The sequence below is a fragment of the Boleophthalmus pectinirostris genome, unplaced genomic scaffold, assembly GCF_026225935.1.
Source record: "Boleophthalmus pectinirostris isolate CB_2022bp ecotype Guang Dong unplaced genomic scaffold, ASM2622593v1 HiC_scaffold_9, whole genome shotgun sequence".
Classification (NCBI taxonomy): Eukaryota; Metazoa; Chordata; class Actinopteri; order Gobiiformes; family Gobiidae; genus Boleophthalmus; species Boleophthalmus pectinirostris.
Window position 1 is genome coordinate 26,585,599 of NW_026571541.1, and position 288,358 is coordinate 26,873,956.

Consider the following 288,358-nt stretch of genomic DNA (forward strand, 5'->3'; position numbering starts at 1 on the left):
TATATGGCTAAATATTGGTTCATTACGCTATTTATTTGTCGCAGCTCAGGCCTTTTAATGGTACTGTCTATCTAGAAATTGCTTTACTGGGACTATCCTCCTTTGTGTAAGTGGTATAAAGTATTTCAATAGTATGTTTACTACAATACAGTATTTTTCTGTAGCAATATATCATGCTTTAAGGCCTAAGTGAAAGAATATTTTGTACAAAGTCTAATAATCATAATTGAAATGTTAAAAAGCTGGTTAAAATAAAAAAAAATAAATAAAAAAAAACTGTTATTTTCACAAAGGAATATTTTTGTTACTTGTTACAGTTCACGCTTGGTGCGATAATTGGAACCTCAACCATCGAGGCCTTCAAGATGATCCAAAAATAAAATGAGATCATTTGTATCAATGTTGCCCACCACTACATCCGAGCACTTCCCTCCCCTTCTTCTCTTCCTCCATCTCTTTCTTTCTCTCTCTCATAGTTAATGGTTGACCTATCACACCTGCCATCAGTGCTCCTTGGCTGTATGACTTCTTGAGCGTGCGCAGCGGTAGATGTCATTTGGGGTCGTGACCTTCCAGCCAGATTGTGCCCGGTGCCGCTAAAAACACACCGACTCCGCCCATCTCTGTGTGTCCTCTAGGTCTTCTCCATCTGCAGCCCACATATAGAAGTCAGAGGAGCATGAGCAGGAATAATGATGAGGAGCAGAGGAGAGAGAGGAAAAAAAACCCCAAAGAGGTAAGAGAGACTGGTAAAGAGAATTTAAGTGTTGATCCTAAGGGAACAGGAGACATGACAGTTCACTTACAAAGCAGTGAAAGCATCAAAGGTGTAGTATTATTCTTTTGTAGTTAAAAATTAAATATAACAAGCTTAAAGATATGAAACCAAACATTAATCTAGAATCTAATGTGACAAAAACAGCCTAAAGATATAACAGATAATATAAAATAAAGTATGTCCTAATAATGATACAAATGAGGAGAGGAGAAACAAAGGAAGCAAAGAGGAAGGAGGGCTTGGTAAAGACTATAGTGTAGAAAACATGATACTTACTTACTTGTTTACTTAGAAATAAAGATATTAAACTAAACTAAAGAATCAAATGTGACAGTATAAGTCAAATCATAGTCAAAACATAGTAAAAAAAAAAAAATAGTCAAACATACTGTATTTAGCTCCTTCTCAATTACTATGCCCCCAAATCCAAAATATCACAAACTTTTGGTAATAGATATTTCACGGTCTCCAGCCTTGCTCCACTCGCTGCTGCTGCTTCTTGGTCCATTGAAAATAATGAGATTCCTTGTGAGTGAGCTGTGTGCTGAGAACAGGGACTCAGTGGACATTGCATTCTGTATGGCATTACACTTAACTGTAAAAAACCTACAGAACGGACTTAAGGTAACTTTGCCTGGTGGCGTCCCTTGCTTGTTTTCATGGATAGATTTAATTAGGTTTAATCCCATACTGTGGAAAGTTCCAGGCAAAGCAATAACATCCCCATGGAGACAAGCACACACAAACTAGAACAATTACATAGAGAACTTAGAACAAAAACTGCTGTCTGAACACAAAGAAATTGACAATCTATATAATACAAAAACAAAAAAACTAAACAGCAGTGGTGGAAATTTGTAAAAGTAGAGCTAAAATGTACTGTAATGATTTTGACTTGTGTTATACTGAGTGAGTACTTATATGATTTAACTAATTACAGTGACATGGTTAGAATTGTACTCAAATACAAATGCAAGTACAGGTTTTAAAATCCACTCACAATAGTACAATTATCCCCCAAAAATCAACTCAATTACAGTAACGTGAGTATTTGTAATTAGTGACTTTCCACTCCAGTTATTGACCAGTCAATATTGAAATCAAACCATGACCTTCATAAGATTGTAATTTCCAGATAAAACAGAGCAAATATTATATATAATGAACTAATCAATATAAAAATGTACATAAAAAATGTAAGTTTAATGTAATTAAAGAAAGGCCGCCACTGCTGTGATTAGCAGCCTTCATACATTTCTTACATGCATGAACTAGTGTAAGAAATGTATGATTTGCATCAGACATTTGTTCATGTAGTTTTTATAGTTCATGCATGTTCAGAATGTATCCATCAAATGTGCAAAACTGAACATTTGTACTTTCATTATGTATATATATTTAAATTTTTGTCTAATGGTCAGTGGTGGATGAAGTACTCAACTGTGTTATTTAACCAAAAGTAAAAGTATCACATGAAAAAAATCTACTTAAATAAAACTATTGAAGTACCTGTTTAAAACTGTACTTTAAGCATAAAGTATTTTGTAGTAAGTATTTTGTAGAGATTTTAGAACAATTACAGAATGTAATGTAATGATTTTGATAAAGAATATAGCTGATTTTAAGTGATTCAATTGATTTCTTAAATTTTGTAACAGTTTTTGTGTATTTTGTTTGCTCAAAGTTGGGATGTTAACTAATGAAATGTGCTAAAAAAAAAAAAGTCTCAGCTATTTCAGCAGGTTTCAAACCTTATAGAAAAGCACTTTTTACTTTTCAGTCCAGATCTAAAACGTGCTGGAGTAGAAAGTACACATACATGCTCTCAAATGTTGTGAAGTAAAAGTAAAAAGTATCCACTGTAAACGTACTTACAAGTGTCTACTTAAATATTGTACTTTTGCTTTTGCACTTCATTACCTTCCAGTACTGGCCCTGATGAACACAAACACATGACAGAAACGGTATAACAGTGGCCACAAAAAGGACGCTTGCTTCTGTGTGAAATGTCACGTCTATTTAATTCATTAGCGACCAATGATTATGCCTCCACGCTGAATGTCATCTACCGGGTCGAACCTTTTCTTGGCCCGGCCTCATGCTGGAAATGTATCGACTGTTTGGCAATCTTTGGGAAACCTTTTAGCATTGACGGAGGGGCAAGAAAAGGAGGGCTGAAAGAAAAGCCAAGTGACAGCCAAAGCAACAAGTCTGTGCAGGGACTGTTATGCACTGGGGAGAGGAGGTGTATTGACAAAATAACAGAGGAATCCTTGAATAACCTTCCAACGGCTGGATGTGAGCTGGTGTTATGATGTTCCAGTGAAGTCGCCAGGGGTTAAAGACGGCCTCAGAAAAGCAAATGTACTTTTCTATCGCAGAATCCCCAGACTATATTCACTCACTGCATATTTGGGTTTATGTTTCAAATAACTGTTGTAGCTTTTTATTTGTTAGGTGTGACTGGATTCCTAACATATTTGTTTCTTTGGATGGTGGAAGATGGCTGGAGGACATGGAGAGAAGGCAAAGTAAGGGGGAAATATAAACTACATCCCTGTATGTTTTGATGTTTTTGTTTATTTTTTCTCAATAGAACACTAAAGTCTTAAAGGTTCATTGTGTATCATTTCTAGTGCAAGGTCTGCCACCTGCTTGCCTCCATGGAAATGTTATTGCTTTGTCTAAAACAGTCAATAGGCGAGGCCACAGACACAGGCAGACTAAACCAGAACTGATCCCAGGAGTGAACCAGGAGGACTAAACCAGGACTGAACTAGGACTAAACCAGGAATAAACCAGAAATGAACAAAGACTGAGTGTCGAGGGGCAGGTGGATGGGATTTTGGGCAAGTGGGGAGGCTCGGCTGGCTTTACCTACTCTAAGGGAAGGCTCACATTCACCCAATTTGAAAACCCCAAAACCCCTGGTCTAGAATGTTCCACAGTATAGAGTAAACCTGCCTATTACAAGAGAAACAAGCAGGTTACAGCACTACGCTACATTACAATTCAGAGTCACCTTTATTCACAGAAGGAACAAGTGCAAGCGGAGATAGCAACCAGGAATCGGTGGGGGCAGTTCATCACCATGGAAGCCAGATTATGAGGAACCCAGCCCATATTACATGATCGTTTTTATATCCACAAAGTGCCCATGAACATTTGTGTGATATTGGTCACACATGAGAATGTCTGTGTTTACTTAGATTTTGAGACCGCTCCCGTTGCTCTAGCTCAATCCTTTGCAGAGTTATGACCAAACACACATATTTGACCTTGGTTACCTTGACCTTCCAGTGACCTTGACTGGTTTCAACCTGTAACATCCAGTGTACCCCGGTTATGTGTGTGCCAACTTGTGTGATGATTGGGTGAATATTTTAGCCCGCACATGGTTCAGAAATTGTGGAAATTGCCTATCCGTTATAATGGCGTGACCTTTCAATTGACCCGTGTGACCTCAAATGACCTCAGATCATCACCAAACTTTTTCTTTGCGGCATCGGGCACTGGAGCTTGACCCACGTACCAAATTTGGTGACAATCGGTCCATAAATGGTGGAATTATCGTGGGTGGACAGACACACAGACATACAGGTCCAACCCTTCGGGGACCAGGTAATTATTGTATTTTTTGAGAAATAGAAACTCCAGTAATGCCTAAATGCTTAATGTTTAATGTCATACCATGGAACATTTGAGGCAAAGCAATAACGTCCATGGAGACAAGTAGGTAGCAGACCCTCCACCAGAATAAGTTGCGCAATGTACCGTACTTTTAAAGTACCTGATTTCAGACCATGAGACTTAGACTTAGATTTAGACCAACTTTATTGATCCACAAGGGAAATTATTTGGACACAGTAGCTCACACATCACAATATAATATAATTCCAAAGAGCAGAAATATAAATGGTTAAAATATGAACTATGAGTCAGGAATATGTTTTAGGTTGAAGTTTTAGCCCCGCCCAAGTAACTAGTGTCAGTTGGCAGTTGGTTTCCCGTGATTCTTAGTAACAATGTGCCTGATTGTATGAAAATAACCCTGAGGAGCCTCGGTATTACCCAAGAAAATGCTTTGTAAAATGAATAGTTCCGGTATAATACACTATATACCAAATTGTTCTAATGTCCAAATTCAACACCATATTTTCAGTGTGAGGCAAAACGGCTTTTGCTATTGGCTGGCTTGATTTGCGTCAGTCAGAGAGCTTTTTTGATATGTTGTTTAGGAAATTTTTCATACTATAAAAAGAGTAAAACATCAAGATTAATTTTTAATATGTTTACATTACATTATAAAAGAAATGTTCTTGTTCTTTCAAAAAATGTAGCAGCACATTGACAAAAGCAAAAGAAAATACATCGACTTGACCATGACCCTTCACTCAGTTCCAGTACACTGCACATGAAGATTGTTTTATTTTATTTATTTATTTATTACAAGGACAGTGCATTATGACAAAGAGTGCCACTGCATATTATTCAAGAGGCTTGTTTTCATCTTTAGTTCTTTGGCAGATGTACAGAAAGCCGCCTGGAACGAGGGATCAAATAAGATAAAACATAATCAAACATTTCACACATTAAAATTAGCAAAATTTGTGCAGCAGCAGCAAGACAGGCAGTCCAGACAGTGACACAGCGTTACAACTTATTACAAATGTAGTCTTCATCTTTTGATATATGACAATTGTGATCAGAGAGAATACACATCAAGGCATTTCAGAGGCAATAAAGCAAAAAAAAAAAAAAACCTTGTGAACTATGAATTCCCCATCTTCATCACTAAATAAACACCAGTCAAACTTATTCAGCCCCCGCTCAATGACTCTGCCCCAAATCCAAAATATCACAAACTTTTGGTAATAGATATTTCACGGTCTCCAGCCTTGCTCCACTCACTGCTGCTGCTCCTTGGTCCATTGAAAATAATGAGATTCCTTGTGAGTGAGCTCCTTATGACTGAAATACTCCTGCTAAGGCCAGTGTGCTGAGAACAGGGACCCGGTGGACATGCCATTCTCCGAGATATGAGTCTGAATGATGAGGGGGAGGCCGGAGGGTTCAGTATCCCAGTAAAGTGGCATCGTGGCGGGCTGCACTTGGCTGAGAGCTGGACTGGGAATACTTGTGTGACTTCTTGACATGGCGGCGTAATGACTCCCCCTAATGATGTCTTCATTCTGGGCTGGCTCGCCTCGAAAGGTCGCCACTGCTGTGATTAGCCGCGTGCATCGGCCGCTATAGGACGTGTCTGTCAGGGCAATGCTGCGAGTGCATTTGTGGATGTCCCTGTACACAAGCAAAGAGCAAATGGAAAGCAATGAGGATAGGGAACTGCAAAGGTTATAGTTTGTGCCAAATAGGTTTCTTTTGTAATGTTTTTCTACCTGAGACATACCTGTTTTTTTTTTTTTTTTGTCATTCAGTTTTGATATTTCAACGGTCTCCCTTTCCAGAGCTCAAACCACTTGGTCTTGTTGGTGCCCGGAAAGTTCTCCTCCGTGTTTTTAAAGTTATACAGATTGAATTTGCTTTCTAAAATATTATCCGGGTGAAACTTTTTCTACCAAAGTTAAAACACCTTCACTAGATGTATTCTTATCATTTCATATGCTGGCTCAATTTGCTTTCACTAAACAGCTAACAATCTTTAATGCAGCAATAATACCACCTGATTTTGTCAACAAATTTAAACCAGGAGGGAAATTCGGCTTGGCTGACCTGGGAACACCTACGAATCCCTCCCGGAGGAGCTGGAGAGAGAGTGTGTGTGTGTGTGTGGAAAGTCTGGGCATCCCTGCTTAGACTGCTGCCTTCATGACCCAGCCCTGGATAAAGCAGAAGACAATGGATGGATGTCTAGTTTCAGCCAATTAAATCTAAAAAAAAAAAAACTAATTCAATCTCCAGTAAAGTTTGAGTTAAACATGTTCAAATCAAATATATATTTTTACTGGTAACAATTGAAATGCAAAGTTATTCCAAATTTCAAAAACATAGGAGAAAATGGTCAAGTTTCTGTTATAACTTGTTTTGGTTCTCAAGTTTTACCTAAACCCCAGTGCTAGTGCAGCCTCTGCAGCTCAGTGAGGTTCTGGTTCCGGAGGTTCTGAACTTTCACATGAGCTTTGTCCTGTATATACCAAGGATCTGACTTTGTACTTAATCTAACATGGTCTGGTAATTGAAAAGGAAGACATTTTTTTCAGTTGCCCCTTTTGTTTAATTTTGTTTAGGTTTTATCTGAGAAAATAAAATATTGTATATGTACATTTTGTCATAGTTTTAACATTATGAATGATTTATATTTACTGTTGGTTTAGTTTTTGTCTGCAAAAATGTTACATTGGCAAAAAGTGACTATCACTGACATTAGTCAATAAAAACAGTTGGCAGCATCTTTCTATCTGTCCACTATGAAAGCTACCATTTGATTTTTGCCACTTATAAAATCCTTTGTCTGTGCCCATAGGAAAAAGTCCAACCCTGAAGTGTGAGGGTCTTTCCTCCACTGAAGGCTACTGTCTGCTGCCTGTGTGTGTCTGAGCCTTATCCATCTATAATGCAGAGCGGGCTGGAGAGAAAGAAGGAACATTTGACAGAGAGTGACCAGGAGCGGATGGAGTGGACTGAAGGGTGAATTGGAAATGACTGCAAAGAACAGAATTCTTGTGAGGGTAAGTGGCATAGTGTATGTGTGTGTGTGTGCGTGTGTGTGTGTGTGTGTGTGTGTGTGTGTGTGCGTGTGCGTGTGTGTGTGTGTATGAAGGATGGAGAGGAGAAATCAGGATGTCAACTGTCACTGTGGAGGAGAGCCGCTCGTAATGAGAGCTGGTGTGGGTAGGGGTGAGAAGGGTTAGAGGGAAAAGCCAAGTAGGGGAGGAAGAGGTTAGGAGGAGACACGAGGAGTGGACAAGGAGAGGGGACAAGTGTGCAAGTGGGACTCAATATTATATTATAGCTTGCCTGGCTTCAGCATTGGGAAACTAATTATAAGTTGGCAGCAATTCAAACAAACATGCAAAATATGCCCTTATAGAAAAGAAGTCAGTTTAATACGCAGTGGGGCGACAGTGGCTTAGGTGAACTTTGGTGGTTCAAATCCTCCTCTAGCCTGTTCTTACTGTTCTTATATCCTTAGGCAAAACACTTTTTTATTGTATCTGTGTGATTGGTAAGAGTTGGAGAGGTTTTGGTACAGAATGGCTGGCACCTGGAGTGTAGTGGGCGTGGCACGCGGGGGGTACGCCGTCCACCCACTTCACCTGACGTGAGATATTAAAAAAAAAATAACAAATATAAAATAGTTACAATTTAAATGTCAAACCGGAGCTATTGGCAATGGTGAAACCAACTTGCACAGGCTCATGATATCTCTAGTACTGTCCTATAGTGACCTGTGACATGAGGGGACCAGGACTGAACCAGGTTTGAACTAGGACTAAACCAGGACTAAAACAGGACAAAACAGATCAAAAACAGGTCTAAACCAGGATTAAACCAGAACTAAACCAGGACTCAGTGTCGGGTGACCGCAGACGAAGGCTCCACGCCTCACGAAGCTAAGCGCAGGTGTCGCCCGATCCTGCTTTGTAAACACTCTGTTCCGTGGGCTCGGGGTTCAGTCTAAGTCCAAGATTAGTCCTGGTTTAGTCCTGATTTAGACCTGGTGTACACCTGGTTTAGTCCTGGTTTAGACCTCATTTAGTCCTTGTGCAGTCCTGGTTTAGTCCTAGTTTAGACCTGATTTAGTCCTGGTTCAGTCATGGTTTAGACCTGATTTAGTCCTGGTTCAGCCCTAGTTTAATCCTAGTTCAGTCCTGGTTCAGTCACAAATCACGTACCCCCAAAAACCCACTACACCACTGGCTGGCACATATCTGTTTGTGAGTCTCAGGACAGTGCAGCTCAACAGTGCTCCTGTTCCGGAAGTAAATTTTCCATTCATTTTTTTCCCACAGACTTTCAAAAAATGAAAATGTTAGAAGTTAAATGGCATATGTCCATAGTGTGGTTGTTTTGATCTCAAAAAGGACAAGCTAAATTGTTTGATAAGTTAGTGGTTTATAACATTAAAGAAACATTAAATAACATTATAAGTCAAGCTTTCAAACTTTTAATTTTTTTTTTATGAGAAATGTATTTCTCCCATGTTTATTTACATTATAAGGATTTATTTTTATAAAGCAGATTAAAGTCATGCTTCTGTTCTTGTGAGTGCAGTTTGGGTCAGCTACATCGAGATACATAATAGTTTTGAGATCTTTTGCTCTCAAAGTGGCTTTAGTCTTTAGTCGACCAAGAATTGTCTTTAGTCTACAGCACTAGAGATGCTTGTTTGGAACTGTCGATATTGTGGCATTATCTTTCAGGTGACATTACCAGGTCAAGTTACAAGTCAGATCTGCAGAGATGTTATCCCCCTCACAGTAAGGATGCATGTTTTCTAAGTTGCTCACCAAAATGCATTATTCTTATTACACAAATATCTTCCCTTATGTTGATGAAGGTATAAGCAGCTGACTTTGACAATTTAACAAAAAAAAAAGAGTCTAAATTTGGTTTACGAGTTGACAGCACCTCTAACCTCCTCGTTAAAAACACCCCAGGATAATATTGGTTTTCATTTCATGTTAGTGCTGTGGATTCAAGTGGAAGAGGAGAGGTAGAGGAGTGTGTGACAGTAAAAGTGTTGAGGGAGAATCTGGGTCAGACATGACATTTAATAACCCGGGAACAAGCTGATAGTGTTTGATCACAACAGCCTATTGTTCTGCCAGGGATTATAGAGACAAATGGTGGCACCAACAAGATCTACAACAGACAATTTTCCCCGCGATGTCGGTAAAACAACGTGCGTGGGAACACAGGCAGTGCAACTCAAATAGCTTTCTACATTCTGTGTGTGTGTGTGTGTCTCTGCTGCTTGATCACACTGCAGAGGCACACGGTGATACCTGACTGAGTTGTGCCTCTACTGCCATCTAGAGGTCATGTGTCAAGTGAGTTAACTGATAAGGTAAAATGTGGAATTTGGAGTGGATTGGAAGAGGAGTGTTCCAGGGAAAGAGGATAATACATATATAAGGCTAGGTGATATGTCAACAAATTTATCAAGATTTTTTTATTTTTTAAATCACAGTTTTTGTTTTTCTTATCAAAAACAATGACAATAAAATCCTTCTATTTAAAGAGCTCTTATTACACTCTTTTCTGATCTATGTTGTCATGTTTCCTTATCAAAAACGTACCCAGATTTAATTGTGTTTTTATTTTCATTTGCCTAAGTTTAGTGACACAACTTCTCTCAACTTCTCACAGAAAACACTCCACCTTGTTCCATCTTGTGATGTCATGTGGTAATACAGGAAGTGCTTCACTGTGTTTTTAAACTCTACACACCTTCACTAGAATCATTTGGATGATTTTAGCCCTCGAATTGCAAATCTCTTCTAAAATTAAGGTAAAAGGTAGCTTTTAACGTGAAAACTACCACTTCATGGCATCACAAGGTGGAACAGTGCATTTTGAGCTTTAGACAGACAGATGACAGATGATTACTTTAACACGTGTGAATGAAACTAAACACAACTCCAGTTATGTTTTTGATGAGGTAACAGCAAGGTAAAATGTGGGATTTGGAGTGGATTGGAAGAGGAGGGTTCCAGAGAAAGAGGATAATACATATATAAGGCTGGGTGATATGTCAACAAATTTATCAAGATTTTTGTTGTTGTTTTTTTTTAATCACTTTTTTTTCTTATCAAAAATGATGACCAAAAAAATCCTTCTATTTAAAGGGCCCATATTACGGTCTTTTCTGATCTATGTTGTCATGTTTCCTCATCAAAAACATAGATTTAGTTGTGTTTTGTTTCATTTGCACAAGTTAACACAACTTCTCTCAAACAGAAAACACTCTACCTTGTTCCATCTTGTGATGTCATGTGGTAATACAGAAAGTGCTTCACTGTGTTTTTAAACTCCACACACTTTCACTAGAATAATTTGGATGATCTCATGATCTCAGTCTCATGAAAAACTATAGCATCACATGTTGAAAAAGAGCATTTTGAGCTTTGGAGATGTAGACAAATTACCGTAATAATAAAAGATTACTCAAACGTGTGAATGAACCTAAACACAACTCCAGTTATGTTTTCAATGAGGTAACAGCATTCTGACGTGGGTTAAATAGTAATTTTTTCACAATGTATGGCCTTTAATGACCGCACAAACAGTCTACATTCTGTGGGGCATTGAAAAGGAAGCTTGCATCAACTGTGTGAGCAACATAAACATAAACATTAAAGATCACATTCAGTCCAGAGCTTTGTTAAGTGTCCTTATGGCAGAGGGAATGAAATGTTTTTGAATCTTTCCGACCTGACTGGCACAGATCTGTAGCGCCTCCTGGAAGGCATGAGAGTGAACAGGAGATGTAGAGGATGGGAGGGGTCGGAGGTGATTTTCTGTGCTCTTCAGTTGATGCGTTGGTGGTAGGGGGTGTCCGTGGATGGAAGAGGTTGGCCAATGAGTTTGGAGGATTTACAGACGATGCGCTGCAGTTTTTTGAATGAGTGTGAATCCAAAAAAATCAAACGAGACAGTTATGGAGAAGGTGTGTATCGTGATGGCGGTGTTGAACTGTATGAGGAGGGCGGACCTGATTTTTCTGGGCTGTTGGAGGAAGAATAATGGTTGATTGGCCTTTTTGTGGAAAGAGTCTGAATGGAGCTTCCATTTAAGAGTGTTAGAGATGTGTGTGCCGAGGAAGTTGAATGAGTCAGTGATGGCAATGGGTTCAGATGAGGTGTACTCATCTGGTGGTTGCACTGAGAGTGATGGTCCATCACCTGCTTACCTCCACTGAGATACTATGACTTACCTGGAATGTTTAACAGTATAGCAATAAGCTAATCTATCTAGCATTTATTAAATTACAGATGTTTTTACTGCTCCAAAATATCACCACCACCACAAAGCAACTGCATCTTCATAGAGACAAGCACGTGCAGAACTTGCACCACAAAAGTTATAGCGCGCAGCTTTCATTTCATGAACATAAAAAAGACAGATTTTCAATTAGCGCCCACATTTATACCCTCTATACGCTCATATTTTATGTATGCAGCCCGTCTTGAAAAGCTGATAAAAAGAACTTTTGAAATTCGCCCGTAAAATCTTTTTCCAATTATTCAGTGTCACACATAAAGCTGCGTGTCACTTTGGTCTCATTCACACTGAGGGCTACACTGACATTTAGCTGTTAGCTGATAAGTCACCTTTATTTTACGATATACTTTATATAAAAAAGCTCATGATGGAATGATTTGAAATGTGAACCTGGTTCTTTTTCTGTACTCTACAGAACTGAGTTCTGCCACTGAGTTGGCCATTAGTATTTTCCTCTTCTGGCTTCTCCTCACGCAGGGCTGAAGGATTTTAACCTTGCACAGCAAGATTCTCGCGATATTTGTGAAGAGCCTAAGCAAGCCAAAACAAATATGGCGGCACCAACAGACATATTTTAGCGTCAGATATGGATGATTGTGTTTGTGAAAAAAGTGCATTTATGACAGGGAAGATGTCTGTGCTTTCTGTTTAACTCGATATAACTAAAGTTAGATTTTTTGGTCTTGTTCTGCTGTTGTGACGCTTCAACCAGTCAAATTCAAATAGTCACCATGATGCCCCCTGTTTTCCGATTACTTTCAGCAAGAGCCATCCCAGATTGATAATGTGTAGAACTCAATTCAGAGGAACCTACATATCAATCTGGCATGAGCCAGGTTAGAATGATTTGGAGAAAAAACATCAAATTGCATTTTTTGTCTGACAAGCGGCACCATTGTGATTAGATGTGCAATTGATGTTTCAGTCGTAGGATTCTGTTCAGAGTTCACATTTTAAAATCATACTGGAGCATTAGCATTTGAGAGACAGAAATATGAACTGCTAAACTAATTCAAAACTCAAACAATGAATAATATTAGGAATTGAAGCAATTTTGATTTGAATAAAATGCAATTATTTTCTGTGTTCACCTGTGTGTGATCAGACCCAATCATACTACTACAAAAAGTGACTAACAATACGAGATAACTGATTCACCCCTCTATTATTCCCTCTCTTCAAACTATTCTCTGCCAGTAAACAGTTTCCAATTGGCTTATCTGATTGGAGTTCATTTATTCAGCCCCCGAGAGTAAACAATCCTGATTTTTAGTTAATCATCCCTGCATCAAACCGTGCCACCTGCTAATACTGATTATGTATGCACTAATAGAACAGGCGTGGAATTAACAGCCCCTGTGCTTTCTCTATATTTGTCATTTCTAGATAAAAGTAAAATGCAAACATATATGCATACATAGACACAGAAGCACCGGTCAGGGAGACTTTCTGTCACCACAGCACTTTTGCCAAACTGGGCCTGATTAAACAGCAGCTTAGAGCGCTTTAATTTCATGGAAGAACAGACAGCGAGGGAGGGACGGGGAGAGGAGGGGTGCACCAGAGAGAATGGACAGAATAGGAGGTAGATTTGAAAATGGTGGGAGATGGGAGAAGGCGGCAGAGATGGGCACAGTAGGAGGTAAAAGGATAAATAGTTGTAGCAAAGACTTGAATTCAGAAATAGGAATGCTGATTTGAATAGTTGTGAGTGGTTAGAAGTTCTGGTTCTGGTTAAGGTTGTCAGAAGTTTCAAAAATCAGATACAAGTCAATACTAAAATTGGTAACAAAACTAGATACTCATTTGAACAAGGATCGATACTGAAACACACAGACGAGTATACGCACATGGGCCACTATGGAACATCCCTGGACAACAGAGGGAAGAGGGATTACACAGATATAAGATTCTATGGTTATATAAAAGAAAGTAAGTATTTAATGTTGAAAATTAGTCAGGCTGACACCACCTAGTGCCTCTGCTCAATTTCATTTCTCTCCAGTGACTAGGTCAGGAATCAAAATACAATAGACGGTTTGCAAAAACCCTGGAAGTGCAAGTTCGGGCACCAGCCAATCAGCGAGGAGTGATATATTCAGTGTTGTCAACAATTCCCGAGATCAAGGATTTAAAGCCGGAATAAAGAGAATGCTTGGTGAATTTCATCAAAGGGAAAGACATTATTGCACTTCTTTCTACGGGATTTGGGAAAAGCTTAATATACCAGTTAGCCCCGTTAGCGGCGCATTACATACGTCATGACCAAATAGCAGACATTGGTTAAATGATAAAAAGTACCTGCCCACTGTTAATCAATCAAGGCTGCGAGGTCAGACAGTTAAGTAAAACTGGCTGATGAATCAGGCTAGTTGAAAATCACATAAAGAGTGTTTTTATTGTCTTTTTTTTTTATATTGGAATACTGAAATTGAGTTTGAAATTATTATTATTATCATGACAACACTAATTCCAGTACTTTCCAATAACAGAAATAACAAAAACAAATTTTGTTTTGCTCTTATTTTTAATTGTTTAGAGAAGACATATTAGACTATGTTCTTTTATGATATTTGGTGATACTGGGGGGATACTAATATCAATTTAATATTTATTTGTTAATCCTCAGATATGGTTGGAGAGGCAGCAAAATGGCATCCATGAGCAAAAGGACTCCCTCCATTCAAATTTGTAAGTTTTTTTGTTTTTCTTCCTAACCCTCCCCAAACACGGTGCCACTTTGCCAGATCTTGCTCCCGGCCCACCTCTTTGGAGCAGATTTTCACAGTAGCAAGGAGCGGATTTTGATAAGCTCTCTTTGTTTTTGAGAAAAATGGCAATGCAAAATTTCTAAATCCTACGTGTATCACCATGTCTGGGGACCATGTGAAAGGATATGAACCTGATCAGGAACTCAAACCTCAAACCTGCAAAAAACTTGGTTAAAACTTCACAAAAGTCATTTCTAAAAAGTTATTTGTTAAAAGTTATTTGTAAAAAGTCAGAGCATTCAGTGGAGTGGTACGACAGAACAGAAAAACATTCTCGCAATATTTGTGAGCTTACAAACTCACGAGAATTGATCTTGGAGTGCTCCTGCATGATTGGGTGGCTGGACCAATCATGTTGCAGCATTGAGGTTCGTGCGGAAACCAAAAGTGAAGTGCCCAGTTGAACCAAAATAAAATGGTGACGCAGACAGGCATACTTCAGCCTATTTTAGCATGAATACAGACTACCTTCTTTGTGAAAAAATGTGCAAGATGGAAGCGCTTTGTACATTTGTGAATAGTGAAGGTGCCTGTGCTTTTCTCTCAACTGGATGTAACAAAAGTTAGATTTTTTGGCTTGTTCCACTGTTGTGATGCTTGAACATTCACATACATGCTTCACATTCAAATACTCGTCGTGACACTCTGTGTTTTCTGACGACATTTAACGAGAGCCGTTCCCAATTGATAATGTGTAGAACTCAATTCACACATATCAATCTGACGTGAGCCAGGTTCAGACAAATTTTCTACTAGCAGAAAACGAGAAAATAAAATGATTAATCCTTGAGCCTTGTAAACATCACCAAATGAAGTGGATGTATAACTTTTGATGTAGTTAGGCTCTTTGTGAGGCGATATATCCTAACCTGTTTTTAAATTAACTCTACATTAATTGTGAATACCCTTTGTGACATTTTGACATAGAAAGTGAATCATTCAATTTGATACAAAACTAAATAGCACTTACGCCCATGTATTAGGCTGAAGCTTTTTGAGCGCTTTTACTTTATTTATTTTTTGGCCGTAATTCAAACACTTCATTACCTGGCCATGGAGTAACAGAAGTGCACTTGAAATAAGAAAACACAAATCTTACTGCAGCTGCTGATAATTTGGTAGAATTAAAAAAATTTAAAAAAAACTCGTAGAGGCAATGGCAAAATTTTTGAGCTTTGAACCATGTTGTAACGTTAAATATGTTACACATTAACATTCAAGTGACATACAAGTGTATTTCTATTTTAAATGTACTTCACATGCAAATTCAACAATCCAAAAGTAAATGAATAAAAAATAAATAAATAAAAGGACCACACATGTTCTCCTGCACCCAAGGAAGCCACTGATTTGGCGGCACCTATAGCAAGTTAAGATAGCAGCCAGTGTATTGGTGGTTAGCGTGTAGCTCTTTCAGATGTGGCGTTCTTCAGAATTTAAGTGGTTTAGTGAAAAGGCCGTTAGCATAAAGAAAAGACAATATGGCGTATGGAAATGCACATTCATATAAAGATGGATTCCAATGCGGGGCCTTATAATATATGGTAAAGTACTTAGAAATCCATTTCCTTTGAAGAGCCCACCGTGGCCTTAAGGAGAACAGTGCAATAGCTGTGGTACCAGAATAGCAATAGTATATGAATATTAATCCGACAGTCTGCAGCATAGACGTGCTATAGGAGCCATGGGACCTTTAACACTGCATGTGTGTGGGAACGGAAGCAAGAGTGTGGTCAAAATGTAGAATATGGCTTAATTTGGGGCTGTGCAAATGAACTGAATTTGAATCAAGTCGAGATTCATACATTTCAAGCTGTCAGTGATCAGCATGTGTATTTTTAATCAGCACGCCTACACTTCAGACTTTAGAGGAAAAAATGAGAACCATTTTTGTGTTATCGTGACAGTGACCTTAAATGTCTGTCTTGTTTATGTTCCTGAAATTTGTGTTTTAATGAGAAAAAAAATCAAATGTCATGATTGTTCAATTAGATCAAACTAATTTTGATTAATTCTGTTGAAATACCACTCAGCCCTGATTTAATTAGTTAAAAATAAGTTAAGTTAAATGGGGAGTAATACAGATTTTTTTCTACTTTCTATCATCTTTCCTGTTGTGTTCAGCTGGTTCCCCCCTGGACACAGAGGAGAGACACTTTTGGCTTCTCCACATGATCTGCTGACCCTCCCTGAGTCCTCCTGTTGAACTAAGACCTTTGACTGAGACACAAAGGACAATGAGACGCGCAGTGGAAATGTTACAACACCAGCTGCAACAGTTTGCTGCAGCAAAACTTGAATTTCCCTCAGGATCAGTAAAATATCTCTGTTTCTCTCTCTCTTTCTTTCTCTCTCTTATCAAAAACATGCTTGAAGAGGTTTCAAATGCTCCTCACGGTTAGCTATAAGATTCTGTCTAATGCCCACATGCCTATCATCCATATTCCCCCATGACAGTTCTCCCTATATATACAACTTGACACACTAGATGAGATCTGCAGTAGTTTCATTTGCGGCTTGCACACTAATTGTGTTGTGATCGTGCTCTGAAGGGGGAGTGACTTTGTAAGCAAAGGGAGGGGAGGCTCAGAGCGTCAAAAACAAAAGCATATGTTGCTTTCAGCGAATACATTTTCAAAACAATGAAAGCCAACATCGTGATCTAAATATGTTATGTGTTAGTTAAAATCCAGTAGAATTAAAATACCCCCGCTTTAAGGTGCACAGACATGAGTGCACAAACACATAAGAGATCAATATAATACAGAAACAATTCAGTGCTATTAAAAATCAGTGCTGTTAAAAATCAATCAATGCACTCAAAACAAACAGAAATAATTAAATAATAGACTGACATGTACCCTAGTAGCCTTGGTCTAGTCTCTCTGTAAATGGGAGGGCACGTTACAGTCTTCAGTTTATCCTGAAGTGCAAATAGTAGTTGGTGAAATATTGCTTAAAACTTATATATCTGTTCTTCATTCTTGATGTTTTGTACAAGGCTGGTGAAGTAGGCTATCAGAAAAGTACATAGTAATCTACGTTTGAACTTTTCAAAATAACTACAACTAAAGTAAACAGCATGTGGTGTTGTAAAGCAAAAACCAACAGAAATAGTTTTCTTCGATAACTGTTCTAAGCGTGCAGAGAATACAAACAGCAGAGACTCTTCTTCAAATTGTGACAGTTTTGAGTAGCTGTAGTTTTAACCTATTGTACATGTTTTAGATTGACAGGAAAACTGGAGTATATTGAGGAAATCCACCCAGACACAGAGAGAACATGCAAACTCCAACCTGTTTAGCCCAAGGCACCCAACCCGAAAATCAGACTTGAGCCCTTCTTGCTGGCAGACAGGTTTTCTATTTCTAACTTTCTATTTTTAAAACCATTATTTTGCCAAAAAACTGAACTCAAAGAAAAGTCCTTTTGAACATACTTCATACGTCTCAAGCTGGGGTAAAAAAGCAATGCTAGTAAACAACAGTATCAGTTATATCGTACTAAAAATGGCACTGGTACATTTTGTATTCTCATTCATCACCATTTTACAACTAAAATTACTTATGAATGATGTTCTCTTCTTTAAACATGGGACGTATTCATTACATTATTAAAATTATAATTATTTTTTAATGTGAAAAATAAGTAATTAATTTTGGTCCACAGTTATTCTTTACTTATCCATTCCAAATACCCTCATTATTCTCCGCAATGAGTTTATAAGCACTTTTCACAACTAACAGAGACCAGACTAGAGTTTTGCAATCCCAACTAGCATACTAATACACACTTCCTGATAATATGACCATAAAAACGTTCTAATTAGATGCATAGACAGCACAGTTGACATATTTTGACCTCAAGAGCTGCTTATACAATATATTTGTACTGGGGTGAAGCGAATAATATCCATAACATTTTTAAACATTTTCCATAACATTCTTACATAAAAAATAATTGTAACTATTATTGTGATTATATTGGATCACAGTTATTTAGGAACACACACACACTCTATAAGTATTTGTAATCTCCAGCTCCAGCCCCTGGCCCCCTGTAGCTCTCCTCATCTCTCTTGTTTATCTGCAGCTCCTCTCCTGGGCCTCTCTGTCTAACCTTTGTACTCTGCTATCTCCTCCATCGTACTATTTCCTCTGCTCACTGCCATTTAGCCTATCACCATCCCTCTCCCTCTCTGCCCCTATCCACTCCAGGCACAAGCTTCACTCAAAATGCTCTCATTTTGTCCACAACATCTAGTGACCATCACGCCCTCTTCCTTTATGGGGCTGTTGACCTTATGTAGTGTTTTTAGTTTGTGTGGCGGAAACTTATTCCTAGAAGTGTAGGTATATGGTATTTCACAGAATAGCCTGTGTCCTTTGTTCATATTTTAACCATACTGAGTGAGAATGGGTAAAATTAGTTAATAATAACAGCAAAGTTAGAAATGTAAATGTTCACATATTTACCTAAAACGGATTCTTGTGAGCTTTAAACGGTGTTATAATGTTTTTACCTGATCTAAAACATACCCATAGTTGTGTTTAGTTTCATTCATACATGTTTGAGTAACTCTTTATTATTAGACTGTGTACATCTCTGAAGCCCAAAATACTCTGTTCTGTGTGAATGAAACAAAACACAACTCCAAGTGTGTTTTTGATAAAAGGTAGCTGTTAATATCAAAACTACTGCTTCATGACATCACAAGGTGGAAGAGAGGATTTTGGGCTTCAGAGATGTACACAATCTAATAATAAAGAGTTACTCAAACATGTATGGATGAAAAAAAAAACACAACTCCAGGTATGTTTTCAAGGAAATAACATTCGAACTTGCAGAATTTGCAGAGGTCGCTGGTGCTAGGCTAGTGCATGTCAATGGCCATAGTTAGCCTGTCACTAAAAATGTCCACTCCACAAAGCACCCAAAGCAAATCTATTATTACACCAGACTGTCGATGTAAATGTCTGTGTTGATAGAATCATTTTAGAAGTAAAACCAATCTTGCATTTGAAGTATTTATGTCTGAGCAGCAGCAGTGAATTGTACTTCCTGATAGAAAGCTTGGCAGCGGCGGACAGATATATGAGAAAATAGTCCCTCAACATGTGACGATTCATGTGATGCATGATGTTTTATTTCAAACATTATTCTGTCACCACAGACATTTACATAGTCTGGCGTAATAATATATTTGCTTCAGGTGCTTTGTGGAGTAGGTAAGACGCTAGCCTGGCACCAGCGACCTCTGCAAATACAAGGACTGAATGGAATATTTTAAAAAGTGTCTCCACACGTCTCCAACACTCTGGACTCACTGGATAACTAGGAAATGAGGCCCTATTTCCAAAATTCCAAACTGTCCCTTCAATATAATAACTTCATTTCTGCTGTACAAACATTGCAAAGTGTCCTCAGAAGCCAAGTCAAAATATACTACACCATCATTCCTCCATCTAGTTCTGCCTTTCCTTTCCAAACATAGACAGACAAGGCCAGTGTGAATAAGAAAACCCACTGTGGGCTCTAGTATTTACAACCACAGCCTCAGCCCAAAGAGCGCAATGTCAAAGAGAATTTACCGCCTTGCACCTTTTCAGTTTAAAGTGCTTCAAATTGCTGCTTAGCATTCTGATAGCAAGCCCTTCTACTCTTCAGCCTGATACTCACTCCATCACATACACTTACTTTGATAAGTGAAAACCCAGGTGCATAAAAAACTGTAGCGATTCTATATGACTTTTATAGCAAGCGTATAAGCAGTTTGGAGTGCGATTTTGTATTTGGCACATTTTCGTTTACAAGACGGCTGCCATCCTTTCTCCCCGAGGGACAGTAAAAAATACATAAGCACGAGTTTTAATGATCAACATTCATTACGCAATTTCGAACATAACATGCAAGAATGGGCTAGCAGGAAAAGCAATGAATTTTTAGCTGCTCTCCCCGGTCCTGTCTCTCATGGCCGCACATAAAACTGTAATATCCGTAATATCATGATCGTCGTAAAAATGCAGAGGTGATGATTGTGCAATTAAAGATTCAGCCGCTCAGCACTGAGGGAGTTAAAAAGAGGTGGCAAAAATCAGACTGGGTTAAGAAGTACAGTGCAGCAATGAGGAAGTGATAAGCAACACATGGAGTGACTAAGGTAAAATTAATATTCAAGTAAGAGTACAGTTATTTCAAAATAATATTCAAGAAGAAGTTCAAAGTAGTTCCCCAAGAAATTACTCAAATAAGAGTAAAAAAGAATTTTGGATGATTATTGTAAAAGTCTGGAATTACAAGTAAAATAGAAGGAAATAATGCATAAAATCTGGTATTTTCAAATCCACAAAAACAAGAAAGAAGTAATATAATAACAGCAGTGCAAGAAACACAAATGTTCTGACTCTTCAGTATTGTCAACATAAAGCTTTTGTCTCTTCTGTCACTAACAGGGGTGTGACGATATTCGTACGATATTTTCACGATATACATCTCACAGTACGATATTTATTGCGATATTTTTTGGAGGCTAACAGAACTGTAAACATGCTACTTTTTCCTCTTAAAATGCCTTAATTCAAAGAACTAAGACTTAAAAATGCTAGAACTGTTATCTCTTCATGTAGTCTGCATTGAAATGGAGCAAAGGATCATGGTCGATGTAGTTCCCTCTGTCTTTTTTTTTTTTTTTAGCTTTTGCTGCACCATAACTCTCAATTTAAGCAAAGAGACTTGTAATTTGATATATTGTGATGGTCCACGATATTATTGTGAGAACTATGATGGTACAATATCACGATATTTTGGTTATTGTTACATCCTGAGTCACTAACAAAAACTTTGACTATGACACAGTAAAATGTGTTACTTAAGTAAGAGTATAGAAGTGAAATAATAAACTCATAAACTACTCTGAGAAGTACGATTTTATTAACCCCTTAACGCTGAGTGTGATACCGTGTCGATATCGTATCATGAGACTTGGATATCATTACACCCCTAATTATTAAACATTTAGATAAACAGTTTGAAAAGGATTGATTGTAAATGACGTAACTAAAATGTTTTACAGGTAGTAGTGTCATGGAAAACAACTGTTCTGTATGTGTCTAAGCTGAAAATAAATACTGTTTTATTTTGTTGTCATACAATAACCACACTTAATCTAATACAGATGGTGTAGTTTCCTCTTTAATTGAATCGTCTTTCTCATGTCTAATTTCACAGCTGGGAGGTTGTGTTTGTTTCACTAAATCTTCCCTTTTTATTAGTCAAAGTGATTAAATGTCCTTGAGGGTTTCTGTATTAATTTAGATTCTTGTAGTTCGTTAAGTAACTTGGTTTAATCAAATGCAAGAGTTAATCAAAAGCTAAACAAACAGAAAATTACTATATTTAAGGCTCTGTACATAATATTTTTCCCCATGTAACTGAGCAAAATATGCCTTTCCTCAGTACGGGTATATGGTGTAAGAAGCTGTTTTTACCATTGAGCATGCGTCGTGTGCATCTAGGTGTTTTATTGTCCGATAATCAGTAAGTGTGTGTTAGCATGCTAGTTGTTCTTCGCGTTATTGTGATGGTAAAACTCCGCTCTGGTGTCTGAAAGTTGTGAAAAGTGCTTGCGGTGCTCAGAATGCATAAGGTAAGGGAGGAATAACTTTTAACCACTGCAAACTGCTTAAAATTAAAACTCAAAATCAGGTATACGGCGCCTTTAACTTGTACTTTAAAAAGAACATAAAATGCCCCCTACAGTTTTGCCAGCACATTTCTCCAACTTATTAAACGTTATTGAAGTTTTAATCCGGATGACAATGCATTACTTTATGGTGGACACTAAAATTAAACAGGCAGTGCCAAGGATATCCCCAAATTACCTGGCGAGTGCAGCTTTGATTTATTGTCACTAAGCAGCCATTAGGAAACATGTCTGCAGCCTGCATAGAGACGCTGACTAATTCCTTTGCTCCAGACTCATACATACAAATGAGGCTGTTTGCAGAAAGGAAAGGGAGATGTATGCAGTTTTAAAGCACGCCATGTAATATGAATATCCAACTGCGGTGAATCACATTTGTATCTGTGTTCATTTGGGAACATTCAGAGTAAGATTATTTTCTAGTTGTAAAGAAAGATGAGTATTCTTCGCATGTTAATTGGTAACATAAATATAGTAAGCTAGTCCTGAAATTAAAATTCTAAATACAAGTGAATTTTCTTTGTCCGCATTTGCTTAGTAAATCCAGACTGAAATCTTACCACTGGCTCCCCTACGTCACGATTTCAGTGACGCATTGGAAACAAACAGTCACTGTGCATCTGTCAGATTTAGTCTACACACAGTATAGAGAGCGTGCCTTGGTTTTGTAAGTTTAGTAGTTTGCAAATGACTACTGATACTAAAGTTTTCAATACTAAGAAAAAAATAAGTTTTAATAATTAAAAAAAGATAATATATTTTATTTATATAGCAGGACACTCAGATGCTTTACAGAACACATATTAAAACAGTCAAAAGAGCAATAAGCCAATAATACAGTAAAGTTAAAATAGAGAATCATATACGAAAGTTAAACAGAGAATCATATACAAAAGTTAAACAAAAAATTAAACAAAGCTATTCTTTTTTTCTTTTTGTTTAAATAATTTGTCATTTTTGAGGGACTGGATACCCAGCACATTAATAACAAAATAGCCATAACAAAATACAAGATTAACACACATACAAGGAGAAAATAAGACAAAAAACAAAGCTATTCTAAATAAAATACATTACTCTTGATAAAGATTTCAATAGCGTTCATCCACTCACCCACAGGTTGTCGATCTGAACCATACTCCCACAGGTGTATAGTGCCTTTGCGTCCTTGACACTATAAAACACTATATGAGTGTCTGTGGGTGTGCGCTTGTGTGGTTCCCTGATATAAATCACTTTGAGCACCATTTAGAGGTTGCCTGACCAGCCAGTCCCTTCTACATTCTGTCTGAATCCAGAAGGTGAAAATCCTTCTAACTTCAACTTGAGATGCATAGCCACTAATTTGTATCACGTCAGACATTTCCTGTTGAAAATTCTCTTCAAAACAAAACCTATAATTTCTTTTACCTGAGATAAAGAAATAGTTGGGTGCTTTGATTATTGATTCTGCAAAAATCCACCGTTTCTCAGTCCTGTATGTTGGTTTTTCCCCATTTTACGTCTAAGTAAGTGTTTGTTTTTGACACAAACAGAGCATGTGTCTCTCGGATTGGTTAATCTATCTGTCAGTCACACCCTCTGAAATCAGGGAGACAGGATTCAGCTCCAGATCCACCCGTCTTTGTAAAGTTTTGTCAAAGCGTGTGGTTTTGGTTGGCCACGTAAATTTAGAGGTAGAAAAACGCTATATAAATGTGAGCCTAGGGTTGGACTGTAATCTAAAGTCTTTTTAATGAGGAGTTCTACAGCTAATCCTCGATCAGTAAAAACATGTGGTTTGTAGAGTTCATGCAGTTCAAGCATGTATCATTTATGTTCATGAAATCAATACTAAAAGCCATTTAATTTTGTTTTTGAAAGAACTAAATAAATGAGAATAAAAAATCAAGACTGATCAACATGAGGAAAGAAATCGTGATCAGTTTTCCCATATGACCCTGTGGTTCATGACCCTTTAATTATTTGATATCACAATGAAAACCACAAAGTTTTTTGTGAAATGATAGATTGATTGATGGACTGATAGACTGATAGAGTGATAGATTGATAGAGTAGTCCTATGAGGAGAGATCTGGGCTCCTTTCCAATCTTTATTATAATCATAATTGTATCCCATATAATGCTTGATTGGCAAATGCAGTGTAATAGCTTGCTGTATTTTTTAAACAGACTGACATCAGCCTGGTCCCCACGTAGCCTGATTCATCAGCCGGTTTTACTTCGTTTCACTTCGTACAAACCGTCTGACCTCGCAGCCTTTGATTTCATTCACTCGACGGTGGGCGGGTACTTTTTATCATTTAACCAATCACTTCTATTTGGTTGTGAACTATGTAATGCGCCGCTAACGGGGATATTAGTGGTATATTAAGCTTTTCCCAAATCCCTTAGGAAGAAGGCCAATAACGTCTTTCCCCTTGATGAAATTCAACAAACATTCTCTTTATTCCGGCTTTAAATCCTCGATCTTGGGAATCATTGCCAACACAGAATGTATGGCTCTTTGCTGATTGGCTGGTGCCCGAACTTGCACTTCAGGGTTTTTGCGAACCGTCTATTGTATTTTGATTACTAATCTAGTCGCTGGAGAGAAATGAAATTGAGCGAAGGTAATAGGTGGCACCAGCCTGACTAGTCCCCACGTCCATGATCGTGTAATCAGATCTGTTTCTTTTTCTTTCAGTGACATGTAAAACAAGGATCTTATTGGTCACCTATCATTTACAGATAATATCACATTTGTCTCACCTCAGATTAGAAATATGCAATGTTTTTCCACGCCCTGTAATATTTTTTCCCAATACAGATGGACTTTGCCTGGCTATGATTGGCTAAATCAATCACCGTTTCACAGAGATTCACCGTTACCAGACTCATATCTTCGTAACGTATTGAAGAAGTGTGAATTCTGGATCCTAGGCAAATATAACCCATTGTCTATACAGTTTTGTTTTTGCCAATTAGACATATTTCTGTAAAACTGCATAGTGCTCAAATGAGTATAGTTATCCCAGTACTAGTTTTAGTATAAATAAGTATCTTTCTTCTCACATATTTTAGAGAAATTGTTTAAAGGTTCCCATGTCCAGCAACAAACAGTAGCAGAATACCAAATACACACAATCCCTGCTCTTATATACTACTCTACGCATCTACTCTGCACTGCAAACCAAACCACCGAGGCATTCATGATAAACCCTATGAGACATCCACAGGCAATAAGTCACTATAAAACAAACATACAATTGGCCCAGGCTATTATATTCAAATGCAGATAAAACGCAAATGAGCCGAATGCACTATATATGGGTCTATAGTGCAGCCATGGGGCCATATCACAGTGCCCTTTAATCAGATGTTATTTCATTTCCTCCCCTCTCGCCCCTTTATCACTGCCTTCATTCTTATTCATCTTCATAAGGGGGAGAGCAGCGTCTAATAGCCTACTGATTTACATGATGAGAGTTTAAGCCCATAGACAAACTGCTGGGACGGGGGCACATAAAAGCCCTCTCCCCGATTTTTCTCATATCCAGTACCACGCACAGTAAAAATCATATCTATAGGTCAACCCAGCTGGTGATATGCATATCCACACATACTGTATTTCTGTATAGTGACTCTGGGTTAAAGGTGCATTGTGTAACTTTTCTGGTGGAGCTTCAAGTCAAAAGCATCAAAAGCGTCAAAAGCTTTTTGCCGTGGAAATTTGATTGCTTTGTCTGGAATGTTTCACCTTTCAATGTTAAACCTTTCGATCTTGATGTAAACCAAAGCAGACCAAGTTACATGTCAGATCTGAGGAAAAGCAGCCCCACTGTTAGTCAGAATACATGTTTTTCTAGGTATTTTTGAGCTGTAAAACCACCTGTAATTGCTCTACGGTAGAGTTGTTTAATGCCATACTGTGGAACATTCCAGGCAGAGCAATAACATATCCACAGAAACAAGCAGGTGATGGACCCTCCACCAGAAAAGTTACACAATGCACCTTTAAATGCATGTAAATGTATGTAACTTTCTGGAGGTGGCATGTCAAAGTTAAAAAATATACCTTGGAATAATCCCCACGGAGCTAGAAAAGTTTTATTCGGGTATGGGACATACACTACTGGTGAAAAGTTTTAGAACATCTAATTTTTCCAGTTATTTATTGCAATTCAAGTTGTGCAACCCCAATGAAGAGCTTCGAAATGGTACAAAGGTAAGAACTGAACAAACAGAGGTTAAACAAAAGATAACAAAACACAAGTCTAAGCTTTGCCAAAACTACCTCAGGAAAAAAAGAACAAGATGATAAGCTTGAAAACATGAAGTGTCCAGCACAGGCTACAGACTTAAACCCCATCGAGCTGGTTATGGGATGAACTGGACAGAAGAGTGAAAGCCAAGAAACCTACAAGTGCCACACATTTATGAGAACCTCTGCAACAGACTTGGGAAGAACTTTCTGAAGAATATTTGATTTATATTGTAAAAAGAACGAGTCACGAGTGTGTTCAGCTGTATTATCTGCCAAAGGTGGACATGTTCATGAATCCAAAGTTTAGAATATGTTTTGGTCAACAGTAAACAGTAAAAAAAAAAAAAATGGAAAAAGTGTGGTGTTCTAAAACTTTTGACCAGTAGTGTATATGGGACAACATGCATAGTGGGCTGGTACTGTTCTGGTCCAAATGCTGGGGGTTTGAATCCCGATCCAGATCTGGCACATAGTTTGGTAGTTGGTCGAACCTGCAAATGGATGTATGTGTGAATGGGTGATAATTTTAGTTCTGGAATTGCCAATCTGTACTGAACAAAAGCTAAAAAGTAGCTGTTAACTTGAAAACTACAGCTTCATGAGGTGACAAGGTGGAACAGAGCATTTTGAGCTTTGGAGATGTAGACAGACTAATTTACTCAAACGTGTGAGTGACAAAACACAACTTGGGTATATTTGTGATGAGTTAATAGCATTATAACATGGCTAAAAGCTCACAAGATTCCTTTTTGTGTTATATAATACCTTTGACTACTCCTGACCAAGATCCTGGCCCAAGACCTGGTAAAGCCTTGCAGTTTCAAAATATGAAATATCGATATAGCATACCATTTAATGTGACGATACGGCATTGATATCGTGGGCTGCTGTATCGATATATTGCCAACGAGAAGTTTTTTTTGGTATATTTTACTAAATTATTTTGTTACAAGCGCTACAGTTTTGTTGCTTGTGTAGAGGAAAGAAACTCGTTTATGCGACACATTTGATATTCCACTGTTTTGATGATTAAAATGTTTGTGTTTCATATGAACTTTGCACAAAAAGTGGTTTAACAAAGACTTTTAGCATCACAGCCACAATTTAGCCTTTATTAAACCGTATCAGACCAATTTCAGATATATCGTATTGCATCGTATCGAATCATAACTTCACTATGTATGTATCATATTGTGACCTATGTATCGTATCGGCAACTTCTTAACGATACCTCGCTCTAGTTTCTGCACTTTGGCCCACTGCTCTTGTTTTGTTAGCCTAAAATATGAGCGTAATGCGGGATACAAATTTCCCTACGGCCACAATAAAGTCGAGCTTAACCTTAGTAAACTCGCTCACTATACATAATCCCTACGCAGATAAAGTACAAACAAAACCCGACTGCGCCATAACTGGATGACTTAACACCCACGCCGAGGCTTGCTTGTTTAGCGCGTAACTCAATTTGAAATGCTAACACTGCCGCTAGCTCTGGGGTGCGCAGCGGTACCGTCCTCACCCCATTTTCTCCTCCCTTTCCCAAACACCAACCCCATATTTTACACACACACAGCGGCTGGCTCAAATTAATTAGGATTTTTGCTACACATCATTTGCTAGCTGGACCTACTTTAAATTGTAGATTAATGGGAACGAAGGGTGGAGAAGGTTGCGTTCCGATTTGAATATGTGAGAATGTTTTGGTGCGCAGCTTGTTTCCGACTGTCTGGTTACGTTAGTGTGTACGTAGGGCTGCGATTAGTCTAATGACCTCTATTTCCGTCATTACAATCAATCATCGTGAAAGGGGTGGTGTCGTCGGAGGCACTGGATGGTAATGACAAGAGTAAGGCTGAAGAAGCAGACGTGAATTATTCATGCATGTAAATAGACTGTGTTTCTGAGCACAGCGACTTATGGGGCTTAATTACAGTAGTGATTGTTTACTGTTCTATAGGATCAGTTCGGGTTCATGAAGTTTGGTGATGTGGCTTAATTGCCATATAATAACATTGTAAATGATATGCAAGTAAGAATTAAACTTTTTAAAGGTGTATTATGTCACTTTTACTGCTTGTCTTCATGTAGATGTGCTTAGGAATGTTTCACAGTGGCATTCAACTTATTTATAAATTCACTCACACTTTCATGTACCCAATTGTATTCAAAAATATCTTGAAAAACGTGTATTCTTACTGTGAATAGGCTCGACTCTCCACTACTGTGACTACTTGTAAATTTATACATATTAAAGAAGATCTGTTATGCAAAATCGACTTTTCACAGCTTTTAACCATGTTACAGTTGTTTCCTCTTCTCATTTACTCTCTCTCAAAATTGTATTTGAAGTGATTCATGCATGTTTGCTTAATTTTTAATTGCTTATTTTCAAGACGCCATTTTCACCATGAACGCCTGCTTTTACCACCACCAACATACACCCACTACTCTGTACTTACTTTGCTCTCCAGTTTTATTTACTTAAATTGATGCGCAGAATTATGCAACATTGCATAGTCATTTTGGTACAAATGAAAAAAAAAAATCTGCTTCTCACTTGTGTGATCTGCAGCTGTCCATCAGAGTTGCCGACTCTTTGTTGTGAGGACATTTACAGCACCGTTTCCTCCCATTGGGCCCCTGCGCAAGTCAGCAGAGTTATTTCTTTTATTAAGTTGTTTTAGATGAATATAATGATTTAAAATGTGCAAATTATAACATGGTGGCCCATGGGGGTTGTAGATTATAACTATGTAGTAGGGCATAGCAGGCTCAAGCACAATATGTGTCCTTAAGTTTACGTTTAAACTGAAACAAATCACTGTATCACTGTATCGTAAACTATTTGCATCCAGACAGTTCGTTTCTAGCTGGGTAGTTCTAGCTACGCTGTTTCCCGTTTGTCTATGGTTTGTTTAAACTGATTTCCGCAATAGCGTCACATGACCGATGCCATGAACCCAGCGAATCAGGAAGGTGCAAGTCACAGCGACATGGTCCAATAACGATGGCAACTAGAGCTCCTACATTAGTGTATCATCGTTTTCAGGCGTCCACACAGTGCCGGATCAGATCCATACTCAGATGAATTTGTGGGAGGTGGTGGCACCATATCTTTCCGTCTCTGGAGCAGTTTTCCATCGGATTAGTGTGGACGAACACTGCATCCGCAACGAAAACGACTCGAATACATACTAGGGTGGATGGGGTACTAGTCTGTCTGCCACTTGAAATCTCTAAATCTCACTCTCCACCTCTTGACGTCATCTGGTGGTAATCCAGAAGTGCTCCTTTATGTTTTTAAAGTTTTCTCACTTTGAATATGCTTCTTAGCAAAATTTTCATATACTATATACTACTCTTTTGAGCCTGATTAAAACTACTCTCTTTTATTATGACCTATATAGAGTAGCGCTTAGATAGAGTTGTGAAGTTTGTAAAGTGCAGGTAAAAAATTTGGCATTATAAGTTAATTGGTCACTGGCCACTATTCCATAGTGTGGTGCATCAGTCTGTGCACAGCTCCTTTGTCAGCATTTATCTTGTTCAAATCCCATATGTTGAGCTGTAAAGAGCCAAAGCACCATACGATCGGTTAGCTGTGGCAACAAGCACAAGTGAGAAATAACTGAATGCTACCTGTTGTTGATGGTTTGCATGGGTCCAAAGTTATTCCTCACTTTCCTGATGCAATCCGTTCTAATTATTCATGAGAATGAGTGAGTGTCTAATCTCTTTTCACAACTTTCAGAGATCAGCGCCAAGTCTTGATGAATGGAATTTATTTACAAGAAAAGTGAAGGTAGACTGGAGACTTGATAGAAGTATTGTGTATGTTCACATCTACCATAAGAACACAATTGATTAAAATTTCTGTTGCGGCTCCAGACTGAACCTCCATTAATGAAATTTAGGTGAATTATGTAACTTTTCTGGTGCAAGATTCCCCATGTGGTTGTCTCCGTAGAGATGTCGAAAATGTACCACTGTGAGACATTACCATAGACCACGGGTGGGCAATTATTTTTTCCATGGGCCCACATGAGAAACAGAAAATATTGTGGAGGGCTGGGCCAAAATGCTTGACTCAATTCTTCATAATATTATTTGTATTTCTTTATAAAAAACAGTAAATAACATTGTTGTGACACGCTGGTAAAACTGGTTTAACAGTTAGTATGACAAAGCAATGAAAATGTGATGTTGTCTTACAGAAAATGTCATTTAAAAAACTTCTCTAAAATAAAAGCAATGTAGCTTTAGTCCATGTATGAGGTAAAATTATAAAATGTGTTTATTTTGTAATTCCAAATGAGCTTAAGCGGGTCGGTCAGAGTCAACCAAAGGGCCGTTTGTGGCCGAGGAGCTGTACAATGCCCAGGTCTGACATAGACTGGATAAAGAAGAAGACAAAGGGAGAGAGAGGTCACCCATAGCATTTAGCTCCAGTCAAATGAAGCTCACCGAAGCTAATAATTATGAGGCAAATTTGGAGCAGAGTTACACATTAGGAATAAGGATTGATTTATGAACAAAACAGCAAAATAAAAACACCAGGATCATGTGGAGTGGGTTAAATTGAACATTGTAATACCAAAATGACGAGCCTGAGACAGTTTCTCAATATAAAGTTGGAACCAAAGTCAGTGGAGCCAGAAAATCATTCGTTCATTCATTTTTCAAAATAAAACCAAAATTAAGAAAAACAACTATTTTCTTCATTATTTGTCTCCAAAACCAAAATGAAAAAACAGATAACGTTTTTTTTTTTTTTTTTTCAATTTTCGATTTTGTGTCTAAATTAATAATGGGAAAAAAACGGATAACGGCCATTTCCCCCTTCCGTGACTTAAACTGCATAGCCGGACCTTTGCGCCGCATACAGACTGATCCCAGGACTGAACCAGGACTAAAAACAGGACTAAAACAGGACATAGCAGATTCTGGAAGCACGCCCATGCTCGCTTCCTATTTGGAACGTGGCGCCTAGCAGGTTAGGTTATGCTCACTTATATATATATATATATATATATATATATATACAGTTTATGGACATTACACATCCATCTACAGGTCAGATCTGTGGCCCCTCTCTAGTTCTTCTTTCAATAAAAATACTTTAAACTAAAAACAACTCGCATGTCATCAGTGTAGCCTACATCCTCGTTCTCATCAAATAAAACACATTATAATACATACAGACGGTGCATAGTTTGACTTCAAAAGCTTCTTTTACAATATATCTGTACTGGGACAAATCTAATTTTGCTGAACTACTCAAACAGAAATCAGCCACAGCCACTTCAGCAGGTCTCTCATAGATTGCTACCTCCATCTAAATAAGTTCTGACATAAAACTACTCTATTCCTGACAGCAGTTAGCCTCCACTCTTAGCTAACTTTCCCCATGAGGAGAGTGGAGCCATTCAATGTAGACTTTCATGCTCCAGTCGGTAAGTGGATAACAGAGAACAAGGCACTTTTAGACCTTATATAATAGAAGATATCTGGGCTGTAAATTATACCACTATACATCAAAGAAAAACTTGAAACTTAAGAAGTGAATTTCCGAACACGTCTGCCTTTAGAAAACAGAGAGATAACACCGCCAAGAGCTTTTGGACACCAACTCTACTCAAAAATAAGGACAAATTCAAAAGGAAATTATGAAACAGTGGAAGCAAAACAGTCCAAATTGAATCCGTAAGTCGAGAAATGTGCTCGTGTGAGGATGTTGCTTCAAAGCGAGCGAGGGGGGGAAAAAAAATCATATAAAAAATGCATTTCTCTAAGTACTGCCAATCTCCTCCGGTGCTAAAACGGTTCGACCAATTTATTAGGAGAAGTCTGAGAAGGAACTGATGATTAGGCTACGGGAATGGCGATTATGCAGAGTGCGCGTTGCATTTGTGTCTGTTGGCTGCGCGAAGATAGCAGGTGGGGCTCCCAGCAAGGCCCCCAATTAAAATCAAAATCAACCTGCAGCCTCGTAATTGCTTTTCCGCCTTCGTAGCATGCATGCGGGCTAAATATAACATCTTTCCTTTGGTTGTTATTGTATACGTCACACTATTGTTCACTTGTTTCAGGGTAGGGTGGGTATGGGAAGTCTGTAGAGTTCAGGATGAGCGCCACCTGCAGGCCACCAGGGGAAAGACAGCAGAGACAGATTTGGCGGTAGATCACAGACGTGGCAGACAGCCTGGGTTTGTTTGTGAGCGTGAGGTCTGAGATGCCAGGGATTGAAGAGAGATGCAAGCCAATAGATCAGGCGATTGACGCAGGAGAGTGATATTAATGGTGATGGCTAACTAAATTCACAGCAGTTTTATGAGGTAAAAATAAATTACAAATAATAATGTGATATTTTAGGAATTCTTAAAGGCCCTGTACCAGAATTTTTCCCACGTATGAGCAAAATTTGTCGTGTCTTGCCCCAGCATAGACAGTGTTGGGGAGTAAGGGATTGCATGTACTGGCGTTACGTAATCAGAGTATAAATTATGAGTAACTGTATTTGGTTACAGTCACTGTTTCAATGAGTGGTAATTGGATTACAGTTAATTTGTTGAAATAAATGGTTTACATGGAGGTATTTTCCTGTTTTCATATTTTGGGTTTTATCCCTTTTTTTTTTTTTGTCACTTTGTATTTAAAGAAGAGAGGGACAGGCGTGTGGAGGGTGTGGTACACGGGGCGAACGCTGTCCACCCACTTCTTCCGACGTGAGATAAATATAAACAAGATAGATATAAAAAAAGCAAATATAAAATCACCTACAAGTTAAATGTCAAACTGGAGCAACTGGCAATGCTGAAAACAAACTGCATAGGCTCATGATATCTGCAGCCAGTTTGAAGAGAACAAACAAGAATTTGCAGGATGTGGTTGCTACATTCATGTAGTTTTAAAAAGCATAGCAATATCAAGTAATCCCAAGTATTCAGATTACGTTACTCACCTTCAGTAACTTGGATTGGATTGCGATACAAACTACAACACTGAGCATAGATATAGTGTTTACACAACTTTCAAAACAAACCCAATGCGTACTGTCTGCATCTAATTACAAAGCGATTTATTGTTCAGTAATCAAGGCTAGTTGTTATTTAGCTTTATTTTCATGACAAAACTCCACACTGGTCTCAGAGATGTGCAAAGGGCTCATAAACTCTTTGCTGTGAATAATTAGGATCTTCAGAAGGCATAAGGAAAGTGTGGAATAACTTTGGACCACTGCAAACCTTTTAAGATGAACTAGCTCTATTAAAAATCAGGTACAGCACCTTTAACTGTAATAATTCAGTGGATTTATGAGAAGCACAAGCACTTTGCATTGCATTTTTTGGGGACTGTCTTGATGTGAGGAGATTACCTAAACCACATTACCGCTGTACCTCCAACATGGTGCAATGTACTGAAGGCAGGGTTTTTAAATAGAAAGTGCATGTTTTTATGTAAATGTCATTTTGAAAATAACTGGATTTCCTCATCCAAACTATTTATCTGCAGAATGGTTGATGGGCAACATGTCCCTTCAGGCTTATAGAATATATTGACAAGAAAAGTGAACGTAGAGTGGAGGCTTAATGTAAAGCAGAAGTGTCTGTCTTTGCTCACTGCCATAAAAAGTTATTTATAAATTTGACATCAAAGCTAAACTCACTACTACCATTAAAAAACTATTGATTACTTTTCAGAGCCTCCATCAGTGAAACTTAAAGGTGCACTAACTTTTCTGGTGGAGGACTCGCCATATGATTGTTTCCATAGAGATTTTATTGTTTAATCTGAAATCTACCACTGTATAATCCGTATATCATTCATTCATTCGTTTTTCAAAATAAAACCAAAAACAAACAAAAAAAACAGTTTTCTTCAACATTTGTCTCCAAAACCAAAATGAAAAAACGGATAACAATTTCATTTTTTCTGTTTTTGTGTTTTGTGTTTAAATGAATAATGGAATAAACGGATAAAGTCCATTTCCTGTTTCATCCTATTTTGAATTTAGAATTTTGATTTTGAGTGTTGGGACGGGCCCGGAGGTGCACCCGCGTAGACCATCAGGTGACCACAGGCCAGCTTTTGCGGACACCCTGCTCCACGAGCTTAGGGTTCTCCCTCTCTCTCAAGTCCAAGATTAGTCCTGGTTTAGACCTGGTTCAGTCTTGGTTTAGTCCTGGTTTAGTTCTGGTTCAGTTCTGGTTCAGTTCTGCTTTAGTCCTCCTGGTTCAGTCATGGTTCAGTCCTGGTTCAGTCCTGGTTTAGTTCTCGTTCAGTTCTGGTTTAGTCCTCCTGGTTCAGTCCTGGTTCAGTCCTGGTTCAGTCCTGGTTCAGTCCTGGTTTAGTTCTTGTTCAGTTCTGGTTTAGTCCTCCTGGTTCAGTCCTGGTTTAGTCCTGGTTCAGTCTTGGTTTAGTCCTGGTTTAGTTCTGGTTCAGTTCTGGTTCAGTTCTGCTTTAGTCCTCCTGGTTCAGTCATGGTTCAGTCCTGGTTTAGTCCTGGTTTAGTTCTCGTTCAGTTCTGGTTTAGTCCTCCTGGTTCAGTCCTGGTTCAGTCTTGGTTTAGTCCTGGTTTAGTTCTGGTTCAGTTCTGGTTCAGTTCTGCTTTAGTCCTCCTGGTTCAGTCATGGTTCAGTCCTGGTTCAGTCCTGGTTTAGTTCTCGTTCAGTTCTGGTTTAGTCCTCCTGGTTCAGTCCTGGTTCAGTCCTGGTTTAGTCCTGGTTAAGTTCTCGTTCAGTTCTGGTTTAGTCCTCCTGGTTCAGTCCTGGTTCAGCCCTGGTTCAGTCCTGGTTCAGTCTTGGTTTAGTCCTGGTTTAGTTCTGGTTCAGTTCTGGTTCAGTTCTGGTTTAGTCCTCCTGGTTCAGTCCTGGTTCAGTCCTGGTTCAGTCCTGGTTCAGTCCTGGTTTAGTTCTTGTTCAGTTCTGGTTTAGTCCTCCTGGTTCAGTCCTGGTTCAGTCCTGGTTCAGTCCTGGTTTAGTCCTGGTTTAGTTCTTGTTCAGTTCTGGTTTAGTCCTCCTGGTTCAGTCCTGGTTCAGTCCTGGTTCAGTCCTGGTTTAGTTCTTGTTCAGTTCTGGTTTAGTCCTCCTGGTTCAGTCCTGGTTCAGTCCTGGTTCAGTCCTGGTTCAGTCCTGGTTTAGTCCTGGTTCAGTCCTGGTTCAGTCTTGGTTTAGTCCTCCTGGTTCAGTCCTGGTTCAGTCCTGGTTCAGCTCTGGTTCAGTCCTGGTTCAGTCCTGGTTCAGCTCTGGTTCAGTCCTGGTTCAGTCCATAAGCGACGCAAAAGTCCAGCATCACAGTTTAAGTCACAGAAACTGTTATCCATTTTTCCATTATTGATTTAAACACAAAATCGAAAACTGAAAAAATGAATTGTTATTTGTTTTTCTCATTTTGGTTTTGGAGACAAATAATGAAGAACATAGTTGTTTTTTTGTTTTCTTATTTTTGGTTTTATTTTGAAAATCGAATGAACGAATGATACATGGATTCTGTTTAGCATTACATGTATTTATCTACGTGGACACAAGGAGGTGACACCAAAAAGTTGCGGGTCAGATCTGCGGAGAGGCCAAAGCAATAAAATCTTCATGGAGAAAGGCAGGTGACTAACACTATAAATGTTTTTAAATGTTGCTCTCAAAACGCAGCTACGGTAATTTGGACAATAACACTCAAAATTAAGGTTAGACTCACTATGGGAGGAATGACAGTGGTGCAGCGGGTTTGGTCTGCCCTTTCATCAGACGGTAGCTGATTCAAATCTCTCTCTTTTGATTTCCACCCTCAAAGATAATTTATCAAAGTGGGCACGACCATCAACTCCCCAATAAGTTGAGTTATTCTTTCAGAATCGCAGATCCTTTTGTCAGTGGACTTGCCCCTGGGCTCGTAGCATTTTCATTATCCGTCTAAAACTATTATGCCTTGGATTAATATTACATTGTACTTTAGACGGGTGAGTTTTATGACCATGTAATGATCATCTGTGAGCTCAGTTCTAATCAGGGTGATAAAATAAAACCCACTTTCCCCACAGCCATAACTTTACTCATTACCACTAAGCACTTGCTCTAGTTAGGTCAGATCCAACATGCTGTATTATTACTGGGACACACATGGATGGCTCTTTTGTTTTACTGGTTAGTATTAAAGCAGGGTTAAGAATTTAAATAAGATCATGTTAAATAGATATCCTATGCTTAATGATCTTCTAAAATGTAGAAACTGTGATCTTAATGGGGAAAAGAACAGAAGGTTTGATCTAAGGATGCAGATAGTGTTGAAGAGAGATGGTTCACACTAATAAACAAAGGGGACGTCCAAAAATAATAGTGTATTGATTAATTATGGGTGCGTATTACGATGCTTTCAGAGAGTTCATGCGTATTATAGTATATATAGTATCGTATGTTGAGAGGGTTGAAAACATTGTAAATCCAGAAGTGAGTAGATCCCAGGTGCTCATGCTCCAATAGAGCCGCCTGTCCCTGTACATTAATTACTTTATGCAACATTTTTGTGTGATGTGTAATCATGTTAAATACAAAATAAATTATGGGTTTTTTTCCTGCCTTTTCTCCTAGACAATAATTGATAAAGAGTTTACCATTTCAGTGTACCATTAGCATCCCATCTGTGGAGCAAGTAGACATCACAACTGTTAATTTAGTTTTTTATTCAAATCCAAATCCAAATCCACTTCATTTCTATAGCACATTTTACAAACAAAGCAGTTTCCAAAGTGCTGCACAGAGATCATAAGATGAAGACAACAAAAAGGTAAATTGTGTTTGGTCATACCAGTCCTAAAACAATAAAACCAGTAAAATCAAAACTTAAAATGTAGTTTCAATAATCTCTTTAAGTACTGTGTGATCCTGATTCACAGCAGCTCTTCCAGAAAGCTCAGGTCCTCCAACTTTGAAACAGAACCCTTAAATACCCCCTTAGCCCCTCCCCTGGGCAAAAAACTAATTAGCAAATCAGGTTTTTACTAAACAAAAGTCATCAATCAATAATATTTTACATTAACAAATTAACCAAATGTCCTCCAAATGGCCATTTCTTTATTAATAAAAACATAACAAATCACCAAATAATACACAAATTCACTGCAGTGGTTTAGTCCATTAGTCCAGAGCGTGCATGACCAACCACTTTTTACGGCGTGACTACTACGTGTGCAAGCCTGTGACATTTTAGTTTGACGCTTGATTTTGTGTCTTGGTATTTTATTTGATTTAGGTTCATAAGAAATATATTGCCCCCTTACATTAGACAAGTGGTTCTGAACGTGGGGAGGTCGGGGCCCGTATGAAGGTCACAAAATGATTTCAAGGGGTCTCCAGATTTACAATATCACTAAAAAACATGTGCTGCAATAAATAAATAGAATGATGAAACACGGTAGTAGTTGGTTTGTACCTAGGAGGAGTCATAGAAATTATTTATTCAACCCTCTGCAGCTCAAATTGTTATGCAAATATAAGTTCCCTACAAATACAAAAAAGTACACATGGTAAATATCCACCCAAAAAAAATATTGTTACGTCTATCATTTCATTTATTGTTGAGTCGACATCGTAATTATTCTGGCCTACTGTGAACTCCTTATTGATAATATACATGCATATACATATTAGGGATGTAACAATAACCAAAATATCGTAATATCGTATCGTCAAAGTTCTCACAATAATATCGTGGACCATCACAATAGATCGAATTACAAGTCTCTTTGCTTAAATTAAGAGTTATTGTGCAGCAATAGTTTTAAAAAAAGATAGAGGGAACTACATAGACCATGATCCTTTGTTCCATTTCAGTGTGGACTACATGAAGAAATAACAGTTCTAACAGTTTTAAGTCTTAGTTCTTTGGATTAAGTCTTGTCAAGACATTTTAAGAGAAAAAAGTAGCATATTCACAATTTTATTAGTCTCTACAAAATATTGCAATAAATATCGTACTGTGAGAAGTATATTGTGAAAATATCGTACAGAGAGATTTGGATATTGTTACATCCCTAATCGTGAGCCCACCATATTGTAAGCTTTCCCACGATATCGCAATAAATATCGTACCACGAGGTTTATACCGTGACAATATCGTATTGTGAGACTTGGATATCGTTACACCCCTAATACATATACATATACATATACATATACATATACATATACATATACATATACATATACATACTTGGGAGGGTGAGTGCAAACCATTTCATCATCAAAACAGTGGCCATGAGCACTTTAAACATATATATACACGTCACTACTAGCTGCGGGTCACTGTTGCCATGTCCATAATCAAATAATGGAGCCCGCGAGAGGTGGCACATGCCTTTATGTCTAGTATATATATCACCTGGATGAGGACAGAGTTGACCGAACCAGGGGAGGGTCACAGCTGGTTCATGATGAGTGGTTGTCCCCCGGGTGACACATATCCGGCACGGACAATCTCCGGAAAGGGCAGAGGGCCTCATACATACTGTCTCCTCAAAGGGCAGGTCTGAGCAGAGACAAGCACACGATGGGCTGTGTCTGCTACGGAACAGATACACTGAGGGGGAAGCTGGCAAGTGGTCTAAAGATGCGAGTGAGAAAGAAAATGTTTCAGATACTTCTGACATACTCCCAGTGGTGGATGAAGTACTCAGTTTTGTTACTTAAGTAAAAGTACAGCTACAGGGGCAAAAGATTACTCCAGTTAAAAAAAAAAAAGTTTCACATGAAAAATTCTAAAAGTATTGAAGTACCTTAAAAATTGTACTTTAAGAGTAAAAAGTAAGTATTTTGCAGAGATTTTTAGTAAATTAAAGCATCAAATGTACAGATTTTTTTCACTTTCTTAGCAGTTTGTGTATTTTTGGGTATTTGGTTTGCTCAAAATTGGAACGTTAACTCAAATTAAAGTGCTAAAAATAAGTCTCATTTCAGCAGGTCTCAAACCTTAACAAAAAAAATGTATACTAATACTTTTTACTTTTTAAGTCCAGATCTAAAATGTAGCGGACTAGAAAGTACAGATACCTGCTCTCAAATGTAGTGAAGTAAAAGTAAAAAGTATCCACTGTAAAATGTACCCAAGTTAAGTACAGATACCTAAAAATGGTGTTGTTCTTTTACATTTGTACTTCATTACCTTCCACCACTGCTTACTTCTGACTGGTATTATATAACAAATACTATAATAAAGCTCCACTATGTTACTTTTTTCATCACACTGTAGGGCTCACCTCCCCGTGGCGCCTGTGTGTGGTTATGTATCGTTTGAAGGAGACCAGGTTCAGAAGACTGTCAGTTTGTGCTTTCCGATTTACTTTATTTTCATTGGTGACCTTTTGCTGTGGTCAGACGTAAATACAAGACTGTACACTCATGCTGCTATTATAGCCACAGCTGCCCTGGGGTAGATTGACAGAAGCGAGGCTCACACAACACATTCAGTAATCTGTACTGTATATTGTGGAGTCCTGAAAATGCATTTTGTAATGTTTGGTAAGCCAAGAAAAACTTACATAGTCCGTCAAACTGCACTCTTGGGTACGATCTACAGTATCTTTAAACTGCTTTCACTAATGCCCATCAAATGACTGTTACGTCTTATTTACTGAAATGACAATCACAGTCGTCAATGTTCAGCACAATCACAGTCGTCAATGTTCAGCACTCCCAGGAGAATCCTCTTCTCTCTCTGCCTCTTCTCCTGCTCCTCTGCAGTCTCTCTGGTCCCATCCCGATCCCCTCTGAGGATACTCCAGACCAGCTCTTTCCAAACACCAGCTCCCCTCCTGCAAACCACAACAACTTACACTCAGCAACATCTAGCATCACTTACATGAGCCGACCCCATCACCAGAACACTCTCGCAGTTTATCTGGGGTCACATAGCTGGAGGGAAATTCGGAAGCAACCTAGAGTCTTTTGAAGAGATTTTTCTAAGACATTTGCCGACTGTATTTTTGCTTAGAAACATATGCATAATTAACCATGTATCCTTTGATAACCTGATACGCTGAATATGAATGAAGTCTTTTATTTACATACGAGAATCTGTGCACAGACTGCCGGTAATGAGCGCGAAATGTGTTAGAATGCATCGCGAATATTAAATGCAATTACTGTGATTTAAGAAGAAGGCTCCAGTCTGGTGAAGTGGAGTGAAATGTTACATTAGTGGATAAAATTATACATAGTCTTCATAAAGTTTGTAATACAATAGGTAAAGGTGCACTACATGACATTTCTGATAAAGTATTGGGGTGTTATTAAAATGTTACCCAGTGCGGCATTAAGCATATCTATTTTACATTTCACTCTAAGAACAATCTTTTTTTTTGCTATCTTACATTTATTTAGTTACCAGTTATATCTTGGAAAAACATGGATCCTTGATGTAAGAAGGTACACTTTTCCACAGCTCTGACCAGTAATCATCTGCTTGTCTCCATGGAGATTGCCAAGTTTAATGCCATACTCTGCAACATTCTAGCCTGATTCATCAGCCGGTTTTACTTCCTTTCACTTCGTACCTCGCAGCCTTAAATTTCATTCGCTGGACAGTCGAGTTCTTTTTTTCATTTAACCAATCGCTGCTATTTGGTCGTGACATATGTAATGCACCACTATCGGAGCTGACTGGTACATTAAGCTTTTCCCAAATCCTGTAGGGCAATAACGTATTTCGCCTTGATGAAATTCACTAAACATTCTCTTTATTACGGCTTTAAATCTTCGATCTTGGGAATCGTTGACAACACTGAATATATCACTCTTCGCTGATTGGCTGGTGCCCGAACTTACACTTCCGGGGTTTTTGCGAAACATCTAGTGTATTTTGATTCCTGACTTAGTTGCTGGAGAGAAATGAAATTGAGCACTAGGTATGCACTAGGTAGCAACATTTCAGAGTTCAGACAAAACCAACCTTCCAGCTAGCACCTTAAACTGTGACTTCTCTCACCTATTTTTACGTAAATAATCACGGCAGTTTAATTACATTTCTTTATTTCTTTATTTTTTATCTTTCAGGATAGGGGCATGTGTTTTTCTGATTGGTTACTCCACCTCAGAACTTGGGGTTGAGACAAGTTTTTAGACAAGCTTCGTTGTATTTAATAGGGAATCATTATTCATGGCTCCCGGGCAAACAAAACTTGCATGGTTGCTAATATAACACACTCCAGAAGCATCTTTGTAGACTTGTCATGATAACACATTTTGAACTGTGATATATTGCTGAAGAAAATATAAAAGTTTAAACGATAATATTTTAACTAATTTATGCTACTAATGCAATAACTCAAGATCAGATTTAAACCACAAAAAAATATTCTAAATCTACAATACTGTTGCAATACATAAACAGCAGAATGAAACACTTTAGTACCTTGTTTGCCTCTGTACTCTGAGTCATTGTTATAAGTTATTAATTCAACTTTCTACTCTCAAATCGTATCAAGTAGCCAAAAAATAACCCAAAGTTCCCAAGTAGTGCAAAGAAAAAACACCAACAATAAATATTGAACCCAAAAAAAAATATTGTTCCAGCTTTCATATACTGATAAATCATTATAGTTTATAGGGTGACCAGGCATCACTATTTACCCGGGACAGTCAGAGTTTCGAGCCGTGTGTACCCTGTCCTTACCCAGGTTGGCGCCACCTAGTGCCTCCACTCAATTTCATTTTTCTCCAGTGACTAGGTCAGGAATTGGAATACACTAAACGATTTGCAAGAACCTTGAAAGTTGTAGACCGCGCACCGGCCAAACAGCGAAGAGCTGTGAAGCCATGACAGCAAACTCAAGTGTCTGTCTGGGTCCCTTTTGTGGTACAGCACAACAGTAAACAAAGCGGTCAAGATGGATGTAGACGAAGCCATATATTGTGTGTTGGCAACGATTCCCAGGATCGAGGATTTTAAGCCGGAACAAAGAAAATGTTTGTCAATTTTATCAAGGGGAAAGACGTTATTGCCCTTCTTCCTACAGGATTTGGGAAAAGCTTATTAGCCCCGTTAGCGTTGCATTACATACGTCACGACCAAATAGCAGCGATTGGTTAAATAAAAAAAGTACCCGCCTACCATCGAGCGAACAAATCCTAATGCTGCGAGGTCAGATGGTGATGATGAATCAGACTACCCTGTCCCAGCACAATTATCCAAAACCACTGATTTGTCCCAGTTTTATACAAGAAATGTCCAAGGCGTCTCTATTTTTGACCAATTCGGAACCTGCCAACAGTAAAGAGAGGCATAAATTGACATTTGATTAAGTAAAATACAGGAAAGCTGCTTAAAAATGACTAAAATGTGACTCTACTGACTCACATGTTAGTCCTGAATAAGTCATGAATGGGCCGAGCACCTAACAATTTTCCTTCATTATGTGCTCGTTTCACAATTTTATTATTACCAAACGCCCCAACCGGGTGTGTCCCAGTTTTTGATTTTAAAATTTGGTCAGCCTAATATAGTAATTATTGTGGCAGGCTTAGGTCTTTGTAAAGTACAGGAGAATGTGAGAGATCTAGCCCAGGCTGTACCTCACTATTATACAGCTTATTGGGCGTGAGCGTAAAGTATATGTGTGTTTGAAAGCCCACGGCAAACTAAAAATGAAGCAACAGTCTGTAGACGCCGCCCCAGGCAGACCTAATATGGCCCAATTCTGACATGCCTGCCTAACCGTGACTCTGAGCCCGGTTTCATTTCTATTTCCTCAAATGGATACAAGCGCCCAGCAGCGAGGGGCAGCGTGGGAGGTTTGCTATATCACAGGCCACACGCGCAGCTCCGAGTTTGAACGAGTTTGAACCAGAGGGGAAGGGAAGAAAGAGTGGCCGTCTGACAGGGGTGCTCACAGTGTGCCAGAGAATAGCGCAACAAAGGATTTAGGCGGTTCGGGGCAGGATGAGAAGTAGTACCAGTGGTCATATAGTGCCAGCAGTGGTCAACAAATCAGAGAAGAAACTGCACTGTTTTGACATGCAAGTTGCAATGTGTTCTGGCTTTTATTCTAGGAAAATTCTGCAAAAAATATTCTGGGGGATTTGGAAAACCTCTGGTGGACACTTATGCTAGATTTGAAAGGAGACATGTTGTGTGCTTTCATGAGCTTTTAACCACGGTATAATGGTGCTCCCTCATCATTAATACTTACCTACCCCCTATCCCCACCCACATCCTTGTGATACGTTGCAGATTTCTTACGTGTAGGGTACAAAACAGCCACATTTCAACAATAGAAACAAATGAAAATATCCTGCTTGTTACAGTTAATTGCTTTCTTGTCCAGCCAGAACCACACGCTTTGACCAAACTTTACAAAGACGAGTGGATCTGGAGTTGTATCTTGTCCCCCTGATTTCAGAGGGACATATGGATTAACCAATCAGAGAGATGCATGTTCTATTTATGTCTAAAACAAACATGGCAGTTTACAAGAGCTCCAGTCTCTTCTATCAGAATGTAGAAGGGACAGGCTGGTCAGTCAAGTTAATTCCCACTTTGTATGTCATTTCTGCAGTTTGGACAGAAAGTCAACGAATCTGTTTTTATTATTTACTGTAGGCAGATATATTACATTTTACAGTGAATAAAATTTAAAATAATGAAGTAGATACTGTATGTTATAGTTGAATAAATTAAAACTCAAAATATGTCTCCTTTAATGAATAGTACGAGCTCTGTTGAGACATAAGAGGAAACGATCTCTAGATCGGGGGTCTCCAAACTTTTTCCTCCAGTGAGCTACTTTTACAAAATGAAAATGCCAAAATGAAAGCTACTAGTTTTAGCAGACACAGGAAATTTAGTAAATATAAGAGCCACAGCAAGCCTTATATGAGGTACTGTTAAATGCCTATAAAACATAAACCATTATCCATTTATTAGTGTACAAATTTAGGAATCAAAACCATACATGTACAATGGTAAAAGGCATTTATTTAATCAAATTTTACTTTTTCAGCACAATATGTATAATTCAGAAATCCCTTGGTGAGCTACTCAGAAGGGGTACAGCGATACTCCCAGGCTGCAGGTTGGAGACCCCTGCTCTAGATATATTACTTTTTACAGTGAATAAAATATAAAATAATCATGTACATACTGTATGTTATAGCTGAATAACCTAAAACTCAAAATATGTCTCCTTTAATGAATAGCACTAGCTCTGTTGATCCCATACCAGTCTTGCCCAGTGACACAAAAGCAGTAGGAATGGAATAGAAGTGGAAAAATGGGCTTACTTCTATTGCACTGCAGGATAGTTTCACATACTATAAAACAGATAAATGAAAATGTTTTACTTTACAGCCAAACAAAATATAAATAATAATATTTTCTAACTGAATTTTCTGAAATGAATTGCCTAAGGATTCCAGACCTGCACAAAGTAATTTAAGACAAATTGTTTTTTCTCTAAATTCATCTCAAGCTGTTTTAATTATTGCGCTGTTTAGGAGTATAGACTGTTTTTTGTTTTGTTTTTATAGATTGGTGGTAATGTCTCCCTGGCAACACTTAAGCCATGTTCTTTATGCCTTTCCAACGCACTGAAAGTAATGTAATTTTACCTGTCCAAAGTAACCGATGATCTCTCCTGGCAGGTAACTCAGAGCCACACTGCTGTCCAATGACGTGGAGAGGAGGAGGAGCCTGTCGCCGTGGAGACATGCCTCCAGGTGAGTGACGCGGTCCAGGTGTGGGCGGGACGTACGCAGAAGTTCAGGAAGTTCACTCGTCACTCGCTCGGTGGCACTGAGGCAATAATTCTGTGGGATGAGACGACTAATTAAATGTATTATTGTTACTGTATGTTATGTCTAGAAGCAACTGTCCCGCTCTCTACATATGCATATTATCAGAACTCACATCAAAGCAACGCTGGATTGTTTTATCATCAAAGCTGAAACATCGCAATTAGAGCATTAGTTTTCAATGTAAAATAAAGTTTAAACTCTGCCCTTGGAGAATTTTAAAATAGAATCTCGTTTATTCCCACTTTTTCCCCATTTGTACTGAAAGTCACTGTGTCTATTTTTACTGTCTTACATGAAAAACAAAACTAGTTCATTTCAAACGGTTTGCAGTGGTCCAAAGTTATTCCTCACTAACTTTATGCATTTATCGTAGGGCTGAACGATTTTAAGAAAAAACTGAACTGCGATTTTTCTGGCAGATATTACGATTTCTATTTCATCCACAATTTTTTTCAAATCAACTTTTAGTGCACATGAACATTTACAAACATCACAGATACTTACATCATACCAGAGTCCTGCACCGATGATTTGACGCTGGACCGTTTGCGCACATTTGTTTAATTAGGATGTAAGTGACTTTATTTCCAGATCAAATACATTTTATATTGATCCAACGAGACTTCCATATTATTTTGCTGGCTTCATAAATGATTATACACGAAAGGACTATATAGTAGCAGTTGAAACCTAGCAATAATTTCTCATTTGAACTATTAAAGGGCTCACGTGATGCTTTTCTTTGATTTATGTACTGTAGTTTCCTTATCATTAATATACCTGGAGTTGTGTTTTGTTTCATTCACCTGTTTTATGCACAAACCTGCTGCATATTTAGGTTGAGTTCTTCTTTCAAACAGAAAACCACCTTTACAGAACTATAAGCGCTGAAAAAAAAACAACAAAAAAAACGGCTCTTTCCTTGTGCGCTGGTTCGGTCAGCTTCTGTCAAACTAAAGGGCACGACTCAGTAGAATATGAGTGTTTTTTTTCTGTGACAGAGGATGTGCTGATGATGGTGAGTCTGTTCTGTGCTTCTATCGCGTTGGAGATGGTTCATGTTAAACTTTACATGCACGCCAGGTTTAAATCCTCGCCTCCTCCTTTGTGGTGGTGAATTAGTTTGCGGCACATAGACCTCGACGCAGACGCATAAGTCAAAAATGACAGCGGCAGCGTGCGTTGAGTCGTCGCAGAACTAAACTTCGCCCTTAAAATTTGGCTTTAAGAGCACTGCAAAAAAACACGGACTTTCAGACTCCCAAAATCGTGTTGTCTGAGATCGTGATTTTCGGTCCAAAAGGATAGATCATTGAGCCCTAATTCAGATCATCCTAATTATTCACTATGATGAGTTTATAAGCGCTTTTCACAACTACCAGAGGCCAGTGTGGAGTTTTGTTGCCAAGATAATGCTACAACAACTAGTATGCTTCCTGATAATTGGACAATAAAACACTGAATACATACAGAGCAGATGTATTTTTACCTCAAGAGTTGCTAGTACAATATTTCTCTACTGGGGCAGGACTGATTTTTATCAAATTGATGGAACAAATTGGGTAGAGGCCATTTAAAGTGATGAATATATTACAAAGTGCAGTTTTGGTTCTGGGAGTACGCATTTTACACTTTACACCGTTCCAAATGAGCCACTGGATAGGATTTTCTTCCCTTAGCAGTTAGTTCTAGTAAAACCTCTTTAAGACAGCTTCATATACATTTCCATAAATTAAACTGGAAGCCAAGTGAGACTCAGCCATGAGAGTTGAAAATAGGAGCAGTGGTGATGAGAGGCATGTCTGTAATCCAGGTCTATAAAGTCAGAGTCAAAAAGTCAAAAGAGCTTTTAAAGGTTTCACAAACTTTTAAAGGTCCTATATTACAATCCCAGCGCTGGAATTATTCAAATGATTCTAGTGAAGATGTTTGGAGTTTTAAAACACTGCGGAGGACTTCCTAAATTACCACATGACATTAAAAAGTGGGTTTCTGTTTACATAAATCAAAGAAAAGCATAATATGAGCCCTTTAAATAGTTCAAATGTGGGACTATTGCTAGGTTTCTACTTCTATTATATAGTCTTTTGGTGTATAATCAGTAATGAAGCCTGCAAAATAATATGGAAATATAGTTGGATCACTATAAAATGTATTTGATCTGGAAATAAAGTCACTTACACCCTTTTGGCCCGTTTCAAGCCATCTCAGTAGAGTTTTATGGCAGTCATATGCAGGTTAATTCTTTTTAAAGAGAAGCAAAATATGACTTGCCCCAGTACAGATATATTGTATAAGCATCTCTTTCGTTGTGTAATGTCTGCATCTAATTATAAAGCACTGTTGTTGTTGTTACCTTTACAGTGACAACAAAACTCCGCACTGGTCTCTGAAGTTGTAAAAGTGTTTATAGACCCACTTTATGAACTCATAATTAGGATGCATAAGGTAAGTGAGGAAAAACTTTGGACCACTGCGAACTTTTTTCATGTTTTAACAGCATACAAGTCAGGTACATCACCTTTAACAGATGCAGTTTTGTTTTTTATCATCAAATACAATTGTGAAGTAATGATCACACTCTTCCAAAGCTTTTAATTGAAGTAAGTTTTTGCCTAAGCTGTTGAAAAGAGAAATTGTCAGATTTAACATTTCATTTTTAAAGGGCCCATATTACACTATTTTCTGATCTGACATGTTTAACAAATATTTAGGCAGTTCTTCTCAGTTCTCTCTCAAAATTAGACCTCTTTGTTCCACCTTGTGATGTCATGTGGTAATACAGGAAGTGCTCCACTGTGTTTTTAAACTCCAAACACTTTCACTAGAATCATATGGATAATTTCAGCCATCTAGAATAGCCATCGCTACTGAACTAAAAGTAAAAGGTAGCTGGTAACTAGGGGAGTGCAAAAATATTGAAACATTAATATATCATATCGTTTAATGTGACGATACAGTATCGATACCGTGGGCTGCTGTATCGATATATATATTTTTTGGTGTATTTTGCTACATTATTTAGTTACAGTGCTACAGTTTTGTCGCTTGTTTAGTTGAAGGAAACTTATTTATGCAACACATTTGACATTTTCACTGTTTTGATGAGTAAAATGTTTGTGTTTCATATTAACTTTGCACAAGAAGTGGTTTAACACAGGCTTTTAGTATCACAGCCATGATTTAGCCTTTACTTTTTATTGAACCGTATCAAATCGCTTTAAAATATATCATATCGAGTTGAAAGCTCACTGTATCGAGATATGTATTGTATCGTGGCCTATGTATAGAGGCATGTATCGTACTGGCAACGTCTTAATGATACCTATCCCTACTGTTAACTTAAAAACTACCACTACAAGACATCATAAGGTGGACCAGAGCATTTCGAGCATTCTGAGATACAGACAGACTAATAAAAAAGGATTACTCAAACATGTGTGAATGAAACAAAACACAATGTACTCAAGGTATGTTTTTGAGGAGGTAACAGCATTATAAAATGACTTAAAGCTCAATTTAGCGCACTATAGGACCTTTAATTATAAACATAGGTGAATGAAAATACTAACTAGAAATACAAACTAGTTGCTATAATCCCTCATTTGTCCAAAGTGGTCAATAGCAGAAAAGGTTTGAGAGAAACTGGGACATCATTACATTCTCAAAGCTGAAAATAGTCACAGTGTATTGTGCTTTTAAAAATATAACAATTCTTCCACACATGTACCTTTATGTCCCATGTTTTAACGGTCCCGTCCTTGTCCCCGGTCACTAAGTATGTCCCACACGGGCTCACGGTCATTACGATGGGTCCCAGGTCACTGCTGTGGGCTTCGAACTGTCCCAAAACACAACCGTGGAGAGTGCTGCAGAACCTCACTGTGCCTGAACATCCACACGACACCAAGTCTGCACCACCTAAATCATAAACGTAAATCAGAAAAATTAAAAGGCCCAATATTACATAAAATTTACTCTTATGTTATAATGTAAAAACAAGGACGGGCCCTTTTAAACCTACTACTTTCTATAGTAGTGAGTGAATTTGAGAATAATTTATGCATAGATAAACCTTTCTGCTAACCCCAAAGTTAGTTAGAGACAATTAATTGATTGATCCATACATTTATTTCAAGTTTGTGCTAGGAAAAATGCACAATCACATATTCTAAACATTTCTGAACGTACGAAACAAAAGAAGGGGGAAGAAGGAATACTTACACAGACCCACCCCTATTCATTACAAAATTATAGTCTATGTATGGTTGCATTTGATGCAATAATATGTTCATAGCTCAAGAGACAAGAGAATAAACCAGGTGCCCACACAAATAACAAAAATTATATATTGTTGAGTTAATTACTATGTTAACCAAAATGCTACATCCTCACTAATTTCATATAAATATACAAAATCACATTATTTATTTAATGATTATGATGTTGTTTTTATACTGTATTTTTTAATGCATTAAAGTTGAGGTTGAGCAATTAATGGAATCAAGATCAAATAATTTCTTTGGTATTTTTAATGAAGACGTCGACAGCCAATCCTCAGTCGGTGAAAAGCAGGAAACAGTTTGGAGCACATTATGTTATTGAGTTAATAATATTGAAAGTATGTTTTTTAAATTATGTTTTTGCTTAGAAAAATATTTATAGTTGATCAAACCAAGAAAAATGGGCTCTGACATCTCAAAATCCAATCAAAGATGAATTACACACTAAAAGCTAACTACATTATTTGTAGAAGTAATTGGCTTGATTTAATTAAATATAGTTAAACAAGTCTTTCATAAGAATTATAATTCCTCACCCTGACCTATTAACATCAGTCATTATACCAGTGTAGTCTCAATGAAAGATGTATTGTGTAAGTTTTCTGGTGGAGGGCCCACTTCCTGCTTTTCTCCATGGAGTTGTTATTGCTTTGTCTGGAATGTTCCAAGAATATTACAACCTCATGTAGTGGAGAGATATATTTGTATTACTATGTTAATAAATGTTTTATTTCTACTTGTACAAATAAATGTATACTTATGCTTTATTTCAGTGTTTTGCAAACTTTTATTCTGGGGGCCCATATTTTAAAAGCCACAAATCTTCGTGACCCAAGTCAACAGACATTATTCGTAAATCACAAACATTTCTGACAATTATTGAACATTAATGACGATATTTTACTGTTGACTGAGTGACCAAGTCTCTCTGAACATTACTCAAGTTTTAAATAATGAAAAACAGTAATCAGTGTTTCCCACAGAAAATTGGTTAGGCAAGGCAGTGCTGCCGAAGAAGTGTGGAGCGAGAGGGGAGTGTGGATCATGACAAGGTGACCCCAAAAAATCTCGATCGTGACAAGGCGGCCCCAAAAAAATCTCTTGCAACCCAGTCTTTGGGAAACAATGCTTTATTTGACACCAGTGTCTTTGTTATTATATTATATTGTGACGTTTGAGTTACTGTGCTGAAATAATTTCCCTTGTGGATCAATAAAGTTTGTCTAAGTTTAAGTATGTTATTAAATCTTTCTATCATCAGGGAGACCAAACCAGACCAAGTTACTGGTCAGATCTATGGAGAGGCGACCCCACTCACAGTCAGTATGCCTGTTTTTAGATATTTTTGAGCAATAAAACTATCTGTAATTGAATACATGTAAGTTAGATGTGTTTAATGTCAAACTGTGGAACATTCGAAGCAGAGCAAAGACATATCCATAGAAATAAGAAGGTGACCCCAGCCAAAAAGTTACATAGCGCACCTTTAACAATCATTAAACTCACTCAAGCAATGGACAGCTTCAACTTAAAAAACAAGTTCCCATTATTATTTTTTAAAGCTCATACTCCTGTAACCTGTGAAGTATCCTTAAAATATAATAAGCTTTTTGGGCTTGTTTTTGGCCTGACTGTAAATTAACTGTCCCTTTACAATCTCAGTGTAAACATTGGACCACGCTATCCTTTTTAATATCTTACAGCACAAACAGCCAAGTGAAAATGCCTGCACTTAACATTCATCTAGAACCCCACCTGCCAACTTCATTAACCAACAAAATACTCTGCTCTATTGACTCAATGTGCACTGTGTTTAAAGAGGGCTTAGAGCGAGCTACAGGGCCCATATATTCGTCAAAATCACTTCTACCAGCTGCCGTAAAGTCTCCAAAAGCTAATAATGCTTTGCTACAAGGCTAAAATTGTAACTGAAGCTGCAGCTAGCAATACCCCTGTATATAAATCAACATGAATAAAAACAACAGGTGCTGTCAGAGTACATTGCAAAGGAAATGGGGATGGAAGGAACTGTGCTGGTGTTTATTGCTTTAAAGTGGCTGCAGGCATGAAAGCAGCTCTACGGGCGATGCAAAGCGCGTGTATTCAGATATAAAGTACCGAGAGACACTGGTACACAATAACAATGGCAGTTTTAATAACGTACCTGTAGCTGATGAGTTCTGTCGTCCTGGTATGAAAAGTAAACAAGTGGCTTCGTTGGTTTTGTCTAGTGAAGTAAAACAATGAAATAAGTTTGTAGAACATGTTCATTATTTTTTATCTGCTAAGCTGTGACTCTGTTTATTATTACGGAAAATTTAGAGTTGCATCGTGACAGAATAACTTTTCTGGTGGAGAGTCTGTCAAATGCTTTTCTCTGTGGAGGTGTTATTGCTTTGACTGGAATGTTTCACAGTATGGCATTAAGCCTCTCTTTTGTCATGAGCAAACCAGACCAGGCTACAGGTCACATCTGTGGAGAGGCAACCCCACTCACACGTCAGAATTCTTGTTTTTCTAGATATTTTTAAGCTACAGTTGCAATCAAAATTATTCAACCCCCACTGCAAATTAGGTTTATTGGTAAAATGTGCAAAATTAGAAGCTGTTTAAAAAAAGAAATCAAACAAAAACAATTTAAATAGCTTCACACAACTAATATTACAAGTGGTTTCTCCAAATTCAACACAAAATGCTACTTTTAATGACTACTGCGGTCTCAAAATTATTCAACCCCCTGAATAGAATTCCTCATAAGAGCACACTTTGGCAAATCAAGGGCTTCATTAGTTGCATCAGTTGTGCTGGTCATAGAATCCCTAAAATATCTGGACTGTTGATGGTGACATTTCATTGCATGTTAGAAATATGGCTAAGTCAAGAGAATTGTCCAAAAAGTTCAGAGAAGAGATCATTGCCTTGCACAAACAGGGAAAAGGATATAAAAAAATATATATATAGCAAAGGCACTGAATGTTCCTAGAGATACAGTTGGAAGCGTTGTTCGAAAGTTTAAAGTTAAAGGAACAGAGGCTACGCTACCAGGACGTGACAGAAAGAGGAAACTACCAAAGGCTGCCACCAGAGTCCTGAGGAGGCAAGTAGTAAGAAACCCTCAACTGACTGCAAAAGACCCGCAGCAAGACTTGGTGGCAGCAAGAAGTGAGGTTTCAGTTTCCACAGTATTGCGCATACTAAATGCTGAAGGGTTCCATGCCTGAACTCCAAGACGTACACCACTACTGACTCAAAGGCACAAGAAAAGTCGGCTCCACTTTGCTTAAAACTATATAAATAAGCCAAAGGGGTTTTGGGATTCAGTTTTGTGGAGCGATGAAACAAAATTGGAACTTTTTGGGCCTATGGAACAGCAGTATGTCTGGAGGAGGAAGAATGAAGCATGCGCTGAAAAGAACACCCTGCCTTCCTCTGGCACTGGAAACCTGCACTGTGTGGAGGGCAAGATGGTTTCAATCAATTCAAGCAATGATCCCAAGCATACCTCAAAGTCCACTAAGGCTTGGGTTCAGAAGAAGTCCTGGAAGACACTAGACCATCAAAGTCCATCACAGTCGCCTGACTTGAACCCCACTGAAGATCTTTGGTGGGATTTGAAAAAAGCGGTTACAGCACACAAATGCAAGAATATTAGTGAACTAGAGGCCTTTGCCCATGAAGAATGGTCTAAGATTCCTCAGGAACGCTGCCAGAAGCTGGTGTCTGGCCATGCATCATGTTTGCAGCAGGTCATAACAGCAAAAGGGTGCTCTACGAAGTACTAAAGATGCTTGTCATGAAGGGGTTGAATAATTTTGAGACTGCAGTAGTCATTAAAAGTAGCATTTTGTATTGAATTTGGAGAAAACACTTGTAATATTAGTTGTGTTGAGCTATTTAAATTGTTCTTGTTTGATTTCTTTTTTGTAAACAGCTACTACTTTGTACATTTGACCAATAAACCTAATTTGCATTGGGGGTTGAATAACTTTGATTGCAACTGTATAAAACCACCTGTAATTGAATAAATATAAGGTAGAACTGTTTAATGTCATACTGTGGAACATTCCAAGCAGAGCAATGACATATCCATAGAAACAACCAGGTGACGAACCCCTAACCAAAAAGTTACACGATGCATCTTTAAATATTGATCTAAAACAACTTAATAAAAGAAAAAGCAGGTTGGAAAATTGTGCTGCCCAATCAAGTTTTAGGAGCCAATTTCTGCCTGTCCCTTTAAGGAACGTCGCCATGGAGATGATGAGAACTATTTTACACTGTATAGTTCTTTTTCTTTCCAAAATTGTTTTTTGGGGCAATTGTGAAGACTTATTTCATGACTTTAATAGTGTGGTTTTCAAACAGTGTATCTGGAATCTAAAGGTAACAATAAATACTCTCTGCACTATCACATCTGAAAGTATGCTACAGTTAGAGATGTATATATATATGCATATATATATATATATATATATATATATATATATATATATATATATATATATATATATATATATATATATATATATATATATATATATATATAAATAAAGGAAATATTTATTTTTGCGATATAATATTATACTAGGGATGGGACGAGACACAGTTCCCAGAAAATGAGACAAGATACGAGATTGGGTCCACGAGAACGAAACAAGACAAGATTTTAACACAATTCCTAATACATAAATTTCACGATTCAGTTTCCAATTTTGTTTCATTTATTTGTGCGTAAAATCCCTCAGTCGTCTAGGTAGAATCCATGGCAAAAGAGAAATTCAATTTGTCAACTCTGCAAACGTTTAAAAAAAAATTGAAAATAAAAACAAAAAATAAATTAAATAAACGTCCAGTCCAGTTCAGTCCAGTTGACAAATTGAATTTCTTCTTTCCTTTGCCTTTTATTTATTTGATTTAATATTTTTGCTTCCATTTTAGTACTGCTTTTCGGAACTGTTGAAGAGATGACAATGCTTTTTTGTTGTTTCCAAAACTCTCACAAGATAATTTTTCTCATGTGTGCATGTTTTTGTGGCACGTGATCTTGTACCATCCCTATATGATACAAACTACTTTTCTTCTTCACATGTTAGTTTGGTGAACTTAATTTTAAGATCCTAAACTTGAAATCTGTAACATAATTGCTTGTTGTTTTATTTTCAGCTTTTACCAACCATATCCGTTGCTATTAATATGATTCCTATAGTACAGCTTGTTTACAGTTTTATGAAGAGAGAGCGCCATTTTAAATAATAAATAATACATTTTAAATAAAGCGCCTCAGTCATGTGGGGTCTGAAGGGAAACACAAATTTAACTTACCTTCATTTGGCTCAGTATTTATCTGTCTCCTCAACACTTTCTCTGTGCTGTTGTTCCAAACTATTATTTCTCCATCACAGCTCCCTGGACACAGCAAACATGTACATACATTTAATAAATCATGTTTTTAGTACTGACAAAATTCAAACTCAGAAATTAAAATGTCAGAAATACTCGATTGTGTAATGAATCGCAGTTATTAATGACCCAGTATTGCATAATAATTTCTGAGAATTTTAAAAGCAAAATTTGTCAAAAAATAAAAATTATCTCATGGGCCAAAAACTCAATGATTATTCTAGAGCCAAAAAAAAATGAATTTTTTCGTGCCAAGATGATTCATTTGTTTGGTTTTATCTGTCATTAAAAGTAAACTAAAGCCACCTGCTGTTTCTGAGAGCTCATGCTTTACTGTAACTGGTTAAGTCCACCTGTCAATCACTCAGAGCATAACAGAGGCTGACCAAAATGAAGACCTGTGTTTTAGCATAAAGCTGCATTAAACACAAAACTACTGGATCACAATTACATTTTTGTCTCCATATTGTCCAGGCCTAAATTATCCATCACTTTCCCTGGCAACACCTTTAAACATGAAAAACATCAAAGTGAGTCACAGAGTACACATTTTTTTGCCTAAACATTATTTTTTTCTACTAAATTATGCAACTTTTCCAATACAAATACTCACACCAATCTGTCTGTAGTTCCCATCTGTTCTCTCAGTCCACTTTTAACATTCACTTTAACAGAAACTTCATTTCAGAGCGGTGTTTATTAAGACAAAAGTATCACAAAAGTATTGATATTGATATAATGGCTGAGGCAATAAATTATATCACACCAAATACAGAATAAGTACATTACAATTCTTCTTTCTACTAAATTATGCAACTTTTCCACAACAACCACTCACACCAATCTGTCTGTAGTTCCATCTGTTCTCTCTTTTTTACAGTATTAGTATATTTAAATATTGCAATATCCATAGTCCACTGCGAGTACAGTATTGCACAGTCCAATATGGATTTTTTGAGCCGATGCCAATATTAAGCCTTTAATAATGAAGCAATTGTACTGTAAATTTATATCAGGCTGTAACAAACGTCACAAATGAACTTGTTGCTTTTGTAAAAAAAATAAATAAATAAATAAAAACTATTTATATAATACAATATATAAAATATAATATATACAATTATTTCTTGCATGATTGTGTAACATACATGGGCACACATAGACCGGGACAGTGCAGAAAAAATATCACTGCCAAATATCTGCAAAATTTTCAATATCGAACCAAGACTGATATCTGGAAAAAGTCTCCAATATCACAAACAACCGATAATCAGTCTTAAACTACATATCTCAATCTTTTCCCATTTCATGAGGCCCTCTAGTGTTTATCACAGGAGGCTCTCATCAGGCGTCATCTAATCACACATAGCTGATATTTTGATTGAGACGAGCATCTTTGAAAAGTTCCAGGCCAAATGAACACACATGTGACAGTCAATTAATGAATTTTAATAGTCTAAGCCTTGAGTTTATAAAGCGCATTTCAAAATATAAGCCACAGTTGTCCTGGGGCAGACTGATGGCGTGATCGGCCCCTCTATTCGCCAATCACTCGAGCACATACCGAATTCGGGTGGGTGAAATGTCTTGCTTAAGGACACAACAACAGTAGTGCGCACTTGAGTCACAGCTGCCCCAGACCCAGTCCTTATTTTAGCTTCCAAGATCGGTTATTCTCAAATTGGATTGAAAATTGCCACAATAGATGAGGAATATTTGCAGAAATCATTATCAAACAATTTCCACAAGTAAGACTAAAAAGCACTGACAACCGATAATGACTCCCTAATATTAATAGCACATACCTCAATCTTTTCCCATACCGTACCTCCCTATAGTGTTTATCACAGGGGCTCTCATCAGGCGAATAGTCTAATCACATATGTGCGAGTGTGTGAGGGATGGGAGCTGTGTGTCTGCTCGAGCAATAAGGAATCATCTTTATGAGACTGTCGCCACTATGAATTATTGATGCAGACCACGAGCGCGCCTGTATTTCAACTGACTTTTATGTATGGAGGAGGAATGTGTGATTGGAGCACCGAAATAGAGTCAGGAAGATGGAGGATAGAACGTTAACCTTTAAGAAGATACAACTATATGCAAACATTATTACCTGAATGTATAGAAAATATTGTATTGTATTCTCTGTGCTTTCCACTTCCTCTTCGATTGCTCGTATTGACCTGTCTGATATTCTCCTGAGCATGACAAGTTAGGATCAGGCTTGTTATTATGTACAAATGTCAAATGTAAATATGTAGGGGCACCATGTAAAATGTGTAAACTTGTATCGTCATTTTATTATATGTATTACTTTTTATATTAAAGGTCCTATATCACACAACATTGACTCTTGTGAGATTTAAGCCATATGTGAAGTTGTGTTTCATTTCATTCACTCGTTCATGTTTGAGTAACCATTTATTATTAGTCTGTCTACATCTCCAAATCTCTGTTCCACCTCGTGATGTCATAAAGCAGTTAACAGCTACCTTTAACCTTTTTTTTCAGTAGAAATTGGCAATTCCAGGGCTGAAATTATCCAAATGATAGTGATGTTGTATGGAGTTTAAAAACACAGCAGAACACTTCCTGTATTACAATATGACATCATAACGTTCAACAGAGTATTTTCAATTTGAGATATGTGTTAATGAAACAAAACACAACTTCAAGTATGATTTTGGTTAGCAAAAATCATTTCTCAAAAGGTGTTAGATGACATATGTGCTGATTGTAATAGATATAGCACTGTGAAGGGGGAGTGACCCAGCATGGAGAGTAAAGGGAGAGCATCAGAAACGAAACTGAAGCTTATACAACATGTTAGTACGGTGTTTTTGGTGAATGTAGCATTTTCAAAACAATACACGGTAACATGGTGATCTAAATATGTTGTTAGCGGTTGGTAGCCCATAGAAGTAAAATAGAAGATGTGATAGTAGAGAGGAGGGAAAAGTCAAAAAGGGGAATTCTAATAAAATAAACATCTGTGATAATATTAGTAAAATAGGTAACACTTCACAATAACTACACCTTATTTAGCCTTAATAAAGCATGAACAAAGACTTAATTAATAATGATTCACGCTTAGTAACTACTTAATTACTACCTGAATTAGCACTTAACTTGCACTTAATTCGCCTGTGTTGTAAATAGTAACTCAATACTTCTTAATTACTCATGAACTAACGATTTGCATTTGTAAACATGCATATTTAAGTAAACATTTGAGCATTTATTAATGATTAGTAAGCTATGAGAGAATGATTTACTTATAATGCAATGCAATGATCATTCAGGCAGCTGTTATCTGTTAGTTAAGTCTTTCTGAGAGCTTTTCTAAAGTGAAGGCTAATTATGCTTTATTAAGCATTTGTTAAGGTTGGTCAAATTCCAGAGAAACAATAATGCATTATTAGTAAATCATTCTCTCATGGTTTACTAATCATTAATAAATACTCAAATTTGTACTTAAATATACATTTACAAATGCACACACAAATGATTAGTTCATGAGTAATTAAGTAAGAAATACTTATGAGTAACTATTTACAGCACAGGTGAATTAAGTGCAAATTAAGTGCTAATTCAGGTAGTAATTAAGTAGTTACTAAGCGTGAATCATTATTACTTAAGTCTTTGTTCATGCTTTATTAAGGCTAAATAAGGTGTAGTTAATATAAAGTGTTACCGTAAAATATTTTGATTGAGAGATGCATCTGTGAAAGGTTGTAGGTCATATGAACATGTTTGTGATCATCAGACTACACAAATTCACTCATTAACTAAAGCCATGGGTTTATAAATCGCTTTTCACAATTCAAGCCACAGCTGTCCTGGGGCAGACCGATGAAAGTGAGGCTGCCAATGTGTGCGATCGGCCCTTCTGATCACCAATCACTCACACACATACCACATTCAGGTGCGTGAAGTGTCTTGCCTAAGGGCACAACAACAGTATATGTGCACTTGAGCCAACAATTATGCCTTATTTGACACGAGTCTCTTGATATTTTTGCTACTTATTGGGAATTTATAATTGCCGTTTATATTTTTTTCTCTTTGTTATTATAATGTAATGTGGTGTGTGAGCTACTGTGTCCAAATAATTTCCCTTGTGGATCAATATTTTGTCTAATTGCCTATTTTTAAGTCAAATCCCAACAAACGAGGCCCAACCTTTATTTTAGCTTCTCAAATAGGATTGGAAATTACTGGAAAATGTTACCAGAAAACAATTTGCACAACAATGAGTAACTAAAACGCTATGTTGGAAATAGTTCTTGTAGAAGAAGTTGAAAAAGTCCAGATTAGACACGCACAGAGCAGAGGTTGTGAATAATTAATACATGAGTGAAACTTGGAAGACCAAAGACATGATTTACAGTATGTGTAATAAAAAAAAAAAAAAAAACTTGAACTCAATTCTACTCTCAGAAATTCATATCATCTTTTAAAACTTCCTTCTGACTAAGTCCAAACAGCCATGAAAGATTTACTACACAACCCTGGCAAACTTTCTCCAAATCACCGAAGCGCTACGCCATCAACAGCCGGCACTTTCTTTCACTTCCGACTTCATACCTGGAACTTTTTTTACACCTTAATCCCATTCTGAGCATCAATCAAAGTTCACGCGAGTTTGTTTGGGAGCTGTTTGGGAGGTGGCGAGGTGTTGAGGATTAAAGATGGTGGGGTTTGTCACTGCGAAGGTGCTACAAGACCCCGGTGAGAGGAGAAACCGAGCGGAACCCAGCGCGAGCATTCGGAATATACAATGAGAAAGTTCCCGTCCCGACTCCAGCCAAATCCCGCTGCATGAGACGAACAGCTGCAAGGACGGTCCCGAAGTCGTCAACGTGTTTGTGTAAAAAAAAAACAACTTTGAAATTGACTTTTGTTGCGTTGCGATTGCGTTCATTTGGCGCATGCTAGCACATCATTTGGCAGCATGGATGGTTTAGATGGGAAAACAACATTACTCAGTGCAACCTGGAGGAAAGGCTCTGCCAGCTGAGACTAATGCGTCAAAGCTTCTCGATCCCGTATTTTCTGCTCAAATTGGTTAAGAAAAAAACGTCTTAAAAAAGTGGAGGTCAAGAAAAGAGCTGATGTTGCTGGTGTTAAATTGTAGGAGATGTTAAGAAAAGAAAAAAACATGGTGCATTAAAGGTGTTACTTTTCTTGTTGGAGGGTCTGTCACCTGCTTGTTTCCATGGATATGTCATTGCTCTGCCTGGAATGTTCCACAGTATGACTTTAAACAGCTCTAGCTTATATTTATTAAATTACAAGTGGTTTTATAGCTCAAAAATATCTTGAAAAACAGGCATTCTGACTGTGAGCGGGGTTGCCTCTCCACAGATCTGACCTGTAACTTGGTCTGGTTTGGTCTTCATGCATGTAGAAAGGCTTAAATATTCCAGACAAAGCAAAAACATCTGATGGACCCTTCACCAGAAAAGTTACACAATGCACCTTTAATGTCACTGAAGTCATTTGAATTATATAATTGTATAGTTTAATTATAGTTCAATTATGTGGTTAGGCAAATGCTGCGAAAAGACCAGACGAGCCTGCAATTTTATGAAACCTGATTTTGAGCCAAACAGAGGCATAGGATAATTATGAATTCCAAAAAATCCATTGCTTAAGAGCTTAGGTGGTTGAGTGATTGTAATGTTTTTCTGTCAGCAATAATCCTAAAAAATGGTATGAAAATAGGGACTGATTAACAAAAATTGCATTTGCAAGAATTAAAGCATAAAAAGGGTGTCTCTTCACAGATCTGACCTGTAATTTAGCCTGGTCTCAGCTGCCTTTTTCTTAAAGCTGTACTGTGGAACTTTCCAGGCAAAAACAAGACAATAAGGCTGTGTGTACAACTATCGTATACTTGTCACTCCTGGGATATAGAAATGGGAGTGTCTGTATATTGACTCTGACTCAGTACAAACGTGGGTATTAGGGTTGGGCGATATCCAAATTTTGATACCATTAAACCTTCTCAGGATTTTAGCGGGGTACACGGTATTACAGTATTACAAAAATGTTTAAGTATGCATTGCCATACGGTCTATGCGTATGACCTGCAGACTTAAAATCTCTGAAAAGAGATGTGATGCACGCACAGAACAAACTCACCATTAGCCACACATCCTCTGTCACAGAAAGAACACTTATAATCCACTGAGTCGTGTCCTTTAGTCCAACAGAAGCTGAATCACATCAGCACAGAAGGAGCGAACTGTTTTTATCAGCGCTTTATAGTTTATGCAAATTAGACATATGGTTTTAACTTTTGTTTATGTAAAACTTAAACAAATGCGCGCCTGAAGCCAAAATGATGCCAAATTGCAGAAGTACTAGTATTTTTTTTGGGACCAACTCAATTGCGACTGGACTTGCCATCTTGTCTTGGTCTCCCTTATCAGCGTCACGTGACAACGGAATAAAACTAATCGAACGTCATCTCCACACGCAGTTAAATGACTAGTATATTATTATTAATATTAGTATACTACTAGTCTTAAATTGTGATAGCGTTAAATTAAAAATACAACCACACCTTCATTTGTGCTGAGCAAACAAATATAGATATCAATAAATTATAATATTATATTAGGTCCTTATGCGCTGCAGATTTTTTAATGACGGTAATGAAACTGATACCGTTGCTACTTTTTGATACCACGGTAATACGTAATACTATATTACCTTTCCAACCTTAGTGGGTATCAATACTGCTATGCAAAAACAAATACTAATGTAGCATATAATCTAACATATGTAAAATTTAAGACTGTCAAATGTCAAAACATCTTCACTAGCAGCAATTTGGACTGATCCATCTGCATCAAATGATCTGTTTGTCCATTAGAAGCTTTTGGAAGCCCATGTTTTATACATATATTTATTGAAACACCTTCAGTCATGAGGTTAGACCAGTATTGAGTAGGGCCAGACTCAAAATAAAGGCTTTGCTCTAGCGGGCCCTAAACTGTGGAAAGCCCTTCGTTACAAATCAGAGCTGCTACATCTCTTCTTTTACACTGGTTTTTATCTGAAGTTGATTTTCTAAACTTTTATCTGTGTTCTTAAGCTTGTTTTATTGTTGTACTTGTGATTTACTCATATTTTTTACTTGTGTATTTTTATCCATTGTTAACCATTTTGGGGCAGTACTGTCTGTTCTTAAATGTGCTATATACCTAAACACACCTTGAACTTGATCTTAAGTATCAGCATTGAACAAAAATTACCCCCAAAAGCACTTAAAGTATATTTTGGTATCGTCCAACCAAATGTAAACTATATTTGTACTTTTTTTTTTCAACTTTTAGTTTCAGACAGTCACATTTTTACACTCTTTCACTATTCAAGCTCATATAGGACCCCCTACTGTGTTCTTGTATCTCACACACGCACAAACACAAACACACACACACTTGAAAGCTCCTCGTCTCATCCCCCCCTACGCCCCCACTGCGAGCGCGCTAATAAACAACATTTAAATTGGGCCCTGGGATTAAATAGGAGGTGGTGGGTGCAGTGCCAGTGTGCTGCGTGGGCGGGAGACTGAGTGCGGCGGGCTTGCTGAGGATATGAACGGAAATATAAAAACAAGTGGATAGAGAAAAGTTGTGCGAGGGGCAGACAAACTCAAAATGTCGACAAAAGCGAAATTGGGGGAAGAAAGTTTTGAAGAAGTTTGCAGGATCACAAAGCAGCACTGAGATTGTGGTTTTGTTCTAGCTCCAATTCTGCCGAAGCCACTTTCAGCTTTTGAGAATAACTACTCTTATCTTTGCACTTCCGAGCTAAACGAAATGTGCAATGGAGGATACAGGCTTATTTGAGGGGTTGATATATATACAAGAGTGGACCTGAGGCTGGAGGGTTGCCAGTTGAATTCCTCAAAGCAGATAAACTGAAACTTATGAGGTGATTTTTGTGGCTTTTGTGCGGTGAACAAAGGGTAATTTACAGTCTTTGACATAAACGACATTGACTAATGCTGTTACTGCGAAGTTGGCTTGATCGTAAATACTAGAAAGTTGGGATTTTTGTAACTTTGTAGGCAATTTTTTAAAAGTTAAAAGTGAAAAAAGATATTTCCAACTCGTCTGCTTCTGCGAGCTAGAGGTAAGGGGGTGTTTTTGCATCTTCAGAAATCCTGGTGTGAATTTAAAAATTTAAAAGTAAGCCATTTTTCTTTTTTGTTCCTCCAACTGTGATCAATTTTTTTTTTATTTTTGAAGTTTTTGGTGCCACATCACATGCAATGACTTGAATGCACGTACTTTCTGGGTAGGAAAGTTTGAAGTCATTTTCTTTTAAAATTGGATGTTGATAAAGGAGACAACTTTAGAGAACATAATGATTGTCAGATGGTACCGTAGATGCACAAAATCGATACAAAACATGTTATAGTTCTATTCAGTTACAGGTGACTAATGAAGCCAAGGATGTGTTCTCAGTTTTAATCAGAATAATCAGATTGAAATGTATGCTAAACTGTGCCTTTAAAGATACAATGTGGAACTTTTGTGGTGTTGGATCAGCCACCTGCTTGTCTCTATGGATATCATTGCGTTGCCTAGAATGTTTTTTGTTTTTTTTTTATGTATGGCGTATAAAGCATTTATTAAATTACAGGTATGTGTGTGTAAGTGTGATTGGAGTGTGCCTCTTCACAGATCTGACCCGTAACTTGGCCTAGTGCGGCGACATGGAGCAAGTTATAAAACTTCCAGCTCAGAAAAGCTACACAGGACACATTTAAAGGGCCCATATTGCACAATTTTCTGATCTACGCTACTGGTCAAATGTTTTAGAACACCACACTTTTTCACTTTTTTACTGTTTACTGTTGACCAAACCGTATTCTAAACTTTAGATTCATGAAAGTGTCCACCTTTGGCAGATATAACAGCTGAACACACTTGAGGCTTGTTCTTTTTACAATAGAAATCAAATATTCTTCAGAAAGTTCTTCCCAAGTCTGTTGCAGAAGTTTCCATAAATGTGTGGCACTTGTAGGTTGCTTGACTTTCACTCTTCTGTCCAGTTCATCCCAAAACCAGCTCGATGGGGTTTAAGTCTGGAGACTGTGCTGGACACTCCATGTTTTCAAGCTTTACCATCTTGTTCTTTTTTCATGAGGTAGTTTTAGCAGAGCTTGGACTTGTGTTTTGTTATATTTTATCTTTTGTTTTTAACCTCTGGCTGTTCAGTTCTTACCTTTGTACCATTCCAAGCTCTTCATTGGACTTACACGACTTGAATTGCAATAAATAACTGGAAAAATTAGGGTGTTCTAAAACCTTTGATAGTGTATGTAATAATATTTCCTCATCAAAAACGTACCTGCAGTTTTGTTTTGTTTCATTCACACATTTAACTCACAAATCTTGCATTTTTAGACTGAGTTCTTCTCTTAAACAGAAAACACTCTTTTCCACCTTGTGATGTCTTGTGGTAATACAGGAAGTGCTCCACTGTGTTTTTAAACTCCATACACCTTCACTAGAGTCATCTGGATAATCTCAGTCCTGGAATTGCCAATCTCTATGGAACAAACAATAAAAGGTGGTTGTTAACTTGAAAACTACTGCTTCATGACATCACAAGGTGGAACAGAGCATTTTGAGCTTTGGAGATGTAGTCAGACTAATAAGAAAGGCTTACTCATACGTGTGAATGAAACAAAACACCTCCACGTGTATTTAGGTTGCTGTAACACCGTTATAACATGGCCTAAAGATCACAAGAGTCAATTTTGCGTAATACAGTATAGGACTTTTAAAAGTCTATTAACTACAAAACCAACTGCTTTAACTATAACACACATGTTTTTTTTTTGTTTCTAATCTGTGAATGTTCAAAGATGTAGGTGATGTAAACATTTTCTGAGATGTGTAGTAAATTAGCTTCTATCTGGTCTATTTAAGCAGAGTAAATGTTTTCAGCTCCCCAGATAAAAGCTCCCACTTGTTAACCTTAATCTCATTTAACCTTGCTTTTGTCCTCAGTTAACACTATCTGCATTTTTGTAAACAACACGTATGCTTATTTTAATGACATGGAACACTTGAAATTCAAAATGTCAGTGTGTAGATGTTTTCTGGTGAGTTTTAAAGAACAAAATCTATTTTATTAGGTAGTATGTTTATTCAAGTTTGGAAGAACTAAAAGCACTGCTATAAATAATCAATGAGAAAAGTTTCTAAAAACACTTGACGAAGATGAGTGAAGTAGATTTGGATGGTAAGATATCCCTCTATGGATCCCTGCCTATGTAATACACTTGGGTGAATCCTGGCTGCCAGTATTATACAAAAAGTGTATGAAGTGTGCATGTTCTTTCCACCAGACACACCAGTATTCACCCATCCACCTAAACAAAGCAAAAATAAGCAAGATCCTCCAACGGTAAAAGTACTCATGACCAAGCCCAATTTAAGACAGGCTGCCCAGCAAAACTGACCAGATATCAAAATGAATAATCTCACAATATCCATAAAACCTTTACAGTACAAGTATTCTTACAAGTATTTCATTAAGTCACTTTCAACTAACTTATATTACATTGTTTTCTTATCTACAGAATGTTATAATGTTGTGTCCTCATCACAAACATAGCTGGAGTTTTGTTTTGTTTCATTTACACATTTAACATACAAATCCCCCATATTAAGGCTGAATTCTTTTCTAAATCCGAAAACACTCAACCACCTTGTGATGTCATGTGCTAATACAGGACGTGCTCCACTGTGTTTTCAAACTCCATACACCTTTAATAGAATCATTTAGATTTTAGATTTAAGGTTAAAGCCCTGGAATTGTCCTTTTCTATTGAACTAAAGGTTAAAAGTGTTAAAGGTAGCTGTTAACTTGAAAACTACAGCTTCTAGGGATGTAACGATATCCAAATCTCTCAGTACGATATTATCACGATATGCATCTCACGGTATGATATTTATTGCGATATTGTGGAGAGACTAATATAAATGTAGATAGGACACTTTTTTGCTTTTATAATACCTTGACAGGATTTTGGTGTGAATTATTTCCATCATAATCCCAAGAATTCAAGTAAAAAACATGAATCATGCAGATATAAAGTGTTGCTACTGTAAAACAATGCATTTACATGACAGCCCACTATATTATTTCAAGACTTTTGACGATAAAATATCACGTTATTTCGGTTATTGTTACATCCCTAACAGCTTCATGAAAACATAAAATGTAACAAAGCATTTTAAGTTTTGGAGATGTAGACAGAATAATCCAGGATTACTCAAACACGTGTGAATGAAACAAGACATAACTGATAATAAAGGTTTTGGATGGGGTAACGACATTATAACTCTAATCAATTTTGCATAGTATAGGACATTTAATCATTTTGGACAGTCAAAATAATTTATAATACATTTATGGTAAGCTTGCCTGGCCAGTCAAAACAGCCCCCTACATGAAGAGAAGTGCGTTTGGATAAAGTTGTGTACATTGCATACTGTACCTGATTAGACATTTGATTGAAAATGCAGAAAATATTACATTCCTATTGTCAATCTAAACACTGATAAAATAAAAATCTTGACTGGACTCTTACCCGTGACGAGAGTTTGCGGAGCCTGAAACGCGGCGCAGACCACCTCCCCTCCAAGCTGGACCTCTCCTCTCCACTCCGACGGCTCCACTACAGTCTGCGTGAAGGAGTTCAGGCGAAAAATACTCGGCCCTGCGAAGCAAACCACAAAAAACACCAAACATGAGTCGAGAGACAGAAGAGATGAGTTTGAACACACACACACATCAAAGACCATCCTGTGTTGACAACCTTGCACTCTGATTGTACTTCCCGGCTCACAGCTCGGGGGAAAAATTTACATCGAGACAACAAGATGTTACATGAAAGCTCTTCTTGTCAACATGCGTACGGTGGTTTAGTCTCAAGGGAGTCTTTAGCCCACCTAGTCTTTAATCTTTTGCACTGTTTCATCAAATGCATTGCTTTGTGCGCGTATCATTTTCTGTTTGAGGAAATCTGTCCTTGGGATTTGACTCATCGCTATTAGCCAATGGAGTGTCAGAAGTATTGAGTGTCTACTTAGCTGAACTGCCTAGCTGGTTAAAGGTCTTATATAACACCAAATTCACTCTTGGGAGCTTTAAGCCACATAATAATGTTGTTATCTCATCAAAAACATACATGGAGTTGTGTTTTGTTTCATTCACACGTGTTTCAGTAATCCACAATTATTAGTTTGTCAAAATGCTCTGTTCCACCTTGTGCCATTCAGTAGAGGTTGGGCAATTCCAGGACTGAAATGATCCTAATTATTCTCGTGAAGGTGCATGGAGTTTAAAAACACAGTGGAGCACTTTCTGTACGTCTAAATGTCTAGCGCTGTGAGATATGGGAAGCAAACCTTGGACCTTCTTGCTGTGAGGTGAGTCTTAAAAGCCCTGCATGCAATTTTGATGATTCCTTTGAAATGATAAAGAAGCAACTGTCTGGGATAATCCAAGGCAATTGCTTTCATGTAGTTCTCATCAAAAACAATTGTTCCTTTATGGTTCCCATCCATTCAAATGCCTATTAAAATGCCATATAATCCAGTCCATTTCCTTTACAATTAGCTGCCATTAAAATATACCATGGATCTATTAAAATAACTGGATAGGGTATTGCTAAGCGTAAAAAAAAATCCCCTGTGCTGAGAGAGGATTTTTCTCATAGAGCGCAATGTAATCACAAACTGCTCGTGTTCGGCTGAAAGGGCACCTACAACTTTCAAAAATGTCGGATTTTGTGGTGATTTTTACCTGTTTTTAAATTATAAACTTTTTCTCAGCTCAAAATCCTTCAGTTGTGTTAAAAAACGCTTAATAATTGTTAGCTCCGGCTCCGCTCTACCTCCTCTCGCTCTGATTGGTCAAAGCGATCACGTGATACACGAGACCGTGCTCTGTGCGTGCGCTCACGTGCATGGCCGCGGGAGAAAAGAACACTACTGCTCAATAGTCCCAGAGCCACTGGAAGTACCTCGCCAGGCTAAAGACGAATCTGGAGTCATGCGCCGTTGAGCTCGGCCCGTTGACTTGAATGGGCGGCCATTTTGAGACCCAGAGGCTTGCAATATACTTACAATTCTCCTGAATGACAAGAAGTAAGTCAATGTATTTGAGGGGGTTATACTTCTATGGGGTATTAACAGCTAACACATAACAAATTTAGATCACCATGTTACCTTTTATTGCTTCGAAAATGCTAAATATGTGTAAACAACATATTAACAAGTTTAATAAGTTTCAGTTTCGTCGACCCTCTCCACGTTAAGTCACTCCCCTTCAGAGCGCTGCCACAACACAATCAGGTTTGTGAAGTTGTAGTGTATTGTTTTGTACCCTGCTTTTATGTATACGGTGGTCCAAAGCCAGAAAAATGATCTGACGAAGGCTTTTTTTTCCTTCCTTCGTGTTATGCATTTTTTCACTGTTATTCTACTCTGCTTTTGGCATTGGACAGAATTTTACAGCTAAACGCAAAGAGTTTTGAATAGGACGTGGAAGAGATCGCTAAATTACTCAAACATGCATGGATGACACTTAAAACCTCTTCAAGCATGTTTTCGATGAGGGAACACCAGCGTAACATTTGCATAATACCTCCTCTTGAACGACTACGCCACCACGTCCCTTTATTTACTCGTGCTAAGCCAAAACAAATATACATATGGTTCAAGACAAGACATGAAAGCTGTTGTCAACATGCATTTAGTTGTCTCGAGGGAGTCTTTAGCCCACCTGCGACGTCTTCACTCCCTTTAATCCTTTGTACTATTTCATCATTGCCTTTTTATTGCTCTTTTACTGTTGGGCAGGTACCGTATAAATGAAAAACACGTCACTTAATGTTTTGGAATGAGTTGTACGCCATTGGAAAGCGGTACTTATAGGAACAAAAGCCGTAGGAGCTCGCAATGTATGTTTTAAACCTTCCTCTACGCCGAGAAATGGGAAATACCGTGACTGATTGTAGTAATAACAGAAGCAGTTCCGACTACGTACGCTCTACAACTGTGATACCCAAGGGAGCTGGCGAAGTTAGCTGCACTGTTGAAAAAATTATAGTCTAGGGACGCAAATGGAGTGGTATAAAGTTGTATTTGTGAGGAGAGCTGGCTGGCGAGCGCGACGATGATGAAGATGAAGAGTGGTAGGTGGTAATGCAAAGTTACAAGGGAGTGCGCCGTAATGAGAGGCAGAGGGTCAGGCTGAACGGGAGTGCATTAGAGTCCAGATGTCGACTTGGAGTTAAATCCAGGCAGCAGGTCACAAGCTGTATGACAGTTTTAAGAGGAAAGTAGTGTTCAAACGCCAAGGAAGTAATGACTAAGAAAGTAGTTAACGCGTGCTTTAAGTTTTGGAATGAGGTGATTGCAGTGACGTTTGGGGGTAGGGTTGTCAAAAGTATCACAAATCAGATTCGATCGATCGAAGAGGGGGCGGTATTGTGCAAAATGTACTTTTAGAAGCTTTTTTTAAATAACATTGCATCTACAAAAACATGCCTGAAGAGGTTTTAGATGTCATCCATGCATGCTTGAGCAGTTTAGCGATGTCTCCTGGGTCCTATTCGAACTGATTCTGGACAATGCTCTGCCGACAATTCTCCATGAATATAAAAAGGCATGATACAAAACCGTACACAACAACTTGACAAACATGATGTGATGAGTAGTAGCAGGATGCAAGCAGATTGTGCTGTGATAGTGTTCTGGATGGAGATTCAGAGCATCAAAAACTAAAGTGAAACCTATAAAACTTGTTAATACGTTGTTTTTGGGAAATATAGCATAGCATATTTCAAAATAATAAAAGGTAATATGGTGATCTAAGTATGTGTTAGCAATTAATACTCCCCAGAAGTAAAATACCCTCCCTTTAAACCAATATCAATCCTGGAAAAATCCCATAAACATGAAAAAAATTGACCTTTCTTGAAAAGTTTTAGAGAACTATTATTTTGTGCTAGAAATAACAAGTGGTTTTTTTTTCATCATTGTATTAACAAAATCGGTGTTGAGTAGTTGTTTGGGGGGGGTGGAATTTTGTTACTGCAAGTCCACAAAGTGTTTTCTATTTCTTTCTTTTCAATACTAGGATGTAAAAAAAAAAGAAAAGAAAAGGGAGTTTTAAACATAATTAATGCATGATGACATTTAAAAATAACAAAACTGTAGGCGCTACCAGTCATATAAATGTGAAATTTGATCTTTAGTGAGAAGTAAACTTGTTTACATGTTGATGTGACTGGACGTAAATGAACACAAAAACTTCTAAGTAATTATAGCAATTATAGTAATTATGGTAATTATAGTAATTAAGACTATCTTCATAAAAAATGTATTAGATAAAAAAAGACAGAAAACTTTTCAAATATCCTTTATCATTAACAGAGGTGGAAGAAGTACTCAGTTTTGTTAATAAAAATACAGATACCAGAGCAAAGAAATACTTAAAGTAAAAGTAAAAGTATCACATGAAAATATCTACTAAAGTAAAAATATTTAAGTACCTTTTTAAAAATGTACTTTAAGAGTAAAAATTGATTTTGAGATCTAATAAAGATTCAAATTTAGTGATTTTAATTAAGATTTGTGCTCAATTTTGTTCAGTAGAAACAACAGAATTTTTCTAGCTGTTTTATATTTTTGTTTGCTCAATTACAAAAAAAAAAAAAAAGAAAAAACCTCAAGCTTTTCAGCAGGCAAATAATAAAAAAAATACTTGTACTTTTCAGGTCAGGTCAAAAATGGAGTGGAGAGGACTTTTACTGTCAGTACATTCCACTACTGATTGTTAATACCTTTGCCATCCCAAGACCAGAACACTCCTCTGCAGTGGCAGGACTTGTGTTATGTTCACATGGCGACCCTGAGCTGGATTCATTCTGTGGAGGCAGCGACCGGTGAAATCCCAAACCTGTAACAGACCAGAGCATCATCTTTACTTCACTCTGGTTTACAGCTCTATTTGTGCATTCTGACATGAGCAAAAGGAATTCTGATTGGCCCTGTGAGAGTATGCTAATTAAAAGGTCAGTTTCAAACACCTGAAATCCCAGAGTGATTCTCCACAGGTTGATGAAGAATGAAGAGGAGATGTGTCATGTAATAAAGCTGGGAATCACAGGGTCCCACACGATATTATCACAATATGGCAATTAATCTCCACGCCAAACTGCCACCTTACTGTGTTGGGAGAGTTTGCGTATCTGAATGATTCTAGGAGCTATGTTGCCAGGGGCATCTCCCATGGCAAAGAGGTCCTAGGTGATGGGTCAGACTAAGCAAGGTCTGAGTTCATTACACCTTTATTAATTGTTTAAAATCAAGGATCGTGACGTTGCCCGATATGGTGCAGTTGGGGCCCCACCCTGGAGCCAGGCTTAGGGTGGGGCACGAATGCGAGCGTCTGGTGGCCAGGCCTTTGCTCACGGGGCCCAGCCGGGCTCAGCCCAAAAGGATGACGTGGGTCCATCCTCCTGTGGGCTCACCACCCGCAGAGGGATTCATAGAGGACTGGGCGGCAGTCGAGGATGGGTGTCTTAACGACCCAGCCCACAGGCACAGTATCTGGCTGTGGTGATGTGGAACGTCACTTTGCTGGGGGGAGGAGCCTGATGTAGTCAGACTTACCTCTACACATGGCATGGGCTCTGGTACCCAACTCCTCAAGGGGGGTTGGACCCTCCATTTCTCTGGGGTTGCTCACGGGGAGCAGCTGTGGGCTGGTGTGGTTTTTGCTTATAGCCCCACAGCTCAACCACCACATGTTGGATTTCACCCTAGTGAACAACAGGGACAGGGACTGTGGTGTCGGCCTACAGGCCGAACAGCAATCCAGAGTACCCAGTTCTCTTGGAGTCCCTGGGAGGGGTACTAGACAGTGCTCAGACCGGGGACTCCATCTTTCTACTGGGGAACGCCAGTGACACCTGGAGAGGGGTGATCAGGAAGAATGGCCTTCCTTATCTGAACCCGAGCTGTAGTCATAGTTTGTCCATAACGAACACCATGTTCGAGCACGAGAGTGTCCATCAGTGCACATGGCACCAGGATGCCCTAAGCCGGAGGTTGATGATCGACTTTGTTGACCTCTAGCCGCATGTCTTGGACACTCGGGTGAAGAGAGGGGCAGTATAGATATATCGATACAGCAGCCCATGGTAACACCATGATAACACCATGATAACGATACAAAATCACCAAATTTAGTATCACAATATATCAATATTTAAATGCTTTTTCACACTAGTCATAGGAAATAAAGGATGTCTAATTTTCAGATGAGGAATTGTGTAGTGTTTGGCATTTGGAACAATAGGCTAGTACGTGTGTGCAGGAACAGCGGCTAACAGGATCACAGAGCTGGTGTGGCTGATTGCACTCTTTCAAACAACTTCTGAATGTGTGTCATTGGATTATCTTGATGCACTGCTGTTAGCTGAATGATGCCTGATAATTGGATGAACCACCTGCGTGTCACATGGTTATTTATGAGAAAAAAGTAGCTGTAATGGGGAGAACACAGACATAACTAGTAATTAATTAATGAATTAAGTAATGAATAGATTTTTTTATTAAATCATATTGTTGATTATGTGGTTCTTTCCTTTAAATGAGAGGTTTGCAGGTAATCCAGATTTTGGAGGAATCTGGGGTTATGTTTGTGTTAAATAAATGTCAGACTAAATGCCTTGTTTATTGTTCATGGATTTAATATTAAAGGCCACAGCCACCTACAGGTCTGTACGTGGGATAATATTCATTTAAGGCCAGACACTACAGGCAAAACTTGTTTAACTCGTAATTCAAGTCAAGTTTGGTTTATTAAAATTTTAAATTCAAATAAGGAGGCCAAAGTTTAATTTTTACACTAATTTTCAGTAAAGTCTAACCTATTAAAATACCCCACATCCCCAAATATAATGTATGAATTTTCTCTGCAGTGTATTGCCTTAATTTGGTTATTTTATTTTTACAAAATTTCAGTACACTTCTAAAATTCTGTTTAAAGGGACAGTCCAGAATTTTGGACATAGGACCTCATTTCCTAGTGAGCCAGAGTGTTGGAGACGTGTGGAGACACTTTTTAAATATTCCATCCAGTCCTTGTATTTGCAGAGGTCGCTGGTGCAGGTCAACAGCCATAGTTATTAGCCTGCCACTAAAAACAGTCTTACCCACTCCACAAAGCACCCGAAGTAAATCTATTATTATACCAGACTATCGATGTGAATGTCTGTATCAATAGAATAATTTTAAAAGTAAAACCAACCTGAAGGATTTATGTCTGAGCAGCAGCAGTGAGTTGTACTTTCTGATAGAAAGCTTGGCAGTGGCAGACTGATATCACCTAGCACCCAACTTACTGGCAAAGTAAGGATACGTTTGCACAGAAATGAATCACCGTATCACCGTATCGGAAACAATTTGCGTCCACATGATCCACACAGTAACGTGAAACCACCTGAAACGCTAGTCACATGACTAGGCTGGTGTCACAACATCACGAAGTCACGTGGGCACTAAAAACAATGAAGTGGAGCACAGTGTCTGAAATTGCAGCAGCCGATTTCGAGCCGAGCAATTTCGAGCAATAGCGTCACATGACCAATGTCACGAACCCAGCGAATCAGGAAGGCGCAAATCACAGTGATGTGGTCCAATAAGGACGGCAACTAGAGCTCCTACATCAGTGTATCAACATTTTCAGGTGTCCACACAGTGCTGGATCAGGTTCATACTCAGATGAATTCGTGGGAGCTGGCGGCACTGGATCGTTCTGTCTCTGGAGCTGTTTTCCATTGGATTAGTGTTGACGAACGCTGCATCTGTAACGAAAACAACTCGAATACATACTAGTGTGGATGAGGCCTAAAATTCCGCTGCTGCTGAGAAAATAGTCCCTCAACATGCGACGATTCATGTAATGCAAGCTTAGTTTTATTTCAAACATTATTCCGTTGGCACAGACATTTACAACAAGGTAATAATAGATTTGCTTCAGGTGCTTTGTGGTGTGGGTAAGATTGTTTTTAGAGGCTAACTAAAACTATGGCCATTGACATGCGCTAGCCTAGCACCAGCAACCTCTGCAAATACAAGGACTGGATGGAATATTTTAAAAAGTGTCTTCCACACGTCTCCAACACTCTGGCTAACTAGGAAATGAGGTCCTATGTCCAAAATTCCAGACTGTCCCTTAAAACGTAACTGAGCAGTATTTTTCATGCATACTTTTGACAGCATTACTTGTACTCATAATTGACTACATTTCTTGTCATGTAACTGTACTTTTACTTGTGTACACATTTTCAACACTCAGTCAAGTTTAGCCTCAGACAGCCTGCTTGTGTCCCTCCGTATCACCTCCGCTAATTGTTTACTAGAAACTCAAGCCTCAAGTGCTCCTTCTATTTACCGTGCACGTCCCTCCTCCACCTGTTATCACCACTCCTGCTCCTCTCTTTTGCATTTCGCTCAGCCCCTGCATCCCAATGAGGCCCCCTTTAACATCCAGCCTCTCCTCTCGTGTGTGTGTGTGTGTGTGTACGTGTGTGTAGCCGGTACACCCACTTTGACCTCTCCATCGGCGCCCGCGGTAAACAGCCTGCTCTGCGTCCCGTCCAGCGCCATGGTGGAGATGGGGGCGTTTCCATGACAACGGTGGAGCTGCGTGACCTTTTGGCCCGTGTCAGGCAGCCAGCAGATGACGCAGGAAGAGGAGTCGCCGCTGACGACCTGGAGAGAGAGAGAAAGAGAGAAATGGGAGATATCAGTCATTGCAAGTGTAAGATATAGTGGACTGCACAGGAGAGGTGGACCCCGCGCTGCATTTTTAATAACAGTGGCATGACTAAACTATTCCTCGCCTTTATTATGAGGAGACAGACTCGAGAAAAACTGGAGCTGGCATCGCAAAAAGCAATAAATGTGTGGAGATAGGCTGGCTGCTTCATTTACATAAAAAGTGAACGTAAGCTACAGTTTAAAGCTTGAGTAGAGAGTATGAGATTTAAGGCAAAAGTACGCCTGATGCTATTGGAACCATGAATAACCAAGATTAAATCATTACCGCTTAATGGTCTTATATTACGCAAAACTGACTTATGTGAGCTTTTAGCCACGTTATAATGTGATTACCGCATCAGAAACATACCCGGAGTTGTGTTATGTTTCAGTCACACGTCTGAATAATCCTTAATAGCTACCTTTATCTTTTTTTCTGTAGAGATGAGATAACAGGTCATTTTAGGGTTGAAATCGTCAAAATTCTAGTAAAAAACACACTTTGAAACTGTCTGAATGCAGAATAAGTGTGTATACATGCATATCAGTATCCCAGTTGATGATGATTGTTTTTTTTTGAGTATTCCGCTCCTGGTTTAGTCTTGGTTTTGTTCTGGTCCAGTTCTGGTGTAGTCCTGGCGATAGGCTCAGCAGTTGCAGCGTGTACATACTTATAATCCGCTAATGACACGGCATAGATTTTCTTGTTCTGGTATTTGTAGCTCCCCGCCTCAGTGTGGCTCTTTTCTTGTTCTGGTGTACGTGGTTCCCCACACCAGTGTGGCTCTCTAAATGAACGAGAATTCCACCCACACTCCGAATTTATGAACAGCTTATCTTCAGCAAGTTACAAGGCATCCATCTCATCTCTACTGTGTATGGTCGGACCAATAGGCCGACCACGTAGTGATGTGTACGAATTGGCTAAAACGTTGGAAGGAATTAACTAAAACATTGGACCGAATGAACTAAAACATGGGAACGAATTAACTAAAACGTGGGAATGAAGTAACTAAAATGTGGGAACAAATTAACTAAAACGTGGGAACGAATTCATTAAAACGTGGGAACGATTTCGCTAAAACGTAGGAACGAATTAACTAAAGCGTGGGAACAAATTACATATTGTGGGAACAAAATAGTAATTTGAGGCCAGGATTTAGTATTTTTCTTCACGTACGTCATCAGGCGGGTTTCCTAGCTTTGACTTACATCATATTGACCATTATTTATTAAGGACAGCTTTGTTTGTTGTTCTCTCCCCAGCTTTGTTTGTTGTTCAGACTGCAGTGGTCTTGTAACTCCTCAGACTTCAGTAGGTGGTCCTCTTTTCTCCTTTGGTCAAGTTACACTGACCAAACATACTAAATGCCCCAAAACAAGTAATTAAAGCCTCACATTGTAACATTTCAGCTTGTTTCAGACTCAAATAAAGCTTTTGATTTAATTATAGGTGTTGTGCAGAGACCTTAAGCACAGGTTTTGGCGTCTCTCCCTCCTGTCCGATCATACCTGTCTGAAGAGGCTGTTGTAGAGCACACAGGTCACGGGGCTCTGGTGGCTGCTGGTCCTCTTCTCTGTCTCTGTGTGGGTGTGCATCAGGAGGAGGTGGCAGTGGAAGCAGAGGAGGAGCAGATGTTTCTCCTCGTGTAGAAACAGGAGAGCTCTGGTGTCCTCTGGAGTCTTTGGGAACACCTCCGTCAGACGGTAGAGACACTGCTGAGTGGAGAGGTCCCACAGACACAACACCTGCACAGACAGAAGGAAATGGAGAGAGCGCTAGTGATAAAGAGGATTGGATTGAAAAACATTTCTTTATTTCTGTAGCACATTTCATAAACAAAGTGCTGCACATAGAAAAAAAAAACATAATAAAACAGTGGTGTAAAAACAAACAAATAAAACCATACAGTAGAAATGTTTTTGTCTATATGCATATAGTTTCAATGGCACCTGTGGGTCTTGATTTTATATTTTTTGACATTTAAATTGAAATACAGTATTGATCTAAAACAAAAGTAAAAAGTGAGCTGATTTCTGGTTGAAAACTGAGGAACTGATTCTTGCCTGCCCCTTCACAGCACGTCACCATAAATGTGTAAATGTATCACTGTTTATATATCGATTAGTATCTGATTTTCAACACTTTTGACAACCCTAATAGCTCATAATTATACAAAAGTAGACTGCAACAGACATTTTGTTTGCTATTCTTTAATGCAAGTTAAAGTTAAAGATGGCATTGTCTGATTAGGTTCTCCGCCTCTTGTTGTAGGACCTCTAAGGCTGGTGAGAAGTTTGAGAAGAAGACTTTCTCTGGTGATAGATCCTCTCTGATTCTGCAGCCTGAAAATGGTGTAGGACTTTTTCCTCTTCAGACAGATGTTCCCAATGTAGAGAAAACAAGAGGAAGTCATTAATACAACTGTACAAAATATTTCTTGCCCAAATAAGAAGGAACTGTATATTAGTATGTTCATATGAAGAACACAGAAAAGACTTGATTCAGACTTATTCTTTTTTGCAGCAGCGTCCAGCACCGTCTTTTTCCTGGTGTGGAGCTCAGTCTTGACCTTCTCCCACTGCTGCTGCTTCAACAGTGAGAAGGCTATGGGGTCCCCAGTGACAGGAGCAGGGTCCTTGGAGACAAGAGCAGGGTGCTTAAAACAGGAACAGGGCGCATGGATCCAGGTGCAGGGGCCTCAGATCTGGGAGCAGCCACACATCCGGGTGCAAGGTGCTTGAACATAGGAGCTCCGTCCGCATTAGCACGGCCCACAGGAGCAGGGCCTGGGTGCTTGGATTCAGGAGCAGGGAACATGGATCCAGGAGTAGGGGTGAGACAAATGGGGACAGTAGAGGGGCCCACAGAGTTAGGAGCCGCAGACACCGGAGTGCAGTATGTGTGTGACACTTTGGCCCAGGACCCTCGTCTTCAGTTAGTTTCCATTTTCTCCACCCTTAACAACCAGAGGCCAGCAAAGTGGATTGGGGAGAAACAACAATTAGGGTTCTCCAAAAGAAAGTCAGATGCATCACACATAAAGTCAAAGGCCTCAAATGTAAAATCAGGGGTCTCAAACATAGAGTCATGGGAGTCAAACAAAGGAGTGGGCGAAGACCTGAGATGGGAGAGCGTCTTCTACCACCTCGGGTTGAGCCAGTGGTACCTGGACATAGTCAGGTACAGGGTTTGGTTCTGCAGGTTATGGGGAGCGGAAATCCTGGTCCACCTGGGCTTTGAGGACGTCCATCACATACAGCCCGTGGTCCAGCTTGACGACGGACTCGGTGTGGACCATTTCGGGGATGAGTGCATAGTTAGTTTTGTGAAAAAAATACACATCTTCCAATGTCCTACGCTCTTACTGTGAACATACAAGACAGGAAGCACTTTGCCATGACACCTTTCTCTTGACATCAATTACAGGACTATCTTTAGTTACTCCTTCATTCCAACTCTACATGGGGAAACCATAATTACAGTGACACCCGTGCGGTCAGTGACACTTTTACGCACAAATTACGTGTTCGGAATGGAGTATTTTTTTTTCTTTTTGCCACACACTCCAATGTTGATTTCAGACTTTTCAGACATTCATTTTGACCATCTCATGTTTTAGGCGAGAATGCGAGTCCGGTGCCTGTCTTGTTTTAGATATTTGGTCAGAAAAATTCCAATATGAGCTTTCAGAAAAAAAAATCTGAGAACAAATTATCAGTATGTGGGGAAGGGCAAAACTGGAATTTTCTGTTTAATGACTTCTTGAATGCAGGAGAATAAAAATGATTTAACATGCATAAATCACTCTAAATGCAACTTCAAGAGGGTAAATGAGAAGGGAAATCAATTATAACACGGTTAAGAGCTCTTAGTGGGAAGATGGTTGATTTTATGTCATTGCAGTTATTGTATTTCCTTGTATGGGGGTGTAAGCTGACACGCAACATGGTCAATTTATCCCTTTAACTGTCATTTTGGTTGTTTTATTTATTTATTTGATTTATTTAGCACTTCCTTTTGTATTTCTTTTATATGCAGGGTTACTCAAAAATGTGTGAATGGAAGAAAACACAAATCCAAGTAGGTTTTTGAGGAGGTAAAACATTATAACATGCCTTTAAAGCTCAAGAGAATCCATTTTCTCTAAGTATGGGACCTTTTAAATAGTGTCGCTATAAATATTGCTAGTAGCAGTAGTAGCAGCGGTAGTAGTTGAAGCAAACTTTCTTTTCACATTTTTGCTTGGGCTACATTATAGTAATAGCATATTTACTTGAACGCACATTGGGTGAAGTACTCAGCTCTGGTCCCTCTAAAAAAGTCGCTGCTGTAAATGTCAAATAAACCTGAGAGTGTGATTTCAAAGGGCCTGGTGCTCTCTGAAGAAGGCTCCAGGTTGGGTTTGCGGAGGCTGCCACTTAGCCTGCACACGGCTCTACTCTGTCAGATTGCTTTACGGCGCAGGGATGACTCTTGCCGTTCCAGGGACTCTTCAGGAGCGAAAGTGAGATAAAGCTTTCAGAGTTTCCCCGCCACAGCAGATGGTGTTTGAGCACAAGGCAGATGGAACATAAATCACCACTAAAATATTCATTCTCGTCAGAAAAGCCAAAGAGACTCCTGAACATCAACTGCACTACGAGCAGAGGAGAGGCGGAACAAGCTCCGGCATCCGCTCTGAAAAGGGAAAGAGTGGGGTTCAAAACCAAAAGTGGGATTAATTTAAAAAGAGACATATTCTGCTGTGAAATCAACTTATTTTGTATTAGTTTTAACAGTTTTGCACCTCTGAATTGCAAACAGTAGTATTGTATCTTATTGGATAATGATTCATGTAATTCTGTTGTTTGAAGAGATGGAATCCACCTAATATTTTCATCAATGTTTTCTTATAATAGTATGGAGCTATGTAACTTTTCTGGTGTTGGGTGTGCCACCTGATTGTCTCCATGGAGATGTTATTGCATATCTTGAATGTATGTCATTATGTAGGGTAGCCGCGGGGTCTTAAAAATCTTAAAGGTCTTAAATTTTATGTTCCTAAATGAAGACCATAAAAAGTCTTAAATTATGTTGTCCAAGTCTTGTTTTTTCACAATGGTCTTAATTTCATTAGCCTACTTTTTTGTATAGTCAACCGGGTTGCAGTGCAATGTTAAACAGAGGGAGGGAAAAAAAAATGAAATCACGTAACATGAATAAACGTCTAATTTGGAGTATGCACAAACAATACTTTGAGTTCTGGCGCCGGCTGCAATACAGTGGAGGAAGACGTTGGATGGATCATGGGGAAGTTTAGATATAATCCACAGAGGCTCTTAGATTCTAGATATAATATGGTATTTGGTTGGTCATTATTAGAATTGGATCAGTTTTTCTCCAGTATAATGGATGCGATGTTGGTCTTAATTTTCATTTAAGTGGTCTTTAAAAGGTCTTTAAAAAGCCTTAAATTTGGGGTAGTCAAACATGGGGATACCCTGTTATATTCTATCTTACATTTATTTCATTATGCGTATGTTTATTGCTCCAAAATAAGTAAAAAACATGCATTCTTGCTGTAAATGAGCTCGCCTCTCTACAGATCTGACCTGTAACTCTGCTGTGATGGGTAAGTTCAGTTCCATACTTATGAACATTCCAGGCAAAGCAATAGCATCTGCGTGTGGTACAGCTTTAATTAAAAAGGAAAAAAATAATCATGCCAATTAAAGTTTTAATTTAAATTTAATTAAATGAATAATTTGTTTTGTTTTCTGTGTTGATGAATAATAATTAATAATTGTTATTACTTTTTTGTCAGCTAATAACAAAAGTGTACTATGTGACAGATGTTAGCTGTTGGCTTGGCCCTCTCTTCTGCGTCTTCTTTTCTCAAAGTCACTTCATGTCATTTTTCAAAGCTTATACATGTACTTATACATATATCGCTTCTTTTAGGCTACGTTCAGACTGCAGCGCTTAATGCTCAATTCCGATTTTTTTGTGAAATCCGATGTTTTTGCGAGGTCGGCCACATTTCCAATTAAATGCGACTTGTAAGTGAACTCCAGTGTGAACATTAAACGGCCCGAAAGTGTCCCGCATGTGCACTGGAGACACGATGACGTCAAGCGCAGCGAGTATGCTCTGTGTTTACGAAAGTTGTCCAAACATGGACGCGAGCATTGAGCACATGGTGATTTTAAAGTTCCTCTCGTACCGGAGCCAGAACATGAACAACTTACTTGTTCTAAGGAGGAGATTGAGAAGGAGAAGGACGAGGTTTTTGGTCGTGGTGTTTTGTGGGACAGCGGCAGCAACGTCTGTTGAAAAGAACATGTGGGTGCGCAGACGTAGCCAAGAGTGGTGAGTGGTGATGTGCTTCGCTTCAGTGACACGGAGTTAATTAACAATTTTCACCTACTTCAGTGCAGAATAGTGACGTTTGTGGCTTGTTGATAACGTGTATGTCAGATGAATGTGCTTTGGCCGTTCAGACTGAAGTCGCATGTCAAACTAGAAAAGCACTCAGAGAGCGCAGACCTCCGCCAAGGACTACCCCCATTTTTTATATAAATTGCGATAAAATCAGTCTTCTGGATCAGATCCGGATCGGCCTTTGGAATATGAAAGAGGATCCCATTGTCCATCCCTGAGTCAAATTTCATGGGGTTTGGTCAATAATTAACCGAGATATTGAGAAACAAAATTTTTGGCCCCATTTACCACAATGTTAACAAAAATTTCAAAGTGATCCAGAATCCAGGATTTCTTCCGGATCACCCCTAAAATGAAATCATTTCTTCCTTTTCACATTTCCAACAAATCCTGAAAATTTCATCAAAATCGGTCCATAACTTTTTGAGTTATGTTGCTAACAGACAAACAAAGAAACAAACAGACAGACAAACGCCGGCAAAAACATAACCTCCTTGGCGGAGGTAAAGATCGGATATGTATCGGTTTCAGGACCACATATCCAAGTGGCCTGGGTCGCATTTGAAAAAATCGTATCTGTGTCGTTCAGACCTGTCATTAAAAGATCAGATACAGGTCACATAGAAGCCAAAAAATCAGATTTGGGTCACTTCAGGCTGCAGTCTGAATGTAGCCTTAGTCTCCCTCTGGACCTCCTATCCAGTCATTCTAAAATACACACGCTTTTCCGATGTCTGTATGCCACTTCCATGAGCATGTTGGACAGCCGGGATGGGAGATTTCTTCGAGGGCTGCCCTCTGTGTGCTCATGTGCTTTTGGTCAGACGCTGAGAACACACTCTGTATCTGTTTGTGATTCAGTATTTTGAGTAGAAACTGTTAGTAGAAACAGTAGTTATCCCAAACTTAATGTTCACTTGATACAAATTATCTTGCAATCTGTCTTATTTGTTATGAATTCTATTATGACTCCCACTGATAAACTCTGTGTCCAGAATTTCCATTTCTCTGACTTGAGTAAACGACTTTGTGCTGTGTTCGTGTGCAACTTCCACTCGGAAAGTCATTTTCTAAAATGTGATCCCAGATGTGGGTCAAGAGACACTTTTCCCTATTGATAAAATTGTACTTTGCATGAAATATTCAGTAGCACAAATGTTGAACCTGATCATTTATATTAATGACGAGACCCAAGAATTCTGTTTTATAACAAAAATCTGCATTTTAACATTTTTCACTTTAGCTGCTCCTCTTCGGTATTACATATTATTGCCCATAGAGGATTTTTCAGTTCTGCAAAGATTAAAGCTGGAATTTTTATTTGGAATATTCCAAAACATCAGTATTTTTGGAGCTTTATACTATGTTATAATGTTTTTCCCTCAAAAACATAATGTCATCTTGCATGTTGGAGAATTTAGCGATCTCTCCCGGGTCTATTCAAACTCTTATTCACCATATATATACAAAAGCATGATACAAAACAATACACAACAGCTTTACAAACCTGATGCGACTTGTAGCACCTTCATTAGCCAATTGTCATTGATAGTTCTGTGAAGGGGGAGTAACTTTTGACCAGGGGTGGGCAACTACAGCCCAGGGACCATATGCGGCCCTTTAATCTTTTCAATCTGGCCCTCCGAACTTGAAGAACAATAATAATAATTTTCAGTGTTTTTCAAAGTCATTTCAGTAAATAGAAAATACCGTAGGATTTGAAAGACAGATATTTTGTTGTAATTATTTTTAATTATGGGATATTTTCTACATGTCTCATGTTATTTTTTTCTCTTATGAGATTGATTACCAAAAACTCTATCCATCTGCTCCTGGTCCGGCCCTTCTGTCAAATGTTAGAACCCTTTGTGACCCAAGAGTCGAGAAGTTTGTCCACCCCTGCTTTAGACTAAAAACCTAAAATGAAACTTCTACGAGAAAACATGATGGTGTCACGTCCAGGGCAGCAGCCATTTCAGTAGAGAAAAAGCGTCCGTATCAACAGTACAACACCAGCAATTATCGGCGTACAACGTCAACATCGTCAACAGTTATCAGTGAGTTTTAACTTTTCAGAGTAACGCTTTTGATCCTCAGCATTCATTGACTTAGAGTAAGATGATGAAGTCATGTCAAAACAATTAAATGCAAAACCTACACCAAAATAAGATGAGTTATCTAATGACAGACCTACGCAACTGTCAACACAAACGAGCCGCCCCACTGACTTGTTGCCACCAGCCACTGTGCACATGCGGAAAAGTCGGATGTAAACAAAAAATTTTTTTTGTGTAAAACAAGTTAACACGTTGTTTTCGGTGAATTTATAACTTTCAAAACCATAAAAAGGTAACATGGTGATCTAAATATGATATGAGAGTTGGTTAATACCCTATAGAAGTAGAATATCCCTCTTTACGTGTATAGTACAAGAAGCCAAATATGATCATCCATGTACCTTATCCTTGGAGCAGCTGAGCAGTTGTTGTTGCTTGTTCTGCATGAAGCACACGGCGGTGACAGGTCCGTCGTGCCCACTGAGGACCCCCACTGGTTTGGAGGTCACGTACGGATTCCACAGGAGCACCTGATGATCCACTCCCGCTGTGGCTACAAGCAGAACCATCACTCACATTAGAGCATTCATTACAGGGACCACAGGCAGTCTGCTCGCACGGACCTGCCTTTTACTGCAAGTCACTCTTCTTACACTCGCCTCAGGACTGATTCTGATGATAATTATGAAGTATGGGGATTACAGCTAATAATGTTATTTCTTTTCCTGCAGATTAATATTCATTTAGTACTACAAATACCTGCCACCTGTGGTTTTACGATGGTGTGTGGTCCGTTGCACATGAAGAAGTTCACATAAAAAGCTACAGTACCTGCGTCTGACAGTATATCCTTGGCATTTTAAAGCCATACTGCAAAATATTCTGGCAATCAAACATGCTAGTGATGCCAAACGTATTCAAAAGGTTAAACTGTAATAACTTCTCAAATGCTAATAGATGCACATGCTTATGTTAAAGAATAAAGGGGCACTTTAAAGGTCCTATATAACATAAAATTGACAATTGTGAGCTTTAAGCCATGTTATAATGCTGTTACCTCATCAAAAATATACCCAGAGTTGTGTTTTGTTTCATGCAGTTGTTTGAGTAATCCTTTTATATTAGTCTGTCTAGATCTCCAAAGCTGAAAATGCTCTGTTCCACCTTGTGATGTCATGAAGAGGTAGTTTTCAAGTTAACAGCTCCCTTTTAGCTTCAGTTCAGTAGAGATTGGCAATTCCAGGGCTGAAAATATCCAACTTATTCTAGTGAAGGTGAATGGAGTTTAAAAATACTATGGAGCACTTGTGGTATTACCACTGGACCAGTGGTGTAGTGAGGATTTTTTAAGTGGGGGTATGCAATTTGTGACTGAACCAGGATCAAACCAGGACCAATCTTGGAGTTGAAAGAGAGACAGAGAGAACCCCGAGCCCGCGTAGCAGAGCGTCCTCAAAGTGCGATTGGGCGTCGGCTGCGCTTGGCTCTGTGGGGCGGGGAGCTCTGAGCTGGTTCTTTCTCCTGCGGTCACGCGAGGGTCTACGTGGGCGCACCCCCGGGCCCAGTCCTGGTCTAGTTCTGGTCCAGTTCCAGTCCAGACCCAGTCCAGACCTGTCCCAGTCCCGGTTCAGTCCCGGTCTAGTCCCGGCCCGGTCCTGGTCCCCTCATCTCACAGGTCACTCTAGGATAGTACTGGAGATATCATGAGCCTGTGCAGGTTGTTTTCACCATTGCTAGTGGCTCTGGTTTGGCATTTAAGTTGTAGCTATTTTATATTTGTTATTTTTTTATATCTCACATTGGGAGAAGTGGGTGGACGGTGTACCCCCGCATACCACGCACATGACATCACTAATGAAACAGAGTGTTTTCAGTTTAAGAGAAGAACTCAGCCTAAATATGCAGGATTCATGTATTAAACGTGTGAATTATGCAAAACATAACCCCAGGTATGTTTTTTATGAGGAAACATTAACAACAACAGATCAGAAAAAGCATAATATGGGCCCTTTAAATAAATATCTAGCACACCAGTATGACCTATTCTTTTACTAGATGGTTTGAAACAAGTTACCAATGAGCTTGAGTTGTTGGTGGTAATCCATGTCCCAAACTCCTCTCTTGGTGTAACATGTGGTGAGGCTCAGACTCCTGCCGTCATTCCTCCAGGCCACCACCAGGCTGCTGCTGGGGCTGGTGCTGCTGGACAAGAAGGCTCCCAGTGATCCCACAAAACTCACTGCAAGAGACGGACAAAAGGTTAGAATTGAAAACAAGAGGAGGGCTCAAAACAAAGCTGAGAATCTGAAGGGTATAGATGAGATTCTGTTGCTGTGGGAAAGGTGAAATAAATGTGGGCTGCTTTTAATTGTTTTTTTGTTTTATTTTTATTTGTTAAGAAAGTTACAGAGGCCACATTCCACGCTAAAATTCAAAGCCAGTTGTTTGTAGAATTCTTAAATTGTTATTTCGACTCATGTCCTTCAAGTTTCAGTGAAGTTATTTGAATAGATACAATAGATTTTGCACTATATGAAACTTTTTGCCATCTTTTGAGATTGTGCCATCTTGTCTACATGGAGATGCTTTTGCTGTTCCTGGAAAGTTCTATAGTATGGAAATAATAAAAATACAATGCACTGGATTTATATAGTGCCTTTGAAGACACCCAAAGCACTTTACATGACTAGAAGCTCTGCCACCCGTCTGAGACACTTGGTATTCCCAGCGGTCTCCCATCCAAGTACTAACCAGGCCCAGCCCTACTTAGCCTCTGAGGTTAATCGAGATCAGACATTCTCAAGCTGGCGCGGCTGGACATTAAACTGATCTATCGCCATGGACACAATCAGGTTTAAATTTTTGGGAGGTGACTTTACTGCCATACTGTGAAACATTCCAGACAAAGCAATAACATTTCCAGGTAGCGGACCTCCTCACCCGTAAGAGTAATTTAGCCTAGATTTTTGTGGTCCACAGTTACCAGCAGAGGGCGCAATGACTAAGACAAACCTAATGTAAGGTCTTAAATTGTTTGCTTGGCCAGTTAATCCCTTCCACAAAAGGCTCTATTCACGCTTACGTCACAAACCAGGGAGATGTTTGGAAAGATGCGATAACAACTTCCGGCGGGCTCTGTTTGCAGTCAAGTTTTACAAAAGAAAAATAAGAAAATGGTCCAGTTTTCTTCATCTACATGTCATTGTAATGTTCCGTTATGTTCGGCTAATCAACAATTCCAACCATACCTCAGTTTTCATTATTTCCCCACTGACACACATCTCCGAGCGCACTGGGTACATGCGATTAAAAGAGACGAGGGGGCCAAATTTAAGATGATTCCAAACAGCACATACGTATGCAGACTGCTGATGACATTTAGGCTACATTTACACATAGCCGGGTATGTTCAGATATGAATATTTCCCTTCCTCCATGTCCAAAATAACATCGTGCACATAGCATCATTTTACATCAACCCGTGTAAATCTGCCATCGAGCACCATCATAACTACTTCAATACAGGCCAATGGGCAGCACCTGGATTAAATCAAACCTGTAGCATTTATTTCATTACAGTTGTAAGTATTACTCAAAAATACCTTGAAAAACATGCATTATTGAGCGGGCTCGCCTCTTCGCAGATCTGTTAAAGAAGTGACAAAACTGCTAACCTCCGAGCTCATTCGTCTCTGGTCATCGATATGATTCATCAGCTGTGTGTGCAAATGCAAACACATGAGAAGTGTTTGCGACTCCTGCTCTGAATGCTCCATCAATCATCAGAGCAAAAGGTAAACACTGGTCTCTTTTTTGGCTAATCAGTTGCCTAAAATTCCATTTATTTCACCTTACAAGCAAACATGAAACCGTGGTTTTCCAGAATCTCCACTCTAGCCGTAGTTTTGAGAAAGATTCACCTTTTGTGTGTAAAAGATGGGCACAAAGAAAGGGAAATGTCTCTGTTTTTAAAAATATCCGTGTACGTGTAAACAGGGCCTTACTTCAGTGAGTTTTATCAGTCGGTCAGTGAGCCCAGTGTCGGTAACTACACCAGAAGGTGTCATCACATGTTTCCAAACATCATCTTGGTTTGTGACGTAAGCGTGAATAGAGCCTATTATGTTCAAATGCGAAAGGGTCAGGAATAGGACCACAAAGTATGAAAAACCTCCATCCTAACTCGAGATGGTCCAACCACAGCTGATGATTAGTTTAGTTGTTTGATTGTAGTTTCATTTGTTTCGCTCATGCTGTTTCTCAGTCCTTTATCTTGTTTTTTTATCCTTTTTTACGTGTAAGCAGCCGTGTTTGCTTTTGATGGAGCATGCTTCTGACTGGTTAATCCGCTCTCTGAAATCAGGGAGACAGGACACAGCTTCAGATCCTCTCGCCTTTGTAATGTTTTGTCAAAGCATTTAGTTCTGTCTGGTAAATAAATAATCAAAGAGTGTTAAGTGAGCGGCTTTTTGATACTTAAAAATAGTGTATATATAAAGTTACCAACAGAATTAAATTGAAAATCAGACTTATATGATCTTCTCCAACCTGATGCAAAAACAACATTGCAACATATTTAGATGATGACACCGCTCTCAATATTTCATTTCATCAAATTACATCCTTCTCTTGCTTATGTCAAAGTCCTGTGAGAATTATAAACGACATCTTCTACCTCAAATAAGCAAATGCGCATTGACTGTGGCGTGTGGTTAGCGCTGCTCAGTGCTCCATAGAATTAGGCCGGCGTGATTTGCTCGGTGGCATTACACGAAATCTAATGGGTCTTGCGTCACTATTCGTCTCAATTAATGCTATGTCTGGAAATGGCTAATCAGAATGCTACGTGTCGGTGGTAAGAGTGGATTAGCTCTCGGTGATGGCGTAAATAGTTTGATTGCGGATGACAAGCAAGGGTCAAACGCTAGCTCCAGAGAGAGGGCAAACTTTATGTCGTATTGCATTTCGTAAATCATTTTCCGGTCCACTTCAATTAATAGTGCAGTTGGTTGTCTGACAGCAAGAGGAATATGGTTTTAGGTTCTATATTACGCAAAACTGACTCTTATAATGTTGTTACCTCCTCAAAAATATACCAGGAGTACGGTTTGTGTTTTGTTTTTGTCTGAGTAATCCTTTTTTATTAGTCTGGCTACATCTCCAAAGCTCAAAATGCTCTGTTCCATCTTGTAAATGTCACAATGCTGTGTTTTCTTTGTGTTAAACATGTGTGAATGAAACAAAACACAACTCCAGCTTTGTTTTTGATGAAGAAACAACATCATAATATGGATTCTGTAAGTAAACCAGGAAAAAAAATATATGGTGTCAATATATTGTAGTTAATATTTAGAAATAGGAACGGTCTATTGTACATACATCAGTCTTATAAAGCAGTCAAACTCACTTCACATGTGAAAAAAGACATAACAAAAATGTGAACTATCTGGATTTGAACCACCAACTTAAGATTCATCAAACCACTTCACACGCCTAATTACAAAATAAATCTCCTTAACTCTATTTATTTTTAAAATTGATGGATATTTTATATGCTTATACCAGGGGTGCTCACACTTTTTCAGCATGCGAGCTACTTACAAAATGAGCAAGTCAAAATGATCTACCTAATACAAAGCCAAGCAAACTGCACTGAAACACTCTGTGCCCCTTTTTTGGACCCTCACCCACAGTCTAAAACTAACTAACAAAACTATGAAAAAAGTGAAGGAAGTAGGTAAGATTTTTACACCTGTTATTTAAAGTTCCAAGCTGGAGTTGCCTTCTTTTCTGGTTTTGCAGTGATATTTACCAGCCTCTGCACATTTACCAAACCAAACGCACATCGTGACAAACACAGATGCATTTGTACACTTTAATTAGGCAAACTTCAGCCAAATGTGGCAGCAGGTCTGTTCTGTAGATCCGCTCTATGCTGTAGACCTGCTTTGTGCCAACACTGTAACACAAATTTAGACTCGTTTTTGCTTCACGTTTGGTCTTGTTCTTCTAATCTAATCGCACTGTGGAAGGGGCTTGTGTTCGCTGTACGCAGGAAGGAGCGAGAGCGTGAAAAGGCGAGGGGCGGCGTGCTGACGTGAGGCAGGTGAACAGGTAGGATGTTTAGGAAGTTTAACCTGCCCTGTGATGCACGCTGGTACACGAGGGCACACGCTGTCGCAGACGAGCCGTGCATAGGGAGCGTGTGTGTTTGTGATGTGCCGTAGAGTCTCCGCGGGTTTCAAATGAGCGCACAGGCTGCACTGAGACGCCCCACACGCTCCTGCACCCCGCTACAAGTTTATTGCCAACAGCAGCAGCTTTAATGAAGTATGATCGCACTTGTTGAGTGTCAGACCTTGAGTGAGAGACAAGACGGACTCCAAACGCAAGTCCGAGACAAGTACTAAGACACGGCGATCTACCCACACGACCTTGGCGATCGACTGGTAGATCGGGATCGACATATTGAGCACCCCTGGCTTATACTATTGTATAATTGCAATGTATCAGTTTACCACTAGAAGCCGCCAAAAACTCCAATTTACAACAATTATGCGATAAAACCACAACATTCACCTAGATGACTTGTTTATTTGTAAATTATACTTAGAGATGAATTTTGTTACTTTTCTGTTAAGGTTTAGTTGTCAGTGGCAAAAAAATACCTTGAAAAACATGCATTTTAGAGTTAGTGGGGTCACCTCTTCACAGATCTGACCTGTAACTTGGCCCAGTGGCATCACAAGATTTTACTGATCCAAAAGCTTTATTGGACAGGTGTAGCATGAAATGGGGCAAGAGAGGGTAGAGACATTCAGCTAACAGTCACACTTACTTACCATGAAACCGTAAGCTTGAGTTTTAATGCTGTACTTTGGAATATTCTAGGCAAAGCAATAACAAGTCCAGACAAGCAAGTAGCAGAAACCAGAAAAGCTATATAGAGCAACATTACAGGTGCATTGTGTAACTTTTCTGGTGGAGGTTCTGTCTAATTTTTTTCTCCGTGGAGATGTTATTGCTTTGTCTGCAGTGTTTCACACAGTGTTAAACCTTTATATCTTCACGGAGAGAATAAACCAGACCAGGTTACAGGTCAGATCCATGGAGAGGAACTCCGCTCACAGTCAGAATGAGCGTTTTTCTAGGTATTTTTGGAGCTATAAAACCACCTGTAACTGAATATATGTAAGATAGAGATGTTTAATGATATACTGTGGAACATTCCAGGCGGAGCAATGACATGTACATAGAAATAACAGAGTAAGGTAATGGGAAAGTAATGGAAATCTGTAAATTCAATGAACGTTTTGGAAAAGTCATGGAATTTTAGTATCTCTTTCACACAACTATAACATTCTGATGATGCTATTATGATTATTTCCAAACCTATGCGCCTTTTGTTTAAAAGAGCTGACAATAAATGCACTGACAGTATTTTGAATGTTAAAAAACTATAAAACCAAACCATAAGGTGAGTGGAAAAGGTTTCAACATTTCATATTTAGCCCTAAAAGTATGATAAATTCTATACATGTAGGGTGCCGTAAAGTTATGGAAAGTTTGCTTTTGGTCATGAAAAAGTCATGGAAAAGTCAGTGAAAAAGAGTGGGAACCCTGAAATAAGCAGGTGACAGATCCCCCACCAAAAAATGACATAGTGTACATTTAACCAGGCAGACAAGTTTGAATTAGACACTGTTTTTATGTCTTATACCACACTTGCCAAACATGTATGATTCCATATCCACAAACACATGTTTTCTCCCTCCTGGTTCCTCTCTCCACTCCGCCTCAAGGCCTTTCAGGTTTGGAGAGGTCTGTATAACCAGGCATGTCTAATGGTACACAGCCCACTCATTCTGCAGGGTGGACAACTTCAAACGCAGCCACACTAGCCCCCTAGAGACTTCCACTACGCACTTAGCCTTCCTCCTGCTCCCTCTCCCTCCCAGCTCCACACACTCGCAACTCAGGCTATTTCAATTAAGCTGCACTTTCAATGCCCCTGCCATGTTTTTCGCCTTTGTTTTCCCATTTGCCACGCTTATTTATGTGTATTTTAGCCGCGTTCCGGTCTTCATAACAGTGTCCCCTCGCATTCCCAAGTCATTATCAAACAACCGAGTCTTCACAGAGGCTCCGTGTACGAATGATGCAATCCACGCACAACAGAGAGATCTCTTTGTTAGTCTACGGGGTTGTGACTGCGGTGGTCCGGAGAGTGAGGGGAGGATGAGTCAGGGTGGTGATGGGGGGAGGAGGATTGGGAAGCGGTGGTGGTGGTGTAGGGAAGTGTGGGTGATGTGGCGTTACCGTGGTGTTGCGTAAGCCGCGATGGCCGAGACAGCGGCGGGGTGAGCGGGCAGGATCAGACTGTAGTCCGTCTCATACAGGTGTCATTGTGTGTGTTTGTCCTGTTGTCATGGCACCCACAGGTTTGTAGGCCACTGTTTTTGGCGGCAAACGAAGTGTCAGGTTTTATTTGTGTGACAAGGAGGTTACTGTTCTCACGGCTTTTTAGCAGCAGTGGAAGTAACAAAGTACAAAAGTGAAAAGACAGTGCTTCATTTTTACGTACCTGTACTTTATTTAAGTACATTTTAAAGTGGATACTTTTTTTAGATTCATGCAGCTATAACCTGGAACAGTCTTCCTAAAGATGCCAGGCCTCTACTTTGACTCTGTTTAAATCCAGACTCAAAACAGTTCAGTTTAGCTGTGACTGAAAGGTTTTAATTTTTCATTTCACACTCTTCTCTGTAATTTAATATCTTTCTCTGTCTTTTTAAATTCATGATGATTATTTATGTTTTGATTTGTTTTTATTGTGATTTTAATGCATTTCTTATTCTGTAAAGCACTTTCAATTACTTCGTGTACGAACTGTGCCATACAAATAAACTTGCCTTGCCTTTACTTTACTACACTTGAGAGAAGACATCTATATTTTCTTTAATTATTCTTTAAGATGCTTTAAATGGGTCTTAAAATCTGTGTGGAATATTTTTTACTCATTTTTAAACTGGTACTTCCATATTATGTATATTGAGAGTATATTTTTTCATGTGATTCTTTCACCTTTATTTTTTATTTTATTTTATTTTATTTTTTGGCTTCTGTATAATTTTTTCTTCTTTGAATTGTGTATCAGGATTGTGCAGAATTGACATATAGGTATAGAGTGAATGAATAATGCTGAATGTAATGCTCTGTAGAATGTCTTTGTGACAAAAAATGTCTGTGAAAACCACTAAATAGGGACTGACTGACTTACTTACTGCTTTCTGAATTTCTTTCAATCCCAAACCACTTTTACTGAATATGTTTACTTGATTTAAATTAAGTTACATGTAGTTACAAATATTTGTTTTTGTTTTTGTTTTGTATTTTTGTATCTATGTTAGACTGACTGTATAGTGTACATATCCTATAGTTGCATGCCCCGTGGTGTCTATGTGTTTACATACATAGAGTATATTAACTTCTTGGGTTCTTTTTAAAGACAATGCAGGAGGTTTATTTATCTTGTTGTTTTGGCTGCTAGTTGTAAGCCGTCTTCAGAACTGTCACTACACAATATAATGCAGAGCTCTCTATATATGCTGTAAATGTTTGAATAAAGTCTAATGGATAATTGATAAGGAGAAAAGTGAAAATATACAAACATATATGTAGAATTAAGAATGTAATCAGCAATAAAAAAACAGATGTCTTCCAATTTAGGGTTAATTATTGGAAATGAGATGATAATATGAGAATGAGTCATATAGAATATATAATACAAGTGTATTGTATTATATATTCATCAGGTTTTGTTACCTCAAAATGACTGAAACAGCTCTTAGTGTTACCAGTGGAAATGAGTCTCAAGATACTGCATGTGTCAGATCTCACAGCAGCCTTAAACACTTCCATGACTCAGTGAATGCACTGATATTCTCTGATGTCTGGTACAAGTCCACATTGTCTCTCTCACCTCTCCTGACCCACGCGGGCTGGTGGGCCTGGTGACTCACGACGTAGCAGCAGCTGTGCCTTCCCCTCACCAGCTCATCCCACAGGATTAAGTCTGATGCCCCACCTGACTCGTCTGCCCTCACCCAGCGGCTCTCGAACAGGGAGATGTGCGCTGAGGTAAAGCACAGAGCACTGACCTGAACACAGACACAAGATTATTTAACCCAGGTTTTACTCACACGAAGTTTAAATGGACTGGATAATAAGCCTAGTCCAATTTAAATCAGAATTTCAAAATGAATGTAAACCCGGGAAGTTTGAATTTCCCAGATCGATGCATCAATAAAGTTTGTCTAAGTTTAATTCTAAACATATCTGGAGAACTCTTATTGTACTTCAATCCCTGCAGCGTCCAACAATGTAGTCCAATCATGCCAGGAGAGGCATTCAACTGCACCAGGTAAGAAACAGCCAGGGAAATATTAGACATGTGAAATGTGTTCAACATACTTACTCATTTTAGATCAGGAGGCATGATATAATATACTCCCTCCACGGTGGACAAGCTTGTGTTTTTTCATTGTTTTGGTTCGCTATATTAAAGTGAAAGTAAAAACCAACGGAGCTTCAGTGTGCAGAGACAGTGATGTCTGAAAATCAAATGCTCAACTTAAATGAGATGTTGCGTATCTGTGTTTGCCAAAAGTGTGGTTATATGTATGGCAGTGTTTTTATTAGCACTTAAAGCTGCAAAGATTTAATGCAAAATTCCTAGACATACCTAAATGTTTCTTAGCCTCCCTATTCATTTTTTTAGCGTGCATGTAGATTGGTATAAAATTGGCCTGACAGATTTTGGGGCTAATTCCATTTTTCTAATTTTTTAAATTTAATTTGCAACATAAAACAAGCTTGCAGACATTAGACAAGACAGGACAATACAATAAGTACAATATAGTACAATACAATACAATATAAATGCATACAACTCCACAGCCAGTGTTGGGGAGTAACAGATTACATGTACCAGAGTTATGTAATCAGAGTATAAATTATGAGTAACTGTATTCAGTTACAGTTACTGTTCAAGTGAGTGGTAATTGGATTACAGTTACTTGGTTGAAATAAATGGATACACAGAGGTATTTTCCTGTTTTCACATTTTGGGCTATATACCTTTTTTTTTTTTTTTTTTCGGTACTTCCACTCATTGCCGAACACTAAATCAGATCTAAAACCAGATCTAAACCAGGTCTAAACTAGGTCTAAACTAGGACTAAACCAGGAGTAAACAAGGACTAAACCAAGACTAAAACCAGGACTAAAACCAGGTCTAAACCAGGTCCAAACCAGGTCTAAACCAGGTCCAAACCAGGTCCAAACCAGGTCCAAACCCGGTCTAAAACCAGGTCTAAACCAGATCTAAACCAGGACTAAACCAAGACTAAACCACATCTAAACCAGGACTAAAACCAGGTCTAAACTATGTCTCAAACAGGATTTAACAGAACTAAACCATGCTGTGCAGACCGAGTCTCCTCCTCTTCTATCAATAATATTTTTAATTTGGTAAAGTGGTAAGTAAAGACTGAGCTTTTTATAGTCTTTTAGCAGACAAAACATGAAGATGTCCGAGTCTTTGCTACTTCACAGCAAACCAAGTAATCCAAAGTAATCCTTAAGTAATTTATTATATTATGTTACAGACTACATTTTGGGGTATGTAATCTGTAATCTGTAGGGGAATACATTTTAAAAGTAACCTTCCCAACACTGTCCACAGCAGATGAAGTATAAAGAGTGTGTGTGGGTGTCTGTAAGAACATGTATCTATGAGTAAGAGTGTGGGGTTTCAGAATCAGTAAATGTAAATGACTAATTTAAGTATAGTAATGTGTGGATTTTAACAGTATATTGGATGGATCAGCTCAACATTGAGAAAAACAATAACTTTTGTAATCATAACTACATATAGTAATGTTGCATACACTACCGGTCAAAAGTTTTAGAACACCCTAATTTTTCCATTTTTTATTTAATGCAATTCAAGTCGTGCAAGTCCTGAAATGGTACAAAGGTAAGGACTGAACAGACAGAGGTTAAAAAAAGATAAAAGATAACAAAACACAAGTCCAAGCTCTGCCAAAACTACCTCAGGAAAAAAGAATAAAATGTTAAGATTGAAAATGAAGTGTCCAGCACAGACTTAAACTGCACTGAGCTGGTTTGGGATGAACTGGACAGAAGAGTGAAAACCAAGCAACCTACAAGTGCCACATATGTATGAAAACCTTCTGCAACAGACTTGGAAAGAACTTTCTGAAGAATATTTAATTTCTGTTGTAGAAAGATCGAGCCATGAGTGTGTTCAGGTGTTATATCTGCCAAAGGTGGACACTTTCATGAATCAAAAGTTTAGAATACATTTTGGTCAACAGTAAACAGAGTAAACAAACAGTTAAAAAAAAAAATAATTGGAAAAACTGTGTGGTGTTCTAAAACTATTGACCAGTAGTGTATGTTAATGTTAATAACAGTTATGTTTCTTAATGTTTCTTGAAGTTTTTCAGATTGGTATTTAAGCCCCACATTCGTACACCCAGAAAGCCTTACCTTAAATGACAGTGTTAAATATACGTGTTTTTGCCATTTAAATTTAGTTATTCAGCGCACTCTGAGTTTTTGTGTGCATGTAGATGTAGTGAGAGTTGTCTGCCTCACACCTGTCCCCCAATGTCTCCCACTGTGAGCACCGCCTGGTCCGGGAGGGAGGGGTCAGCCCAGTAATCCAGGCACCAAGGAGTGAACTTTAAACCCTGAAAAAGTCAAAGAGATGTTCATTTGAAAAGAAACATGACACTGTTTGTGTGGGACATATTGTCTTTATTATTTTATTGCAGATTGACATACCTGTATCTTATACTTGCATTTGAAATCTGGTTTGGAGCACATGTCATAGAAGCACAACTCTTTACTGGTGAAAGATACAGCTACCTGTTTAAGTAGATTCAAGCAAACAAGTTAGTCCAGTAACATTTTAGTGGTAATAGCTGTAACATGCTCATCTAAGGCTGTGTAGTTGAACTGAATTTTGATTGTGTTTTCGATTTGTGCCTTAAACAATCTCCAAACTAAATTTGATAACTAAATTATCAATAATAAAGTGTTTTTTGTTAGAGAAATGTTGAATAAATGCATTGTGTAACTAAAAAATAATCATTTGAATAATCATAATTTCAATATTGACCAAAATAATCATGATAGTGATTTTTTTTTTCCATAATTGAGCAGCCCTATGCTCATCTACTGCATGGTTTTTATATATATATTTTATTCTACACATGCAAATTGTAAAACAGAAGTCATGTCACAAGAGCAGATATATATATATATATATATATATATATATATATATATATATATATATATATACATACACACACACAGTGTTGGGGAGTAACAGATTACATGTACTGGAGTTATGTAATCAGAGTACCAATTATGAGTAACTGTATTCAGTTACAGTTACTGTTTCAATGAGTGGTAATTGGATTACAGTTACTTTGTTGAAATAAATGGATTACATGGTGGTTTTCCTGTTTTCACATTTTGGGCTATATCCCTTTTTATTTTTATTTAGAATTTTTTTGGTAATTCCACTCATTACCGGACACTAAACCAAGACTAAATCAGGACTGAACCAGGACTGAACCCAGGCCTAAACCAGGGCTAAAACCAGGTCTAAACCACGACTAAAACCAGGTCCAAACCACGACTAAAACCAGGTCTACACCAGGACTAAAACCAGGTCTAAACCAAGGCTAAAACCAGGTCTAAACCAAAACTAAACCAGGACTAAAACCAGGGCTAAACCAGGGCTAAAACCAGGTCTACACCAGGACTAAAACCAGGTCTAAACCAAGGCTAAAACCAGGTCTAAACCAAAACTAAACCAGGATTAAAACCAGGTCTAAACCAGGGCTAAAACCAGGTCTAAACCAGGACTAATCCAGGTCTAAACCAGATCTAAAACCAGGTCTAAAACAGGATTAAATCAGGACTAAAACTAGGCGTAAACCAGGGCTAAAACCAGGCCTAAACCAGAGCTAAAACCAGGTCTAAACCAGGACTAAACCAGAACTAAAACAGGACTAAACCAGGGCTAAAACCAGGTCTAAACCAGGACTAAAACCAGGTCTAAACCAGGACTAAACCAGGACTAAAACAGGACTAAACCAGGGCTAAAACCAGGTCTAAACCAGAGCTAAAACCAGGTCTAAACCAGGACTAAACCACGACTAAAACAGGACTTAACCAGGGCTAAAACCAGGCCTAAACCAGGGCTAAAACCAGGCCTAAACCAGAGCTAAAACCAGGTCTAAACCAGGAACTAAACCAGGACTAAAACCAGGCCTAAACCAGGGCTAAAACCAGGTCTAAACCAGGACTAAAACCAGGCCTAAACCTTCCTTCCTATTAGAATTAACACTTTTCACTATTTTCATAATTCATCAAAGCCATTTTTTTGTATTTTTAAATGTTATTGTGCTTGAACATTATTATTATCAAATCTAGGTACAAATCATTCCACAGTCTAACACTAGACACAGATGCAAAAGCTTTTCATTGTTGTGGATTCAAAACAACAATACAATCACAACAAAACCTGGGATGCTGTTAGTTATCATATCAGACACACCACATTATTAAGAGAGTGTTTGAGTTAGGGAGTTTTAGCAATAAGATCTGGCAACGTATTTCTAATTGAATAATCAGTTTTGAAATTAATACACAAAATGTAAACACAGAACTATTATTATGTAATGTAAATGTTTGTGTAATTGTAAATACACCAATATTTCAGTTGCCATCAGTAAAATCAGTGCTTATATCTCAAAATTTGAACTTTGATGCAGCACCTTAATATTTTAGCTACTTAATCTTTGTATCTCATTTTATTTATGTCATCTGTAATGGTGCATTTTGAGCATCTGGCACATGTTTTTCCAATGTGTTTTTTTAATAAGAAAAGACAAATAAACTAACCTAACCTTAAGGAAGTGTACACTACTTTTCATTTATCAAATCTGAGACGTTTTTTTACTTAAAATCCTGAAAAGATGTGAATGTACTAAGAACAAACAATGATTTGAGTTTATGGCTCCCAGAAAAGAATGTTAAAGGTGCATTGTGTATCTTTTCTGTAACTTTTTGAGCTATAAAACCACATGTAAATGAATAAATGTAAGATGGAGCTGTTTAATGTCACACTATAGAACATTCCAGGTAGAGCAATGACACACAGGTGAGCTAAACTGTTAAAACTGACCGTGTAGTTTCACCAGAACACACGTAAACAGCAGTATTCTGACCTTGTCCAGGTTGTGCAGCAGGACCAGGCCGGTGACCCACAGGTCTCTGGGTCTGACGGTGCTGTTGTGCAGAGGCAGCGTGTGAAGCAGAGACATGTCCTCTCCGTCTCTGTCCCACAGCCCCACTGTCCCCCCTCTGCTCACGCTCAGGTACTGCCCCCAGCTCTGCACGTACACCACCTGTGCACACCGGAGGACACAGAAACAACAGCAGAGACATCATATTCATGTTTTTTATAGTACATTTTTATCAGCATGACTTTTACTAGGGGTGTCACGATCAGATACTTTTTAGAATATCGGCTTGGATTGGATTTGGTGAAAAGATTGAATACAGCGCAAGGAGCCTTCTACATAACCAAGAGCAGCTTAAACACAGAGGCTCTAAAACAGCTCAGATAATTATTAATGACAAAGACTGTATTTGCTTTACCTCTGCGATATCTTTACGGAGACTTAAAAGTGATAACCAAACTTGGGACTAATCGGCCAAATGCACTAACTTGTTGTAAATATCTTAAGTAGCCATGTGCTTCATTCCGCACTCTTCTAATTTAATGTCTCTCCCTCTTTTTAATTTTGTGATGATTATTTATGTTTCGATGTATTTTTATTGTGATTTTAATTTTAATTTTTATTCTGTAAAGCTATTTGAATTACTTTGTGTACACCTATTTACAGCCCTCAAACATGAATAATAAGGTGAAAAACGCATTGCCTTTAGATACAGAGGCATCTTTTTACTTGTTTATTATTTATTATTTATTTAGAAACATCATCCACTGTCTATGTCATTATGTCCTGAAGCTACTGTGCTCTGGATGAGTTTAAGACTTTTTTTATTTATTTTTATTTTTTTACAATATTATAACAAATTAACCCAAATAATTCATTATAATATTGTAACCTATATTTTAAGTGGGCCCTTTTATAGCTGGTAACAACTGTATTCAGCTGGGGCAAAATTCACTTCAATATTTATAAAAAACTGGATCAGTATCAGGAATGGCAAATATTTAAAAATCGGATCAGGGACCAAAAAACTGGCCGGGACATCCTTAATTTCAAGGATGTTACAAATTAGTACTGCAATTACTCATTATTTTGGTTGTGTTGTTTGATGAGTCTACAAACGATTATTTCTAAGAAACCACTTTTTTCATATTTTCTGTATTTTCTTTCTTTAAGAATTGATTTTTAAAAATAAAGTCTAACAAAAATGTGAACTCCACAGTTTTATTCAAGCTAACAGTGTGGACTGTTTATCTGTGGCAGGGCTGTCTTTATTCACTGGGCAGCTGACTTAAATGTGTAAACTTGTACATCTGGTGTGATGAGGCAATGACTATTTTTCCAATGGATCAAGAAGAAGCCCCATCTGTCACATAGTAAGCGGCAATCTTGGGACTCTGTGGCAATCTAAACACAAGCACAATATTTCACATGATTTGATTTACAGTATTCAAAGTCCATGAACCAATACCAGGGCACTTACACCTACACTTCTAATTCTGTATATTAATCGTTGTCTTTGTGGTGTCCAAACATTTTTTCCATCCATGTTTAAAATACCACCATACATTCATTCATTCTCAGAACCTTGGAGTAAAAAGTGAAGCGTGGCGGTAGATAAATGCCATCCTTTTAATGAATGAAGTGTAAATAGTGTAGTATTAAATAGTGTATCCTTTGAAAATTCCAGAGTTTTAAATAAAATGCTTTTGCCCTTTCAAATCATAGACTGTATAAAGAAGTAAACTAAATGAGTGTAACTAAATGACGTCACCCACAGCGTTCGACTCCAGTCAAATGAAGCTCATCGGTTAGCAGTAATAGGGGCGAATTTGCAGTCAAGTTCCATGTTATGAATAGAAATTAAATTACTGACAAAATAGTGAGAAAAAAACAGCAGGATCATGTAAAGCGCGCTGAAATATGGTGACTGTGGTGACAGCAGCAGTTACAGACAGAGGGGCGACAGTTTCTCAATACAAAGTGAATTGGAGACGGAGTTGATGGAGCCAGAAGCGCACCCATGCTCACTTTATATTTGGAACATGGCGGACTAAGAAATAAGATGGTGTCCACACAACATTTTTTGGTCAAAAGGTGAAGTTTTTATTCGTTTTGGCCTTTTGTTGTTTTTGGAAAATGGGTTCCAGAGTGGAGAAATCTGAGAACGCTGACGTTGCGTTGTCGTGTGGACAAGCAAACCGTAGCTTTTGGAAAACAATAACGTTGCGACCCCGTTATTGCCACGTGACCAGAAGAAAACTCCACACAACAACAGGTAACAACCATAACAACGACCACGGTGGACAATGGAGCTGAGTTTGTGCTGTGGACGCTTCTAAGTTTATTTGCACTGTTGCGTCAAACCCTCTTAATCTACTATATCATATAACACCAGCGGAGACACATACACAATTATACGCGTCGGATTCTTTGTAGTATTGTGTGTCCAGTGTATTAGTGTGTTCCACTGGAGGAAATAATGACTGGAATCGATCGATTGAAATCACAAAGAATTTATTTCCTATTCAATACAATTCTAATACAGAGCTCTGGGTCAAATCGTTTCCCCTGATGGCCTACAGCTACACAGGACTTAATTCAGGCGATCTGACTGCCTGTGTTTCCCTCAACCCAGAAATATAAAACATCAGTATGAATAGGCAGATGATATGTTGAGCAGGTTCAAGCCTTGGATCCTCCCTGAAGCCTCTCTGTTTATAGGAATGACCACCAGATTTCAATTATAGCCAGTTCTATTTAAGCTTGGTGCCAGCCAGGATGACCCCACGTCAGCTGCTCTGTAAAGAATGTCCTTAAAAATACACAACTTTCACAGCAGTATCTTTAAACATATATATCAGATTTCAGTGGTTAGGCATTAATTGTTTGAAGCTCTCGATTTACCGGTCAGTCTTCGTTCCTACTCTCACCTATGGTCATGAGCTCTGGGTAATGACCGAAAGGACGAGATCGCGGATACAAGCGCTCGAAATGAGTTTCCTCCGCAGGGTGGCTGGGCGCTCCCTTAGAGATAGGGTGAGGAGCTCAGTCACACGGGAGGAGCTCGGAGTAGAGCCGCTGCTCCTCCACATCGAGAGGAGCCAGTTGAGGTGGCTCGGGCATCTGTTCCGGATGCCTCCTGGACGCCTCCCTCGGGAGGTGTTCTGGGCATGTCCCACTGGGAGGAGGCCCCGGGGAAGACCCAGGACACGCTGGAGGGACTATGTCTCTCGGCTGGCCTGGGAACGCCTCGGGGTCCCCCGGAGGAGCTGGAGGACGTGTCTGGGGTGAAGGAAGTCTGGGAGTCCCTGCTTAGGCTGCTGCCCCCGCGACCCGGCCCCGGATAAGCGGACGAAAATGGATGGATGGATGGATGTTTGACTTCATTAACAATATTTAAACAAATATATAATTTCAGTATTTAATAATTGCATGTGGTACACTCACGACACTTTATTCCTTGATACAACCTTAAAGTGGCTCTGGCTGTATCATGTTTAAAGCGCCACATACTGGTGTGGCATATGTATTACATCTTTTTCACTCAATGCTCCGTTGTCATCTGGACGTGAATATTTACTGATCCAACACGTGTGTGGACGCAAATTTTTTTCATCCTGCAAAAAAATAAAAATAAAAATCCAGGAGCGTTGTTGTGTGGACGCAGCTTAAGACTGGTGTGCTGTTAGCATTCTAGTTGTAATTAATATTACTTTGACCACTTCACTCTCTGGTCTCAAAAGTTGTGGAAAGCTCTTATAAACTGAATGTTGTGAATAACCAGGAATGTGTTAGGAAAATGAGGAATAACTTTGGACCACTGCAGACCTTTTCAAATGAACCCTTCTTTCTGTTTTTCACATTTTTCAGACTGTAAAACTCAAGTAGCCTACAGAGCTTTTAATATGTGAGCGTGTTTCGACTGTAGAGGTCACAGACTTTTCGCCGTCTCCAAAACAACTGACACCACATTTCACTGTCATCAGGATTGAAAGATTAAAGAACGGCCCACTGTCATTCTAATCCAGCACTTAGCATTTTACACAAGACACTTAATTTACATATTAATTGATAAAAGCAAAAAAAAAAGTCATTTATCTCAGAAGAAGTGGGCCGTTTTGATGAGCAAGACCTTAATACCTCCCAACATCTCCCCCCCTTAGCTCAGTGTTTAATAATGGGAAGTTCTTTCATAGTCAGCAAGGTTTGGTGTCCGCTCAAAGTCAAGTTACACCCAGAGATGTGTTGAAAGCATACATATTTTGCTCAGTTTTGTTCTTTGATTATCTGTTCCTTTTATAATATTGTTTGAACTTCATGAACTGAGCTGGAGTCATGCCATGGTTCAGTAGTCCAGTTTTTAAAATCATAAACTATGGAAGATATTTTGTTCCATCAGATTTTGAATTTTAAATGCTGCTGAATTTCTCACATTGAATGTTTTAACTCTGAAAAAAACATATTTTTATTCTGAATTTTAGTTGCTGAAATTTGAAGTGTACATTTTCAAAGTGTTTAAAATTCAAAATATAAAAAAAAGATCTCCTTTTAAATATTCAACACAAATATTTTCAGGCTCTCAAATTCAACTGTAAAAATTCAGAGTGTAAAATTCGCAGTGAAAAAACTTCACAGGAAAGATTCAAGATGTCAAGGCAGAAGCAATTGATCCAAAGTGATCCGATCTAGCTTTGTAACAAGCAGAAAATAGTGTAGTGAAGCGATCTGATTGGTCAGAATTAGTCTCATCAAAACTTCATCTCTTTTATTACTTAAATGTAAACCCCGCCCACAGATGAGAACGACCAATAGGAAACATTTAAAAATTCAAAGTGATATTTAAAATTCAAAATATGATGAAACTAATTATCTTCCACAATCAACCAGCATCAGTGCCTAAACGCATAACTGGAAATGAAAGTGAAGTCTAGAGTATTTTCCATTATGCAGATATTACTTTAATTTACTAATTGTGAAATACCAAGGTGATCAAAAGCATGTTTAAAGTCACAAGATGCATTATAAATATGTTTGTTAAAGGTGCACTGCATGACTTTTCTGGTGGAGGGTCTGTCAAATGCTTTTCTCCATGGAGATAATATTGCTTTGTCTGAAATCTGAAATGTTTCACAGTATGGTAGTAAACCTTTCTATCTCCATGGAGACCAAACCAGGCCAAGTTACAGGTCAGATCTGTGGAGAGGCAACCCCCGCTCACAGTCAGAACACCTGTTTTTCTACATATTTTTGAACTATAAAACCACCTGTAAATGAATAAATGTGAGTTACAGCTGTTTAATGTCAAACTGTGAAACATTCCAGGCAGAGTGATGACCAGGGGTGTGCAAAAATATCAAAATATCAATATACAGTATTGTATTGTTTAATGTGCTGATACAGTATCAATGTCATGGGCTGCTGTGTCGATATACATATCGCCAAGGGTATTTTTTGGTATATTTTACAAAATTATTTTGTGAAAGCGCTAAAATTCTGTTGCTTGTTTAGTGAAAGGAAACTCGTTTATGTGACACATTTGACATTTTCACTGTTTCACTGAAGTGATATAACAAAGACTTTTAGTATCACAGTCTCGATTTAGCCATTTATCTTTTATTGAATCATATCGAATCAAATTGAAATATATTGTATTGAATCATATTGAATTGAAAGCTAACTGTATCGAGATATATATCATATGTATCATATGTATCAAGATATGTATTGTATCGTGGTCTATGTGTCAAGATATGCATCGTATTGTCACCTATGTATCGAGGTATGTATCGTAACGTGGCCTATGTATCGAGTTATGTATCGTACTGTGGTTTATGTATCGAGTTATGTATCATATCGTGGCCTATGTATCGAGTTATGTATCATATCGTGGCCTATGTATCGAATTATGTATCGTATTGTGGCCTATGTATCGAGATGTTTATCGTATCATGGCCTATGTATAGAGTTATGTATCGTACTGTGGCTTATGTATCAAGTTATGTATCATATTGTGGAGTATGTATCGAGGTATGTATCATATCGTGGCCTATGTATCGAGTTATGTATCATATCGTGGCCTATGTATCGAATTATGTATCGTATTGTGGCCTATGTATCGAGATGTTTATCGTATCATGGCCTATGTATAGAGTTATGTATCGTACTGTGGCTTATGTATCAAGTTATGTATCATATTGTGGAGTATGTATCGAGGTATGTATCGTATCGTGGCCTATGTATCGAGTTATGTATCGTATCGTGGCCTATGTATTGAGATGTGTATCGTATCGTGGCCTATGTATCGAGTTATGTATCATATCGTAGCCTATGTATCGAGGTATGTATCGTACTGTGGCTTATGTATCAAGTTATGTATCATATTGTGGAGTATGTATCGAGGTATGTATCGTATCGTGGCCTATGTATCGAGTTATGTATCGTATCGTGGCCTATGTATTGAGATGTGTATCGTATCGTGGCCTATGTATCGAGTTATGTATCATATCGTAGCCTATGTATCGAGTTATGTATCGTATTGTGGCCTATGTATCGAGTTATGTATCGTATTGTGGCCTATGTATTGAGTTATGTATCGTATTGTGGCCTATGTATCGAGGTATGTATCGTATCGTGGCCTATGTATCGAGTTATGTATCATATTGTGGCCTATGTATCGAGGTATGTATCGTATCGTGGCCTATGTATCGAGTTATGTATCGTATCGTAGCCTATGTATTGAGTTATGTATCGTATTGTGGCCTATGTATCGAGTTATGTATCGTATCGTGGCCTATGTATCGAGTTATGTATCGTATCGTGGCCTATGTATCGAGTTATGTATCGTATTGTGGCCTATGTATCGAGGTATGTATCGTATCGGCAGCTTCTGAATGATACCCAGCCCTCGTGACAACATGCACCTTTAAGTTAGTATGAAATAACACACAGCTTCTCCCAAACTCTGTAAAAAGTCATAACCAAGCCTTTAAAATGTTCTGCACGCTCCAGTCCTCTCTCCCTTCGCTACACTTGTGGAGGTCAGCAGACTGCTCACCTTCTGGATGGGGTCCCGGTGTGGGGAGGGTAGAGAGCGCGGGGGTCTCCAGCGGGGCACATTACCACGTTGGCTGAGGCGTTTAGCTTTTTCCGAGAGCTGAAGTAAGAGGAAAGAGCAGAGGCCGGGCCAGTCTATGACCCCCTCCTCTTTCAGCGCCTCCATGTCCAGGAGAAGTCCACTGCGCTCCTGACTGAGAGCCACGCTGTCAAAAAGGAAACCATAGTCCTCTTCCGAGCCACGGCCGACCAGAGACAGAGCACCGGATACAAACTCAGCGCGGGATAAAGGGCGAGGTGAACCAGAGGAGTCCTGTGAATGAAATGTTTTTTTGATTCAATGATTCTGAAGTTTTACAGTTAATTTACATTTTCAGATTAAGGGAACTGTCATTGAATCTTAAAAATATGAAAAAAACTAACTATTTTTTCTTCTACTAGTATTTATTCTTCACTTACCTTATGCATTCCGAGCATCATAATTATTTACCCCCATGAGTTTGTAAGCAATTTTCACAGCTTTCAGAGAACAGAGCAGAGGTTTGCCATGGTTAAAGCTAATAGCAACTAACGTACTAATGGACAACAAAAAGCTTTATAATCAGATGCAGATGGTATATAGTGGATTTATCTGACCTCAAGAGCTGCTTAGACAATATATCTGTACTGGGGTAAGACCATAGACTGTATAAAGGAGTGGACTAAGTAAGTGTGACGTCACCCATAGTGTCTGACTCCACTCAAAGGAGCCAGGTTCTATATGAATAGGATTATTGTATGAACAAAATAGTAGAAAAAAACATCAAGATCATATAGATATATAGATCATATAGGAGCTGGAATATGATCTATATTTTGCTCAAATAAATGGGAAAAATTCTGGCACAGGGTTTTTAATTATTGTTGGCTTCATGTGCAATTTGCGTGAATGTAAGTTTACATTTTTAAGAAGGTCAGAGAGAGATCGTTGTCACAGTTACTTTTACAACATACCTACAAAAAATGAGTGATACTGGCAGCACGGTGGCTGAGTGGCTAGCACTCATGCCTCACAGCAAGAAGGTTCTGGGTTCGTTCCCTGGGTCGCCCGGGCCTTTCTGTTTGCATGTTTCACCCTGTGTCTGGATGGGTTTCCTCCATCAACCCAAAACATGCTGCATAGGTCTCCAGAACAGTTGATAACCAAGGTCAGTTAAATACAATCAATCAATGAATCTGCCAGGGACGACAGGTGGAAATTAGCACTAATGCTACAAGCTGATGTACAATGCATCTCTCCTGTTAAGGTTAATGCAAAAATTGTGCACTGTCCCTGTCTCAAATAAATAAATAAATAAATAATGTACTGTACTGTAAGTTGCAATAACACACACATACAGTATAAAATGGCCTTTTGAAACAAGGAGGAAATGGGCAAGATAGCAATATAGCTATAAATGTAATTTTCCAATCCTGGATCAGAGGTGGATAATATTATTTTGAAATTCAGCTGAGACATTTGTCACTGTGAGGGACAGGAGGACACTGGAAAACTGTCCTCCATTGTTGACACTCCTGCTTACCCACTGCACCAGACTGTAGAGGGACAGATAATACTCCCTACAACTGTGCAACAACTCACCCACTGCACCAGACTTTAGAGGGACAGAGGAGCTCTTTCTCCAACAGGCTCCTACAGCTCCGCTCAAAAAGTGAGAGATACAGGACTACAATCATACTATAATACTCCCTACAACTGTACAACAACTCAACCCTTACGTAACAGATAATACTCCCTACAACTGTACAACAACTCACCCTTATGTAACAGATAATACTCCCTACAACTGTACAACAACTCACTCTTATGTAACAGATAATACTCCCTACAACTGTACAACAACTCACCCTTATGTAACAGATAATACTCCCTACAACTGTACAACAACTCACCCTTATGTAACAGATAATACTCCCTACAACTGTACAACAACTCACCCTTATGTAACGGATAATACTCCTTACAACTGTACAACAACTCACCCTTATGTAACAGATAATACTCCCTACAACTGTACAACAACTCACCCTTATGTAACAGATAATACTCCCTACAACTGTACAACAACTCACCCTTATGTAACAGATAATACTCCCTACAACTGTACAACAACTCACCCTTATGTAACAGATAATACTCCCTACAACTGTACAACAACTCACCCTTACGTAACAGATAATACTCCCTACAACTGTACAACAACTCACCCTTATGTAACAGATAATACTCCCTACAACTGTACAACAACTCACCCTTATGTAACAGATAATACTCCCTACAACTGTACAACAACTCACCCTTATGTAACAGATAATACTCCCTACAACTGTACAACAACTCACCCTTATGTAACAGATAATACTCCCTACAACTGTACAACAACTCACCCTTATGTAACAGATAATACTCCCTACAACTGTACAACAACTCACCCTTATGTAACAGATAATACTCCCTACAACTGTACAACAACTCACTCCTTTATGTAAAGTTTGTCTTATTCTAAGTCTAAGTAGCAGAACTTTTGAGTATAATTTTTGGCTGCTCACTCTCTGCTTACATCACCCATATTTTTTCCCCCCCAAAAAAATAAAGGCATTATTAAAATAGAAAACAAAAGTTCAGCTAGTTCCTTAAACTACCGTTACTTTAAACTTTCGGTGTGTATTGATTCCTGTACTGATAGACATCCAGTCAAACACTACACCAACTATTTACAAGTCATAATAAACCGCCGTTTTATTTGAGGTCACTATGTCAACAACACCTGTTAAAATGTTCCCCTCATGGCAACATTTACAAGCTCGCTGTTTAGCATTTTTAGATGATTTGTAATAACATTGTTCGAAATGTTATATTCAATCCTATTCTGTCTCTTATAATTTAAAGTCATGTAAAATGTGCAGTTTCTTACATTTTTACTGGTGTTTTTTCATTGCCCGGCTTGTGAAACAGTCCAGTGTCCTATAAATTCCTGAGTCCACTTTTTATGTATTCTGAATGCTGTATGCGGTTTACTCGCTTCGTTCTTATAGGCTGCACATTGAACCAAGTTTTCAGACATTATTGGTGCACTGTGTAACATTTTACTGGTGTGGGGTGCTCCGTCTGCTTTTCTCTGTGTAGGTGTTGTCACTTTGTCTGAAATGTTCCACAGCATGGTATTGTATGTAGACCTATATTACATTTATTCAATTACTGGTGTTTCTATTGCAAAAAAAATACATGTATTCCTTTTTGATGATGTGTTTTCCAAGTTCACACAGGCATTCGCTACAAGGGACCAACGGGCCTCAAAGTTGGCAGACATCCTGGTGCAAGAGTGGTTCTACAAGTTTGGTGTCCTACCTCGGTTGCATTCAGACCAGGGCACAGGTCAAAACTTTCAGTCAAAGCAGCCTAGTCAACTCAGTCAGCAAAAACTCTTCAGTCCGCAAGCCACATTGCCTGTGATGGGACCAATGCCTGGATGGCAGCCAGCAGCTTCCATGTCTTCAATTGCCTGAAGTGACTAATGCTCTGTAAAACATCTTTGTGTGTGAAAAGTGAAAATGACTTACTTAATTACTCACTGAAAACCAGTCCCCTAAGGAAATGGTCAGTGCGAACGTTTTAATCAGACATTTCATGACCTCCTAAGGACACTGCCCACTGAGGAGAAATAGAACAGGTCCAAATACTTGCCACAAGTAATCTTTGCCTACAATCCCACAGTGCATCAATCCACTGGTGAGTGTCCCTATTTTCTGATGTTTGGTCAGGAGCCACATCTATCTGTGGATTTCCTCCTTGGCCTTTCCTTCACTTTTGTTAGGGGAGCTTGGCCAGGCTGGCGCCACCTAGTGTCTCCGCTCAATTTAATTTCTCTCCAGTGACTAGATTAGGAATCAAAATACATTAGACGGTTCGCAAAAACAGCGGAAGTGCAAGTTCGGGCACCAGCCAATCAGCAAAGAGCCATACATTCAGTGTTGTCAACGATTCCCGAGATCATGGATTTAAAGCCGGAACAAAGAAAATGTTTGGAGAATTTCATCAAGGGGAAAGACGTTATTGCCCTTCTTCCTACGGGATTTGGGAAAAGCTTAATATACCAGTTAGCGGTGCATTACATACATCATGATCAAATAGCAGCGATTGGTTAAATGACAAAAAGTACCTGCCTACTGTCGAGCGAACAAATTCCAACGCTGCGAAGTCAGACGGTTTCTATGAAGTGAAACGAAGTGAAACTGGCTGATGAATCAGGCAAAAGGGAGCTGGCCTCTCCACATAACTGACTTGCAATTTGACCTAGTGGCATCATCTATTTGTTTATGTGAAGGTAGAAAGTAAAACCTCATATTTTGGACCATTAAATTTTGTCTTGCTGTAGTACATATATATTGCATAAGCAGATCTTGAAGTCAAAATATGTCTGCTGTGATCTGTCTGCGTCTAACAGAGTATGAGGAAGTGCGCTCTAAGCATGCTAGTTGTTGTTAACATCACCATGACAGTGAAACTCCACTCTGGCCTCTCAAAGTTGTAAAAAGCTCTTGTAAAAACTTCTGTCTGTCATGTCTGAAGAAGGGTTTGGCCTGAAATGTCACACTGTGGTGTCATTGAAATCAAAATTTGCGAGCTTCAAAAAACTGCAGTGCGGATCCTCTTTCCCTTTATTGTACTATTTTTATCTTTGGACCCAGCACGCAGTTGCAATTTTTGTCAGATGTGCACGTCTCTATCTACCAGTAAAAGCTCTTGTAATGTCATCACGGTGAATAATTAGGATGCTAAAAACATATAAGGTAAGTGAGGAATAACTTTGGACCACTGCAAAAGTTTAAAATTAACAGTTTTAGTTACAAAAATTAGGTAGAGCTTCTTTAACAAGTTCAAAAAATATTTCTTTGATGGAGACTTGTAAACCTAGGCTTGCTTCTTTTATAGTAAAAAGTAGGGATGGAACAATAACCGAAATATTATGATATCGTAACGTCAAAAGTCTCACAAAATATCGAATAACAAGCTCCTTTGCTTAAATGCATGGTTTTATTGTAGCACAAGCTGATAAACATAGGAAACTACATATCCCATGATTCATTTCAGTCCAGACAACATGAAGAAATAAGTTTTTAGTTGAATTCTTGGGATTATAATAGTTTATTTATTTATTTAATAGGGACAGTGCATATTAATGAACATCTACAACATTGCAGTGTAAATATGACAGATTATAGCAAGACTGCTAATTTCCATCTGTAGTCCCTTGGCAGGTAACACCACAAATTTAAACAAAGCAAAAACAAGTAACAAATCTATACTAAAAGTGTCCACAAGTCTGTTTTTTCTTTAGCCACTCTTTTAAGGAGGACTTAAAGGTGGCAAGAGTTGAAGTTTCTCTTATTGATAGTGGCAGACTGTTCCAAAATGTTGTGCCTCTGACTGAGAGCACACATTGTCCGAATGTTGTGCGTCTGTGTGGGATGTCACAGTTCCCCCGGGCTGTGGCCCTAGTTCCCATCCCACTCACAGTCTTTACTTTAATAAAATCCTGTAATGGAGGAGGGGCAAGTCCATGCAAAACTTTATAGACAAAACATCCATATTTAAAACCAATAAAATTATTAAAATTAAGCAAATTATACTTGTCTAAAATAGTGCAGTGGTGACATGAGAATGGTTTCTTGTCCAATACTTTTATGGCTTTTTTAAAAAGTGATTCGATGGGTTTGAGTGTTGTGCCAGCAGCGAGTGACCATGTGGTTCTGCAGTACTCTATATGGGACAGAATCATGGAGTGTAAAAACATTCCTGCCGCATATAAAGTCATAAAAGGTCTTACTTGTCTAAAATTCACTAAGTTAAAATTAACAGTTTTTGTAAGGCGCTTAAATGTCAATGTCGGGTAATGGTAATAATTCACACCAAAATCTTGTCAAGGTATTTTAAAAGCCAAAAAGTGTCTGATCTACAATTATATCAGCCTCTTCAAAAATATCGCAATAGATATCGTACCATGAGAAGCATATCGTGATAATATCGTACCGTGAGATTTGGATATCGTTACATCCCTAGTAAAAAGACACAAAGACCACCATGTAGGTCTAACAAAAGTTTACGTGTAATAAAAAAAAAAAAAGTGCGTCATCACCACAAACAGGCTCTGCAGCTTCCTGTAGTCGTCCGGGCTCATCCTGCTCTCAAGCTGCGCCACTTCCCTCCTCGTCGCCATGGCAACGCCCCGCACCTGTCAATCATCAAACACATCCAAGGTCACCCGGGTGAGCCGTATCAAATCGCATGTCTGAAATGTGACAATGTATATTTTTTTTTACATAAATGTCATGACAATTTGCTGTCGTCTTTTGCGGGCCGCGTAGCCGAAAAATGTCCTCCGTGAACCGTGCGGAAAGGTCTTAGCGTTTTCAAAAGAAATTCCCCACCGCTCCGGAGCTTTCAGAGGGCCAGACTGGGAGAGCAGAAATAGTGCGCGGTGCCAGCGGGGGGTCCAGTGATGTCAAAGCACAGTTAGGTCAGGTAATGTGAGGTGGGGGAGAGGAACAGCGGGAGGAAGCATGAAGGCTGTGTTAAATTGGCCTTAACGGGGATTAGAGGGAGAAATGACAATGATAGATCTTAACCTTATACTTCAAAGGAGGAAAATGCTAAAAAGTTTGTCACAACTTTAAATGATAATACAGTACATTTTATAACAAATCAAATCAAACTGCACTGCTCTTTCAGATAGAATTTGTCTAATTTTTGTTGTCTGTTCTTTAAAGTTTTTTATGTGTGTGTTTTTATTGCACTGGAAAAACTTTTGTCCTTACTGTAAGCGGGATTGCATCTCCACAAACCATTTCGCCTGTTTCCATGGAGACAAGCAGAAATTAAATGGACTCTGATGAAGACATAAGAGTCCATTATGTGAAGATGTAAGTCCACTCACTGTAAGAATAGAAGTTTTTCTCCGCTTTTCAATGCAATAAACACATCCATAATGAAAAATCATACTTTTATTTTAGTCTAGTTTTTGGCAAAAACAAAAGAAAAGTGACCGAATACTGGGGCTTTAATTCAGATCAACTACGCCTAGAGAGTTATGCTTACTTCAGTATTAGTTTCCCCCAAATACTTTTTACATAGGATGTAACGATATCCAAATTTCTCGGGACGATACTTTAAGGGATGCTCCAAACGCAATTTCGTTGTTCTTCTGTGACAATGACTAGAAGTTGAAATAAACAATAAACGATATTATCACGGTGCGATATTTATTGTGATATTTTGGACAGGCTAATATAATTGTAGATGGGACACTTTTTTGCTTTTAAAATACAAGATTTTGGTGTGAATTATCTCCGTCATAATTCCAAGAATTCAAGTCAAAAACATATTTTTTTATATTGTCTGCACTGAAATGAATCATGGGATATGTAGTTCCCTATGTTTATATAACAGGCATGTCCAAACTATGGCCCGTGGTCCAAATGTGACCTTCAGACAAATTTTTCTTGGCTCAAATTGGCCCAAATTACATGGCATCAATTAGAAATTAACTTTTTACTGCAAGTTTTTAGAAAATCTACTTTGATAAGGCTAATATTTAATTTATTTAGTGTGTGGTTTTAAGGATCTTAGCATGAATAAAGACTGATGGCTCATTCTAACGTGTTAAACATGCACATATTTCAATTATTCACTGTATTGAGCACCGGTCTATGGCCCTCGATCAGCCCTCTGCTTCGTCTGTGTTTACATATGTGGCCCTTGATTAAAAATATTTGGACACCCCTGAATTATAAGATGTTGCTTCTATAAAACCATGCATTTAAGCAAAGACACTTGTAATTCGACATATTGTGACCCCGATATTATTGTAAGACTTTTGACGATACAATATCACAATATTTGAGTTATTGTTACACCCCTACTTTTTACTGTTTACTATGTTGTACTTCTTTTTGAGTAACATTATTTAGAAGTAATAGTACTCCAACCCACCTGAGCTTCCTTGTGCTCCTGCTGGCCGTGGCTGCGTCTGGTCCGTCCGTGGGAGAGGAGAGTTAATTCCAAGTTTGTGTCCAGAGGTTTGACTAAGCCTGAAAAAGCCAGAGAAAGTAATCAACAGTGTAAGCCTTCTTCTTCCACACACACACACACACACACACACACACACACACATACACACACACACACACACACACACACACACACACACACACACACACACACACACACACACAGAGTTAACTAAGTGCCCTCAGCCTTCCAGACAGTAGCACAGGCCACACGCACCAACCTTTTCTTTTATTATCCTCCACTTTTTAAGACCTCGGGCACACGTTTCCTGGCAACCGGCTTCATGTTTGGTTCGCGCCGGATCGGGTCTGTGTGGCACAATGACAATGCACATGTGTATGTGTGTATGTGTGTGAGTGTGTGTGTGGTTTCTATTGAGAGATTAGGCACTGGAGGAAAGATAATCTGCTTGCGGTTGTAGCATACAGAGGGCAACAAGCTAAACATTTTTGTAGTGGGGTAAAACTGTAGTTGAAATACACATTCAAGTGATTCTAGACACTTTTTCAACTTTGTGATTAATAAAGTGCAATGCATTTATTAATTTTGTAATATTATCTAAACATAAATAAGGATGTAACAATAGCCAAATCTCTCGAGACAATATTTTCACAATAACAAAATTGTAAATATGCTACTTAAGATTTAAAAGTGCTTCATAACAGCCTTTTTATTATGCAAATTGGGTTGAAACAGAGCAAAGGATCATGGTCTATGTAGTTCTCTGTGTTTTTTGTTGTTGTTGATGCTGCAATACATTTAAGCAAAGAAACTTGTAATCTGATATATTGTGATGAGCCATGATATTATTGTGAGACTTTTGACGATACAATATTTAGGTTATTGTTACGTTCCTAATCATAAAATTTTATTAACTGGAAAAAAAAAAAAAAATCAACCGAATCAAATGTAGTTAATGTTGCCTTCTTCTCTAATGTATGTCAATATGTCATTTCATTCGGTGTTTTAATTGCTCAAAAAATAGCTTGAAGGTTAAGATATACTTTATTGCACCTGTATATTTGTCCTCTGCACCCATCCTTTGGTGCAGCTGGGACAGTCTGTCAGGAGCAGTGGGCCTCACAGAGCCATGCCCAGGGAGAACCCATGTCCAGATCTTGAGCTTCTGCTGATGGTTCTGTGCAAGTTTTGAATTGGTAACATGCATTTTTTTTTACTGTGATTGGGATCGCCTCTACAGAGCTGACTTTGCCTGGTAAATGCAGACTGATATCTGTATTTTTTATACAGATTGATATGAGTCTGGTCCCCACAGCTTGCTTTGTACCTTAAGCCCGGTCAAACATAATCGTCCTATCAGATTTGTCTAATTTCAGTGTCACATGTAAAACTAAGGAGCTCATCTCACTGCAGATGAACAGTTTTGTGCTGCTCTTATTGATTCTGCAGAAATCTGTGCTGTTTTTCAGCCACCTGTGATACTTTTATTTCCTTTATTTTTTCCAATATAGATGGAACATGGATGTCCCTGATTGGCTAATCCACCTGTCAATCACACCTCTTAAAAAATGGGGACCTTCACCGGTCACCAGACTCACATCATCATAAAGTATTGAAGTTTGTTTTCTGGATCCCAGGCAAGAGTCTCCATGGAGATAAATCATCACTGGCAAAGCACTGATGTCTCCATTAAAACAATCAGTTTTGTTTACCAAAAACTGCCTCCAAAAAGTATTTAGCTCATGGTGAGACATCAGTAGATTTAAGTTTTCATTTCAGAAATTTTAAAGGTGCACTATTTATCTTTGGATACACCACCTTTGGATAAATTACTACTTTGTCAGGAATGTATTACACTTCTCTATATTACCTGTTTTCAATTACAAGTCATTTGTATTGTCTTGAATACCTTGAAAAAACTTACAGTACTTTCTTACCGCGTGTGGGATCGCCTCTCCACAGACTTGACCTGTAAGTTGACTCGGTGGTGTCATACTGTGGAACATTATCAGCTAAATTACATTATATTATAGGCTATCTAGGTTACATATACATCGCAACCAACCCACTGAGTAGTCAACGGCCTGGAATAATGGTAATTACAGTGAATGGTGACACTTTACAAAATTGGGTCACAGCAATTTCAATAATAAAGCTTTTAAATGAACACTATTACAATTGGATTAGAACAGTGCAAGTAGGAGTCAGTACAGAGCCAGAAATAGGCTTCTGCAAATCCACCATTGAAAATCCACTATTGTACAGGGAGAAGAATGAGCTGCTCCATCTGAAGGAAACTCGGAAGGTTTTGAATATTGGGGATGGGAGGAAATACAAGGCCAGTACAGCACCGCTTAATAAGTTTGACAGTTTAACCATCTAAATCTGAAAAGAGACTTCAAATCTAATTCATAATCTGGTTCATACAATTTCTTTACAAGTAATTTTGTGTAATATTTTACTATTGTCAGTACTGTACAAGGTCACAGTCCACGTTCAAACAGAGGGGAATGAGCTTGGCAGATTAAATTGGGTTTTGACAAACACAAACTTTACACGTTTGTTATACAAGTTATACAAAGAGCCGACATGTGCTGATTTCGTAATTTACTCCTATCACCTAAAAAAGTATTTGGGCTTCAGAGTACCACGGATCAAAACCAAGAGTATACCAGGTCTAAAAAAGGTCTAAACCAGGTCTAAACGAAGTCTGAACCGCGTCTAAACCAGGTCTAAAACAGAACAACACTATTGCTAAACCAGCTCTAAAGAAGGATTGGCCCAAAACAAAGTAACACCTATAAAAGTGGCCTAGTCCAATGAGGTTCATTTGGTCTTCCGATAATTTATGTTATTAGGTATGAAAACAAACTCTTGCTCTGAAAAAACCTGACAGTTTTGACTGGACAGAAGGACCGCAAGGGAGCAGTTAAAATGGTCAGGATATTAAAACAAACTCTTGGTGCCACCTATGAAAGTATTTGCCCTGCCAAGTCCCACAGATCTAAACCAGGACTATGCCAGGTCTAAAAAAGGTCTAAACCAGGTCTATACCCAAGTCTGATCCAGGTCTAAACCAGGTCTAAGACAGGATTAAACCAGCTTTAAAATAGAACTACACTAGGTTATGCTAATTCTAAACAAGGATTAGCCCAAAACAAAGTCCCACCTATAAAAGTATTTGCCCTGCCAAGTACCAGGGTTCTAAACCAGGACTATACCAGGTCTAAACCAGGTCTAACTCAGAATTAAACCAGGATTAAGCCAGGTCTATAATACAACTACACTACTGTTATACTCGTTCTAAACAAGGATTAGCCCAAAACCAAGTACCACCTATAAAAGTATTTGGTCTTCAGAGTACCACAAATCCAAACCAGGTCTATACCAGGTATAAAAAAGGTCTAAACCAGGTCTATACCAAGTCTGAACCAGGTCTGAACCAGGTCTAAACCAAGTCTAAACCAAGTCTAAACCAGGTCTAAACCAGGTCTAAACCAGGTCTAAACCAGGTCTAAACCAGGTCTACACCACTGCAATACTGGTTCTAAAGAAGGATTAGCCCAAAATCAAGTACCACCTATAGAAGTATTTGGCCTTCCGAGTACCACAGTTCTAAACTAGGACTATAGCAAGTCTATACCAGATCTAAAAAAGGTCTACACCAGGTATAAAAAAGGTCTATACCAGGTCTAAACCAGGTCTAAGGCAGGATTAAACCAGGTCTAAAATGGAACAACACTATTGCTATACTGGTTCTAAGCAAGGATGAGCCCAAAACCAAGTACCACCTGTTTGACTTTCCGAGTACCACAAATCCAAACCAGGACTATACCAGGTCTAAACCAGCCCTAGACCAGGATTAAACCAGGTCTAAAACAGAAATACACTACTACAATACTACTTCTAAACAAGGACAAACGAGGAGCTTGCGTGTGCGTCATAGTTTTGAGAATTACAGTTTTATGACATCTCAACATTCGTACATTTTAGTCCTTATTTATTTACAAAAAGACTCTGTGATAAATACTGCCATAGATACAGAAAGTTGACTGGAATACTAATTATTTTATCATTAATATTGTACAGCTGTCTCATATCTCTTAAAGCACTGAGTGACACTTCATATATAGGCCTACTTTGATCTGTACTTTCTCCCATCATTACAGCTGTTGCATTTCAAAGTGCAAGCTGTTTATCCGGGATTGCGTCATATTTTTTGTTCATCGTAGTTTATATATTTGATCTGGATTCAATACTCGATACATAAAAAGCGCTGGTGATTGAAATAGCTTGTTATGATTTGCTGTTCTGCATGTGGCGGGGCTCGTGGTGAGTGTTCAGGCGTTGCTCTTGAAGGCGAGGAGGATCATGCTGGTCTGGTGGGTGAGGCGGTTGGCGCTGGCAAAGACGTTAGCCACTCTGCAAATAAGGGGCACATGTCAATCACACCGCAGCGAAACCATGACAATAGAATTACAATTGATTCAGAAAATGTTTTGATCAGATTGAAAAGGACAGTGGGATCTTGATAGAGCAGAAGCCAGCATCTGTCTACAGAAGAGGGATGAGGGAACAAAGAAATAGTTACAATATTATGGTATTTTCTGATCTATATTATGATTCTGTTTCCTTGTCAAAAAACTGTTGTGTTTTATTTAATTCACACATATTTAACACACAAATTCTGCATATTTAGGCTCTCCATCTCCTTTTCATTACCCTGATTCATCAGATGGTTTCACTTTGTGGAAACCGTCTGACCTCGCAGCATTAGGATTCGTTCACTCCACAATAGGCGGGTACTTTTTTATTTAACCAATCACTGCTATTTGGTCGTGAAGTATGTAATGCGCTGCTCACTGGTCTAACTGGTATATTAAGCTTTTCCCAAATCTTGTAGGAAGAAGGGCACTAAGATATTTCCCCTTGATAAAATACACCAAACATTCTCTTTGTTACGGCTTTAAATCCTCAATCTCGGGAATCGTTACCAACACAGAATGTATGGCTTCGTCTACATCCATCTCGACCGCTTTGTTTACTGTTGTACTGAACCACAAAAGGGACCCAGTCATGGCTTCACAGCTCTTTGCTGATTGGCCAGTGCACGGTCTACAACTTCTGGGGTTCTTGCAAACCGTGTAGTGTATTCCGATTTCTGACGTAGTCGCTGAAGAGAAATGAAATTGAGAGGCACTAGGTAGTGCCAGCCTGGCTACCTTTTCATACACCTTCACTAGAATCATTTGGATAATTCCTGCACTGGTATTTCTAATTTCTACTAAATAAAACGTAAAAGGTAGACGTTAAATTGAACATTACCACTACGTGACAACACAAGGTGGAACAGAGCATTGTGAGTTTTAGAGATGTACCGTACATATAGACTAATAAGAATGATGGATTACTCAAAACTTTGAATCAAACAACACACATCTCCAAGTATGTTTTTGAGGTAACAACATTCTAACATGGCTTAACGCTCACAACAGTAAATTTTGCATAATTTTATAGGAAATGTAAACAATACTTAAAATTGTGCAGTCAAATACACATTTGCAGCTGCCCATTCTCAGAAAACTGTTTTATAATTATAGAGCTCTGGATTGTGTAGTCACATTTCAAAGAATTTTCGGTTAGTCTAATGTTAAAGGTGCATTGTGTAACTTGTCTGGTGAAGGGCCCGTCAAACGCTTTTCTTTTTACAACTTTATTTATCAACATTTTCAGTTTAGAACAAACACTCCAAAACAACAACAAAAAAACAACAAAGGGCAAGCTCACTGTTGGTGCCAGATAATCGTTAAAACACACTGTAAGCATAAAATACAATAAAATAAATAAAAAATATAAATTAAATAAACAGAATTAAATTAAGACGTTTAAATTCTATATGCTTTACAAAACGCTTTTCTCCATGGAGATGTTATTGCTTTGTCTGAAATGCTTCACAGTATGGTATTAAAACTTTCTATCTTCATGGAGACCAAACCAGACCAAGTTACAGGTCAGATCTGTGGAGAGGCAGCCCTGCTCACAGTCAGAATACCTGTTTTTGAAGGCATTTTCGAGCTACAAAACCAAATGTAATTGAGTAAATATAAGGTAGAGCTGTTTAATGTCATATTGTGGAATATTACAGGCAGAGCAAAGATATATCCATAGAAAAAAGCAGCCGAACCGAAAGTTACACAATGCACTTTTAACGCAATGGAGGATTTTAGGATGCTAGTAGTGACCCTGCAGCTTATCGGATTGTTCAACTGCTTGTTTATTTGCTTTACGCTCTTTTGGCTAAAGTTTTTGGCGTTCGATTCCAAGCTCTAGTCAATATTTTGAGAAGCCCAGTGGCACAGTTAAAAAAAATCTGCAAAGTACTGTTACTGTTACTCCAACGCCTACTCCTATTTTAAAGGCGCACTGTGTAACTTTTTGGTTGGGGATCTGTCACCTGCTTATTTCTATGGATATGACATTAAACAACTCTACTTTACATAAATGAAATTACAGGTGGTTTTATAGCTCAAAAATTCTGAGAAAAACAGGCATTCTGACTGTGAGCGGGGTCGCCTTTCCACAGATCTGACCTGTAACTTGGTCTGGTTTGGTCTCCATGGTGATAGAAAGGTTTAATGCCACACTGTGAAACATTCCAGACAAAGCAATAGCATCCCCATGAAGAAAAGCATGTGATGAACCCAACACCAGAAAAGTCACACAGTGCATCTTTAACCTTCTAAGAACAAATCTGGTCTTTCATTATTTCCACTTGTGTGATTTATTGTTTTTGTGTCTTAAGCAGAGTATGGCTCAAATATTTTTTAATTAGTGAGAATGAGAATCAATAGAAGAAATGCCACGACTTACTTTCCGTCTTTGAAGTAGACCTTGAGCGTGTCACTGAAGTTCTTGGAACACTTCACAAACTCTTTCTTCTGCTCCATGGCCTGGACAGTGAGCACAGTGACACAATGTGACAGTGTTTATGTTTACAGCTGTATACTATACTAATACACTACCACTCAAAAGTTTTAGAACACCACACTTTTTCCATGTTTTTTTAGTGTTTACTGTTGACCAAAACATATTCTAAACTTTTAATTCATGAAAGTGTCCACCTTTGGCAGATATAACAGCTAAACACACTCGTGGCTCGTTCTTTTTACAATAGAAATCAAATATTCTTCAGAAACTTCTTCCCAAGTCTGTTGCAGAAGTTCCCATAAATGTGTGGCACTTGCAGGTTGTTTGGCTTTCACTCTTCTGTCCAGTTCATCCCAAAACCAGCTCGATGGGATTTGCTGGCCACTCCATGTTTTCAAGCTCACCATCTTGTTCTTTTTTCCTGAGGTAGTAGACTAGTGTTTTGTTATCTTTTATCTTTCTCTTAACCTCTATCTGTTCAGTTCTTGCATTTGTACCATTTCAAGCTCTTTGTTGGACTTGCACGGCCTGAATTGCAATAAACTACTGGAAAAATTAGGGTGTTCTAAAACTTTTGACCAGTAATGTATGTGCATGTAGCAACCAATGATGTAATAATGGGGCCAATAATGTAATAAATTCTGGCCAAAAATAACATAATAACCAATAATGTAATAACTAGCGATGTAACAATAACCACAATACCATGATATCGTATCATCAAAGGTCGCACAATAATATCGTGGACCATTACGGTTTATCAAACTACAAGTCTTTTTGTTTAAAGTAATAGCTAAAGAAAAAAAACAGAGGGAACTACATAGACCATGATCCTTTGCTCCATTTCAGTGTAGACTACATGGGAAAAAAACTATTCTAAGCACTTTTATCTTTTATTTCTTTGGGTAAAATCTTGTCAAGGCATTTTAAGAGGAAAAAGTAATAGTTTTGTTAGCTTCCACAAAATCTCGCAATAAATATCGTATGCATATTGTGAAAATACGGTACAAAGAGATTTGCATCTTGTTACATTCACAGTAATAATCAGCCAATAATGTAATAACTTTAGCTAGTCAGTAACTTAATAACATTGTGCCAATAAAATAATAATTTATTACCATACATTATTATCTGGGAAAGGGAAAAAACATGTCATAATATAATAACTGCAGCCAATAATGTAATACTTGTTATTTTTTGTATTACGTAATTGGCCGGTTATTACAACATAAGCTTATTACATTTAAAATCAGCCAAATTTATCATGTTATTGGCCATTATTACAGTTCTGGTTGTTATTACGTTATCATTTGGTACACGTGTGCATTTTCATACCCGTCTGTTCTGATACTGGTGCGTTTTGAAGATGGCGTTCACAGTGTCCAGCAGCTCCTTGATGGCACCAGCGATGTCCCTGGAAGAGTGAGAGAATATAAAATGTTTGATCAGGTGTCGTCTCATCCCGGATTTCATTTCAAATAAACTTTCCGTGTTGAGAAAGTAACTTGGCTCAAACTCTTACTGACTTTGATACGGGAAACATGACAAATCAGTGTTTTTTTATTTCAAAATTTCTTTCAAAGATCAAATGAACCAGGTTATAATGATGTTCAGAATCTGGTGTAATCCCGCTCTTTTTGTCAGCATTGAGAATAGTGGATTTTCACCAATGTTTTTTTTATTTTTATCACATTTTTAGCTTTATGCATTTTCACATTTTCGCATTTTTATTTGTTGCTTTTATTTATGATTTACTCTCTTTTATTGTCTTAATGTATTTGGAAACTGTCATGTGCTACATAAATAAAGTGGAGTGGATTGAAAGTTTGCTCTTCTCCACTGCTGCTGAGGGAAGACCTTAAATTTATGCTCTAACGGCCGTCTGTCTTGAGCAGAGCGGGGATTGAACCTCCAACCTTTTAGCTATTAAATGACCTGCTCAGCCTCCCGTGCCCCGGAGTGGTATGGTAAAGGTCGCTTTTGTCATTTATTTTACAATTTAGTATCTCAACAGGTTCTGCACTTCTGTCCGCTGAAAAATGGGAGATCTTTCTGTGTAGAGTAGTGCTGTTATGATAAAATTTTAAACTCAATTTCGATATTAAGGAATTCACTCAGTACTCGATACGATACCACAAAGATGATAATAATACTACTTTCTTTAGCATGAGATCTTACACTAGTTATGGTAAATCTAAAATTGACGCTAAAAATGTGGAAAGCTCAAATTGTGTCCTGAGTATTTAGTTTTGATATTAGTTTTAGTATCGATTAGTATCTGATTTTCAATACTTTTGACAACCCTAGTGTGGAGTTTGCAGGTTATGTTAGTTTGAATCCAGAAAAAAGCCCATTGGCACAGCACTGACAGGTTGCCTTGACATCCAGTAAAAGTTGTGACTTCATGCTGGGTCCAAAGACAAAAACTGTGCAAAAGAAAAAAAAAAAAAAAAAACAGATCCACACTGCAGTTTTATTTTAGTGGCACCACAATGTGACGTTTCAGACAAGAAACATCACATTGTGGCCGAGGTGGGTCCAAGTCGTTGTTTTCCAAGTCTAAAGTAAGTCTCAAGTCTTTGACCTCAAGTCTGAGTCAAGTCCCAAGTCAAAAACAGGCAAGTCCAAGTCAAGTCTCGAGTCACTGGTCGATAAATCCAAGTCAAGTCCAAGTTGTCTGCTCTGAGCTTCAAGTCATTTCAAGTCTTTAAACCATCTTAGATTTTTGCAATTTATATGAATTTTAAACTAAATTGTACTTAAAAAGTCATGGTATATTTATGTAAGAGTATTTAAATAAGAGTTGTAGAAATGCAATTTAAAAAAAAAAAAAAAGTCTTGACAAGATCTTAGTGTGAATCATTATGGTCAGAATAGAAAGGATTCAGATTTAAAAGTGCTTAAAAACAATTATTTTATCATGTTATCTGCACTGAGATGGAAGGATCATGTTCTGTGTAGTTCCCTCTGGTTTACTGTATTGTACTGTATATACTGCATCGTACTGTATATTACTATAGTGCATTTGAGGATACCATATCACATTACTTCAGTTACTGTTGCCATAGTAGCAAACACAGAAGTGGGAGGGACATGTTCCAGTTTAAAATTAAGTACCGCATTCATCAACTGTTAAGAGAAAAGTATTTTCTAAAAACACTTTTTAGGAGAAGCATCAAGTCTTCTCAAGTCACAGGCCTCAAGTCCGAGTCAAGTCCCAAGTCACTGACCTTAAAGTCCAAGTCGAGTCCCAAGTCTTAGTCCATTTTATGAAGTCAAGTCTCAAGTCCTAAAATAGTGACTCAAGTCTGACTCAAGTCCAAGTTACGACTTCCCCACCTTCCCCACCCACGAGTCCCCACCTCTGCATTGTGGTGTCATTAAGAAAAAAAAAAAGTCTACCTTATTGACTCTTATATCATAGGTTCAATGTTCTAAATGTGGAGCGCTTACTTGATGGTCTGTAGGAAGCGCACTTTGTCTTGGATTTCGTCGGGGACGGTGCTGAGGACACGTTTAAGAGCGCGGGCTTTCTTATTCAGGGTTTGGAGCTCTGGCTCCTTCCTGTCAATCATCAGAGCTGCACAAACCAGAGAAAAACACACACTTCAAACATTTGAGATCAGCAGCGCATGCAAATAAGGAGACGGATAAAACAAAAGGCAAAAGCTGTTGTATAACATTTTGTTGTGCGCTGTGTAACTTTTCTAGTGGAGGTTCTACCAAGTGATTGTCTCCGTGCAATGTTCTTCAGTATTGCATTAAAATTAGTCCAAATTCACATCTGTGGAGAGGCAACCACACTCACAATAAGATGTTTTCTGAGGTATTTTTTCACTATATTAAAATATATTCAGTTAAAGGCATGAATGAAAAGTTTAATGCCATATTGTAGAACATTTCAGGCAAAGTAATGACATCTCCATGGAGAAAAGTAGGTACAAAAGTTACAAAATTCACCTTTAAAGTAGCACTACTATCATTACAAAATCACTTGTCACATTTATGAGATTCTATGAGTATTTGAAACAGATGTGAATACAGAAAACTGAGTACTGTCCAAAATTGTACAACCAATTTTATGGCAGCTACACAGTCGTCCGATGTGCTCAGTTCACACAGTATGTAGATTCAAGACTCTCAATTACACCAGTGTTATTCCATTACTGTAGTATAGCAGTATTAATGTGGTTACCCATGTATTTTGTATGCACATAAATTACCTTCCTCTAGTCTAAAACAAAGTAAAGGCATAATAACCACCATGCTTTTGAACTTTCACTCAAATCTATATGCACATGCTAATTCATTCCAGCCATCAATCACTGTACACACTGGCCCAAGAAATTCAATTACACAGTGAGGCCGAGAGCCATTTGGAAACAGAGGGGAGTTCTGTAGTGGAGAAACAGCTCCACCTAGTGTTACATTTTAATACTGTGTGGGTCATGGTGGAAAAAGAAAAAGTCTCAGTTCAGTAATGATCCAGCCTGTTGAAATGCCTTTGAGAAAATGCATTTGAATGTCAGTCTAGAGCAAATTACAATAGATCATTTGATTCATTGTTGTTTTCAGTTTGGAGATTGATTAATTCTTCCAGATGTAACTCTATGTAACTCTATTAAAAATATTTTCAGAAAAAAAATATGAAAATAAATTACACAAAAATAACAACAAATATAGCCGCAAGCGGCAATGATCAGCCCTCGCATGCGCCTACACCTCGTCCCGCAAACGCCGCACCCCACAAACACGCGCCCTGCAAATGCTGTGCCTCACCCTAATAACCCTAAGCTTAAACCTAACCCTAGTCATAATCCTCCCCATAGCCCCAACCCTAGCCCTAACTCTTAACCTAACCCTTACATTTTACATAATTTTTGCATGTATTTATTAAAACAAACAGGAGTGGTTGCAATATACATTTTTGTTTCTTTTGCCAAGATGCATCTGGCTACAAAATTTTATTTATTTATTTTTAAACTTTGTGTAAGGACATCTCATTGGCAAGAGCAGATTTTGTGCTTGTTGCCATGGCAACACCATGTAAATGGGGTGTGGGCATCACTGAGGTTTTTAATCGAGACCATGTCAGAAATGTGTATACCAAATGTTATGTAAATGACAAATAAAACGTTATTGCTCTGTTCAAAATATCTAGGGTGCTCTACTGCACGCATTTTTTTATTTTCTTACAAGAATCTGTTCAGGGTCTGGGTGTGAACCCACGATTAAAATTTGAGTGAAATCGGTTAAAGTTTGTGCAAATTGCTAGGGGGTGCCTTTGCTCCCACTTTTCTTACATCAATCTGTTCAGGGTCGGGGTGTGAACCCATGATTAAAATTTGAGTTTGACCAGGACTAAACCAGATCAAAACCAGATCAAAACCAGATCAAAACCAGATCAAAACCAGATCAAACCAGATCAAACCAGATCAAAATCAAGATTCCATCATGGAGACATCTTGTGTCAGCCAATGACCCAGCAGCATGGAGATGATGTCACATTCTATATGTCACATCATGTGACTTTTGCGCCCTATAAAAGGCACGAACACTTTTGGAACAAACACAACTTCTCAGGACACTGGTGAAGACGCACACAAACATGGACAGCTCGAACACTTTCTCCTCAAAACCCTGGCACCTCCATACATTAGAGGATGACGCCCACCTCTACTACGAGGACTTCGACCTGGAGGCTCTGCTCTGCCCCACACCATCAGGCGGCGTTCAGAAGCCAGCAGAGACCCAACTGGTGTCTCCCAACATCCAGAACTCCTCAAACCCTGAGGAAAGAAGTCCAGTCCAGGAACTTCCACCCCTGGAGGACAGCGCTCTGGTCAGAGAGCTGTGTGTAGAGTTGGAGCGGACAAGGGCCCAGCTTGCAGATCAGATCAAAAAGAACTTTGCTTTGGACTGCAAGTTTAACACTGAGGGGAAGATGGCCAAAGAAAGGCCTTGGAGCTCACTAATGCTCTTCAGGAAAAAGACAAACAACTACAAGAAGAGGTTAGAGCACAGAAGCAGCTCCAGGACCTGTATGAATCTAAAGTACAGGAAAATGAGCACTTAAAACACGAGCTGGACAACTCCAATGAAGTCATGGGAAAGGTGAGCAAAATATGCAATATGCATAAACTCACCAAAACTCTTCAGGAGAAGGACAAACAGCTAGAAAAAGAAGTTAGCGCACATAAGCACCTTCGTGACCTATATACTACTATAACACAGGAACATATGCAGCTAATACAAAAGCTGGCCAACTCCGATGAAGTCACAGAAAAGTCTGATGAAAAAGACTTGGAGTTGCAAAAACTTACTGCTACTCTCCAGAAGAAGGAAAAGGAACTACAAGATCTAGAGAACACACATAAAAAGATCCACGTCCTGTATAATGTTAAAGTACAGGAGCATGTACAACTCAGGCAAGAGTTTGCCAACTTCAAAAAAGTCAAGGAAAAAACGAATGAAAAAGACTTGGAGTTGAAAGAGCTCAAAGCTAACCTCCTGACAAAAGAGAAAGAGCTGGAAAATGAAGTTAGTGCGTACAAAGAAATAAGATGTCTGTACAACAAGTCAGTGGCAGACAAAGTAGAGCTCAAATAAGAGCTGTTCAACACCAGGAAAGTCAATGAGAAGTTGAAAGAACAACTTAAAGAACTTGCAGTGGCGAGTCAAACCACTTGTGATGATGTTGGTGGAGATCAAACCACCAAAGCAAATGAGAAACTGTCCTGGAGGGTGCAGGAGCTGACTTCTGAACTTTATTCAGAACAAGAGAAGCTCCATTTCCTGAAGCTTCATCGTGTCCGTGAAAGAGGACAGGGATTCAGCCGCCCAAAAGGAGCGGCCATAGTGGAGCAGCAGTGGAGGAGGCTCAGGCGTCAACAGCACTAGAGCACCTCCAAACACCACTCTTTACATGCATGAATAAAAATAATGACTAAAAATATTTAAATGTGTACTTTTGCCTTTATTTAGTACTTATTCCTGTTTTATTGTTTTGTTTTGTTTTGTTTTTTCACATTGTTTAATTCACATGCCAGTCATATAGCATACTGTGGTGGCTTGTTTGTATGCAGAAATTGGTAAAGTGAATGTACCAAAAATAATATAATACATCAGGGGTTTTCAGAGTGAATGCCTCCCCTTAGAGTAGGGAAAAACATCTGAGCCCACTGTACCAGGACTTAACCTGGTCTAAACCTGGTCTAAACCTGGTCTAAACCAAGACTTAACCAGGACTAAACCAGGACTAAACCTGGTCTAAACCAGGACTAAACCAGGACTAATCTTGGATTTGAGAGAGAGAGAGGGAGAACCCCGAGCAAGAGGTCTGTGCGGGACAGAATTTTCAGTCCTGCTCCCTCCCGCAAAGAATTGTAATTTTCATTCCCTCTCCCGCCCACATCAGCGATATTTTGTCCCGCTCCCGCCCACAAATCTTAACCTCTATAAAACACGGAGAAGTGAAAGGAATTGTCTAACATGTGCGCAAGATTAGACCACATCCGCAAGTTTAGGCTGCTTAAAATGTTTTTATTAAAGTCAAATAAAATATCCAGCACAAATGATGTATGATAGACAAATGTGAATCATTTGTATTTTTTACTTTACACTCATATTTAGTTTGCAGGATGCAATTTATTATCCCTCCTGCCTGCTCCCGCATTGTGCAGTTTCTCTCCCTCCCGTGCCCACAATGAGCTTTCAAAATGTGTCCTGTGCCGCACTGTTTTGCGTCGGGACCCGCTGGAGGCCCGAGGGAGGCCCAAGGGAGAGCAGGGTGTCCAAAAAGCACGACTGGGCGACGGCTGCGCTTAAAATACACCAAAAAAATACTCTTGGTGATATATCAATACAGCAGCCCATGATATCAATACTGTGTCATCACATTAAACGATACAATATATCGATATTTCAATATTTTTGCAAACCCCTAATTGTGAGAGTCATTTGTCCAAGTTATGCTTCATCATCATTTTGTCATTCATTTTCCAGTTCCCTTTCATTTTCCCAATTCATTTTCATGTAAAATCATAAATACTTAGACTAAAATGTGTTAAGTTAAAATGGCTAAAACTCAGAATGGATTAAAAACAGGGTCTGTGCTACCACTCCTGTTTTAAGGCAAGCGTGCGTCATCACACACCGAGTTGTGTGGGAGCACTCAGATTTCTACCTGTGAATGAGGATTGTTTATTTTTCCATTATTAAAACGAAGTAACGGTATTTTTGTCTCCTTGTTCACTGGTTAAACTTTCATACCTGTAGCTCATGGTGGCAATGGTCGCTATGTTAACTGATTCACACATTTTAAAATTTTATCCTATTAAAATCAAATGACAAGGTTTCAATAACTATGTCCTCCAAATAAACAATAGAGAGAGAAGTGCTCCAAACCGCACGCTTAACTGTGGACCTGTCAATTAAAAATGCCCAAGCTGACCACTAACAATTAGAAATGACTGAATCTCAATCTTGATTAAAACTGTATTATTTCCACAGGTCTATAGAGTTGTGTGATTTTTTCTACCACTCAGACAAACAGAGTAGCGCATACAGCCGCTTACCTTCAAATTCTTCATCAGCCATCCGGAGCAGACACTCATGGTAGTTGACTTGTATCTTTTCCTTCTGCAGTATTTTTAATAGAATCTGTTGTGTAAGCCCTGGACTGCGTTTTTCTGCCTGGAGAAGCACAATGGAAATGGCATTCAGCAACACAACAATGAAATCAATATGAAGACAAAACCGAGCATTGCAGAAAGTTAAATATATTTTCAGAGAGGAAAGATGGGAGTTATTGTGTAAAAGTAAGCCAGGAGAAAGAAACGCACCTCCATAAAGGCTGCTTTCAAGGTCTGTGCGGCGGAGGATGTGTCATCTTTTTCCAACTGAAAGATAAAAAAAGTCTGTTAAGGTTTCTGACCACTTTAGATCTGTGTTCAATCAAGAGAAATTAGATCATGTTTTATGCCACGGATATTACAATTAAAAGTTTTTAGCTATGATGGGGTTATTAGAAAAGTAGTATAAATTTTTCTGGGCCATATAAGGACAGAAAAGCATTTAAAATTAAGTGACATTCCTGAAATATACTATATGGCAATCTCTTTTTAGGAATGAAAGTGAATGATGATTTTTGTATTTTTATTTATTTATTTAGTCATTTTTTCATATTTGTATTTTATGATTTATTTTGTCTGTCAGTGTTTCATCTGACAACAGTTCTTCCAAACTTTTATACTGGAACATTCCTTTTTTAAAGATGCACTCTCTAACTTCTGATGGCGGGTATGCTGCTCTATCTGCTCATCTTTATTGAGATTTTATTGCTTTGCCAAGAATATTTCTCAGTAGGGCATTAAACTTCTCTGTCGGGAAAAGCAGATGACGTCACCTGGCCAAGTTACAAGTCAGATCCATCTGTGGAGAGGCACTATGTAACTTTTTGGTTGGGGGTCATCTGCTTGTTTCTATGGAGATGTCAACACTCTGCCTAGAATGTTCCACATATGACATTAAACAGACATACCTTACATTTATTCAATTACAGGTGGTTTTATAGCTCAAAAATACCGAAAAAGAACAGGCATTCTGACTGTGATACTTTCGTCTCCTTGTTCATTGGTTAAACGTTCATATCAGTAGCTCATTGTGACAATAGTCGCTATGTTAACTGATTCATTTTAAAAAAATGTTATCCTATTAAAAACAAATGATACGGTTTCAATATATGTCCTCCAAATAAACAATACACACAGAACTGCCCCAAACCACACGCTTAACTGTGGACCTCTCAAATAAAAATGCCAAAGCTGATCATTGACAATTAGAAATGACTGAATCTAGAAAAACAGGCGTTCTGACTGTGAGTGAGGTTGCCTCTCCACAGATCTGACCCGTAACTTGGCCTGGTTTGGTTTCCATGATGATACAAAGGTTTAATACCATACTGTGAAACATTTCTGACTAGGGGTGTGCAAAAATATCAAAATATCAATAGGTCGTATCGTTTAATGTGATGATACAGTATTGATATTGTGGGCTGCTGTATCGATATTATTTTTTGGTATATTTTACTAAATAATTTTATTACAGCGCTACAGTTTAGTTGTTTGTTTGTGAAGGAAACTTGATTATTGACATTTTCACCGTTTTGAGGATTAAAATGGGTGTGTTTCCTTTTCACTTTGCACAGGAAGTGGTTTAACAAAGACTTTTAGTATCACAGCCATGATTAAGCTTTTATTTATATTGAACCATATCAATTGATTTGAAATATCATATCATATTGAACCGAAAATGCACTGTATCGAGATATGTATCGTTTCATGGCCTATGTATTGAGGTATGTATTGTATCGGCAACTTCTTAATGATATCAGCCCCATTTCTGACAATAACGTCTCTGTGAAGAAAACTATTTGAAGACCTTCACCAAACAGTTTACACAATAGCAGAATTTAACAATGAAATAGTGTAAGGTTTTTAAAGATTTTAAAAGCACCTGTGCCTAAACCATTGCAGAGCAAAGTGCAAATGCTATACGGTGAAAAGTCATTACCAAGATGCTAAAATGCAGTATGGACAATATTTCACGCGCTCAGACCGATTACTGTGACATTGAAACCTCTTTTATAACTTATTATTGTGAAATTAAAATTACTTACCCACAATCAGAAAACAATTCTATACTAAAAAGTCAAAAAGTAAGATGTTGTGGGCTAGATGAGTCTCTCGGTGGAATTATCAGCTCACGACAGGTGCGTACTACAACCTGCTAATTCACCTTGACATGAACGATATGTAACCGCGTAGCCTTTGACCCGATATAAACCATCAACGTAGTCTAAAAATAAAAGTACAACCTATAATCGTACGGTAGAGTTGGCATGTGCTCTGCCCTTGTTATGTTTTTCCAGGAAGCATTCAGAACAGGTAAGCCACACAGTAATGAAGCGGTGAATGTGTTTGCTGTTTTGGGCTGTGCTGAGAGGCGTGTCCAGGAGAACAAATTGTAGTTTTTTGTATAACCTGAAACACGCGCTGTTACGGGTATAGCGTCCCCTGTGGACTACAAATCCCATACTGGTAGCTAGAATGGGCCATGCTAGCGCCAACTGTGACTAGAAATACGATTCGAAAATAAGTTTAATGGTGACTTTGGGTCCTATAAATATCTCATAATCTCATTGTGATGTTGTTTTTTAATTCAAATATGAAAGTTTTATTTTAAATCAATGTCAAAAGTTTTTTTTGACTGAGTTCATAGTTTTTTAGTTTTGTTTTGTTTTTTACAATAATAAAATAAATAAATAAAAGACAAATACAATGCAAAAGGTCTTATACATCTGCATTTCTTTTTTTTATTCTAATTAATTACACACAACATAAATACAACATATTATACAGCAACAATACAATATAATAGTACTAAAACAACAAAAAAGTGCATTTAAGAGAAAAAGATGGTAGCAAGGGGAGTAGAGTTCATTCAGTCTGAGACCATAGTGTCCAAGGGGATTTCACACATGCAGGAATACACTTTTTGAGCTTTAGGTCCATTCATATTTTTCAGAGATTTTGTATATAATTTGAGTTCGTTTTAAAACAAGAAAAGTTCAGAATTTTACATTTGTGGATGTAAAATTTGGCAAGACGTAATATTAAATTTACACAGAGTTCTTTTTTTTTTTTTTTTTTTACTTCTGCATACAATTGTTCAATATAACAGCTTGTTTAGATTTTATATGACACAAGGCTCTCTTAAATTGCAGAAATTCATTAAGATAAATTTGGAACAAGGGTTTTATATTTGAGAATTAGCATTTTTGAATAAACTGTTTGGCTATAATTCAAATATGTAAGTTATTGTTTATATCGCTTTGTTCGTTAACGCGAAAACAAAAGCGGAAACACAAATAGAGTACATTTCGCTGCGTGTGGTTACTCTTTGGCAGGTGTTGATTGGACCAATGGCGCGGGGTGGGCGGGGTCTGCGGCAAACGAGCTGCGGCGCTGGAGGAGAACAGCAGAGCTCTCCGCGCACATCTCCATCCATCTGCCCACACCTGACCCACGATTATCGGTAAGACACGCTTCCATCTAACGCTTACTCCGTCTCCTTCACTGGATCACCCCCGATTACGACAAATAACCCGATTTTACGCACTTTATTCTGCATGTGAAACGTGAAAAGACGCACCTGCTTAAATTTTGCGTTTAAATTTAAGAAGCAAGAAATGCACAGGCGATTTTTTGCGCGTCTATGGTAACGCCAGTTTGCAATCAACATGTGTAGGATTGTTATAGGAGGAGGGTGGGTGGTGGAGCGGATAAGGATACAAAACACGCTTCTCTAAACCTGGTTTTGCGTTTTAACACCACCTTTGGCTGTTGAATTGTCACGGTTTCCTGCGCGGTTGCTTTTCTTGTACATTGCAAACCAGCTTGCATTGCAGTGTGGTTTTTGTCCTTGAAATGCAGGCAAAGGCGCATATGAGTGGATGTGTGTGCGTATTAACGAGAAATGTAGTAACCCACGGTCCCATCCCATCCCCACCCCTATGTACACACCGCGAATTACAGGTTAATCTACGTAAACAAATAATACATGAGAATATCCTTTACGTGGTGGTTGTGTCATGTTATTCTAGGTAACCATGCGAGAAAAGAGGGCAGGCGTGCAAATGTAAGGCTATTCTTTGTAAAGCAAAAGTTGTGCCATAATGACCCCTATTCAGATTCAGACTTTGCTTTCAAACAGTACGACCATATGGCTATAATCTTAATGCTTAAATCCTTTTGCATTTGTATCAGGTTAATCTCTGGTGTTATGGAACCAGATGTTTTCTTGCAGTGATCTAGGGCAGTCTACTGTAATGTCTATTTTATAATAACATTTTAATATTATTGCTTGAGTTTTGCATAGTGTTCAAGTAAAAGCTGATGGTAATTGCAATACATAATAATATTGGTTTGCAAGGTTTGATTTCTGTTTTTGTTCCAATAGAATCGCTATTGTGTTAATTTAAAAATGAATAATAATAATATAAATAACACTTGTATAGCGCTTTTTGAGGTACTTAAAGATGCTTTACATGGAGAGGCAAATGAAGAAAGAAAGTTCATGAAAAGTGGTTTTAAAAAGATGGATTTTCAGGGCTTTTTTAAACATGGGCAGTGTAGAAGTGGATGTGTTTGGGCAGGGAGTTTCAACAGAGAAGGCCCTATCCCCCCAGGTCTTATAGTAAATTTAGTAGGGATATAACAATAACCGAAATATCGTGATATCGTATCGTCAAAAGTCTCACAGTAATATCGTGGGATGTCACAATATACTGAATCACAAGTTCCTTTGCTTAAATGCTTGGTTTTATTGTAGCAACAGCTTATAAACATCGGTAACTGCATATCCCATGAGTCATTTCAGTGCAGACGACATGAAGAAATATGTTTTTACTTGAATTCTTGGGATTATGATGGAAATAATTCTCACCAAAATCTTGCTAAGGTATTTTAAAAGCAAAAAAGTGTCCTATTTACAATTATATCAGCCTCTCCAAAATATCGCAATAAATATCGTACCGTGAGATCGTTACATCCCTAATGTTTAGTCCTGAAACTTAGCCATAAAATTAATTGTAATAGATATTTTTTTGCATTTTTCTCAAATTTAAAGATCTAAAACACCTTCTGTCTACTGTGCTACTGCAAAATCTCTAAGGTTTAGTTTTATCGGGGTGATGGAACAAAGATGAAGAACTCGGGGACTACATGTGGGCTAGAAAAAGGTGCATTGTCATCTATTTCTCGGCCAGATCATTTCTTGTAACACATTTCCTCCATATAGGCCTTGTATACGGTGTAGGTAGCTGTCAGCGAAGTCTGGAGAAGCGTACTGAAGCAATGGAGAGAGGAGGAGACTAGAAACATTGATTTAAATGCCAGGCTCTGTCAAATGTATAGCCCCCTGGATGATGGTAAAGAATAGCCCAGTTTTGGCGTTGATGTCTGCCTTTTCGTGTATTATTAGATTAGAATTTCTAAATGAAGATGATTTTTTTGTTGCGGTTATTTGGTGTTGCTCCAGTGGTAGTGACTAGTTACTAAATCCACGACTAATCCCAGTCCAAACAAACTTGAATAAATAAATACTGGTTTTGGGCATTTCGGTGTTTCTCAAAGGATATAAATTCTCTATTCTAATTTGCGCCCGGCTTGTTTACCTGTTTAAAGTTCTAGTTAATCACATTGTAAACTTCAGATTTTATCCTATTGCTTAAAGTTTTAGAGACAACACATCTCTCTGCTTCTCCGGCATCATTATTTCACCCCAGCCTGACTATTTCGTTCAATTTGGATGTTATTTCAGCTCATTTAAAAGGGCCCAATCGATACACTTTCTGAAGTTAAATCTACAACAGACGTATTCACTGACTTTTAAGGTGAACTATGCAACTTTTGACTTTGGTTGGGGGTTTGTCTCCTGCTTGTTTCTATGGATATGTCATTGCTTTGCCTGGAGTGTCCCACAGTATGACATTAAACAGCTCTACCTTACATTTATTCAATTACAGGTGGTTTTACAGCTCAAAAATACCAAGAAAAACAGCATTTTGACTGTGAGCGGGGTCACCTCTCCACAGATCTGACCTGTAACTCTCCATGGAGAAAAGCATTTGACGGACCCTCCCACCAGAAAAGTTACACAATGCACCTTTAAGCCCAAACCCTGTAATTATGGCTGGTCGCTTATGGAAAAAAATCATTATCACGATTATTTTGGTCAATACTGAAATCACGATGCTTCAAAGGATTATTTCAGCATTTCTCTCTCAAAAAAAACAAAACACTTAGAGCAGCTTTGCGATGTATAAAACATAAAATGAATAAACTATACTTTGAAAATGAAATAAGGCCTGGAAAAACATAAAAATATCCAAAATAAACAAAAAAAACAAAAATCCCCAAATAATTTCAACTCGGTTATATGAGTTTGGAAATTGTTTAACACACAATTAATTGCAAAGCCTTACCTGTAATCATGTTAGTTGTGATGGATGATTCAGACCAAGTGATTTTTGTTTTGATCAAATATCATGTAATACTGGGGTAGTGTGATGGAAATTTAATATTGTGAACTGAATACTTCTGTCTTTGTTTGTGTAAATGAATGTAATTTGTAGACTTAGATGAACTTTATTGATCCACAAGGGAAATTATTTAGACACGGTTGCTCTAACATCACAATATATTATAATAACAAAGAGCAAAAACATGAATGATAAATATAAAGTCTAAATAAGTAGCAAAAATATCAAGAAACTGGTGTCAAATAAGGCATAATGAGATAAATGTATATGTAAAAGTAAATCGCAATAGAAATAAGTAATAAAAATATCTCAGGAATATACAAGGAGAATAGTGCAAAGATTATATGATGATTGACATAAGGATGAGTTGTTGTACAGTTGTAGGGAGTATTATCCTTTACATTAGGGTGAGTTGTTGTACAGTTGTAGGGAGTATTATCTGTTACATAAGGATGAGTTGTTGTACAGTTGTAGGGAGTATTATCTGTTACATAAGGATGAGTTGTTGTACAGTTGTAGGGAGCATTATCCTTTAGATTAGGGTGAGTTGTTGTACAGTTGTAGGGAGCATTATCCTTTACATAAGGGTGAGTTGTTGTACAGTTGTAGGGAGCATTATCCTTTACATTAGGGTGAGTTGTTGTACAGTTGTAGGGAGTATTATCTGTTACAAAAGGGTGAGTTGTTGTACAGTTGTAGGGAGTATTATCTGTTACAAAAGGGTGAGTTGTTGTACAGTTGTAGGGAGTATTATCTGTTACAAAAGGGTGAGTTGTTGTACAGTTGTAGGGAGTATTATCTGCTACATAAGGGTGAGTTGTACAGTTGTAGGGAGTATTATCTGCTACATAAAGGTGAGTTTTTGTAGAGTTGTATTTGGAGTATAGTATGATATTTCAGCCCCAGTGCTTTTTGTTTCGTCCGATACCATGTAATACCAGGGCAGTGTGATGGAAATGTATATTGTGAAGAAAAGTTTCTGTCGTAGTCTCTTGTTTTTGTGTAAATGTGATTTCTACCTGAGACCCAGACCCGTTGTTAACACGTGTAAAGACTCAGCGGATACCGTCCCCACCCCGTTGGAAACTCCGTGTTGTCTTACCTGTTCTCGAATGTAAGTTAAGTTGATTGGCGCATGTCTGTGAAACCAAAGTCACTCTGCTTTGATATGTGATACGTTTCTTTCTTGATAGAGGAAACTTACTTGTCTGGATCTGCTGTAACAAAAGAATACACCTGCTTTGTCTGTATTCCAAAAACAAACCGAGCTTCGCAAATTGATTATTATTTACCATCAAGAGAAAAAAGCAGAAAAAAGCTTATTTATTCTTCAAGCGATCTACATTCTCCACAACAGAGATGTACATAATGTTTCTATAACAGTAGGATCGAAGTCAGTATCTAATACCAATTAATGTGTTAAAATGCATCGCTTCTCCACAAGGAATTTGATCATGAGCGGTTTCAAAATATTGAGTTTTGTTAAATTCTACCAAAAGTTCACAACATTTTGGTCCTATAAACTGCTGCTTACACTTCCCACCTCCCTGTTTACTTGCACTTATGGCTTTGACTTTGGCTCATTTTATCAAATTTGAATCAAATCAATATCCAGTCATTTCAAATCGTCAATGATCTGCCCTTTGGAATGACATATTGAACTGTTTATGGGGTGAAACGGCACTGGGGCTGTAGGGTTGGGTGTAAATGGATGCTAAAATAAGTATTACTCTGCAAGTTTGTTTTATACTTAACCTCTTCTTTTTGCAGCCTTTAGAAGTATTTTTAATGTATTTTATTTTATTTATCAAACATACATACTGCAATATTGTAACTAGACCTGTCACAATAACAAATTACAACAACAAATAACAAGCGCTTTGTGTTGCATTTTTTTGTATGAAACGCTCTCTATAAAAAAAGTTTGATTGATTGAAATTTTGAAGTGTGATATGATGCAAAAGATACATGAACAATAATATTAAAACTAACCTATGCCACTGACAAAAACCAAAAAGAGGAGATTTAAACCACAAAAGTATTCTAAATGTAACATATTATTAAAAACCATAAGCTGCAATAAATAAATAAATAGCAAAATTTAGTACTTCATTTGCATCTATAATGAGTCACTGAAGTTATTAATTCAATCTTTCAACAGCTTAAAGATGAATTAGTTACTGTGTAACTTTTCTGGTGGAGGGTCCATGGAGATGTTATTTCTTGCTCTGGAAAATTTCACAGTATTGCATTAAACCTTTCTATCTTCATGGAGACCAAACCAGACCAAGTTACAGGTCAGATCTGTGGAGAGGCGACCCCACTCACAGTCAGAACGCCTGTTTTTCTAAGAATTTTTGAGCTATAAAACCACCTGTAATTGAATAAATGTAAGGTAGATCTGTTTAATGTCATATTGTGGAACATTCTACACAGATCAGTGACCTATCCATAGAAACAAGCGGGTGACGGACCCCCAGCCATAAAGTTACACAGTGTATCTTTAAGTGTAATCTTTAAAATAAGCATAATTTGTGACAGAGCCAAGACATTTACAGACTTATTTGAGGGCATTTCTGATGGACTGTCATCAGGATAAACCAAAAAATACTGAGATTAATTTTTGTCAGTCAGTAGAGAGATTGTCAGACATTTCTTGCCCTATTGTTGCCGTCTTCACCTTCAAAACCTAAAAATATCGAGTTTGTACATACAGTCAATACACAGAGACAAATTGCCATACTTTTCTCGCCATATCTCCAGCCCAAGTGTTGACGTTTTCACCTTAACACCAGTAGCCTTTGCCCCTCTCCCCTGCTTTGTCTCCACAGTCTGTTTCCCTGTTTGGAGAAAGCCTCGAGTCTATTCTCTTTCACCACTGACCCAAAATACGGGCTGATCCAATTACTGTTCTGAGCTCCCACTGCGCCGCCGGAGCTGTTAGCGTGCAAATCCAAGTCTGCTTCTCCCAAAATTCTCAAAGAAATGGGACGCGCTCGAGTGTGGGGGGCCTGGCAAAGCATTGAGAGCAGTCCACCATCTTGCCACGCCGAGTCGGGGGTCCTGAGAGATGACTGGATTTCACCCAAAAGCTCATATTTGCATAAAAGCGACCTATTGTGTGCATTCAGAATTGTTTTTGTGCTTAATTGGCAAACATTTGTTGTTTTCAGAATCTAGAGTGCGATGGCCTTAGAGGGGGGTGCGACTGGAAGCCAATTTTACAGTATTGGATATATGTATATTTTTTATTTTTTATACAGTACATTCAAAATCATTCACAAATTTCTAACCTGAATTTATTAGTGACCCTTTCCATTATCTTGCAGTCAGTCTATTTAATGTGTCATCCCCAGAATCTGCATAGTAACAGTTCTGTTTTACGTATATTGGATAATAATATAATATTTTTGTTGCTATTTATTTCATTATCTAACACATCTGTATTTCAAGTAAAAAAAAAAAAAAAAGCAGCTGTAATTAAATCACGAAGTCAGAATGGTTAGACGTAACTTATTCAGTTTTGATTTAAAAGTGCATTGTGTAACTTTTCTGGTGCAGGGTTCGTCAAATGGTCTTCCCTGTTTTGTCTGGAATGTTGCACAGTATGATATTAAACCTTTCTGTCTTCATGGAGGCTAAACCAGACCAAGTTACAGGTCAGATCTATGGAGAGGCGACCCCTCTCGCAGTCAGAATGATGTTTTTGTAGGTATTTTTGAGCTGTAAAACCACCTGTAATTCAATAATTGTAAGGTAGAGCTGTTTAATGTCATATTGTGGAACATTCCAGGCAGAGCAATGACATATCCATAGAAACAAACAAATGACAGACCCTCCACCAAAAAAGTTGCATAATTCTTCTTTAAACTAGAGTCATCAAAATATCTAAAATCACTTACTAATCGATACTAAAACTAGTATCGAAACTGAATACTAATTAGAGCAGGTATCGATACTGAAAAGTCACATTCACTGAACAGAAATGAACCTGAATAACTTTTATAATCTTGAGGTGTATTAAATCAAATACATTACATTATACATACACTACATTAATACTACACCCATGGACAACTATGGACTACTGAGGGATTACACAAATATAAGACCATGAAAAGAAAGTACTATAATTTACATTTAAAATGAAATTCTACTGTCTAAATAAAGTGGTTTTATTATCATCATGGTATCGAAATCTGTGTCAACTAGCGAGTCTTTAAGTATCAAAATCGAGTTTGAAATTTTAGTATAGTGACAACAGTTATTTAGACACAGCTGGTATCCTGGGTAAAAATCACCAAAATGCATTATCCAAATGTTCTTTGAAATGTTTTTCATATTGTCGATGTCATGGACCAAACAGGAAGGCAACAGAAACGACAAGGGTAAAAATAAGTTAACTTTTTTTTTATCAGGAAAAAAATTTACAAAAAGCCAAACTGAACAGAATAAAACTAACCCAACCAGACAAAGAACAGGTGTTTAAATACAGGAGGACTAACTAAAAATGAACACAAGAGGGGGGAATTACATTCAATAATTAACTTAAACTAGTGTCTTAATCAAAATAACAAGAAGGCAAATGATTAAAATACAGAAAATAATAAGTGACAATAAAGTAACCTTAAACAAATTAGACAAACTAACTTAGCAAAACTAAATTGAGAACCCCCTAATTCAGACTTATATTAACTAAAAAGTGTGCAGCCAAAATTAGAAAATATAACTCTAAATAAAGGGATTAAATTAAACTATGTGCGCTGTAATTAACTGAATGAAAATGTAAATGAAGTGAAATAGTACTAACACAGTGGAGCGGTGGCAGAGGAATCCACCACAGTCTGTGTTTCTGTTTGTTGCTCTCGCTCTCTGCAGCTGTGGTAGAGCCGGTCCCGGTGGTGTCTCTGTTAGCATGGATTAATAAAGGCCCGTTAACCTGTGCCTGCCCTCTGCACACAGCACGACGAGCACCCTGGGACTCACAGCCCAACTCCACATTATGTTGTTTTAACGGCGAAGGGGGTGATGGTAAAGCTGGTGGGATACAGGCTGACACTGGATGAGAACAGATACTTAGTGTGTGTGTTTTAAAGTACTTGTTCAAACCACAAACAATTTCAATTATAGTATTTGAACAATGTGATCTTTGATAGTATTTGTTTTTTAATTTATTTATGGTCAATTTATCTATATACATTTAATCTGTATTGTTGTGCATGGCCCCTGTACAAAAAAAAAAGCATACTATACCAAACTGGACCGATGAAATGTGACAAATGCAGTAGTGGTAGAATTTTGTAAAAAAAAAAATTGTTAAGTAAAAGTACAGATACTGGTGTAAAACATAGTCAAGTAAAACTATCACATGACCAAAAAAAAAAAAACACGTATTATTAAATAAGAATGTAACAATAACCAAAATATTGTGATATTGTATCGTCAAAGTTCTCACAATATATCGAATAACAAGTTTCTTTTCTTAAATTTAGAGTTATGGTGCAGCAATAGCTAAAAAAAAAGACAGAGGGAACTACGTAGACCATGGTCCTTTGCTCCATTTCATTGTAAACTACAAGAAGAAATAACAGTTCTAAGCACTTTTAAGTCTTAGTATCGCAATAAATACCGTACCGTGAGATGTATATCGTGAAAATATTGTACTGAGAGATTTGGATATTGTTACATCCCTAATCGTGAGCCTCCCTACCATATCGTGAGCTTTCCCACGATATCGCAATAAATATTGTACCATGAGGTTCATACCGTGACTAGGGCTGGGTATCGGTACGAAGTTGCCGATACAGTACACTTTCGATTCAGTACAGTATGTTTCAAATCGACTCGATACAGTTCAGTAAAAATAATGGCTAAATCATGAATATGATACTAAAAGTTTTGTTAAACCACTTCTTGTGCAAAATAAATATGAAACGCACACATTTTAATAATCAAAACAGAATTTGCCTCCACTAAACAAGCAACAAAACTGTAGTGCTGTAACAAAATAATTGAGTGAAATACACCAAAAAATACTCTTGGCGATATATCGATGCGGCAGCCCACGATACCGATACTGTATCATCACATTAGGCAATACGATATATTGATATTTTTGTATTTTTGGACACTCCTAACCATGAAGATATCGTATTGTGAGACTTGGGTATCGTTACACCCCTTATATTAAAATATTAAAGTACCCGTTTTTAAAAAAAGTACTTAGAGCAAGAAGTAAATGTATTGATTGATTAAAGTGTCCAAAATGTAATATACTTTAGAAACAATTAAGTTTACCTTGTCTGAGAGCCCAGAAAGCAATCAAATTTTTTCAATAAAAGTTCACATTCTGATTTAAATAAGGTAATATTCACATTCTCACATTCCAATTATCACTTATAACCTATTAAAGTATATGACCACATTAAACCGCTCAATATAAAATAACATTTAGAGCAAGGATTACAGATTATGTAAATTACTTATTGTCACACAGATCCTGCAAATTGACTTATCTGGAATCCACATAAAAATTACAGTTTCATAATCCTCCCATATCTTTATCTGAACTAATGCAATTCTATTTTACTGACTGTCACTGCTTGTTTTAATTGTAATTTCTGGAAATTAGTATTTTAGCAGTACACACTTTCCAAAACGCATGGTCTATGTGAAAGTAGTGCAGTTTGGTGGTTGTTTTAGCTTGAGTAAATGGCTGTAAGGTGTCCAAGGCTGATAACGCCCTTAACAAAGAGTCCAACAGTGTAGCGCTCACTTTGAAGTTAGCTTTTCTGTATTTTTCTGTGATTCTTGTGATCCGCTGCAGCCTCGGAGATCGAACACTTCTGCACTGCTTTATCCCCGAGCTTATTTGGTGATGAAGATGTGGTTTATTTCATTCCAGCCACTGTTTAATTAATCCTCCGCTCATCTGAATCCACTGGAAGGGCTGGTGCGAAAGGCCCAGGCAGTTTCATAATTCATATTTTTAAACCAAGATTAAAAGTTGCTGTGAAAATAAATGGAGCATATTTGGTTTATTTTGCGTAACAGATTAGATTGTCAGTTGCAAATTGTGAAACGAATGAGTGCGATTGACTTTTTCATAAATACTCGTCAGTTAAAGGTGCATTATGTAACTTTCTGGTTGGGGGTCTGTCACCTGTTTGTTCCAGAAAAGTTACACTGTTCACCTTTTAAAGCATGTTAAAGCCTCAAGTTCATATTTAAAGAGCTATTGTAGGGCACCCATGGATCATTTTGTTATAATTTTTACATTCTAAATTGCAATATTGATCTAAAACGACATTAAAAAAACAAGCTTACCGACATCCATGTTTGAAAATGGGAGCTGACATCGCCGCTGACGTCATTACATCAAAGAGTTCTAGTGTTGCTTTTTTTTTTCTTCATTTGTACCAAAATTACTCTAGCCAGGCTGGTGCCACCTAGTGCCTCTGCTCAATTTAATTTCTCTCCTGCGACTACGTCAAAAATCGGAATACACTAGACGGTTTGCAAGAACCCCTGAAGTTGTAGACTGCGGACCAGCCAATCAGCGAAGAGCTGTGAAGCCATGACGTCAAACTCAAGTGCCTGTCTGGGTCCCTTTTTGTGGTACAGCACAACAGTAAACAAAGCGGTCGAGATGGATGTAGACGAAGCCATACATTCTGTGTTGGCACCAATTCCCCAGATTGATTTAAAGCTGGAACAAAGAGAATGTTTGGTGAATTTTATCAAGGGGAAAGACGTTATTGCGCTTCTTCCTATGGGATTTGGCACATTACATACGTCACGACCAAATAGCAGCAATTGGTTAAATAAAAAGTACCCACCTACCTTCGAGCGAATGAATCCTAATGCTGCGAGGTCAGACGGTTTCCACAAAGTGAAGCCAGCTCATGAATCAGACTAAAATTCCTCTGCAATGCTGCCGAACCCTACAGGTAAAGATTACAAAAATAAAACTGGAAAACAAAGAAGGTACGATGAAAATGGGGTTAGATTGGAGCAGTGACATCTTAAGTACAGGAGTTTACTCAAACATTCTCAACATTCAGAAGGGGAAACAACTATGACTTGTTTCTAAAAAGTCAATTTTGCATAGTAGTTCTGCTTTAAAAGTAGGGTATGTAGCCTGCACTCTTTCTGGTTGTTTTAGTTGTAGGATCTGGCAACCAAACTCATACACGAGATCTAGAGACTTTTACACTGAAGAGCTAGTTTTCTTTTAGATCTTGAGTCATAGCTTCCCATTGTACACTACAATTTGAGGACTTTTTCTTAGTCAAAAGATATATTTTGTTTGAAATAGTTAATCGCCATGTCAACAGTACTAATTTTTCATCATTCTGAAAGCCATGGATAACACACAGTTAACAATCCGATCTTAAAAATAATAACAATAATAATGATTTTGTTTAAAGGCGCCTTTCTGGGCACTCAAGGACATCGTACAAAACAACAATTAAGGCACATACCGTAATTAAAAACAATCAAACAAAACAGGGAAGGTCCTGAAACGTCATGGCATTAATGGGGGGAGGCTAATTTAAATAAATGGCTTTTGAGTCTGGATTCAAAACCCATTTATTATACTGGCATTCAGTTTCATACAGAAACTAACTAAGGTAAAAAAATATATATATATAGTGCAGCTGTGATCGCATCTATAAAACTTGCCATGCATTTTGTGGAAAGCGCTAAGAGGTCAAAACATTCTGTAGCCAATATACGCAGTTAAGCAGCTACGAGAAGAAAAACGGTGTCGAAAATGTGCCATAAAGCTCGCCCGCACACTCAGGCTTTAACAGATAGACATACGGAGGTGCTGCCAAATCGCCTCGGGGCCCGTAATAATCACAGATATCATTGTCTCAGGATTTCCCAGAGAGACGAGGCTGCCCTTGGTGAAGGCACGGAGCCCTGGAGCACCATGGATCAAAGAGTGTGCCGCCCTCAGCACTTTTGGGGCAGTGGAGATTTAGCGGGGCATGGCGGGAGACTGGGAATAACTGAATAAGTGACTTTGGCTCACACGTGTTGGAGAGGTGATGATGGAAAACCAAAGTAGCTTAGCCATGTCCCGTGGGTAGAATGGGCGATCAAACGGAAATCTAAAGTTTATTGGACTTTTCCTGGATAGTTTTAGAACAGCTGTAAATTTTTTAAGGTGGATGGCTTGGAACTGGGCTTCACTGTTATTATCTGTTCACAACACACACTGCACTAAAATATAATTATGTAGTTTTTGGTGAAGCACGAGGCTTTGGTTGAGCAGTTCTATTTTTAGAACAAGTCCTCGAAGGGCTCTTGGTTGGTAACCCCTCTTTTAGAATGGTTTTGGTTTTCATCAGTCATAGTATAAGACACAGGTTTCAAACATGCGGCCTGGGGGCCAGATCCGGCCCTCCAAGACCTTTAATGTGGCCCTTGGCTGATTTTCTACTAAAATATTTTAATTATATTTTTTATTAAAATATTTGTAATTTTCTTTACTGCTTAGCATAGTGTCTCCAGTGTCTCTGTACGTGGTCCCTCCCATCAGAGCAGCACAAATGAAGACTTGTCTCTTTCTAAACGCTCTTAAAGGACGATTGTTTTGACTGTCGACCGTGACACCCTCATCAGAAAAATGTCTAACATGAGAAAAGTGGAGCCGAGTGCAGGATTTACCAAGAAAAACTGACTTATTTCTATTTGCACACAAGTTAAAATATTGTGTTGAAATTGCATTTTTCTTAAAGTTTCAGGTTGTTCATAATATTATAATATTTTGTAAAAGAAAGAGTTCATCAATTAAAAAAGATTTCTGTAATAGATTTGCGTTTCTCTGCACAAATATTTGAACTTATTGTTAGTTTTGGGGTTTATGACATGAGTTTTCTGATCCGGCCCCTTTGGGATCAAAGTAGGTTGGATACGGCCCCCGGACCAGAATGAGTTTGACACCCCTGGTATAAGATGACCCTTGTATTGTCTTTTTATTGTCATACAAATCCAGCTTTTCAGTTCCAATACTTCTGATACTAAAGCTTTAAGCACCTGTCAATACCTGATATCACCTGATACCAGTGCAGAGACTGAAAACAGAATTTAATACCTTAAAAAAAAAAAAAAAAAGTTAAACAAAAATGATCCGATGTGTTACATAACTGGTATTTATCTCTTAAGAAACAGAATAAATATAAATAAAAATTCAACATTATGAGACTTTCTGTGCCAGCGGTCACCAGTAAATAGTTTTACCACATCAATTTCTATGTCCAACCAGGATATCAGATGAACTGACGATATTCAATCCGGCAGATTTTTAAGTATCTGTGTCGATATCTGATACCAGTGTCGTATTGGTGCATCCCTGATTGAAACTGGTATCAGGCTTCTAGCGTTTTCCTTAGTATCAAAATTGAGTTTAAAATCTTAGTACTGTGTGACCAAACATATTTAAATAAAGACTTCAAGGTCAAATAAAAATTAATTAATTTTATAGTCTCTGAGAAATGCTTGAATTTGTCACATCACTGCTATTTAGTCATGACATATGTAATGCACCAAATCCTGTAGGAAAAAGAGCAATAATGTCTTTACCCTTGATAAAATTCAGGAAACATTCTCTTTGTTCCAACTTTAAATCCTTGATCTCGGGAATCGTTGCCAACACAGAATGTATGTCTTCGTCTACATCCATATCGACCGCTTTGTTTACTGTTGTGCTGTACCACAAAAGGGACCCAGACAGGCACTTGAGTTTAACGTCATAGCTCTTCACTGATTGGCGGATGCGCGGTCTCCAACTTTTGGGGTTCTTGCAAACCGTCTAGTGTATTCTGATCCCTGACCTAGTCGCTGGAGAGAAATAAAACAGAACGGAGGCACAAGGTGGTGCCAAACGGGCTAGAATTTGGGTGTCACACCACTGCTCACCACAACTAATATACTAACAGAGCATGATCAACCAATAAAAACATAATGCAGTCCCTTATTGTATAGATTATCTTGCAAACAACAAGATTATAAATTGCAGAAAAATAGAATAGTAAAGGTCATGGACTTTTTATAATGCCATACGCGTCGGTTTTGAGTTGCATCTTCCAGCAGTCTACACGATAACACCATTGCACTATTTCTGGCTTCAACCCTCAACAGATCCTTTCTCTGTGTAATGCAATGAACACGCTTTTACACGCATATCCATGAGGGGGCGTTTTCCGATTATTACTCTGAACACATGAGTGCAGATGCCCCGGAGTGCGTCAGCCCGGGGTGTCAGGTTTAAATGGCACACACGGATTAAGGTGCATGACGTCACCTTTTAATTGTGTAAATGTCAACTGCCCATCTTTCCTGTATGAGAATTGGGATTACACCGGGAGATTAGAGGCCGCTTTTAAAGGCCAGTCAGTTTAATTGCATGGAATTAATAAAGTTGTATGGATTATCCCACTGCTGCCTAAAGCCCTATCAGGTTGCGTTAGTCACGAGAGGGCGTTTGTATCCGGGTTTTCCCACATCCTTCCGAGAGTTAATATTAGCGTCATGGGAATCTTGAAACTTGATCGAATGCACTTGAAATGGGGCGCGTCCAGTGTCTGTCTGGGTCTTTCCTCTGTACAATCCCAGAGCTGTGCGAGGGAGAGAAGTTCAGCTCCCACAGCGCAGAAGGTCAGGAGCATTAGCGCTTTACCAGGGCAGACGGGGCAGACAGTGAGCCAAAGCAGACGCCTATCCACTGCTCGCCCACCCCTGCACGCCCTTGTCAGAACCACACACAGACCAGAGAGGAGCAGAGTAGAGAGAACCTGGATAGAAAATGATCTACAAGAATAACAAGATAAACAAGACACTTTCCAAAGTGTTTCACATAGCAAAATTATGTTCCAAAATAATAGAATCAATATATACTGAAAAATATAAATGGCGTTCTGTTTTGTTTAATTCACACGTTTAACACACAAACCCTGCATATTTAGGCTGAGTTCTTCTCTCACACAGAAAACACACTGTTCCACCTTGTGATGTTGTGGTAATACAGGAGTGTGTTACGTTTTTTAAACTCCATACACCTTCACTAGTATCAGCCCTGCAAGTGCCAGTCTCTACTGAACTGAAAATAAAAGATGTCTGTTAACTCGAAAACTACAACTTAATGATATCACAAGGTGGAACAGGGCATTCTGAGCTTTGGAGATGTGGACAGACTAAGAGCCTGTTAACACGAGAACGCTTGTGGGTAAAAATGACAAAATATTTTATTGGAAGTGCCTTTCCTTTAGACGATGATGGCGTTTTTGGGAGTGAAAAACACTACAGTGCAGTAGTTGAATATGCTGCACTGTAGTGTTTCTGTCTACACTGCCCAAGACACAAAACTCTGGTCAGATCTGCTCACGTCGCGCACACTTTTGCGCCACATATATACAGTACATGGAAACAAACATGTCGGATCATTTCCATGCGCCAGACCAGATGCACCAGTTCAGTTCATCGCAGGTGAGTCAGACAGCTATGGACGAGACCTGGGAGAACCAGTCGATACTTTATGGAAGGGGTGAAAATACGTGTCGTGAAAACTTCCGTATGTCCAAAGATGCCCTTGTTGTGTTAAGTACATGCATAACCAATCAAATTCCAAACACTTTTGTATCACCGTAGGCACGCAGAGTTCCTCTCGAAAAGCTCATCTAAACGTGGAATAAAAAGTGAAGGCGCGACGCCACTTTTGCGTCTTATGTTCACACCATCATCATATAAACGTAGCCTAATAAACCAGAATTACTCACGTGTGAATGAAAAAAACACACCTCTGGGTATTTTTTTGATGAGGTAACAGCATTCTAACATGACTTGAGGCTCCAACATTTTGTTTAAAAAAAAAAAAAAAAAGGACCTTTTTAAAGACAACAACTACCTGATTACAAATATCTTAAATCTTTTGTATTGGTGCCATGTCATTATACGCTTTGCCAATTTACATGTAATTCCTGTTTTTCGAACATCCAATTCCCAAAGCCTTCTCTCTCTGTTCCTCAACGTATCCACAATACATGTTTAGCCTTTAGCATCACGTATTTGATTATCCAGGAGCCCATAGGTTTGAATGCTTATCTAGCTCACCTGCACTGCTGACTAGAAAAGACGTGACTCTGCAGTGCATAGAGAGCGGACCACTCGAGATCTCTCCTGTCAGATTATATGTGCCCAAAGACGTTTACGCGTTCCTCTGATGTGGCGTTCAAAGAGCTCTGTGAATACTGTACCCTATGGAGTGCTTTGTAAAAACAGGGACGTCTCCAGCCATTTTGCGTTTTGACATTGACGCATCTGTCCTTTTTAAAAAGTTTGTGTTTGACCTGAAGGTAGGTTTTTTGAGTGGAGTGTGATACATTAAAGGCGCATTGTGCAACATTTTTGGATTGTTCCACAGTATGACATTAAACAGATCTGCTTTACATTTATTAAATTACAGGTGGTTTTACAGCTCAAGAAACAGGCATTCTGACCATGAATGGGGTCGCCTCTCCACAGATCTGACCTGTAACTTCATGATAATACAAAGGTTTAATACCATACTGTGAAATTTTCCAGACAAAGCAATAACATCTCCATGGAGAAAAGCATTTGACGGACCCCCATCAGAAAAGTTACCCAATGCACCTTTAACAGTAAAATAGTACAAAAAAGTGGAACGTTTGACTTGTAAGTGAGTGACCTAGAGGTGAACAATTTTCTGACAAGCATTGCTATTTTATGTTTTAATAATAGGATTCCGTTCAAAGTTCACATTTTAAACATGTCTAGGAGCATTAACAAAAGGAAAAAGGCATTTGGAAACATGTTTGTACAGACCTAAACTACAGGATTATATGTTTTTATGCAGAATAAGACAGAATATTTTGATATTTGTGAATGAAATTGTATGAATAGCCAGAGAATGATCTTAAAATTTGTTATATAAGGTCAGGTCAATCAGAAAGGCATTATCATATTTACTATTTAGTAGCCATTCTAGTCCTTTGCAGATCAGAGTGGTCTGCGTCGTCCTTTCTGCAGCAATAGCGAGTATGACTGTGGTGCCATGTTGACTGAGCGCACTGTCCTGTCAAATCACACCTGTTCTGGCCTCTAACTTTGATGGCCTCATGTGTTTGTTGTTTGTGTTTGTGTGAGAGTGGTGCTTGCTGCAGTGATGTGGGCACATGCCAGACTAGAGCCACACAGATTCTGGCTGCTGCTCTTTGTTGTTGGTTGGTGTTGGGACATTGTCATCTCTGTGAGAGGCTGGGGCGCATACAGGAGCAGCCAGCAGGTTCCAGCGCTGCCTGACTCTGCCTCTGCCTCCGCTTTAAACCCACAGAGCACATCAGCTCACAGAGATGGGGAAGAATGTGTGATTAACAGGCACAGGAGAAGCTCTGTGGAAGTATATATCACTCTGTCTGTTCGGCTCAGAACGGGAACAATGTTGCTTAGCAACCACAGCATCAGCATGATGGTAAGGTGTGTATGTTCCTGATCCTAAAATAGCCTACAAATGCAGGTTTATTATGTTACAAGGATTTCAAGTGGTTAAAGTTTTTGTATTGGGGACAGGATGAAAGTAGCCTGATTCATCAGCCAGTTTCACTTCATAGAAACCGTCTGACCTTGCAGCATTAGAATTCGTTTGCTTGACGGTAGGTGGGTACTTTTTTGTATTTAACCAGTTGCTGCTATTTGATCGTGACATATGTAATGCGCCACTAATGGGGCTAACTGGTATATTAAGTTTTTCCCAAATCCCATAGGAAGAAGGGCAATAACGTCTTTCTCCTTGATAAAATTCACCAAACATTCTGTTTGTTCCGGCTTTAAATCCTCAATCTCGGGAATCGTTGCCAAAACAGAATGTATGATTCTTCACTGGTTGGCTGGTGCCCAGACTCGGACTTTTGGGGTTCTTGCAAATAGTCTAGTGTATTCCGATTCCTGACGTAATCACTGGAGAGAAATGAAATTGAGCGGAGGCAATAGGTGGTGCCACCCTGGCTAGGATGAAAGGGCATCTCTCTTTAAAAGTGTCTTAGTTGTAGTACTGTGAATAAAATCACTGAAATGCCTGTCTGTAATGAACCAGAGGATTGTCCTTAATGTGCAAAAGTGCAGCCACATGTGTTGACCTCAAAACATGGCTTGTTTTAAAGCAATGATGATGTACCAGTGTAAATATAACTTCTGCAGAATATCTCACCTGTAAACTGGATCAGCGTGCTTCAAGAGAGACAAAATGCGTTGTATTATTTTATGTCAGTGTACCGCATGTTAGGGGGTCTACTTATACTTATTTTTGACTTAAATTGTTTGTCAGGAATCATTCAAAAGTAGTTTAATCTGCCCAGATGGGTTCGTGTCAATTTTAATGCTAGTTTTGGATGAATTTAGGGAAAGACTGTATATATCCTAATAACAACCTGTGCTGGAATCAGGCTGGCTCTGCAGTGCACTCTACAGCTTGACAGCACATTCTAATCTTCATTCATTAGTTCTCGGTCCAGCGCTCAACGATTAACTCATGTTTTCTCTCCTCCACTCCTCGTCCTTTTATCGTCCATCTGTCTCTCCATTCCTCTCCAAAATCCTCTTGCCCTTCACTCTCTCATGCCCTCACTCCCTCACTCTCTCACTCTCTGACACAATAATCTTGTGTGTGCCTTATCACTCCATCCGTCAGTCCGCCCTCTCCTCTTCCTCTCATTTCCCCAGCCCTCCTCTGTCATTGCCTCGCCCAAATATCTCCCTCCTGACTGCCCCCCTGATTAATGCCTGGTTCCTCTCTCTCCCTCCCAGTCGGCTATGCGTGCGCCACGTGCTGCTGCGATGTCCATCATGGTGCCCCCACTGCTGCTCCTCCTCCTCTCCGTCTTGTTGCCGGGCGACAGTTGCCGGGCGGCGGACATACCGGAGGACATCACGGCGGAGTTCTCGGTCAGACTGTACCAGCGGCTGCAGGCCAGGGTGGGCCAGGACAACATCATCTTCTCCCCCCTGAGCGTGGCTGTGGCCCTGGGCATGGTGGAACTGGGTGCCCGGGGTGACACGCTGGAGGAGATCAGGCAGGCGGTGGGCTTCAGTCAGATGATGCCAGGTGAGACATGAAGCATCAAGTTATATTTTATTTCACTCGGATAGGACGAAAGGAGAATGGTTCCACAAAAACGAGATAAGATTTTGATATTTATAAGTAAGAAAGTTCGCTTTTTTGTCCTATCCAAATGTAAACACATGGGGAAAATCTCACAAGATCATTTTCCACATGTGTGCACGGTTAAGATCACGCCACGTTGAATCAAATGACATATTAGAATTGGTGGCATTATCAATAGGGACGTAACACTAACAGAAATATCCTGATATCGTATTGTCAGAGTTCTCACAATAATATCATGGACCGTCACAATATACCGAATTACAAGTCTCTTTGCTTAAATTAAGAGTTATGGTGCAGCAAGAGCTAAAAAAAGACAGAGGGAACTACATAGAACATGATCCTTTGCTCCAATTCAGTGCAGACTACTAGATGAAATAACATTTCTAAGCACTTTTAAGTCTTAGTTTATGGATTAAGTATTCTCAAGGCTATTATTATTATTATTGTATTATTGGCTATTGTTACATCCCTAATTGTGAGCCTCCTCACCATATCTTGAGCGATATTGCACTATATCGCAATAAATATCTTACCGTGATGTTCATACCGTGACAATATCGTATCGTTTGACACCCCTAATTATCAACATTATTGTTTAGTAAGAGTAACACAATAAGAGTCATTATTTCTGATCTAATGTGTTGGTGATTGGTAATATAATAATTAGTTGATCTGTTAATACAGTATTTTTTTAAAAATGCCTTTCTGAATTGATCCTAAATTGGTCAGATAAAAAGATGTACACTGCATTAGCCTCACAGGCACAAAAGGATTTTCAATAATCCCCAAACAACAAAGAAGCCATTGCATTACATAGATAAGTGTATAGAGTTGGCAGAGGCGTTTTGCTCTTCTCTTTTTGGGGCTGGAAAGAGAATCCAGAGGCTTGTGACTTTTTTGTTAAATTGATCAATAATTACATTTCATATTTAAGATTTTTAGAGGTTTAATGATTTTTCCTTCATCATTATTGACAGTATTTGTGTGTTGTTTGTAGGAGTGGAGTTCTCTCTGCTCCAGAACCTGACCACAGCGCTGTCAGAGGACGATTCTCAGTACGTGGTGAGGTTTGCCAACAGCCTGTACCTGCAGCAGGGCGTGTCCTTCAGCCCTGAGTTTGTGCACCTCATGAAGAAGTACTTCAAAGCTCAGGTGGAGACTGTGGACTTCAGCCAGTCTGCTGCAGTGGCCCAGCACATCAATCACTGGGTGGAGAACCACACTGAGAGTAAGGACATGCTTGTGTGGAGTTTTTAGACTGTGCAGTGTGCCTCTCTCAGGGGGTCTGAAGCTAGATATTTTATTACAGAACAAAACAGAAGTAAGAAAACCTATCTTTGATTACCAATATCACACATTACTTGAGTAGTACTATGGGGCTTTAAAGCAGGTTGTTACCCATGAGTTTTATTCTGAAAAGGATCCAGCTCACACAGGTTCCCTAAATGTTAAATTAAACACTTAATCATGCATAATTATTGTCGTAATTTAATAATTTTGTTCCTTTTAATTACATTTTGATATATAATTTGTTAAAGATATATGAACTCAGAGAATTGTTTTAGTGTTAAAATTAAAGAGCAAAGACTGTAAATTAATTCATAAGGATGAGCACATAGGCCAGGAGGGATTAGCTTGCTACACTTCAAAATGAGAAGACCTTTTTTTTTTTGGTCTCATTACATGCTACAACATTGTGCCACTTGAACTTTATCAGATTCTTTGCTCAATGGTTAATTAAATATACATAACTTAAATAATACATATTTCATCATTTCAAATTCTAATATATAACTTGACTCTATATCCCATTGTCTCCTCTTCAGGTAAGATCCGCGAGCTGTTCTCCCCAGAGGACTTCAACAGCTTGACCCGTGTGACCCTGGTGAACGCCGTTTACTTCAGGGGCTCCTGGAAAAACCAGTTCCGACCCGAAAACACACGCACCTTCTCCTTCAGCAGGGATGATGGCTCTGAGGTGCAGACGCTCATGATGTACCAGCAGGGGGACTTCTCCTACGGTACGTAAAGGTCCCTTATGTCTGCTGTGCAAAGACACTTGCCAGGGCTCTTTTCATCCTTGATTTTTCAGCCCGTATTTCCTGAGGTTATTTAAAATCTTAATCCTTGATCTAAAATATTCATAGGCTGAGTTTTATTCCCGGGAAGCCTCCTCGCTGTTACAGAAATTCTCCACTTACACAAACTACTTTGGTATGCCTTTTTGGATTCTCTAGTAAGCTTTGAAAGCCACTTTGTCAACGTCATACAATATTAGTGGGGCTACAAGTCTTTTTCATACGCTGTAGAACCAGATTCTGTGCTGACAGTTTTGTTGTGACTAGACACTATAAACAGGACACATTTCCCATAAGAATCTGCTTTTTTTTTTCCTAGATTTTGTGTTTCGCTGTTTTTTTTTTTTAATAATTCTGTCATTTTGAGGGAATGGATTCCCAGCACATTAATAACAAAACAGACATGACAAAATATAAGACTGACACACATACAAAAATGAAACAACAAACAACAAAAGAACAATAAGTAAATAAAAAGAAGAGAAGAAGAAAGACTGAAAGAAGGGGCACTGGGGGGAGGAGGTTGCGTGTAGTTCAGAGTTTCTAAATGCAGTCTTTGCATGTGTGTTTTTACATTTCAGAGCTGTCAAATCAAATTTGCATTTAGATATTTTCTGTTCCCTTATATCTTTTGTTTTTGGGGGGGATTTTTGGTTTGGTTTTGTTTTGTTTTTGGCAACCACTAAATGCCTTTACACATACAGTACATTATACAAGCATACAGTATACATACACATACATTTTGACATTGTCCAAAAGTATATTATTCTATTTTAGTATTCTATTCTATTTTGCTGTCTTGAAAATATGGGAAATAGAAATGGTTTGAGATATTCCTCACTTACCTTATATATAAAAATGCTTTCCCCATCCTGAATTTCTGACTTTCGGTCATCACGCAATGCATACTCGGAAGGGTCCTCTGAAAACATGACCATCAAATCGCCATGTTTGATTTCCCAGTGGGGTGCGTCTGTTGTCAAAACCGATCTTCTGAAGCCCGTTTTCCGCTGTTAGGACATCCAACAACCACACAATTACAACGAACGAATCTCATAACTAATATATGACAATATCAGAACCAGAAACAAAACTGATATGGTTCAAAAGACTTGAAATTTTGTCAAAAATCAGCTTTGATAATAGACGCATCCCACTGGGAAATCAAACATGGCGGTTTAATGCTCACTTTTTCAGAGGGCCCTTCCCAGTATGCACTGTGTGATGACTGGTAGTCCAAAATTCGGGATGCATTTACTGGAAAGAAATCAGATACATTGTCTTTAACTGGACACATGTACCTAAAATATTATAAATGGCTTACTATCCTATCACACACAAGATTTAAAATTGACTTGTCAGAGCCAATTTATTTGCCATTTACTAAACTTCTGATAGTAATTGATGAAATTCACACCTGTAATTACTGTTACATTTGGGATATAAGACTCACAGATCACATTTAATTTTAAAGGGGTGCATACGGTTACTTACTTTACACACCATAATATTATTTACTAAACTAATATAAGAATCACATGCATTTTGGTCAGAACAGATATAGAAGACATGGATATATTGTTCACAAAAGACATTATAGTACATTGCCGACTTTTTAATTCACCATTTTCATATTTGCATTTAGAAGTAGCTAATTAAGTAACTCTGAGCAGTTGACTTTTCTTGTTATAATTGCAAATGTTGTGTACCTGTGCCTTTTTTTTAATCATAAAGAGAATCAGCATTAACTATCCCCCTCACTTCCCCGCTTAGGTTGTAGTTATTTCTGTATTTGTAGCACGCCTCCTCCGCCTCCTCAGCAGCTTGATGTGAACGCGCCGCCAGCTTCAGTGAGAGCAGAACAGGGACAGCTCCTCCGGGATCAGCCACTGTTTGCATTCGTCTTTTCAAGCAGAACGCAGCAGCGGTTCAGTCAAATGTTTGGGGGAACTCTGGCTCCTCTGCAGTTACCCACAGTGCATAGTAATGGAAAGGGAAACTGGGACAAAGATGAGAGATGCGCAAAGAGGACGTGCTTGTCAATATAGGATTAGTTGGAGTGTTGTAAGAGATGACAAATCACTCATATTTAAGACAGCAGGAATTATTTATTCTGCTTCACAGATGTTTTTCTGGATCTCCAAATCTAATCAACCAGCTAACCATCACTTAAAATGCTATCATTGATTTTTATCTCAAAGAAATGCGATTATTATTAACCGTGTACACTATAAAATGTCTCCCTGATGTCCAATTTTGAGAGCCGTAGATGGCAGAGGTCTAAACTACAGGGTTTGCAGGTTTTATACTATAATTATAGTAGTAGTATTGAAACTAGATGCTAATTTGAAGTATAAATACAGGGGGAAAAAATCACAAAAATATAATAATTCAATCTTTCCTGAAGTTCTTAACTTTTGAAGGATCTTGCTAGTATAAGACCACATGGTAATATTAAAAATAAACTACTATTTAGTATTTAAAATTACAGTATATATTGTCTATAAAAGAGTGTTTTATTGTCCATTATTATTCTTAGGAATTAAAATTGGTATGGAGTGTCAAGTCCAGTGTTCATTATTTGAGTCAAGGTTGAAATTTTGGTATTCTGGCAATCCTAATGCAAACATGTTCTGAAGTGCATAGGATAGTTCATGGATGTGTTCAAAATGTGCACGGCAAACTGAATCTTTATTTTCAAATTTCACAAAATCACTAATCTATTTACAAGTGGAATTATATAATTTTCTAATGTTCTTCACCACTAGGCCTGTCAAAAATTACAATATCAAGATAATATAAGAGAAGATGGATGGGACAATACATGTTTTGGCCAATTTTTATATGTATTATTTTGTATAAAGTGGGAAATTTTGGGTTATTTTCTGTTCTGGGATGAGATTTGAGCTGTAGAATTGTAGGTTGAATTATGAACTCATTATAGATACAAATTAACTATATAAAGTATCTAACAAACTCTATAATGAGTCAGAAGTAAAATAAGCATTGCATTCATTTACTGCAGCTCATATTTTTTTTACAGTATTATGCATTTAGAATATTTTTTTTGAGAGGATTTATACAGCTTCATGGTTTGATTTCAATGTTTTCGTATATTGTCTATATTTACTTCAGTAATATCATACTTCAAAATGTGTTATCATGAGGTTTACTCATCAGTAATTGTATTTTGACTCGAGTGTATATCTTGCCTTTTCCTCCAGGTGAGTTCAGTGACGGTTCCCAGGAGGCGGGCGGAGTGTACCAGGTCCTGGAGATGCCGTACGAGGGAGAGGACATGTCCATGATGATCATCCTGCCGCGACAGGAGGTGCCTCTGGCCACGCTGGAGCCCATCATCAGAGCCCCCCTGCTGGAGGAGTGGGCCAACAACGTCAAGCGCCAGAAGGTGGAAGTTTACCTCCCCAAGTAAGAACTGCAGCCAAGACTTCAAATCTCAGGAATGCTCTGGAGAAATTCTGTCTGTGGTGTAGACTTTTGATCTAATATTTTTTGTTCACTGTGGTTGTGAAAATTGTCAGTACCCATACATTAAAACAAGCAGTGGTGGAAAGTAATGAAGTATAAAAGTAAAAGTACTATACTAAATAATACCTAAGTACAAATTTTAGATATCTCTACTTAAGTGCGTTTTACAGTGGATACTTTTTCTTTTATTTTACTACATTTGAGAGCATGTACGTGTACTTTCTACTCCACTGCATTTGGACTGAAAAGTAAAAAGTGCTTTGAAATGGCTGAGACTTTTTTACGACATTTTGACATTTCATTTTATTTCATTCCGTCCAGCTTTGAGAAAACCAAATACACAAAAACAGCTAGAAAAATTAATACATCAAATGAATTACTTTAAAATTACTAAAAATTCTCTGCTTCATATTTTTTACTTTTTACTTTAAGTACATTTTTAAATAGGTACTTTATTAAAAGTTTTTTTCATGTGATGTGATACTCCAGTAAAAAAATCAAGTACTTCATCCACCACTGAAAACAAGTATCAAATTTAGTCACAAATTTGAGCAACACTGGAAAGGGACACAACTGGCCCTGAATACTTTTAGAATGGTTTCCATCTAAATCCAGTTGTTTCCCTTTTAATTCAATTCCCCATTTAATTTTTCCCATAGATTCTGAAAAAAACAACAACCTAAAAACAGTATTTGAAAGCTTGCTGTAGCAAATAATGGCCATAAGTTCTATAATTTCATTTAAAATCTCTCTTCTTTTTTCTGAAATTTGGTAAACTACTGATGTTGTGGGTTTTTTTTTTCTAAATGACATAACATTCTTGGAATATCAATGCAGAATCTAAATTGTCAAATCAAAACTTTTCCTTAATTTCAAGATAGAGTTTGACACTTTGTGTATGGCAACAGGGCTAGAAAGGTCAATCCATGTAATAAATATAATTAATCTATAGTTAACTTCAGTCTCTATTCCTTTTGCATGTTGATGGTGAGATTTTAAAGGCAGTGTAGGATTTCTCAGATATTTCTTAAACCATCTGTGTCCTCTCTCATTAAGTAAACAGTTTAAATCAAATGCTGTTTTTTTCTCTGATAAAATGTGTAATATTATTTTTTTTTAAACTGTATTATGAATAATTTTGTTTGTTTACCAATCTCCCAGAAGCTTTTCGTGTGGTAGTGCAGCGTTAGATTTCAATTTACACTTATGTGCCATTTAAAGGTCTTATGCAAGATTGACTCTTGTAAGATTTAAGACATGTTATAATGTTGTTACCTCGTCAAAAACATACCTGGAATTGTGTTTTGTTTCAATCACACATGTTTGACTAACCCTTTATTATTAGTCTGTCTACATCTCCAAAGCTGTGGAGCACTTCTTGTGTTACTGTTTTCAGCTTGAGAAAAGAACTCAGCCTAAATGTGCAAGATTTGTGTGTTAAACATGTGTGAATGAAACAAACTGCAGTTCCTGGTATGTTTGTGATGAAGAAACTACATTATAACATTATTATAGATCTTAAAATAGTGTGATATGAGCCCTTTCAATCTTTAATATCCAGCTTAATAGTGCATATTGTGTCTCATTTCAGGTTCAAAGTGGAGCAAAGCATTGACCTGAAGGATCTGCTGCAGGAGCTGGGAGTCAAGAGCATGTTTAGCAGCAGCGCAGACCTCTCTGGGATGACAGGTAACTTCTAAGCATCAACACTGGTATGAAAATCATGTTCAAAGAGCCATGTATCTGCATATCTGTGACGCTCGGCTGCAGTAATGTCCCCAGTGTAACCAAGGTAACTGGCTCTTGAGCAAGCGCATAAGGATTGTCACATAACTTAAAATAGAGCTTTGTGTGCGCGCAGTTTAGTACACTAAAAGCCAAAAGCAAAAATTTACTTTCTTTTACTCTTGCAGAAAGTATGGAGAATCAGTTATATTCTTGAGGGGGTTTTTTGGTCAGTTTTACAAAAATAAGGCTTCTCTTTTTTTTTTCATTCCATTTTTGTGCACAGTTGGCTTCATGATGGTCTGATATTCTCAACCAAAAAAGAAAACAAAAGCAATGTATTATTTAATTGATTTTTGACCGGATGGAAAACTGTCTATTGTTAAGATATTGGAAGTCTCTTTTTTATATGGGCTATTCTGTAGTCTCAACTAACTGACTTCCTAAGTAAAAAAAAATAAATAAATTGGGGGGGTTGCTGTTCGAGTCCATATTTTTGTTCAGTTATTTTCTTTATATATATATATATATATATATATATATTATATATATATATATATATATATATATATATATATATATATATATTTTTTATTTTTTTTTTTTTTTTGTTTACATGCCCACTGACTATATTTTAGTTTCTTCCTGTGGCTCAGAGACGACTTTAAAGCAGCTCTACATCTCTGGCATGTTAGTGCTATATCAGCCATCTCTCTCTCTGGGCACCAGCAGGAGGTCGGCCCCTGAGGTCCTCAGAATCAGGACTAACATGGAGAATCAGCGTTTCAGTTTTATAGAGCTGAAATCTGTAACAGTCTTCCTGAAGACTTGAGACAAGCCTCTACTTTCACAATGTTTAAAAACAGATTTCAACAGATTAGCCTAATTCATCAGTCGGTTTCACTTCGTGGAAACCGTCTGACCACAGCATTAGGAATTTGTTCTCTCAACGGAAGGCTGGTACTTTTTTTATTTAACCAATTGCTGCTATTTGGTCACAATGTATGTAATGCACCAAATCCCGTAGGAAGAAGGGCAGTAACGTCTTTCCCCTTGATAAAATTCACCAAACATTCTCTTTGTTCCGGCTTTAAATCCTTGATTTCGGGAATGGTTGCCAACACAGAATGTATGTCTTCATCTACATCCATCTCGACTGCTTTATTTACTGTTGTGCTGTACCACAAAAAGGACCTAGACAGGCGCTTGAGTTTGACGTCACGGCTTCACAGTTCTTCACTGATTGGCCGGTGTGTGGTCTACAACTTCCAAGGTTCTTGCAAACTGTCTAGTGTATTCTGATTCCTGACCTAGTTGCTGGAGAGAAATGAAATTGGGCAGAGGTACTAGGTGGCGCCAGCCTGTCTAGTTCTGTTTAGCTGTGCATATGAATGTATGTAGGACTGTCTACAGAAATTTGTTGGTCTGGGGCAAGAAACCTCAAATGGACCCCCCTCCCATATGAATTAATAGGAAGAGGGTCCAATTCTAAGACCTTTGTCCCCCCTGTTGACTAACTAACTGTATGACTGAAAGGATTGCATCTGCACTCTTCTCTTTTGTTTATTTGTAACATGATTTTAATGCACTCTTCTTGTCCTGGATATGAATTACTTAAATTAATTGTGCTTTAAATATAAACTTGGCTTATTGGTGATGTATTGGATTTCAGATGGGAGGGAGTTCTACATCAGCAAGGCAGTGCAGAAGGCCTACCTGGAGGTGACGGAGGAGGGGGCAGAGGGCGCGGCTGGCTCAGGTTTGACTTCAGTTCAGTACGCTTGAGTGAAGTGGCATTTTTCTCTCAATTTAACACTTTTTATGTGTTTATTTTTACAGGAATGATTGCCCTAACTCGGACTCTGGTGCTGTACCCACAAGTGATGGCGGATCATCCCTTCTTCTTTGTCATCAGAAACAAGCAGACAGGTAGAAATTTGAACTTAATAATTGAAATAATTTCCATTGTGGACCAATAAGTTTTGTTTAAGTCTAAGTAGGCATATTTACAGACTTATAAACTTCAGGGTGTGCCCAAAAAAGCAATAAAGTTATGTACACAATCCTTCATTTTCCTGTTAAATTTATTACCACACAGAAGAGCTATTTCATCATGCCACCTATTCAAACATTTTTAAAAAGTTATGATTTTACATCTTTGTTCCCTTATTAAAAACATAAATTCAGTTGTTTAGTTTAGTCAGTGGAATTTAATTTCCCTAGACAGATTTATCATTTGTAATTTTCCTTTTATACTTGATACTGGCCGCATTTCATAATTATTATCTTCAAAAGACCCATATTACGCATTTTTTCTGATCTATGTCATAATGTTGTTTCCTCATCACAAACCTGGAGTTGTTTTGTTTCATTCACACCTGTTTAACACACAAATCCTGCATATTTAGACCGAGTTCTTCTCTCAAACTGAAAACACGTAATACAGGAATTGCTCCACCTGTGTTTTGAAACTCCATATATATTCACTAAAATCATTTGGATAATTTTAGCCCTGGAATTGCCAATCTTTACTGAACTAAAGGTAAAACCCCCACCAGAGAATTTTGAGCTTTGGAGGGTTACTCAAACATGTGCGAATGAAACAAAACACAACTCTAGGTATGTTTTTGATAAGGTAACAACATTATTATTATATATTTGTTTAATATAGGACCTTTAATACCTGCCGTGTTGTGTGTAAGAGCTTGAAACATACCCATTATCTGTTATTTTCCAGGCTCCATCCTGTTTATGGGCAGGGTCATGACCCCCGAAGTGGTGGAACCCATCGAGGACTTTGATTCGATATAACTTTGGTGTGCGGCGATCGCCAGCTCACAGCCAGATCGGAATTTCTGACATCATAAAACGCTACCTATCCTCTCTCACAATCTTCAGCTGTGTTTTATACTCTTTCACAGATGTTCTACGGTAAATTCTATATTGAAATACTAATATGTGAAGTTTTGATACTGGAAGCTTTAAACACTTCGATACAGACATGCAGAAAGTGTAAATAATCTCTCATTCAGCTTGTTTGTATATGAGAAAGAACACAACAGTAAACCAGGGTATCTCCAAGGTTTAAAATCAAGGTCATAAAAGTATACATGCATACAAATGAAATGTTTTATTAAAGCAAAGGCCCTCCACAATATGGCTTTGAATTCTATTACAAGTAGTATTAAAATGGTCTTGAGTTTTACCTGAAAAACCATGGAGGTACTCTGCAGTTCATGCGCAGCCCTTTAAGTTTTGCAGCTTAGTAGTTACTTGCACCCTCATAGAAGATGCACAAAATCTCAACAGTATTTAATCTTTTTACTTACTACACTGTAAACATTTAACCTATTTTATTATTCATGTACATTTGGCAGTGTGTTCTATATATATGCGAAGTATTTATTGCTGAATAAACATTTTGTCCTTATACACCGGTCTTAGTAATAATATTTTTTACACTATAGGCTTTACCGCTGTTGAATGAATATGCCTTATCACATATGTGGGGCTGATTGGACCCCAGCTGGGCATCGCAGGTGAGCAGAGCCGACTGCGTAACTAAGGGCGGTTGCTATGGAGACGGAGTGAGCATGATGCAGGGGCAGTAGGGAAATGGATGTTCAGTACCAGGCGTGGATGTACAGAGGAAACCTACAGGTAGCACCAGCTGTATTATACTCAATAAAACTGGAATGTTTTCCCATTAAGAATGTGTCTTTCTTTTCAAAATGTGAAAGAAGTCAGGAAAAGGATTAGCACACAAACCAAACATAGCAACACAAAATGTTATAATTGTTGTTCAAATGCCATAGTTAAGCAAGTATTGTGTTCGATTCCTCCACAGAACACTGTTGGTTTATCTGTGGCTCCTTCATACTGTGGCTTCTTCCCCTGTGTAATGTAATGTAATGTAATGTTAGGAATCACAAAAAGGCAAACCTCAAATTCACTTTTTTTTTTTTTTATATATTAAAGTTTTTTAAAACGTGCCCATAGTGCAAGCAGATCTATTTTATTTCAGTACAGAGTTCTTTGTGCATCATATAAAAGTTTATGATGCAACCTACAAGCAAGAGCCGGCCTGTTCTGATTGACTTTGAAGGCTCGTCAGCGTCAGAGTGTAATCTGGACTTTTGGTGGTTTTCTGGTGTGATGCAAGTATAGCTCTTAATCAGTGTTTATTTAGGGTAAGCTACCTGTGACCGGTTTAAATGAATAATTACATAGTTGATATTTATTTGTACGTGTTAGAGCCGTTCAAACTGTTTAAAATGTGAGCAGTTTCCTGTCCCAGCGTCTTTCCCTCGCTCCTCCCTGTAAACAGCAGATACCTGGACAGTGTTGCCAGGCAACAGTGCTGAATGATCAGCTGATAGCTGGAACTCGGGAGCGTCGCATGTCCTAACCCTGGTCTCAGAGGAGCTGTGGGCCGCACTGGTCTCACCAGCACAGGAGCTGAACTCTTTCTAATAACCGCTCTAACACAGGACTACAGGCTCCATGGGTCACTCTTACAGCAGCACAGGGCTGAAGCGAGCCTCGTACTATGACTTAACAGCTGGGAACTACCTGCACAACACTGGGACATGTCCGAAAGGTGAGCACAACCAGCACCCACTACATATGTAATAGAGATATTATAGCCTTCATTACTGTTAAACTACTATGATATTATAAATTAAATGTTTCTTTTACTTTTACTTTTTACATTTTCACTTGACTTTGTGACCAATTTAATTTCCAACTACAGCCTCTTGATTGCATTATGGAGTCCCTGGCGGCTGCTGACGCTGTCCCATGAACTGGGCCAAATTTAAACTAATAGTGCCTGCTCAGGTGTCGACTGCTGCTATGGCAACGGGTGCTAATCAGCTCTGTCAGGCCAGTTCACTGTAACCCAAACCAGCGAGGCAGTGGTCAGGGTTTCACTGCTGGGCTTTTGTTTCAGCTTCACCCGTTCATGCATAGGGCAAATGTGGGTAACCTGTTCTGACATGGGGCAGACAGCTGTAACCCATAAAACGTGCTGCGTCTGTACGTGTTGCTGACAGAAGAGCCTGTTCACGCAAAGACAGGTGTCATCTGTTCATCCACGTTACAGACAAGTGTAACTCATTCACATTACATATTACAGATATGTGGTACAGACAGGTGAAACTGCATACACATTACAGACAGGTGTATCTCTGCTGAAGTGTTTGTGTTGTCCTCCACAGTTCCTCTGGTGTGAACACTCAGAGCAGCAGTTTGCCCAAGTCCCACTCGTCTCAGTGCTCGGAGCTCGCTGGCACCCTCAGCCCTCTGTGTGTGGAGCGCAGCCCGGACTCTGGGCTCTTAGCCACACCTGTGAGTACCACATATGCTCATGCAATCGAAACAAACATACCAGAGTCCTTAAAGGGTATATTATATCATAAAATGTATAGCCTGAGCTTTTAAATAAAAACTCTACTGGATTATGCATCATAAAAGACCCACAAATCAAGTATACATACAATAGTAGAGAGTATCTTCAATCTCTTTACGCTAACATGGTGTCAGTCTCTTAGCCACTGTATTCGCCTGGTAATATAGAGCCACTGCATTGTGGACATCCATTCAGTGAGGGTCAGGTGAGGTGGGGACAGACTGATGTCCACTCACAAAGAGTAGTATAGTGTTACAGACAGGGTAAAGGTGACCAGGAAGCATGTACAGGGTCATTGGGGTTGTAGCCCAATTATTCTCTCTATTATTTTGCGAAAACTGTAAAACTACAAAAACAAAATGCTGCATTCTACTTTTTAGTTGTAAATATTTGCATTGATGTATCACAACCCCTAAAAAAATCCGTTGACTTCCACAGCTGATTTTATTTCATCAGTGGATCATTACTTCTCAGATGGGCAAGGCCATGTTCAAGAAGATCCAGCTTTTCCTCATTCTGAACTCAGTACTTTGGCTTGATATCAATTGATACTAGTGTAGAGACTGGAAGTACATATTTATCTTGTTAAAACAGCAAAAAAGTATGGCAAGATCAATTCAAATAGCTTTAGTTATGACTGCAATGTATAAATAAATATTATGACACATTCTGGGCCAATAAAAACAGTAAATAGTAGGATTATATTGCTTAATCTTAAACTTTATATCCTGAAAATTCACTGTGTTTTCCTGGATCAGATCAGAAAAATGTATTTGTCTCAGCTTTGATTAGAGTCCATATAGAATAACCTGACCCACAGAGGACAATTTCTCTCTCTTTTCCTTGTTAAATCCAAGTGGTATTATTATTTCTTTTTATCTCAGCTTCCATCCAGTCGCTTTCAGTTCGTGTCGTGGCATCGCCTGGAGCAGTGTCATGTGACCGGTGACCAGCTGACCTGCCCTAGAGTCCGAGAAGGTTATCTATCCCACCACGAAAGTTTCAGATAAATATTTAGTGATACAGACTACACGGCTGACCACATGTTTCTCCGTAAAGGTCCATCAGATGAGGAGCTGTTTGAAAGAGTGGGTCATGAAGTGTCTGTGGAGAGAGGAACCCGGCGGAGGAGAGAGGGAGAGGGTCAGAGCTGGGAAGAGAGACTGCAGGAAAACTGGGAAAACTGTGTGGTTTGTACATTATGGTTTATTTTAAATGTTTAAATACATACGAAATTTACAGAAAGTTAACAGTTTTCTGATAATTGCCTCGTGTCAGGAGTTGAACCTGTCCTACCAGGATTTAGGTGATCCATATCAGAGAGAGAACTTCCTCAGAATTCTCCGCAGGCTGATCCGTGTGGAAAAACTACAGCTGGTGGACAACTCCCTCACCGATCTGAGCTCCGTACGACTGCCAAGGTAAAGACTGCACTATGGATTACAGAATCAGTTAAACATAAATAATAACATAGCATAGAATTTGATTTATATAGTGTTTTTGGGACACTTTTTGGCTGCCCTGGGATAGATCTGCCACTCAAACAATCCACCCAGAAACTACTGAAACATACACAGACAAATGAGTGTGGTGGTACAGAGGAGATGGAGAGGTGTCTGTTGGTTTTTCTGCTGCGGAGGAGACTAGAAAGCACATTTCTGAAACCACGGGAAATAGGAGTTGAGAGATAAAGAGAGCTTTTATTTAAATGACTTGATGGGTGATTTGTTTAGAGGCAAATAAAGGACGTAGGAATAGGATAGGGGGTACGTAGCCTGATTCATCAGCCGGTTTCACTTCATGGAAATCGTCTGACCTAACAGCATTAGGATTCGTTCGCTCCACAGTAGGTGGGTACTTTTTTATTTAACCAGTCACTGCTATTTGGTCGTGCCGTATGTAATCCCAAATCCCGTAGGAAGAAGGGCAATAACATCTTTCCCCTTGATAAAATTTACCAAACATTCTCTTTGTTCCGGCTTTAAATTCTCGATCTCGGGAATCGTTGTCAACACAAAATGTCTGGCTTCGTCTACATCCATCTTGAGCACTTTGTTTACTGTTGTTACTGTTGTTGTTCCACAAAAGGGACCCAGAAAGGCGCTTGAGTTTGATGTCATGGCTTCACAGCTCTTTGCTGATTGGCCAGTGTGCAGTCTACAACTTCCAGGGTTCTTGCAAACCTTCAAGTGTATTCAGATTCCTGATCTAGTCCCTGGAGAGAAATGAAATTGAGTGAAAGCACTAGGTGGCGCCAGCCTGGCTAGGCGGTACGGTCCTCCTGGTTGGATTTAAATTTCATCTGATTAAAGGTAGTAGCTAGTAGTAGTAAGATGAAACTGCTGGAAATCACAACTAAACAATATTATCTGTCAAACTGGCACCGTAGAGAGAGTTTAGTGGACCCGGAGTGATCGTCCTTTGGTGATTAGAAGAAATGAAACAGAACATTATAATTAGAAGTAGAAGTAGAAGAAATATTTGATTGGAACATGCTTGCATATCTTGGGACACGGTTGGGTAATGTCTCTCTGTTACTTCTTTCTTCCTCTGTCCTTTTTCTCTCTCATTTCTCTCTCCCTCCTTACTCCTCTGTCTCTCTTTTCATCTGCCTTACTCCCCTCTCTCTCTCTGTATATCTCTCTTTCTCTTTCTTTTTATCTTTCTCTCTCTCTGTCTCTCTCATGGGTAATGTAATGTAATGGGTAATATTTAGAAATGAAGAAATGTATTTGTTCACCATTGCCTTTAAAACATAATACTGTTGCTTTATGTAGTATTTTTTAGGATTATAGTTTTTACATCTTTTAACGCACTTCTAGAGAGCACTTTGGCCCAGTTGCGGTTGTATAGTGCTACACAAATAAAGCTTGATTGATGAATCTGTGTGGCCATCCAGGTGCCGAATCCTGAACCTGCAGCGTAATCACCTGGTGAGTCTGCGTGCTCTGCCAAAGCTCCCGGCCGTGGAGCACCTGTGTCTGTCGGACAATGCCATCTCCTCCCTGTGCGGACTGGGGGCACTGGGGGCTCCGGGGGCTCAGGGGAACAGCCATCTGCGATCTCTCAACCTCAGCCGCAACCCCGTCACCTACAGCCCACACTACCGTGCCCGGTGAGTGCCCACTAACCAGGAGCTACACAGTCAATGTTGTATTTTTGTTAAATGATAAGTTACATACATTTATATACATTTAGGCAAGGCAAGGTGAGTTTATTTATATAGCACAATTCGTAAACAAAGTAATTTAAAATGCTTTACAGAATAAGAAATACGTTAAAATCACAATAAAAACAAATCAAAACATAATCATCACAAAATTAAATTAGAGAGAAGAAGAGTGGAGAATGAAAAATGAAAAACTTTCAGTTGTCAAAATAGAGGCCTGTCTCACATCTTCAAGAAGACTGTTCCAGGTTTTAGCTGCATGAATCTGAAACGCTGACTCCACGTGTTTAGTCGTGACTCTGGGCACCAGCAGGAGGCCGGTCCCTGAGCTCCTCAGAGTACGAGATGGTTCATATGGCACTAATATGTCAGAGATGTACCTTGGTACTCGCCCATGGAGAGACTTGTACACAAACAGAGCTGCTTTAAAGTCTATTTTCTGAGCCACATTTACATCCCACCAGCCTCACAGTTTTTATTTTTTATTTATTAGTTCTTTGGGCATAATTATGGAATAAATATTTTTCATTTTGCTCTCCAGACTCACCTGCATCTGTACATGTATTTGTTTCTGTCCTTGACCAATCAGAAATAGTTTTTACAGAAACTACCCCAGTCATCTTACTGACATAGGCCGTGTATTTTTATGTTTTCTTGTAAATCTTGAAAAATGTCTTAATCGAATAAAACTATAACCAAATGTTGACTAGAACAAAGCCAGATCATAAACACATGTCAAGCAATGTCCAAGAATCTGTGTCCTATGAAGCAATACCATACAATTTACCACAGCTGAAATAATTCTTCTTAGTTTGTGTAAAACTGTTATATAGATTTAGTTAAAATTAAATCTTGTCTAAAACTAAATCTATCTGACAATGATGACTTGTGCTGCAGGGTGTTCTCCTGTTTGCCAAAGCTGGAGGTGCTGGACGGGATTCCCAAACTGCCAGAAGACTGTGTGCCATCTCCACCACAGACCTCAGAGACCACCGCCACGTGCAACATTTTATAACCATGGATTTATTTTACCTATTAATATTTGCACTACTTTTAATAATGCATATACCAGGCTATTTTGCCATTTGTTTAATGTTTTTACAGCATTTCTAAAATAAATAGATAAACATAAAGTGGTTGCCTTTCATAAGAATGTGGGGAAACGGTGGATCAGGTGGTAAATTGGCAAATTAATCTCAGGTCTGAGTGGTGCAGATTGGGGCAAGACACCACACCCACCTCCTTGTGCATGTATTAGTGTGATCTGAGAGAGAGAATTATCTTGTCTTAAAGGTCCTGCATTACACAAAACTGACTCACATAAGCTTTTAGTCAGTTACAAAAACATACCCAGAGTTGTGTTTTGTTTCAGTCACACACGTCTGAGTAATCCTGTATTATTCTACAGTACACTAGATTAAAGGGACAGTCCGGAATTTTGGACATAGGACCTCATTTCCTAGTGAGCCAGAGTGTTGGAGACGTGTGGACTCTTTTTTAAATAATCCGTCCAGTCCTTGTATTTGCAGAGGTCGCTGGTGCTAGGCTAGTGCATGTCAATGGCCATAGTTAGCCTGCCACTAAAAACACTACCCACTCCACAAAGCACCCAAGGCAAAACAATTACTATGCCAGACTGTCGATGTAAATGTCTGTGTTGATACAATAATGTTTGAAATAAAACTCAGATGAATCGTTGCATGTTGAGGGACTATTTTCTCATATATCAGTCCGCCGCTGCCAAGCTTTCTCGCTACTGCTGCTCAGACATAAATCCTTCAAATGCAAGGTTGGTTTCATTTCTAAAATTATTCTATCGACACAGACATTTACATCGACAGTCTGGCGTAATAATTGATTTCCTTCGGGTGTTTTGTGGAGTGGGTAAAACTGTTTTTAGCGGCAGGCTAACTATGGCCATTGACATGCACTAGCCTAGCACCCGCGACCAAACACAAGAACTGGATGGAATATTTAAAAAGTGTCTCCACACGTCTTCAACACTCTGGTTCACAAAGAAATTAGGTCCTATGTCCAATATTTCAGACTGTCCCTTTAAACATAAATTGTTCTTTTGTCAGCTACCATGAAGTGAGGAAGTTACAACAAGGCTAAAACAACAGATATAGCTTCAAAGTTTGACAATTTCAGGACTAAAAATGATTCATGTGACTGCAGTGAAGACAAATGGAGTTTAAAAACACACTTATTAACACTTAACTTAATGTGATTGAAACAAAAACACAATGCCAGGTATGACAAGGCAACAATATTCTAACATAGATACAACATTTGCGTACCGTAAGCCCTTGAAATAGAAATGAAAACACTTTATCTGTCAATCAAAGTCATTTTTCATACACGATCTGAATATGCCAATTCTCTGAGGACTCTGCTGAACCAACACTTATACACCCTCTGTGGGAGACAACAGCACACAAGAATGACAGTATTGTGATGATTTTACAGCTATTGTTTGGGTAGAATAAGAAATGTAAAATGCTTATAGCTGCAGTTGCATCAAATATAGCCGAGTATTGTCATATGTATTCATCGCACAGTCAGTCTCTCTCACTGTCAGCTGAATAACTATGGGTATGAGACAGAGGAAGCGGATGTCTGCTCTCAGGCCTTATCAAACATTTAGTGCTCAGACTCCCATGGATAATGGCCTCTGGTGTCCTCCGCTAACTGGCTAATGACCCGTGAGCCACAAGCAGCGCACACAGAACAGAGGAGCGACCAGGATCTACAATAAAGCCAATGACGGATCTGTTAAAGAGGTTAGACCAAGACTGAATAATTAAGGGTCCTATATTACGCAAAATTGACTCTTGTGAGCTTTGAGCCATCTTCGAACATTGTTACGTCCTCAAAAACATACCCAGAGTTGTATTTTTTACACACGTTTTTGAGTTTTATTATAGTATTATTGTTTAGTATTATTATTATTAGCCTGTCTACATCTCCTAAGCTCAAAATGCTCTATTCCACCTTGTGATGTCATGTAGTGGTAGTTTGCAAGTTAACGGCTACCTTTTACCTTTTTTGTTTTGATTTTGTCATCCAAATTATTCTAGTGAAGGTGTATCGAGTTTAAAAACAATGTGGAGCACTTCCTGTATTACCACATAATATCACAAAGTGGAACAAAGTGTTTTCTATTTGTGAGAATTCAGCCTAAATATCTAGGTATTGTGTGAAAGAAATAAAACACAACTCCAGATATGTTTTTGATGAGGAAACAACATTATAACATAAATCAGAAAATCGCTTAATATGGACTCTTTAATATCGAGTGAAATTCATAAGTTTCCTTTTCCCGTTCTATGGCGCCATTTTGAGGACGGCTGACGACTGAAAACATATAATATTTTGTACTGCAGGTTTTCCAATCAGTGGGAGCAGGTAGAATGTGCTCTTGGAAAAACGATCAAAACTTTAAACACAATGGACTCTAGGCACTCCAAAGAAGTAAAAATGCCTTTATTTATTTTTCCTTGTGCGATTTTTATTTATTTTTACTTCTTTGGAGTGCTTGGAGTCCGTTGTGTTTAACATAATATATTGTTTTGTTAATAGCTATGGCAACAGCCTAAACTTCATCCCTCTGAGGCCATATGTTTATATGATGATGGTCTGAACAGAAGACGTAAAAGTAGTGTCACGTTTTCACTTTTTATTCCGCGTTTAGACGAGCGTTTTCAGGAGGAAATCTGCGTGCATACGGTGACGTAAAAGTGTGTGGAATTCGATTGGGTATGCATGCCAGGCGGCGGTGGTGACGTATGTGACGCAAACGTGTACGTGACGTGAGCAGATCTGACCAGAGTTTTGCATCTTGGGCAGTGTAGACAGAAACACTACGGCGGAGCGTATTCAACTTTTCCACTCTGGAGGGTGGTTTCAGATTTTTGTGTTTTTAAGCCCCCAAAAACACTGTCAAAATCTAAACAAAAGGCACTTCTGATAAAATATTTTGTCATTTTTACCTGCAAGTGTTCTCGTGTAAACAGGCCCTGAAACCCATGGATTAGTTGATACAGAAAGTCATATTTCCCCAAGAAGGTGGAGGCTTGTGTGGTTGGGGATAAAATTACTCTTTTGAAAGGTGCAGTATGGAGCTTTTCTTGTGGATGTTGTTGTTTTGCCAACATGACTTTAAACTTAAACATGTTTCACGTCAGATCTGTGGAGAAACGATCCTGCTCACAATAAGAAGGCATGTTTTGTTTGGTTTTGTTTACAATATTAATAACCGGTCAAAGTAATAACCTCTCCATGACTTTAACATATTCATACTCGTTTAATAATGGTTTCATTTTTCAGCTACATGAAACTTAACCTCACGTTGTTATCTAATATGTGAGTACACGGCCAAGCAGCTGAACTACTAATGTGAAGTACTCTGCTCCTTGTATAGAGCACAGAGACAATACAAGTCCCACTGGAGAGGAATGGGAACAGCCAGTACCCCTCGCTCCCTCCCTCTCTCTCTCTCTCTCTCTCTGTCTCTCTCTCTTTCTCTCCCTTTTCCTTCACTCCTCTCTTCATCTCTGCCTTCTTCTCTCACTCTGTGTCTGTTGCTCAAAATCTCTCTTTTCTTTCTCTCTCCCTTACAACTCTCTTCCTCTCTGCTATCTTTTTCTCCTTCTCTCTCTCTCTCCCTCCCCTTACTTTTACCCCTCTCTGTCTCTCTCTTTCTTTTCTTCGGCTCTCAGTCTCTTTCTTTCGCTCTCGCCTTTTATCTTTCTCCCCTTATTCCCCTCTCTCTATCTCTTTCTCCCTTTACTCGTCTCTTCCTCTCTCTCCCACTTATTCCTCTCTCTCTCTCTCTCTCTCTCTCTCTCTCTCTCTCTCTCTCTCTCTCTCTCTCTCTCTCTCTCTCTCTCTGTCTGTCTGTCTGTCTATCTATCTCTATCTTTCTTCCTTTATTCCACTCTCTCTATCTCTTTTTTCCTTTACTCCTTGTCTTTCTCTTTCCCTCCCTCTTTTTCTCTCTCTCTCTCTCTCTCTCTCTCTCTTTCTTCCATACTCCTCTCTTCCTCCCTCTTTTATTTCTCTCTCTCTCTTTCTAACAAGCACATTGATGGTCTGGCACAAACTCGCACTTACACGGCTCATTGGGATTCATTAACGTGTGGAGGATTGTTGGTGCAGTTGTGCGCTATAACCCTGTGAAAGAGAGAGAGAAAGAGAGATGGAGAGACAGAGAGAGAGACAGAGAGAGAGGGAGAAAGAGAGAGAGAGGGAGAGAGAGACGGGGGGAGGGGGAAGAGAGAGAGAGGGGAGAGAAAGACAGGGAGTGAGAGGGAAAGGGAGGGAGAGAGACAGAGGGAGGGAGAGAGATATAGAGAGAGAGAGGGAGGGAGAGAGGGAGGGAGACAGAGGGAGGGAGAGATATAGAGAAAGAGGAGGGAGAGACAGAGGGAGGAGAGAGAGATATAGAGAGAGAAGAGAGAGAGAGGGAGAGAGAGAGGGAGAGGAGAGAGAAGAGAGGGGAGAGAGGAGGAGAGAGAGGAGAGGGAGGGAGAGAGAGAGGGAGGGAGAGAGAGAGAGAGAGAGGAGAGACAGGGAGGGAGAGATATAATAGAGAAAGAGGGAGTGAGATAGAGAGAGAGGGAAACAGAAAAAGAGAGATAGAGAAAGTGAAAGAGGGAGAGAGAGAGAAGGGGGAAGGAGGAGAAAGAAAAGAAAGAGAAGAGAGGAAGAGAAGAGAGAGAGAGAGAGAGAGAGAAAGGGAGAGAAAAGAGAGAGAGAGGCAGAGAGAGAGAGAGGGAGAGAGAGACAGAACGAAACAGAGAGAGGGGTGGAGAGGAAAAGAAAGGTAGGGGGCAAGAGAGGGAGAGAATGAGAGAGGGGATGAGAGAGTAAGAGAAAGGAGAGAGGGAAAGAGAGAAGAGAGAGAGGGGGGGGGCAGAGAGAGAGAGGAGAGAAAGACGGAGAGAGAGGGAAACAAAAAGAGAAGAAGAGAGAGAGAGAAACAGAAAAAGAGAGATGGAGAGAGAGTGAAAGAGGAAGAGAGAGAGAAGGGGGAGAGAGGGAGAAAGAAAGAAAGAGAAGGAGGGAAAGAGAGCGAGAGAGAAAGGGGGAGAAAAAGAAAGAGAGGGAAAGAGGGAGAGAGAGAAAGAGAGGGAGAGAAAGAGAGAGAGAGACAGAACGAAACAGAGAGCGGGGTGGAGAGGAAAAGAAAGCAGGGGGTGAGAGAGTAAGAGAAAGGAGAGAGGGAGACAGAGAGAGAAAGAGGGAGAGGGGGGACAGAGAAAAGGAGAGAGAAAGGGAAGAGAGAGAGGGAAAGAGAGAGAGAGAGAGAAGGGGCAGAGAGAGGGAGAAAGAGCGTGAGGGAGAGGGAGAGACAGAGAGCAAGGGAGACATAGAGAAAGCAAGAGGAGGAGAGAGAAAGGGAGAGAGAGACAAAAAGGGAGTGAGACAAAAAGAGAGAGAGAGAGAGGAAGAGGAAGGGTAGCTGCCTGATGAATGGGAGGGCATTACTCCAGCAAATAAACACTATAATGAACACATTGGACTTTTATGGAGTGTAAAGTGGCTGTGGTGTAGGGCAGAGGCTCGGCTAATGCGACGTGATGTTAGAGCCGTTTCAGTGCACTGATAGTCGTGTGGCTGCGCAGAGTTTGTGCAAAGATCCAAATAAAAATTAGCCTATAAAACTTGTAAATGGTCACTTTTTAATATAGCCCATTTCCACTCAACCATTCACACAGTATAGAAACAATAATGAAATCTACAGCGCAACAAACAAGGGACTGAAACTTGAAATTTATTAAAGTTATTTTGAATTGTTTATTTTTGGACATTTATAAGTTATGTTCCCAAGTTTTAGGACCTGAAGTTCTTTTGTAATACTAGCTGTTTTGGCAGATCATCCAATTATAAACATGAATTCATCTTTCTTTTAGGATCTGATCTATGTTGTAATGTTGTTTCATCATCAAAAACATACCTAGAATTGTGTTTTGTTGTTTTTTTCCACACACATTTACATTTAACACACAAACTCTGCATATTTAGTTGTTCTCTCAAAAACCACTCCATTTTGTGATGTCATGTGATGTGATAAACTCCACACACATTCACTAATCATTTGGATAATTTCAGCACTTGAATTTCAATTTCTACTGAACAAAATTAGGTAGGAGCTAACTTGAAAAATACCACTTCATGACATCATAGGGAGGAACAGAGCATTTTGAGTTTTGGAGATATAGGCTACGTTTATGTAATGACGGTCTGAACAGAAGACACAACAGCGGTGTTGCGGTCTCACTTTTTATTCCTTTTTGGGAGGAAATCTGTATGCATACGGTAACGCAAAAGTGTGTGGAATTCAATTGGGTGTGTCTGCCAGGCAGCGAGGTGGTGATGTATGTGACGTAAAAGCGTACGCGACATGAGCAGATCTGACCAGAGTTTTGCGTCTTGGGCAGTGTAGATGGAAATGCTACGGCAGAGCCAGTGTTGGGGAGTAACAGATTACATGTACCGGAGTTACGTAATCAGAGTACAAATTATGAGTAACTGTATTCAGTTACAGTTACTGTTTCAATGAGTAGTAATTGGATTATAGTTACTTTGCTGAAATAAATGGATTACACGGTGGTGTTTTCCTGTTTTCACATTTTGAGCTAAACCAGGACTAAAACCAGAACTAAAACCAGGACTAAAACCAAAACTAAAACCAGGACTAAAGCAGGACTAAACCAGGACTAAACTAGGATTAAAACCAGGTCTAAACCAGGTCTAAACCAGATCTAAACAATATGACACTTAACAGTAGGGTGGACATAATTAAAGGCAGCAGTGATCTCATATAGAAAGCTTTTCTCTATCAATAATATTTTTAATAATGTTAAGGAGAGACTGGGCTTTTTATTGTCTTTTAGCAGACAAAACATCTTATGTTAAGATCCTAGTCTTTGCTTCTCTACAGCAAACAGGTACCTCTTCATGGAGACTTGGGCTCAACAGACAATTTGAAGAGAACATATACAAGAATTTTCAGGACATGGTTGCTACATTCGTGTCGTTTTAAAAAGCATGACAATATCAAGTAATCCAAAGTATTCAGATTACGTTACTCACTTTAAGTAATTTAATGGGTTATGGTACAAACTACATTTTGGGTTATGTAATCTGTAATCTGTAGGGGAATACATTTTAAAAGTAACCTTCCCAACACTGGGTGGAGTGTATTAAACTTTTCCACTCTGGAGGGTGGTTTCAGATTTTTGCATTTTTATGCCCCAAAAACACCGTCACCGTCTAAACGAAAGGCACTTCCAATAAAAACATTTTGTCATTTTTTTACCGCAAGCGTTCTAGTGTAAACAGGCCCATAGACAGAAAAATAATCCAGGATTCCTCAAACATGTGTGAATGAAATAAAACACACCTCAAGGTACGTTTTTGAGGAGGTAACAACATTCTAACATGGCTTAAAGCTCACAAGAGTCACTTTTGCATAATATCTTTAGGATCTTTAACAACTTGACAAGTAATCTTACATGATAAATATTTCCCATGATTATATTTAAAACGTGAGCGCTTTCACAGCATTGTTTACATAAAATAATGCTTTGCCAGTTCTTAAAAATGATAGAAATAACATGTTCAACAGTATTTTCCCCAGGCTCGCTGTTACGTTCTATATGAGACATCTGTTCTAGTGTCCCTCAGGGAGATCTCACAACACTTACTGACAGGAAAGAGATAGAAATAGAAATAGAAGATGAAAGAAAGGGAAAGGAAGAAACATCTCCTTCTGTGAACCAGAAAGACTGTTTTTGTCACTTTTGTTGTGTCAGTGGGCAAGGCACTTCCATCCATCCAAGTCTAAATATGTGGTTATGACAAAAAGTGCATCTGGCAGACCCAAAATTAATAAAGCAGATTTTTATTTTATTTTATTTTTGTAAATAAAAGATCTACTGAAAGAACTGTCCCTGCACTTAAAGGTTATGTAATTGCTTTGTCTGAAATGTTTCGCAGTATGATGAAACCAGACCATTTTACAGGTCAGATCTGTGGAGAGGCCAGTATTGGGAAGGTAACTTCTAAAATGTATTCCCCTACAGATTACAGATTACATAACCCAAAATGTAGTTAGTAATTTAAAATGAGTAACATAATCTGAATACTTTGGATTACTTGATTTTCTGTAGAGTAGCAAAGACTCGGACATCTTCACACGCTAAAAGACAACTGTATTAAAAATATTATTGATAGGACACAGGGTCCACGGGGCATGGTTTCATCTTGTTAAATCCTGTTTTAGTCCTGGTTTAGTCCTGGTTTAGATCTAGGTTAGACCTGGTTTTAGTCCTGGTTTAGATCTGGTTTAGACCTGGTTTAGATCTAGTTTAGACCTGGTTTAGATCTAGTTTAGACCTGGTTTAGTTCTGGTTTAGACCTGGTTTTAGACCTGGTTTAGACCTGGTTTAGTTCTGGTTTAGTCCTGGTTTAGACCTGATTTAGATCTAGTTTAGACCTGGTTTTAGTCCTGGTTTAGTCCTGGTTTAGACCTGATTTAGATCTAGTTTAGACCTGGTTTTAGTTCTGGTTTAGATCTGGTTTAGACCTGGTTTTAACCTGGTTTAGATCTGGTTTAGACCTGGTTTAGATCTAGTTTAGACCTGGTTTAGTTCTGGTTTAGATCTGGTTTAGACCTGGTTTAGTGGTTTAGACCTGTTTAGTTTAGACCTGTTTTAGTTTTTAGATCTGGTTTAGACCTGGTTTAGATCTAGTTTAGACCTGGTTTAGTTCTGGTTTAGATCTGGTTTAGGCCTAGTTTTAGCCCTGGTTTAGATCTAGTTTAGACCTGGTTTAGTCCTGGTTTAAACCTGATTTAGTTCTGGTTTAGACCTTATTTAGATCTACTTTAGACCTGCTGGTTTAGACCTGGGTTCAGTCCTGGTTCAATCCTGATTTGGTCCTGGTTTAGACTTGGTTTTAGTCCTGGTTTAGTGTCTGGCAATGAGTGGAATTACCAAAAATAATATATAGCCCAAAATGTGAAAACAGGAAAATACCGCCATGTAATCCATTTATTTCAACAAAGTAACTGTAATCCAATTACCACTCATTGAAACAGTAACTGTAACCGAATACAGTTACTCATAATTTGTACTCTGATTACGTAACTCTGGTACATGTAATCTGTTACTCCTCATCACTGGGAGAGGCGACCCCGCTCACAGTCACAATGCCTGTTTATAGATATTTTTCCGTAAATAAACGTGCTGTTTAATGTCATACTGTGGAACATTCCCGGTAGAGCAATGACATATCCATAGAAACAAGCAAGTAACGGACCTTTAAAAAGTTCCACAGTGTACCTTTAAAGAAGACTGTAATGACAAACTGTACTGAAGTGTGCAGGAGTGAATCTATTAATTAAGGCTGAGGTGAAACTGTGAAACCATTACAGCACTAATGGCTTTTCCTCTCACCCTCCCACACTTTATCTGGCTTCTTTACACTCACGTTCTCCTCTGTAATCCAGTCAGCGCTTATTAAAGTGTCTAGGCAAAGTTTTGATGATGCTCTAATTTTGACTTTACTTGGTGGGATAAAACCTGTTATAAATATACACGAAAGTTTTACACTAATGAAGAAGTAAGGAACTAATGAAGTTTGTGAGGAAAACAGAAAAATGTGTTGAAAATGACAGGGAGTGGAGAAGTTCTGAGAGAAAGGGAGAGAGAGAGAGATGGAGAGAGCGAAAGAGAGAGAGAGGGGGGAAGGAGTGAGAGAGAGAGAGAAAGAGAAAAAGAGGGCGAGAGGGAGAGAGACGGAGAAAGAGAGAGAGGGAGGGAGAGGGAGCGGGGGAGAAAGAGAGAGAGAGAAAGAGGGAGACAGAGAGGGCCTGAGAGAGAGAGGGAGTGAGTGAGAAAGGGGAGAGAGAGAGACAGAGAGAGAAAGAGGGGAGAGAGAAAGAGAGAGGGGGAGACAGAGAGAGAAAAAGGGGGAGGGAGAGATAGAGAAAGACGGAGAGGGAGTGAGAGGGAGAGGGAAAGAGAGAAGAAGGGGAGAGAGAGAAAGGGGGGAGAGAGAGGGACAGAGAGAGAAAGAGGGAGAGAGAAGGAGAGAAGGGGGGAGACAGAGAGAGAGAGACAGAGAGAGAGGGAGTAAGAAAGAAAGGGGGAGAGAGAGGGAGACAGAAAGAAAGAAAGAGAGAGAGGGGAGAGGAGGGAAGAGAAGGGGGAAGAGAGAGGGGGACAGAAAGAAAGGGAGAGAGAGAGAAAGATGGACAGGGAGTGAGAGGGAGAGAAAGAGGGAGAGAGAGGGAGTGAGAGAGAAAGGGGGAGAGAGAAAGAGATAGAAAGAGAGAGGGAGAGAGGGGGGAGACAGAGAGAGAGAGAGAAAAAGGGAGAGAGATAGGAAGTGAGAAAGAAAGAAAGGGAGAGATAGAGAGAAAGAGAGGGAGAGAGAGAGAGACAGAAAGAGAAAGAGTTCTGTTTTAGAGAGTTCCATATTGCTGACAAATTTTGACACAATTTAGAGGCAAGAAACATATTTTCTGACACTTTAAACATAATTGTTTAGGAACAAAATAAAGCTCTTTTCTTTTCTTTTTATTTGTCAAATCATAAAATCTGTTTACATTAGTGGAGTTGGAGTGGATGGTTGCTAGGTAAGTTATGAAATTAAAGTAAGGAAGTAAAATTTCAGTCCTAAAAAAATGGCAAAATGACAAAAGAGTTTAAAGATTTTTTGCATATGTTTTTCCCATAAATTTGCCTTGTGCCAGTACAGATATATTGTATAAGCAACTTTCGAGATCATAATAAGTCTGCTGTGTACGGTTTGCATCTAATTAGAAAGCGTTTTACTGTCCAATTATTAGGAAGTGTGAGTTAGCATGCTAGTTGTTCATCACTTTACCCCCATGGCAAAACTCTGGTCTGTACGAGTTGTGAAAAACGCTTATAAACTCATCGTGGTGAATAATTAAGATGCTCAGAATGCATACGGTAAATGAGGAATAACTTTGAACCTTTGCAAACTGTTTAAAATGAATTAGTTCTGTTTTTGGAGTTTTTTTAGATGTGAAAATCCGATACAGCGCCTCTAAACTAAACTTGTAAACACTCACAGGCACAAATACACACAGAGTAATGAATATTTATAGTATATTTATCATGCATTTGTTTTCATAGGCAAACGTCCTTGACAGAAGAGGGTTTGCAGTAGGAGCTAGAGCAGTACAGCCCTTTAACTCTGCTAACTCCCTTTATATGATCAGACGGCAGGTTTTGCATCCTCAGCAGTTCTGTGAGGAAAAGAGGAGCACGACTTAAATATTTATCAGGAAACTGTCAAGTCAAGAAAATGTCACTCCCATGTACATTCACTTAAAGTTGCACTATGGAAAGTTCTGGTGGAGGTTGTCACTTAGCGAGTCTCCGTGGAGATGTGATTGTCTTGTCGGGAAGGTGCATTGTGTAACTTTTCCGGTGGAGGGTCCATCAAATGCTTTTCTCCGTCTCCATGGAGATGTGATTGTGAGTATGAAGTGAATGAATAATGATCTGTAAAGCATCTTTGTGACATATGTCTGTAAAAGCGCTATATAAATAAAAACTTACTTACTTACTTTGTCTGGAATGTTTCACTGTATGGCATTAAACCTTTCTATCTTCATGGAGACCAACTTACAGGTGAGATCAGTGGAAAGGCGACCCCGCTCACAGTCAGAATACCTGTTTTCCTACACATTTTTTGAGCTCTAAAACCACTCGTAACTGAAATAATGTAAGGTAGAGCTGTTTTAATGTCATACTGTGGAACATTCAAGGCAATGAGATATTCATAGAAACAAGCAGGTGACGGACACCAACCAAAAAGTTACATAGTGCACCTTTAAACAAAGCAAACAAGCAGGTAGGACCATGAAGTCAAGTTACAAATCAGATCTGTGACTGAGAGAGGTGACCGTGCTCACAGTGAGAATGTATGTTTTTCAAGGTATGTTTAGTAATGAAAATAACTGAATACATTTTTTTGTCCTCTGCATTTGACCCATCCATCAATATTTCTGGGGCATCTCATCAGGAGCCAATAAGTTTCAGGATAATAATAATATTCTTTGGACTTTGGCAAAAGCATGGAATATTCAGGTCAAAACCCAAATATATGTGGTCAGTTTGATTTTTGTTGTGTTTTGTCATTTGGTATTTAAAGGTGCTTTAACTTTATTTACTTAAAAGTGAAAAATCTGAACTAGTAATTATATTTTTTTTCATCTTGGTGAAGAATTGTCGTAGTCTGATTCATCAGCCAGTTTCACTTTGTAGAAACAGTCTAATCTTGCAGTGTTAGGATTCGTTCGCTCGAAAGTAGGCAGGTACTTTTTTTCATTTAACCAATCGCTGCTATTTGGTCGTCACGTCTGTAATGCACCGCTAATAGGGCTAACTGGTATATTAAGCTTTTCCCAAATCCTGTAGGAAGAAGGGCAATAACGTCTTTCCCCTTGATGAAATTCGCCAAACATTCTCTTTGTTCCGGCTTTAAATCCTCAATCTTGAGAATCGTTGACAACACAGAATGTATGTCTCTTCGCTGATTGGCTGGTGCCCGAACTCACACTTCTGGGGTTCTTTTAAACCATCTAGTGTATTCTGATTCCTGACCTTGTCGCTGGAGAGAAATGAAATTGAGAAGAAGCACTAGGTGGCGCCAGCCTGGCTAGAATTGTCATGCCTGAAAGCATTGATGTCAGAATATTTGTAAAAGTAAGCTATTAAAACGTATGTCAAAATATTCTTTTTGTCAATTCACCACAGACAGCTTTGGAAACAGTTCAGTGAAAAGCAATCCCAGATCTCCAGAACATGATTTAAAAATGTATTTAGGAATATAAAATGCGAACGATCCAAAGCTCGACTAGTGGGATTGCTGTATACAAGGCTGGATGAAGGTTTTACTCCATGTTGGGATAAGAGAGGGTTTAACAGTTGGACACATTGGCCAGAGGGCTCAGGGCAGTGCTTTGTGCAGCAATTTCTATCCACAGCACATTAAAGCTTTAGCGAGGTCAGCTTTAACATTAAATAGTCATTATCATTGAGTGGTTGCATATATGGACACTGTAGAATCATACAAATGAATGGAGTTTTTCTAGGTGATTTTATATAGGTACAAAAAATAGATCTTTACTGTTAGTCTCTGAAGCAGGAAGATTTGTGTTGCTGTCTTTTTGCAAGCATGTTCCACTTGCTTGTAAACTTTGATATCATCTGTCAGCCATAGTCCCAAGTGCACTGACCAACTCATTTGTACAGTTCATGAGGCTAACATAAATGTTGGAAGATTCTGTCTTGGAGATGAACATTGGCTGCGTCTCATTTCTTTTTCCTCGCCTCCTTCTCCTTGATTATTCTCCTTGATTCTGCAGGAAATGGGTGAGGAAGTCCCACCCATTGAAGAGAAACAGCAAGGAGAAAGCATATAAACTCCTCACCAAGACTGATAAAGTTTGATTTTATCTGATGTCTGCCTCCTGAAGAATCCCTCATGTTTATGCCTTCATTATGTGGTTTTCTTTGGGACACCACTTCACATGACATATCTGATTGACAGCTGCAAAGTGGAGGATTGAGGAGAAGAATCACTGCTTTGGTTTTACTGGAATTAAACTTCATCCCCCATTTTTGCGCCCACAGAACAATGTCGGAGAGATCTTCGTTTACTTTGTCAATCAGTAAAGAGAACTGCTGCGATGTACCTGGTGTGCATGCCAGAGCCCTGGATCAACTGGGACAGGTCATTCATGAACAATAAAAATAGAGTGGGGCCTAGAGCGTTTCCCTGGGGCACACCCGTCATTAATTTTTTTGCCTGTCAGATAGATTCTTTACAATCCGTCAAAATAATCTGCCATGATTCAAACCTTTGCAGTGGCTCACTATTCCTCACCTGCCTTATGTATTCTGAGCACCCTAATTATTTATGGAGTCTGCCAACATGCTAACCATGCACTTCCTGATTATCAAACAAACTTTCATACAGGGTCCCCACTCATTTTCACTGACAAAAAAATTTCCATGACTTTTTCATGACCTAAAGTAAATTTTCCTTGACTTTACGGCACCTACCTATGTGTAGAATTGATCAGACTTTTACGGCTAAATATGAAATGTTAACCCTTTCCTCTCTCCTTATGGTTTGGAATTATAGTTTTGGGAACCCTGTGTATAATTAGCAGAGGTGGGACCAAGTCGTTGTTTCGCAAGTCTCAAGTAAGTTTCAAGTCTTTGACCTCAAGTCCGAGTCAAGTCCCAAGTCAAAGACAGGAGAGTCCAAGTCGATACTCGAGTCACTGGCTCATAAGTCCAAGTCAAGTCCAAGTTGTCTGCTTTGAGCTTCAGGTCATTTCAAGTCTTTAAATCAAAGTACCAAATATAGCTTAGATTTTTGCAATTTATATGAAATTTAAACTAATTTGTTCTTAAAAACTCATGGTATATTTAAATAAGAGTTGTAGAAATGCAAATTTTTCCTTTTTAAATGTCTTGTCAAGATCTTAGTGTGAATCATTAGTCAGAAGAGAAGGAACTGAGATTTAATTTTTTCTATTTTTCATTATGGTCAGAATAGAAAGAATTCAGATTTAAAAGTGCTAAATAAGTATTTAGTTATTTTCTCGTGTAGTTTGCGCTGAAATGGAAGGATCATGTTCTATGTAGTTCCCTGTTTTACTGCATTGTACTGTATATTGCTGTAAGACATTTAAGGATACCATATCAAAGAGAAAAGTATTTCCTAAAAACATGTTTTAGGAGAAACACCAAGTCTTCTCAAATCACAGGCCTCCATTTTATCAAGTCAAGTCTCAATTCCTAAAAATAGTGACTCAAGTCTGACTCGAGTCCAAGTCACGACTTGCAAGTCCCCACCTCTGATAATTAGATGTAGACAGTACATAGAAGACTTATTTTGTATACTTATAGAAAATAGCTGTACTAGGGCAAGACAAATTTAGCTCAAATACATGAAAAATAACCAGGTACAGGCCCTTTAATCCAAACCCGATGGATGGATGAATAGATTAACTCCATATAACTCTTACCATTTGTATTTATTCCACATTTTGTTCCAGTAACAAACATCCAGACACATAAAAAAACATATAAACTATAGAAATGTACAAACAACCAGCATTATATTCACTATACATTGTACAGTAGGCTAAAATTACAGAAGACTGCTTTAGGTTTGGCAATCATGTAAACTGCTACTACTAGACCTTGTGTTCTCTGACTATGAATACAAAAATCTGAAATAGAAAAAAGGCTAGAAAATACTAGTGTTTTTTATGATTGTCAGTGTTGACCAATCAAAAATAAATAACAAAGACTTGATTGGAATGACTCCGCCATTTTGACACATTCGGACAAACATTCGGACATAACATAATTTAACTTTTTCTTTTACAAAACTCAAAAAAACCAAAGTACATTCGCAGCCTGCTTGTGCGCTTTTCAAATCCAGACAGGCCTCTATCCAAAATTGCGTTGAAAGTTGAAATGACTAAAAATATTTCGTCAGTGTAAGAAAATATATTCACTGAAGATTTGAAAAGACGTGTTGCTTTAAGGCACAGTGACTCTCGTGATTGGCTGCTTCTCTGACAGCGCGTGGTACGTTTAAAGGCACAATGGGATGTCCTTGTCCACTGTCTCACACGTGTCCAACAGACGCCCTCCCAGTGTCCTACATCTCAGCTCTTCGTCTGGGCTTGTCCCGTCCAGCGTTGTCCTCTTCTACCTCCTCTTCCTCCTCCTCGTAGTTCTCCTCCTCGTTGTTCGGGTGGCCGTGCTCCTTTCTGGGTTCCTCTTGGTTTTTCTCCTCATCCTAAAAAAGACAAAGATTTGAGATTTGCATGTGCTCTCAATGGGTATTAAAATAAACAGAAAATATATCGTACTTATGAATAAATTGTAATCTATTTATCTATGAATTTTAGTACATTTGTCTAGGAAAAATCTTGTGTTTTTATATATTTAATATGTATTGTGAGCTTAGCCAAGAGTGATAGATGAATTTAACTAATTGTTGATGGAACAAACCATTTTGCACTGGAGCACTGTAAATCTGTGTATAATTCGTTCATTTGTTTTTCAATATAAAACCAAAAATAAGAAAATGAATAAACAATAGTTTTCTTCATTATTTGTCTCCAAAATCAAAATGAAAAAACAGATAAGAACAGAACAGATAAGAAAAAGCACAAATGTTGAACCTGATTACATTTACATAGGAACTGGGTCCACAAAGACTAATTCATGTCCACAATAATCAAGAATTTCAGCTAACAAAAAGTATGAGCTAAAAACAGATTACATTAGAGCAGTGCTTCTCAAACTATAGCACAGGTGCCACTTGTGGTACACAGCCTTAAGCTCAACAGAGTTCATGAGCTGATGAAAGAGGATGTTAGAGACACTCTGAGTTGCGGTGTATTTATTAATAAACAAATGTAATACTGATGAATAAATACACCGCAAATCAGAGTGCCTCTAACATCCTCTTTCTACTCAACAAGAATTCAAGCCCTCTGGTCTGATGAGCACCTGTATGCGTACGTTTTGATCCAGTGCAGCACTCCAATATCATCATTTTTTTAGAGTCCATGTGCTGTTGGCTTATTATAGTACTAGTATAGGAGTATATAGTAGAATAATGAAAACACAGTATTCACTTTGAACTGACATCATTTGAGTAGATTTTTACATTTCTACCCTGTAACGTAGGTTGACCGTGAGCGGCTTGGGGTTCAGTGAGCAAGGTAAAAACAAATCCAGACACAGACCGGTACTTGTGGTCCACAGTTTACTTTTGTTTTTTCAATGATTACAAAAGTGCAAGTGCAAAAAGTGCAGGGTGCAAAACGGAGGCAGGCAGCAGTTTCCTCTCCAGCAGCAGAACACAGACTGATCTTGAAGGCGCCTTTTATGCTGGTCCTACTGATTGGATAAAACCACTATGCTAAAACAGGGATGGTTAAAATTATCATTAGCGTAAAATTAAAAACCTAAACCTCCATAAAACAACCCAAAACCCAGATAACTATTAAAACCACCAAACTATATACATAAAACCCTAAAACCATTACACCAATTAAAATGTTAAAACCCATAAACCAATAAAATACCTAACCTAAAACCCCTGTACAAAATGTTACACGTGGTCCAGCCCGGAACCATAAAAGAGGGAGCTCGTTTCCGGGGGACTCTTTTCACACCTGGACAGAAGATAAAAAGGGAGGTAAGTAAAAGCAGATCCACCATTCATTAAAACACAATAAAATACACTAAACACATCAACACTTAAAACATTCTAAAACAGATATTGCACCATATTTATTGCACAAAGTCAATTTAAAATGTAATTTATTATTGTCTCCCTTTTCCTCCAGGGACAAGCAACTTCCAATTAAAGTGCTGTGCCTCAGGAATAAAAAATGGTTAAAGGAAAGCCAATAAATATTTTTTTTAAACCAATTGTGTGCAATTTATTTTGTGATGTGCAAATATGTTAAAAGTGCTGTGTGCTAGGAAAGTGCAGTGTTTTAAAGTGCTTTAGTGAAGGGTGAAGGTGCTAAGTGTGGTTCTAGGGTAACAAACCAGCCTGTTTGTTACATTTCCCCCCTCCTCTCAGAAAAGCGAAGCTACTCTTCTTCCAGTCTTGATAGGCAATCAGCCACGATGTTGGTCTTCCCTGGTTTGTAGTGGACGGTGAAGTTGTAGGGCTGTAGCGCAAAGGTACCATCCTGCGATCCGAGTGTTCGCCTCTCTCATGCGATCCAGCCACTGCAGTGCTCTGTGATCTGTCTCCAGCACGAAGTGTCTCCCAAGCAGGTAGTATCGCAGAGAGTCGATGGCCCACTTCATCGCCAGACACTCCTTCTCTACAGCCGAGTATCGAGTCTCCCGGTCCAGCAGCCGACGACTCAGAAATACCACTGGCCTTCGTTCTCCATCCTTCTCCTGGAGGAGGACCGCTCCCAGTCCCACCCCAGAAGCATCTGTTTGCAGGATGAAAGGCTGGTCAAAATCAGGGCTTTGCAGGACTGGTCGGGTGCAAATAGCCTCCTTCAGGTCAATGAAGGCTCTGTTGCACGCCTCCGTCCAGCGAACTTTGTTTGGGGCAGAGTTTTTTGTTAAGTCACTCAGGACAGTGGATCTCTCGGCAAACTGAGGGATGAATTTCCTGTACCATCCCACCAGGCCGAGGAACCCCCTGACCTTCCTTTTTGTTGTGGGCACAGGGAAGGATTGGATAGCCTCCATTTTTTTGAACTTGAGGCTTAATTTTGCCATAGCCAATAGTGTACCCCAGGTACTCGACTTCATTATGGGCCACTGCACACTTTTTTGGGTTCACAGTCAGTCCAGCAGTCTGAATCCTCTGCAGGACCTCCTGGAGGTGGTGGAGATGCTCTTCCCAGGACTGACTGTAAAACCACCACGTCATCCAGGTAGGCTGCAGAAAACTCAGACACATCACGGAGTAGATGGTCCATCAGCCTCTGAAATGTGGCTGGCGCCCCCTGCAAGCCAAAGGGCATCACCCTGAACTGGTACAGTCCAAAGGGAGTTTTAAAGGCTGTCAGCTCCTCGCCTCTGATGCTAGTGCCAAACTGCCAATAGCCCGGGATAGATCCAGCGTGGTGATATAGGCTGCACTCCCCACACGCTCCAGAAGTTCATCGATGCGGGGCATCGGGTAGGGGTCAAAGTTGGAGATTGCGTTCAGGTACCTAAAATCAATACAAAAACGCAAAGAACCATCCTTTTTTGCAAGTAAACAGGGCTACACCATTCACTGTCTGACATTTCATGATTCCCAGTTCTAACATAAGTTCAATTTCTTTTTTCAACACTGGCACCAACCGCTCTGGGATTCGGTAGCTCCTTTGTCTCTTTGGAGCATCCTTTTTGAGGCGGATCTGATGTTGAACCAGTGAGGTAAAACGGGGGTCTCCTGGAAAAGATCCGGGTTAAGAAGCGGCCTTAACTCGTCTGCTGAGAGGGAGAGAGGTGAGACAGGTCAATGGCAGCTGGCTCTGCAAGCAGGGATGGGAAAAACTTTTCCGTCACTTCCTCATCCTTCACGGCACGCACCAAAAGCTGCTGAGAAGGTTCTTGGCGGACAAATAAACTCTTTCAGCAAATTAACATGAAAAAACTTGGTGCTTTTTAAGTCTCTCAGGCATAAACAGTTCATATGTGACATCTCCAACTTTTTAGTTATTTCATATGGTCCATGCCAACTTAGCCAGTAGTTTGTTTTCACTAGTTGGTAAAAGCAAAAGTACCTTTTGGCCTGGTGTAAAGGTCCGGTCCTTGGCCTTCTGGTCATACCAGGTTTTCTGTGTAGTTTGTGCCGCTTTGAGGTTTTCCTGTGCCAGTGCTGCCATTGCCTCAAGCCTCTCCCTCATTTTGAGTACGTAGGCCACTACATTGTCTCCTTCTGGCTCCCGGCGCTCCCAGTGGTCCTTGAGCAGGTCCAGGGGTCCCCTCACCTGGCGTCCATACAAGAGCTCGAAAGGTGAGAAGCCTGTCGATGCTTGTGGGACCTCACGTATGCAAAGAGCAGGTACGGAAGCCACTGGTCCCAGTCCTTGCCTGTAGAAGAGAAACAACTTGCGCAGCATCGTTTTCAGAGTCTTATTGTATCTCTCCACCAAACCGTCCGTTTGGGGTGATACGGTGTGGTCCTAATTCCCTTCACCCCTAGCAACTGTAGACCTGCTGGAGAGCTTTGAAAGGAAATTGGTACCACAGTCAGTAAGTATTTCTTTTGCTACCCCAACCCTTGAGAAGAGCGCAAGAGACAGTTTAGCAATCTGTTTAGCCTTAATATCTGAGTGAAGGCTTCAGGGTAACGTGTGGCATAGTCTGAAATGACCAAAATGTAACGGTTGCCTGCTGAGCTCTTCTCAGGGGCCTACAATGTCCATCCCCATTCTCTCAAATGGAGTCCCAATAATTGCAGAGGCTGAAGCTGGGCCCGAGCTACTCCCTTGCTTGAAGTAACTGGCAAATTTGACAGGAACTACAAAATTTGGAGACCTGTGAAAACATTCCCGGCCAAAGCAAACCGGCTGCCAATCCGTCTGAGGGTCTTTTGAAAAGCCATGTGGCCTGCCCATGGGACTGCATGGCCCAGCTCCATTACCTGCACTCTCAACTTTTCAGGTAATACTAGTGCCTCATTTTGTCCTTGATCTGGTAAAGAATGCCATTTTTCACAATATAGCTACTTCATCTAAGCAGCTACCTTTGCCTGTTTGACACCCTCCTGCTCTTTGACTTTGTCAAACCAGGGTTTAAGTGTTAGAGTCCTCTCTCTGCAGTGCCCTATGTCTGAGGGGATGCTGACGTCCAAAGGACTAAGGGGTTTAGGAAGCTCCTCTTTCCCTTTCTGAGAGCCAACAAACTTGTCCCTTCTCTTTGGGCCTTAGGCTTTTGGCTTTGACAGGATGTGCTTCTAGTTCCTCGTCACAAAAAGGCAGCTCCTCAAAAACACCCCTAGCTATCTGTGCCCTGGTGAGGACATTACAGGGTTTGCCAGGTTCCGGAGTACACTGTGCAGGGGGTTCTAAAACAGACTCTGAGCACCCACTATCTGCCTGGATAATCAGATCAGGAAGAGTGGGAATATCATTACCAAGGACGACTGTAAAAGGTAAGTTTTTGGCTAATGCGACGGTAACCAGGTAACCCCAACTGTCAGATAGACTTCTGCTGTAGGGTAACTGTGCTCATCTCCATGAATACACACCAGTGGAGTTTGCTCAACTGACTGCCGCTCAGGTGGAACTAAGGAGGACATAACAACTGTCTGAAAACATCCAGAGTCTAAACAATGCCTCCGCCCGGTGGCCATTTACAAGCACTGGGGTTGTGCCTATTCTCTGCCCTGTCTGTACGCTTGCCGGCCTAGGTACAGAACAAAGTAGGGACTGCTTGGTTTTAACGCTGGCAAAAGTACTGAGTTGACCAAGTTCGTTACAGTTGTAGCACCTGACTTCCTGTGGTGGTCTAGCGGGCTTTCTCACCGTGCGAGACTGGTGGATAGGTGGAGCTGGCCTACTGTTGCTACTTCTACCCTGGGTTGGACCACACCCATCACCCCCAAAGGACTTACTTGGCATGGCTGGTGAGGTTCTCGGCCGAAGTAGCTGGTTCTGGTCCCTTTCCGAGCAGATGTAAAGACCTCAGCCAGACGGCAGCTTCCTCTGCGGTGCAGGTCGTGCTCCTTAATCCAGATCTCCAGCTCGGGACTGACCATCCGCAAGAAACTGTTCCAGAATCAGCTTTTCACACACTTGTTGGATTGTTATTTTTCCAGGCTGAATCCATCTCATGAAACAGCTCCTTCAGGCGGACATACAGCTCCCGTGGCGTCTCACCGGGCTCGATCTTCAGGGATCTGAAGCGACGGCGGTAGGTCTCTGATGTAATTTCATATTTGGACAAGATGGCCTCCTTCACCTTGTCATAGTCCTCTGTGTCTTTCATGTCCATAGCAACATAGGCACTTCGGGCTTTGCCTGTCAACAGAGGTACCAGGCGAACAGCCCACTCTTCTTCTGGCCATCGCAAACCTGAGCCATCCTTTCAAACGTGGTCAGGAAATGTTCAATGTCATCGTCAGGAGCCAGGGGAAGAAGCTTTGGCTCCGGTATGGCCTGTGAGGGTAAACGCGGCCTCCTCTTCTTCATCCTCGTACGCCTCTCTGTTGGCATTTCTAGCGTGACTTAACGGGCCTTGAAACCCGCTGTGGATGCGCAGATCGCTCTGGCTGCATCCTTATTAGCTGCTGCTGGAGTCGCTGGACCTGAATCTCCATGGTTTGCCAGCGCTGCTCCTGTTGGATCCGCTCCGTGTTGACAGTTTTGTCTCTTATGGTCTGGCATCAATTAGTACTTCATCATCCCAGCCAACTTCCTCCATTTTCTCTTCCACACCACTTGCCTTTGCCCCTGGTGGTCAGCCATTGTCGTCCAGGTTCCTCATCGGCTTCAGGCATTTTTCTTCCACCTTGTCTGGTATTCATCGTACCTTCTCACTGCGGCATAGGACCACTCCTGACACCAAATGTAACGTAGGTTGACCGTGAGCGGCTTGGGGTTCAGTGAGCAAGGTAAAAAACAAATCCAGACACAGACCGGTACTTGTGGTCCACAGTTTACTTTTGTTTTTTCAATGATTACAAAAGTGCAAGTGCAAAAAGTGCAGGGTGCAAAACGGAGGCAGGCAGCAGTTTCCTCTCCAGCAGCAGAACACAGACTGATCTTGAAGGCGCCTTTTATGCTGGTCCTACTGATTGGATAAAACCACTATGCTAAAACAGGGATGGTTAAAATTATCATTAGCGTAAAATTAAAAACCTAAACCTCCATAAACAACCCAAAACCCAGATAACTATTAAAACCACCAACTATATACATAAAACCCTAAAACCATTACACCAATTAAATGTTAAAAACCCATAAACCAATAAAATACCTTAACCTAAAACCCCTGTACAAAATGTTACACGGGTCCAGCCCGGAACCATAAAAGAGGAGCTCGTTTCCGGGGGACTCTTTTCACACCTGGACAGAAGATAAAAAGGGGAGGTAAGTAAAAGCAGATCCACCATTCATTAAAACACAATAAATACACTAAACACATCAACACTTAAAACATTCTAAAACAGATATTGCACCATATTTATTGCACAAAGTCAATTTAAATGTAATTTATTATTGTCTCCCTTTTCCTCCAGGGACAAGCAACTTCCAATTAAAGTGCTGTGCCTCAGGAATAAAAAATGGTTAAGGAAAGCCAATAAATATTTTTTTAAACCAATTGTGTGCAATTTATTTTGATGTGCAATATGTTAAAAGTGCTGTGTGCTAGGAAAGTGCAGTTTTAAAGTGCTTTGTGAAGGTGAAGGTGCTAAGTGTGGTTCTGGGGTAACAAACCAGCCTGTTTGTTACATACCCCCACATTACCTAGCCTGATTCATCAGCCGGTTTCACTTCATGGAAACCGTCTGACATTAGGATTTGTTCGCGCGACGGTAGGCGGGTACTTTTTTTGTTTAGCCAATCGCTGCTATTTGATCGTGACATATGTAATGCGTCGCTAACAGGGATAACTGGTATATTAAGCTTTTCCCAAATCCCATAGAAAGAAGGGGAATAACGTCTTTCCCCTTGATAAAATTCACCAAACATTCTCTTTGTCCCAGCTTTAAATGCTCGATCTCAGGAATCGCTACCAAGACAGAATATATGGCTCTTTGCTGATTGGCTGGTGCCTGAACTCGCACTTCCAGGGTTCTTGCAAACTGTCTAGTGTATTCTGATTCCTGACCTAGTCACTGGAGAGAAATTAAATTGAGTGGAGACACTAGGGTGCGCCAGCCTGGCTACTGATGAGCACCTGTATGTGTAAATTGTGATCCACTGCAGCACTCCATGATCGTCATTTTTTTTAGACTCCATGTGCTGTTGGTTTACTATAATACTAGTATAGCAGTAAATAGTAGTAACAGTACAGATAGTAGAATAGTGAAAACACACTATTCACTTTGCAGTGCATTTTTACATTTCTACCCCCACACCACCTGCTTGCCACCATGGATGATAGGTATTGGTTTGCCTGGAATGTTCCACAGTATGACATTGACCTTATCTCCATGCAATTTAAAGTACGTATCACGCTATTTTCTGATCTATGTTATAATGCTGTTTCTTCATCACAAACATACCAGGAGTTGTGTTTTGTTTCATTCACACACATGTTTAACACACAAATCCTGCATATTTAGGCTGAGTTCTTCTCTCAAACACTCTCTCTTCCACCTTGTGATGTCATGTGGCAATACAGGAAGTGCTGTATTGTGTTTTTAAACTGCATACTCCTTCACTAGAATCATTTGGATCATTTAAGGCCTTTAACTGCCTATCTCTAGTAAAACTAACTAACTAAAGGTAAAAGGTAGCTTGAAAACCACCAGATCATGACAGCACAAGGTGGAACAGAACAAGACAGACTAATAAAACAGAATTACTCAAACATGTGTGAATGAAACAAAACACAACTATGAAAATGTTTTGACGAGATAACAACATTCTAACGTGGCTTAAAGCTCACAAGAATCCATTTAGTGTAACATAAGACCTTTAAAACACCTGTAATTGAATAAATGCAAGATAGATATGTTTAATACCATACTGGAATAGCAATAACAGTAGCAATAACAGCGAGTAGGGACAAGCAGGTGCACCATTAAAAATCAGTGAGTCTCATATTGTGCAGTGTGTCATACTGTATATAGGCCGCTACTGCAATGGCCTTGAGCTTATTGCTGTCTAAGCCGCAGTAAACTTCACAGAGGTAAGGTTTCAGGTCATGAATGAAAGTGGATGATAGAAGAAGAAGATCTGTGGAGCTCAGGTTACTCACACTGATTAGGTGATGAGTACGGTGTGAAATGGAACATAATAACAACATGTAATATGAACGCACAAGCTCCTCTACCCGCTATAGTGTTGTCAAGCTATTAAATCAGATGCAGCCAGGATGTTTGATGATAACACACGGTTACTTAAGGGTGCAGGGTCCGTCGAATGTTTTTCCTCACGGAGATGTTATTGCTTTGTCTGGAATGTTTCACAGTGTGGCATTAAACCTTTCTGTCTTCAAGGAGACCAAACCAGACCAAGTTACAGGTCAAAATCTATGGAGAGGCGCCCCCACTCACACTCACAATGCTTGTTTTTTCCAGGTATCTTTGAGCTATAAAACCACCTGTAATTGAATAAATGTAAGGTAGAGCTGTTTAATGTCATACTGTGGAACATTCCAATGACATATCCATAGAAACAAGCAGGTAACGGACACCCAACCAAAACTTTACATAGTGCACTATTAAGCTATTTTCTGATCTATAAAACACATCCACAGTAGTGTTTCATTTCATTCACACAAATTTAAACACAAACTCTGAATATTTAGACTGGGTTCTTCTTTCAAACAGAAAACACCCTGTTCCACCTTGTCATGTCATGTGGTAATACAGGAAGTGCTCCATTGTGTTTTTAAACTTCGTACTAGAGGTCTTTGCCGGACAGAGTTTTCAGTCCCGCTCCCGCCCGCGCCCGCAAAGAATTACAATTTTCAGTCCCGCTTCCGACCGCATCGGCGATATTTTGTCCCACTCCCACCCGCAAATCCCACAAATTGAGGACATTCGCTTTCTTAAGCTCTATCAAACACGGAGAAGTGGAAAGGAATTATCTAAAATGTGCACAAGATTAGACCACATCCACAAATTTAGGCTGCTTAAAATGTCAAATAAATGCTAAATAAAATATCTAGCACAAATTATGTAAGAGAGGCATGCATTAGTCATTTGTATATTTTACTTTACTCTTATATTTAGTTTGCGGTACTGCAGTTTATCATCCCACCTGCCCACTCCTGCACTGTGAAGTCCCACTTCTGCCCGCGGCCGTAATGAGCTTTAAGAATGTGTCTCGCGCCGCAAAGTTTTGCGTCGACTCCCACGGAGGGCTCTACTTCATACACCTTCGCTAGAATCATTTGGATAATTTTAGCCCTGGGATACTCAGGTAGCTGTTAGCTTGAAAACTATGGTGACATGACATCACAAGATGGAACAGAGCATTTTGAGCTTTAGAGAAGTAGACAGCGAGTTACAAACCTGTTCTATGTTGTCCTCATTATATGTGTCTTCGCCTTCCTCCTCTGGCTCTTCTTCTCGCTTTGCTCCACCATCGGCCAGCTCCTCCTGCCCCTGCTGGACAAATATTCATAATATCACTACTGAAAAATGTAATACTAATGCTGCATGTAGAAAAAGTGTTTTATAGTCTATAAATATCAAACTTTATTAAGATGCTACAAAAATAAAGATGATACAAAATAAGTTATGATTTAGACTTTTTTAAGGTTATGTAAAATAATACTTAAAGATACACTGTGTAATTTTTCAGTTAAGGGTCTGTCACCTGCTTGTTTCCATGAATATGTCATTGCTCTGCCTGGAATGTTATGAAACAGCACAATCTTACATTTACAGCTCAAAAACACCTAGAAAAACAGGCATTTTGACTGTGAGAGGGGTTGCCTCTCCACAGATCTGACCTGTAACTTAGTCTGGTTCGGTCTCCACGATGATAGAAATGTTTAATGCCATACTGTGAAATATTTCAGACAAAGCAATTACATCTCCATTGAGAAAAGCATTTGATGGACCCTCCACCAGAAAAGTTACACCTTTAATCTGTTTGACTTTTAATTTTTATTTTTTTCAATTTAGTTGACAAGCCAATTATTTATATCCAAAACTGTCAAGACTATAGCTGCTGGATCAACTCAGTTTGAAAGCTGATGTTTTACTGTTAACCAAACAGCTTTTAGTTAGCAGAAACACTTTTTTTCTTTCTCATCTGGACGTTTTATGAACTTCATCATACAGTTTTATTTACTAACCAGATACAGGTAAAAATATACTGACTGAAATCTTATAAATTGTAAGTGTAACTTGTTTATTTTTTTCTTATGTTTTTTGATTCAGCAATAATAAATGATTGTTTTAATGTGTGACTAGTCATGATTCATGTGACGCAGTCCTATATTTTGACCACATATAAAAAGAGAAAGTGATTTTGAAACTCCGTGTATACCTCATCCTCTCCTTCCTCTTGATACTGATCGTCTAGTGTGTCTTCTTGTTGATCTGGGTTTCCTGCCATCTAAACACAAACACACAAACACACATTACACTTCAGTCTTATCCAACTTTCTCTTTACCCTCACGTCTGTCACTTACCACCAGCTCCTCCTCCACCACAGGCTGCTCGTGCCCGGGGTGAGTGTCTCTGTGCTGGGATCGGGCGGCGGGCTCCTCCTCGTCCTCCTCCACCCCCTCCTCTGGCTCTCTGTGCTGCACCCTCTCATCCTCCGCCTCCTCAAACTCATCCTCGCCCTGGTTATTGGGGTCATCTTCAGGGTCGGGCTCCACGTCTACTGCCACCTGGAGGACACGACAATGTAATGCATCAAACTCAAAACCTGTTCACGTTTTCTGGTGCAGATTCTCTATCGATACGTTATTATAATGCTTAGAAAATTCCACATCTTGGCATTAACCTACCTATTTGCATTTATTCAATTACTTTAAGGTGTTTTTATTGCTGTAAATAGTAATAAAAGCCTCTTAACTGTGAGCAAGAAAGAAAAGTAAAGTAAATATCCAAACCTGTTGATGTGAAGGGACTCTGTGGTCTTCATTTTCTTGCCCCTCCTCATCTTCATGCAGCATATGGACATCTTCTGGAAAACATACATTGAGAAGAGCTTATTATATTTGATTTGCAGCTGTGTAAACAATTTATTCACATTTGCATAACTCTTTAGCATATTTCAAACCCACTTGTTATGTTTCTTACCTTCTTCGTCATTGTTGCGATGCTCCACTTCACCCTGCACTATGTCATTGTCCAGATTTTCATACTCAGACTTTTTCCTGTTGAAACCGCAGACAAAGCTTATGTTAGAGTCTATTCTTCTCCTTCTCCTCATGCCTGGTTTCAGATAGCAGCCTAAAACTGTACTGTTAATATAATATATTCACTATCACATAGATCTCACGGGGAGAAATTCACATTGCAAAGCAGCTTTTATACAATAGAGTGCATAAAAAAGTGTACTTCCAATCAGTGTCAATAAATAGAATAAATTCAGTCTTTAAGGTCCTATATTACACAAAATGATATTATACTTGGAGTTGTGTTTTGTTTCATTCAAAGCTCAAAATGCTCTATTCCACCTTGTGATGTCATGTAGTGATTGTTTTCAAGTTTACAGCAACCGTTTACCTTTTGTTCAGTAGAGATTGGCAATTCCAGGTCAGAAATCATCCAAATTATTCTAGTTGAAGGTGTGTGGAGTTTAAAAACACAGTGGAGCACTTCCTGTATTACCACATGACAACTCAAAGTGGAACAGAGTATTTTCTGTTTTGAGACAAGATCTCTAAATATGAAATAAAACACAACTCCAGCTATGTTTGTGATGAGGAAACAACATTATAAGAGACCATTTAAAAAGCAAAAAGTATATATAAATAAACATAATAACAACACAGAAACACTATGGCAGGAGTCTCCAATCTGTAGCTCGAGAGCAACCTGTACTTTTCCACCCCCTTCCAAGTAGCTCGCCAAGGGATTTCGGAATTATACCATTGTACTGAATAACAACAATTTGATTAATTACATGCCGATTACCATTGTAAATGTATAATTTTGAAGCCCAACTTTGTGCACTAATAAATGGACACTGGTTTATGTTTTGTAGGCATCTAACTGTTCCCAAAGACTCGCTCTCTTTCTTATAATAATCTCAATTTCTTGCAGCCCCTAAAGCACTCTGGCATTTTTGTTTTATAAAGGTAGCTCACTGGAGGATAAAGGTGGGAGACACCTGCACTATGGACACTGATAGAGCATATTTCATTTACAAACGCTGGGTGGAAGATCATTATACTAAATGTGACAATAACAGTAACTCTTTTTTGGCAATTTCAAGTGAAAAATATTAACATGGGTACATAAATACTATGACACAAGGTTTTAAGAGCTATCATTACTTCACATGAGTATTTATATTTGTCTTTTATTGTGTTTTGTAATGCTCTCACTTTCTTGTAATAAAGCAATTTGATCTTCCCTGTGGTGTTGCAATGTGCTCTATGAATGAACTCTGATTCATTCACTGAAATACAGAAATACTCTCTCTAGTTCCAGTGACATTATTTTCCATTCGTGTGACTGATGTTAGTATTGACCTGTGCTGCTCCTCTCTGAGTATCTGCTCTCTTCGATCTGCCTCGCGGTGCTGTTGATTCTCTCTCTCCTGCTCGTCTCTCAGCCTCTGCTCCCTCTCCCTCATCACGCGCCCTTGCTCCGCCAGCATTTGCTCCTGTTTCAGCTGAATCTGTCTGTGCTGCTCGGCCCGCTGAGCCTCCAGACGCTGCTGCTCCTGCTGCTGTTCGTAGGCAGACTTGACATGCTCCACCGGGGCCTGGGCACCGGGCAGAGGCTGGGCGTCCTTGTGAAGGTCTGATTGAGACTCCTGGTGGTACAGACAAAAGAAGAGGCTGTGTTCAAATGATATCACAACTGCAACTAGAACACTTGCAATTTAAAATTGAGCTGGAGGATAAATCAGAATATCATGGTGGAATTAGATAAGATTGCAGATTTACTGACCTGGTTAATTTACAGTATGTTGATTAAGTCTGTAATTATTGGGCCCATGCACTTAAGCAAAAACTGGCATGATCCGTGTTTTTGAGGAGATCAGAGGCAGTCACAGTCTCCGGGCTGGGGGCTAACTGTGCCTTACTTGGAGATTTTATATACTAGTATACTGAAGGCATCCAAACTACAGTCTGAATCTTTCCTCTTTACTTTTACGGGCTTCAATGCTTTTAATATGTTTTGTCATATGATTGTTTAGAATGGTTATCTGGAATTACAATTCAATATCTTTTCTATCAATATAAATTAACAGAAGTGAAATTACTTTTCTCAATAGCAGAAAGTGGTGTCATTTTTCAGTCCAAAAGATGTGTGTAATAGCCTGGTGGCAACCTTAGCGGTTTTAGGAGGAACAGAGTCAAGTTGAGCCAGTTTACAGTGCAGATCCCAGTGCATTTATTAAAGACAAAACAAAAACTATTTACAAAAATTCCAAAAAGGTTAAAAACAGGCATAGCAGTTACCTGCGCTCACACAGCACCTCTCCCTGAACAAGGTGAGGCTGGCTTCTTTTAAAGGCCCTGTACTAATTGGGTGAGCCCACTTTAACGATCAGGTAAGCACCAATAATTTGTACATTTAATATCTAAAAACAACTATCAAAACAGTGCCCAAACAACATCCAATTACATTAATTACAAAAATGTATATATCTTTATTTAAATTAGCAGTGTTCAATGCCCTAAAATACTAAATAGAACCAGTTAAAAAATTGTGCTCCCCTCCTCCAAACAACAATTGCCCCGGAACCTTCTTAAGGTGCTCTGGCTCCCCGGGGACTCTTTTGGCCGGAGCACCTGAGGCAAACCACACCAGAGGGTAAGTACAATTACTTCAATTTAAATGCACTTTTACTTTTTCCCTTTTCTTTTACAGGTAACTTCAATCTGCACATACATTTTCAATAAACATTTCTTAAACTTTGTTTCAGTTCCTCATTTTACCTTTTAACTAGCCCTAGGCCCAAGTAATGGACTGGCTACATTACATTTCCTCCCCCCTCTTTTAAGGGTCCAGTACCTCTTCTTCATACACTCTAGACAGGGAATCAGCTACAACATTAGATTTTCCAGGCTTGTAATGGACAGTAAAGTTAAATGGTTGGAGGGCCAGGTACCAACCCGCAATCCTTGTATTAGCGTCCTTCATTTTATGGAGCCACTGAAGAGCGCGATGGTCAGTTTCCAGGCTGAAATGGCGCCCCAACAGGTAGTACCTCAGTGACTCGATTGCCCACTTCATGGCCAAGCATTCTTTTTCCACCGTTGAATACCTGGTTTCTCTGTCCAGTAGTTTCCTGCTCAAAAACAAAACTGGCCTCCTCTCTCCGTCCACCTCCTGCAGCAAAACTCCACCTAGTCCCACTCCAGATGCATCGGTTTGTAGAATGAAAGGTCTATTGAAGTCCGGGTTCTGTAGAACTGTGTGATTGTTCAGGGCCTCCTTTAGATCCTTGAAGGCGCAATCACACACTGGTCAGTCCATTTCACCTTCCGTGGTGCCGACATTTTGGTGAGGTCATTAAGCACAGCTGAGCGGTCTGCGAAGTGGGGAATAAATTTCCTGTACCAGCCAATGAGCCCAAGGAAGCTCTTCACTTTTTTCTTGGTGGCTGGAATGGGGAAAGAATGAATGGCCTCCATTTTTCCCACCTGGGGCCTGAGTTTGCCATGTCCAATAACAAAACCCAGGTACTCCACCTCTCTCTGAGCCAGACAGCATTTTTGGGGGTTGATGGTTAGGCCAGCAGACTTTATGCACTGCAGAACTTGTTTAAGATGAGCCATGTGTTCCTCCCAGGTTCAGCTGTAGATGACAACGTCATCCAAGTACGCAGCTGCGAAATCTGAAACCTCTCTCAGAACATAGTCCAGTCTTTGAAAGGTCGCTGGCGCCCCCTGGAGTCCGAATGGCATCACTCGAAATTGGTACATACCAAAAGGAGTTTTAAAAGCTGTCAGCTCACGGACCTCTGGAGCCAGTGCCACTTGCCAGTATCCTTTGCTCAGGTCTAGGGTGGTGATGTACTTGGCCTGCCCCACTCGCTCAACCAGCTCGTCAATCCTAGGCATTGGGTAAGGGTCACACAATGAAATGGCATTCAGGTACCGAAAGTCTATGCAAAATCTCAGTGAGCCATCCTTCTTGGGCACAAGAACCACTGGACTGCACCACTCACTGTTCGAAACCTCAATAATGCCCAGGTCTATCATCAATTTAATTTCCTTTTTCAAAGATTGCACCAACCGCTCAGGAATCCTGTAGCTCTTTTGACGTGGAGGAGCCTCTTTCTTCAGCCGGATGTTGTGCTGAACCAGGTCAGTGTAACCAGGTGAGTCCCTGAACAGCTCTGGGTCAATGAGAGGAGCCACTTGCCTCTGCTGGGAGATAGATGTGAGGCGCCTATAATTTGAGACTCACCCAGGGTTCCAGGCATGAACTTCTCTGGTGTCTCGTCATCCTGCACTGCACGAATCAACAGCTGAGGGACAGGTTCCTGGCGGGACTGAAATTCTTTTAACAAGTTCACATGGAATGTCTGGTGCTTTTTGGCTCTGTCGGGCATATAAAGTTCATATGTGACCTTACCCAGTCTTCTGGTTATTTCATATGGACCGTGCCATTTGGAGAGGAGTTTGCTTTCAGAGGTGGGGAGGAGAAGTAGTACTTTTTGACCCGGTTCAAAGCTTCTTTCCCTGGCCTTCCGGTCATACCAGGTCTTTTGGCTTTGTTGAGCTGTCCTCAAAGTCTCTTGTGCCAGGGCAGACATTTCCTCCAGGCGCTGCCTCATTTTAACCACATAGGCCACCACGTTCTCTTCAGCGGGGGTTGGGTTCTCCCAGTAGTCCTTGAGGAGGTCGAGTGGCCCCCTTACTTGGCGTCCATAGAGCAACTCGAATGGCGAGAACCCAGTTGAGGCCTGTGGCACTTCACGGTATGCAAATAGCAGGTACGGCAACCACTGGTCCCAGTCTGCTCCTGTGTGAGACACAAACTTACGCAGCATATTTTTCAAAGTCTGGTTGTACCGCTCAACTAGCCCGTCCGTCTGGGGGTGGTATGAGGTGGTCCTAATACCCTTAATCCCCAGGAGCTTGTAAACCTGCTGTAATAACTTTGACATAAAGTTTGTCCCACAGTCTGTCAAAACCTCTTTTGGAATTCCCACCCTGGAAAATAGCTGTAATAAACAGGTTAGCAACATTTCTGGCTTTAATTGTCTTCAAAGGGAAAGCTTCTGGGTACCTGGTTGCATAATCACAAAGAACTAAAATGTATTTGTTCCCTGAACTGCTGCGTTCTAATGGCCCCACTATGTCCATTCCTATTCTGTCAAATGGAGTTTCAATGATGGGTAGAGGCTGCAACATAGCACGAGGAGCTTTGCGGGACGAGGTAAGTTGACATATTTCACATGAATTACAAAATTTGGAAATGTCATTGTACATGCCTGGCCAAACAAATCTGCTTGCAATCCTGCACAAAGTTTTTTGGAAAGCCATGTGTCCCGCCCATGGCACAGAATGACCAAGCTCCATTACTTTGGCTCTAAATGGTTTGGGTAATGCTAAGGCTTCAACAGTGCCCTTGCATTGATACAAAATGCCCGCTTTAACAATGTATGTTGCCTCCTCTAAACATCCTGCACTGCCCCTTTTAACCCCTTCAACTTCGGTAACTTTTTGAAACCAGGGTTTTAGGCTTACATCATTCTTTTGGAGATTGGCTACATCTGGTGGGAGTTCAAACTCAATTTGGAGAGAAGGTTTGGTTGGTTTTTCAGTTTGCCTGCTAGCAGTGACTTTGAACTTTTCACGTCTCTTTTGTGCTTTGGATTTAACCGGTTTTTCCCTAACAGGTTCAAGATCCTCCCCCCAGAATGGTAACTCTTGTAAGGACTCTTTTGCCTGCTGAGCTCTGGTAATAACCATGTTATAAGCTCTAGCTGGTTCTGCTTTCCCAGGTAAGTTTTTAGGTAGACTAGGGTTTTCAGGTAAGTATTCAGGTCGGTTTAGGTTCTTCGGTGAGTTTTCTGATTCTTGCACCAAATCCAGCAAAATTGGCACATCGTTACCAAGAATCACATCAAATGGCAAGTTTGGCACTAAAGCCACTGGCATCAAAAATGTCTGGCCCCCAACTGTCAAATAAACTTCTGCTGTGGGGTACTGGTGTTCATCCCCATGAATACAGCTAATGCTAGTTTTGTCCTCATTCCATTTTTCCCTTGACACCAGGCTGGACAAAACCACAGACTGAAACCCACCCGTATCTAATAGTGCCATAGTACGGTGACCATTAATCAGGACTGGTGAGGTACGAGCTCTGAGTTGTTACAAAATGGCTGGGCACAGGTCTAGGCACTGCACAGTAAAGAGATGGCTTAGATTTATTAGCTAAAGGACAAGAATATTGGGTGTGGCCTAGGCCATTACACAAGTAACACCTGACCTCTTTGTTGGACCTATGGGAGACATTACCAGGATTAGACTTTTGAGCATGGCTAGGTGTAAAATGCCTAGGTCTAGACAAAACCCTATTCTGACCAAAACCCCGTTCACCCCCCATTGGACTTACTTCGGGCTTGGTCTCTGTGTCCATGTTCTCGGTCTTGACCTTTTTGGCCATGGAAGGAGTTCTGTCCATAGGTGGTCTGGTTGAGTCCTTTCCGTGCAGCTAGGAAGACTTCTGCCAGCTCAGCTGCTTTCTCTGCTGTCTTGGGGTCATGTTCACGGATCCACACCTCGAGCTCCGGTTGCACCATTCTCAGAAATTGTTCCAAAATCAAAGTCTCTGATATTTCCTTTTTTTGTAGATTTTTCGGGTTTTGACCCATTTTGAGAACAGGTCCTTCAGTCGCACATACAGCTCCTTTGGGGTTTCGTCTGGAAGGATCTCTGTGGAACGGAATCTTTGACGGTAAGTCTCTGAAGTTATTTAATATTTTATCAATATTGCTCCTTTAACCTTTTCATAATCCTCAGCATCAGCAAAGTCCATTTGAACATATGCACTGCGGGCCTTGCCTGTGAGTAGAGACACTAGGCGGAGCGCCCATTTGCAGACTTGAGCCATTCTTTCAAATGTGGTGAGAAAATGTTCAATGTCATCGTCCGGTGAGAGAGGAAACAACTTTGGCTCTCTGTGAACTACCATCTCTCTGAAGAATCTGTTGTACTCACAGACACTGGGACCTTCATCTTGAGTGTTTTCATTCTGGTCTGTAGGGGGAGCAATGTCTTGCTCTTGGTCTTGTCCTTGGATGACGCGAGTCATCAAGGACTGCATTTCCATCATCTGGTGCTGCATGGATTTCCATTTCATTTCTTGCTGTGCTGCCTCCTTTTCTAGATGCAGATCTCTGGCTGCCTGGGACTGTGCGAGTGACATCACCAGCGCGGTCAACTCCTCAAGCTTGTCCCCTGGTTTGCAAGCTGCTCCAGCCCCTTGGTCGGCAGGTGCACTTGTCCCCTCGTCAGGATCCACATATTCGTTAATCTGCACTTTTCTTCTTGTACTCATCCTTAGTTACTCTGTTGCATGGGCCCCAGCTTCCGACACCAAATGTAATAGCCTGGTGGCAACCTTAGCGGTTTTAGGAGGAACAGAGTCAAGTTGAGCCAGTTTACAGTGCAGATCCCAGTGCATTTATTAAAGACAAAACAAAAACTATTTACAAAAATTCCAAAAAGGTTAAAAACAGTCATAGCAGTTACCTGCGCTCACACAGCACCTCTCCCTGAACAAGGTGAGGCTGGCTTCTTTTAAAGGCCCTGTACTAATTGGGTGAGCCCACTTTAACGATCAGGTAAGCACCAATAATTTGTACATTTAATATCTAAAAACAACTATCAAAACAGTGCCCAAACAACATCCAATTACATTAATTATATCTTTATTTAAATTAGCAGTGTTCAATGCCCTAAAATACTAAATAGAACCAGTTAAAAAATTGTGCTCCCCTCCTCCAAACAACATGGTTGGCTGCCCCGGAACCTTCTTAAGGTGCTCTGGCTCCCTGGGGACTCTTTTGGCCGGAGCACCTGAGGCAAACCACACCAGAGGGTAAGTACAATTACTTCAATTTAAATGCACTTTTACTTTTTCCCTTTTCTTTTACAGGTAACTTCAATCTGCACATACATTTTCAATAAACATTTCTTAAACTTTCTTTCAGTTCCTCATTTTACCTTTTAACTAGCCCTAGGCCCAAGTAATTTACTGGCTACATTACAATGTGATTGTTATCTGTTGAAAGGACTTTAAGCCATGAAACTGACAGTCGTCCAGGTAGAATCCATGGCAAAAGGAGAAATTCAATTTGTTAACTTATCCAGTCCACGCACAGAGGTGTGAAAGAAAACATTATGGTCCTGAATGGTTATGCCAATATGAAACTGTAAACAAATAGGTTAGTTTCAGAGTGGTTTCAGGGTAGTGAGTTCCTCCCTTCAGACAGATATAAGGCAGTGTCCTCCAGCATTCTGGCCAGAACTGAAGAAGCAGCTTGGCTGAGCTGCGAAACGTATTCAACCAAAATAACTTTTGTCTATTTGACAAATTGAATTTCTCCTTTTGCCATGATATAAGGTCTACATTTGTAAACTGTAAAGTCTGACTATTTATTTCAAAAACCTCCATCTGAAACTATTACATCAAATTTTCAAACATGAGCGCAACTTGTTTTTTTTAATGTAATGACGTGTGGAAAAGTTTTGCCGACCGACATTTTAAGTCTGTTGATCCAAAATCAGCAGACTGGAGCATTGCTTGCCAAGAAAAATAATACTTGTGTAACATGGACAGCTATAGCCTAATAAATTATGAATAGAAAGTGGGGTGACATTTGGTTCAGTATCTGCCCACCAGCTGAGCACAGTAGCCAGCTCTAGTCTATTATGAATGCATACTGTTGTTTCTGTTCATGGGCATGACACGTCCACCACATTGCCCATTCCAGTTATAGTAACATAAACATAAAATACTATTTATTCCACATCTGTACCCTGTGTGACTGCTGGTGTTCTATGGCGTTCTCGTCAGGTAGCTCCTGCTCTGGCCCCTCCTCCTCCTCTTGGTCCTCCTCCAGTTTTTGGGGCTGTCCGGCCTGGGCCATGTGCTCCTCTGCCAGCTCCCTGCGCCTCTCTGCCTCCCCCTCCTGGTCCTCCTCTGCATCCACCTTCTCCTCCACCTTCTTCTCCTCCGTCAGAGTCTGTGCGTGGTGGGGTTCAGTGGGGTGGGACAAGGCCTCTGGGGCATGGGCGTGTGGCTCATCTTCTTGATGATCCAGCTAAAAGAATTATAACGGTGAGTACAATTTCAACATAACTCATTACTTACTCGTTACTTAATATGAAAAAATATATTGCTTTTCCCAGAATGTTTCACAGTATGGCATTAAACAGTTTCAAGTTACAGGTCAGGTCTGTGGAGAGGTCACAGTAAGAATATGTGATTTTCAGGCCATTTATTAGCATATGTAATGAAATAAATGCAAACTAGATAAGTTTAATGCCATACTGTGGAAAAATATAGGCAAAGCAGTAACATCTCCATGGAGACAAGCTGATGATATTTCTAGTAACCAGCTGTTCTAAAATAATACCTTCTAATTAGTTGCGGTTAATAACTTGACAAGAGGTTGGATTCAATTCAAGTTTTCGGTGCAAATGAGGAATGTTCTACAAGGCTAAAAAAAGTTCTGAATGAGAATTTTCGAAAGGCGATATCTTCTGCATTTGAGAGACGTGTGCTACAAATTAGCGGCTGTGGTTGGACCGTCTCAAGTTTGAATAGGGGTTTTTCACTCTCTATGGTCTCATTCCAGGCCCTTTTGCAATCGAACAGAATACAGAATGGACTGGTCAGGCAAGTGAAGTTTCTGCTTACTGTATTCCTGAACATTGTTGGATTATTGGATATACCGTATTTTTCGAACTATAAAGCGTACAAGATTATAAGGAGCAATATCAGTAATGTTGAATTATCTCTCGTCTATTTTCATACATAAGTCTCACTGCATTATAAGGCGCATTAAGTGAAACAAACAGACAACACTTGAAACCGATCCCTTAGCCCAGGTGTCCACGATCCATCGGCAGATCGTGGTGTAATTTGCCCGCCGTTACCTCTCTGTTTTGGTGAATGTGTATTATGAATGTGAATGTGGCTGGATAATTTAAGTTTGTTTTTTATTTCCTATGAGGAGGACTCAAATATACACTGAGTAATAATGTATTTAATGCAGCTTTGCGCACACTTGTTTACATTTTACAGAAACAAAACTTAAAATCACATGGCTAGTTTGCATAAAATATAAGAGCTGAAAAAATGGCTCGCTCCTTGTGCTCTGATGGTCAGCTTGAGTTCGGACTGAAGGACATGACTCAGTGGAATATGTGTTTCCTCCGTGAGGCTCCTGCCTACAGTAGCCGTAACGCTCTGACAATAAATTAAGAGGTGCGCCTTTGTAGCTTACCAAAGTCATCCTAAAACACTTTGACAGATTTTTGAGCGCTATGTACCACATAAAATCGGTTCCAGGTCGATAAGCACAACCAGCACCAGATTATAAGGCGCACTGTCAATTTTTGAGATAATTAAAGGATTTTAGGTGCGCCTTATAGTCCCAAAAATACGGTAACTGAAGCATCCTTATCATACTGTGTCAAACTAGCCTCCGTCCCTCACCTTGGACACCTCCGCAGGCTGGACTTGATGCTGCCTCTCCTCCTCCTCTCTCGGTTTGTGCGGGTCAGGCTCCACGTGCGAGGCAGGTGCACCGGCAGCTGCTTGGTGGGGCAGAGCCGGGGCATTTTCAGACAGTTTTAGGAGGCTCAGCTGTTTGTAGTGATCCACTTGGACCTGCAGGAAGGATAATAAAAGCTTATGGAACATTACATTACAGTTACAGGGTTGGGAAGTGTCGCCACCAGTGGGCTAACAGATGGCCTACAAATTAGACCATTAAGAATCTGAATCATGTGTGTAGAAATTCTTCCTCAGATTTTAGTGCTGAATGCATAACTGCTGTTTTATTAGATACTTTGGAGCTGACACAGAAAACATTATCACTGTCTGGAGACAAGAGAGATTTGATATTTTACAGACCACTTCATGTCAATTTAACTGGATGCTCTATTCCAGTATAGGGTGTTGTAAAATAAAACAAAAGGAAATAAAATTAAATGAATTGAAATAAAATCAAAAGTAAAAATTAAATTAGATAACATTATAACACAAATTAATTCATAAAGCATTTTAATGACTGGGAGAGATGGAGCGTGTTTGGCAGTATAAGATGTGGAACCAAGTCGGTGTTTTGCAAGTCTTAAGTAAGTCTCATGTCTTTGACCTCAAGTCCAAATCAAGTCCCAGGTCAAAGACAGGCAAGTCCAAGTTGTCTGCTTTGAGCTTCAAGTCTTTAAAACAAAAACGTACCAAATATAGCTTAGATTTTTGCAATTTATATGAGTTTCAAACTAAATTATTCTTAAAAAGTCATGGTATATTTATATATGAGCATTTATATAAGCAATTTTTTTTCCTTTTTAAATGTCTTGACAAGATCTTAGTGCAAATTATTACAGTCAGTCAACAGAAAGAATTAAGATTTAAAAGAGCTTAATAATAGTCATGTTGTCATGAAGGATCATGTTCTGTGTAGTTCCCTCTGTTTTACTGTGTTATACTGTATATACTGCATTGTACTCTATATTACTGTAGTACACTTGAGGATACCATATCACAGTATTTCAGTTACATCCAAAGTAACAAATAGTAGAAGCGGGAGGGACATGTTCCCGTTTGTTCCTATAAAATGAAGCACCACATTTATCAACTGTAAAGAGAAAAGTATTTTCTAAAAGCATATATTTTTTTAGGAGAAGCATCAAATCTTCTCAAGTCACAGGCCTCAAATCCGAGTCAAGTCCCAAGTCTTAGTCCATTTTATCAAGTCTCAAGTCCTAAAAATAGTGACTCAAGATAAGCAGTACTGCTATTACAATTTAAGTGATATTAGTAATTCAATTTCAGCTACTACAACATTTGACTCTCACTTTAAAATACTTTGTAATTAAAAAACACTATTAGGTATTTAGGTAAAATAAAATGTAATAAAAAAAAAAATCACTCTGACATGTCTTAAAATCCAAATCCCAACAGTGCAAAAAGGTCACAGTGCCTCTTATATATTTTGCTTAGTGCCAGACCAGGTTACCAACATACTTAAGATGCTCTAAATTCAAATGAAAGACCAACTTGCGAATGCCTACGTACCCATAATCCCCTCCTGACACACATTTCCTGACCAGGCCGTAAGGTTACATTCTAAACATTCTTTGCTCTCCCTTCTTTTAAACTGTGAATTCCCCGTCACCCCAGCCTGTGCTCGCTGGGTTCTGGGTGACTGGCCTTACCCTGCTTTAGATACTCTGCTGTGAGAGCCCTGCCCACAACCAGCCCCACCCCCTTAGCCTGTCAAATGAGAGGGGAGACGTGTTTGGTACTGCATTTGTGAGTATTCAACTGACCAATACGTGATCCATAGCCCTGATTGGAAACAGGACAGACAATTACAATTCACATAATATGAAACAAATATAATTATAATTGCATCTTATATAAAGAAAAAGCAATTAACTGTAGTAAGTAGATAAACATATAGGCAGGCCCGTTGACAGAATTATGGGGGACCAGGGCAAGAAATCACACATGGGCCCCTTCTAATATTAACTAATAGGAAGAGGGTGCAATTCTGGGCCCCTAAAACCATGGGGCCCAGGATCACCCCCTTTTGTCCCCCCCAAGTCTAGGCCTTATGTTTATTTATGTAATTGTGTTGTGTGTTGACTGTTTTTTATGCCATATAAAATATGTTTTTGCCATATAAAATAAAATAATTTTATGCTATATAAAATAACAATTAAAAATCTTGCATAAATATTCATTTATAAATATACTATGATTTTTTAAAGAACAGTTTAGTTCAAAATTCATATAAATTGCAAAAATCTAAGCTATATTTGTTACTTTTTTGGTTTAAAGACTTGAAATTACTTGAAGCTCTAAGCAGATGATTTGGACTTGACTTGGACTTATGGGCCAGTGACTCGAGTCTCGACTTGGACTTGCCTGTCTTTGACTTGGGACTTGACTTGGACTTGACTTGGACTTGAGGTCAAAGACTTGAGAATAACTTGAGACTTGCAAAACAACAACTTGGTCCCACCTCTGCTGAATAGTCACCTACTCACCACTGTCCCAAACATTTTTTAGAACAAAACAATACATCTCTTGGTGAAATGCCTGAGCAGATTTTTTTTAATAAACTTCCATGAGGTATTAGTTGCTAATGCATAACATATTTATATTACCATGTTACATTTTATTGTTTGGAAAATGCTAAATTATCAGAAAACAACATATTAATAAGTTTCAGTTCAGTTTTTGATGCTCTGAGTCCCCACTCCCCCTTCAGAGTCACATTACACTCAGACTGCATTTTGCTTATGATACAAGTTATGGGGTTTTGTTTTGTATCTTGTTTTTGTATATTTATGGAGAATTGTGTGACGTAGGCTTGTGCACTGAGCATTGCATAGAATCTTACAGCTAACTGGGAGAGATCACTATATGCTCAAACATGTCAAGTATGACATCAAAAACCTCTTAAGACAAGATTTTGATGAGAAAACAACATTAAAACATGGCAGAGCGCTTCATAAAGGTGATTTTGCATAATACCCCCTCACTTTATCTAAGCTTTCAGCTGCTGTGACCCTACCTGAGCTGCAGCCAGCGCACTCTTGTGGTCCTCCAGAGTCAGTGCAAGCTGATCATGAGCTGCCTTCAAGTTGTTGTGTTGAACCTGGAGATATTTTGTTTGTTTTAAGCATAAAATAAAAAAATAAAAAATAGTACATCATTAAAATTATGAAATTAAATTGCAAGTTTCTTACCTGTGCATCCTGGAGCTGTGTGTGGATGTCATGGTGGGCCTTTCTCAACTGCTTATTCTCCTCTCTCAGGTTATACATACTTTCTGAAAGAAGACATTACACATATGCAGTCATACTATGGGTGCATGTAGTTTTATATGAAGACACAAGAGGGAGACAAAGCACCAAAAATGGATGCAAGTTAGGCGCCTGGAAAAGTCGATAAGAGTGTGTGCATCACATTAGCAAAGAGTAGATAGGAAGATAGATTTTCCATTTATTTTGTTTGGCCAACTCTTTAATAGAAAGGATTTCACACTTTGAATTTGATCATGGAGGCTATGTTTAAAGTCAATAAAAGAATATTATTATTATTTTATTTTTGAGTAGGGTTGGTCACTTCAGCGATATAAATAATATTCCTTTTATTTAGGTGAAATCTCCACATTGTGATTCTCTTGAACACAGCTCTGCGCTCAAACAAAACAACAACAACAACAATGCTCTGAGTCACAGGTGGATTCAGCCAATTGTAATTAAATGTGAACTTTCCACAGAAGCAGAGGATTGTAGTTACCTCTTCAGGATAATATACAGGCACAGACGTTAACAAAGACTGTGACAAAAACAAAAATGGGCTCTGATTCCAGGAAAACTGTGTGCTTATTTTCTGATCTACTGTATGTTATAACGTTTCTTCATCAAAAACATACCAGGAGTTGTGTTTTGTTTAACATTTTTAAAACTCAAACCCTTTATATTTAGGCTGAGTTCATCTCTCAAACAGAAAACACAATGAAATCCAGGTACTCCAAAGAAGTAAAAGTCGCACGAGGAAAAGTATAGTTAAAACGCTTTTATTTAAATGGCCAAAGTCAACATATTTCAGCCATGACTGGTCTTCATCAGAGTTTAGTTCTCTGTTCTACCTTGTGATGTCATGAGGTAATACAAGAAGTGCTCCACTGTGTTTTTAAACTCTATCCACTTTCACTAGAATCACTTGAATGATTTCAGCTCTGGGCTTACCCATCTTTACTGACCTGAATGATGAAAAGGTAGATATTAACTTGAAAACTACCACTTCATGATATCACAAGATGGAACAGAGAGCATTTTGAGCTTTGGAGATATAGACAGACTAATAATAAAAGATTACTCTAAAATGTATGTGAGTGAAACAAAGCACAACTCCAGGTATGTTTTTGATGAGGTAATAGCATTCTAACATGGTTTAAAGCTCACAATAATCAATTTTGTGTAATATAGGACCTTTAACCTTAACTTTATTACAATTTCCACAAGTAATAAGCCCACAAGTCAAGTACACAGACGTGCCTCTGGTTTTACCTTTGAGCTGTGAGACCTCCTGCTCTCTGGCCTGGTGCAGTTTGTCGTAACGGTCTTTGTGTTCATCCAGGAGCCGGCTGTGGTCCTCCCCCTGCAACTGGTGCTTCTCCTGCAGGTCGTAGTACTGCTTCTTCAGGTCCTCATGCTGATTCTGTCAAAAAAATAAATAAAAACAAACAAAAACCATATATGCTTTGACTTAGATACTGTGAAGGTCCAAATATATATGTTAAGAGCTATTAAAAAAAATCTCTATGTAATAAAGTAAAATTATTCTTGTCTCACTACAGATGTATTGTAAAAGCATCTCTTAGGGTGGAAAGTATTTTCATACTTTTTTGGACACTCAAAGACATTTACAAACAAACAGAAGCAACAGGGGGGACAAACTGTAGAAAAGCACTGTGGAAATCATGGGGGAATGCCAAATTGAACAGGCGAGTTTTTAGTTTTTAGTAGCAGTTTTCAGTAGGATACTCGGAATGCAATAGGTGAAGCTACGAATATGTTTAATATTAACTTAAATTTAGGTAATTTTTTCACATTTTAAAGATTGTAGAAATCATCTTTAAAGGTTTATAAATTAAATGTGCCCATACCTTTAACATCTGGTGTTGTACTTGTAAAGAGTTTAATCTGCTGTTGGCATCTGACTGTTTAGAAAGAAAAAGAAAAAGGTCCATATATTGTTCTGTATAAATCATCTTATTAAGACAGTGTCAAATGTGAGGAATATTAAAATTAAAACATACCTTTTCCTTATTTATGCTCTGCTGTGCTTCAAGTTTGTACACAAGAAAATCTAAAAATAAAAATGAGCATTAGGAATTAAATAAGATGTGGACATGCTGCTTTCAAGTACCATGAGAATAGAGATAAATACTACTTGCTGAGTGGGAATTTCCACTAGAATGTCGCTTCATGTTTTTTTAATGAAAAACTGGGAAAAGTGCCCAAGTTGCTGAACTAACTAACTAACCTTTGACCCCTCACCATGGCAAACAGCAGTGAAAGAATGGTGAGGCTACTCCATCACATTAATTCACTTGGTACAGTGAACTGAAGTCCTGTATATTTAACAAGAGTATTTTTTAAGGATGCACCGATCAAGCTTTTTCTGTTTCGATACCAATATTGATAGAATTTGGCTTTAAGTATCATTGATATCGGATATCGAATGACTAGAGAAGAGACTGCAAGTGTTATTTATTTCCTTTAAAGCTGAATTATGTAACTTTTGGGGGTCCCTCACCTGCTTGTTTCTGTGGATATGTTATTGCTCTGCCTTGACTGTTCCACAGTATGACATTAAACAGCTCTACCTTACATTTATTTAATTATAGGTGGGTGTAGAGCTCAAAAATGCCTACAAAAACAGGCATTCGTGAGCAGGGTTGCCTCTCCACAGATCTGATCTGTAACTTGGCCTGGTTTGGTCTCCATGAAGATAAAAGGGTTTAATACCATACTGTGAAACATTCCAGACAAAGCAATAACATCTCCACCAGAAAAGTCACACAATGCACCTTTAAGCACAAACAGCATAGGATTAAAAAAAAAAAAAAAGTGTTTTGTAACTGTTATTTATCATTTAATGTAACTACAAAACAGCTTTGGAAAAAATACAAGTTCAAATTTTACAACATTTCTGGGCTGATAAATAGACCAGTTTATAGACCAAAATGGGTTATGGACTGACCTGATCATCTTATAACAGATATCATGAAAATGTTAACATTTCTGCGCTGATATCTGAAACCATTATCTCTGAATCCCTAGTGTTTTTGATGTATTTCATTTTGTTACGACAACTTGAACAAAACACACTCGTATTTACCATTTCAAGTTTCAAAGATAATCTTACTCCATAGCACATGAAGGCAATTACGTGAAGTTCTTAGCTCATGAGTATATCTTACCTTCTTTGGCTTTTTTATGTTCTAACCTCTCCTTCTGAAGAGATTTTTCCAACCTGGATCTGTGCTCGTACACCACTGTAAACAGAAGACACACACACAAAGAGAGAGAAAAGGGGTCAGTCGATGGCCAACAATTATTTTTTAATCATCCTTCATTTTATCAGTATTTAAAGGAATTTGAGGATAATCTCTTTCTGCTTTTCAAGTATTTTAAATGTCTTGTATAAGCAGGTCAAAATAAGTGCACTGTGGACTGTCTGCTACTTATTTACAAAGCATTTTACTGTCCAATAATCAGGACATGCACGTTAGAATGCTAGTTGTTGGTCTCTGAGAGCTGTGACAAGCGCTTACATGCTAAATAGTGGTGCACAAAAATCGAAATATCCATTTATATTGTATTGTTTAATGTGATGATACAGTATCAGTATTGTGGGCTGCTGTATTTTTTAGTATATTTTACAGTTTTGTTGTTTGTTAGACGAAGGAACAGTTGCAAAACATGTGACACATCTGACATTTTCACAGTTTTGATGACTAAAATGGGTGTGTTTCAAATTAACTATGCACAAGAAGCAGTGGTTTTAGTATTACAGCCATGATTTAGTCTTTATTTTTTATTGAACCGTATTGAATCAGTTTGAAATATATTGTATAGAATAGCTCTACTCATAAAGGCAAATAATTAGGATACTCTGAATGCATAAAGTAAGGAATAACTTTGGACCACTGCAAACCTTTTACAACGAACTACTTCTGTTTTTCAAAATTTTAAAACCGTAAAAATCAGCTACAGCGCCTTAAATATTCAGCTACCTATTTTTATGCCACTTTCCCTTCATGATGACAGATACGAAAGACGCGTCTATTTTCAGCCAGGATTCCTGTAGCTTCAAAAGCCCACAGAAAGATGAAATATTTCTCACCAAACCAACACCGAACTGAAGTAGGGCAGCGCTACGGCTCACATTACTGGGATGTGCTCTGACGGCGAAGGATCTGTGACAGTTCATTTACAAGGTGTGCAAAAAGCTCCACTAAATGCATTTATTTGGGTAACTGCGGCTGTCCTGTTTGACTGGTAATGCGTTGAGTGCATAAAAGGATTCTAAATAGGAGAAAAAGCAGATCGGATTACAAATGCACCGGTGAGTGGTTTTAGTTTAGACAAACAGCCTGCCACATGGACAAAACAGTCAAACACGAACTGCATTAAATAGGCTCAGATCTGCCTGTAAACATCTTGGTTTGAGGTACTGAAAATCAAAGAGAATGGACAGTAAAACAAACCAAAAAAGTGCAGAAATGTCTGTATTGTCCATGTTTGTTTGGAAGTAGGGATGAAACAATATACAATAATATCATTTATTGTGATAAAAAGGGTACACAGTAATCATGCGTGGGACATTTTGTGTAAATATAAAAATAAATCACCATTTTATCACCAGAATGTACAAAAAAAAAAAAAGCCACTTCTCCATGATGTTCTCTTCTCATTGTTGTTTTCACTTACAACAAGGTATAATTATAACAACTGTTTAAATATGGAACCTATATTATTATTATTTGATATGATTATTATTATATTGAATTTCTAATTATTCATATCCATAACATTTTTAAACTGCCTGGAACTTTCATCGTTATCGTGATATAATTGTTAATTGTTAATGTTATTTTGGCCATAATAATCAAAACAGCAAATTTCAATATTGTGCCATGCCTATTTGGAAAATATACTCCAGTGGCCTTGCAGTTTCCTTTAATTTTTTATTAGTTTTTTTATTTTTTTTTTTTTTTTTTTACAGCTATTTCATTTATTACAGATATTGTTGATGTCATATTGCTAGATTTTAGAAGACAACAAAATTCTAGAGGTCAATAATATTTAGAACAGACAGGGGAAGCTAAAATGAATGTTGCTAAAATGCAGATTTTTGTTGTAATTGATACTTTACATTGACATCAGGCTGGGGGTGTTGTACATCAGTTTCTATAGTGAAAAATGGATAACAGATTTTGTGTTTAAATGAATAATGGAAAAAGCGGATAACATCCGTTTCCCGTTTAGGTGACTTAAGTTGTGATGCCAGACTTGCGTCGCATACAGACTGAACCAAGACTAAACCAGGACAAAACCAGGACTAAAATAGGTCTAAACCAGGACTGATCCCAGGACTGAACCAGGACTAAAACAGGACTTAAACAGGACTTAAACAGGACTGAACTGAACCAGGACTGAACCAGGACTGAACCAAGACTTAACCAGGACTAAAACAGGACTAAACCAGGTCTAAACCAAGATTGATCCAGGATTGAACCAGGACTAAACCGGGGTCTAAACCAGGTCTAAAAACGAACTAAACCAAGACTGAACCAGGTCTAAATCGGTCTCAGTTTTAGTCTCAGTCTCAGTCCTGGTCTCAGTCCCGGTCTCAGTCCCGGTCTCAGTCCCGGTCTCAGTCCCGGTCTCAGTCCCAGTCTCAGTCCCAGTCTGGTCCCGTTCTCAGTTCCGGTCTCAACCCCGGTCTCAGTCCTTCCCAGTCTGGATCCAGTCTAGTCCAGGTGTGGTCCAGGTCTCAGTCCTGGTCTCGGTCCTCCTTAATCTTTCATTTGGTGATTTTCTGACTTAATTCCCTAAAATCAAAGGATTACACTGCAGTACTTCTTCATTCATTCATCATCAGTGAGAAAAGCAGAAAACGCAGCTCTCTACATGATAATATCTCATATCTTGGCCTTGTCAGTCTTTTGTACCAGGAAATGACCTTCTAACAACCCCGTAAAATATTTAAAATGCTTCCTTCATCATAAAACAGGTTACAGACTACAATTTCCTCAAAGTCAACAACAGAATACCTCAACTCAAACACAAAAGGTAAGGCAGTAAGGAGCAGAGTATAAAATTAATCTACACTAGGGCACTGGGTAAAATGATGATGTGGCTTTTTGTTTATGCTCGCTCATCAGATTCAGGTTAGCTGTCTGTGGGAAAAATAATCTGCGATATGAGAACAACTGTGATGTAAGAAACAGTTTGCAGAACAGTATAAAAACAAGATTCGTATATGTTTTGTAGCTAGGAGGCTTGTCATTCTTGCCAAATATGACGCCATTAATTCATTTGAGGTCACAGTTTTCACGCCCTGTCCTCAAACTTTCCTTTTTAAAATTCAACAAGAATTTAAAGGTACAGTATGCAACTTTCTGCATGTGGCACATGGAAATAGAAAGTTAAAACCAGACTCCTTGGAACAAAGATGCTACACTGTGGAAGATTATAGCCAAAGGAATAACAAGCAGGAAGAGGACCTCCGCCAGGCCAAATAAAAGTCAGGTTTGAAGAGATGCAAGCCCAAATTTTAGAAGAATAGACAACCAAATTGAAAAAGAAAACTTGCTTTTATTTTAGTCTCTTTTAGGCTAAAAAGGTACAACAATAGACCTTTTTCACAACAGCCAATTTAGGTTAAACCTTATGTATGTCAATGCATTTTTATAAATGTCTGACGTATTTTCCACCAGCTTCATAAATCTGTCCCATCACCAAATCTTCACCCAACAAGGTCGAAGAATTTATCCACAACTATCAAGGTAAGAAAGACGAAAACGTAAAGGTGAACAACGACGACGCATTAGTGAACTACTCCTGAGCAAAACTAATGTTATAGTCATGAATAAAACATAAGTAATTGTAATAGTTACAGAGAGTAACAACACCGATTTAACAAGTTACTTATTACTTACGAATGACTTATTATTTATATTTTATTCATGACTATAATGTCAGTTTTGCTCAGGTGTAGTTCACTAATGCTCATCGTTTTTTGCCTTTTAGTTTTTGTCTTTCTTACCTTGATAGTTGTGGATAAATTCTTCATGGACAGAATATTTCCTTTGTCGACCTTGTTGGATGAAGATTTGGTGATGGGGCAAATTCATGAAGCTGTTGGAAAATACGCGAGACATTTCCACACATATTTTGCCACAGAAAACCATTAACCAGAAGTAACGTTTACCCTACATTGCGGCGCTTCTGGCCGTTGTGAAAAAAGTCTAGGAACTACTAAAATATATTCCCTTGGATTTGATGAAAACAAATAATTGAATCTTTATCAGTGCATTATGGGCAGTAACATCTGTGAATTTAACTAATCAAGTCATTCATGTATTTTCACTTTTTCTTCCCACACTCGTCCTGAGCAGCAGCAGAACTATCAGCCACCTCAGCCTCTTTATCTCCTCCTCTTCACCACCACCAGTGTTCAGTGTCCACCAATCAAATCCACCATGCTCTCCCTTCTACACCTTTATTCAATAAACAGTCACCATAAAACTACTTTGCCCTAAAGTCTCCACTGGCTTCTTATCTTTGATTGGCGCTCTTATCTGTGCAAACAAGGAACTACACTCACAATTTAACCTTAAGTCAGCGCCTCAACCTGAGACAGAGGATGGGAATCAGCTGCAAAGTCCCCCTGGCTGAAAGGTCCTCCAGGTGGAAAGTCCCCCTTAATTGTACTCTTTATGAAACTAAGTTAGTTAATCTATATGCATAAAAAAAAACATCATTATATATATTGTATTAATTACGCAAGTAAGTTGCAATATATCTCAACAAATGATGTGGTCTCAAACACACTCTGTAGTTTTCGAAGTTTCTTGTGTTGCGCTGCTTATAAATTATGTTCATGGCAAGTAGGTAAGGAATTAAGTCAACAGTTATAGATGCTACAGGACATGGGGAACAAAAAAAAAAAGAAAACAATATCAAACTTCTGAGGATTATATTGATGTTACATACTGAAAAAATGCCGCTTTGGAAAGAACGGTAAAATGACATAAACAGGGCCCGACATTTGGTCTGGCTACATTCACATTTCATTTTATTATGATACAGAATGCGGATTTTCTAACTCAATACATCACAGTGCGTGACGCGGCCTACTCAAGTTCCTGCCGAGACAATGGTATGGTCGAGTTGGGACTTTCAAGCCAGGGGGACGCTCGAGCTGGTATTCCAGAGGACACAAGTTTTCTCTCATTCTCACTATGGCAGTATTGTTATCCCAAATGAGTGACTCATTGAGGCTCATTCTGCTTTCTGTTTGGATAATTGTTTTGAGACCCAAAACACAAAATTATTGCATAAACAACTTGGCCATCATGTCCAAAAATAAATCAGCCTTAAAATGGTATAATGAAAAGCTCTGTATGATTTGAACATGTCTACCTTGTGTCTAGGAGCAGATTTTTTCCATTTGTACTAAAATGACTACGCAATAACCCTGAATCCTAAGTGTATCATCGATAAAGAAAATAAAATTAAAGAACGAAGTAAGTGCAGAGCAGTGGGTGTATGCAAGTGGCAGTGAAATTGAGGGTTCATTTGGCAATATGCTGTCTTCAAAAATAAGTGTTTGCTCAAACATGCAAATAAGAAGGGGAAACAACATATAACAAAAGCTCTGAAACATTAATTTTGTTTAATATTTCTGCTTTAAACAATTATTAATTAAGAATTCATTTATTTTATGCATCTGGAGAGCCTCAACACAATCAAATCTCCATTAAACATATGTTCACTGTCATGTTTCTGTTTGGGATTGAGAGAGAGAAAAAAAAAGTATTTGACAATTTGAGAGAAGAAGGGCCCAACAGAGAGAACAAGAGGGCTCTGTGTGGGGGCGACCTTTGCTGCTCCACTGGTTTACACTGGACTGTTACTGTTGGCTTGAGATACAGACAAAACAATCACACAAAACTGCTCCATCCCCCTCCATTTCCATACATCTAAATAAGGCAGTGTACTTCATCAAATTTCATCAAGATTCAGTCGTTTCTAATCACCAATAATCTGCATTTTAAAGAAGTAGACTACAGCTCATTCTCCGTCAGTAAAAATATGTGATTTGGAGCAGAGTTTAGACTGTGGGGGAGTAAATTTATTTGTGTTAAAAAGGCAATGAGTCTGTGTTGTTTAGGGTCACGTCATTAATATTTGTTGTTTTAAACGCCACACACCTTCACTAGAAACATTTGGATGATTTCAGCCCTGGAATTTCCTATAATCTCTACTGAGCTGAAGGTGAAAAGACAACTATTAGCCTGGAAACTACCACTTCATGACCTCACAAGGTGGAACAGAGCATTTTGAGGTTTGAAAATGAAGACAAATGGATTATAAAGAGTTATTCAAACCTGTGTGAATGAAACAAAACACAACTCCAGGAATGCTTTTTAATGAGCTAACAATGTTCCAACATGGCTTAAAGCTCACAAGAGTCAGTTTTGTCTAATATAAAACCTTTCGTGACAAAAAGGTCATTCATGTGATGCATGTTTTCAGAGATAATTGTAACCTAACCAGCTGTAATCATTAACTAGCTTAATTATAAACTAGTGAACATTTTAATAATTGTATGTTGAGAGGGCTGAAAACACTGTATATCCAGATATGGTTTGGATTTCTTAATTTCTAATTCTAAACGTCGCCCTATCAATGACGAAGTAATTGCTTAAATACTGTCATTGCGCTATTCAGCTACATTATTTTCTGTGTTTCCTTCCTTATAAATGTTTATTTATTTAAACTTGGTATAAAATATGTTTTTAATTATCTCTTCATCTCATTCGTCCTTATATGTGACAGATTAAAAAAAGTGGTCAATGATTTAAAATAGTGATTCATATTATTCTGTTAAATGTTAAAAAGATAAAGTCATATGGTACAAAAATATAAATACTAAAAATTGTACAATTAACATATTTGCCAGTGTCATTTCTATTGGCTGGTGGAAAATTGTGTTATGCACCTGCACTTGACTGTTTGCTGTTCTTTTTGAAATAAAGTAATGGTGTAAGGACCTGAACTGAGTCTCTGTCCTTCCTTGTCCACAAAAAGCAACCACGTACCTCTCTGTCTCCAAACTGTCTGATTAGAGGGTGCAACATATACAGTAAACACCTTGTGCAACATTTTGGTGTGATTTGTCATTATGTTACATAAAAAATGTATTGTGGTGTTTTTTCTGCCTTTTCTTCTAGACAATAATTGATAAAAAGTTTACCATTTCGGTGCACCATTAGCGTCCCATGTATACAGCAAGTCAACATCAGGAATGTTAATTTAAGGTTTTATCAAAACTTAAAATGTAGTTTCAAGTATTGTGTGATCCTTATTCACAGCAGCTCATCCAGGAAGCCCATGTCCTCCAAGTTTGAAAGCAGAATCCTTAAGTCCCTCCCCTGTCCAAACTAATTAGCAAATCAGGGTTTTACAAAACAAAATTCATCAACCAATAATATTTTAACATTAACAAATTAAACAAACAGTCCTCCATATGGGCATTACTTTATTAATAAAAACATAACAAACCCCCAAGTAATACACAAGTCATTTGCGTTTGGACTGAACCTTATCCCTCTTAAAAGTGAACTCTGGAACGTTTTGGTTGGGGGTTTGCCACCTACCTGTCTCCATGGAGATATTATAACTTGGTTTTAAACTTATTTATGCAATGATATAAACTCTTTGAAACTTTTCTCATGTCAAAGAAGAATGTTGATTACTAAGACAACACTTTAATAAATTCTTACAAATACGTCATTGTACTACTATGTTGTTTCACCAAAAATAGTAATGGAGGTTTCAGAGCTGGAGAACATGTTGTTGAATTTGAAATCCTTGATGGAGGTTATGGTAAATGGTAAATCGTCACATTTTTATATAGTGGATTTCTGCCTTCAGTGCGCTTTACATCAAGGAACCACTCACCCATTCACACAAACATTCACACACCAATGTACAGGATTAAGGATTAAGGGTTGCCTCAACACTTGTAACTTGGCCTGATGCTGTTATATAATTATGTCCATGGAGATGTGATAACTTTAAGGCCATACCGTGGAACTCTCTTAGCAAAAGCAATAAAATCTCTATGCAGACAGACCGCTATGATGGAAAAGTTAAGTGCGTGTGATGATGTGATAATGTATGACTGTTGGCATTGTTGTTTTACCAAGTCACGCCGAGTGCTTGTACGAGGGTTTATGATTATCTTGTATGATTATCTTGTGAAAATTTCACTACTACACATCAGATCAAAGGAAAAAACATCTTGAAACCATTATAAAATATTTGACTGTAAAACCTGCCAAGCCAAATCATCAGCTGAGTTTCTGAATAGTCCTCCCGTTGACGGAGAACATTTTTATAGCTTTTGAGACTAGACTGCAGAAAATTATACATGTTTGGCAACAGGACTGCACCAGATGAGAGAAATACCCATTATTTGATAACTTTGATTTGTATTACTATAACAGTATTATTACGTTATACTTTTTAGAGCAATTAACACAAAAATAAATACGTCTTCATTTAGTAGTCAAACTGTGTCAAAAAACTTAACCAAACCAACAAGTTAACAGATAATAGTTAAAAGATAATCATGACTAAAATCTGCCCTTTTGCCCATTTCTCTTAAGGGCCTATATTACTCTATTTTCTGATCTTTATTATAATGTTGTTTCCTCATTATAAACATATCTGGAGTTGTGTTTTGTTTCATTCACACATGTTTAACCCACAGACCTTGCATATTTAGACTGAGTTCTTCTCTCAGATAGAAAACACAATGTTCCACCTTGTGATGTCATGTGGTAATGCAGGAAGTGTGTCAGTGTCCATGCCCCTTCACTATAGCCTGATTCATCGCAGCTTTAGGATTCGTTCGCTCGACGGTAGGCGGGTACTTTTTTGTTTAACCAATCGCTGCTATTTGGTCGTGACGTGTGTAATGTGCCACTAAAGGGAGCTAACTGGTATATTACGCTTTTCCCAAATCCTGCAGTAAGAAGGGCAATAACGTCTATCCCCTTGATAAAATTCACCAAACATTCTCTTTGTTCCAGCTTTAAATCCTCGATCTCAGGAGTTGTTGCCAAAGAATGTATGTCTTCGTCTACATCCATCTCGACCTCTTTGTTTACTATTGTGCTGTACCACAAAAGGGACTCAGACAGGTGCTTGAGTTTGACGTCATGGCTTCACAGCTCTTCGCTGATTGGCCGGTGCACAGTCTACAACTTCTGGGATTCTTACAAACCATCTAGTGTATTCCAATTCCTGACCTAGTTGCAGGAGTGTCTAGTGTCTGTCTTTCTTTTTCTTTATTATTTATATGTATATATTGTGCGTGACCAGAGATGTGCGAACTGAATTGCCCTTTGGGATTAATAAAGTTGTTGATTGATTGATTGATTGATTGGAGAGAAATTAAATTGAGTGGCGTAACCACCCTAACCAGCCTGGCTACCTTCATTAAAACAATTTGGATAATTATGGCCCTGGAATTTCCCATGTCCACGAAACAAAAGATAAGACTTGAAAAACTGGAAAAACACCACTTCATGACATCACAAGGTTGAACAGAGCATTTTGACCTTTGGAGATTAGACAGACTAATAAAACATTACTTAAACGTGTGCGAATGAAACAAAACATAAATTCGGGTGTGTCTTTGAGGCGGTAATAACATTATAACATGGCTCAAAGCTCTTAAGAGTAAATTTTGCGTTACATAAGACCTTTAAAACAGCACACTTATGTAAAACGGAAATCTCTATGTTATCATTTATTTGATTATTATGATTTTTTTGTGAGATAACGTGCAGCCCTATTTGGTAAGTCACGCCAAAGCTCTCTGTCCATGTCTGAAGAAGGGAATGCTGGTCTAATCCTTTGAAAAGACTGACAACTTACAGTCAGCCTCCCTGCGCTTTAGGCTGATCACAGTGAATCAATATGGCTGGCTTCGAACTCCCCAAGGCTATGGCCCACCTCTAAATATAGGACACGAGAACGGGCAATCAACAGCTAGTGCACAGAGGGGTATCAGGTCTCCCGGTCGCTCTGATTGGTCCAAAAGAGCTGCCCGTACACAATGAGGATCTGGGTGTGGTAAGACTGAAATGAACTAAACGTCTTATCTTTTTGAACGCTGCGTTATACATTAGTCTCACGCATTATCATCTTTCGGCGGTTTTGCTATGAGAAAAAAGAAAAACACACAAAAGATGAATGACTGAAAACAATATACAAGTATAGAATGCTCTTCAACTCCAAAATTAAAGACCACAGCTCTACACAAGAGGTCGTAAAGAAAAAAGTGCAAAAATAACATGATGAGTGACATAAGAGTGAGTTGATGTTTAGTTGTGTAGAGTACAGTATGAACCATTGTGTATATTTTGGGTTGATGGTGAACCCGAACCCCTCCTTTTTTGTTGTTGTTGGGACTACATTTTGTTACTTAAGTAAAAGTACAGATTAGGGATGTAACAATAACCAAAATATTGTGATACCGTATCATCAAAGTTCTCACAATAATATCATGGGCCATCACAATATATTGAATTACAAGTGTATTTGCTTAAATTAAGAGTTATGGTGCAGCAGCTAAAAAAGACAGAGGGAACTACATAGACCATGATCCTTTGCTCCATTTTAGTGTAAACTACAAGAAGAAATAAAATTTATAAGCACTTTTAAGTTTTAGTTCTTTGGATTAAGTCTTGTCAAGGCATTTTAAGAGGAAAAAGCAGCATATTCACAGTTTTGCTTGCCTTCACAAAATATTGCAATGAGTATCGTACCGTGGGATGTATATTGTGAAAACACCGTACCAAGAGATTTGGATATTGTTACATCCCTAATCATGAGCTTTCCCAGGATATTGCAATAAATATTGTACCATGAAGTTCATACTGTGACGATATCGCATTGTAAAACTTGGATATCGTTACACCCCTAGTACAGATACAAAGATAAAAAGTTACTCAAGTAAAAGGAAGAGTATCACATGAAAAAAAAATCTACATAAGTGTTTAAAAATGTACTTTAAGAGCAAAAAGTGAAAGTATTTTGCAGAGATTTTTAAAACAATTAAAGAATGAAATACAGTGATTTTGAAGAACTGTATGTCTTGCTGGTCATATGTACTTGTATATTATCACACATTTTTTGTGACTAAACAAACAACGACAACAACAAATAAGTAGGTTCTGGGTTCACCATCAATCCAAAATAAACACAATAGTTCATACTAAACTCCGCACCACTCACCCTTATGTCCTGTCAATAATCATATCATCTTTGCACTGTTTTCCTTACAACCTCTTGTACGTAACTCAGGTCTTTTTATTACTTATATTTCTATTTTATTTTTACTTTTACACATACATTTATATAATATGTTTTATCTGACACCAGTCTCTTGTCATTTTTGCTACTTATTTATAATTATTATTAACACATTTATTATTAACATTTATATTTTGCTCTTTGTTGTTTATAATATATTGTGATGTGTGAGCTACTGTGTCCAAATAATTTCCCTTGTGGATAAGTCAGTCAAGTTTCTCTAACTCTAAGTCTGAGTCTAAATCCTGCAGCTATAGTCCTAACCAAGCCTAGCGTAAAATCTGACAAGCAGAATTTGAGGGATGGGCCAAATACACAGATGCATGTCCATCATGAGGAATTAATAAAGTATTCCTGACACGTGTGTCTAGGGCTGCTCGATTATGGAAAAAAAATCATTGTCACGATTATTTTGGTGAAATCATGATTATTCAAAAGATTATTTTTTAGTTACATGAAGCATTTATTCAGCATTTCTCTCTCAAAAAAGCAAAACAAAACACACTTTGTTATTGATAATTTACACAAAACTTTCAAACTGAAAATAAATATAGGCTACAAATATGAACCTTTTTTGCGACGTATAAAACATAAAATATACTTTGAACATGAAATAAGGCATAGAAAAACATAAATGTATCCAAAATAAACTATAAATCCAGCTTTTCTACACTTTCTACATTAATAAAATAAAATAAATATATTTATTTATATAAAAAATATCCCAAAATAAACTTTAAGCTAAATAGTTTCAACTCGATTATATGAGTTTGGAGATTGTTTGACACACAAATCGAAATTGCGATCAAAATTTGATTAATTGCACAGCCTTGTGTGTATCAACAATATAGCTTATAACCATAGCCTGTATAAAAAAGTGGACTAAGTGAGTGTGACGTAGTGTTTGGTTTGACTCAAATGAAGCTCGTTGTTACAGAGGCTAATTTGGAGCCAGGTTCTATGTTATGAATAGGATTTTTTAAAATTTTAAAATAGCTAAATAAAAACACCAGGATCATGTAAAGCAGGTTAATACGAACATTTTAAGACCGAAATGATGAGGCTCGCAGCAGCAGTTGCAGAGAGAGGGGCAAAAATATTCTGATGTAAGTCAATGGGAGCCAGGGTCAGTAGCCGGAAGAGCCTGCATGCAAACTTCCAAATAAATAAAGACATAACCAAATAAAGAAACTCAAATCACACCCTAAATGAAGCTTTTGCACATGAAGCTTTTGTACAGAAAATTCTATTTGTGCAGAGAGTAACTTGTTTTGTAGGTCAGTGGTCAGTAAAGTCTAATATTTATACCTGACACTGCAATAAGAACATCAAAGGTGCTTAGTGTACATGACATATGCTCGTTATGTTATCTCAGAACACAGCGTAGAACGAGGTTTTGTCTGTACGCATAATATTATCATTTTTGTAATCATAAATAAACACAACTTGACACATGAATGATGGATGCGTGCTCTATTTACAATACAAGACGTATGGCCCACGTACGCAGACTAGAGACAGTCTCACAAAGCAAAGTTAAATAGGTATATGGCTCAACATGTAGATAGGATTGTAGAATGAGGAAACCTATTGACTTTATACAGGCTGATGTGGGCAAAGGTCCTGCTCTGGGTGACTGGGCTCAGAGAGGAGTGATCACTGGTCATTAGTCACAGTAAAATCGAATAAAAATACACTTTAAAGGCACATTGTGTAACTTTTCTGGTGCTTTTCTCCATAGAGATGTTATTTCTTTGTCTGGAATGTTTCACAGTATGGCATTAAACCTTTCGATCTTCATGGAGACCAAACTAGACCAAGTTACAGGTCAGATCTGTGGAGAGGCAACCCCGCTCACAGTCAGATTCTAGGTATTTTCTTGGTGCTTTTGAGTAATAAAACCACTTGCAGTTTAATAAATGTAAAGTACAGCTGTTTAATGCCATATTGTGGAATATTCCAGGCAGAGCAATGACAATCCATAGAAAAAAGCAAGTGACGGACCCCTAATCAAAAGTTACATAGTGCACCTTTAATATAATGTAATGTAATGTTCCTTAACTGTGAGATCCTTGTATGGGGCTAAGGAAAGATTACACCGCAAACTGTCTTTTTTATTTTTTCCCCAAACCTAAAAAAAAGTCAAAAGAATAATAGTTGACAGATTTAGTTACATTTAATTTGAAATGAAAGAGAGGAGCATGAAAGAGAGAGAGGGAGAGTAGAGAGATAAAGAAAAAAGAGAGACAAACAGAGAAAGAGTCTGGGGAAAAAGATAAACAAAGCCAGCCTGAACTACAACTCAGATTTGGTGGTCACCCATTTGCTTTACAGTAACTTACATTGCTGGTACATACATTTAATTTCAGCCTATATACTAATAATTTTGACCCTATAGGTAGGTTTATCAGTCTATAATACAGGCTTATTAAAATATATTCCAAAAAATGTGCAATTTCTCTCTAGTGTTCTCAGATCTTGCACCAGGATTTGGGATAACAACTAAAACCAACAACTATTAAGCACAAGTATAGAAGTTTAAAGGTCCTATATTGCACAAAATTGACTCTTGTGAGCTTTAAGCCATGTTATAATGTTGTTACCTCCTCATAACCATAACTGGAGTTGCATTTTGTTTCATTCACACACACACGTTAGTCTGTCCATATCTCAAAAAGCTCAAAATGCTCTGTTCCACTTTGTGATGCCATGACTCCTGTAGTGGTAGGTTTCAAGTAACTACTACCTTTTACCTTTTGTTCAGTAGAGATTGGAAATTCTAGGGCTGAAATGATCCAAATGATTCTAGGGAAGGTCTATGGAGTTTAAAAACATGCTGGAGCACTTCTTGTATTACCCCATAACACGTTTTGCAGGTTTTGTGTGTTAAATGTGGGTGAAATTAGCAAAACAAAACTCCAGGCATGTTTTAAATTAGGAAACATAATAATATAGATCAAAAAATAGCATAAGCTGGGCCCTTTAATTAGTAGAAACAGAAATAACGTGTAATAGACAATTATTACGCTATACATTACATTAACTTTTAGTCTCACAGTGAAGTTTACATATGGCAATAGTCTATAGACCTGTAAAAAAGTGTATGTGAATCTTTTAGTTTTTATGTTGTCTTATTTGACCAGATGTTCAGACTGACCCTGTGCCTTTAAGAGAGTACGCCTTCCAGGTTTACCTATCTGTGTACTCGTGAAGTGACTCTGCAAACAGCTGTGTTTACGTGTGTGTCGTAGCCTTCCAGGGAACACTAAAACTACCACAGAGGAATTTGGATAAACTGTACTTCAATTCAATTCATTCCAGGCTGAGATTCAATTTGAAACCAACCTCTGACTCACTACTGTACTTGGTAGAGAAAGAGGGGATTTAGGGTAAGATGTAAAAATTGATGAGGTAAAAAAACAACAACAAAAACTAAACAAAACTGTAGTCAGTGCTGGGAAGGTTACTTTTAAAATGTATTCCCCTACAGATTACAGATTACATATCCTAAAATGTTGTTTGTAACGGAATCCATTAAATTACTTGAGGTGAGTAACGTAATCTGGATACTCTGGATAACTTGATTTGCTGTAGAGAAGCAAAGACGAGGAAATCGTAACATAAGATGTTTTGTTGCTAAAAGAAAATAAAAAGCCCAGACTTTACTTAACCAAATTTAAAATATTACTGATAGAAGAGGAGGAGACAGGGTCCGTGCAGCATGATTTAGTCCTGTTAAATCCTGTTTTAGTCCTGTTTAAGACCTGTTTTTAGACCTGTTTTAGACCTAGTTTAGACCTAGTTTAGACCTGGTTTTAGACCTGGTTTTAGACCTGGTTTTAGACCTGGTTTAGTGTCCGACCGAATGGAATTACCAAAAAAAAAAAAAAAAGAAAAAAAAAAAGGGATATAGCCCAAAATGTGAAATGGGAAAACAGGAAAATACCACCGTGTAATCCATTTATTTCCACAAAGTAACTCTAATCCAATTACCACTCATTGAAACAGTAACTGTAACCGAATACAGTTACTCATAATTTGTACTCTGATTACGTAACTCCGGTACATGTAATCTGTTACTCCCCAACAGTGACTATAGTACACCACGGTCAAATGCAGGTCATTTTGTCCAGCTGAACTTTATGCATGTTCGGTCTGAATAAATCATTTATAACAAAGTGGGTAATGGTGTACAACATGTAGCCTATGTAAAATATGTGACACTTAAAGGTGCATTGTGTAACTTTTCTGGTAGAGGGTCCGTCAAATGCTTTTCTCCATGGAGAGTTTATTGCTTTGTCGGAAATGTTTCACAGTGTGGCTTTAGACCTGTCTATCATCATTTTTCTCCTTCCTATGACCTCTTGTATATAGCTGAGATTTTTTATTACTTATTTTTCTATTTTATTTTGACTTGTGCACATACATTTATATACTTAGACCTTATTGGACACTCAGTCATCATTTAGAATTGATTTTTACTCTTTGTTATTATAATATATTGTGATGTGTGAGCTACTGTCTCCAAATAATTTCCCTTGTGGATCAATAAAGTTTGTCTATAGTCTAAGCCTAAGTCAAATGAAGACCAAACCAGGTCAATTTACTGGTCAGATCTCTGGAGAGGCAACCCTGCTCTGTTTCTGTTTTTCTAGGTATTTTTGAGCTATAAAACCACTTGTAATTGAATAAATGTAAGGTAGATCTATTTAATGTCATATTTGGAACATTTGAAGCAAAGTAACGACATAAACATAGATAGACAAGGTGATGGACCCCAACAGAAAAGATAAACAATGCACATTTAATCCAAAAAACTCTTTTTATGCTTATGTTATTCTAAATACACACTAAAGCATATTGTAGACACCAGGTAGTCTACTAATAATAACAGATATATACACTACTGGTCAAAAGTTTTAGAACACCCTAATTTTTCCAGTTATTAATTGCAATTCAAGTCCAATAAAGAGCTTGAAATGGCCTACAAAGGAAAGCATTGAACATCCAGAGGTTTAAAAAAAGATAAAAGATAACAAAACACAAGTCCAAGCTCTGCCAAAACTACCTCAGGAAAAACTAACAAGATGGTAAAGCTTGAAACCATGTAGTGTCTAGCAGTCTCCAGACTTAAACCCCGTCGAGCTGGTTTTGGGACGAACTGGACAGAAGAGTGAAAGCCAAGAAACCTACAAGTGTCACACATTTATGGGAACTTCTGCAACAGACTTGGGAAGAACTTTCTGGAGAATATTTGATTTCTATTGTAAAAAGAACGAGTCATGAATGTATTCAGCTGTTATATCTGCCAAAGGTGGACACTTTCATGAACCAAAAGTTTAGCAGAGCAATGGCATCTCCATAGAAACAAGGAGTTGACAGACACAAAATAAAGTGTGTATTAGGCTACGTTTATACGTTTTAGTCAACAGTAAACAGTAAAAAATGGAAAAAGTGTAGTGTTCTAAAACTTTTGACTGGTAGTGTAAGTCTGGAGAGAGATGATATCAAGACCAGCATAGGACAATTACTGAAAAAGTTAAGGTTTTGCATGTTGTAATGACCCCAAGTGACAGAATTCAGGTTTGGGGGTCTGCGTGTCCAATTTCCACTAACTTGCCATTCCTACGCCAGCAGCCCACGGTCTCTAGCCATTTCCACGCGTAAACTTGCCTAGTTGATGTTTTGGAAGTATTAAACATAACCAAAACCTACTGGCGTAAAGGTAAGACGGTTCCTTAGCTTTAGGATTTACCACTTTTTCACACAGAGCTGAGTTTGTCTTGTTAATGACTTCAAACGTGGCCACATAAATCTCGGCGTGTCGCAGTGTTTACCTTGGAGCTGCGCGGACAGTGACTCCTGGTGCTGCTGATACTTGAGCGCCATGGCCTCGGTCCTCTTGAGCTGTTTGTGCATCTCGTATGAAATCAGGGCGCCGTACATCATGCCACACACCACGGTCAGCAGGAGCAGGCACTGGAAGATCCTCCGCTGCCTCCGGGAGCACACCCCGTTGCCCATGTTGGACCCCCACCCTTCCCCTCCGCCGTCTGCGCCTTTCAGCCCCGTCTCTGCTGCTGCTCCTCAGAAACTTCCCTCGCAACTTTTTCCACGCACGCACGGACAAGCCTGAGGAGACCGCTATCCTCTTTCCCCGGGCATTCCCGCGGTCAAACTTGCAATAAAGTCAGTCACATGCAGTGGTTTACATTATTTATGCATACATGGCTCTCTCACGACTTGCAGAATGACTTCAAAGTATCCGCTCAGGTTTTCGCCAACTTCTTCACGTTGAAAACCCACTTCTGACTGACTACAGACCGCACACAGGATGCGCGCACCGCTTCCGCCGCCCTCGTTTCGTGTTGTCGGATTTTTCCCCTTCTCAGACAATAGGTCAAACGCGTAGAAAAGTCAATGTTGAAGTCGTAGCCGAGGCCTTCGCAGCACCTTTAACTTTAGTTACGTGTCAGCCCAGCAGCTGCCTGCCATCCAACTGCAGCGCGAGAGGAAGTTCCTCCCTGGTCCGCGCTGGTCCCACCCATGCAGCCATGCGCCTCAGCCACTGGTGGGCAGAGCGCTCCATCAAACCAGGCCACACACGTAAAGGTGGAGAACAATGAGTATTATCATGTTATACGCACCAATATTCTCCTGAGATTTGTGTCCTTTATAGTGGACATTGAGTTAATCGGTCTGTCTTTTAAGTTTTTCAATTCAATCTTAATAAGAACACGCAATATCTGGTTCATGGTATAAATAGTAAGAATAAAAAAATTAAAAACAGTGCATGTTGTTATGTAAACAGACAAGAGCACCAGTGTCTCCACAGGTTAGAGGTGAATCTGACAGAGCTCCTCACAGGACAAACTAGAGCTTGAATGATTTGATTGCTCAGATTCATGGCTCTACATATAAATGAATAAATACAACATCTGATCGTGACAACACAGGGGCTCACACCACAAATTACAAACATTTCAGTGGCGCTACAGAACCTCACCTTTCAGTAATGTAATAATATGTAATAATAATATAAGTGTTTAGAGATAGACTATTAATGTGGGGGACTACTTTCCTCTGCCTAAATTATAAGAATTATAGGGTGTATACCATTGTTCAAGATACAAAATTAACTCAATAATACTTAATTTGTGGCTGCACTATGATAAGAAAAAACTAATTAAGAAGTTAAAGGGGAGTCTAAAAACATTTTGAGGCAACTGTAGAAGCTCGTGAGAGATGTTGGTCATCAATACAGTAGTTTTAGTTAGGTTGTTAACTTCACATGGATTTAACACCAAAATGTCCCTGGCGTTCTTTACATGTTACAAAATTATAAATAAAAATGAAATGAACAATGCTAAATGTTAAGGTGTTCATTTACCTCCACAAAATATATATATTGCAATACACTTTTTTCTTTGGGTCTCACGAGGATATACAATATGTAGAGCCATGTTATTTCTAGATAAATATTGCAATTTGTAAGCTGACATAACATTTCCTGCATCAAAATAATTAATTATAAAAACAAAAAATACTTCTCTGCAGATGATTTGTAGTTTTATGTTTTCCATTTTCTATGTCTGTTGTCTTATTTAAAGATATGGCTCACTGACTAAAGAACATAACATTCGAATAAGATTAAAGATTTTTATTATGCATAAACCAGCGGTCAAAAGTTTTAGAACATACTTATTTTTCCAGTTATTTATTGCAATTCAAGTCGTGCAATGTCCAATAAAGAGCTTGAAATGGTACAAAGGTAAGTATTGAACAGCCAGAGGTAAAAAAAAAAAGATAAAAGATAACAAAACACAAGTCCAAGTTCTGTCAAAACTACCTCAGGAAAAAAGGAACAAGATAGTAAGCTTGAAAACATGAAGTGTCCAGCAGGGTCTTAAAACCTTTCCAACTTCGCAGACTTAAAACCCATCGAGCTGGTTTGGGATGAACTGGACAGAAGACTAAAAGCCAAACAACTTACAAGTGCCACACATTTATGGGAACTTCTGCAACTGGCTGAGGAAGAACTTTCTGAAGAATATTTGATTTCTATTGTAAAAAGAACAAGTCACGAGTGTGTTCAGCTGTTATATCTGCCAAAGGTGGACACTTTCATGAATCGAAAGTTTAGATACATTTCGGTCAAGAGTTAAAAAAAAAAATAATGGAAAAAGTGTGGTGTTCTAAAACTTTTGACCAGTAGTGTACTTCGCTCACTATTAAAACAAAATACCATCAAAACTCAATATAAAAGGAAGACTCTATGACAGCACATAAGTCAATTTATTAACAACACATTAGGCAAGTATACAAGTATAAATGAGCAGATTAACATTGCATTTAGTTTGTGCAATTAGCATTTACATGTACAAATGTCTCTCACTAATAAACAGTTTAGGTGGAGAAATCCGCAATAGCAAAAATAGGCCTATATATTAAAAAATTTTTGATTATGCTAATGCAACCCAAACCATAACAGAAATAGAGGGTTAAAACATTTATAAAATAGTTACGACATATAGGCATACATATAAACATGGCAGTAATGCACCCCAAATGAGTTAATTTACTGGCTTAAGTATAGTGCTACCCTGTTATTTTACCGTACTTTTCTGTCAGATCTAACAGAAGACAGACTCAAAGTTCTTGTCATGGTTAATTAAAAAAAAAAAAAAAAAGCTATCTTCTAAACTTACCAACCACTTAAAGGTGCACTATGTAACTTATCTGGTACAAGTCCATCACATGGTTGAGTGCCTGCAGAAATGCTAGGGACTTTGCTTTCCATGAAATAAACCAATGTATGGAATTAAACATGCTTATTATTTAATTAGAGGTGTTTTGCTTTTTGTTTTTTTACAGTAAAACAATACCTTGAATAATATGCATCTCCACAAATCTGACCTGTAAACTGTCATAGTGCAAGTTTAATATCATAGTGAGAACATTTCTAGGCAAAGCAACAGCGTCTTCATGGTGGCAGACCCTCCACCCAGAAAGTTACACAATGCATCTTTTAATTATTTCCAGTTTCAGGATGAACTGCTTCAGCTGCCCATAAACGTCTCTTCAATTTTTCTCAAGTTATAGGACGATTATTTGGTGCTAGATACCCTCAGTGGTGCGCTTTGATTTTGAAGGCGCATTGTGTAACTTTTCTGGAGGGTGGAGGGTCCGTCAAATGTTGTTGCTTTGTCTGGAATGTTTCACAGTATTTCTACCTCCATGAAGACCAAACTAGATCAAGTTACAGGTCAGATCTGTGGAGAGGCAATCCTGCTCACAGAATACCTGTTTGTCTAAGTATTTTGAGCTATAAATCCAGCTGTAATTTAATAAATGTAAGGTGGAGCTGTTTAATGTCATACTGTGGAACATTCCAGGCAGCAGTCCAAGCATTTCACAGACACTCCTCCAGAAAAATTACACAATGCACCTTTAAACATACTACTTCAACTGAACAGGGGAGGGCACAATAAAAATAATGCTAATTCTAGTAAAAAGGGAGACAGAAAATGTATGTTTTACATTTTCTATAATCATAATAATTACCAACTAACATGCAGAAAAACTACTCTTATCCAGGAAGTTCTCTCCTATATCACAGAGGTAGACACTTGAAGAGTGTAAAAAATGAAATGGGTACACATTAAGAAGTAGTCCTCTAAGTCGTCATTAAATAAATAGCTTTGTCTAAAAATGTTAAACTTCAGGGGGAAAAATAAATAAAAACTAATAAAACAGATTAAGGTAAACACTAGAATTATACGCATTTAAATTAATATGCAAATAAAATGTAAAAGCTTGAATTTATGACACCAAGATAAAATATGGCACTGAATAATAATACATGTATTCAATTTCAAAACTGTTATTAAGAGCATTTTTCAGTTTTAAAAGGCACGAAAACATCTAAAAGATAGTCGAAGCCAAGAGAAATTGCTATTTACAGTACAGTATTTACACTACTTGGCACTAAAAATAATTAAATTAGCCAAAACAAACCAGACAGTCTTCTTTCTTAAAACTCCTCTGCTCTACAACCTATCCAAACATCTGGAATACAGCTTTTTGCTCTGTGTTTGTGTGACAGGGCCAAACGGCGAATAAGATTACGATAATTCAACGTAAAACTAAACTAAAAGAGCTCTATGGGGTAATAAACCTTGCCAGGATTGAAGAGTGAGATTACAACACGGTGAGTTTATGTGTGTTGTGCTATAAGACTGACTGCTCCTCGTCCTCGCAGAGAAGAGGCTCCACTTCTGTAGTGCTTGGCAACGCAACGCTTTTTGGTGTCCTGTTGTTTCTGTATAAGATGAATTGTGCTGTGACCTGTAATGGATAAGGTTAAGGAAAACAAATGTATAAATCTAGTAGGAAATCTAGTATGAATGTTTTTGTAATGGCCACTTTCAGCAGGGCAGTAGACACAGGAGGACAAAGGGGTCTGCTGTCCAGGGCCCCAAGGTCTCAGGGGCCCAAAACTGGAACCTCAGCCTATTAATTAATATTAGAGAGGGGCCTATGTGAGGCTTCTTGCCCCAGACCCCAAATTTCTGTCAACGGGCCTGACCTCCAGTATAGGGAAGATTGTATGTATTTTTTGCAAGATTTTGTATTTTTTGCTTTATCTGTGAGTTTTTAAAGGTTCCATGTTACACAAAATTGATTCGTGTGAGATTTAAGCTATGTTATAATGTTACTTCATCAAAAACTTACCTGGAGCTGTGTTTTGTTTCATTCACACATGTTTGAGTAACCCTGTATTATTAGTCTGTCTACATCTCCAAACCTCAAAATGCTCTGTTCCACCTTGTGATGTCATGAAGCTTTAATTTTCAAGTTAATAGCTACATTTTACTTTTAGTTTAGTAGAAATAGACAACTCCAGGGCTGAAATTATCCAAATGATTCCAGTGAAGGTGTGTGGAGTTTAAAAACACAATGGAGCACTTCCTTTATTGCCACATGACATCATATGGTGGAACAGAGTGTTTTCTGTTTGAAAGAAGAACTCAGCTTTATTAAATATGCGGGGTTTGTGTGTTAAACATGTGTGAATGAAACTAAACAGAAGTCCAGATACGTTTTTGATGGGGCCCTTTAAGGCTGTATTCACATTTGTTTTGTTTTGGCCTTGGTCTGGTGATTTGGTAGTGATATAGACCTGGTTTGGTCATCTTCTAGTCCTAGTTTAGTCCTGGTCTAGTCCCATTCCCAGTGTAAAAGCAGCCTAAAATAAATCAATATCCTAAATCTGTATACTAGTATTTTCACAGTTTTGACATTATGGTGAATATGAAGTTCAAGAGACTGACAACCATAAGATTCTGGAGGTTAATTTTTCCATTTTTCTTCCAATAGACCTTCAGAATATATACATAAATAAATTTATAGGTTTGAAGGTTTGCAGGCTAATCAACTATTTGGTAACTAATGACCACAAGACCTATAATAGATAACAATGATTCTTTAATGCAAAGTTATTAAAATGTTCTGCTGAATTGTACAATTTAAAGTGTTTTTAGTTAGCCTCTGTTGAGTATTTAAGCTTTTATGGGAAATTTTCTACTAGAACCTTTGGCAGGCTTCAAAGTGGGTTGGACTATGGACTATGGAGCTTTATTTATTTATTTAGCTTTTTATTTACACCATAATCAGTGGTGTATATAAAGATAACAACACAGCCTCTACATCATCTGATGAGGAATAATAAGATAACACAATCATAAGATCTGTTCATCAAAAACACCCAGTGACATGTATCAGTTAATTAGTAACTCCTGTATTTAGAAGACAAACTATAATGAAGTCTTTTTACTCCCTGGAAATGTGTGAATTAAAAACCTTTGACAGAACTGACAGAATTAATTTGTCTTTGGGCCCGGTCAAGCAGAAGTAAACAGCAAGGCCAAAAATTCAAGTTAATGCATCTGATATAAAAATGTATTCAACAGATACATATGTACTCTAGTTTATGAAACTGTTTACCTTTTTTCTGTACCATTTTTGGTTCTAAAGTTACATATGTTTTAAACAGACCATGTATGAAACATGGAACAAAAATTATTTCCCAAATTTCAAAGACCTGCAAATCATGTAAATAAATGGATGTATTTCATCTTATCTTGTGTTATTCAATCTTTGAACTGTTGATGAAGGTACATGATTTAAAAAAAAAATATTTAAAATGATAAAAATTTGCTTGGAAGGACTGATATATTTTATATAAATAGTTACCTTTCATTTTGAAGTAATATTAAAGTATTTGGAAGAAAAAAGCTGACAAATTATGCAAAATCATGCACCTTCTACTTGCTTGCACAATTTTCCCTCCGTTACCATGACCTTTCTTAATAAAAAATCTCATTACTCAAAAAGTAAGAGGTTTTTCAACCTAATCTTGTACCATATGGTAGAAAACTATATTAATATTCATTAATAATAAACCAGTTTGTTAAGGATATGTAAGTGAGAACCGGTAATTATCGCTGTTTGTATTTATTGCCCAAAAAGTGCTGCATATTTCATTCCCTCCGTTACAGACATGAGTTTTTAAATTTTTTGTCAACAACTTGAAAGAATATCGCAGGGTTAACTTTACCCTGTTGGAGTGTTAACTCTTTCCTACATTCTAATACTTTACTTATTTCAATAGTCCCTCTAGTTTCTGAATAAGAGCTATTTGAATGTAAAAAATCTGCTCCGGTTTCCCTCCGTTACCGCTTGACCGGACCCCTTTGTCAAAGCACAATCAATTTAACTGAATAACTCTTTCACTCTTTAAAGGTGCACTATTTAACTTTTCGGTTCCATGAAGAAAAGAATTTGAAGAAAAGAATCTGATGGACACAATGCACCTTTAACATTTTCCTAATTTTCCATGACCTGCATAGGTGTGAACAGTGTGAAAGAAATCTGATTACTGACATCAGATACTGTCAACAGGATATTCCAATTATCAGATAACTCCAGAAAGCATACTGATAAGAGTTCTATTGTGTATGTAAACATAGCCAGTGATTTTTGAAGGATACAAAGAAGTCGAGGATGAGGACCCCCATGCTGCCGATGAGCCAGGCCAGATGGTTTATGATGAAGGCTTGTTTGGAGCCCCTCAGAGCAGGAAGGACGAGCATCACACTCAGCCCATACGTCCCATTGCCCATCATGGCAAGGATAAACAAGAGGTAAGAAGTGCCCTCTGTGGACTGTCGCTGGAACTACAACGAAAAAAACAAAAGACAAAAAAAACAAACAAACAGTAAGATACGCACTACCAGTCAAAAGTTTGGACACACCCTCTCAGTCAATGTTTCTTTTTATTTCTTTTTACTATTTTTATTTTATTTACATAAAGTAGACATCAAATATATGAAGTAAGATATATGGAATTATGTAGCAAAGAAAAAAAAAATCAAAAATTCAACTCAAATAGCCAACTCTTTGCTTTGTCGAAAAATATTTAGTAGAGTTTTATAACTTTTTCTTTACTACATAATTCCATATATCTTGCTTCATATATTTGATCTCTTCCATATGTATCTCTAATGTAGAAAGTAGTAAAAAATAGAGAAAAAAATAAACTTGAATGAAAAATAAAGTACAACATTATAATTTTTTTTTGCTAAATAATAGGTTATAGCTTCTCATTATTGACTATAACAAATTGAAATTCAAATTCATACAAATTACGTTGATATTTCAGCATTACATTTTTATAAAGCTGAGGAAACCGGGACAAGAGGTAGAATATTGTTGCAATATATCCACATACGAATCCGGCTAACTTCATGGATTTCCTGTTGATACCAGGACCCTGCAGAACACAGATAAGAAAATTACATGAGGCTGCATTTGAGTAGAACTGTGCATATTAATCTACTGACCTGAGTAGTTGTAGTACTATTTATAATTATTTTGGGCAAAGAGAGAAGGAGTAATGTCCCAACACCACACCACATGAAGCAAAGCCACTTCAACAATGGGTTTTCTAAGAACAAAAAGAAACAAAAACGTTAAAGGAGCACTATATAACTTATCTGTAGAAGTGACTGTCTCCAGTTTTGTGCTTCACTTGTTTTTTATGTTTGCTTTGACACAAACGGACCGCAAAAACAAAACAGAAAAAAACAAACAGTAAATTTGGGAGACGGATATGGTTCCAGGCCTACACATCTTTATACAGTTTTGCTAAAATGTGTGGTTATGACTGACCAGGTTAAAAATATTCCACATATGGTGTTAAACTCATCTGATGTAGCTGTTTTTATCTATATGGGATCTAAATAAAAAAGATAAACTAATGATCTATCTTTACAGAGACAAGGAAGTAATGCGACCAACTCAAGTTTCAGATCTGTGGAGAGGCGACCTCACTCACAGTAAGAATGCAAAATATATGACATATAAGACAAAAGTTAACCCTTTTAACAAAAGAACATGAATTATATAGCTAAAACAGTTTTTTTGTACTCGTCAACAACTTACTTTTGCTTGAGCTGTTTTTAATTTTATAATATATAAACTGTGAGATGAGGATCAGGTCTGTGAAGATGTAGAAAATTACTGCAACTACCTACAGAAACATTACAGGAAATAGTTCAGTCATTTTATAATATGTTTGAAATCAAAAGCTGTACAAAAACACACTTACCTGAATAGGAAGTTGATTGGTGAGATAGCAGCCTGCGAAGTTGGTCAGGTCTCCACTAAAGAGGAATAAAAGAAAGCCAAAAGACATGGCCTCCTCTACTTTACCATTACGATACGCCACATACACCTGCCTGGAGAGAGTTTTTTTTTTTTTTTTAAATAATTAATAAAAAGGTTGTATTCACCTAACATCACACTAAAATTGAGCATGAGGTCAGGTCAGAATCCTTTGGTTTAACTGTCAGATTGCACATTTTTTGATCTGGTTCATTGTTAACATCTCTGTAATTAATCGAGCCTATCCACATGGAAAAACTGGTACAAAATTCCATGTCTTATCTGTGAGAATCAGTAAACAAAAGAAACTATTAAGTTCCTCATTGTAACATACAACATACCTGGAGTCTTGTTTTGTTTCATTCACTGGTTTATCACACAAATCTTGCATATTTAGGCTGAGTTCTTCTCTCAAACAGTAAACACTCCACCACCTAGTCACGTCATCTTGTAATACAAAAAGTGCTCCACTCTATTTTTAAACTCCATACACCTTCACTAGACTCATTTGGATAATTTCAGCCTTGAAATTGCCAATCTCTATTGAACTAAATGTAAAAGGAGCTGTTCACTTGAATTCTACTGCTTCATAATATCACAGGGTGGAACAGATCGTTTTGAGCTTTGGGGATGTAGACAGAGTAATAATAACAACTTACTCAAATGTGTGTGAAAGAAACAAAACACAACGTAAAAGTATGTTTCTGACAACAACATTATAACATGGCTCAAAGCTCACAAGAGTATATGGCAAGTTTGTAGAGTGAGTCCCTAGCAAATAAAGATATGGTTTGATGTGGTGCGTTTTATGTTATGATACAGTATTTCTTTCAAAAACCGTCAATATCCCATAGAGTTAGGATATATATGCATCTACCCTCCATCTGAAATCATACATATATACAAGTGTACTTACGGTAGTGTGGAAAGCAGAAAACAGAACATAGATACGAGTCCAATCACGACACTAAGGTACTCCCAAATATTGTCCACACACTCCTCCAGCAGGATACAGAATCCAGGGAGTCCCATTCTCACACAGCGGTTTTCCTGCTACCGAAGTGGTCCAGTTAACTCCATGTGAAGTCTCCCCATGGAAACGTCCAGCGGCCATAACAGGCTGACCAGCTCTGCCTCGATGCAGCCTGCTCCTGTGTTATCTACCTACAAACAAAAGCAACAAGTTAATAAACTGCTGTGATGCCATTACACTCAATTTCATTGTAAAGGAAAGAAAACTGATTCTAACTATGGATTTTGATGCCACATTGGGAAAAATCATACTTTTAACATAGAAAAAAGATGCATTGGTGTATTGGCCCTATACTAAGGCTGTCAAAAATATAAAAAATCAGATACTAATCAATACTAAAACTAGAATCGAACCTAGATACTCCTTTAAGCAGGTATCACATTTACAGGACAGACATTTAAAAAACAAAAATATAAAAAAAAGTAAAGTAAGATTTAATGTTTAATTTCCATTGTTTAAACAAAGAGCGTTTATCATTGTAGTATTTGTATCGGTACTGAGTAAGAATTCTGTAAGAATACATGTTTTTCAAGACAAAAAAAATCCCCTATAATTAAACAAATGCAAGTTATACAATTTTAATGCAATACTGTGGAGCATTTCAGGCAAAACAACAACTTCTTCATGGATACAAGGAAGTGAAAAACCTTCTGCCTAAAAGTTTAATAGTTGATTTTAATAATCAAAACTGTGAAAATGTCAAATGTGTTGCATAAACAAGTTTCTTTCCTCTGAACAAACAACCAAACTGTAACAAAATAATTTTGTAATTTAGTATAAACAGAAGTCTACAATGAAATCTTATGTAAACCAAAATTAAGAACATATATTTTAATTAAAGACTGTTTTGGTCCTGAGCCTTATGTCACAGCAGAGGTCAGAGGTCAGTATGTGACCAGCTGAGGTGTGGGCCTCTGGCTTTGGAGATGGGACACTTCCACTCAATCCCAGAGGAGGAGCGCACATGTGCTGTGTATGACTTAAAGGACGCTGAAAATGAAATTTTCTGTTCTGTTCATTTTCTGTTCTACTTTAGTATCATGACCTGCGCTGTCAGTTTTTGTCTAATGTATCTTACTGTTGGTTTGCTGTGTCTGATGAGGAGAGACTGGAGTAGTTGTTTAAATGTAATGTTTTCAAGCTGGCTCAGTTTGTGTTAAAAGCCTCAGATCACTGTAAGAGGACACTTTATGTTTGATGTGTGAGCTGTTGTTTTACGTGTCTTATAAACCCATGTGGGCTGGGTACCAACTAAATGGTGCATGAAACTAAATAAGTAAAATAAAATAAACTAAATTAAAGCAAAATATGCCAAAAAATATTCTTGGCGATATATCAATACAGCAGCCCACGATATCGATACTGTATCATCATATTACAATACGATATATCGATATTTCAATACTTCTGCACACTCCTACCCACAATCTTTAGCCTGCATCGCTGTATCACTCCGCTGCACTTTTTTAATCGTTAGTAACAACAGAAGAGTTAGATTACTCCGCTGTAAAGGTGTTCCACAAGAGTTATTTAACACATTTGTTCAAATTTGTCGTCAGAACAATCACAGATAACTAAATTAAGTGGAGTGAAGTCGGTAAAGAAATAATACGAGTCGGTTTGCTTGTTTTTGATCATTTTACAGCGCACACCACGTTGCTATAATTTTGCTGTCTATCATATCATGTAAGTTAGCATAGCATAGAAATATTGACTTCACGTTGCTCTGTTAGCTCCCTTTAGCATTTTGCCCAAACAACCTAAATAGTTTTTCCACCTTTCATAGGTTTGGGGGAAATAGCCTGTGCATGTGTTAACTCTTATTCTTTTTCCTCGTGTATGTATAGATTAAGCTATGTTGCAAAGAGTTACCGCTGCACATCGCTGCATAAAAGCTCCATGGATGCTCCGCTCCCAGTGTTGTTGTCTGCTGGATCTCCATCGCAGACTGTCCAACATCCAGACAACAAAAACAGAGCGGGCATCCGGGTGGGACCTTCAAAATACAACATAGGACACTGCTCACTAGAGGCTAAATAAGTGCGACGTGGGTAAATCAATGAAAGCCACTCAGTTAGGCTGTACTAACTAGTGTCCTTTTCATTTTAGGTCCAGGAGGAAGGAGCACAAATGCAAGTCCACCATCACGACAGCGTGCAGGGAGACTCCTTCTTTGGGGAAACACTCCCATCTGGTGCTTGACTCTTGGAACTGCAGCAGCCTGAATTAATGCAGAAAATCCATCCCAAAACATCTTCATCAAAGTGGACTGCTAAAAGTGAAGCCATTTCTTATAGTCTACTTAATTTGGGCTACTTAACAATATTACCCACTGGAGAAACATTACTTTACCACTATTCCTAAAGCTAGTACCCTACTATAACCTGCATGAAACAGCTAAAAGTGAATGATGTTTGTGCTTTCATTTAGAAAACATCTTGGCGTGTTATAAACTCTTGTCCATTGCGCACCTGTTGCGCCCTGTGCCCTGTTGAGCCACACGATGGCGCACGCTGCAGTCGTGTCGGTCTGGGCAGAAGAGGCTCCGAGGCTCTATGTTTGGGGAACTTGAAGCTGTGCATGAATATGTGTTGATGTGCTGGATGTGGGAGACCGTGTGACAGGCTGCTGTTACTGCCACACCGCCTGCCCATGCGCCCCGAGCACAGGTAAGCTTTCAGACTTGGAACTGAGGTTGTGTCTAGTCTATTTTCTGTAGCACTGGAAACGCGTTGCAAGGGAACAAATACCAACCACATTCCTTAGATGTCGCGAAAGTAGAGTGGATTAGGTGACATAACTGGCAAGATCCCAAAACTCCTAATTAACTAAAAAAGTGAAAAAATGAAGCAAACGAATGCACGAGGGTAAAGGATAGCGTGGTGTGTGCATTTTTTATTATGACAATAGCTATCAGCCTGTAACAATTGATTAACAACTCGTATAACACGGCAGATAAACGAGGATCATAAGAATATGCAGAGAGAGAACACGGTTAAAGTAATGGGTGTTTAGTAAGAAGGTCCCAGACGCTGTGCTCCACCTGCTGTAGCTGCAGGCGGTGTGTTTGTCCTGCTGTTTCCCCTGCTCCGCGTGCTCTGTGCCCATGTTTCAGTGTAAATACCGCGGAATGTGCGAGAGCAGAGCCGCGCGTTCCCTTTCATACAGCTCACATTTGATCTGGGCATTCTCCTCTGCGTTTATCAGACAGAGAGGACTCCTCAAGGTCATCTGCTGTAAGACAGATGGCGATGTCCCGGGAAAGGGCAGGCTCCGTGTTAAGTTTATGCGCATTAATCATTTTGTTAGACTGTAGGTCAGGTGAGCTTCCTCAAGGACTGGCTACAAAACGATACTGTGAGACTGTTGTAACTGCTCTATTGCATCTACAGGTAGCCCGTAACTTCAACATCATTTACTTATTATTTGTTTGACAGTTTGGCTGATTTAGTCTACATGAGTGAAGAAGTGCAACTCCAAGTTTTAATGCTGGTCTTTATTTTAATAAAACACCAACAGAGATGTCCATAAGCTTGTAAATTAGATATAAACCTTTCAATTCATTTGCATTAAAGCTGATGTCCCCATCTCTGCGACTCTGAAGTTTGAGCTGTAGACGTGAAACTAATGAATAATGAATGGATTATGGAAGGATGACTTGGTTGAGTGCAATTGTAATAGACGTTTTCTCAATCCTCTGAGCACTTGTAGTCTGACAGTGTCTTAGCAAAAAGAGGCCACCTCCGCAGGCAGCATGCTATTTCTGATTATCTGATAAATAAAAATTACATCTACAGTCTGAAAATGGGACAAGGCATTGCAGTAATTTTATTTATTTATTATCTATTTTCAATACCTTTGTACTAGACTGGGGCTGATTTTCAATGTAGAAGTTCTCTGTCCTCTGAAAGATGAAAAAATGAAAAAATCCAGTTGAAGTAAAGCTCCACTGTGTTGTCTTTTGTCTGGCCTGATCCTTTTGGCTGCTGTCAGAGCTGTTCTTCTTGGCTCTTTGCAAAGAGACGTCTGTAAGTGTCACAGCAGCAGCAGTCTCACAGCCCCAGAGTCTCAGAGGAGCAGTGTCTATGTTTCTCCTTTATTTCCTCTTCTGTCTTCATTGGCATTCTTCATCAACATGCAGTTTGTTCTTTCTCTTTTGCAAAATTGCATTTATTGTGTTTACTTATCATAGGCAAAACAAGTTTGATTTTAAATTTTGAATTGATTGATTTTGATTGATTGATTTTTAGTTTTTTTACTCAAGAAAGTAAATCATATGACATGGAAATGACAGAATTACATCAGTTCAGTGCACTATTGCAGCCAATAGCTGTCATTGTGATTAAGTCCATGTTGTCCTTTCATGTCACAGCAAGGGCCAGAAGGACTGGACTGGACTAAAATCTGCTAAAATAGTGTATAGTGAAGCTGAAGTTGAGTGTCTTGGCTCGTCTTGTTGTAAATATGTCTCGCCCCGCCCCCTAGTATCAACATTTGAAAAGCAAATTCAAACGTGAGACTTCTTGAGGTCTCATAGCCCAGCCCCCTCCTCTTCACTTCCCCCAAATTCCACATCGTCATTATGTGCATTCATTAAAAGCTGGTGTGTGTAAGTTTGACACAAAAAGAGAGAAATACACACACTCAGACCTTGCGGCTGAGATGTCCAGAGAAAAAAAGAGCAGAGTGTTTTTGGGAGCTGCTCTCAACTTCATCCTCAGTCTGTGCCATGCGTCAGAGCAGGTGCATGTTTCACAGACAGGGCTGAGTGAGCAGAGAAAGAGCAGAGAGCAGGAGGACAGGGGGAGCAGGGGACAGGGGGAGCAGAGGACAGGGGAGGGGGCTATGTCTTATAGGTCCTACAAAAGAGCCAGTGTTTCCTCCAGGGCTCTGTCAGACTGAAGGGCGGAGCAAAGAAACCTTCAGCCACATCGTCCTTGTGTAGTCTCCCCTCACCCACTGCCACCGTCACTTATAAATAACACCAAATCCTTCATGTTAAACATGAGAGTTCAGTGTGTAGTGGACATTTTCCTGATGTGTGTGCATCTTTAAAAGCCACATTCCTGAGCTCAGTGAGGCATAGCCTGTGATTAATAGTAACCAGCGGATGGTTAAAGACTCAAATTCCTCAGGATCATTGTGACTTAAACACACGGTTCTACACTGAGCACTGAAGTGCACTTGTACATAAAGTCACAGTTATTTTATTATTGTGATTGTTCCACAGTCTGTGTGAATTACACATTCTTAACAGCAGCACTTTTGTTGATGTTGCATTGTTGATGTTTTATTATAATGGAATGTCATGCCTCACTCTGTTTATCTGCTTATCTCATTTTCCCTGAAGCATGTGTCAGTGATTTGCAGATGAAGTGTGTGAAACTGACAGAAACATTGTCAAACTTTTCTTTTTAATTACATTTGAAAATCAAAATATATATATGTATTTCACCTAACCCATGTACTGAAAATGTGTCAGTATAATAAAAATAATGTTGCTGCCGCTAATACCTGAGCGTGTAACAAAATGCTGCAGCTGCCTGCGAAGGAATTTGCATTCTTCTGGCACAGTTAGTACCGTATTTATATTAATACTAAAAACAGTGGCTTCAAGATGTGGTGAACCGTGGTGAATATGAATTTAAACCACACAGCACTTTGTGAGGAAGGATGTTACCATAACATTACATCAGAATGATGAAACAGCAAATGTGCAGGATTACTCATTTATGGGACATGAATTTAAGCATAAGCTTTTGTCCACTGGAAGTGTGTAGTAAATTGAAGCTGTGTGTGGCCTTTCCTTTCACTCTGTTTTTATGGTTGTTTCATTGTCTCAGCCTCATAAGTAAAAGGATTCCTACTCGGTGTCCTGGTAATGGTCTGAGCCTGACACAGAAGATAACAGGTTATACTACTACACTGCTGTTTGAGATGATGGCTGATGGTAGAGATAATGGCTTGGGGAGAAACCAAAGTGATGTAAGGGAACACAGGCACAGGTCAGCCTTATTATTATTATTATTTTGATTTGAAGAGATTTTCTGTTCTTCTTTTGGTGTCTACTCACAATCCTCCGTCTGACTTCAGTGGTTCTGAAAGTGTTAATGTTTTAATGTTTAAATAAGGTTCACAGGAAAAGCGATAATGGCAGGTGAATGGTTAACATCTGAATTTGCACAACACTATCTCCATTCATAATACATTAAGGATACTATGCTCTAGTTAAAGCACAGGATTTATTCACAAAATGGAATGTTAGTTTTTATTTCAACTTTTTTCATTATGAACATTTTAAAATCTGACTGCGCCCTCCCTCTTCTTTCTGTGCTTTTGGTACATTCAGCACTGTTAATCCAAATCACTGACATTATCAAATATGAACCTGTTTCTGCTTTGCTCAGTTTATGTTTATGTTTGCAGTAAGCAGTTCATTCATTTCAAAATGTTCTACTTTCCCTTTGTAGTGGAGTGAACCCAAGAACATGTCCTGTCATTTTGGGTTTCTGATACAGTCCTATGACAGAAAATACTGTGAGAAGAACCCACGTCATCCTGGACTACTCTAAGATGTAAGTAAACAAACAGAACAGAAACGATTGGTCATTAATAGGCCCTATTCCCAGAGCCTGGCTAGATCCGGTTCTCTCAAAAACTGCTACTGCTGGTTACACATAGATTATCACAGACAGCGTGTTAGGACCTTTACAACAATGTAAATTTTCACCAGAGGAAGCTTCCGTGTGTATGAAAGTAGTAAGACTAAAAAAAGAAAAGAATAAGAATTTAATTTCTCCTTTGCTATGGATCCTACCTGAACGATGACAAATGCTAACCTCATCTAAATCTCAAAATAGAACACAAAATAACTTTATGGAAATACATCTAATAAGAAGTCAGTTGCTTTTCTGTGCATTATCATTCAGATCGTAGCACAATTTTAACATCACTATTTCATTTTAATTTCCATTAACATTTGCTTCGAAACACACATGAGGTCTCTGGCCACCGTGGAGGACAGGCGGGGAGGAGGGACAGACAGGAGACGGGCAGAAGATGAGTGCAGGGAGTGTCGGGGGAGTGTAAGTGTGTGGAGGAGGTTAGACAGGTAAGGAGGTGCAAGATTGTGAGGGGCTTTGTATGTAAGAAGAGGGATTTTATAGTCATTGCAGTATTTGTCAAGGAGCCAGTGTAGATGACAGAGGATGGGGTTGATGTAGTTAGAAATGGGGGTTCTGGTGAGCATGCGGGCGGTAGAGTTTTGGACCAGCTGTAGCTTTATGGAGAGTGTACCTAGATAGTGTTTTTTACATTTGGCTCTGTGTTTTTCCTCTAGAGCTTTAGAAACTTGACCATAATGTGCTTTTTTGTCCACACTAGGCCTCTGCAGCCACAGTGAGGGGGACGGACGGCTGACGATGCACCAGTTGTTTAGCCTGGTGCTGGGCCAGAGGGACCTGTCCAGAGCAGGGGACCTCTTCTCTTTGGAGGACGGAGACATCGAGGATTGTCTGTCTCAAGCTCTGGACCAGATCAAAGCCATCTCCTGCTCTGCTGTCAGTTTCTATCTCACATTTAACACTTGTTTTAGTACTGTTAAAATTCCTCTGTGATAACAACCACCGAGTCGGTATGGGACGACATAGAAAGTTGGTGTCATGATTATCATGGCCAGAATAATTGTGATCAAAGATTATATCACAATAATGATTAAAGATGCTTTGACAGTTTAAAAATGTTATAGATAAGAAATAGTTATAAGTATCACTTTAATATTATAAATAGGTTAAATATTTGAACAACTTGTTATAGTATTGGCTCTATTCACGCTTACGTCACAAACCAGCAAGACGTTTGGAAACATGCGATGACAACCTCCAGAGAGCTCTGTTCACGGTAGTACGTCTGACAAAATCTAGGAAAAATGAGAAAATGGACCCAGTTTTCTTTATCTTAATGTCATTGTAGTGTATGGCTGAGTATCATTAAGGAGTTGCTGATACGATACATACCTCGATACACAGGTCACAGTATGATACATATCTCAATACAGTGCACTTTCGATTTGATATGATATATTTCAAATGGATTCGATACGGTTCAATAAAAAATAAAGGTAAATCCTGGCTGTGATACTAAAAGGCTTTGTTAAATCACTTCTTGTGCAAAGTTCATATGAAACACAAACATTTTAATCCTCAAAACAATAAAAATGTCAAATGTGTCACATAAACGAGTTTCCTTTCACTCCAAAAGCAACAAAACTGTAGCACTGTAACAAAATAATTTAGGAAAACACACCTAAAAATACTCTTGGTGAAAATATCGATATCGATACTGTATCATCACATTAAACGATACGATATATCGATATTCCGATATTTTTGCTCACCCCTACTGTATTGTTTAGTTATTTTCGGCTAATCAACAATTATAAATACACCTCAGTTTTCATAATTTCCTCACTGACACACAACTCTGACCGCACTGGGTACATGTGATTAGAAGAGATGAGGGCGCTAAATTCAAGATTATTCTGAACAGCATATACGTATGCAGTCTTCATTTGACTGCTCATGACATTTACTTCAGTGGGTTTTATCACAGTCGGTTGGTGAGCCCAGTGTCGGTAACTACACCTGAAGTTGTCAATGCATGTACAAACGTCTTCCTGGTTTGTTACGTAAGCGTGAATAGAGTCTATAGTACTTCCACACTATGGCATTAACCTTATCCTATACTGATAATGCTCAAAGATACTTTGGAGAACTTGCATTCTTATTTTGAGCAGCCAGCCTCTCCAAAGATCTGGCCTCTGACTGTAACTTGGCCAGATGGTCTCATCTGCTTGTCACCATGCAGTTATATCTTTTGTGCCATATTGTCGAATCAGAAAAGTTACATATTGCACCTTTAAAAACACCCCAAAATGCTATTTAAATTTTTTATCAGAATAATTTACAGTCAATAAAAAAAAAATCAATTTATTTTTTTTTTTTTTACTTTATTTATCAACATTTTCAGTTTAGAACAAACACTTAAAAAAAAAAAAAAAAAAAAAGGTGGCAAGCTTACTGTTTGTGCCAGATAATCATTAAAATACACTGTAAACATAAATTACAGTATAATAAATAAAAAAAATATAAATTAAATAAACACAATTAAATCAATTTAAATTCACATTCTATATGATTTACATAACAGAAATATGTTTAAATACAATAGCCAAATAATAACAAAAATAATAATGAAATAAAATATAACATTAAGGCTAAAATAGATACAAAATTAAAAAGAAATCAATTTCAAACTCAATATCGATACAAAAGAATAGACTTGATACTCAATACCGATTCCAGTACCATAACAATGATAATTAAAACACTTTTTAAACAGTAGAACAACATTAACTCATTGTACTTTCTTTTTTTTACCAGTATTATATCTGTGTAATCCCTGAGTCATCCAGGTAGTCATAGTGGTCCATGAGTGTATACTAGTCTATGTTCTGCTACAACTCGATATCATTCTGTAGTTAATCAGCAAAGGTTAATTTCTATGTTGTGAATGTGACTTTTTTTGTTTTAGTTTCCATTAGTGTCTTATTTTTGACACGTTTGACAACCCTAATTTGTAGACATGAAACAAGTCTGAAGCCCTTCCCAAACATTCTATCCCCCAAACTGCATGAGCCTTTTTCAGATTTTGTTCACCTTTTCTCACAGGATTATTTGACCAGCGACAATGACCAGGCCGTGGTAGAGATCTGCATCACCCGCATCACCACGGCGATAAGGGAGACGGGCTCCATAGAGAGACACAGCACTGCTCTGGTGGCCCTGTGGGAGTCCTGCCTGGAACATAAGCTCACTCCACAAGGGGAAGGCACAGAGGACACGCCCCACGCCAAGATCGCCTCGGACATCACCAGCTGTATCCTGCAGGTATGACAAGAGCATACCGTATTATCCGGGCTATTGGGCCAAGCTCTTAAGCCTCTAACCCTATCAAAAAACACGCCCTGCAATCCAGAGCGCCCTATACACGAATCCACTCAGGTGTCCCAGCACGACTTCAGTAAACTACAAAGCCGCACCACTCAAGCCGCACTCAAACACGCATGGAGCAGACAGCGACCGCATAGTGAAACACACCCGCAGCCACACTCATCACTCCACGCCGACAAGGAATGGAATGGAGGAACAAACCGAAAAAGCGAGTTCAATGTACCACTCTAAGCCACAACTCAACAACTGAGTCATTGTGAACACGCCAACTATCCAGCGGTCCCAGACAGCACCCTCCCTACACGCCACAACTGAACAAAGCCCAGAGTCACCGTGAATGCGCCAAACAAAGTCCAACTGACCCATCTAACTGTGTTTCGTTTAAAGTCCGGTATAGACTGTATAGATTGTATAGACCATTTAATTACAGTGCGTCTAATAATCCAGAGCTCCTAATAGCCCAGAAAATATGGTACTTAATGCCGTAAATACTGTCAAATACCATGGAGATGTTAGTGCTTTGTCTAGAATGTTTCACAGTATGGTATTAAACCTTTCTATCTTCACAGAGACCAAACCAGTCTAAAGTTACAGGTCAGATCTATGGAAAAGCAACCCCACTCACAGTGAGAATGCCTATATTCTAAGTATTTTTGAGCTATAAAACCATTTGTAATTTAATCAAGGTAAGAGAGAGCTGTTTAATGTCATACTGTGGAACATTCCAGGCAGAGCAATGACATACTGTATCTATAGACAAAAGCAGGTGACTGACCCTGAACCAAAAAGTTACATAGTGCAACTTTAAAGTACGTAGGCATAGTTTTGACGATTCTCTCATTTTGACTTTATTTGATGGAATAATACTTGTTGTTAATATAAGTTTTACACTAATCAAGAAGCAGTTTGTGAGGAAAAGTTGAAAAATCTGTTGAAAATTACAGGAAGTAGAGAGTTCAGAGAATATTTTAAGGAGTTATATATTGATAACATCACGCAGCACAATTTACACGCAAGAAACTCATTTTTATGACACTTTAAACCCGGTTTCAACAAACTAAAGGTGTTTTCTTTTATTTTTTTTTTGTCAAATCATAACTTCTGTGTACATTAGAGGAGTTTTGGCTCAGTGTACATTATGGTTGCTAGGTAACAGTTAAGGAATTCCCTAGTGTGATTCATGATTTCTAACCAGGAACAAAAATTCTGAAAAAATGGCAAAATGAAAAAAAGAGTTTAAAGATTCTTATATTTTTTAATTTTTAAATCTAATGACTGTTTTAGTGTACTGAGTAATCTAACTTGTCATATGCACTTTAAAGAAGCAGGACTAAACATACAACATCAACAACATGCAAATTGAGATTTTACATAACCCAGCCAGAGGTCTTTCAGATGTAAATGTGGATCTCCTCATTTTCCCATAAGAGTTTCACTGCTTAAAAGGTTTAAGGCAAAAGCATGTTTTCTGCATTTTACTCAGAACTATGAATGTACTTAATACCTCTAGTAGAGCTGATCCTCGTGGAAAAGCATGTGCACACACAACTGGTAATTTTCAGTTTTTCTAGAAAGTAAGGATGTCATATTCTCAGATGTAGGGCAAGAGCCAGATTTCCCTATTGATTGCATCCTATTTTACCATGACATATCCAAATGGTAAGTTCACAAACACTGAACCTGATATTTTCCCTTATTAAACCCAGGTACTCACTGTTTTACAACATAATTTTGCATTTTATCTATTTTAATTTTAATTTTAGCTGCTTCCCATCTGTATTAATTCATATTGGCCACCTATAGAATACAGTGATGTCCCCTTAAACCCAGCAATAGGACTCAGAGACACTGAAGTTACAAGTGACTTTTTGTCTTGAATGTGCAAATGTGTGTTTTTGATGTTATCCTTAAATTTTAATCATCTACGCATTATGAAAGGCATTTTGTGTCTTGGACTCTACTTTTTGCCCAATCAGGGACACTGCTGGATGAGAACCAAACACAAACAATGGCATGATTATAAACCAGACTGTTTTTATCTGTGATGGTTCGACATAAGAGTGAGAGAAGGAGCTTTCAACCACTCTGTACTGCCATCAAGTGTCAGAATATTGGTACAGCATCATAGGAATGTAACTGCTTTCTTGTAATTAACATGGAGGCTGGATTTTAATAATGTACTATCTTTCAGTAAGTTTCATCCAATATAAGTTTTGTGGACATCATAATAAAGTAGAGCGCTTTATGTTATAAAAATATACATATATATATATATCCGTTTGTCCTTTTGGGGGTGCTAAAGTCCAACACTTATTTTTTTTTACTTCTGTCTGCTTGTTGGGCCTGTAGATGAGAGCTGTGTATTTCACTGACTTTAAACATATTTAAACATATAGAGGACATATGAAGTGCCCTGCCATCTATCTCCTATAATACATGTGTGTGCCAACAGAACTACAGCTGCCCCTCAGTGATGGCTTTAGCTGTCCCAGTCGCAGTGCGCTTCCTGCAGAGAGGGAACAAGGAGCTGAGCCGGAACATGTCCAGTTACCTCTCTCTAGCGGCCATCGCCAAAGCTGAGCTACTGTCTGACCATGCAGAGGTCATCACCCTCAGTGTGCTGGGAGGTAAGTCTCAATAACAATATGAGAGAATATTTGAGAAAGATACATTTACTGCACTTTAGTATTTATATTTTTGTCTCGTGTAAGGACTTTGGCTTAGTTACAGTTATATATATTAAAACATGAACATAAACAGTGCATCTTGCACTAATGCAGTTCTGTTAAGGTTTTGCAATCTAGTATACCCTCAAGAAATTAATTTGATATAAATACAATATTACACAACTATATATATGACTTTTTTGCACTATACTGTACACTTTCATTTGGCTATTTCCATAAATTGTACCAATCACAATGACACTGAACAATTGCAGGAGTGGTAGTTTTAGTCTCTTTATTAAAAATGTGTGACTGTAATCGAAGTGCTTTACAAAAAATACAGATTTTATTTTATAAAAGAAACATAATGGCAGCTCTTTTATTTATGTACAACATACATTCACTTTTGACATTAAACAACAGCTTAACATATTTACAAATATACTACAGGAACATTGTAAACATTGACCTCAGTTTTATTCATTCTCTGACAGTTAAACCAAAACCACAAACATTTGACCTTGACTTAAAAAAAGAAAAACAGATGTAATGATATGAATGCAGAGGGGCCATCTTTATAGTTATTATAGTTTGGTCTCACTGGTCAGCCTTGGTTAAATGGAGGCATATTCTATACAGCAGTGATCTATCACAAAGTTATTTACAATAATACCATTGATTTTACAATACAAACGTACTTCACTGTCACCATATACGTGTTTAATACCGACTGAAGAAAATCTTCAAAACAATACAAATAAGACTACCCCTAAAATTAGGAATATAACACAAGGTAAAAGACTATTAATGCTTTGCCTCATCAGGCTTCACAATATTTAGAGAAATCATGGTTGTCTCTCATTTTTCTGCTCCTTTAAATTCCTTTAGTAAAATAACATCTTTTTGTGACAATGAAATAAATCTTTGGTAAACTCTTCAAACTAACTAAACCTTTCTCTTCTTAACCAACATCATTGAGTATTGAATTTGTTTGGGGCTTAGTCCCATTAGTGGTTTTATTATAAGCAGTCTCTCACAGTTTTAGTTTCCTCTGAACAGCACATGCCATTTACAGAAGCTTTGCAGCATATTGTTCATTATAAAAGGTTGCATATACCTCTCTCAATGTAGTTTATAGTGATATATTCTCGTCACTCTTAACGTGGCAGCTTATCGTGATGTTGCAGGAGTCACATTGACAGTAAGTGTTGTGTTTGCACATGAGTCTGTTAGTGGATGAACTGAGCGCCACCATGCGGCACCATCTCAGTAAGACCCCATGCTACCACATTGCCCCTGTGGCCACAGCTTTGGCTCTCGATCTGACCAAGCTGAGTAATCTCTCCTTCTGACAGCACCCTGTCCCATATGTTCACTCCCGTCATCCTCCCTGCAAAAGCAAGCTTACGGTCAAAGCCTTCCTCAAACCCAGGCACCCCACCACAGCAGCCATTTTTCTCCTGTCCCAACTGCAGGGAGCCTCCTTGAGGTATGACATGTCCTTCAGCCACACCGGATATAAGTACCGCCCTTTGACCATTCACCCACAGGCTGGCCTTGCCCTGGTCAGAGGACCAAGTCCCACACAAGTGGATCCACTGGGAGACTTCTCCTGGCTTCAGAACTCCACTGGCCTCCACCAGATGAGCCTCTCCCCCCACAGTGAGCTGGGCCGCATCATGGCTGAGCAGCAGCTCAATCTCATATGGGTTTTGGCGACTTCCGTATGATAACAGCACTGTTTTGTTGGAGACACCATTTGGCTTCACCCAGAGACAGGCAGTGAAGGAGGAGAGCGATAGTGGAACCTCTGGTACAACCGAAGTGTAGATACGCCGTGAGCGCATGGGAAACAGAAGTGCCATATCACAACCTACAAAACACATAAACTTATTATAATACAATGAATAGTAAAATGATTTGTATTGAAGTAATGGAAATGCAAGTGAAACAACAGTTAAGAGATAAGTCCTCAACACTTGACTTTGTCACTACTTAAACCATTGTCTCTGGTTAGAATACTAGTATGTTGCTACTTGACCATGATGAGACACCTGGACAAAGAGTTTGTGAGCATTCACTCAACACTGGGTATCATTTGTTATCACACATGTGACCTTCTTATGTCAATGAGACAGAGACAAATGAATTTAAGCAGAGGATTTGTGGAGGCCTTAGTGTGGAGGCGGCAGGTAAAGACAGACAGATCGTTGAAAAGAAACAAAGGTGAAAAGATGCATATCTTGCCTCCAGGTAAGTATCTCTGCTTCAGTGATGACAGCACCTCTTCCAGTTCTGTCCTTGATTGCTGTAAAGCTCCAAGTGCTGCTCCAAGCATTCCCTCTTGGGAAGCAACTTCCTGCTCCTGGTGCTGGTTTGAATGCTGGAATCCGGTCTTTGAATGCAACCCACCGAAACAGTTGCTCTCCAGTTTCACCAGGCGAGATGCTTGAGACTGAGCAGCAGAGAGGAGCTGCTGTAGGACTGGCTCCAGCTGGAGGCCTCCAGATTTCACATTAGTATTTTCACATGGTTTGAGTTGATCCAGCATGTCTTTGAAATGGCTTTCCAGCTGAAGAGACACTTTTCTACCTGCTGTCTCCACTGCTACACCACACGAACCACCATACTGTGCTACAAACCTATTCATTGGAACAAAGAACAATTTTGAAGCAACTTCCACTATCTTAAATCTTCAAACACAATTTTGTTGTCAACTGACCTGAGCATCTCCTGCCGTAGAGAGTCTATTTCCACCTTGATGATGTCATCAGAGTATTGGAGCAGCATGTTCTCCCTCATCTGACTGTTCTCCAGCATTGAAAACATCTTGTCCCATTTGCTCAGGTCTGGTGCGCTGCAGGGTGCTGTGTCTGCTGCGTCTGCTGTGTCTGTTGGGGCTGTAGACACATAAAGTTAAATCAGTGTCTATCCTGAGCATGAACCAGAGAAAACACTGTAAAAGAGAATGAATGTGACATAGTGGTGTTTCAGAGGCATGAGGAGAAGGGGTTGGTGTGAACAGTGATGTGCTGAATAGGAAAAAGGAAGAGGAAGCTCTCTGAGTGTGTTTGTGTTTAGGAGGAGGGGATTTGCCTGTTTGACTAAAACATCATGAAGAAGTTCTAAGACAATGTGGGAGGTAGAACAACCAGCGAGAGAATATCTCCTGTCACACACTGTTCTTATTACAATCTGAGCCTCTTAAACTCTTTTTATCAAACATATTCTGAAGAGGAAGAGGCCCGCTGAGTTTGTTTTGGCTGCCTGTCTATGAGGTTTAAATTAATTAAGGATTGGTTTCATGCATCCTGTGTGCTGAATTTAAAAAAACTTTTATAAACATATTTAATTACAGCATTTGAACATTTGAGCTTGTAACAAATTACACAATTGACATAACCTCCTAAAGATAACACACTCTTTTGAAACATGAAAATTATTTATAACGTTCTAAAATAACATGCTTCCTTTTATCTCATCTGCCAGTGCCGCTTGTCCCCTGACCCCACACCACACCGCTCTTATACCACTACATCTGCAGCACTTGTAAGATGCTCTATACTTCTCATGTCCAGGGTTTGTTTACAGATGGTCGCAATTGTTTTACTTCTATAGTTTTGACAAACTATGCTGTATACCAGAATAAATCATAAATCAATAACACATAATTTGTATTATTTTTAAAATAGAGTTAGACTCAGTCTCACTGTAGTTACACAGCTGATAGACAGAATCACCTGTGTCACAGATTAATACCTCATGACTATGTTTATTCTTTCTATAATATTAGAACATGCACTTAAATTGTAAGTAAGAGTAATCATAATAGTACTTACATGCTGTTGCCTCTGCTACTGGGATTTCATTGTAGAAAGGCTCCCCAAAGTTGACGTCTATGTCATCTTCATAATTGGTCGCTCTGGCCAGTGCTATACACAGGCAGAGTGACAGCACGTGCAGTGAGCGGGCCAGGCTGCAGTGGGACATGGTGCTTCTCTTGCGTGTGTGAGGTGAACAGTGTGAGTGGCGTTCTTCACTCTCTTTTCAACTGCTCGCCCCCTAACCCTGCGCTCGGCCCTCCTCTTAATCACTCCCCTCCCTCTTCCTCTCTCTTTCCTCCCCCTCATTAAATGCTGAGCAATCGTTGGCGGGATGCCCAGCTGTGTAGCATAGAGCAACAGCACAGAGGGGATTCTGGAGCTCTGTTTACTGTTCACGCATGAACTGCACGTGATCAACACCTACATGAGCCTCAAGGAAAGATCTTTATCTGAAGCAGTACTGTACAGCACCAGTCAAACACATGTAGAGTTTTATCTAATTATCAATTATACTTATTTCATTCATTGAAATAAGTATAATTGACTAAACTGTACTGTCTGAGTTGGACTGGTTTTTGGTCAGTTGTGATTTGGTTAGTGTTGTCACATTACTAACATTTAAAAATCGATTTTAATACTAAGGAATAGGCTTGATACTCAATACCGATTCTGATATCATGATGATAACAAAAAAAAAAACCCCACTTTATTTAGACAGTCGAATGCAGTTTTAAACACTAAATCATGGTTCTTTTATATTACCCATTGGCCTTATATCTTTGTAATCCCCCCCAGTTGTCCAGGTAGGTTCCATAGTGGTCCGTGGGCAAATATTACTAGAAGTCTATGTTCTAAATTCTATATTCAGGAAAGGTTCATTTCTATTCAATGAATGTGACTTTTTTAGTATGGATACTTGCTCAAATTAGTATTTAGTTTCAATACTAGTTTTAGTATCGATTAGTATCTGATTTTGATACTTTTGACATACCTAGATTTCATTGAGAATTTTTAAAGTTTTCACTATAACACTATAATGTAATTTCCCATCCAGTTTCACTTGAACAGTTCTCAGCAGCATCATATAAGAACTTAAGTCATCTTTATCTGAAAGTTACAGGAAATTGAGAAAGTATCTTTGAATTTCTCTCCTTGTGCAAACATTTGGCCCGCACAGGCAGAAGTATACAAGGCTTGAGCTGTGAGTGAGCCAGTGAGTAATGCGTCGTTGGAGGTAGCTGATGTCGTAATCCAAGTCCTCAGCAGCTCCTGCATATCACACATGTGCGGGGGAGGGGCGCTGAACTTTTTATTTTACTTTAGCCCCATACAGAGATGTGTGAGGCTCTATCTATGGGTTAGGGTTTGTGTGTGGTTTGAATGCACGTCCTTAATGTACTCTTAATTCACATTGTTCATATTTACCTTTGCTGTTCCTGAGTCTTATATAGACTTAATAGCAGGACTCAAACCACCAACTGATGGTTCAGAGGTCAAATACTCAACCAGCTGAGCTGAACAAACACAAACCAAATTTAGCTGGAAAAGGCAATGAGCACATTGCACCTCTTGTTATCCTGTTATAAGTTTTAGATAATGGAAAATATTAGACTAGATTAGACTAGCTATTCTGTCTCTTACCCAAAGTTTCCTTGGAATATGAGACAACCATTGTCTCAAATTAATATTGAATTTTTAAAAGTTACAGCAGGAGAATCCCCCCTCCAAAAATGTCACAATAATGTATTGTATTTGTCCAGGTGGTAACCACACATTCTTTTGAAATTATTGTTAGTAATACTGACACAGGAATGTCATTCATGTAAGCGTGTCCTTCTTTCAAAGATAAGAACGAGCAGTTATGAATAATTAGTTTAATCTGCACGTGTGGTAAGGAAACATCCAGATGAATGACGTAGCAGTTATTTAGGTGAAAGGGGAGGATGGCTGGAGCTTTGCAGGACTTGGCTTGTGTCTGTGTACAGCATGGTCCCACTCAAATACATCTGGCCTGTTCTTATGCCGTTATAGCTGACACTTTATGATATAGAAATAAAATATCCTCATATGTTTCTGTTATCAGTATTATTGTCAAACTGCACAATGTCCATCTGGAATATTTAGCACATTCTTTTTATAGAGCAGCGGGGGGTTCCTCATGACACAAAAATGCACAGAATCCAGAAGAGGTGTGCCTTCTGGGTTAGCCCAGTGTTTAGATTTGACAGTCTCTGTGCCTCTGCCAATCTTGAGTTTAGCTACGCTGCCTGATGAACGACTTGTGGGACAAATGTACATTAAACCAAAGTTGGAACTTGCCATGGAAACCATGTTTTAGTTGTTAAACATCCCCTGTAAAATTTTGCTTTTGCTGAGCTCTGCATCTTTACAAGGACACGTCTTGCATAATATTTCATGTCCACATTTTATAGCAGCCCAAAGCTTTGAACACATGCCTGAGAAGTATTGAATTTCACTCAGTACATACAGTGCTAGTTTTTGTTGGCTGTTCATTTTCGTGGTTGTTATTGTTGCCTTCTGTAAATAACATCATAATTATCAGAAACAAGACAAGTCACGCAACAGAGAACGAATATTACATTCTGTAGAGGCTCACGATCACCTGGCTGTGAACGGAAAGGTTAGCTCTATAAATTTCCCCTCAGCTCTTGTTCAGAACTTCTGTCCTCCAGCCTTTAACATTCCATAACAAATCTTTAAAACTTAGGGGCACATGTACTTGTTATTACCAGCTCCTCTTCTTCACCTCTTTACCACTTCAGTCTGACTTTAGAAGATTTCTACCTTAAATCAGGACGGCATGGTACAGCATAACACAATAATGAATTTTGAAAACTTAAGTTAAAGTAAAAGTAACCATCAGTGAAATGTATTGTCTGGAAAAAGGAGCAGATAACATAAGATCACTCTTCTTTCTGCTCCTTTTCATTCATGTCTTTTATATTTAATGTTATGACACTGTTAATGTCTTTTTATACTTTATGAATGAAATAAATAAACAAATAATAAAATAATAAGTGCACCATCCTGATGATATTCAAAACTACAGCTGTAAGCCAAAGGAGCACATCACTCCCTGATTTACAACTAGAGGAAATTACTACAGTAGACAAAATTATTATAGTATTACCTGCAAAAGTGTATTCTTTTATATAGGCATTACATTTCTTGACAATGTGAGCTGCGTGTAATCCCTCTGAATTAAGATGTTTATTTGTGATTTCTGCTCTGAAGTACTAGGCGGTGTTTCAAATCCTGCTGTTAAACCAGGGAGAAGTCAGAGGCCGTGTGATTGTAGTGAAAGCTATTTATTCTCATGGTGCCTCAAAAGAAACAGCCATGTTATTAAGGTTAGACCACAGTATCATCCCAATGCTAGAAGAAAGGATGAAACTAAACTGTTATTCATGGGCAAGAGCTACACCAAAACAAACAAACACTTCCAGTATTACGTTACATTTCTGTTAAATTGTAAACGTACAACCCCAGACTGTTTGGGTAGTGAAGCGTTCTTGACTATGATCGGAGTTGATTGTTGATTGTCATCTGTTTTTAAGACCCAAGGATTTAGTTTGAAATGTCATGAGCCAAAGTTCTGCGGAGGGAATCCTTCAAAGTTGTGTTTACATGAGTCAGCCGCCTTAGGTATTACAGCAGCTCATGTTGTTGTTTTATAAAGACTTTATTTATCCTTGTGGCCCTGTTGTCATATTACAGCTTGATTGTTCTGGCCTAACCTTTTGTTTTAGTTATATCACTCCAGGGAACACGTGTGTTTTAGATTTTCTTTTGTACTTTGAATGAAAACTTTGCTGAACTAATTATCTCTCCCCTGGCAGGTAACCACATGCTACTGCGAGTCCTGCCTTCGATTTACCCCAGACAACCAGATGTCCTGCACCATCACCTGGGGAACCTGACGGCCATGATGCCAAGGTTGGAACCACCGGAGCAGCAGCATCTGCTCAGGCTCATTCAAATGGTGGCAGAGCAGCACCCACTAGTGAGTCTTGTTTTTGTCTTTAACCCTCTCCAGACAGGCATTGCAGATTTGCAACAGCTAAATTCCAATTACCTACTTACTTCACATCCATATTTTATGAGCTTTTTTTACTCAGGAGCCTTTTCTCCCATCCATGCTGATAAATGTGGGCGATGCAGACTGAGCAAGAATGACTACACACAAACGGCCTGCCAGAAATGCAAAATACTTTTTTTGTTTACAAAGGATAAAAAAGTCAGGATTGTATATTACTACCCCATATTATAATTTTCCCCAAATATCAGATTTTTCCTGATACTAAAAATTTATTTGAGCCTGAGAGGGTTAAAACCAATGCCAGTATAAATTCCTGTCAATTAAGAGTCATAGTCAGTAGAAAATGTGGCTGAAAATAAATGATTCAAATGCAAGAACATTTCTATGTGATGACTAATACAATAAATGTATCTGCAATTCATCAATTATTCATGTGTCAAATATTGTGTTTTCCAAAATGATACGCTTCCACAATGGCATTACCAACCAGTTACGCAAGTCATTTCCCATAAGATGTGAATATAGAAAATCCTGTCTTTCTTAAAAGGGAAAGTACTATGTAATATGGCAATCTCCGATGTCGAATAAAGTACTTTCAGTTCTGTACAAACCCAGCCAGCCATCTGGAGTAGTTCAGATAATCACCCCCAGCGGCTTCATGACCGAAAATCTTTCCACTTTGACTTAGCGGAACATCTCTGCACTGTCATTCCAGTTTAACAAATCGAAGTACATGTGAGAATATGTGAGCTATTAACATTTCATTCTGTAACTTATCTACACCTGTCCATTCCTGTCTATCAGTCACGTGTATCCTAATACTAGTGGCTGCGTTATTCCCTCTCAAAGTGGATATAAGTGTCATATTGTCGCCTGTTTGTTGCTTTTGCAGATGCTGAGCCCCCATGTCCCTGCTCTGGTCAGTTTCCTCCCGGACCAGTCTCTAGCAGAGGCTCTATTGGGAACACTGGTGGATGTTTCTCAGGCCAGTCCCTCCTCGCTGGTCAGCTTTCTGCCCACACTAAGGGTCATGGCTCATCAGTGCCCAGCTTTTTTAGGGCACATCTCCAAAATCTATGGTGCTGTGGGCATTATCAGCGAGGTACATACACACTTAGAGCTAAAGTCATTCACTTTTTATACACAACCAGAAAGAGTGCTTCAGCGTAATGATGTTTTATTAGTGCCAAACCAAATACTTTAATCTAAATAATTAGTATTGACATGAGACTGAACAGGCTTTAATTAGCTAAGTACATTTACAGAAAACACTGTAGCTGCTTGCATAGGGCTGTTGAATCAGTTCAGCTCAATGAGGATGTTGTTTTATGGATCTATAGAACTTTACTCAGTCTGGCTGAAAGGTCAGATTACCATGACTTTTATTATTATAATTTACCATCTTTTAGTGATTCAGTGCTTCTTCTTGGTTACATGGCAACCTAACAAATGTATACAGTCATAGGACCCTAAGGATACAGTGACCCCAGTGGGTGGGTATACTTATTATGGTTGTCTCTTACTCTGGGCTCTCTTGGACAATCAAAGGACATTTTAAAAAAGGGAGAAAAAAAGGGCGAAAGAAAAATCCTTAACAATGAACTTTACTAAGAGTAGAGACCTAAATAGACATGCCTAATTTATCAGGAGTGCCATCAAGAGTCTGGAAACACTAATAATTCTTTTGATTATTTTAACATCCCCAAATGCTCCTTCCCTCTCAATCTCCTTGTCAAAAAAGCTGCCAACCGTAGCCTCTGCCCACTCGTGCACATGCTCACACATGCACACACACAGTTGGGTCCTGCCTTTCCTCACATTGGAACCATTTTAGAAAATAAGTTGTTGTGTTCTGGTTCTGGGAAATGCCTCCACCGAGGCCTCCTGGTGATGGCAGCGCAGAGTGCCTCCTCTGGCTTTGAGATTGTTCCATTTTCTCACATACTTGATTTTAACATGATTACACCACTGCATTTACCCCTTCAGGGAATTAATCTGTATAGTATTTCAAGTCCCAACTAGCACCTTTGGTTAAGAAGGAGCACTTGGCTATGAACACTTGGCCAGTGTATTCATGTTTTAATAAAAAGTTAGCTCAGTTGACATACCAATAACAGATACTATAAACAACTGGGGTGTTAGTTTCATTTATAAGGCAGTGGCTCATCACCTTCTTGTCAGAACTGAAGAAGCTACTTAGATGAGCTTCAGGTCAAACATACTTACTCCAAAAGTGTCGCCCAGTTGACAGAATTGAATTCACTTTTGTCATTTTAATAAACAAATGTCTCATATTTTTGGGGGTAATGATGTTTTGACGCAAGGACTCCTGACATTAAAACTGTAGTAACTTTTCTAATGGGATGCCTGCCTTATGCTTGTTTCCACAGAGATGCCTTGGATGCTATTATAAACTACCTCTGTTTGCTTCTGACATTTTAATCTTTTAATGATCTGTTCCAAAAAATAACACTTAATACTAGAGCCCGACCGATATGGATTTTGCTGTGGCCGATATGAAACCAATATAATGGAAGTTGGAGCTGCCGATAGCCGATATAATCACCGATATATTTAGTGATGTAAAAATTCACTGTAAATGTTCAATTGTTTAAAAAACTTAGGTTTGGCTCTGGTGGATTTTAAATTGGGTTTATTTAGGCAACATTTATTGTTATTCTGCCTCTTTACATCATATTTACAGACAGTAGGTTGACTTAATGGCATTTTTGCATCACATTCTAGACACTAGTGATGGGTATTCCAGTTCTTTTTAGAGAACCGGCTCTTTTGGCTCGGCTCACTAAAAGCTGCTGGTTCTTTTGGCTCCCAAGTGGCTCTTCAGATTGTTTTGTTGCAAGCAGGACTAAAGCACGTCTAAAGCAGGACTGAATCAGGACTGAACCAGGTCTAAACCAGGACTGAAAAAGGACTAAACCGGGACTTATTTATTTTATGCTAAACTACAGTCAAATATGCTCGTTTTTTTGTTTTTTAATCCTACGTACACGCAAATTTCTCAAAGTTTCGTTTTTAGCCGCTGCCGCTGTCAAACCACGAATCTGCACGTGGCGTGAAGAGAAAAAAAGTGAGAGAAAGAGAAAACACGGCTCCCAATAAGGATCAGGCTCCCGTCGTTCCCTTCAAAGAGCCGGTTCTAAGAGTCATTTCGTTCGCGACGGACCCATAACTAGTAAAGAAACTAGCGCTATTAGCCTTTAGCCGTAAATACGTGCGCGCCGCGGTAATTAATTATATGCACAAATGTCATAATTCACAGCTCATTCACATATCAGTGCAGGTCCAGTAGCAAATATACGGCCAATATAGTCACTTTAGAACAGACCAATAGAAAACAGTCTGTTTATGTGCTACAGCAGCTAACCCATAACAAATGACAAAAACTAGCTTCAGAGTCGACATATTTCCAACACTCACCGCTCACACAGGCTCCTCCTCACATTCCAAATCTGCACTAATAAATGTCCTTTTAATCCAGACTCAAACCGATTGTCCGTAAAAAGAATATAATCTCAGTGTTTGGATCTGTGTCTGCAGGTGTAAACAAACACACGTGAGTGACGCGACTCTGTGGTGTGTTCAGGGCAGTGTTTGCAAGTTCACTTTTATGAACTAGTTCAAAGTTAATTCACACCAAAGTGAATAGTTCACGCATAGTTAATTTTAATTTTGAACTAGTTCAAAGTTCAGCATTTTATATAGATGAGATCTGTAAATGAAAGGCTGCATTTATTCAAACTGACTTCTAGTTACAACAACTTTACAAGATACACTGTTGGACAAGTGACTTTAAAACTGTAACATGTTATTTATGACTTGTATTGTCATTTCTAAGTCATTTGTTACATACATTAAAAGTAAAACATTACACGACTATTGCAGCACTTTTAATTTACTCTCACCAAGAACTGTTAAGATGCTGAACTTTGCGCCGTATATGGATGAACCAGGACAAACCAGATAAACCAGGTCTAAACCAGGTCTACCAGGATGAACCAGAACTAGTCACTAAACCAGGACTAAACAGTCTAAACCAGAACTGAAGCAGGACTAAACCAGAAAACCAGTAAACAGGACTAAACCAGGTCAACTAGACTAAACAGTGCAGGACTGAACCAGCTACAGAATTGAACCAGGTCTAAACCAGGAATAAACCAAGACTAAACCAGACTGAACCAGAACTGAACCAGGACTAAACCAAGACTACACCAGACCAAACCAGGACTAGAACTTGGAATCTAGGACCGCCCCTGAGAGAACCCCGAGTGCATCGGGCGTCAGCTGCGTTTATCTCGGTGGAGCGCACTTCTGCGTCGGTCCTTTCGCTCAGATCACGGTTTACGCGGGCGCACCTCCGGCGTTTCACCGCTGCTGATATCGCGGTGATTTTAGCAAATTTGTATGAAGAAAAACGAAAAACCCACCATTTCAATCCAGGTTAAAAAAGCATTGTGACGCGCGTTACTGACATATGTACAAGTAAAATAATACGCGCGGAGCAGCACGTCCTCATGTAGATTTCAGAAAATAGGATCCATCCTATTTTTTTGACGCTCTACACGAGCGTAGGCGCGTATCCCCGTCAAAATCACAGAGAGCATGGATCTATTGTTGTATTTGTGCATTTAATCAGCACATTGTGTCTGGGCAGTTTGTATCATGTGAAAGAGCCCAGATCCACTACACTGTTAATTAGTGCTTTGAAATTTACTTTTGAAATCCATGCGTTTGCCGTGGTCACTGTACAGAAGGTAAATACAAGCAGCTAAACGCGCCCAGTCAAGTTTGAACTTTCCCATTGACAGACACAAGAGCCCTGTACGTTCCGCTAAAGCTGCCGGTGGAGTCGCCTTCGCGTTGACACGCGGCTGTGGTTTCGCGAGGTGAAGTGCGAGCAGATCGTCACTCGTCAGGTGAAACAAACGACGTTTAACTGAACCCCAACAGTGACGTACGTCGTTCATCACACATAATTTGAACAAATTCACGTTCAAGTTCTTGATTTACAAAAGTGTTGCGTTCAGTTCAAAGTTCACTGAAAAATGAACGTGTTCAATGAACGCGTTCTTTTGAACTCGTTCATGCACAACACTGGTTCAGGGACAGTACGGACACACACAGACAAATGACTCCGTAGATAAATACTGATGTGGAGCCACATATTAGGACATTTATCTGTCTGTAAATTGGATTAAATGAACAGAATGTAGAGAGTCTAAGCTTTATAACGAGGTATAACATGCCCACGTGAAATATCGGCCCCTATCAGCAAGCATATCGGCCGATAGCCGATATGCCTAAAGTTGCCCATATCAGCCGATAATATCGGCCAACCGATATATCGGTCGGGCTCTACTTAATACAATATGAAAAGCAAAAACTAATGTCACATATTGTCTCCCAGTAAAAGCGTACATGTCAAGTATACAGCAGAGTAGAAGATGCATAAATAAACCATAATTTCATACACGTCATTAATCAGTTAAAAAGCAAAACTCCCAAATATATTTCTGGCTTGTGAAAATATATTTGAACCTTTACAGTGGTGTTATCAGGCACATTGGAGTAAAGCACTGTACTGAACCATGTCCAAACTACCACATTCTTGTCTACTTCTTACAAAGTGCCTAAGCTCTGCACATGTTTCTCTGTCCCTCCATTTATCATTCACACACATGTATCAGCTCCCAAAGCCAGTCCAAGATCTAAAATCAACAGGGACACTGCTTTTATTTACACTAATAGCCTCTTGGCATTACATTTTCCACTAAACATTGCAGGGGAGGCTTTTTTAATGAATTGCTTCACTTCGATTTCATGGTGGAAAGTAACAAAGTACAAACGTAAAAGTACATTACTTAAGTACAATGTTTAGGTATCTGTACTTTACTTAAGTACATTTTATAGTGGATACTTTTTACTTTTACTTCACTACATTTGAGAGCAGATATTTGTACTTTCTACTTCACTACAGTTTTAGATCTGGACTGAAAAGTAAAAGTATTTTTCGTTATAGTTTGAGACCTGCTGAAAAAGCTGAGACTTATTTTTAGCATATTTAATTTGCTTTATCATCCCGACTTTGGGTAAACCAACTACACAAAAACTTTAAGAAAAAATAAATAAATAAATAAATAAAACAATTTTACACATGTACTTTAATACTTTTACTTAAGTTATTTTTCATGTGATACTTTTACTTTTACTTGAGTAATTTTTGCCACTGTATCTGTACTTTTACTTAAGTAGCAAAATTCATTCACCACTGAAAACATTGTACTTGATAAAATACTAAAACAAAAATGAACAAAAGGAATTACTAACAGCCAGTAACCCTGAGCTGTCTCCTTCCTGTGTGTAGTCCCAGGCCCACAGCTCATTGGTCTTCCTGGTGTCCCTCCTGGGGAGTCTGGAGCACAGTTTTCATCACACTGTCCTGCAGGAGATCAGAGCTTTGAGTGACCGTTACCCCCTGCTGCTTGGAGGCTGCGGCAAAGACATCTACAGGATGAGCAACTCCTTCAATGCTATGGCCCGACTGCTGGGGAAGAGGCTGGAGGATAGCACTACCTTAACCTGCAGGTCAGAGCTCACCTCGGTCAGTAGACATGTGCTGGGCGTTGTACAATATTCAAATTTGGTGTCACGATTATCATGGCTATTATATCACAATAATTACTAAAGTTTCAGTTTTTATGCTTTTAATATTATGAATAAATTCCATATTTCAACAACTGTTATAGAATTATACTTTGTTATGAGTGAAAACAACAATGATCTAGAAGAAAACCTCAGGATAAGTGGCTTTTTTCTGCAGATTTTGTTAATACAAAGCCGCTTATCATGACAATTATATAAAATGCCCCACTAAGGGTTATTGCCTACCCTTTTTATCATGATGAATTATATTAAATTATATTATGACGTCCCATCCCTAGGTGTGCATTGCCTTGAGTCTGATGATACAATACAAATCATGATACGCTTATCACGATTTGATATGTCACAATATATCACAATAATAAAACAATGGATAATATTTTGTGATTTATGAATAATTACTTTTCATTGCTGGGTTTCAGATGACATTACAGCTTTCCATAGGCCAATAATATTTAATATACCACACTTTTTCATTTTTTTTACTGTTTACTGTTGACCAAAATGTATTTTAAACTTTTGATTCATGAAAGTGTCCATCTTTGGCAGATATAACAGCTGAACATACTCGTGGTTTGTTCTTTTTACAATAGAAATCAAATATTCTTCAGAAAGTTCTTCCCAAGTCTGTTGCAGAAGTTCCCATAAATGTGTGGCACTTATAGGTTTCTTGGCTTTCACTCTTCTGTCCAGTTCATCCCAAAACCAGCTCGATGGGGTTTAAGTCTGGAGACTGTGCTGGACACTCCATGTTTTCAAGCTTTCCATCTTGTTCTTTTTTCCTGAGGTAGTTTTGGCAAAGCTTGGACTTGTGTTTTGTTATCTTTTATCTTTTTTTAACCTCTGGCTGTTGAGTTCAATATCATTTCAAGCTGTTCATTGGACTTGCTCGACTTGAATTGCAATAAATAACTGGAAAAATTAGGGTCTTCAGAAACTTTTGACCAGTAGTGCACAGTTAAAGTAAATACAGCTAAAATGTAGGTTTTTGTTGGAATAAAGCAAGTCAATGGGTTTAATCACTGAAAATAGAAAAAAATTGTGTTTGTAAACTCTGGGGATATTTCATGACAAAATACAGTTATTAATAGGAAACTTTCCCCCCATCTGAGAGTATGACACCATCACTTTCTAGAATCTGAAAACCACCAGTAATACAGTCCAACTACACCTTCACAAGAACAAAACTGTATGAAACATGATTTATTAAATTTTTTCAATTGTGAGAACAGTGAATGTGACTTCTGGATTTTTGTGAACTATATTATTAAATGCTTTTTGAATCGATTTGAGAATTGTGCAATGAAGTGTCACTGAATTGATGTTTTCTTACACCCCTCGTGTTCAGTTCAAAAGTTCATTAGAGATTCAGTTTCCCTTTGAATCTAATGCAAATAGAAGATGCGTGCTATTAGACCTATGAAATGCAGTAACCTCGTCCCTCAACATATCATTACTCAAATATATGTTTGAGTTGGAAATTATCTGTAACAAATATATAAACAAACAGCAATCAAATTTGTCAGCTGTAATTACTTAAGCATCCAAAGGTGAAGTGCTTTGCTCCAAGACTTGAAACGCCTCATCTCACTTTTTCCAGGCTGAACAAAGAAGGCCAGTTGTTTCCTCGTGGCTCGTCTCCAGGACCGGGGCAGCGGCTGGAGATGGATGTCCATGGCTTTGGTGTTAAACTGGGGTCAGAGGTCACAGAGGGGGGAGACACGCCGGGGCCCCAGCGACGCTACAGCCTGAGCCAAGCGCTACGTGAGGAACGCCGTGAGATGAGATTTAACAGGTTTGAAATCTAACTGACCTTTGTAAGCTTGATTGACCCCCATCATTCAAATCCAGACTCAAAATCCATTTATTTTATCTAGCCTACCCCCCATTAATGCCCTGATGTTTTAGAACCTCTCCTGTTTTGTTTGATTGTTTTTAATTATGTGTCTTAATTGTTGTTTGCACAGTATCCTTAAGTGCACAAAAAGGCACCTTTAAATAAAATGCATTATTGTTATTATTATGAATTATAGTATTATCCACAATGATAGACTGGACCATTGTTTTTACCACATTTTATATTAACTAACTAGAGCTGTGTGTAGTCATTAAAGATCCAGCTTTTTCAGTTCAGATACTGATATCGATACTCTGACTTAAAAATCTCTGCCGATAACTGATACTACTGAAACTAACTGAAAATGGCACTTATTTCCTTAAAACACAGTGAATTTATTTCACAAGAGATCCAATGTTATGTAACTGTTTTTATCCTTCAAGTAATTACTGAACAGCTTTGTATGATTATAAGTTCAGATGTCCTTGGCCAAAATCAGACTTACCAACCAGGCCCAACCAGGATGAATCGATATCATGGAACTGATACCTGATCCAGCAAATCTTTCAGTATTGGTGCTGAAATCTGACCCCATTATCGGTATTGGTGTATCCCTTGTAGTCACGTATGCACTCATCACACTGTTTGTTCTTGGACAGATCAAAGAGCCTTGCCCTCCATGTTGTGCGCTCCCGCTCCATAAGCTCCGACACCGGAGAGGACGGCACTGACCCGGAGCTGCACCTGGACACTGTTTGTTTGTTAAGTTCAGACTCCGGAGCAGAAGCAGCTTTGAGCTCTGAGAACACAGCCACAGCCCATAACCAGGAGTCCCTAGAGTCTCCACAGTCTCCACAACCTCCACAGTCTCCAGAGGTAACTGAGGTAACCGAGGCAACAGGCAGAGACACGGGTGAGGCTGTGACAGGACCAAGCACAGAGGCTCCAAAAGATGAGCCGGAGAAAGACAGACTCTTCGTTCACCTAAGAGACAACATGGATGTCATCACAGAGTTCTGTGAAGACACCATGAAGAAGATCCCCATCCCAGAAGAGTGCATCATTGAAGGTGAAGACTCGCCTCTAAATGCCCTATCCCTCATTCCAAGTGGCTGTACCTGATTATTGGTCCAATGAGGTTCATTTGGTCTTCCGATAATTTATGTTATTAGGTTCTTTTTTCAGACCAAGAGTTTGTTTTCATACCTGATAGTTTTGACTGCTCACTAGCGGTCTTCCTCAGAGTGGTCACGTGATGTTACTGTGACATGTCTGGTCAGCTGATTTATACAGGTTTTGGCGCTGTCAGCTGACATCTGCAGCCCGACTTCCTCAGGACAGTATCCCAGGTGTGTGAGAGTGAAAAAGCCCCCACATTATGGACTGGGAAGGAGTGAACATCATCGGGACAGAGGAAAACAAACACTGTCGCTGGATTAAAGAGGCAGTTGTAATACGGAAACATGCCCATGGGATGATAAACCATGACGAGGGGGCTTGGGGACCAAGAAAACAAACTCTTGGTCTGAAAAAAGAGCCTGATAACATAAATGTACCTGATTACTGTCCCTGTAGATGAGCAAAATTGGTTCCAGTGCAGATATATTAGAAAAGCAGCTCTTGGGGTCAAAAAAGTCTGCTGCGTGCTGTCTGTATCTAATTATAAAACTAGTTGTGGTTAGCATTATCATGATGGCAAAACTCCCCTTCACCCTCTAAAAGTTGTGAGCTTATAAAGGCATTGTTGTGAATTATTAGATGCTAGGAATGCATTAGGGAAGTGAAGAATAACTTTGATCAGCTTCAGACCGTGCTACTTGAACTTTTTGTTTTTCACATTTTTAACATGGCCTTTAACGAGTTTTCAAACTTAAAAGTGTACCTTGAAACATTGATGAACTTATATTGTTATATTCACAACCAGATCTGTCCACAGGAATTTGGGGGCCTGGGTCAAAAAACTTTTGACCCAGGCCCCCTCTAATATAAATCTGTAGGAAGAGGGTCCAATTCTGGGCCTCTAAATTCCTTTGTCCCCACCCTGTAACAAGGCATTGTCATTAAAAGTGATATTTTAGAATTAAATTTACTTGCCTATTCAGAAGTTCAAGAGTTCAAATTAAAATCTAAATTTATTAGCTTTTTTAAACAACATAATCTGATTGCTTTTCATTTCCCTGATTTAGAAATGTGGCATGTTTATTTAAATGTGAGTTTAATAAGTGGAGCCTTATTTACATTTTCAATTAGTTTCACTGTATTCCGTGCCATTTAGTGCGCTGTATGACTGGAGATGATGGTTTTTAAATAATTCAAAGTGACTGATGTGGTGTAGAAGAAAAGTCTCTGTACATGGCTGCAGAGGTTTCACTTTCATAACATATTGCTGCTCATATAAATAGAGCAGATGGGACCGATCTGGTTTCGTAGCATGAGCCCTGTGCAGTCAGCCACGCCCAGTGAACGAACAAGCTCATTTATCTCACCACATTCACAATTACAACTCTCACAAGAGACCTTTGAGTGACAGAGGAGGATGTTATTGTTCTGCCTTTTGACCTCAACTTATTTGAGCTGAGAGCCTGTCCCACTTAGACTAAAACAATTCCTCTAACCTCTGGTAGCTTGTTCAACTGGAATCTTAATATAATAATAAAAATCCTATTCGTCTGCGTTATTAATTCAATTATAGCTTTGGGGTTGTATTTAAAATTATGTCCCACAATGATTCAACCTCAAGCACATGATAGCACCAATGGTCTCCAATGGTCTCACATGGATGATATCATCAAGCTGCTGGATGACCCTCACTTGAGCGTGCAGCGTGGTCTCCAGGGATATAGTTTACAAATAACAGAGCTCAAGGACTCGTTAGCTCACACGTTTGCACGTCAAAAGCTGTAGCATACTGCCTCTGAAAGGTTTATCAAGTCGCTTTTATGAGGACGCTAATACGACCCATCTAATCTAAATATACAATGTTTAAAGGTGCATTTTGTAACTTTTCTCCTGGAGGGTCCTATTAGGTCAAATTATTTTCTCCATGGAGATGTTGTTATTTGCTTTGTTGTTATTTGCTTAGTATGGGAATAAACCTTTCTATCTTCATGGAAACCAAACCAAACCAAGTTACAGACCTTGGAGATGCAACCCTGCTCACGGTGCATGTTTTTCTAGGTGTTTTTGATCCATTAAACCACCTGAAATTTAATAAATGTAAGGTAGAGTTTTAATGTCATAATGTGAAACATTCCAGACAAAGCAATGACATGTAGATAGAAACAAGCAAGTAACAGACCCCCAACCAACTTGCACAATGCACCTTTTAATTTAAATTTTTTTCAGAAAATAAAAAAAAAATGTCTTTACTTCACTGTGCATATTTGAGTGCATCATTAAACGGATTCATCTGTATTAAAACAAAATACAATGAAATACAAACTTGAATATTATATCGTATTATTTTGAATGTGGAGAAAAACCTTGGCAGAGCATGTGGAGTTTGTGGGAGACATTGGTGTCCTTGCATGCTAATCCCTGTGTGTTAGGGCTAAGGTTACCCAAGTCCATATGTGCATGGGGGAAAACACAGTGTCACAGATAAAGCTGAATATAATGGTGATTTGTAATGCAAGCCTGGCCTGTGTAACATTCGCTCTCTGCCTTGTGCAACAGATTCAAATCGAGGGTGCGTAGCCAAGTTGTCGTTCTCCTGCCCTCTGAAAGGTCACTACTGCCTGTACGCAAAGTCCTGCTTCAGCCTGACCAGCCGCCAGCCTCACCAGTGGATACACCTCATGCTGCTGAATCTACAGGTGAAACAAACTCAAAGACACCCAGTCATGGAAGAAGTACTCGATTTTGTTACTTAAAGGTGCATTGTACTAGCCAGGATGGTGCCACCTAGTGCCTCCACTCAATTTCATTTCTCTCCAGCGGCTATGTCAGGATTGGAAGAACCCCGGAAGTTGTAGACCACGCACCGGCCAATCAGTGAAGAGCTGTGAAGCCAAACGCAAGCGCCTGTCTGAGTCTCTTTTTGTGGTACAGCACAGCAGTAAACAAAGTGATTGAGAACAAAGAGAATGTTTGGTGAATTTTATCAACGGGCTTTATTGTCCTTCTTCCTACCTGATTTGGCGCATTACGTACGTCACGACCAAATAGCAACGATTGAATAAATTTTAAAAAAGTACCCACCTACCATCGAGCGAACGAATGTTAATGCTGTGAGGTCACACGGTTTCCAAGAAGTAACACGAGCTGATGAATCAGGCTTGCATTGTGCAGCTTTTCTGTCACCTGCTTGTCTCACTGGAGATGTTATTGCTTTACGTTGAATGTTCCATGGTATCACATTAAACACATCTATTTTTCTTCATTATGGGTGTTTCTATTGCTCAAAATTACAGTAATTCAGTGACTCACCTGTAATGTAGCCTATAGTTGTCTCCCTAGAGATAGATAGGTTTAATATCTACATTCTAGACAAAGCAATAACATCTCCATGAAGACAAGCAGGTGACAGAGCCTCCACCCGAAAAGTTGCACATTGCACCTTTAAGTAAAAGTACAGATACCGGAGCAAAAAAAAATACTCAAAGAAAAGTGTCTAAAATCTACTTAAGTAAAAGTATTAAGTACCTGTTTAAAAATGTACTTAAAGTGTAAAAAGTAAAAGTATTTCAAGCAGGTTTTGAGGTTTTATAAGGCTTCGAATGTAGTGATTTTGATAATGAATGAGTTCCGAATGAATAAGGAAAGTGAGGAATAACTTTGGACCACTGCAAACCGGTGAAGTAGTTGTGTTTTACACATTTTAAAAAAGTAAAAAAACAGGTACCACAGCTTTAAGATTAACATTAAAGATACACTTGTTATACCATCTTGTAGGGAATTTGTCCTCTCCATTTGACCCATGCTTCAATGCCGCTGGGAAAACCTGTCAGGAGCAATGGAACCCATCTCCAGATCTGGAGCGAGTCTTAGTCAGAACTATCTTAGCTGGATGATTTTACCTGTAGTGCATGTTTTGGATTAATGGAGGGGAAACCCACCCAAACACAAGGAAAATTATGTTCACGCTGCACAGAAAGGTCCAAGTAGTATGGGAATCAAACCACAAACCTTGCTCTGAGACAAGAGAGCTATTATGGTCTCATGCTCTGAATTGTAATGAATTGTTCTCTCTCCCTACATGTCTACTTAAGCCGTGAGGGACTACATAGTGCAGCCAAGGCAAATAGATTGTAATTGTTAAACACTTATCACACTTAATCTAAGGGTTGTTTTGTTTTTCTTTGTTTTTTGTTTTTTTCAGAGCATTTCGAGTGTTCCGCTGTGCTCCAAACATGAGTGTGTCCAGAGACTCGCGGCTCTTTGGGAGAAGACCAAACTGAAAGGAGCTCACAGCTTCACCCTGGCCATGACACAACACAGCACTCTGCACAGAAAGGTATGTCCCCTGTGTGTGTAGTACTACCACATGTACTCAGCGTAAATGCAAAACAGAAGTCATGATTTTAAATTTCATCCTCGTAAAGACTATGCTGACTAGAAATGGCATTTTTATATTCAAAATTATTGATATAATGAAATGTTAAATCGTTAGGTTTAATGTTTTGGAAATGTGTTTTAAGTATTAATGAGTAATAAAAACACCTGTAACTGAACAAATATCAGTCAGATACGTTTCGTGCCATGCTCTGGAACATTCAAGGTAAAGAAACTCCTCACAGAAAAAACTACGAGCACCTTTAAATGTTGACCTGACTTGTGAGACTTTAACTTTCAGCCATTAATAATAATAAAAATAATAATACTAATAATAATAGTCATAATAATAATACATTTTATTTATATTGCACTTTACATTTCAAGAAAGTCTCATAGTGCTGCAGCAGACAAAACTAACACCATACGACTTTTTGTTGCGTATCTCCCAAATTTATTTGTGGCATGAGGGGAACATGTGACTTCTGACATCTTGTTTATCCATGACATTTATGAATGTTTGTGTCTCTGTACTTCTCTGCGCGTGGGGAACGTTTTCCCCTCACTGGTCCTCTGTAATGTGACAAGCTAAGTGGTCTCTAGGAAATAATTAGAGCCACAAAGAAAATACAGCTGTAGTTTGTCGGGGTCTGAACGTGCTCTGGAGCTACAAGGAGATGCATGAACTACAGTTTCCACCTGGAGACTGAGCACAGCCTCTTACTCAGCCACATACACAATCATTTACACTCAGCATATGCGCATTCAGGGGAGAATAAAAAAAGTTACTTAGTGTTTCCTTTATGCGCTAAAGTAATTTGATCCTCACAGTTGCAGTTTTATACCTGATGTACGACACCGAATGCCCAGAGCTGTGTGACACTAAATGCTTCTAACTGGCTGTAAACCTTAGTTACCATCTTTATGAATGAGGCTCCAGCTCACTCCCTGATTTACTCTCTCTTGTCAAGGCTAAAGTAAACCTCCCGCTGCCCTGGCCTGCACAGATGGGACTCCTCACGGCAATTTTTTTACTACAACAACTCACTTTTGAATTTCTATTTATTTGAGTTTCTGCATTGGGCATTTTCTGTACCAGTCTGTTACACTGAGATTGTCCAAACATGTAAAGCACCAGGGAATGTCACTTCAGCAATTTGTTATTTTAAAAAGTAGATAGCATATATTTTGCTGTGACCTAAGGGTTAAGGAATGGTGCAGTACAAACCCAGTGCAGCGCAAGTGATCATATACTACTAAAGTCCTGTTCTATCTAAAATAAAATGAAAATGTTTGGATTATTGCCAGATCATACACAAACTGTTATATCCCACTTTGGTACTACTTTATAATAGCTACCTTTATTTTGTGTTAATAAAGTGTTAACAAAAACTGAATTCATAATTAACCAATTGTTTATTAAGACGGATTCAACCTCAGTAACTGTATGTAGCCCGCGCTCTTATACTGTTTTAAAAAAAGTACATACATACAAGTTTTTCTCATTCTCACTTGAATTTGATGATTTGAACATTGTGAAAAAGTTCAATATTGGAAAGTCATGGTGTCACACTTTAATCAGCTAATTAGCTCAAACACCTGCAAAGGTTCCTGAGCCAATAAATGGTCTCTCATTCTGGGTCAGTGGGCTGCAACAGTCATGGGGAAGGCTGCTGACTGGTCACATGTCACTGACATCCTCCACAAGGAGAAAGCCACAAAAGGTCATTCCTAAAGAAGCTGGTTAGAGTCCTAAAGGCATGAGTGGAAGAAAAAAATGAGGTAGGAAAAGGTGCACAGCAAAAGGGATGACTGCAGCCTTGAGAGGATTCTCCAACAAAATCCATTCAGGAATTTGGGGGAGCTTCACAGAGAGTGGACTGAGGCTGGAGTCGGTGCATCAAGTCCACTACACACAGACAAAGCCTGTATGGGACATGAGATGATGTCAGAAAAGTCTTACCTGGACTGTGGAAAAAAAAAGTCCTCTTTTCAGATGAAAGTTCATTTTGCATATCTTTCAAAATCAAAGTCCCAGAGTCTGGAGGAAGAGTGGGAAAGCACAGAATCTACATTGCTTGGAGTCCAGTGTTTCTGCAATCAGTGATGATTTGGGCTGGCATGTCATCTGCTGGTTTTGGTCCACTGTGTTTTCTGAAGTTCACAATCAATGCAGCCATCTACAGGGACATTTTACAGCACTTAATGCTTACAAGCTTACAAGCTTTATGGAGATACTGATTTCTTTTTCCAGCAGAACTTGGCACCTGCCCGCATAACCCAAGGCACCAAAAGCTGGTTCAATGACCACGGTGATTAACGATTGACTGTAGATGCCAGGGTTTATGTAGTGACCATTCAGATCAGAGTGAGTCCTTTTAGATTTAAACAAACTCGATTTTAACAATGAAACTGGAAACCAAAATAAGAGACTTGGGTGAGGCTCATTCTGCTTTCTGACTGGATAATCGTCTTGAGAACCAAAACGCATATAACATAAACAACCTGGCCATCATGTCCATTGTTTTTGTAATCAAGAATAAATCAGCATTAAAACTAATTAGGGCTTTAATTAAGCAGTTACTAAGCCTGATTCCTTTTTAATAAACTTACTTCAAATGTGTTCATTATGAATTTGTTCATGCTTGTAGTATTATAGTTACGCACACTTTCCTTCACTGATTAGTCATGGTATTTTTGAGAAGATCTGGTAATAAAAATTCTCTTTTTCAATTCTTTACAAAAATCCAAATGGGTCAGCATGTGTCTTTCATCCGCTCCCTGTAGATGCATTCTGTCTTTTGAACATGAAATCCCACATTGATCAGGAAATGAAAAACCGATGTTACAGAAAAAGGAAAAGGCAAAGCCGTTAAAAATATGACTCAACAGTTATCTGCGCTGGTCGTGTGATTTAAGAGGCTGTAAAGCTTTACTGGACTTCAGAAATGTAAAGGACTTAAGGCTGTCCACGTCTTTGTTTAGTGGTTTAATGGCAAACAGATTTTTTTACTGTAAATTGTGGTTGAGGTGAAGTGTAGAGTAAACCGAGAGAAACTAAACCTCTGTGGTGTCAGGAAAAGTTGAAAATAATTCGCCCTCATACTCTGTGTAGTGTCAACAATGACGGCTTTTGTTGATACAGTGGTGGACAAGATAGAATTTGAGAGAGAGTGCAAGGTTTTCTATTCACTTAATGATCTGGACTTAAAGATGCACTGTGTATATTTTACAGGGAACTGTAGCCTTCATGGAGGTGTTACTGCTTTGCCTGGAATGTTCCACACTATGGCATTAAACCTGTCTCTGTGGAGATAAATAAATGACCTAGGGATGCACGGAAATGAAAACTTGTGGCCAAAACCGAAACCGAATAAAAATTGAATGCATAGCTGAATACCGAAACCGAATATCAAATGGGTTTTTTAAGTTTTTAAAAATTTTGCATAAATAGCCTAGAATACATTTTTCTACATGTTTTTAAAAGAAAGTAAATGTTTATTTAATCTTCTTTAAATATTCCAGTAGCCTTTCCAAACTTAAGTGCATTAAGGTGGATAAATTCCCAACAAATGAATTATTATCCTGAATATTAATAAAAATATTTCCACACTGACTACATTTTAAAGTAAGTGCCAGATCACTGCGTCACTGCATGCTGTTTGATTGCATCATTTCCTCACATGCTACTATTCAGCCTTACTTTTAACTCAATCCTCCGAAAGCAGAATATGAAGAATAGTTGAATCAGCTGGATATAGTCGGTTGCTGAATATGCGGTGCATTCCTAAAATTACAGAGTCAAGTTGCAGGTCAGCTATGAGGCGACCCTGCTCACAGTAACAATGCATCTGGTTTCCAAGGAATTCAAGGTATTTTTGAGCAATAAAACTCCTGTAATTTAATAAATGCAGAGACGTAAGTTTATAGAGGAGTTATTATGCAGAATCGATTTGGAGCTTTTTACCATGTGCCATCAAAAACATGCCAGAAGAGGTTTTAGATGTCATCCATGCATGTTTGAGTATTTCAGCCTTATTCTAGCTGTCCTTTCGGTTAACTGTACGATTCTGTGCTATACTCCGTCCACAAGCCTACGTGACCCATGCTCCCACACAACATTTCTTTATAAATATACATGATATAAAACTGTATGCAGCAACTGGACAAACCTGATGCAATGTGCAATCGTTTCATTAGTGCTAATTGTGCTGTGATAGTGCTCTGTAGGGGGAGTGACTTAAAGGTTGTATGGAGGATTTTTTTTTTTTTTTTTGTTTCAAGTTGTCAATGATAGCATTATAGAGGTGCAGTAGCCTTGTAATTATGATGACCAAAAAAAAGAGAATAAAAATTCATCAACTCTGGACGTGGTGGGGCCAGCTAAACATTTGCCAATAGATAATAGATAACGACACTGCCTCGTTATCTGTTAGCTGACAGGCTGTCAATCAATCTCCCTACGTTTTCTAGCGTAACTGACTTGCCTGTGCGCGTGCCGCCGGTACGTACGTGGTTTACGTACGCCTGTCACGCAGTCCACAGACGCAAGCCGCACAGACGCTGTTTACTCCACCAACGCAACAGTTCTTAGCGGCTTTTTTTGACCTATATCTTCCTCGCAGTTAGCACAAAGTTTGTTGCAATGGCAGACAAGAATCCAGGAGCAGTTAGCCGCAAAAGAAAGTCCGTTTTTGAGGTCGCTGAAAGAAGAAGACAAGGGGAAAAGCAGCGAAGCCAAACTAAGGTGATTCTTATAGATTCATTCCAGCGATGGCGCGACTGAAGCAGACGCAGGGTCTAAAGACTGACGCATTGGTCGCCAAATTACTCCTGGACAGGTCACTTCTGCTTATTATGAAAATGTACTTTATTTCCAAGAGCTAGACAAAAGTTTTTCAGGACACGAAAGCGATATCCTATGTCTGAAAACGTAATTTTCAAGGCAAAGAAAGAGTCCGCTTGCTGCTGCGTGTTGTAGCTAGTTCATTCGCACGGAATCTCCGCGCAACCTTCTCTGCACCCTTTCCTGCTCCTGTCCCCGCTGCCCGTTCCGCTCTTCCCCCTGCTCCTCACTTCTCCGGGCACGGAATCTCCGCGCACCGCTCCCCTCTCCTCTCTCCTCTCCCTGCTCCCCTCTCCTCTCTCCTCTCTCCCTGCTCCGCTCTTCTCCCTGCTCCTCACTTCTCGTCCGCGAACGAAATGTCCGCACACCCGCTCCCCCCGCTCCTCACTTCTCCACCTTGCCTAACCAACACTGTAGTTAGTTGTTTACAAGTCATGTGCAGCGCACCGGCTGTAAACAAACCTGTTTCTGGCGTAAGGAGGAGGCGGGAGGAGGCGTTTCTATGTAGGGAGCTGTAGGGGAGGGGGGGTGGTTTCACGCATGCGCAACATTTGAAAAAGGACAAACAGTTGCTGGATTTCTCGTTCCTTGGAAAATCCTCTATACAACCTTTAACGTGGAGAGCAAGGGGAAAGGAGACTCAGAACATCAAAAACGAATGTGAAACTTTTGAAATGTTTAAACGTTTTCGCCGTATAGCATTTTCAAAACAATAAAAGGTAACATGGTGATCTAAATATGTTATGTGTTAGCAGTTAATACCCCATACAAGTCAAATACCCCCAAGTTTAATGCAGTACTGTGGAAAATTTCAGCTAAACAATAACATTGCCATAAAACTAGCATGCTCGGGTGAATGGATTGAATAATTCTTGTTTTGGTCTTCTCAAGTAATTAAATATATTAATGGAAAATAACAACTCAATAAACTCTGTGACACATGGCTATATTTTATAAAAAATGAACACTATGCAAATAATAAAATGCATGACAGAATATCAGACTGGGAGTGAGAATTCTGTTGCCTTTATAGCCTCCAGTGTGTAACTCTTTTAGCCTTTTCATCTTGATTAGATTATAATCTTTAAACAGTGACAGAGATGGAGAGGGGGCAAAGAAAGGTTACATGAGGATACACTGACATTTGAAACACTTTGCGTCACTTTTTAATAAGCCTCTGTTCCTTTTGCATGATTCAGATAAGGAGGTGTGTTCAAAACTTCAGTCTGTTGTTGGCCAGCAGTCACGTTTAGATCTGTTTATGTTCATTATGAGCGAGTATGTATTCTTTTCCATCTAAGTTGTATAATTTATTGAAAAGAAATGGGAGTAACTGAGCAAATGCAATCACAGCTTCTTCGAGTGTTATAAAGCTTTAGAAAAGGTTATTCAAGCTGCACAATACTGTTGGAAAGCATGTGTTTTTTAACTTTTTAAAGGATAGTATGTCGCCTGCATTCTTATAGTTTTAAAATAGAAACTACATTCACAACTGAACCTGTGTTGCCAGCGTCACTACCTGCAGATGCACAACTCACACACGTTTTTCTCATTCTCAGTTTATGGATAACACATACTGCAGCAGCTCAGGCACTGATTCATGATTGTCTGCAGGTGCCAGGGTTTAGGTAGTGAGGATTCAGATCAGAGAGAGACCTTTTAGCTTTAAACCGTCTGATTTCAGGATTGAAACTGGCAACCCACATGAGAGACTCCTGCGAGGCTCATTCTGCTTTCTGATTGGATAATTGCCTTGGGAACCAAAACACCAAATTACAACATACAAACAACTTTGATACCTCAAGCAAAGGTGAGGTAGGGTCAGCAGATCCCGTGTCAGTGCAGTTGGAGGAATTGTAACAGCCCTCAGGACAAAAGTGTCCCTCCTCTGCGCCCTCTTTATCCTGCAGCATCACAGCAGCCACCAGGGGGCCCAGGTGAACAGACACAGCAAGTAAACACAAGCCAATATCGGACCGATATTTGTACAAAGTATGACTACACTGCTTTTTAATCAGCTGATTCATCTGACCTCGCGGCATTAGAATTCATTCGTTCGACGGTAGGTAGGTACTTTTTTAATTTAACCAATCGCTGCTATTTGGTCACAATGTATGTAAAGCGCCACCAACAGGGCTAACTGGTATATTAAGTTTTTCCCAAATCCCGTAGGAAGAAGGGCAATAATGTCTTTATTGTCCTAACCCTTGATAAAATTCCAAACATTCTCTTTGTTCCAGCTTTAAATCCTCGATCTCGGGAATCGTTGACAACACTGAATATATGGCTCTTCGCTGATTGGCTGGTGCCTGGACTCGCACTTCCGTGGTTCTTGCAAATCAACAAAAACTTGCAGAAAGTGTCACTGGAGAGAAATGAAATTGAGTGGAGGTAGTAGGTGACGCCAGCCTGGCTAGTATACAGCGTTGTGGAGGAGTGTGTCACAAATTCAAATTGTATAATTTAGGGAAGTAATCTAAATCTGTTCTCATTAGCGGCCAAAAAATATCAGCAAAGCTTATAGGTTTGATGCTCACTTTTTCGGAAAATCCTTCCCAGTATGTATTGTGTAATGACCAGAAGTCTGAAATTCTTGATGCATGTATTGGCAATAGTTTTTTCTATATTCAAAACTATCCATATTGACATCAGCCATTAAAAAAAAAAAAAAATCATTTCAGTTAATCTTTACTTCTGAGCCTCACCCCACACTGCGTTCCTCGTCTGAGTTATTATTCCCTTGAAGAATCTCTAATGTTTAAGCCCCATCATTTCACACTGTCCGTCATCGTCTGTGGGTTACTTTCACTGTGTGTTGTGAGCTGAATGCAGCACAATATTGATGTTCATGTGAAGTGCAGATGGGCTGGTGCTCGTGCTCACACATGGTCCTTGTTTCTCTGTATCCTCAGGCTTAGACCTTTCACCTCCATTATTTCACGTTTGACAACATGCAGAAAGTGCTGATGTATAGAGCTATGAGTGAATGCACTTCTACTGTTTCAGCCGTACCTGAGAATGCTGTATATTTGTGTGTGCGTCCTTGCTCATTAACTTTTATCAGCTGAAAGCTACAGGTCAATAGGCCAAATACACTAGTAGCACAGTCATTAGAGCTACCTGTTGTTGTAAGCCCCTCCCCCTGGCTGTTTAACTACTCTAGTGTGAAATATTATTTTGTTCTTAAATGGATCTTTGTAAATGGCAGAGGGCTTGAGCTGCTGTGTAGATCAGAGAAAAGTGGTAAGTAGTTGTAATCCAGCTATGTAGGCTAGGGCCTTCAAGGTATTTAAACAATGGGCTAAACTGTGGGAGATTATCAGCATCGGACAGAAGTTTAAATACTGTAAAATCTGCCTTATGCTATGGAAAATGTAAAGTAAACTCACTTAGTAGCATTTCAATTATGAAAGGGCTCCATTTAGTCAAAGATGAAAATTATGAATGTAAATGCAGTATAACATATCTATGTATCTATGAGGAGGGGCAGATGGTGCAAAATGAGTCGCTTCCATCAATCTGCCCCAGGGCAGCTGTGGGTACATTTATTATATCACTTAATATGGAGTGGATAAACAATGAAAACATGTTTTGAGTCTTTGGCAAACCTGTAAAGTGCATTACAAGTGTAATGTATTATTATAACTGGATTCAGATGATATTACAGAATTACTATTAGTCTGTTATACTGGAATATTAATATATTTTTTACTTTTTGAGTATCTAGTTCTTGTTAATAAACAAACCCATGTTAGAAAAACACAATACTCCAGCAAAAACAAAGCAAGTATTGTTTTCCCTAATCAATGTACAGTACTTCTGCCCATGTTTCCATCTACCAGCTAAAATGTACGCTGGGCAATGTTTTTATTAGTAGCACTTGGGGTCCATCAAATTCCATTGGTATTATTTTTCCAAAATTTGTTGAAATGTTGTTTATGTATGAAAGTATTTTATGAAATTTTTGAACTAGATTTGTATGTTTTTACCAGTTCTCTTCCACATTATGTCACCGGGGCGGCTGAAGGTCATCTATCATCTACTTAAAGAGAGCCTTTCCCCAAACAGCCAAAGATAAATATGTATTATCAGGAGGGCTTAAGTGTCACTGGGAGTGTGTTTGGAAGTGCCTAACTCTTACCATGTGCTGTGGTCTACTGGGGATTCTAATGGAGCTCTAGGTTTCCTTAACGTTGTTGTGGCTCTCACTGACACTGCACTGTGATGTACAGTCAAGTTGCTGAGAGCCTCGCAAAACAAATGCTCCCTAATCACTCACCTGCCCCCAGATATGTGCCGCCCCATTTCTCTGCTATGTGACCTATATTTAAGGCTCAGCTACAGGGTCACCACCTCAAACTGTAGAATAAGAGGGGTACATCGCTGAATGTGATGGAGCAGGGGTGTCAAACTCAAATTCACAGAGGGGCAAAATTAAAAACAGGTACTAAGTCATGGGCCAAATTAAATACTTATTGAAAAATTTCAAAAATATCGACATGTTTTCTCTTCTTTGAAGATATGTAATGTTAAAACTTTTCTTATTAAAATAGATGTTTAATAATAGTTATGCTTAAACATCAAATCAAGAACAAGCATAATATAAAATGATAACAAAATTTTAAATAAAAAATGTCTCTATACAGCCCTAATACATATTTAATATGATCTTGCGGCCAAATATAATTATATCAAAATTTAACCAAATTTTGCCCCCAGGCCTGAGTTTGACATGTCTGTGATGGGACATGGATGGACTGACTCAGTAAAGAAAAATAATAATAATAATAAAAAAATATAAATCTAAAAATAATCTAAGAAAAAATAATAACTGCAATAACACAAACATATTTTAGATTTTATTGGGGTTGGGACAAGACACAAAGATAATTTAGAGATCATTTATAATAAACAATCTATGTAGTGCAATTATTAGTTTTGGTCTCACCATTTTGATCTTTTTTCATTATTATTAATTTTTAAATTGCCAAAAAAAGAAAAGAAAAGACTAATATAAAGGCATGCTTTTCATTATGTGTGTTATATAGCACTGAAAAAAAGAAAAACACCCTTACTCTTATTGGGCTTGCATCTCCACAAGCCTGACTCTTATTTGGTCTGGGCTTTCACCTGCTTGTTTTCTTTGACTTATAATATTTCCATCCACCATTTGGGATAAAATGTGTCTCTATGGAGAATGTTCCAAATGTTCCATGAAATCAGGCAGTTGAAGTTACATACTGTCACTTTAACGTAATATTTTTAGAAAAATTTTTGAATGACGGCTTCTCATGATGTTTAACTCCGTAGCACTTGACCCTTTTATTGTCTGAAGCAAACAGGAGAAAAACATCAGATAATCAAGATAATTTTCCACCTGTTGACAATATTATAGTCATTTTATCTTGCAAGATCTTGTAATTCTGCCCCTTCTAACACATAGAGAGCGACTGGAATATGTAGCTGCTAACCCTGAGAACCACCAGTACATCCAAAGAGTTTATTTATTTGTGAGAAAGAAAAAACGTATTTAAATTTCACTTTTCAATTCATGTGGAATCAAGCACTGCATTCTCTAAACAAGTGAGACAAGGGCTGTGCAGAACTATCAAAAAAGGTCTCAGTGCTTTGCCAGTTTTCTGTCAAACTACTCTTTTGTATTGTATTGTATTGTGTAATTTTTCTGGTAGGGGGTCTGTGAAATGCTTTTCTCCATGGAGATGTTATTACTTTGTCTGTAATGCTTCACAGTCTGGCATTAAATTTTCTATCTTCATGGAGAACAAACTAGACCAAGTTACAGATCAAAATCTATGGAGAGGCAACCCACTCACAGTCAGAAGTATTTTTGAGCAGTAAAACCACCTGTTATTGAATAAATGTAAGATAGAGCTGTTTAATACTGTGGACCATTTCAGGCAGAGTAATGTCATCTCCAATAGAAACAAGCAGACGTTAGACTCCCCACCAGAAAAGTTACACAATGCACCTTTAATGCAGAAAGTTTGTTGTAAAGTTTGGAAATCAACAAAATAAATAATAAAGCAGTGGTAATTTTGGAGATAAGCAAAAATAACAATACAAAGTCAAAAAGAGCTGATTAAAACTAAATTGCAGTGTAATTTTCAAAAATATAGGTTTAAAGTCATATTGCTGGATGTTTTTCTTTTCAATTGTACGGTCCAATCATTTTATGTGAAATACTTGAACCTCAACCAAGACACTTCCAGGCACTCTGCCATAATATTGTCATCAGGATTAATTTTTTTTTTTCTTGCACACCCATAATTTGTACATTATGGATGACTCTTATTTGTATTCCTTAATGTCTTATACTGGCAGTGTATATTTGTAAGCTTGTAATTTACGTTTTAGTTTGCCATTTAGACTATTTTTCTTTTGTAAAAACTTACAAGCAATCTGTCATGCTGCACTCACATTCACAATAAATGAAACGGAGTTCACTGATTACAAATAATGAACCCTGCTAATGTTAAGTTAAGGGAACATACTTAACTTGTGTGTTTTTTCAAATGTCCACAACAATTGGAAGATTTATAGCATTGCATTAAAACAGACTGCTTTTATTTATTTAGAAAATGTAAAATTACTTTCTTAGTTCATAACTCTAATTCTAAAACTAATATTTGATGTTTTTTCAGCTTTTGGTCTCACGTTTTTATTTATAGAGCAATTTCTCAACTCTTAATCGGATGGAGGTTGTGTAATCCCACCTCTTTGTGATTTTAACAGAGTAGAATAAAATGATCAGTGGGACATAAATGGGTTACACATGTGGTTTTAAGGCCCTTGTCTGTTATAAGTCAAAAGCATCGGGAAAAAAAAGTAGTATCGTAAGTGTAAATACTGAAAAAGTCACATTCACTGGACAAGAAGTGAACCTCTCCTGAATCGGTTTAGAATGAAAATTAGTAAAGAGCACATAGACTAGTATACACCCATGGACCACTTTGGAACCTACCTGGACGACCGTGGGATTATCTTACATATAGATATAAGACCACATGATAATATAAAAGAAAGTACTACAATTTGAAGTGCATTTTGTAACTTTTCTGGTGGAGGGTCGGTCCCCTGCTTGTTTCTACGGATATGTCATTGCTGTGCCTGGACATTAAACAGCTCTGCTTTACATTTATTCAATTACAGGTGTTTTTATAGCTCAAAAATACCTAGAAAAACAGATATTCTTACTATGATCAGGATTGCCTCTCCACAGATCTGACCTGTACCTTGGTCTCGTTTGATCTCCATGAAGCTTTAACACCATACTGTGAAACATTCCAGATAAAGTAGAGAAAAGCATTTGAAGGACCCTCCACTCTCCAAAATTTACACAGTGCTTCTTTAGTGTTGAAAATGCTTCTGTTGTCTAAATAAAGAGTGCTTTTACAAGGAGTGTAACGATATCCAAGTCTCACGATACGATATTGTCACGGTATGAACCTCACGATACGATATTTATTGCGATATCGTGGGAAAGCTCATGATATGTTGGGGAGGCTCACGATTAGGGATGTAACAATATCCAAATCTCTCGTTATGATATTTTTACAATATACATCTCACGGTACGATATTTATTGTGATATTTTGTGGAGGCTAATATGCTACTTTTTCCTCTTAAAATGCCTTGACAAGAATTAATCCAAAGAACTAAGACTTAAATGTGCTTTGAAGTGTTATTTCTTTGTGTAGTCTGCACTGAAATGGAGCAAAGGATCATGGTCTGTGTAGTCGCCTCTGTCTTTTATCAGCTATTGCTACACCGTAACTCTTAATTTAAGCAAAGAGACTTGTAAATCGATATATTGTGATGGTCCACGATATTATTGTGACAACTTTGACGATACGATATTTTGGTTATTGTTACATCCCTAGTTTTTACTATCATTGTGGTATCAGAATTGGTACTGAATATCAAGTCTATTCCTCTGTATTGAAATCGAGGTTGAAATGTTAATATCGTGACAACTCTAGTCTGATATGTGTCCCTTTTTTCCAGGACTTGGACAGTCTCCAAACCCAGCTGGAGGAGGTGCGGTTCTTTGACCTCTTTGGCTTCAGTGAAGAGCACCGGGGCTGGCTGTGCTTCATGTGTAACAACCCGGAAAAAGCCACGGGTACATGCCACTACCAACACCAACACTGCACACTCACACTCACTATACGGATTATTTTTATACACTTTCCTGCCAACTGTCTCCCCTAAGAATCATTTAAACCCGAGTGGTGGGCTTGTATAGAGCAGTGTTTTCCTGTATTTCAACCAGGACTGACTTAAACAAACTTATGTCTATAGTAAAAGCTATAAAGGAAGATTGATGGATTTGTGAATAGAAGTGGCTGTAAAGGGACAGTCCGAAATTTTGCACATAGGACCTCACCTCCTAGTGAGCCAGAGTGTTGGAGACGTGTGGAGACACTTTTTTAAATATTCCATCCATTCCTTGTATTTGCAGAGGTCGCTGGTGCTAGACTAGTGCATGTCAATGGCCATAGTTATTCTGCCAGACTGTTGA

General features: G+C 38.7%; 7 protein-coding genes across 9 annotated transcripts in view; 2 read left to right on the forward strand and 5 right to left on the reverse strand.

Moving 5' to 3' along the window:
* Positions 1-45,019: 45,019 nt before the first annotated feature.
* LOC110171881 (WD repeat-containing protein 49-like) lies at positions 45,020-111,948 on the reverse strand. The gene is made up of 17 exons (XM_055166702.1): positions 111,868-111,948; positions 105,693-106,004; positions 98,624-98,803; positions 96,162-96,245; positions 95,975-96,067; positions 93,271-93,448; positions 85,363-85,527; positions 83,690-83,841; positions 76,320-76,556; positions 74,595-74,759; positions 70,820-70,935; positions 67,994-68,103; positions 66,557-66,685; positions 54,850-54,933; positions 51,692-51,754; positions 48,975-49,165; positions 45,020-45,256 (listed from the first exon to the last, which is right to left on the reverse strand). Exons 1-17 carry the CDS (start codon positions 111,946-111,948, stop codon positions 45,020-45,022), a joined length of 2,577 nt encoding a protein of 858 aa, XP_055022677.1.
* A 5,754-nt stretch (positions 111,949-117,702) lies between these two features.
* On the reverse strand, positions 117,703-132,755 carry LOC110171874 (programmed cell death protein 10-like). The gene is made up of 7 exons (XM_055166703.1): positions 132,645-132,755; positions 129,530-129,604; positions 129,263-129,380; positions 124,140-124,266; positions 122,022-122,100; positions 120,630-120,709; positions 117,703-118,181 (listed from the first exon to the last, which is right to left on the reverse strand). Exons 1-7 carry the CDS (start codon positions 132,753-132,755, stop codon positions 118,100-118,102), a joined length of 672 nt encoding a protein of 223 aa, XP_055022678.1. The 3' UTR covers positions 117,703-118,099.
* Positions 132,703-162,899, forward strand: serpini1 (serpin peptidase inhibitor, clade I (neuroserpin), member 1). Of its 2 annotated transcripts, XR_008631488.1 has the most exons (10): positions 132,703-132,782; positions 151,618-151,915; positions 152,976-153,206; positions 153,805-153,999; positions 157,281-157,485; positions 159,137-159,234; positions 160,943-161,029; positions 161,110-161,199; positions 162,008-162,201; positions 162,738-162,899. XR_008631488.1 is itself a non-coding variant. In XM_020937716.2 (9 exons), the coding sequence occupies exons 2-9, from the start codon at positions 151,624-151,626 to the stop codon at positions 162,079-162,081; spliced, it is 1,272 nt and encodes a 423-aa protein (XP_020793375.1). In that variant the 5' UTR covers positions 132,703-132,782; positions 151,618-151,623; the 3' UTR covers positions 162,082-162,700. The 2 variants fall into 2 exon arrangements, 1 of the variants encoding a protein (XP_020793375.1); XM_020937716.2 differs by lacking the exon at positions 162,738-162,899 and having other exon boundaries at positions 162,008-162,700.
* Positions 162,900-183,944: 21,045 nt separating this feature from the next.
* Positions 183,945-231,122, reverse strand: golim4a (golgi integral membrane protein 4a). 2 transcript variants are annotated; one of them, XM_020937670.2, is made up of 16 exons: positions 230,477-231,122; positions 213,437-213,511; positions 212,270-212,319; positions 212,117-212,170; positions 211,518-211,668; positions 210,189-210,271; positions 210,014-210,097; positions 206,917-207,090; positions 205,232-205,516; positions 197,751-198,037; positions 196,351-196,427; positions 196,161-196,234; positions 195,732-195,935; positions 195,586-195,654; positions 194,601-194,693; positions 183,945-184,724 (listed from the first exon to the last, which is right to left on the reverse strand). In XM_020937670.2, the coding sequence occupies exons 1-16, from the start codon at positions 230,661-230,663 to the stop codon at positions 184,584-184,586; spliced, it is 2,088 nt and encodes a 695-aa protein (XP_020793329.2). In that variant the 5' UTR covers positions 230,664-231,122; the 3' UTR covers positions 183,945-184,583. The 2 variants fall into 2 exon arrangements, with proteins under 2 accessions (XP_020793329.2, XP_020793328.2); XM_020937669.2 differs by having other exon boundaries at positions 194,601-194,696.
* Positions 231,123-233,039: 1,917 nt separating this feature from the next.
* Positions 233,040-242,530, reverse strand: slc66a1l (solute carrier family 66 member 1 like). The gene is given in 9 exon segments (XM_055147703.1): positions 233,040-234,986; positions 237,692-237,877; positions 238,369-238,473; positions 238,544-238,647; positions 239,145-239,232; positions 239,311-239,440; positions 240,283-240,374; positions 240,376-240,530; positions 242,272-242,530. Coding segments are annotated over 8 exon segments (927 nt in total). The 5' UTR covers positions 240,481-240,530; positions 242,272-242,530; the 3' UTR covers positions 233,040-234,869.
* Positions 242,531-242,928: 398 nt separating this feature from the next.
* The window catches only part of veph1 (ventricular zone expressed PH domain-containing 1), a 78,922-nt gene continuing 33,492 nt past the window's right edge, over positions 242,929-288,358 (forward strand). Inside the window, exons 1-13 of the mRNA XM_020937689.2 lie at positions 242,929-243,068; positions 246,870-246,974; positions 247,783-247,958; positions 250,128-250,346; positions 252,862-253,036; positions 260,760-260,923; positions 261,852-262,061; positions 267,342-267,562; positions 269,241-269,435; positions 270,137-270,546; positions 273,153-273,292; positions 274,798-274,932; positions 287,842-287,959. Coding sequence (XP_020793348.1) covers positions 247,821-247,958; positions 250,128-250,346; positions 252,862-253,036; positions 260,760-260,923; positions 261,852-262,061; positions 267,342-267,562; positions 269,241-269,435; positions 270,137-270,546; positions 273,153-273,292; positions 274,798-274,932; positions 287,842-287,959 — 2,125 coding nt within the window. The 5' untranslated portion in view covers positions 242,929-243,068; positions 246,870-246,974; positions 247,783-247,820. The remainder of the gene's footprint in view (positions 243,069-246,869; positions 246,975-247,782; positions 247,959-250,127; positions 250,347-252,861; positions 253,037-260,759; positions 260,924-261,851; positions 262,062-267,341; positions 267,563-269,240; positions 269,436-270,136; positions 270,547-273,152; positions 273,293-274,797; positions 274,933-287,841; positions 287,960-288,358) is intronic.
* Positions 253,354-257,144, reverse strand: ptx3a (pentraxin 3, long a). The gene is made up of 4 exons (XM_020937704.2): positions 256,915-257,144; positions 255,798-255,975; positions 255,323-255,717; positions 253,354-254,948 (listed from the first exon to the last, which is right to left on the reverse strand). The coding sequence occupies exons 1-4, from the start codon at positions 257,063-257,065 to the stop codon at positions 254,305-254,307; spliced, it is 1,368 nt and encodes a 455-aa protein (XP_020793363.1). The 5' UTR covers positions 257,066-257,144; the 3' UTR covers positions 253,354-254,304.

Bases quoted from the DNA above. Each gene is read 5' to 3' on its own strand.
- serpini1 (XM_020937716.2), top strand. From the start codon at position 151,624: ATGCGTGCGCCACGTGCTGCTGCGATGTCCATCATGGTGCCCCCACTG. The intron at 154,000-157,280 runs GTACGTAAAGGT...CTTTTCCTCCAG, and splicing joins GCAGGGGGACTTCTCCTACG to GTGAGTTCAGTGACGGTTCC. The intron at 159,235-160,942 runs GTAACTTCTAAG...ATTGGATTTCAG, and splicing joins AGACCTCTCTGGGATGACAG to ATGGGAGGGAGTTCTACATC.
- ptx3a (XM_020937704.2), bottom strand. From the start codon at position 257,065: ATGTCCCACTGCAGCCTGGCCCGCTCACTGCACGTGCTGTCACTCTGC. The intron at 255,976-256,914 runs GTAAGTACTATT...ATGTGTCTACAG, and splicing joins AGTAGCAGAGGCAACAGCAT to CCCCAACAGACACAGCAGAC. The intron at 255,718-255,797 runs GTCAGTTGACAA...TCCAATGAATAG, and splicing joins CTACGGCAGGAGATGCTCAG to GTTTGTAGCACAGTATGGTG.
- LOC110171874 (XM_055166703.1), bottom strand. From the start codon at position 132,755: ATGGATGGAGATGTGCGCGGAGAGCTCTGCTGTTCTCCTCCAGCGCCG. The intron at 129,381-129,529 runs GTGCGTTTCTTT...GTGCTTCTCCAG, and splicing joins TGAAAGCAGCCTTTATGGAG to GCAGAAAAACGCAGTCCAGG. The intron at 124,267-129,262 runs GTAAGCGGCTGT...TGGTTTGTGCAG, and splicing joins GGCTGATGAAGAATTTGAAG to CTCTGATGATTGACAGGAAG.
- golim4a (XM_020937669.2), bottom strand. From the start codon at position 230,663: ATGGGCAACGGGGTGTGCTCCCGGAGGCAGCGGAGGATCTTCCAGTGC. The intron at 195,936-196,160 runs GTTTGGATATTT...CGTGTCCTCCAG, and splicing joins GAGTCCCTTCACATCAACAG to GTGGCAGTAGACGTGGAGCC. The intron at 195,655-195,731 runs GTAAGTGACAGA...GTTTGTGTTTAG, and splicing joins TGGTGGAGGAGGAGCTGGTG to ATGGCAGGAAACCCAGATCA.
- LOC110171881 (XM_055166702.1), bottom strand. From the start codon at position 111,948: ATGGCGACGAGGAGGGAAGTGGCGCAGCTTGAGAGCAGGATGAGCCCG. The intron at 106,005-111,867 runs GTGATGACGCAC...TTTCATTCACAG, and splicing joins AGCTGCAGAGCCTGTTTGTG to GACTCCTCTGGTTCACCTCG. The intron at 51,755-54,849 runs GTAAGTTAAATT...TTACTTCACTAG, and splicing joins AAATACTGAGCCAAATGAAG to ACAAAACCAACGAAGCCACT.